Source organism: Megascapheus bottae, chromosome 2 (assembly GCF_031878675.1).
Source record: "Megascapheus bottae isolate mThoBot1 chromosome 2, mThoBot2.hap1, whole genome shotgun sequence".
Lineage (NCBI taxonomy): Eukaryota > Metazoa > Chordata > Mammalia > Rodentia > Geomyidae > Megascapheus > Megascapheus bottae.
In genome coordinates, this window is record NC_143510.1 from 91,792,983 (window position 1) to 92,042,939 (window position 249,957).

The following is a 249,957-nucleotide window of genomic DNA, read 5'->3' on the forward strand; positions in this document are numbered from 1 at the left end:
ACATTTCATCACTCAGTCATGAATACTGCACTTATCAGATTTCAAGGTGAAGCCTGTGGCTCATACCTGTAATTTCTAGCTACTCAGGAGGCTAAGATCTGAGAATCAGGGTTCAAAGTCAACTCAGACATTGAAGTCCATGAGACTCTTCAATTAACCACCAGACCAGACGTGGCTCTATAGCTCAAAGGGGTAGAGCGCTAGCGTTGAGCTGAAGAGCTCAGGGACAGCACCCAAACCCAGAGTTCACACTCCCTGACCAATGAAAAGAAAAAACAAACAGAAGGTTTCAAGATAAATAGAAAATGTCTCAGGGAAAGCTGGATTTTCCCATGATTCTCCCTTTGAGGTATAGAGAAGTCACTAGCAGCCTATGAGGGATCAGTTGTTAATTGTGAGCGCTGTTCCTGAGCTCTTCAGCTCAAGGCCACCATCCTACCCTTGAGCCAAGCCCCACCTCCCCTTTTCTAGAAGTTAATTGGAGATAAGAGTCCCAGGTCCTTTTGTGCCTGGGCTGGCTTTGAACCTTGATCCTCAGCTCTCAGCCTCCTGAGTAGCTAGGATTACAGGCCTGATCTACCTCGCCCCACTTTCAATTATTTCTTGAGACAGGGTTTTTCTTTTTCTTTTTGCCAGTCCTGGGGCTTGAGTTTTCTCAAGGCTAGACTCTACAACTTAACCCATAACACCACTTCTGACCTTTTCTGTGTATTTGGTATCAAGGAATTGAACTCAACGCTTCATACATGCTAGGCCATACTCCTGCCTCAAGACAGGGTTTTTCTATGTAGCCCAGCTGGCCTAGAACATATGATCCTCTTGCCTCAGTATCCCTAGTTCCATTTTAGGATCAATGACTTGTAATAGCTAAGGCATATAGGTTAACAATATACCAGACACTGTACTTAATAACTATTACTCATATTATTAATCACCATTTTTTTTTCAGCATTGAGGACTGAACTCAGTACATTGTAGCAAGTGCTCTATAGTAGTTGAGGTCCATTCCTTGCCTTTTTACTTTGGCTTTGACATAGAATCACCTCAATTTTGTCTAGGTTTGCCTTAAATGTATGACTTTCTTGTCTCTTCTGTCTCTGTCTCTTGAGTAAATGGGATTACAGGCTTATATTTAATCATTTTTTTCTCCCTGTAGATCAAGCCCAAGGGCCTATGTATGCCAAGCACAAGCTAGATGAGCTACAAAGCACAACGGCTGTATTAGCCAAATCTACTCATAACCCCTACTTAATAGATGATGACACTGGCCAAGTCATAGGGCTAACAAATGATAAAGTCAGAATTTAAACCTTGTGCCTAGTCCTTATTCTTACCGACCAGTTTCTTCTGTCTTCTAGGTCCCCCAGCCTTGAACTTAGATCCTTCTACTTCAGCTTTATGAGTTCTGGGATTACAACATGAAAAAAAATCATATCCAATAGCATGTCAGTTATTTATGCTTATAATCCTAGCTACACAGGAGGCTTAGCTCTGAGTATCTCAGTTCAAAGCCAGTTTGGAAAGGATAGTCTTTGAGACTTGTCTCCAATGAACTCTCCAAAAGTCCAGAAATGGAGCTGTGGTTCAAGTAGTGGAATGCAAACTTGGAGCAAAAAGAACCTCAGGGACAATGCCCAGACCCTGAGTTCAAGTCCCAAGTAGACCTGAAGCCCAAAGAGCCTCAAATCCTAGGAAGAAGCGCCATTACAGCAGAGTCTTCCTTCCTGAGCAGGTGTGTCCTCCTCCGGGTTTCTCTGCTCACAGGATATTTTCCTGTTACCTTCTAGCCACTGGTTAAACTAATCTCATGAGTTCAGTCCTTCCGTTTGATTCATTTGAGGCTTATAAAGGATATTTTGTTTGGTTTGGAGCTCTGAGTTTGTAGATTAATACTAAGTGCAAATACTCTGTGTGTGTGTGTGTGTGTGTGTGTGTGTGTGTGTGATGTGTACATGCCTGCACGTGCATGAGCACACACACACACACATCTGTGACCAGTACTGGGGTTTGAACTCACAATCTGGGTGCTATTCCTCAGCTTTTTTTTGCTCAAAGTTAGCACTCTCCACATGCAGCTTTTTTATTTCCATATATTTTTTATTGTAATTATTAGACAAGTTACATGATATTCACCAGATCGAAGGTGCATTACTTTACAAACTTTGATACCCTCTCTCAAAAACGTACAGCTTTTTGTTGATTACCTGGAGATAAGAGTCTTTGGGGACTTTTCTGACTGGGCTAACTTTAATTGACCATCCTCCTATCTCAGCCTTTTGAGTAGCTAGGATTACAGGCATAAGCCACTGGGGCCCTGTGGCAAGGCAATTTTTTTCCACATGGGCAGGTAGGTGTAAATACTGCTAAAGACACAAGCTGAATCTTTTGCAAAACTAAGTTGTTTAGTAAAGTCAGACTTTAAAAAACTGTGTAAGCAACCTCCCATAAGGAGACTATGTTTCTAGGTATTGTCTACATTTCTTTCTTTTTTCTTTTTCTTTTTTTTTTTTTTGCCAGTCCTGGGCCATGAACTCAGGGCCTGAGCACTGTCCTTGGACTTTCTCAAGGCTAGAGTTCTACCACTTGAGCCTTAGCACCACTTCTAGCTTTTTTCTATGTATGTGGTACCAAGGAATTGAACCCGGGTCTTTGTGCATGCTAGGCAAGCACTCTACCACCAGGCTAAACTCCAGGCCTCACATTTCTTTCTTTTGATTTCTTTTTTTCTCTTTTCTTTTTTTTGCTTTGGTTGATCTCAGGGTCTGGGCACTGTCCTTGGACACACTTTCTGCCCAAAGATAGTGCTCTGCCACTTGAGCCACAGAGCCACTCCCAGCTTTTTCTGTATATGTGATACCCAGGAATCAAACCCAGAGCTTTGTGCATGCTAGGCAAGCACTCTACCACTAGGCTATGCTCCCAGCCCTCTTTTGATTTATCATAAATGTGGGTCTGTTTTTTTTTTTTTTTTGGTGGGTCATGAGGCTTGAACTCTGGGCCTAGGCACTGTCCCTGAGCTCTTCAGCTCAAGGCTATGGCCCTACCCATGGAGCCACAGCCCCACTTCCCGTTTTCTAGAGGTTAAGTGGAAGTAAAAGTGTCAGGTTCTTTTTTCTTTTTTTGCTAGTCCTGGGCTTGAGCTCATGGCCTGAGCACTGTTCTTGGACTTTCTCAAGGCTAGAGCTCTACCACTTGAGCCTCAGCACCACTTCCAGCTTTTTTCTATGTATGTGGTACTGAGGAATTGAAACCGGGTCTTCGTGCATGCTAGGCAAGCACTCTACCACTAGGACAAACTCCCAGCCCTCTAAGCTTGGCTCAAGGGTAGGGTGGTAGCCTTGAGCTGAAGAGCTCAGGGACAAAGTCCCAGCCTAGTTCAAGCCCCATGACCCACCAAACAAAACAAAACAACCCAACTTACTCATCCCTGAAAGCCCATCTTGTTTTTAGCCCCTACACAAGCATTCATTTTGTAACAGCCTTAAGATAATGAGGCACTGTCCTGAGCTTGGCGCAGTGACAAATGCCTGAGTGACAAACGCCTATAATCCCAGCCCTAAGGAGGTCTAGGCAGAAAGAACTCAAGTTGGAGGCCAGCCCAGGCAATCTCCTGAGATTCCCCCCAACTCAAAATTTTTTACAAGTTTGAGAAGGTGATGTACAAAATGGTAATGGCACTACAGGCCCATTCTTCAATGGGGCTGAGGAGTAGCTATCCCTGCTCATCTGCCTGCTTTTACACTACACTTGGCTGTTGGGGGGACTGGGTTTCAATAGGACAGAACTCATTCAGACCCGCAGTTGCAATCTTAGGTTCTTAAGTTATTCTCTACATTGTAGGAATAGGCAAGTTTGTTCTCTGCTTTGCATAGTGGAACTGCTGTTCCACTCACCTGACTTCCTCTTCAGGTACTTCCCAGCCTGGTTACCTAGCTTCAGCACTTTTCTCTTTATGGTTGTTTTGTATGTAAGGCACTAACTGACCTGGCTTTTAAGTTGGTTCTAACCTGGGGCCCAGTGGACCAGGCTCATAATGAAATGTCTTCAGATCTTGGGTAGATTCCAAAAATATTTTAAGGCTCCTTTGGTGAGAATGTTACCTGGCTGGGATAAGGTAATACCGTACACATGGTGGGTTAAAAAAAAAAGTCTGTCTGTGTCGTCTTTCTACTGCTGTGGTTATTTTTTTGGGTTTGGGGGCTTGAGCTCAGTCTGGGCGCTGTCCCCAGCTCTCCAGCTCAAGGCTGCCGCCCTACCCTGGCCAAGCCCCACTTCCCGTTTTCTAGGGGTTCACTGGGGATAAGAGTCTCGGGTCCTTCTGTGCCCGGGCTGGCTTTGAACCTCGAGCCTCAGATCTCCCTCCTGAGCAGCCGGGATCACAGGCGTGAGGCACCGCGCCGGCCACACTTTTTCTTGTTAGAGTCGTATGTATTTTCGTTGTATATATATGTATATGTATTTTTTTTCTCGAAGACCTAGTGGCAATCAGAGTGAATTTGGGATATGAACTGTCCCTACTGGGAGAGCAATGGAGGGGGAGATGGTTTCATTCCTGAAAAGCAGAGCGCAAAGTCCCCTCAGCCTGGTGGACCGGCTGCTCCCCTCCCGGATCGCAGGGCCCCCGCCGGCGCCCCCCGGCGCCCCCGGCGCCCCGCCTGCGCCCGTCCGCCCGAGCAGCTCCGGGGCTCCGGCCGCGCTTCCAGCCGGCCCTCGGCGCTGGGACCCGGCCCAAACACCTTCCTCCCGCAACTATCCACCGACTGAAAATACGTCCCGAGCCCGCCCCTCAGCCCCCCTTCTCACAAATCCTCCCCTTTAAAGGGAGCCACCGGGTGTCGCCGGGGGAGTTTGCGGAAGCGCCAACCGCGCTGGGGCCTAGGGCGGATCCCGTGATTGGAGGCGGCCCCGCCCCCAGCGCCGCTTCCCCCATTGTGTGCGCGGCGCGGCCGAGGCCCCGCCCCCGCCACGCCCTCCCGAGGCTGGCCCCGCCCCCTCCGCACCCCCCTTGGCTCATTTCCGGCCGCCGCCGCTACCGCTAGCCTGTAAGGAGGATTCGGCAGAGGGAAGAAACAACAGCCGCCATCTTGTTTGTGTGCTAGGGCTGGGGGGGAGCGAGGGCGATAGGGAGCGGGCCAGAGTAGGCAAGCGGGACGCCGGGCGGAGTGCGAACTGCGGGAGCAGGGAGCGCGGGAGGAAGTCGGGCCGGAGAGCAGCGGCCGGGGCCGACACAGTGCCAGGGGTCCCGGGGCGCACGGGCCCGGCGACCCCCAGCCCCCTCCCGCTCGCACACACCCCCACCGCGGCCCTGAGCCCGGCCGGCGTCGACGCCTAGGGGGGACCATTACATAAGCCCGCGCCCCGCGGCGCCGTCGCCCGCCGCCTAGGGCGGCCCCGAGCCGAGCCCCGGGGGGGCGGGCGCTCCGGGCGCCGGGCCGTCGAGGTGGGGGTCCGCCGCGGCGGCCGCAGTGGTTTCTCCCCGGGAGTAGAGGGCGGCGGCGGCGGCGGCGAGCGCGGCGCGCGGAGAGGCCCGCCTGCACGGCCGCCCGAGCGGGGCCTCGGTGGGCTCGTCGTCGTCGTCGGCGGCGGCGCGGCGTCGGCGCGGGCGGGCGGCCCGGCCCCCCTCGGCCCTCGGAGCCGGTGAGCTCCGGCGCCCGGTGTCCCAGCCGCGCCTCCGCCGGCTGCCGCGCAATGTGAGGCGGCGGCGGCGCCAGCCTGGCTCTCGGCTCGGGTGAGCTCGGTGCGGCCATTAGGGGCCGGAGCGGCGGCGGCGGCGGCGCGGAGCGCGGTGGCAGGAGGAGTGCGGGGAGGGTGGGGGCGCAGGCCCGGGAGGGGGCACCGGGAGGAGGTGAGTGTTTCTCGTCGCCTCCTCCTCTCCCCCCGTTTCGCCCCCGCCTCCTTGTGGCGATGAGAAGGAGGAGGACAGCGCCGAGGAGGAAGAGGCTGATGGCGGCGGCGGAGCTCCGGCAGACCTTGGCTGGGCAGGGGCCGGCCGCGGCGGGTTGGGGACTGCGCCTGTAGAGCCGCGAGTTCCTGGGGATTCTCCGCAGCGGACGCGCTCGCGAGCGGTGCTGCCGAGCTCTCCTCCGGGCCTCACCAGGCCCGTCCCCTCGCACTTGTCCCTACCTTTTCTACCGAGATCGCATCTCCCTCTCGGCCACCGCCACCCGGCGAAGAGAAAAAGGAACTTCCCCCACCCCCGTCGGTGTCGACCGAGACCCCCCTCCCCCAAAGCCCACTCCCCCCTCCGGAGTGGGGTGAGGATCCCGGGCCGAAGAAGTGATTTCCTGAGGATTCGCGTTTTCCCTGCCTCAATCTGCGAAAGAATTAAAAATGGCCGAGAATGTGGTGGAACCGGGGCCGCCTTCAGCCAAGCGGCCTAAACTCTCATCTCCGGCCCTCTCGGCGTCCGCCAGCGACGGCACAGGTTAGTCTTGGGCGCCCGGGCCTTCCACATTCCCCTTCATCGTTCCTGCTTCGTGCACCTTTATTCTCGTGTCTTCTCCTGCCTCCCCCCCCCCACCCCGCGTTTCTCCTTCGTTCCTAGCCCCGTAATTAATTTGAAAGGTGTTTGAATGGGTTGGTCGAAAAGGTCCAGTGGCCCTACACCATTTTCCTTGCATCCTGATACATTTCGTTGCAACACTATGTCATGTCATATCGATGTGTGTTCTGGAATCGGAGCTCGTGAGGGCTGCATGGAAATGCCCTTTATTGTTGGCTCCATGCAGTTTAATTTAGGGGAAATGCCAGTGCATTTGTGTGTAAGGGATTTTAATGCAATTTTAGCTTTAGCTGTTCTGCTGCTGGTGATAAAGGAGGGGTTTCAAATCCTTTTGCCTCCTTCAAATTTGAGATTTCCTCCAGTTTCCCACTTTTCCTTTTCAAGGTTTTTTGTCCCGTAGTACAAGATTTTCTGTTGAGGTATGAAGTGTCAAAATGTTTGTGTGTATGTGTAGTGCCTGATAACAAGTTTGATGTGAAATTGAACAAAATTATTTTACCTTCTGTTCTAACTGCCCCCCCCCTTGTTTGCTTTAAGGATCAATATGGAGCGCAGTTCACTTTACATCTCCGTTTTTTGTTTTTTGGGTTTTTTTGTATTACACCAAAATGTCTGAAACTGTTCAGATGGAGTACGCAGAGTCATTTTTTTTTTAAAGTGGAAAAGACATACTGTTTTCTGGAATTAGAGACCTAGAAATCCAAGATGAGAAGTTCAAAGAGTTTCAGTCATGAACTTCAAATATGAACTGATGATACAAAAGTTTAAAATGTGCTAAGTTAGGTTTTCGTGTTTGCATATGGTTTTTGTTTGCTCTTAAAGCATTATTTCAAGAGTGAGGTTTGAGTTTCAGAGTCCTATGATTCTTTAAAAAAGTCTATGGGTTCTGGCCATCCAGTTGTAGACAGTCTTTTTGTTAGGAAAAAAGCAGGGATAATTCATATTCCCTTCTTTTCCTTCTTACTATTAGTGTCAGGTTATAAATTTGATGGCTACAAACCTCCTTTTTTGCTGTCTAGTTGTTTGAGATGCCAGGATAATGAAGAGGAAGAATGGCTGGCCATCTGACAGTCTACAAGATGTTCCTCCTTACTACAGACATCTCTTTAACTCCCTGAGAACAGGCTCAACGTCATCCTTCCATCTGCCAGTGAGAATGCAGTGTAGTTGAATGTACCCTTTAAGTTTGTAAAGAACTTCGAGAGCATGTTTCCAAGTGAGCTTCATTTTAAAGGATTAAAATAGGATGCTTAGAATTGTTTACCTGGTAAAACAAGTATACCCTAAGTCAGATGTTTAACTTAAACTACCCACATTGAGAAGTAGGGATCCTGCAGTGCTTCCTTACCTAAGGATCTAGCACTGGCTGTGTATGAACTTTGATCTGTGACAATGCCTTGAAGCTTCTGTAGTCTTCAGGGGTTTTCTTTTTCAGTTGTCTTTATTCAGAATTCATATATCTGTATATATTTTATTGATTTGTACTTTGCTATATTTGTTATTCATACTTTTAAGTCTTTATTTGCAGTACTGTGGTTTTGAACTCAGAACCTCTTGACTAGGGCCTGGCTAACCAAACCTCCAGCCCTTGATGATCTGTGGATACCTATTTTTGAACATTTTTGTGTTATTTCTGTGTAATGTGATAATGGATTTTACATTTGAACTAGCTAGTAAACTTTGAACATTGTAGGAAAAACATATTTTTTTATGAATTTTTTAATTGTAATGTATAAAGGGGTTACAGTTATATGCACCAGATAGTAGGTACATTACTTCTCACACATTGATAACCCTTCTCATGTTTTTGTCCCCAGGGTAAACTATTTTAAAACATTTATTTTATTTTATTTTTTTTGCCAGTCCTGGGCTTAGGTTCAGAGTCTAAGCACTGTTCTTGGGTTTTCTCAAGGCTAGAGCTCTACCACTTGAGCCATAGCACCGCTTCTGGATTTTTTTCAATGTATGTGGTACCAAGGAATTGAACCTGGGTCTTAATGCATGCTAGGCAAGCATTCTACCACTAGGCCAAATTCTCGGCCCTTAGGGTAAACTTTATGTATCTTATTTATTAATTCTGATTGATTGGAGCAGGTTTGAGTTGAAGTTCTTTTTAAATACTTGTCCATTTGCACTGCTGCATTCTACATACCAACCTCATCTAACATATTTTTGTAGTCTTCTTCACATGACAAAAGCAAAAGCTGTTTTCTCCTAGAAATACCTTTGACTAATTATTAGAACCCTAAATGTAAAAATAATCTTCAGCATTGAGATTAATTCACTAGTACTACGAGTTTGTCTTAAGTATTATTTTTTCTGTAAAATTTGTGGATAGGGTTATTTTCCCCCTTTATCATGTTTCTGCTTTAGGTATTCTTTGGTGTACTTGTGTGTGTGTGTGTGTGTGTGTGTGTGTGTGTGTGTGTGTGTGTGTGTGTGTGTGTTTGGAATCAGGTTTTCTAGGGGGGGAAGTTAAGTATATAAAGAAAGTAACTGCCTCATCAAACTTACTTCACACTGTGCACCATTACATACTTATGTTCTTGAACCTATTTTTTTGTTTCTTCTTTCTGTACCAGTCATGGGGCTCAAACTTAGGACCTGAGCATTATCTTTTAGCTTTTTGGCTTTTTGGTGGCTGATTGGAGATAAGAATCTCACAGATTTTCCTGCACAGACTGGCCTCTGTGATCATCAGATCTCATCCATCTCCTAGTAGCTATGATTATAAGTATTAGCTATTGGCTTGAATCTTTTTCTTAAAGTCTTGAATGAAATTAATGTGGATGATATGTTGCTTTCCATTGCTCAGTGAACATATGTAAGCATTGTTGTTGTATGCACTTAAAGAAGGGGCTCGTTATAGACCCAGTTTTAGGATCTAGCGTAATTAAGTAGGTGGTTCTGTGCCCCTACTGGAGGTGTCAAGCAAGATTGGCTTGGGTTTGTTTTCCCAAGCCAAACCCTTCCATAGTTCAAAGCAACAGAAAGGATAATGTATAAAATATACCAGTTATTTTGCCCACTAGATTAATGTATACTAAACAAGAGAAGTGGTAAGAACTTTTTATTGGGACTTAGAGTTTGAATTTAGGGTCTAGATACTGTTCCTGAACTTTTCTTTTTAAAGCTAGCATTCTACAACTTCGAGCTACAGTTGTACTTCCAGTATTTGGTAGTTAATTGGAGGCAAGAGTCTCCCTGACTTTCCTGCCCCTATGGCTTGTAACCTAAATCTGAGCCTCATGAGTAGCTAGGATTATAGGTGTGAGCTACCAGCTCCTCATTGGTAAGAAGTCAGGTTTTCTTTGTCAAAATATCGTGTACTGTTGACTAGCCACGTTAACAGGTGCCATTCATTTTTTGGTTCTTATATCTGTGTTATTAGTGTTTTTTGTTTTTTGGCCAGTCCTGGGACTTGGACTCAGGGCCTGGGTACTGTCCTTGGATACTTCTTGCTCAAGAATAGTACCCTGCCACTTGAGCCACAGCACCATTTCCAGCTTTTTCTGAGTATATGGTATCGAGGAATCGAACCCAGGGCTTCCTGCATGCTAGGCCAGCCCTCTACCATTAGGCTGTGCTCCCGGGCACACACCCCCCTCCCCTTTTCTTTTTTTTTTAAACGTATATATTAATTCCATTAAGTGTTCTGCTTCTGGATACCATCCGTGGACTACAGGTGCAATATAGTGCAAAACGTTGTACCTTCAAGTATCTTAACTTTTTCTGACAGTTCCTTATTCTTAAGACCTTGTGTTCATTGGTATGACTTCAATTCAAAAAGGTGGTTTGGCTGACAGTGATATAAAGTGACCTTTTGTTAAGTTATGTGTCTTGTCTGTGTTAACAGTATGGATGCTTTTTTAGGCATCGGTAAATCCAGTGAATGAATGGGAAGGAGACTTTTCATATCTACCTTGGAAAAAGAATGGAAACAATTGAAAATACACAGTGGTGTTTTTAGACATGAAGTGGTTAAATAGTAATGGGAAAAAGTGTAGGAAGAATGTTGCAAACACAAGTGGGAGTGTAAAATACTTTCTGGTATATTTACGAAAAACAATTTAGGGTTTATTTTGCCAATGCAAACACTCACAATTAATGGAAAACAGGATATGCTTTTATTTTATCTTTTTTTTTGCCAGTCCTAGGGCTTGAACTCAGGGCCTGAGCACTGTCCTTCAGCTCTCTCAAGACTAGAGCTCTACTACTTGAGCCACAACAATACTGCCAGCTTTTTCTGTGTATGTGGTACTGAGGAATTGAATCTGGATCTTAAAGCATGCTAGACAGGCACTCTCCCCTACCAGTAGGCTACACTCCTGCTCATGGTTGAGTTGTTTCTTTACTGAGATTTGATTCATGTTGTCCATGCCAATCTCATACACTTAAGATTCCCTTGACCCACTACAGTTTAGCCTTCCCAATAGCTAGGGCACTGCCATACTACCTATCCTGAAGTTAATGAGCAAGGAAAACAAATTAAGCTAAAATTTTCTTTTTTTTCTTTTTTTAAACTTGGCGAGTCCTAGGGCTTGAACTCAGCTCCTGGCTTGAACCTGGGCACCATCCCTGAGCTTCTTTTGCTCAAGGCTTGCACTCTACCACTTGAGCCATACATAGCACCATTTTTGGCTTTTTCTGTTTTATGTGGTATTGAGTTGAACACAGGCAAGCACTCTACCACTAAGCCACATTCCTACTCCCTAGCTTAAAAACAAAAACAAGCAGCCAGGTAAGGTGGCTCACACCTATAATCCTGGCTACTCTAGAGGCTGAGATCTGAGAAGGTTTAAAGCCAGCCCAACCCAGCTCAGACACTAACTTATTTTTTGTTGGGGGCAGGGTGGGTCATGAGGCCTGAAATCTGGGTGTGCTGTCCCTGAGCTCTTCAACTCAATGTTACCGCCCTATCCCCTTGAGCTACCCCTTGAGCAGCAGCCCAACTTACCTTTTTCTAGTGATTAATAGGAGATAAGATTCTCAGGTTCTTTAGTGCCTGGGCTGGCATTGAACTGCAATCCTCAGATCTCAGTCTCTTTAGTAGCTAGGATCACAGGTGTGAGCCACCGCACCCATCTCAAAAAAAAAAAACTAAACTAAAAACATTTTAAACATTGAATTTTGAGGGCGCATGCATGCTAGTACTGTGATTGGAGCTCAGATATAATAGCGTTTTAGCTCTAGATGAAACTCTTAACCACTTGAGCCATACTTCCTGTCTTTTGATGGTAAAAGAGCCCTTTCTTTGTTGGGCAGGCTCCAAACCATGATTCTCAGATCTCAGCCACCATTGTAATAGGGAGGGTTATAGGTGTGGCCACTGATAGGTAACTGGTTTAGATGATTTTTTTTCTTCCCACATGATTGGTGATAGTTGCTGTTTTGGTTTTGTGCTGGTCTTTGGGCTAAAACTCAGAGACTGGGTGCTGGTCCCTGACCTTTTTTGTTTCAGATTATAGTGCTTTTCCACTTGAGACAGAACTCTACCTTAGATTTCTTTAGGTGTAGTTTATTGGAAATAAAGTCTTAGACTTTCCTACCCCAGTCTGGCTTTGAACCATAATGTTCATCCTAGCCTCCCCCAATAGCTAGGATTATAGGCATGAACCACTGGAGTCCAGCTTCTTTCAGAAATTTTAATAAATAATGTTAGCTGGGCACTGATGATTTATGCCTGTAATCCTAGCTACTCAGGAGAGATCTGAGGATCAAGGTTCAAAGCCAGCCTGGGCACTAAAGAGTATGAGACTCCTACCTCCAATTAACCACTAGAAAACTGGAAGTGAAACTTTGGCTAAAGGGGTAGGGCTGTAGCCTTGAGCTGAAGAGCTCGGGCACAGGGCCCAGGCCCAGAGTTCAAGCCCCAAGACCGACCCCAAAAAATATTTTATTGCTCAATCATCACAAAAAGGTTAAGAAAATGAGTATCACTTGATACCAAGCTTCTTCTGTGTAATTTGGATATAATTTGTAGATGTAAACCCTTTTAATAAATGCTCAAAAGGCTGGGAATGAATGTTGAATGTGGCTTAGTGGTAGAGTGCTTACCTAGCGTGCATGAAGCCCTCGGTTTGATTCCTCAGTACCACAGGCACAGAAAGAGCCTGAAGAGGCACTGTTGCTCAAGTAATCTTTGAACCAAAGAAGCTTAGGAACAGTGCCTCCTCCCTGAGTCCAAACTCCAGGACTGACCAACAACAACAAAAAAAGAAATGAAAAGAAAATTAGGAGACTGGGCTAGGAGTTTGGTCTACTAGTAGAGTGCTTACCTAGCATGCATGAAGACCCAGGCTCAATTCCTCTGTACCATATGTGTAGAAAAAGCCAGAAACGATGCTCAAGTAGTAGAGCTCTTACCTTGAGAAAGTCCAAGGACAGCTCTTAGTCCCTGAGTTCAAGCCCCAGGACTGTCCAAAAAAAAAAAAAAAAAAATAGTCGGGGTCGGGAGTTTGGCCTAGTGGTTAAAGTGCTTGCCTAGCATGCATGAAGACCCGGGTTCGATTCCTTGGTACCACATACATAGAAAAAAGCCGGAAGTGGTGCTGAGGCTCAAGTGGTACAGCTCTAGTCTTGAGAAAGCCCTGAGCTCAAGCCCAGGACTGGCAAAAAAAAAAAAAAAAAAATAGTAATTTTGTTAAGAGGCATAGCTGGTAAGATAAAAATATTGGAAAAAGTAGTGAATAACAGAGTGGATTTTAGAAGTCTGATATTACCTGTGTTTTTGTGCAGGCATGGATATTGGGCTAATTACCTAACTCATGTCTCATCTTCCTTATCTGCAGTATTCACCCTATAGAATTGAGAAATAAATGAGAATTCTGTTTATAAAATACTGCTGGTGCCTCATGCCTGTAATTCTCCTACTCAGGAGGCTGAGATTGAGTGTCATGGTTCAAAGTCAGCCCAGGAAGAAAAATCCAGGAGAGTCTTACCTCAAAATAACCACTAGAAAACCAAAAGTGGTGCTATCGTTCAATTGGTAGAGCACTACTTGATTGAGCAAAACAGCTCAGGGACAATGTTTAGGCCTTAAGTTCAAGATGTATGATAGACCATAAAGAAATAGTTCAAATCTGATGTTCTTTTTCTTAAGCCATACATACCTCTACTTTTAGCTAATTAATGGGAGATAAAGTTTCACTCGCTTGCCTTCTTAGGCTGGCTTTGAACTACAATCTTCACATCTCAGTTTCCTTAGTAGCTAGGGATTATAGGCATGAGCCACTGGTTCAGTTTTAATATCTGCCTAAAGATTAAAGTGTTTTTGTTTTGTTTTAGTACAAGGATATGGAAACATGGTCAACTGCTGCTAGTTCACACTTGCAGTTATACTCAGGAGTCTGAATTGTAGTTCCAGGCTAGGTCAGCAGAAAAGTTAGGACCGCCCCTCCCCCTATCTCAACCAATAGCTGGGCATAATGGTCCACACTTGTCATTGAAGCTCTAGGCCAACACAGGCAAAAACTCTGAGATAACTCTCACTCTCTACCCTGATCTCAACAGAAGCTACTGGATGTGATGGTACATAGGTAATTGGGGAATGTAAAGAAAATCACAGTCTAAATCTGTTGAAAAAGGTAGAATGTCCTAAGATACACCTCAGAGCCATAGAGTATTTGCCTAGCAAAGGTGAGGCCCTGAGTTCTATATCCCAGTAAAGTAAGAGGGTTTTTTGGGGGGAGGAGGGGATCATGGGGTTTGAACTCTGGGCCTGGCCCAGTCCCTGAGCTTTTCAGCTCTAGGCTACCTACCCTACCAATGGGGCCAGGGTGTTGTTCCTGAACTCTTCAGCACAAGGCTCTACCACCCTACTCTTTGAGCCAAGCCCTGCTTCCAATTTTCTAGAGGTTAATTAAGTAGCTAGGATTATAGGCTTGAGCCACCCTGCCCAGCACCTAATTATTTTTTCTTTTCTTTTCTTTTTTTGCCAGTCCTGGGCTTAATTAAGCTCAGGGCCAGAGGACTGTCCTTGGATTTTTCTCAAGGCTAGAACTCTACCACTTGAGCCTCAGCACTACTTCTGGCTTTTTCTAAGTATGTGGTACCAAGGAATAGAACCTGGGTCTTCGTGCATGCTAGGCAAGCACTCTACCACTAGGCTAACTTTCAGGCCCCTAATTATTTTTTCTTTAAACATAAATTACAATCTGTTAGATTGGTTTTATGACCCACTTTTTTTTTGGGGGGGGGGGTTTGAATCCTAGAGCTTGAACTCGGGGCCTGGGACTGTTTTTAGGTATTCTTGCTCAAGGCTAGTGTTCTGCCACTTGAACTACAGCACCAGTTCTGTCTTTTTTTTTTAGTATGTGGTACCTAGGAATTGAACTCAGGGCTCTGTGCCTGTTAGGCAAGCACTCTACCACTAGGTCACACACTAAGCCCAGTGCCCACTGTAAATTATAATGTGAAGACTACTGTTTAGAAGAGTTGATGAGGGCAGGGATTGTGGCTTCTAGACATTTATCCCCTTCCTGGTGGAGGGCATATGCTGGTAATTCATACAGACATACTGCCTTATTTCCTCCTAGAGTTTATAGATTAGGAGAGAAGGAAGAAAATAAAACGTGTGTGACTGGTATTGTATGGTACAGTATTCAATGGGAGGAATAGGGAGACTTACCCAGAGACTCTGGTAGCTATCATTGAGACATTGATGTTGAATTTTGTATAGAGGATTAATAATAGAATAAGCCTCAGAAGAAATGGGACAGTATGTATGAGGCTAGAGAGCAGAGGCCTGTTGAGGGAGCCTGTAAATCCCACCAGACTCAGGGAAAAGAAATAAGACCTAGTGATGATCAAGGGGTCAGTTATGCCGGAGGAGTTGTAAGCCATTTAAGGAGTAGTGCTATTTATACATCCCATTTTGTCTCTTTTAAATGCATGGAGTAGAACACCTTGGGTAATTAAAGTGAGTATAGGTTTTCCATGAAGCAGGAGAAAGTAGGGGCATGGCTAGGGATGTGACTCAGTGGTAGAGTGCTTCCCTAGCATGCATGAAGCTCTGGGTTCAATTCTTCAGTACATCAACAGAAAAAGCCACAAGTGTCAAGTGATAGAGTGCTAGCCTTGAGCAAAAGAAGCTCAAGGACAGTGCCCAGGCCCTGAGTTCAAGCTCAAGGACCGTTTCCCCCCCCCAAAAAAAATTTAAAAAGCTGATAGGGAAGAGTAGAGATTTAGTTATTAAACATGGGGTGCTTTTTTGTGTGTGTGCGCGCGCGCGCGCAGAAAATAGGAAGTAGAAAGATTCTTGGGGAAGATCAGTGGTCAACAAACAGTACTTGGGTTTGATTGACCATCTTAGCCAAATGGAGGAGTTTGGCATTGCTTTCCAGTTTCAAGTTGGGGTAGTTACGTGATCATTTACTATGTTAACATGTAGGTATGTATGTATTGGGGTGGTGGTAATAAGTTAAAATTTAAATTACGTTGAAGTCATTCTTTTTTTATTTTTATTATTGAAGTAATGTATAGAGGAGTTATAGTTACATTCACCAGATAGTAGGTGCGTTACTTCTCACATTCATATTCCTTATGTTTTTGACCCCGTTTTCCACCCCCATCCCCGCCCAGTCATCTTGTCTTCCCCCGTCCCCTTCCCTATTTCAAATAAACTTTTTTTTTTTTTTTTTGTGCCAGTCCTTTGGGCTTGAACTCAGGGCCTGAGCTCTGTCCTTGAGCTTTCTCAGGGCTAGAGCTCTACCACTTGAGCCGCAGCACCACTTCTGGCTTTTCTTTTTTCTTTTTCTTTTTGCCGGTTCTGGGGGCTTGAATAGAGGGCTTAGGCACCGTCCTTTGCTTTCTGAAGGCTGGCATGCTCTACCCCTTCAGCCATAGCATCACTTTTCCCTTTTTCTGTTGTATGTGGTACTGAGGACTCAAACCCAGGTCTTTGTGCATGCTAGGCAATTACTCTTAGTACTAGGTCAGATCTGCCATCTTTCATGTCTGTTTTTATGTGACATATCTCAGTCTTTTAGGTAGCAGATGTTTAGTACCTACCAAATGTTAAGCATTTGGAATATGAAGACTACGACGTTTTTTCATAGCCTGTGGGGATTTAGTGGGTATTGGTATATTTAAAAGTTTGCCTATAAGTTATATATGCATGTGTGCGTGTGTGCTCCCATGCACATCCACACATATATCCATTTGTCCATACAGTGGTCCATACATCCTTCCGACCGACCTCATGTATCTGTCCTGGGGATTGAACTCGGGGCCTGGAGTTTTTTTCTGCTCAGATAAGATATACTACCACTTGAGCCACAGCCCCACTTCTGTTGTTTTGGTGGTTAGAGTTAAGAGTCTTATAAACTTTCCTTTTAGGGCTGTCCTGGAACTGCAGTCCTCACTTCTCAGTCTCCTGAGTAGCTAGGATTATCAGCATGAACCACCAATGTCTGGTGCAGTTAAATTATTAAGTGTTCAAGGAAGCAATAGGGATCATTTCAGGCAGGGTGGATTTTGGGTGTTATTGGAAAGAAAACTTTATTATGAAGAAAAATGTACATTTGAAAAGGATAGTGCAGAAAGTAAGAAAGTACTTAATTTTCCCTAGAATTAGGAAGAATCAAAACAGTATTTCAAGTGGAACAAATACAAATGGTTGTTATTGCTAGAAAATGCATAGGGGATGATAGGGAGAAAGGATTGTGTTCATGACAGACAGATGGAAAGAAGATATTGGAGTCCTAGTGTGGAAAGACAAACATACCAAATAATTTGGCATTTAATTTGCCATCAGGATGAAAATTGTAGGAATAGAGTGAGATAGTTGGTAAAATACTCATGGTATTGCCCAGAATCAGCAGGGTGAGAGGACCTAATGGCAAGGAGACCAGGTATTTACCTCCCCTCTTTTTTTGGGGGGGGGGTCATGAGGCTCAAACTTGGGGGCCTAGGGACTGTCTCTGAGCACTTTTGCTCAAGGCTAGTGCTCAGCTTCAGGCTTTAGAGTGGTTAATTGGAGAGTCTCATGATGACTTCACTACTGGGCTGGCCTCGAACCACAGTCCTCAGATTTCAGCCTTCTGAGTACCTAGGATTCCAAGCTTGAACTACCAGTGTCTGGCTTTACCCTCCTTTTCCCCAGTCCCACCCCTCTCCCTTTTTTTGGGTACCTGTTCTGGGGCTTGAACTGAAGTCTTTGGTGTTGTCTCTGAGCTTTTTTGTTCAAGATTAGTATTGTACCACTTGCCACAGCTCCTTTCTCAGCTTTTTGGGTACTTAATTGGAGACAAGTGGCACAGTTTTATTTCCCAGGCTGGTTTAAACCTGGGATCCTCAGATCTGAGCCTCCTGAGTAGCTTGAGCCACCAGGACCCAGCTCTTTTGAACTGTGCTTATCTTTTGCCTTGGATGTTTTTGGAGTTGTGATGACCAGATTGAATTGTTTTAAAGATCTATGTTTTTCTAGGCACAGATGCATTACTGTAATCTTAGCTGTCTCAGCAGGCTAAAATTGGCTTACTCAAAATGAAGAATTGTTCAAGGCTTAATGATAAGAACATTTTCCTAGTAGCCCAAGTGCTCCTCCCCCAGGACCACTTGTTTAAAAATGGAAACTTGAGCCTATAATCCTGGCAAGGCTGGAGGCTGAGATCTGAGGATCTTTGTTCATAGCCAGCCCAGGCACAAAAGTCCCTGAGACTCTTATCTCCCATTAACCATCAGTGGTAGAGCTCTAGCCTTGAGCTGAACAGCTTAAGCCCCACAACCAAAAAAAGAAAAAGAAATGAGAGCTCTGCCACTTAAGCCACAGCACCACTTTCAGCATTTTTTTTATATATGTGATACCAAGGAATCAAATCCTAGTCTTTGTGTGTGCTAGGCAAGTACTCTTAGCACTAGGCCAAACTCCTGGCCCCCAATTTCGGCTTCATTGATGGTAATAGAATATAAGAATCTCGTAGACTTGGACCAGGAGCATGGCCTCCTGGTAGACTGCTTGCCTAAAGCATGCTTGAAGCCCTGGATTCAATTTCTTAGAGTCACATACATAGAAAAAGCTGGAAGTGGTGCTGTGACTCAAGTGATAGAGCACCAGCCTTGAGGGAAGTCCAAGGACTGGCCAAAAAAAGCAGGGGCCAGGAGTTTGGCCTAGTGGTAGAGTGTCTGCCTAGTATGCACAAAGACCTGGGTTCGATTCCTTGGTACTACATATTCACAGAAAAAGCCAGAAATGCCAGGCGTGGTGGTTCACGCCTATAATCCTAGCTACTCCGGAGGCTGAGATCTGAGGACCAAGGTTCAAAGCCAGCCCAGGCCCAAAAGGACCAGAGACTCTTATCTCCCACAAAAACAAAAATAGAAAAAGCCAAAAATGGTGCTGTGGCTCAAGTGGTAGAGCTCTAGCCTTGAGAAAGCCCAAGGACTGTACATAGGCTCTGAGTTCAAGGCCCAGGACTGGCCAGAAAAACTTCCACAAAACAAAGATAAGAAAAGGAAAAAGGGACTAGGAGTTTGGCCTAGTGGTTAAAGTGCTTGCCTAGCATGCATGAATACCCAGGTTTGATTCCTCGGTACCACATACATAGAAAAAAGCCGGAAGTGGTGCTGAGGTTCAAGTGGTAGAGCTCTAGCCTTGAGAAAGTCCAAGGACAGTGCTCAGGCCCTGAGCTCAAGCCCAGGACTGGCAAAAAAAAAAAAAAGAAAAGAAAAGGAAAAAAAAAATCATGGAATTTTCTGCTTAGGCTAGCTTTGAACCTCCATCCTCAGCTTTCTAAGTAGCTATGATTTTAGGCATGAGTCTGGTTTTACAGATCATGTTAAAATTAACTTAGTTAAGACCCTTCATAAAGAGTGATAGATAGCTTGTCTTCTTAGAGCTCACACTGAATTTACAGGTTTCGTTATATGAAGAAAGTCTTCTGTATTGCATATCTTCATGGATTTTAGTTTGTGTTTTAACTTCTGAGAAGTTCTGAAATATTGGTCCAGTTTAATTTGTTATCTGTGTGTGTGTGTGTGTGTGTGTGTGTGTGTGTGTGTCACATTGAATTCCTTTGATTTTATTGTAGGCATAGTTCTTAAGTATTTTTAGGTGTCTGTATAACCAAAAATTCCCTCCTCTTCAATACATTTGCAATTTTGTAATATATAGAGCAGCAAGTATAGCAATATAATTCCTGGGGGCATGTTTGGAAATGTTAATTGTAAGAACCAAAATGTAAAAGTTGCTTTTTTAAAAAAAATTTAATAAATTTCTGGTTCTTGTGTCATACTTTAACCTTTATCTTTTGTGTTTGTGTTTAGATTTTGGCTCTCTGTTTGACCTGGAGCACGACTTACCAGATGAACTAATCAACTCTACAGAATTGGGACTAACCAATGGTAGTGATATTAGTCAGCTTCAGACAAGTCTTGGCATAGTACAAGATGCAGCTTCTAAGCATAAACAGTTGTCGGAATTACTACGATCTGGTAGTTCCCCTAACCTCAGCATGGGTGTTGGTGGTCCAGGCCAGGTCATGGCAAGTCAGGCCCAACAGAACAGTCCTGGATTAGGTTTGATAAATAGCATGGTCAAAAGCCCAATGGCACAGCCCGGCTTGACGTCTCCCAACATGGGGATGGGCACTAGTGGACCAAATCAGGGTCCTAGTCAGTCCACAGCAGGTATGATGAACAGTCCAGTAAATCAGCCTGCCATAGGAATGAACACAGGGATGAATGCTGGCATGAATCCTGGAATGTTGGCTGCAGGCAATGGACAGGGGATAATGCCTAATCAAGTCATGAATGGATCAATTGGAGCAGGCCGGGGAAGACCGAATATGCAGTACCCAAACCCAGGCATGGGAAACACTGGCAGCTTATTGACTGAGCCACTGCAGCAGGGCTCTCCCCAGATGGGAGGACAAGCAGGATTGAGAGGACCCCAGCCTCTTAAGGTGAGTGTACATTCAGTACCCATCTAAGTCACTGCTGATATTCAGTGTTATATTGTATAGCATTTCCTCTATAGTATAAAGATTTGCTTGCCTTCTACAAGTTTTGAGAATCTTACATATTTTTATTTTTTAACTGACTAGTGTCTTCATAGCTTTGTTTATCCAAAGGAAAAAGCTTTGAGAGCAATTCCTTTCTTCCATTCCTCAAGATACGTATTATTTTCTTGGTCTTTGGGCTTGAACTCTGGGCCTGGATGCTGGGCCTGAGCTCTTCAGCTCAAGGCTTACCACCCGACCCCTTGAGCCACAGTGCCATTTCCGATTTTCTGGTGGTGAAGTGTTGGTAAGACTCTCACAATCTTTAGTGCTCGGACTGACTTTAAACCATGATCCTCAGATCTTAGCCTCCAGAGTAGCTAAGATTACAAGTTTGAGCTGCCACATTCAATATAAGTGTTAATTTCAAGTTTTTAAGCTTTTTCTTTTCTTTTTGGTTGTCATGGGACTTAAACAGAGGGCGCTGTCAGGCCCTGATTGAATTCAAGCCCAACTTGCAAATACGTAAGAATATTTTGGATTTATGTGCGCAGGCTGGATTTGAACCATGATCCTTAGGGGCCGGGAGTTTGGCCTAGTGATAGAGTGCTTGCCTAGCATGCATGAAGACCCGGGTTCGATTCCTTGGTACCACATACATAGAAAAAAGCCGGAAGTGGTGCTGAGGCTCAAGTGGTAGAGCTCTAGCCTTGAGAAAGTCCAAGGACAGTGCTCAGGCCCTGAGCTCAGCCCAGGACTGGCAAAAAAAAAAAAAAAAAAAAAAAAAAAACCCAAAACCATAATCTTTAGATTTCAGGCACTTGACTAACTAATATTACTGGTGTGAGCCATAAGTGCCTGGCAATATGACTTACATATATAGATTTGCAGAGTATAGATCAGGTAGCAGTTTCATTCCGTACTCCTCTTAGATCATATAAGACCAGTTAAATCATCTGATACATCTTAGCACAGACATGTTTGCTTTTTTAAATGGCCTACAAGCAATGTTACTGAATAGCCCTGGGCAGAAAAAAAAGTTTCCCATTGGATATCACACATTTAAAGAAGTGAGTCTTACGTGTTTTATTGCTTATAGATTCCTGAGTCCATAGCTATGATGTGGATAGTTTTAAGATGGGATTACAAAGCCAAAAGAACTGTGGTGGTTTCATTTTGTTATTGTCCACCTGGAAAATGGAGAATGAGGCTCATAGCTTTTTATTTTGTTATTTTTATGTTTTACTTTTTTTTTTTTTTTTTGCCAGTCCTGGCCTTGAGCTCAGGACCTGAGTACTGTCCTTGGACTTTCTCAAGGCTAGAGCTCTAACACTTGAGCCTCAGCACCACTTCTGGCCTTTTTTCTATGTATGTAGTGCCGTGGAATCGAACCCTGGTCTTCATGCATGCTAGGCAAGCACTCTACCACTAGGCCAAACTCCCGACCATTATTTTTGTTTTTTTATATTTTATTGTAGAGGTGATGTACAGAGGGGCTAGTTATGTGATTCAGGTATTATGTTTGTTAGGAACAGTGTCACCCCTTCCCTTATTTTCTCCAAGGCTGTTTTGATATACTGTTACACACACACTTGTGTAACATTATGTAATTTGTGACTGAGTAGAAAAATGAACTGTCTAATAGAATAGATACATGCATTACAGAGTAACATGTAAAAAAAATATTAGTATAAACAGATATGGTGGTACATTCCAGCATTTAGAAATTTGAAGCAAAAAGATCTTGAAGGCCAGCCTGTAGAAGAGAGAGGATATGCTTCAAATATAAGAGGGTATATGTATCAGTACTGTGCAGGTGTATTGTCGTAACAGTGAAAGGAAATGAAAATTGTAGCTTTATCTATTTTTGTGGGTCACAGGGCTTGAACTGGGCCTAGTCACTGAGCCCTTCATACGGCCCTGCCCTTGAGCCAAGCCCCACTTCCCATTTTCTTGCGGTTAATTTGGAGGTAAGAGTTTCAGGTCCTTTTGTGCCCAGTTCTGGCTTTGAACCTTGATTCTCAGATCTCAGCCTCCTGAGTAGCTAAGATGACAGGCGTGAGCCACCACACCCAGCCTGTAACTATATATTCTTCTAACTTAGTATTTCTGCAGCAAGTTAACTCAAGGCAAAAGAAAGTTGAGACCAAATATTAGAGGTTCAATAATCCTCTACCTTTCAGAGTTAAACAAAATGGGCACAGGAGAGTACTAAGATAACCAGGAAAAAGGAGGTTGTCTGGCACGTGGAGACCTTGATCTATACCACAGGTGTTTTGTTTTTCCTTATTAATAGGGAAAGCTAAAAAGAGGCATGTCATACGTCGTCTATATAAGTAGTGATACAATTGAATTAAGATTGTGACTCATTCATAATTGTGCTACTTAGGAGGCTGAGACTCTGTTCTGTGCCTGTGTTCAAGGATAGTGCTCCATTTTCAGACTTTTTGGGTTTACTATATATAAGTCTAACTGACTTCCCTGTCTAGAATGGCTCCAAACCAGGATCTTCATATCTCAGCCTCCTGAGATATGACATTGACAATTGACTGGGATATGTATGAGAACTTTACTATTGTTTAGCAGTGGAATGGAATTGGAAGACTTTGTTTTTGGTGGTGGTGGTATAGGAATTTGAACTGGGAGCCTTAACTTTCCTAGGCAAGTGTTTTCCCTCCAGGCTTTTTTTTTTTTGAGTTGGTTATTAGGCTTGAAGTAAGGGCCTAGACACTGCCCCTATGCTTTTCTGCTCAAGGCTAGCATTCTACAACTTTGAGCCACAGCTCCACTTCCCATTTTCTGGTAGTTGATTGGAGATAAGAATCTCATAGACTTTCCTTCCATGGGTGGGCTAGCTTTCAACCAAGATCCTCATATCTGTGTCCTGAGTATCTAGAGTGATAGGCCTGAGCCACCAATCCTCCAGTTATCTCCAACCTTCAGGACCTTTCTGTGGCCATTCCTGTAGCTTAAACCCAGGGTCTTGGTGCCATCCTTGAGTTGTTTTGCTCAAGGCTGGTGCTGTACCACTTGAGCTGTAGGTCACGTGTGATTCCCTTTTAATTACTTAGTAGCTATTGCATCTTGCATACTTAATATCTTGCTTGCTGTGTTCCTAGTTGGAGATGATTTACTTTTTTCTATTTTCTCTTCCTTCCCCTCCCCCCTCTCTCTTTTCCTCCCTTCTCCTGTACTCAGGGCCTGGGTGCTCTCCATTTAGCTTTTTGGTAAACCATAGTGTTCAACTATTTGAGCTGCATTTATACTTCCACCTCTTTGGTGGTTTATTGGAGCAGAATAAGAGTCTCATGAACTTTCTTGCCTGGGCTTGGCTTTGAAATGCAGTCCTCAGAACTCAGCCTCCTGAGTAGCTAGGATTACAGATATGAGCTACCAGCTCCTAGCCAGACATGGACAATTCTAAACTTAACATTTAGGGATAGAGCTGATCTTGGGTAATTAATATTTAGTTTGTTGAATGAAAATGCATTTATTTGCACTTGAACCTCATTATCAGGAAGTCATTTGATTTGTGAAGTATTAGTACTCTTCATATAGCCATTATATAGTTCTCGAAGATGAACTTAAGTGCAAAAACACAGCTGGAGGTGTAGCTCAAATTGTAGAATACCAGCTCACAAAATTGTGTGTGTGTGTGTGTGTGTGTGTGTGTGTGTTTGTGTTTGTTTGTTTTTTGCCAGTCCTGGGCTTGAGCTCAGGGCCTGAGCACTGTCCTTGGATTTTTCTCAAGGCTAGAGCTCTACCACTTGAGCCTCAGCACCACTTCTGGCTTTTTTCTATGTATGTGGTACCGAGGAATCGAACCCGGGTCTTCATGCATGCTAGGCAAGCACTTTAACCTCTAGGCCAAACTCCCCGCCTGTTTGTTTGTTTTTTATTTGTTTTTTTTTAAGGGGCTGGACAGTCCTGTTTCAGCTCAGGGCCAGGGCACTGTCCCTGAATTTCTTTTGCTCAAGGCTAGCACTCTACCACTTGAGGTACAGCACTTCTGGCCTTTTCTGTTTGTGTGATACTAAGAAATTGTACCCAGGGGTTCATGCACTCTATCTGCTGCATTCCCAGCTCCCCTTGTATGATTTCTAATAGAGATGATTTACAAATCTTGTTTAATACAGTTATAGGAAGGCAGAATTTTCTTTCCTTAATGTGTTTTCTTAATTACAAATATTTATAAAACATTTCATGTGGGCTGGGAGTGTTAGCCTAGGTAGATTGCTTGCCTAGCATGCACAATACCCTGGGCTTGATTCCTATGCGGAAAAAGCTGGAAGTGGTGCTGGAGCTCAAGTGTAGAGTGCTAGCCTTGAGCAAAATTTTAAAAAACAAAAGAACAAATTCAGCACAGGACAGTGCCCAGGCCCTGAGTTTAACCTTCAGGACTGGCAAAACAAAACCACCTTACCAGTGCCTGAAAAGTAGCTCTGTAATTTGAATCTACATTTATGAGTGTAATATTAGTATGGATTTCTATTAGAATCATTGGATTTCCTTTATAATTGTTTTTGTAAAGAAGTAGGATAGAGGAATAGTGATGGTCTAATAATAGGGGGGAACAAAATTTAATTTCTTCTGTTTCTTACTCCTAGATGGGAATGATGAGCAATCCCAATCCTTACAGTTCGCCATATTCTCAAAATTCTGGACAGCAGCTTGGAGCCAGTGGCCTGGGTCTCCAGATTCAGACAAAGACTGTACTACCAAATAGCTTATCTCCATTTGCAATGGACAAAAAAGCAGTTCCTGGTGGAGGGATGCCCAACATGGTGTGTACTCAACTTACAGTTGGCATTTTACGAAAGAATTGTGTTAAAACTTTGATGCTGTCTTCCATATGTGCTGTAACTTGTTTGAAGATGTGTAGTGAGTGAGCCCTGTGAGAGAGCGGAGAGGCTTTTGCTTTCTTTGCATTTTACTTGGTATTTTATGGCAGTAAGATGACAGCTCCAGATAGGAACAGTGATGTTCAGGGCCTGCCTTTCACCTCCTTTGGCTAGTGAGTGTTTCTGACAGAAAAATGTGAAATTTTTGCTCTTGGGGGAAAAGACTTTGGCACAGAACCTTACTTTTAGTGGCCAACCACATGTATTAATTTTGTTAGCTATTTCAACACCCGTGTAACCTAAGAAACTACTTTGGTTTTTGTTTACCATGCTTCATCTACATAGTGTTTTAAATCTTGGTGTATATTAGGGAAAATCATCAGGGATTTAAAAAAAAAATTATTGCTTTACAAAGGTGATGTACATAGCAGAAACTGGTTTTAAATTTGACATTTTTCTACAGTAAAAGTATTTCTAGTTGCAAATTTGTCCTGTAGTCTGAATTCATCTTTGAAAAGTTGTAACATAGTCCTAAGAAGAAATAGGAGTAATTTGAATTAAGCTGCACTCTCATTGTTATTTATTCAGTAAGGCTTAAAACAATTGCATTATCTGAATATGTACTGGAACCATATGTTTAGGTTTTGTGTGGGTGTATGAACATATTAGTACATGCTAATCCCCATGCTTGAATTTAGAGTCTGTGTTCTGTTCCTGACCTTTTTTGCTTAAGGCTAGTGCTCTATGCTTTTAGCCACAGCTCCACTTCCAGTTTTTTTTGTAGTTTGGTAATAATGAGTCTTAACAGTTGGGCACTCGTGGTTCACTCCTGAAATCCTAGCTACTCAGGAAGCTGAGATCTGAGGATCTGAGTTTGAAAGCGAGCCTGAGCAGGAAACTCCATGAAAAAAGCCAGACTGTGCAGCAGTTAGTTGCTCAAGTGATAGAGCATTGGCCTCAAGCACATAGAATCTCTGGATTGTGCCCATGCCCTAAGTTCAAGGCCCCTAGGACCTGCCAAAAAATAAAAAATAAATTAGTCTTTCCTGCCCAGGCTGACTTTGAACTGTGGTCCTCACCACAGCTTCCTGAGTAGTTAGGAGTGAGGTGTAAGCCACCTTGTCTAACTTGGTTTTGTTGTGTCACCTATATATATTTTGGGTGCTCTCCTGTAAGTATTAGACATATAAAGATAAGTAACATATCCCTATCCTCAGAAACGGGCATTTTTATCAGTAAACAAATTTCTTCCAAACACTATTACAAGATTTACTTATAAATAGATTTCTGTTTACTAGAAGTTAACATTGGCACAATTAAGATATATGTTTATTATATCCCTTAGGGCCCGCAGCCCGCCCCGCAGGGCCAGCAGCCAGGCCTGGTAACTCCAGTCACTCAGGGGATGGGTTCTGGAGCACACACAGCTGATCCAGAGAAGCGCAAGCTCATCCAGCAGCAGCTTGTACTCCTTTTACATGCCCACAAGTGCCAGCGCCGGGAGCAGGCTAATGGGGAAGTAAGGCAGTGCAACCTTCCCCACTGCCGCACGATGAAGAATGTTCTGAACCACATGACACACTGCCAGTCAGGCAAGTCTTGCCAAGGTGAGTAGCCCTAGAGCCCTACTTTGGTATCATGATTATGATGGTATTTGGGTATTATGTTTATATCTATTGAAATTTATCAAAATACATATTTAATTTATGCTTTACTTTTAATTTTTTTGTTTTTGCAATACTAGAAATTATATCTGAGTCTTGAGCATCTAAGGCAAGTCGTCAGCCATTGAGTTGCCCCCTTAATCCTTTTTTGTGTATGTCGTTTATTCAATAAAGTTAAAAATTCCATTGTCTAGATGTACTACAATTGATCTGCCTGGGATCTTTGATCCCTTTAGATTTTAGGCAGTTAAATAATCTACTAAATGGGCATTGGTGGCTTTTGCCTAGAATGCTAGATACTCAGGACACAGAAATCTGAGGATCACCTTTGGAAATGAACTAGTATAATACACACACAAAAATCTGCTATAAACAGGGAAACATACAGATATATATTTACATATATTCTATATATGTGAATTTGTGTGTGTGTGTGTGTGTTTTCTACTAATCTTGGTCTTGAACTAAGGGCCTGGATTCTGTTCCTGAGCTTACATTCTTAGTGGCTAGGATAGGTTTACACACATGAACTATGATCATCCAACTAGAAAATATATTTTGAGGGCCAGGAGTTTGGCCTAGTGGTAGAGTGCTTGCCTGGCATCTATGAAGCCCTGCCTTTGATTGCTCGGTACCTTCTATGTAGAAAAAGCTGGATGTGGTGCTGTGGCTCAAGTAGTAGACCCTGTAACCTTGAGAAAGCCCAAGGGCAGTGCTCAGGCGCTGAGCTCAAGCCTGGGACTAGCAAAAGAAAATATATTTTGAGACCTTCCTCTCCTCCCCAAGAGCTAAGGTCAGAACTCTGGATCTTATATTTTAGGCAAATGTTCTTCTACTAAGCAATCCCTTTTTTTTTTTTTTTTTTGGTTTGTTTATTTGCTTGGTTTTTTTGTTTCGTGGATTTAGGGGCTTGAACTCATGGCTTGGGCATGGTCCTTGAGGTTTTTTTGTGGAAGGTTAGCATTCTACCATTAGCATTCTACTTCTGGCCTCTTATTGGTTGATAGGAGTTAGGAAACTCATAGACTTAGTTGAGCAGGATGGCTTCTAATAGTGATCTCCATGGAATTATTACAGATGTGAAGGCACTGGACCTGGCTGAACATTTTTTCATACATTTATTAGCCATTTCTACTCCTGAGAACTCTGTTTAATTCATTTGCAGAATAAGTTTATTAATTGGTGAGGTATTATTATTGGGGTTTTGCTATTATGTCTCTCAAGTGCCCAATTTAATACTTTTTTACTTAATCAGTTTTATCCAGTTTAATAGATCATTTATAGAGTAAAATTTTTTATTTCGAGTTAGTTTTTTTTTTTTTTAAATCTTCAGTCATGGGGCTTGAACTCTGTGCCTGGGCACTGTCCCTGAGCTCTTCAGCTCAAGACTACCACCCTACCCCTTGATCCACAGCGCCACTTCTGGTTTTCTAGTGGTAAATTGGAGATAAGAGTCTCACAGACTTTAGTGCCCAGGCTGGCTTTGAACTGCCACCCTCAGATATCAACCTCCTGAGTAGCTAGGATTACAGGCGTGAGCCACTGAGCCTGGCTTAAAGGAGACTTTTTGGTTTTGTTTTTTGGTGGTTATGGGCCTTAAACTTGGCCTGGGAGGTGTCCCTGAGCTTTTCAGCTCAAGGCTAGGACTTTTCCTCATTACTAGCATTGTACCCCAAGAGCCACACAGCACTACCTTTGGCTTTTTCTCTGTGATTCAATTCAAAGGTACCACATGCATAGAAAAAAATCCAGAAGTGGTGCTGTGGCTCAAGTGGTAGAGCTCTGGCTTTGAGAAAGCCCAAGGACAGTGCTCATGCCCTGAGCTGAAGCCCAGGACTGGCAAAGGAAAGAGAGAGAGAGAGAGAGAGGAGAGAGGAGAGAGAGAAAGCAATTAAAAAAAATATATATGTAGCTATGCCTAGTAGCTCATGAACTATAATCCCAGCTACTTAAGCAGTTGAGATTTTAGACCTAACGTTCAAAACCTGTTCGGGAAGGAAACCCCTTGAGACTCCAAATAGATAGATCTGTATCCTTGAGCTGCAGAGCTCAGGGACAATGCCCAGGCCCAGAGTTCAAGTTGGAAAAAAAGTGCTAGCCTTCAGCACACAAAAGAAGCTTGGGGATGGTGCTCAGGATCTTAAAGTCCTGGGAGAGGAACAACAGAAAAATGAGGGGTTGGTAAGGTGATTCTGTGGTAAAATACTTGCTTAGCATGCAACTTCTGAATTTGGTTCCTCAGTGCCACATAACAGAAAAAGCTGGTTTACTGGTACAGTGCTTGCCTAGCATACATTAAGACCTAGATCTGATTCCTCTGTACCACATACAAAGAGAAAATCAGATATGTGCTGTGGCATGTGGTAAAGCTCTATTCGTGAGAAAGCCCAAGGACAGTGCTCAGGCCCTGAATTCAAGCCCCAGGAGTGGCAAAAAAGCAGCTGAAAGTGGTGCTGTGGCTTAAGTAGTAGAATGCTAGTTTGACCAAAAGAAGCTCAGTGACAATGGCCAGTCCTTGAGTCCAAGCACCTCACCTGGCAAAAACAACAAAACCCAAAAAAAATCCCCTTTGTAGCCAGGTACTATTTGTTGTTAATCAGGAGGTTGAGATCTGTACTGGCACTGCAAAAATTACCTCATAGTTTTCCCCCTAGTTTATTTTTTTCTTACAATTCAATATTTTATTATAGTATTAGATAATAAAAGTGTATGAAGGCTCAACTGAATTGTTAATCTGTTGTAACAAAAGATAACGTAATTAGTTTTAGAAATCCTAACATTTTCCCTCAGTTTCTTCCTCTTTCATTTCCTTCCGGAACTTTTCAATTTAACTTCCTTCTTTCCAAATATCCCTAGTTTTCTTAAATTGTGAATATGATCTATATAGTAGTATTGTTATGAAGAAATGGTTCTGTATTTATACTTCTTTTAAATGAATAATAACTTGGCTATTCATGCAAAAATTTTTTTTTCCAAATATTTTTTCTCTTTTAGTGGCTCACTGTGCATCTTCTCGACAAATCATTTCACACTGGAAGAATTGTACAAGACACGACTGTCCTGTGTGTCTTCCACTAAAAAATGCTGGGGATAAGAGAAATCAACAGTGTAAGTTCTTTAGTGCCTGGGCTGGCTTTGAACTGTAATCCTCAGATCTCAGCCTCCTGTGTAGATAAAATTGCAGACATGAGCCATCACTGCTCCCACCTTAATCCCGCTGTGAAGCTTGAGGCCTTGGCTCAGTCCCTGAGTATCTTTGTGCTCAAGGCTATGCTCTACCACTTGAGCCATCACTTCTAGCCTTTCCTGTGTATATGGTATCAAGGAATCAAAAACAGGTCTTGGTGTGAGCTAGGTCTTGGTGCTTTTAAATAATGAATAGATTTTTCTTTATGTTGGTTTTAAAGCATTTATATAGGGATTGGGAGTGTTGCCTAATGGTAGAGTGCTTGCCTAACATGTACAAAGCCCTAGGTTCGATTCCTCCCTCCTTCGACAGAAAAAGTGGTGTTGTAGCTCAGGTGACAGAGTGCTAGCCTTGAGCAAAAAATGTGCTAGGACAGTGTCGGCCAGGCCCTGAGTTCAAGCCCTAGGACTGGCAGAAAAATAATTAAAGCATTTGTACAATTGGCAGAGACTGATAGACTTAATGGGACAGTTCTTAGGCAGCAAAAATTGTTCCTGTCAACGATTCCTTTGGTTTCAGTTCTTTTTATTGTGCCCGTAGTCCTGTGAACAGCTTCAGGCGGTAAGTGCAGATAAGAGTCTCATGGACTTTCCTGCCCCAGCTGGCTTTCAACTACCCCCGTCCCCCAGATGTTCACTCTGGTTTTCAAACTTGAATTGAGGGTTTGGGCCCTGTCCCTGAGCTCTTCTGCTCAAGGCTGGCACTCTACCACTTTAAGACAGCTCCACTTCTATGTTTATGGTGGTTAATTGGAGATGTTTCTCCTAGACTTTTCTTGCCCAGGCTGGCTTTGAACTGTGATCCTTAGATCTTTGTTCTAAGTAGCTAGGACTGCAAGTGTGAGCCACCAGCTTGCAGCTCCTTCCAACTTTTTCTGAGCAGTTTATTGGAGCTATGAGTCTTAGAGACTTTCCTACCCAAGTTGGCTTCCAACCAGGATCCCCAGATCTCAGCCTCCTGAGTAGCAATGATTTCAAGTGTGATCCACTGAAGTGGATCAAACTGAAGTTTGATGACTTCAGTTTTTTTCTTTTTCTTTTCTTGCCAGTCATGGGACTTGAATTCAGGGTCTGGGCTCTTTCTACCTGAGCTTCTTTGTGCTCAAAGCTAGAGCTGTACTACTTGAGCCACAGTGCCACTTCTGTCCCTTTCTGTTTATGTGGTACTGAGGAATCTACTAATATGCCATATTCTCAGCCCTTAGCTTTTTCCTTTTTTTCTTTAATTTTCCTTTTCTTTGTGTGTATGTGGGAAGAGGGGTGTCGTGGGGCTTGAGCTCACATCCTAGATACCATTCTGGAGCTTTTTTGCTTAATTCTAGTTCTCTACCACTTTAAGCCACCCTTCTAGTTTTCTGGAGGTTACAGATAAGTAATGGACTTTCTTACCTGGGCTGGCTTCAGACCTTGATCTCCAGATCTCAGCTTCAAGGGTAGATAGGATTACAGATATCAGCCACTGGTGCCTGCTAAGTCTGTGAGACTCTTATCTCCAGTTTATGAGCAGAAAGCCTGGAGTGGACCTCTGGCTCAAATACCAGAGTCCCTGCCTTGAGTGAAAATGGATAGAGCGGGTATATGCCTTTGTTGAAGCCCCATTCCCAGTATAGTTGCATACATGTACACGTGTGAGCATACAAAAAATTGTGAGTTTTCACATACAATAAAACTCATCATTTTAACATTGCAAGCAATTATTCTTTTTCAAATGTACAAGTTTTCCAGCTGTCACATAGCTCAAATTGTAGAGTATTTCCAAGTAAAATATAATACCATTCTTTTGTCTCCTCTAGCGATTTTGACTGGAGCACCTGTTGGGCTTGGAAATCCTAGTTCTCTCGGAGTGGGTCAACAGTCAACACCTAGCTTAAGCACTGTGAGTCAGATTGATCCCAGCTCTATTGAGCGAGCATATGCAGCTCTTGGCTTACCCTATCAAGTAAACCAGATGCCACCACAACCCCAGGTACAAACGAAGAACCAGCAGAATCCCCAGTCTGGACAGTCTCCCCAAGGCATGAGGCCCATGAGCAACATGAGTAAGTGATGTGTTCCTAATCACAAAGGTGACATTGGTTGAACGATTAAATGCTGGCTATAAATTCAGGATTAACTCCTTGATGGAGTTTATACTTTTTCCTGCTTGGGCTTTCTCAAGGCTAGCCCTTTACTGCTCGAGCCTCAGCACCACTTCTAGCTTTTTCTGGATATGTGGTACTGAGACATCGAATCCCAGGGCTCTCTGCATGCTAGACAAGGACTCTACCATTTGGCCATTCTCTTAGCCCAACGACTATTATTTTAAGTTTTAAACAGTAGCCCTTTATCTGCAAAAGGTCTTTTTGTAATGTGTATGCACACAGGACCTGCTTCTGCTATATTTCCTTTTTCTTAATGTGCTCGTCCTTCAGCTGGATTCAGGCCCTGGGCATTGTCTTTGAGATTTTGTGCTAAATAATGCTCTACCACTTGAGCCACAGCGCCACTTTCTGTCTTTCTTTCTTTTTTTTTTTTTTTTTTTTTGGTGAGTCATGGAGCTTGTACTCTGCCTGGGTACTGTTCCTGAGCTCTTCAGCTAGCTCAAGGCTACCGCCCTACCCTTGAGCCAAGCCCCACTTACTGTTTTCTAGAGGTTAATTGGAGATAAGAGTGTCAGGTCCTTTTGTGCCCGGCTGGCTTTGAATCTTGATCCTCAGATCTCAGCCTCCTGAGTAGCTAGGATTACAGGGGTGAGCCACCATGCCCAGCCCACAGCGCCACTTGTGTCCTTTTCTGTTTATGTGGTTTTGAGGAATTGAACCCAGGGCTTCATGCATGCTACCAGAAAGCACATTTCCAGCCCTGGAATTTTTTTTTTTTTTAAAGGATGATAATAAATTGTGTCCTAGTTGCATTTTTACTGGCTTAAAAGGATACTTTATATAGTGTATGTATTGCTACTTATTTTTTCCCTCAATTTGTCTTTAAAGTCCATTGTTTTGTGGCTTTTATTTATTTCTGTGTTTTTCTTTCCTTTGTCTTAGGTGCTAGTCCTATGGGAGTAAATGGAGGTGTAGGGGTTCAAACCCCAAATCTTCTGTCTGACTCCATGTTGCATTCAGCCATAAATTCTCAAAAGTAAGTTTTAATGTGATTCATATCCTGAGTCAGATTTCAAATATGTAAGAATATTTTTTTTTGCTTCTCCTTCACACACACACACACACACACACACACACACACACACACACACACACACACACACACACACACACACACACACACACACACACCCCCACATAGGTGATACCAGGAATTGAACCCGCCTGGGTGTTTGTGTATGCTAGGCAAGCACTCTACTGCTAGGCCATGCTCCTGGCCCTCTTTGTCTGCTTTGAAAATACCTTTTGTGAATGAGGAGAGTCATAATATCATCCTTCTATAACTTTATTTGAAATTATATCACTTATGTCTGTTGTATTGTTTTAGGTCCATAACAGTAAATTTTCTCTCTTTCCCGCTGTTAAGAACCCTATTAAAAAGTGTTCCTTGAAGCCAGGTGCAGTGGCTCACACCTGTAATTCTAGCTACTCAGGATGCTGAGATAGTATCGTTGTTCTAAGCCATCTGGGCATTAAACAATCCTTGAGATTCTCATCTCCACTTAATCAGCAGAAAACTGAAAGTGGTGCTGGGCTCAAGGGTAGGGCAGTAGGCTTGAGCTGAAGAGCTTAGGGATAGCGCCCAGGCCCAGAGTTCAAGCTCTATGACCCTCCAAAAAAGAAAGTGTTCCTTGAAAATTGGGATTTGTCTAATCCACTGAGGTTTTTCATTCAAGAGACTATGCTTTCCTCTGAACACATACACACAATCTAGTTAGTAAATAAACACTGTTATGCTAATTTATGGGTGTCTTCTTCTACGCTTATTCACTAAAACTTATATCACTACTTTTTAAAGCCCAATGATGAATGAAAGTGCTAGTGTGACCTCCCTGGGTCCTATGCCAACAGCAGCTCAACCATCCAGTACTGGCATTCGGAAACAGTGGCATGAAGATATTACTCAGGATCTTCGAAACCATCTGGTTCATAAACTGTAAGATAATGAGCTTTTCTCATTTATAAGACTTACTATATCATTATTCTTCCACTCTGCTATGCATTCACCCAAAGGAATATCATTGACTTTGTATAGCCTGTTAATATTGGTATTTCTGTTCTAGTTTTCTTTAGTTTTTTTTTTTATGAACATTGATTTTTGCATCATATTTCAAATGTCATGTTTAACAAATAAGTATTCAAGAAGGGAATCTCTATGCAATCACTGGCACTTTAGTTTTAGAATGTAATTAAAATTGAGGGTTTGTGTCATAGATACATATTAATCTTTGTAATAAAACATTGTGTTTATAGAGTCATAAGTTTTTATGTCTATGTAATTATGTTTATATCTCCAATACCATGTCCATAACATTGGGTCCCCAAATATTGAATCATTGCTCTTGTGCTGTTTGGATCTAATAGCCACGTATTAAGGATACCATGCACCTTTCATTCTTTGGTCTTGACTTGTCTCACTCAACGTGATTTGCTCTAACTTCATCCACTTCCAAGTGAATGCCATTATTTTATCTTGTCGGCTATGTAGAATTCCATTTTACATATATATATATATATATATGTATGTATGTATGTATGTATATGTATATATGTATTGTGTGTGTTTTTAATTGCCTGTTCACACTTTCACACATTTGTAGGAGTCTGCTTTTAACACTGAATTATTCTGATTAATACTCTTATTGTCAATGACACAGACATAATTCATTTTGTAAAAAAAAAAAACTTTAATAGCTGGGCACCATTGATATATGACAGCAATTATAGCTATTTAGGGGGCTGAGACTTACCTGACTGAGATTTGAAACCAGCCTGGGGCAGATAATGCAGAAAAATCTAAGAGCAAAGTGATGGGCTGGAGGTACAACTCAATTGAATGCCAAACTACCAAGGACCAGACCTTGAGTTCAAACACTAGTTTCAAAGAAAAACTAACCTTTAGCTCTTAAAATAAGATAGCAGAAATATCTTTTTTTGTTTTTGTTTTTGTTTTCCAGTCATGGGGCTTGAACTCAGTACAGCACTGTCCTTGAGTTTTCTCAAGGCTAGCATCTACCACTTGAGCCATAGTACCACTTCCTGGCCTTTTCTATGTGTGTGGTACAAGGAATTGAACTCAGGGTTTGGCTTCTCTTTTTGTCATTTTGGTGTGAAGCTTTTACATATTGTTTTGACAGTTGAATCTGGTTGAAAGATCTTTCTAGTCTTCAGTTAGTGAGTCTTTTATACTCTTGGTTATGCAGTTTTTAAATGCCATATCTCACAAACCCCAATTAATCTAAATGTAAAAGTTTTTGCTGGGCTCGGTAGATCATGCCTGTAATTCTAGCTACTCTGGAGGTTGAGATCTGAGGATCAAGGTTCAAAGCCACCCTTGGCAGTAAAGTCCCTGAGACTTATTTCCAGTTAACCACCTGAAGAGCCCAGGTTCAGAGTTCAAGACCCATGACCCACCAAAAAAAAAAAAAAAAAAGAACCTGAGACTTGTTTCCAATTAATCACTAGAAAATAAGAAATGGGGCTGAGGCTCTGGAGTAGATGGGTATCCTTTAGCTGAATATTCAGGGACAAAGCCTATGCCTAGGGATAGGACTGTTGCCTTGAGCTGAAGACAAAGCCCAGTCCTAGAGTTCAAGTCCCATGGCCATCCCCGCCCCCCCCCTCATTTGTTTTTTCTTGTCCTATAGAGTGGCAGGCCAAGGGCAGCCATGTGAAATTGTAAAATATATTGTGCCACAATATATCAAACACAGAACTTAGGCCTTGATGCTTAAGGGCTTACCCTTCAAAGTACATGGAACATTTAATTTTGGAGAAAGTCCACCCATTGTTCCCCAGTTCCATTTAGTAATTCTAAAATGGTGATTCTAGCCAGGCATGGTAGCTCACTTCTATTTTCCTCGTTACTCAAGAGGGTTGAGATCTGAGGATCATGATTCAAAGCCAGCCTGGGCGCTAAAATGTCCTTCAGACTCTTATATTTAAGCACCAGAAAACCTGAAGTGGCTCTGAGTCTCAAGGAGTAGGATTGTAGTCTTGAGTTGAAGAGCTCAGGAACCAACACCCAGGCCCAGACTTCAAGTCCCAAACTAACCCTTCACTCCACCCCCCAGAATAATAATAAAATGGTAGTCCTACAGATGGGCTTTGACCAGGAAAGGCTATGGTATTGGTTATGGTATTGGGGACTGAACTCTGGCAATGTACATCGTTAGTGACACTCATCTCTTAGTTTACCTTCTCTTCCTTTTTTAAATCTCAAATGTTCAATATTGAAATGAGAGGAAATCAGGAAAACATCTGAAGTACTGCACGTTTCTATTTGAATGAAAATATGACAAGTTATGACAGTAGTGGAATTTTCTACTCCTAGTGTTCAAGCCATATTTCCCACTCCGGATCCTGCTGCTTTAAAAGACAGACGAATGGAAAATCTGGTTGCATATGCTCGGAAAGTAGAAGGGGACATGTATGAATCTGCAAATAATAGAGTAAGACTGTGGCTTTTCTTTCTGTTTATAGAACTGTGTGTCCTGGTTAGTTTATCCTCCATCTATAATATCACATGCAAGCCTATACTTAATACTCAGTTTTGCTGTTAGTGCAACTTAATTACTGATGAGTACAGCAGATAAAGCAATTTAAGTGGACATTATCAAGAATATTTTTTTCTCTTAATACAATGCCTCACTCATGACACTTTATCTGAGTTGTCCTGCAATCAACTTAATGTGTCTTGAGATATTAGTGATACTTTGCTATTTTTTGTAGAATATGGTGAATTAGCTACTTGAAATTTACTTTTGAAATCTATTTTTTAAGCAGCAGTTGAGTTTCATTGTCTTTATTCTGCTCAAGTGTGTGTTCTGCGAACGTACTTGTAGAAGTTGTGCTTTATTGTATAAGTTCTATGAGACTTCTAGTCACTTACAAAAACATGAGCACATAACTTGAGCTTTAAACAAAAGGATAAAGTAAATTTTTAGTGAAGCCAATATATGTACTTCATTCATATTATTCAATCGTCTTTGGTTTTTAAAGCATCTTTTACTTCGCAAATCCAAAAACAGGCAGAATACTACCACCTGCTAGCTGAGAAGATCTATAAAATACAGAAAGAACTAGAAGAAAAACGAAGGACTAGACTACAGAAACAAAATATGCTACCAAATGCAAGCATGGTACCAGTTTCCATGAATCCAGGCCCTAATATGGGGCAGCCACAACCAGGAATGACTTCAAGTAAGTGCTTTTCCTCCTAGTAAAACCAGTAATAGAAAAATATATTAAAAGATTTCTGCATATGATATTTAGTGTGACTTGGTAATCTGACACCTTTAGCGCCCATCATATCCTTCACAGTTAGTGACACCAGGAGATGACAGCTCATAGTTAACATTGGCTTGCATATAACTGGCAGACAATTCATGTTTGTGGTAAAACTAGGTTTAAGTGATTCCTGAATTTCTAATTTTTATTCTTGTTGTCTGTGAGCTTAAATTCAGGACTTAAGTGCTGTCTCTGAGCTCTTCCCTTAAGAGTAGCACTCAGAAGCCAGGTGTAGTGGCCCACACCTGTAATCATAGGTACTCAGGATGCTGACATCTGAGGAACAAGGTTCAAAGGTAGCCCGGGTACAAAAGTCCATGAGACTCTTATCTCCCAATTAACCATTAGAAAACTGGAAGAGGCACAATGGCTCTACTACTCAAGGGGTAGAGCAGTAACCTTGAGCTGATAAGCTTAGTAAAGTACCCTGTCCTAGAGTTCAGGCCCCACTACTGACCAAAAACATGAGTAGCACTTGACCACAGTAAAGCCACAGCTTTACTTTCAGTTTCCTGGTAGTTACCTGGAAATAAGAGACTTGTAGGCACCCACCTTCCCTTCCCTTTCCCTGTGTCTCCCCCCCCTCCCTGACCTGGGGCCTGAAAAAGTAAAAGAGCTAGGAGTCTGTTTCAAGTAATAGAGTGTTACTCCAGTACAGTTGATCATCAAAACGTAGAATTTAAACACAAAATTTGACACATTTGAGACTTTTTTTTTTTTTTTTTTTTTTGGTGTCCATGCTGGGCCTGGAACTCATGGCCTGATCACTGTCATTGGGCTTTCTGAAGGCTAGAGCTCTACTACTTGAGCCACAGACCCAGTTCTGACTTTTTCTGTGTATGTGGTACTGAGGAATTAAACCCTAGTCTTCATGATGCATGCTAGGCAAGCACTTTACCACTAGGCCAAACTCCTGGCCATAATTTTTTTTTTAAACCAGTCCTGGGGCTTGAACTCAGGGCCTGAGCACTACCCTTGGGTTTTCTCAAGGCCAGAACTCTACCACTTGAACCACAGCACCACTTTTTCTATATATGGTACCGAGGAATCAACCTGGGTCATCTTGCTTTCCCAGCAAGCACTTTACCACTAGCCAAACTTCTGCCCATAATTTTTATTTATTTATTTTTTTATCCTTTGGGCTTGAACTTGGCCTGGATGAACTCCCTGAACTATTTAGCTCAAGGGTACCATTCTACCACATGAGCCACAGAGCCCTTTTTTTGGTAGATAATCGGAAGTAAAAGTCTCATGGACTTTGTGACTTGGCTGGCTTTGAACTGCAGTCTTTAGATCTCAGCCTCCCAAATAGGATTATAGGGCCTGGGCACTGTCACACCTCCTCAGCTCAAGGCTACAACCCTACCCCTGAGCCATAGCCTCACTTTTTTCTCGGATTAATCGGAAATAAAAGAGTCTCATGGTCATTAGTGCTGGGACTAGCTTTGAACCTCCTCAGCCTCCTGAGTAGCTAGGATTACAGCCATGAGCCACTGCATCTGGCTTTTTTTTTTTTTTTTTGGTCATAAGGTTGATCTCTAGGCCTGGGTGGGCACTGTCTCTTGAGTTCTGAGCCATAGTGCCACTCCGGTAGCTTTTTTTTTTTTTTTGGTAATTTATTTTTTTTATATTTTAAGACAGGGTGTGTGATTTATTTAGCCCCGTTACAAGCCATAATGCCTCACAAATATTTAAATATAAACACCCTCATGTACCTGTGAAAGTGACCATGTCAATTGTTTCATCCTGAGTCTTGAACTGAACTCAGGACCTGGGTGCTGGCCTTGAGCTATTGTGCTCTACCACTTCACATCACAATGCCACTTCCAGTTTTCTGGTGAAATTGAAGATAACAGTCTAGTGGTCTTTCCCTGCCCTTCTGGGTTGTCAGTGGTCACATTGCTGCCTCGTGGGTAGCTAGGATTTTATGTTTGAGCCACCAGCCCCTAGCTTTAAAACTACATTTTTAAATTTAATTTTTGTAGTACTAGAGTTGTACTCAGTGCTTTGTAAGCACTCTTTTTTTTTTAAAGTAAAATTTCAGATAATGTCTTTACTGCTTTGCTGGTAGTACGGCTTCAACTCAGGGCCGTGGAATTTTCCCTTAGGTTTTTGCTTGATGTTGTCACATTTTTACTTTTGGCTTTTTTCTGGTTAACTGGTGTCACAGGGTCTTGCCAAGGGTGCCTATGTAGTATTAGAATAATGGTGATTTCTGATATGAATTAACACTTGATTGATAAATTAGCTCATTAAGACTTCTATGCTTTGCCTAATTCATTCCTTGGCTACTAATAGCTTCCAAACCATGAGATAATGGAGTCATACACAGTTGTGCAAGAGAATACAGGCTGTTTAAATGGTGAAGAAAGGAGGAATTTGGCCGTGGTAGAGTGCTTACCTAGCATGCATGAAGGCCCAGGTTCAGTTCCTTGGTACCTCATACATAGAAAAAGCTGGAAATGGCACTGTGGTTCAAGTGGCAGAGTGCTAGCCTTGAGCAGAAAGAGTCCAAGGATAGTACCCTGGCTCTGAGCTCAAGCCCAGGACTGTCAACAAAAAAAGGTGAAGAAAAGATTGGGGAGTGGGGCACAGGACTGTGACTCACACCTGTAATCCTAGCTACTCAGGAAGTTGAGATCTAAGGATCAATGTTCAAAGCCAACCCACTCACAAAAGGACCTGAGTCTCATTTCCAATTAACCTCTAGAAAATGGGAAGTGGTGTTTAGCTCTAGGGTAGAACAGTAGCCTTGAGCTGAAGAGCTCAGGGACAGTGCCCAGGCCCAGGAGTAGGGTGGTGGTAGCCTTGAACTGAAGAGCTCAAGGACAGCACCCAGAGGTTCAAGCTTCATGACCTACCAAAAAAGGGGGGCGGGATAGCTAGCAGAGATAGCAGTGACACTATATCATCAGTGGGTTATTAGTGGAATTCACAAAATGACCTTCATTTCATGAGGTACTAAATTACAAAATATTCATTGACTCTGGCCTTTAGCAACTGTACTGCTGTGTGCCATGCCTACTGGTTTATAGTGCCTAGATGTGAAAAGCATTAGGAAGAGCAGTTTTTCTGGCAAAAACAGTAGCGTACATAAAGGCTTTAAGTAGCAAGGGAAGATATGTGCATACCAGGCTCACAGCTCTAATTCTAGAATGGGAAGATCAGGGTTCAAGGCCAAGTCTTAATTGGCACACATCTGGTGCTCAAAGGGGAGACCTGTTAAATCCAGCTAAAAAGGGAGGAGGGGTAAGCTGAAGGTAACTTTATGGCAGAACATCTCACTAATTAGTGTGAGATCACCAAGTTCAAATCCCATACATACCCCTGCAAGTAGTTACTTTAAACTCCAGGAACAAATTAAAAACAAAAATAAACAAACAAAAAACAGTATTGGTGGCTGACATCTGTAAATCCTAGCTACTCAGGAGGCTGAGATCAAGTTTCAAAGCCAGTCTGGGTACAAAAGTCCATGAAACTCTAATCTCCAATTATCCACCAGAAAACTAGAAGTGGCATTGGATCTCAAAGTGGTAGAGCAATAGCCTTGAGCTGAAGAGCTAAGAGTGTGATCTGAGGTTTGTAGTTCAAGACCAGCCTATATAAGAAAGTTTGTGGCTCTCCAGTTAACCACCAAAATACCAGGTGTGGAGGGGTGGCTCATGCCTGTAATCTACTCAGAAGGCTGAAATCTGAGGATTACAATTCAAAGCCAGCCCTGGCACTAAAGATATTGAGACTCTTATCTCCAGTTGATCACTAGAAAATGGGAAGTGACTATGCTTCTAGGTGTAAGGCATCAGGTAAAGCTGAAGAGCTCAAGGATACCCAGTCCCAGAGTCCAAGCCCCACAACCTATGAAAAAAAGAAACAAACAAAAGGGTTACAAGAGATTGACTAGATAGTACATGATCTGTAGTTAGTACAGTAACAAAGGACATAGAAGCAGAGTTCTACTTCAGCTATTTGATTTGGATAAAATTTATTAAGTCGGGAAACTATGGACCAGACTAAAAATGATGTGTAGGAATAAGCTTATTTCTGCCTAAATATGCTTACTTTGACACGAAAGTTGTAGAAAAATGTCTATTTTTAAGGAGCTACTTAATCACATGAACATGCCTGTCTATTACTTGAAACCTTCAGTTAAGCGCAAACGCTAGGTCTACTCTTCAGTTTTAAGGCTAATCAGGACAGTGGGTTCCTCATCTGGGTTCATCCCCTATGTATGGTGTTACCTCTGGTGCCACTTTTCTACCTGCAGGCCTATAGGCTGCCTTCTGTTCTCAGGAGTGTTTCAGAGAACAGGAGTTTTATGTTATTTTGGGAGTCTTGGCACAAAGTTGTGTGGCCCACCTTCCCAAGGTACTGTCACTTGGGAAACTAGCATAGCTCAAGTGGCAAGGGGTATGGAGTCACCACTAGGTCCCACCCACAACTGACCATTTTATTTCCTAGTTCTGAAAGACACCCAAGAAGCATATGACAGCAAGTAATAGTACCTCATCCCTCAATACAGTTGGTGTCCTTCTGAAGCCAGTGCTCTGAGCTTACCATAGCAACAAGGCAAGGCCAAGATGGGGCCACACCTTTGCCAGTTTGGCTCCTGCCTCAGCAGTTAGAAAGCTCTGGGTTCTTGAAGCTGTTAATGTTTATATTTTGTGGCTTTTTGTTTTAGTAATGGGCAGTTGATGAAAGATCTTTGATGAACTCTTTCTGTATTCCAGATGGTCCTCTACCTGACCCAAATATGATTCGTGGTTCTGTGCCAAACCAGATGATGCCTCGGATAACACCACAACCTGGTAAATGATGAAAGCAACCCATAGGCACTTTGAAGAATCCCTAGTGTATTTTAGAATTATACTTGCCTCTCAGTATTCTGTTTTAGGCCAGTAGCAGATATTATCTGCTTTGGAAATTAGAGTACCTCTTTGACTTGAAACTCATTGAGAATTGGTGGGTTAAAAACACATTGACTGGTCAAGGGAGTAGTTGACAGTTAAAAGATCAGGCATCCAGTGAAAAAACAGTTGGCGGGGATGTAGAGTTTAATTCAGAAACCTTGCATTGGTTCTCTAATTCCATGGATATGTGCAAATGGAATATTTTCTATCTGCTTACAGGTTTGAATCAGTTCAGCCAGATGAATATGCCCCAGCCCCCTATTGGACCCCGACAAACCTCTCCTCTTCAGCACCATGGACAGATGGCTCAGCCTGGAGCTCTCAACCCGGTTAGTTTGGTTTATTTGGGTATTCTCTTTTTTGGTTTTTTTTTTTTTTTGATACGTGTGTCTCATGGGGCTTGAACTCTGGGCCTTGGTGCTGCCTCTGAGCTCTTTAACTCAAGGCTACCACCCTACCCCTGGGCCTGGGCTTGTCCCTGAGATTTTCTGTTCAAGGTTACCACACTATCCCTTGAACACTTCCCCTTTCTAGAGATTAATTGGAGAGTCTCAGGTTCTTTAGTGCTCGTGCTGGCTTTGATCCTCAGATCTCAGCCTCTGGAGTAATTAGGTATGAGCCACAGCTGTGAGCCACAGTGCTCAGCTTGTTTTGTTTTCTTGCCCGGGGCGGGGAGAGGGGGTGGAAACTGAACCTAGGGCCTGCGCACTGTCTTTGGACACCTTTTGCTTAAGGCCAGTGCTTTATCACTTAAGCCACAGCATCACTTATAGAGTTTCCTATGTATGTGGTCCTGAGGAATTGAAATCAATGCTTAGTGTATGTTACGTTAGCACTCTACCACTATGCTACTCTCCTGGCCCCACATGTTTTTGCTCAAACCAAGTGCTCTGCCTCTTGGGTCACTACTTCACATCTCTTTGTAGTTTATTGTAATTACTGCTTTCACTCCAATCCTCATAGCTCCATCTTTGCTTGGGAAGACCTTGTTCTTGTATTACACTTGTGTTGTATTTGCCCTTTAATGTAGATATAGTTAAGTAGTATAAAGTTTCATAGATGGGAAGAGATACAGTATTTAAAAGAAGTGGAGTATCAATGTCTAAATTGTAATATATGCACAGTGAACTGCCTCTGTAATCCTGGCTACATGGGAAGCTGAGATCAAAAAGTTATGTCGCACAAAGTGTCAGATGGAAAGATGCTGATAAAATGTATACCCAGACAAAAACCAAGACCCTATGTCAATATAACCAGTTCAAAAAAATGTGTGACGCAATAGGAGAATACTTGTCTAGCAAGTATGAGGCCCGAGTTCAAATCTCAGTACTATCCCTCCAAATGAGAATTATATAACATGAACAGAAAACCTTAAAATTAATTTTTATGTTCATCTCTTACCTAGTAATGGGTTTTTAGAAATTTTTCTAGCGGTCTGGGTTCAGAGTCTGAGGTCTGTCATCCTAGCTACTCAGGAGGCAGAGATGGATAAAAATTTTGCAAGACTGTATTAACTACCAATTAGGAAGAGTTACAGACTTTAATACTCAGCTGGCTGTGGACCTCTATCCTCAGATGTCAGCCTCCTGAGTAGCTAGGATTACAGGTTTGGTGCCTGGCAAATTTGTGATTTTTTTTTATTGCTTTTTATTTTTTATTTTTGTCCAGTCCTGGGCTTCAGCTCAGGGCCTGAGCACTGTCCTTGAACTTTCTCAAGGCTAGAGCACTACCACTTGAGCCTCAGCACCAATTCCGGCTTTTTTCTATGTATGTGGTACCGAGGAATCGAACCCGAGTCTTCATGCATGCTAGGCAGGCACTGTACCAGTAGGCCAAACTCCCAGCCCTTTTATTGCTTTTTTTAAAACCAAAATGCCACAAGTGGAGCTGTGTGGCTGAAGTGGGTAGAATCCTAGCCTTCAACAAAAAAGCTTTAGAAACAGGACCAGTCCTTGAGTTTAAACCACATAACTGGAATTGAAAAAGAATCTATAATACTATTATAAATGCAGCAGTATTTGCAGATCATGATTGCTGTGATATTCAGCCACAACTCATAGAATTTAACTTGTTTTATATAGTAAGCATACTTAGGATTGTGTTTGTAGCACAAACAAAAAAAGAGTAAAGAGCTGATGCTTATACACATTGCTTTTTCTTGTTCGAATTCCAGCCAGATGTACAAGAGAAAATACATTTGTACTTTTTTTTTTTTTTGGGGGGGGGGCAGGGGATTCAGGGACTGTCCTGTGACTTGACTTAATGTCCTGGTCACTGTCCTTCAGCTTTCTCAAGGCTAGCACTATCGGCTAGCCATTCCCAGCTAGCCACTCCCAGCTTTTGTGTCTGCATGTGGTACCAGAGAATCAAACCTGGGACTTCATGACTCCTACTTGGCAAGCACTTGACCATGAGGCCACACTCCAGGCCCCATTTGCACAGTTGTTTTTTTGGGGGAGGGGGGCAGTCTGTGATGGGGCTTGAACTCTTGACCTCGGTGCTGGCCCTGTGCAATTCAGCTCAAGTCTATCTCCCTACCTGTCCTTGAGCCACATTGTCACTTCTGGTTTTCTAGTGGTTAGTTGGAGATAAGAGTCTCATTGAACTTTAGTGCCCCAGCTGGCTTTGATCCCTGATCCTCAGATCTCAGCCTCCTGAATAGCTAAGATTATAAGCATGAACTACCGTACCTGACTTATTTTCTCTGTTTTTTGTTTTGTTTTGTTTTGTTTTGTTTTTTGAGGGATGAGGGGCGTGAGGGGATCATGGGGCTTTAACTCTGAGCCTACACATTGTCCTTGACCTTTTCAGCTCAATGCTACCACCCTACCCCTTGAGCCACAGCCCCATTTCCAGTAGTTAATTGGAGATAAGTCTCACATTCTTTAGTGCCCAGGCTGGCTTTGAACTGTGATCCTCAGATCTCAGCTTCTTGAGTAGCTAGGATTATAGGGGTGAGCCACTGAGTCCGGCTTATTTGTACATTCTTGAAAGAAGGCTTTGATAAGCTGGGGTACTACTCTCTGTTGTCTTCGCATAAAAGTAAAGCTTCTATGTTGTTTCTCCTGTTCTCTTATATATTTACTTGTCTCCCTCTGTGTTCCATAAACCCTGCAGAAGACCCAGTAGAATAACTAATAAAACAGTTTGATGCTCTGTTTCTCTTACAGCCTCTAGGCTATGGACCTCGAATACAGCAGCCTTCCAACCAGAGCCAGTTCCTCTCCCAAACTCAGTTCCCACCACAGGGCATGAATGTAACAAATATACCTTTGGCTCCTTCCAACGGTCAAGCACCAGTTTCTCAAGTATGTCTCATAAATTGACTTTCTGCTGATTTTCTTTTTTTAGTCTGGAATACTTCTCAGTCTTAAGTATTTACAGGGAAAGGTAGCAACCAACAGTGGGTAAAAAGTTTATTTTATTTTGACAAAGGATCTCCCTATACCCTAGGTTGGTCTTAAAGTTGGGGGCGGGAAGCTGATTTTGTGTGGATTTTGCTTTGTTGTAAATAACAGTCTTAGAATATAGTGTTCTGAAGAAAAAAAAAAAAGGAGCAGTTATTCTGTGATATAGCACTAGTGTTGTTACAAACTAGGAAAAATAATTGAAAATGGTGGTGTCCTGGTGTCCATGCTTTTTTTTTTTTTTTTTTTTTCATTCCTGGGACTTGAACTCAGGACCTAAGTGCTATCCGTGTGCTTTTTTTCCCCCCAGTACTGGGCTTGAGCTCAGGGCCTAAGCACTGTTCTTGGACTCTCTCAAGGCTAGAGCTCTACCACTTGAGCCTCAGCACCACTTCTGGCTTTTTTCTATGTATGTGGTACCGAGGAATCGAACCTGGGTCTTCGTGCATGCTAGGCAAGCACTCTACCACTAGGCCAAACTCCTGTCCTGCTTGCTTTTTTTTTTTTTTTTGCCAGTGGTGGGGACTGAACTGAGTAAGGGCCTGAGTACTGTCCTTGGGCTTTCTCAAGGCTAGAACTATAATTGGAGCCACAGCACTATTTCCAGCTTTTTTTCCCTATATATGTGGTACCATGGAATTGAACCCCAGGTCTTTGTGCATATAATCAAACACTCTACCACTAGACCAAATTCTTGGCCCCTGACACTCTTTTCTTCAGTTTGTTGTAAATGGTCATAACATGCCTCTAGAAAATAACTTGTGCTTTTCATTTTCACAGGCACAAATGTCCAGTTCTTCCTGCCCAGTGAACTCTCCTATAATGCCTCCAGGCTCTCAAGGAAGCCACATTCACTGTCCCCCTCTTCCTCAACAAGCTCTGCATCAGAATTCGCCTTCTCCTGTACCTAGTCGTACCCCTACTCCTCATCACACTCCTCCAAGCATAGGGGCTCAGCAGCCACCAGCAACAGCAATTCCAGCACCTGTTCCTACACCTCCTACTTTGCCACCTGGACCACAGTCCCAAGCCCTACTTCCCCCCTCCAGGCAGACACCTACACCTCCAACACAGCTTCCTCCTCAAGTGCAGCCTTCACTTCCTGCTGCTCCTTCAGCTGACCAGCCCCAGCAACAGCCTCGGTCACAGCAGACTGTCACAGCCTCGGTTCCTACCCCGACAGCACCTCTGCTGCCTCCACAGCCTGCAACTCCGGTGAGCAGAGAGATTGGGTAAAAAAATGAGCTTTAGGAAGAATGACTTTGGTCTAGTAGACCTTTGTTACTTGTGCACCGTCTTTTTTCAAAGCTTTGTTTCTTGTCTCCATGAAGAGAGTGAATCTCAATGCTTTTCCTGATTTTCCAGGTTTCATGTTGAATTTCCCCATCGGGGAAAGAGGTGTATATCAGTGCTGGGCTTGAGTTTAGGGCCTGGGGACTGTCTCTGAACTCCTTATGCCCTCTACCACTTAAACCACAGTTCTATTTCTGGGTTTTTCAGTGTTCATTTAGAAGTAAAAGTCCAATGGGCTTTCTTGCCAGAGCTGACTTAATTTTTTTTGGTGAGTCATGGAGGCTAGAACTCTGGGCCTGAGCACTGTCCTCGAGGTCTTCAGCTCAAGGCTACCACCCTATACCTATTGCCACAGTGCCACTTCCCCTTTTCTAGTGATTAATTAGACATAAGAATCTCACAGGTCTTTTGTGCCTGGGCTGACATTGAACTATGATCCTTAGATCTTAGCCTCCTGAGTAGCTTGGATTACAGGCATTGAGTCATTATGCCCAGCAGTATGGCTTTTAAACTTCCTCTGCTGTGGGATGGAGGCATGCCCCAGGTGGGTAGAAAGACACTCACTTCAATCTGCAGTACCATCCATAAGAAAAAAAATCATCTTGCATGCTGAAAACCATGGGTTTGATTGCTTGGTACCACATTAACTGGCAGAGTGCTAGCGCCCAGGCCCTGAGTTCAAGCCCCAGGACTGGCAAAAAAAAAAAGAAGAAAACAATCAGCCAGACATAGGTGGCTCACGTCTGTAATCATAGCTACTCAGGAGGCTGCAATGTGAGAATCCCAGTATAAAGCCAGCCTGGGCAGGAAAGTCTTTGAGACTTTTATCTCCAGTGAACCACAAGAAAATGGAAATTAGTGCTGTAGCTCAAGTAGTAGAGCACTAGCTTGTGCTGAAGAACTGAGGAACAGTGCCCAGGCCCAGAGTTTAAGCCCCAGAATCAAACTAAAAGAGAAGAGAAAAGTCATCTTAAACTTCTTTAATGAGAAGTGTAAACCAAAAGATAATAGTTTCCTTGTCTTAATAATTGCTCTCATGAAGCAGTCCTCTTGGGAACTCTATAGTCACACATTTGGGCAGAGAATGATACTTACCCAGAGAAACTTGCTTGCTACTTTATGTATAACCAGCCAGAATACTCAAATCCTGATTCTCAATGTTCTTAACACAACAGCATTGTCATAGTAAGCACCATAGGACTATCCAAACAAAAGCGGATAATCCTGGGTAGTTGGTATGGTTGTAGAATTTGACAAGCTTTTCATGTGCTTCGTGCTTTGCATCTTTTCTGCCCAGCTTTCCCAGCCTGCTGTAAACATTGAAGGACAGGTTTCAAACCCTCCATCAACTAGTTCCACTGAAGTGAATTCTCAGAATATTCCTGAGAAGCAGCCTTCACAGGAAGTAAAAACAGAGGTCAGAATGGAAGTAGATCAACCACAGTCAGCAGATGTTCCACCTGAAGATATCCCAGAGGTGAGAGAAAACAGTTAATTGCTGTGATTTCGTTTTGGTACTTAATGTAACGTATATCTGTAGTGAATACAGTGAAAGTGCTTTGTAATACTGAAAATTTCTTCATTGTTTTAGGCTAAAGCCGATGACTGTAAAGTGGAACCTTCAGAACCAGAAGAGAGAGGTACAGAGTTGAAAAGTGAAATAAAAGAGGAGGAAGACCAGCCAAGTACTTCAGCTACTCAGTCCTCTCCAGCTCCAGGACAGTCAAAGAAAAAGAGTAAGTCTTTTGGTTTCTCTATCAGAGAAGTTTTAAGATCAAAGACTTATGGAATAGGGTAATTAACCTATTGAGCCTCAGAAAATGTGATTTCATGTTAAGAGCCTTAGGACTGGTCTCTTAATGATATTATTATTATTATTATTATTATTATTATTATTATTATTGGAAAAGAGCAACCACTGGTATACATCCCTCTCCCCTACCTTGTTTTTTAAAGCTCAAGTAGAAACATACCTGTATAAATTGGGTGCCACTAGCTCAAGCATGTTTATATCTTAGCTCCTCCGGAGGTTGAGATATGAGAACCACAGTTCACAACCAGTCCAACAAGAAAAGTATATCAAACTCTAACCTCCAATAAACTAATAAAAGCATGAAGTCAAGTTATACCTCAAGTGTTTTAGTGCTAACCTTGAGCACATAAGGTCAGAGCAATGAAGGCCTGCATTCAATCTCTAGGACTGACACATACACACGAAACAAACCAAAAAAGGAAAACAAAACAAAACAAAAAAAAGCACAGTACTTACCTTGTTTAGAAGAGATTAATAAAATATTCTTTCCATATATATATCCATACATACACATGTATATGCATATATATGCGTGTGTGTGTTGTGAGGCTTGAACTTCTTTGCTCAGGCCACAGCATTATTTCTGGGTTTGTTGTTGTTTTGTGGGGTTTTTTGTTTTTGTTTTTTAGGTCATGGGCCTTGAACTTTGGGCCTGGACGTTGTCCCCAAGCTCTTCATTTCAAGGCTAGTGTTCTGTCTCTTGAGCCACAATGCTTGCCTAGCATGCACATACATAGGAAAAAAGCCAGAAGTGATGTGTCTCAAGTGGTAGCTTGCTAGCCTTGAGAATGCCTAAGGCCAATTTCCACACCCTGAATGCTATGTATATTGGTTACCATTGCCTCTTTCCATTGTTTATTCTTTTTCCATTTATCTCAGCTCCATCCCATGCCCTAAAGTTAAATAAGTTCCATTTTTACATCTGTCCAGTCTGCTTCCCTTCTTTCAATTTGTTTTTATTTTTTCCACTCAAAGGAGCTACAGGTCTTTGTCTCTCACCAGTAATCCTAGCTACTCAAGAGGCCAAGATCTGAAGATTATAATTCAAAGCAAGCCCTTTCAAGAAAGTACATGAGAAAGTGCATCCAGTTAACAATCAGAAAACCAGACATGATGCTATGGGTCAAAGTGGTAGTGTGTTGTGGTAGAGCTAGAACTGAAGTGCTCAGGTACAGTACCCAGGCCCAGAGTTCAAGCCCTACCAACAACAACAAAAAAGCTCAGGGATAGCACCCAGCCTCACAAATGACCCCCCCCAAAAAAACCTCCTTTATTGGGGAATTAATTATATGGTTTTGTTTTCTTTTTCCTTCAGTATTGGGGTTTGAAGTCAGAACACTGTACTTATGAAGCTGGTGTTCATACATTAGAGCCATGCTTCCTGCTGTGTTTTTAATTTAGTGTTCTTGATGTAGACTTGTACTTTGTGCCTCCCAGGCATTTACCTGGCCACAGTTTGCCTATTTTAGGCTTCCCAGATTCATTTGACACCAATCACCACCAGGCCCTGCACTTGATTTAAAAGTAATCTCAAAAAGTTTGCTTGAGTTGGTCTTGAACCATGATCATCAATCTCAATCTTTGTGCTATATAGAGAGAGCAAACTATATATCTGCCATTCTAATAAGTTTGTTTGCCTGTAATCCTATTTAGGAGGCTGATATCCAAGGGTTGCTATTTAGAGCCAAGGCCACGCAGTAGAGTCCATGAGACTCACCTTCAAAGGAAAACCATTTAATTGGAAGTGGTGCTTGGGCTCAAAGTGACAGAGTACCAAGCCTTGAGCAAAAGAGCTCAGAGACAAGGCCCTGACTTCAAGCCCCATGACCACAATCACCAACAAAAACCCAAAAACAATACACAGTTTAATGAGGAACTCTAATCCTATCCATTCTTTCAGTGATAAGATAGCATTGTGTTTATCATTTTTTAAATACTGTAATTGTGAAGTTTTTGGTTGTGTTTCACAGCATCCTCTATCTTTTGAAAAGTCACTTTGTGCATGTAGCATTTGTGTGGGCAGGTGTGTAAGCCTGTGTCTGTACCTCTGTACATATATTCACACGCACCAGTACTAAGGCGTGCACTCATCCTGGATACTGTCCCTTTCTCACTCAAGGTTGGCCCTTTTCCAGTTGAGCTACAGCTCCTATTTTGATTTTGTTGGTTAATTGGAAATAAAAAAAAAAAAATCTGAGCCTGGCTCACTTTGAACCAAAGCCTTCAGATCTCAGCCTCCAGAGTAACTATAATTATAGGCATGAGCTCTTGGCATACAGCCGAGTAATGTCTCTGAAAATTAATTGCACCAGTAAAAACGATGACTGCGTATGTAGTTTTGGAAGTACTCTTGAGAAGCAAAGCAGAAATGTTCACTTGTCTGAGGATTATACAGTCACTTTGGGTTTTCTCATTTTTCAGAGGAATTGATTCATATGCATTTTAGTACCTTACCATAAGCATTTTCAAAGTTGTTTTACTTCTGAAAACTGACTTTACGTAAATTTTTCTTACAAGTTTTCAAGCCAGAGGAATTACGACAGGCTCTAATGCCGACCTTAGAGGCACTTTACCGTCAGGACCCAGAATCCCTTCCCTTTCGTCAGCCCGTGGACCCTCAGCTTCTAGGAATTCCTGTAAGTACTTGATGCTTCTGTTGATATCCATCTTTATTTCAGCTATACATGTTACTAAAGTATACAATTCAATGGGTTTTTGTATATTCACATAGTTGTAAGATCATCACCCCAGTTCTGAGTTTTATTAGCCCCTATAAGAAATGCCACATCTATTAAAACCACTGTCTTATTTCCTTCTCAAACCTCCTCTTCCTCCAACCAAAGTCACTAGTCTGCCTTTGGATTTATGTGTTCTAGACATTACATAAAATAGGAATGTAAAATATGTTATAACATTTTATTTGACAGCATGAAGGATCTGACCCTATGAATTCTAGGGACTCTATCCCTAAGATTAAACTTTCTTGTAGTTCATTCATAATGTATTTTTTTGGGGTAGTAGGAGGGTTAGACAGACAAGGTGTTACTATGTAACATCTTGTTTCAGCTTCTGGAGTAGTAGGATTAAAAACATACACTGTTATCCCTAAATAGTATAGTGCTTCATTCCTTTGTTTGGTCTAATTTACATTTAGTACAAAAGCCACATTTTAATTAGTTACTTTATAATAGTGTTGTGTCCACATTTTGGCTATGGAGAATAACGTTAAGATTTGGACTCTGGGGCTTAAGCTTATTTACTAACAGGCTTGTTTGTTCAGCTGGCAGTTTGCCTTTTGAGCCACATCACCATGCCTGCTGTTTACTGGTTATTTTGGAGATTGAATCCCACTTCTGCCTGGTCTGGCTTTGAACTTCAGTCCTTCAGATCTCATCTTCCTGGGTAGATAAGGATTACAGGCTTAAGTTCAGTTTGGGGTTTTTTGTTGTTGTTTTGGTTTGGTTTGTTTTTTTGCTAGTCCTTGGCTTGAACTCAGGGCCTGAGCACTGTCCACGGACTTTCTCAAGGCCAGAGCTCTACCACTTGAGCCTCAGCACCACTTCCAGCTTTTTTCCACATATGTGGTACTGAGGAATCGAACCTGGGCCTTCGTGCATGCTAGGCAAGCACTCTGCCACTAAGACAAACTCTTGGCCCAAGTCCAGTTTTGTTTTGTTTTGTTTTGTTTTTAATGTGGATGTAGATTGATATTTCTTATGCTGTATACTCAGTGGTAGAAGATAAGAGTCTGACAGATTTTCTTTCCTAAGCTGGCTTTGAGCAATGATTTTTAAATCACTGTTCTTACAGGCGGTGTGCAACTGGCTCATATTTGGCTTAATTTTATATATCTTTTTAGTTATTTAGTGGGTGGTGGGGCTTGAACTCTGGGCCTGGGCATTGTTCCTGAGCTCTTTAGCTCAAGGCTATCGTCCTACCCCTTGGGCCACAGGGCCACGTCTGGTTCTCTAATGGCTAATTGGAGATAAGAACAATAGGTCAACAGAGGGGCCAGGAGCCTTGCCTACTGGTAGAGTGCTTAGATTGTTCAGCATCTATAATAGCTTTATTCTCTGTCACCTGAGCCACTTTGTATATTTGTAATCTTGTTTAAAAATCCACGGGCAAGAGGCTTGATTACTTCAGTGAGACCTGGAGGATCACCTTTGGAAGCCTTGCCTAAATGGCCTACAAATAAGAACTACGGTGTTGCATCTAAAATCAAAGAAAAGCACAGTGGAAAAGTCTGTGAGACTCCATCTCTGGTAGATAAAATGGAGACATGCCCAACTGGTGGTAAGCCCCAATACTAGAAACATCCGCCCAAGCATAGGCTTGGAATAGCACAGTGAACACATGGTGAACAAGTATCCATTGATTCTTGGGACATACAGAGCCATCAGAGACATGCTATGTTAAATATTAATGGTGTTAAAAGGAAGATACTCTCTACTCCAAAAAACATTGTACAAGAATGAATAATACTGTTTGGTGTTGCTTATCCTTCCAGGATTACTTTGATATTGTGAAGAGCCCCATGGATCTTTCTACAATCAAGAGGAAATTAGATACTGGCCAGTACCAAGAGCCCTGGCAATATGTAGATGACATTTGGCTCATGTTCAACAATGCTTGGTTATATAACCGGAAAACTTCCAGAGTATACAAATACTGCTCTAAGCTATCTGAGGTCTTTGATCAAGAAATTGACCCTGTCATGCAAAGCCTTGGATATTGTTGTGGCAAAAAGGTAAAAGTAGAGTAGCCTTTCACGTCTTTTATAACTTGTATGATACCCATAACAATACTATGATCTGCTTCTATATTTGACAGCTTCCCCATCCTTTGCCAACTCCTTTTCTATCATAGTCTTCCCCCACCTCTCACCCTTAACCATTTTTCCCCTCTGTTGTCTTAAAGTACTAGTAATAAATCCAAGAGCTTCAGATGTACAGTTTATTCTTACTTGAACACACCACAGTAAAAAAATTTGGTTGTGGTGCTTGAACTCCCTGAGTTCTTTTGCTCAAGGCTAGTGCTCTACCACTTTGAGCCACTGCACCACTTCTAGTTTTCTAGTGGTTTATTGGAAATAATCAAGTCTCTCAGATTTTCCTGCCTTGCTTTGGCTTCTAACTGCAATTTCTGCCTCCTGGTTAGGTAGGCATAAGCCACTGGTGCCCAACCCAAAAAACTATTTATGCCAGCACTGGGGCACAAGTAAACTCAAGATCTCAAAGCTCTCACCTTTTTTACTCAGGGCTAGAGCTTTACTACTTGAGCCATACCTCCACTCTTTTTTTTTTTGGCGGGGGGGGGGGGGGGAGGACTGTAAAGTCTTGTAATTCAAACCATCACATTATTAAAGGAAAATAATGATGTTACTCTATTTCATTTTATCATAAATGTAATTTGGAGCTTGGCACGGTGGCTCTCACCTATAATCTTTGCATCCTTGCTACTCAGGAGATCTGAAATCTGAGGATTGTGGTTCAAAGTCAGCCCAGACACTAAAGTCCATGAGACTCTTACCTCCAAATAAGCACCAGAAAACCAGAAGTGGTACTTGGGGCTCAAGGGGTAGGGTGGTAGACAAGTTGAAGTGCTCGGGGACTGTGCCCAGACCCAGCATTCAAGCCACACGACCGACCTCCCCCTTTCCCACCCAAACAAAAAAAGGTAATGTGGATTTAGCTCTCAATATGTGAGTGTTTTTGTAAATTGTTTTATAGAGAATTAGTTTAAGGTAACTTTTTGAGTAGTTCAATGGAGATAAGAGTCTCATGGACTTTTCTGCCTGGGCTGATTCAGAACCCGTTATCCTCAGATCTCAGCCTCCTTCCTCCATGAGTTAGAATTATAACTGTGAGCCATCATTTTAACAAATGTTTTTTTTTTGTTTTTTATTTGTTTGTTTATTTGTTTTTGCAGTTGGAGTTCTCTCCACAGACACTATGTTGCTATGGCAAACAGTTATGCACAATCCCTCGTGATGCCACTTACTACAGCTACCAGAACAGGTAAGTGTGATGTTGGCTATGTGTCTTGTGTCTAGGGAATGCATGTGGATGGACAAGCACAGATGTTGTGGTTCATGTTGCTTGAAAAAACATCTGTACAGCACAAGTTCTGTCCTTGGGTTTTTGCCTTTCAAGAATATATTAAATTAAAAAAAAATGTATTAAATTTTCTAGCAAAAAAAAAATAGCCTATGTTAGTGAACCTTTATTTTAAAGTACTAGAATTCAAACCTAGGACACTCATAGCATGCTAGGAAGCACTCTATAACTCTTGAGTTATACTGCTGGATCCTTACAAAATAAGGATCCAAGGACTTTTTTTAAAGGCTTGACCTCAGGACCTGAGTGCTGTCCCTGAACTTCTTTTGCTCAAAGCTAGCATTCTGCCATTTAGGCTACCATTATTCACTTTTTTTTCGGTAGTTATTTGGCAATATGAGACTTCCCTGCCCTTACTGGCCTTGAATCACAATCCTTCTGAATAGTTATGTGAGCCACTGGCACTCAGCAAGACTTCAGTTGTGTGGCTTGACCTTGGCCTGGTCACTGTCCCCAAGCTCTACAGCTCAAGGCCAGCACTCTGCCACTTGAGCCAAAGTTCCTCGCCTGGTTTTCTGTTGGTTAATTTGAGATAAGATTCTCTTGGATTTATTTTTATTTTTATTTTTTGCCAGTCCTGGGCTTGGGCTCAGGGCCTGAGCACTGTCCTTGGACTTTCTCAAGGCTAGAGCTCTACCGCTTGAGCCTCAGCACCACTTCTGATTTTTTTTCTATGTATGTGGTACTGAGGAATCAAACCCGGATCTTCGTGCATGCTAGGCAAGCACTCTACCACTAGGCCAAACTCCCGGCCTCTCTTGGATTTTAATGCCTTGGCTGGCTTTGAACAATGATCCTCATCCTTCTAAGTAGCCAGGATTAGAGGCAGGAGCCACAGGGGCCCAGCTGAAGCTGTTTTTCGTTTTTTGTTTTGTTTTTTTTTTTTAACTATTACTGAGCACAAGATTCTGATATCAGCCTCAAGTACTTCCCTACCTACCCCTAGATTTTTTTATATGATTCATCCCTAAATTCATGGGATTAAGGAGATGAAAACATTCCTTAGGTTTGTCTTTCATAAGCAAATTAAAGGGAAAAATTCTAACATTCCTGTAGTGACACAGAAAATGACAGAGTTCTCAGGAATGAGGTACAGTCTGCTTTATTTTCTCAGTGGGTTGCAAGAACATACCAGTTACTTAGCCAGGAATCTTTCTTGCTTTCAGTAATCAGCTTATCATATACCATGAATAGGGTGTGTCTTGGGGCCTCTTATTCCCCTTTACTTGTTAAATAAAACCAAGCTCATGGTAATGTTCTATTTGTAAACTTGTGTGGTACAGATGCATTTCTAGCTTGAAAAAGTTCATCTAAACTTTTCTTTTTGTTCTGTTCACCAAAAACAGTACACTCCTAATGGCTTATAGCCACGAGAATCAAGTTTTTGCTTTCCAAAACCACATATGTATATTGCAAGTGATACAACTATAGAACTTTGTTCTGATTAAAATTCCTGATTACATCCCTACTATTTACATTTTTTTTCCCCTAGGTATTAGGGCTTGAATGCTGGGTATCTTCTCACACTCACTCACTTGCCTATTTAGATGGTGCTCTGTCACTTGAAATTTGCCTCCAGACTTGTTATTTGGTGGTTATTTTGGAGATGGTGTCTCAATGGGCTTTCACTCTGGCCTGGCTTTTAACTTAATTCCTTTGGATTGCGTATTGCTCATTAGCTAATACTAAAGGCATGAGCCCCTGGGTAGTGTTCTACCACTTGAGCCACAGAATCACTTTGGTCACTTTTGAGTAGTTTATTGGAGATGAATCTCACAGGGACTTTTTTCCCATGGGCTAGCCTCAAATCATGATCCAGAGATCTTAGCTTCCAGAGTAGCTTGTATTATTGGAAAGAGCACCAGCACCCAGCTTGTTGTACTTTTATAAAGTAAAAGCATACTTTTAATGGAATTGACCACTCTGGTGTAATTTTTCTTTGGAACTGCTATTCCATATCTGTAATCAACACTTAACTTCATAAGGAAAAAACAATTTTTTTTTTGAGCCAGGCACTGGTGGCTCACTCCTGCAATCCTAGCTATTCAGGAGGCTGAGTTCAAAACTAGCCCTGGCATGAAAGACTGTGAGACTATTACCACTAGTTAACCACCAGAAAACTTAAAATGTGCTGTGGTTCAATTGGTAGAGCCTTGAGCTGAAGAGCTCAAGGATACGCCCAGGCCCAGAGTTCAAGCCGCTAACACACACACGCACACACGCACGTACGTACGTACGTATATACACATGCATGTGTATCAAATTTTGTGTTTCAATTCTAAGTTTTGATTGATTAATCAGGAGTACTGTAGTGGTGCTGTACCATTTGAACTACACTTCTTTTACTTTGTTTTTCAAATCGGGTCTTCTCTTTTTACCCCCCCTGACTTCCGTCTACCAACTTCATATTATTGCCTTGAACATAACTGGGATGCCAAGCGCACTACCATGCTTGGCTTTTTAGTTGAGATGGGGCAAACAGCCATCTTCCTAATTTCTAACTTCATTTGTTTTTTAGTGTGTATAGTAGATGTTTTTCCATTTTGACTTTTCTCTGCAAGTTGAATTAGTATGATTAAAATACCCATATTTTGGTTATGGTCAGAATAGGCCTTCCTCTGTTGGCATATTAATCATTTTGCCTTCTGGATTATTTGTATCAAATAGTATTAATTAAATAAAAGGGTGTGGGTTTGTGTAAGTGAAATTTGTGTTTTTATTTGCTGTAATCATTTGCTACTTGTTATTCCATTGAGATATTTAATGCTAATCTGTGCTTTGCCTTGGCTTTCTGCTTTGTGTTGTCCTGTCTTGCTTTTGTTTTTTGTTGTCCTGCAATCCCTCATTTCTTCGTTTGTTGTGTTTTTTTTTTTCCTCCCTCATGCTTGTCGTTGTCTGCACTTGGCTTTGATTGCAAAACAAAACAAAACAAAAAAACCCAAACTGTGGGGCCCATAAATCTGCATCATTGAATGTCCTTGTCGCCGTTGATGACCTGCTCTCTGCTCCCGTTCCCCTCCTTGGCCTGCTGTGATTGGTGGCTTCGTTGCTTGGCTTGGGCTGTGTTGTGTGAACGGAACAGTTCACCCCAGTATGGCCTTCTTGCCGACAGGTATCATTTCTGTGAGAAGTGTTTCAATGAAATCCAAGGGGAGAGCGTTTCTTTGGGGGATGACCCTTCCCAGCCTCAGACGTAAGTAACTATGTGATTTTGAGAAATACTACTTTACTTGTTTGGTTTCAGTTGTGTTGTAACTTTGGTCTTAATCTCTGCTGTTAGTATTAGCCACAGTGGCTACTTATCAATTAATGTAGAAATAAATAAAATTGGAAGTTGCTTCTCATCTCTCATATTTTATGTGCATAATGGCTACTGGCTACCATAATGGTTAATTCAAACCAGCTCATCCTCCCATTCGAGACACTGCAACAGATTGAATAATGGCCATGTATATATTTCTTGATAATATATACATGTAATGTGAACAGAATTTAACAATAAGGGGTTTGTAACTCTTACTGTTTCATAAATGCCAAGGACATGTGCAAATATACATTCACAGCTACACTATTTGTGTGTATATCTGTGTGTATGTGCACGTGTGCACAAGATTTCCTGACTCTTTTATGTGTTTTTTTTCCCTTAATTTATTTTGTACAAGGTTAGTGCTCTACCACTTGAGCCACACTTCTGCTTTTAGCTTTAGAGATAGAAGTCTATGGACTGTTATGCTCTGCCTGTCTTTGGATTGCAGTCCTCAGATCTTACTCAAGTAGCTAGGTTTAACAGTAGTAATTTTAAACTCTTAGCTACTCAGAAGGTTGAGATCTGAGGATCACTGTAGGAAGCCAAGCCCAGGCACTAGAGAATGTGAGACTCTTTACCTCCGATTAATCACTAGAAAACTAGAAGTGGGGCTGTGGCTCCAGGGGTACTGTGGTAGCCTTGAGCTGAAGAGCTCAGAGACAGCACCCAGGTTCAAGCCCTGTGACCCACCCAAAAAAAAAAAAAGAGGAAAGAAAAAAAAAAAAAAAACTGTTTAGTAGTACTTATAAAAATGCTTCTGGCTGGGAGTTTGGCCTAGTGGTAGAGTGCTTGCCAGGTATGCACAAAGACCCAGGTTCAATTCCTCAATACCACATGCATAGAAAAAGCTGGAAGTGGTACTATGGCTCAAGGGGTAGAGCTCTGGCCTTGAGGAATGCCCTGGGACTGGCCCTCCACAAACCCCCCCCTCCCCCCCCCCCCAGTTTCCCTTAGAAATGGAGAATTGTGGTCTGGGAACGGTGCTTAGTGAAAGAGTATTTGCCTGTCATGCTTGAAGCTGGTTTGATTCTTCATTACCATGTGAACAGAGAAAGCTGAAAGTGGTGCTGTGGCTTAGAATGAGACTTTCCAGGCATCCATGCCTATATCCCAACTCAGGAGGCTAGATGTGAGAATCTTGAGTTCAAAGCCAGCCTGGGCAAGAAACTCTGAGACTCCCAAAAAGACCAGAACTGAAGCTGTGGCTGAAGTGGTAAAGTGTTAACTTTAAGCACAAAAGCTTAGGAAAAGAGCCCAAGCCCTGAATTCAGGCCACAATGTCTGTACCAAAAAATGAACCAACCAAAGATAAAAGCCAGGACTGTTAAGCCAACCCGATTAATTTATTCAGTTTGGATCTGAGCTTCCTAAGTAGCTAGGATTCCAGGTGTGAGTCGGGTGTACCCAGCTTTTTTTTTTTTTTTTTGCCAGGCGTGGGGAGTGAACTCAGGGCTTGAGCACTGTCTTGGTGCTTTTCCTCAAGGCTAATGCTCTACCACTTGAGCCACAGCACCACGTCTGGCTTCTATGTGGTACTGAGAAATCAAACCTCTGAGTCTTTTAGGCCAAACTCCCAGCCCCGTAACTATATTCTATTCTTGGGGGAAAATTTTTTTGTTTTTATTTTTTGTTGTGTATGTGGCTGGTCTTACAACCTAGGCACTATCCATGAGGTTATCACTCAAGGCTTACTGCTCTACTATTTGAGGCCACAGTTCCATTTCCAGCTTTTTGGTGATTAATTGGGGATAAGAGTCTAACAGACTTAATTGCCCAGCATGGCTTTGAACTGCAATCCTCACAGCTCAAGAAAGAATACTCTTTTATTTTTTTAATCAATAAAGGTCATGTACAGAGGGGTTGCAATGATATGTCTGGTAAAGAGTACATTTCTTTTGTGGGCCAGTTGTGTGGCCTAGTGGTAGAGTGCTTGCCTAGCATTTATGAAGCCCTGCGTTTGACTGCTTGGTACCATATACACAAAAAATGCTTAGAAGTGTTGCTGTGGCTCAAGTGGTAGAGTGCTAAGCTTACAAAAGCTGAAGGACAGGGCCCAGGCCCTGAGTTCAAGCCCCAGGACTAGGGAAAAAAATAAATAATGCTTAGTCACTTACTTCACTATATATATATATATAGTGTTGCAACTCAATCTAGGAATATTAAACCATAAAATGCAGTGTACAATAATAAACTACATCTAAAGAGGAAACAAAATAATATTTCTAGTTTGTCTTCAGGCTTCAGTTTCCTAGAAGGTCAGATCTGCTCACAGTAAAATCCTATATAGAATATTCTCTACCCCCCTGGATCATGGGACTTGAACTCTGGGGCTGGGCACTGTCCCTGAGATCTTCAGCTCAAGGCTACCACCCTACCCCTTGAGCCACAGCACCACTTGTGGTTCTCTGGTGGTAAATTGGAGATAAGTCTCATGGTCTTTAGTGCCTGGGCTGGCTTTGAACCATGATTGTCAGATCTCTGCCTCCTGAGTAGCTAGGATTATAGGCATGAGCCACTGCACCTGGCTAGAATATTATTTACATTATTTTCTTAGGGCATCTCAATGTCCATTTGTATTATAGATTTTTTTTTTTCCCCAGTTAGAGGGATGGTATGGTGCCTATCTTTCTCTAGTGCTTTTCTCACTGTGTTCATTTTCTCTCCTCAGTACAATAAATAAAGAACAATTTTCCAAGAGAAAAAATGACACACTGGACCCTGAACTGTAAGTTTATTCTCAGGAATTGTCAAGTCCTTACACTTGACCTTCCTTTTCATTCTTCTCTTGGTTTGCATGGCCTGTCAGATGACTATCAGCATATATGCTAATGCTACATACATATAATGTATGTTTAAATACTTAGGAAATACTCAGGGGCTAAAACTATTATTAAAATTAATGGTCATTTTATTACGTTAATAGTGTTAGTGTTTTGGCTCCTGTGAAATAACAAGCTCCCTCTCCCTTAATGCTACCAGGTCGGTTTGGTTCTCTGTATTTCCAATGCCTACTCAATGTATATATAATCCCTTCATAAAAATACACAATAAGGCCTCTCTTAGAATCTCGAGCACTGAACTGAAAGCCTTCTCGCAGTTCCTTAATTTGTTGGTTGCATTTGGAGATTAAAATTCATATTTAATGACAGAAGTTGAAGTTCTCCTGTATCGTTAAAAACCATGTATTTCCTTGCCTTTTTCTCTTTTGGACACACTGACGACTGAACATGAGGTGTTGTTCTTACTTAAGGAAGCATTCTTCCCCTTGAGCCATACCTCTTAACTCACTTTTCTGTAGGGTCTTACTTTATGCCCTGGCATGCCTCTAATCCTGTTACATTTGTTCCCTCTTGGCCTTAAATTGTGATTTCACTCCATCTTAGCCACCCAAATAGTTGGGACTACAAGCTTGAGCCATCGTTTTTTTTTTTCTTTTTTTTTGGGTGGTAAGGCTTTAAAACAGAACCTGTGATCTGTCGCTGAGTTTCTTTCAAGATTAGTACTGCACCACTTTGAGCCACTCTTCACCTATTGAGGACCATCTATGCTATGGTGAATATTGAGCAGTGAATTAATAGGCTTTACTGCATTCTGATTTGTATTCTAATAAATAAATGTCCAAGACTGATATTATTGTTTTGTAGGGGTACTTCTGCATTTTTATTTTTTAGTTCTCCACAATCTTTCAGGAGTAGTGGTCCAAGTTCATATTCCTGCCAGCACTGATGGTTTTTCTCTCCACATCCCATTCCTGAAACTCTTGATGTTTGTATTCCTGACACTGGCTATACTGACTGGGATGTGACAGAATCTCAGTGTTACTTTGCTTTGTATTTCTTTTATTGCTAGAGATGTGAGATGTTCAGCATTTCTTAGCATGATCTGTTGTCCATTGATTTTTATTTTATTCTTACGGGTTTTTTTTTGGTTTAATGGAGTTTGAATCCTGCCTCACATTTAGAAGGCTGATTGCCCACCACACCTTCATGTCTGTTTTGCTACTTTTGGAGAGAAAGTTCTCTAAACATTTCTGTTTTTGGAAATGAACTGTTCAGGGCAGCCTTTAAACAGCTGGGATTATAGTCATGAGCCATCACTACCCAACTACAAGTTGTTTTAGTGTTTATCTTGTTGTACAGAGGGTTTTAAATTGAGAAATTGGTTATGAGTGCAGTACATTTTGGTCAGTGTCACCCCTTCCATCATTCTCCCCCGTTTAGCTTTTCAAATCTTTAGGCAGGACCTTGGCTGTTTGCTTTAGATTATTTTTTCAGATAAGTTATTTCTTGGGCTGGAAATGGGGCTTCGTGGTAGAGTGTTTGCATAGCATATATGGAGCCTTAGGTTCAGTTCCTTAGTACCACATAATCAGAAAAGGGCCAAAGTGGTCCTGAGGCTCAAGTAGAAAAGTGATAGTTTTGAGCAAACGTGGCTCAGGGACAGTGCCCAGCCCCTGAGTTCAAGCCCCAGAACTGGCAAGAAAAAAAAAATATTTCTTTGTCGTTGGAGCCCTGGTGGACTTCCCATGCAGGCAGGATGACAGCTTGAGATAGGGATCTGACCTCATCCAGCCCCCCTGCTCCCCCTGACTGGCCTTGAATATTGATTCTCCCCCAGCCTTTACCTCCTGAGTGCCACGGATCACACACGTGAGCCATATCACCTAGCTAATCTTCCAAATAATACTGATTCTAATGTTGACAGTCATCTTGAGATTGGCTTTGTATTTTCAGGTTTGTTGAATGTACCGAGTGTGGAAGGAAAATGCACCAAATCTGTGTCCTTCATCATGAGATCATCTGGCCAGCGGGGTAAGTCTTCCATCATGTTAAAATGTTTTTTTGGTAATCATAACTATTAGATCTTAAAATTTTTTTTCCATTGTTGGTTTTTTTTTTTTGTTTGTTTCTTTTTTGTTTTGTCATGGGGCTTGAACTCTGGTGGACTTGGGGGCTGTCCCTGAGCTCTTTAGCGAAGGCTAGCACTCTACCACTTTGAGCTACAACTTTACTTCTCAGTTTCTGGTGGTTAATCTGAAATAAGAATCTCATAGATGTTATTTTGGGGGCTGGCATTGAGTCATGATCCTCAGGTCTCATCCTCCTGAGTAGCTGGGATTATAGGTATGAGCCACAGACCCCAGCTTTGTCTAATGTTTTGTTATTTCCATTTGTGGTTTTTTTGTTTGTTTTCCCACTTGGCTGACTTGGGGCTTGTGCTCTACCAGTTGAGCCAAAGCCCACTCCAGCTTTTTCTGAGTAGTTTATTGAAAATAAGAGTCTTACTGACTTTCTTACATAACAAGGCTGGCTTTGAACTTCAGTTTTGGATCTCAGCCTCCTCTCCTGAGTAGACAGTATTACAGATATAATCGTATTGGGGTTTGGCTCTTAAAGTTTTTAAAATTTTTCTTTAGACTGGGCAGCAGTTAATAAAAACGAGCTTTGTGTACATTCTTCTAATGCATGTGCATTTAGTTCTGGCTATTTAACGTTATTCCTATTATATATCAAAAGGAAATGCTCCACATTGTGAAGCCAGCCATCAGTGGCTCATGCCTGTAATCCTAGCTACAGTGGAGGCTGAGATCTGAGGAACAGTGTTTAAAGTTATAAACTAGCCTAGTCAGGAAGGAAAGTCCATGAGACTGTTCGGTTCATTACCTAAAAGATGGATGGGAAACTGATTCGCTAGTAGGACACTGGCCTTAGCCAAAAAAAAAAAAATGAGTTCTGGGACTGCAATATACCTGGGGTAGTGGAGGGTCATGATAGTAATGATAAACAAAATGATGCCTTTGTGAGGACTAATTTAAACATTTTTATAAAAGAAGTTCTACCATAACCAGTGCTGTAACCAGTTTTGTTACATGTTAACATCTCCTTGACTACATTGTTTATTAATCAAAATCTTGATTGCATTTTAGATTGGTCTGTGATGGATGTTTAAAGAAAAGTGCACGTACTAGGAAAGAAAATAAGTTCTCTGCTAAAAGTAAGTTTAATTCTTATAGGTATGAATCTTGACAAAATATTTGCATTCTAATTAAAAGACAGCATTTAGTCACTATTACCCATATTAAAAAGTATAACCAGAATCTGTGTACAGTGGCTCATGCCTATAATCCTAGCTACTTAGTTAGCTGATATCTAAGGCTCACAGTTCAAAGCCAGTCTGGGCACTAAAAAAGTGGAGGAAGGGCCGGGAGTTTGGCCTAGTGGTTAAAGTGCTTGCCTAGCATGCATGAAGACCCGGGTTCGATTCCTCGGTACCACATACATAGAAAAAAGCCGGAAGTGGTGCTGAGGCTCAAGTGGTAGAGCTCTAGCCTTGAGAAAGTCCAAGGACAGTGCTCAGGCCCTGAGCTCAAGCCCAGGACTGGCAAAAAAAAAAAAAAAAAGTGGAGGAAACTCTTTATTTCCAGTTAATCATCAGAAAACTGGAATTGGGGTTGTGGCTCCAGGGATAGAGTGGTAGCCTTGAGCTAAAGAGCTCAGGAACAGCGCCTAGACCAGAGCCTGGTGCCAATAGCTTACACCATTCAAAGCTAGCCTGGGCACGAAAGTCCTTGAGCTGAAGATCTCAGGGACAGCACCCAGGCCTAGAGTTCAAGCACCAAGACCTACCGCGAAAAAATAAAGCCTTCTATTTACCTGTAGTGGTATATGCATATTGGTAGAGCTCTAACCTTGAGCAAAAGCAGCCCAGGCTCTGAGTTCAAACCATAGGACTGGCACAAAAAAGAAAAAGTCATTAGTGTAATCTTGATTAGACCTTAAAAAGGCAAGTTAATCTGGTGAATATAACTAACTCCTCTATACACTACAATAAAAATTAAAACTAAAACAGACTCAATCAGGAAGCATAGTCTGCAATGCATTAATTCTCCAGGTTCAAATAATTCATTATGGGTGGGGGGAGCGGCAAGTTAATAGCTAGGCAATGACGTTGGCATTAGTGGCTTAGGCCTGTAATCCTTACTAGTAATGAGGCTGAGATCTAAGACTGGCCATTTGAATCCAGCCTGAGCCGAGCTCAGTGGCTCACACCTGTAATCCTAGCTACTCAGGAAACTGAGATATGAGGTTCAAGTTTCAAAGCCGGCCCTGGCACAAAAGGCCCGTAGATGGTTTTGCAGTATTGTTACCAACCTAGAGGCTATTTGACTCCTGTTTTTCAAAATAATGTTATTTTTAAATAATTCAGCTGAGGTAACACGTATATGGATATTCGGTGTTCTGAACTTTTAATTAAGTCTTCTGAAATTGAAACTTTTTTTTTGGCCAGTCCTGGCCTTGGACTCAGGGCCCATAGCATTGTCCTTGGACTTTCTCAAGTCTAGAGCTCTACCACTTGAGCTTCAGCACCACTTCTGGCTTTTTTCTATGTATGTGGTACCAAGGAATTGAACTTGGGTCTTCGTGCATGCTAGGCAAGCACTCTACCACTAGGTTAAACTCTTGGGCCTGAAATTGAAACTTTTTTTGGTGCCCGTACTGGGGCTAGAACTCAGGGACTGTGGACTGTCCCCCCTGAGCTTTTTGCTCAAGGCTAGCTCTTTACCACTTGGGCCACAGCATCATTTCTGGCTTTTTCCAGTTATGTGGTGCTAAGGTATATAACCCAGGGTTTTGTGCATGCTGAGCAAGCACTCTAATGCGAAGCCATATTCCCAGCCCCAGAAATTGTTTTTGTTTTTTTGTGTGTGGGGGGCGGGTCATCGTACCCACCTTTTCCAGTTTTCTAGTGATCAACTGGAGATAAGATGCTAGGCAAACACTCTACCACTAGGCCAAATTCCCAGTTTGAGTCTCATGTTCGTTATAGTGCCAAGGCTGGCTTTGAACCTTGATCCTCAGATCTCAGCCTTCTGAATAGCTAGGATTACAGGTGTGAGCCACCACACCCAGCTTCAAGCATTTTATAAATGCAAATGAAGGGTTGGGGATGTGGCTCAAGTTTCTTATGCAGAAAAGGATAGAAAGCCATACTCCCATTATACACACGGTCACAATTCTTTTTTTGGGGGGGGTAGGGCAGGGGGAAGCCTAAGACTTGAACTCAAGAAAAATCAGGCACTATTCCTCAGTTTCTTTTGCTCAACACTGGCACTCTACCACTAAACTACATTCCTACGCCCACAAAATGTTTTTTAAAAATACACACCAACTACTCTAATTTACCCTGTTTGTATGAGATCAGCCCTCAGGACGGTAAAAATTTGCATGTTGGTAACTTCAGCTTTTATGTTCCTAGGGTTGCCATCTACCAGGCTTGGCACCTTTCTAGAGAATCGTGTGAATGATTTTCTGAGGCGGCAGAATCATCCTGAATCAGGAGAGGTCACTGTCAGGGTTGTTCATGCTTCTGACAAAACTGTGGAAGTCAAGCCAGGCATGAAAGCAAGGTATCTTAGCCATTCCCCTTTTTTCTTGTTGGTACATAATTGTTCATGTCCTGATCCTAATGGTTATTCCAACAAAATGACACGTTCTTGTGGTCTCCCCAATCCAAATGGTATAGGTTTGTAGATAGTGGAGAGATGGCCGAATCCTTCCCATACCGAACCAAAGCCCTCTTTGCTTTCGAGGAGATTGATGGTGTTGACTTGTGCTTCTTTGGCATGCATGTTCAAGAGTACGGCTCTGACTGTCCTCCGCCCAACCAAAGGTAAGACTGTCCAGCTTCTAATACAGCAGGGGACCGGGAATTAAATCGTAACAGATAAGAAGGTATAGAGTCTTGGGAAAGTGGTGACTGGTACAGAGTACAGCCAGTATGGCAAGTGTTAACAAAACAATGAAAGCATCTGGAGGGTAGAGTTGTGTTCGTAGCCACATAATCAGTTCGATAACTTCTTTTCTCTTTGTTTGATATAGGAGAGTATATATATCTTACCTCGATAGTGTTCATTTCTTCCGTCCTAAATGCTTGAGGACTGCAGTGTATCATGAAATTCTTATTGGATATTTAGAATATGTCAAGAAATTAGGGTAAGTATGTTTCTCGTGTTGGTTATAGTTGTACAAAGAGATTACAATTCCATAGGGTCAGGTTATGAGCACAGACTTTTTCATCCGCATTATCCTCTTCCATTATTTTCCCCAGTATTCTCCCTACCATTTCCGCCCCTCCAGTTTAAGTTTTTTACACTTAGGAAGATACTGTTGATGGTAGGAGTTCTAGCAATTATCCAAAGGTTTGGTGACACAAAGATTGCTTGTCAAATGTAGACCAAAAACAAAGGTGAGCTGGACTCTGTGGCTCACGCCTATAAGCCTACCTACTTAGGAGGCTGAGATCTGAGGATCATGGCCCAGACCCCGCCCAGGCAATTAATCACTAGAAAATGGGAAATGGTGCTGTGAATCAGGGAGAGGGCAGTAGCCTTGAGCTGTACAGTTCAGGGACAATACCCAGGCCCAGGTCCAGAGTTTAAGCCTCATGACCCATCAGTAGTAGAGTGCTTGTCAAGCATGCACAAAGCGCCCTGGGTTTGATTCCCCAGAACCACATACACAGAAAATGCTGGAAGTGATACGGTGACTCAGGTGGCAGAGCATTAGCCTTAAGCAAAATGTGTCCAAGGACAGTTCCCAGGCCTGGAGTTCAAGCCACAGGATTAGCTAAATATACAAAGGTTGATGCTTTTAATCCTAGGTATTGAAGCTGAGGAGATTACCAGATTGAAGCCAGCCCAGGCAGGAAAGCCAGAAGTAGAACTGTGGCTCAGGTGGTAGAGCGTAAGCCTTGAGCAAAAGAAGCTCAGAGACAGTGCATATGTCCTGATTTCAAGCCCAGTGGAACAGCATGCCCTCTCCCCCCAAAAAAAAAAAAGTGCAAATTTTTTATGCAAAGCTGTCATCAACTCTGTGAATGAAATCCACAATATTCCTCGTGGATTTCAAAAAGTAGGCAGTATAAGATAAATTTAATGTTTTATTTCAAAAGGTAGTTCTGCTCTTTTTTTTTTTTTTTTTTTTTTTTGCCAGTCCTGGGCTTGGGCTCAGGGCCTGAGCACTGTCCCTGGATTTTCTCAAGGCCTAGGGTTCTACCACTTGAGCCACAGAACCACTTCTGGCTTTTTGCTACGTATGTGGTACCGAGGAATCGAACCCGGGTCTTCGTGCATGCTAGGCAAGCACTCTACCACTAGGCCAAACTCCCGGCCCCTAACATTTTTTTTTCTTTAATTACTACTACACAAGGCCTGGGAATTGTCCCTGAAATTTTTGAGAAGTTCAAGGATTAAGCCCAGTTCACTTCTAGCTTCTTGATAATAGTCTCATAGACTTTTCTGCCTCAGCTGGCTCCAAACTTCAGTCCTCAGATCTCGTAAGTTAGGATTACAGACATGAACCACTGGTGCTCGGCTCTGTTCTAAGAACAGAATTGTAGACTTCATAGTTTTATTGAACTGGGCCCTGCATTCACTGTACCACTCAAGCCATGCCCATACCTGTATATTATCATGAGAGACACGGTGGGTTTTTGTAATGGTTTCACTTTGTGCTTTAATTTAAGAGTGTTCTACGTGAGTGAATTAGTGTACCTGTAGAGTAAAAGTCGGGACCACTATGGGCAACATAGCGAGACCATTGAAAGATAGACAGGTAACATTCTGTCTACAACACTCTGTTTACTCGATGCGCCTTTTCCTTATATTGTTAAGATACACAACAGGTCACATTTGGGCCTGTCCACCGAGTGAGGGTGATGACTACATCTTCCACTGTCACCCCCCCCGACCAGAAGATACCCAAGCCCAAGCGCCTGCAGGAGTGGTACAAAAAGATGCTTGACAAAGCTGTATCAGAGCGTATTGTCCACGACTACAAGGTCAGTTAGAACGTAGACATGTAGTATTTTTGCCACCCTGTTTCCTGTCATTTCACTTTTACTAGGTCTTTTGTTTGCTCTACCTCTTTCGTGTAATTTTATATAATAGTAACTTATACGTAAAGAATTGGAAAATAAAAAGTTGGTCGGGATAGGTTGTGTAAGTCAAGAAATGTACTGTGACCAATCTAAAATTCATGCTTGAAAGAAGCTCAAAGACTGCATCTATGCCCTTGCACTGGCAGAAAAATAATAAAATCTATGCTTAGTAGCTATGTTACTATCTTATGATATAATTCAGGAAAAACTGCTTGGGACGATTTCCCCAGCAGCTCAAAAGATCCACTGTTCAAAGCCAGCCTGGGCACTGAAGAATGAGTGATTCTTATCTCCGATTAACCACTAGAAAACCAGAAGTGATGCTGTGGCTCAAGGGTAGGGTGGTAGCCTTGAGCTGAAGAGGGACAGCACCCAGGCCCAGAGTTCAAGATCCCCATGACCGACTCCCTCTCACCCCCCCCCCCCCCGCCAAAATCCTCTTTTCAGTTCACATTATTTACAGTTAAAACTTAGTGGTTCCCAGGATGTCCTTTCTTATTTCTAGTCACCCTGACAAAGAATGGGGAATACGGAAGCATGAATGCTTATTCTTCTACCTTTCCATTGACCCTGGAAGAATAATTTAGAGGGTAGATAATAGTCCTCTCATCAGGAGTAGGGAAAAGAAACAAAAGTACCTTCCTGGCATCTGGTATAGATACAAAATCTCTGCCTGCTTTAAGTACAAAGGGGTTTCAATTTAACATTTCAGGAAGTATAATGTATCTTTATCAAAAGTTATACCCTTCCTCTCTCCAAGCCCCAACCATCCTCTTTATTTTTTTTTTTCTTCTTGAACTCTTTCACAGGATATTTTAAAACAAGCTACTGAAGATAGATTAACAAGTGCCAAGGAATTGCCATACTTCGAGGGTGATTTCTGGCCCAATGTCCTGGAAGAGAGTATCAAGGAACTGGAACAGGAAGAAGAAGAAAGAAAGAGGGAAGAGAACACCAGCAATGAAAGCACTGACGTAAGGCAGTGATTCCTACGTTATCAGAAATGAGCTTAAATTTTCCATTGATGTGAGCAGGAAATGTTGGCTTAAGACTTGATTGAAGGGGGGTGGGGGGGAGGGAAATGGGTACCAAGACATGTGAAAGGGTATCAATGTATGTGAATTAATGCACCTTCTATCTGGCAAATATCATGTAACCCTTTTACTAATTACAATAAAAAAAAAAGACTTGATTTAAGCCAGGCCTGCCTAGCTAGTTGGCTGAGATTTAGAGGATTCTAGTTTTGAAGACATACAAGACTCCCGTCTTACATGCTCCTGTCATGCTATCTACATGGGAGGCAGTTCCAGGCCATCCTGATTAGAAAAGCCCTAGGACTCCAGTAAAAGACAGTATCTTACAAACAGTATAGCAGGCACTAGTGGTTCATTCTTGTAATCCTAGTTACTGGGGGGGAGGGGGAGGAATCTGAGTATTGCTGGTTTAAAGTGGTAGAGTGAGAACCTGAGCACAAAAGTACAAGAATAGTAGACAGATACATTCCCTCCTTAATAAAAACTCATTTTCTTGTCTCCTTTATATTGGCCTACAGGTGACAAAGGGAGACAGCAAAAATGCTAAAAAGAAGAATAACAAGAAAACAAGCAAAAATAAAAGCAGCCTGAGTAGAGGCAACAAGAAGAAACCTGGCATGCCCAATGTGTCGAATGACCTGTCTCAGAAACTGTATGCCACCATGGAGAAACATAAAGAGGTAAGAGGCAAGCTGCCAAGATAGAAGTACCGGCAGAGGGGAAAGGAGTGGGCAGGAGCTAGGCCTAGTGGTAGAGTTCTTGCCTAGCATGCACTGAAACTCCAGGTTCAATTCATCAGTACCATATATATAAAGCCAGAGGTGGTTGTTTGGCTCAAGTGGTCGAGTTCTAGCCTTGAGAAACTTCAAGGCCAGTGGTTCAGGCCCTGAGGTCAAGCTCCAGGACTGGCGCACACACAAAGCTGGGTTCTGCCCAACTCCATTACCCTCCTTTGGTAGACCGTGAGCCATTTGGTGGGGAAAAGCAATGAATAAGAAAAGATGATGCTTTGGGTGGATTGTGTTTATGTGCTGAAAAATAGATATTGTTGAATTGTTTCTTATTTAAAAATATAAGAAAGGATACATGGTGGCTAATATCTGTAAATCCTATTCAGATGGTTGAGATCCCAGGACCACAGTTCACAGCTAGCCTGGGCAGCAGGAAAGTTTATGAGACTCTTTAATTCCAGAAAGCGAGAGTGACCTGTGGCTCTGGCGGTAGAGTACCAGCACAGAAACTCCAAGGCTCCAAGTCCAAGCCAAGGATGAGAAGAGTTTGTTAGCCTTGTTTATAATCCTTAAGGGGGACGTTTTGCTAACCTCCTTAGAACTCTATTGACAATTTCGATCTGTAATTGCCATTTGGGGAAAAAAATATATAAAAATGATGACTTAGGGCCGGGAGTTTGGCCTAGTGGTGGAGTGCTTGCCTACCGTTCATGAAGGCCCTGGTTCGAATCCTCAGTACCACATACATAGAAAAATAAACAAGAGTGGTACTGTGGCTCAAGCAGTAGAGCTCTAGCCTTGAGAAAGTCCAAGGACAATTTTCAGGCCTTGAGCCCAATCCCAGGACTGGCCAAAAAAAAAAAAAAAAAAAAAAGATGACTTAAACTTAGTTTTTCAGAAAGTAAACTACAAAGTAGAAAAAAAGTGAAGGAAGGAGCTTTCCCAGTCCCAGTGCCAGTGTCTCCGGCCTGTGATCCTCACTACTCTGGAGACTAAAATCTAAGGATTGTGTTTGGAAGCCAGCCTGAGCACAGAAGTCCACGAAGCTTCTGCTCAAAGTGGTAGAGCACTATTTATGAACAAGAGAGCTCAAAGACTTTACCCAGGCCATGAGTTCAAGCCTCACAATCTACCCTTCCCCCCCAAAAAAATATTCACATATAAACAAAAATAAATTTTTAAGGCAAAAAGGAGGGTAAGGAACAAATTTCAAAAGCTTTTACATATATGGATGTTACATGCAGACTTAAAACTGAATTTAGTTGTTACTTTGTTCTCTTTGTTGTAAGTACTTAACCATTTCACTCTATGATAAGATAATAACTACCAGATTTGACAAGTAACATGTAGGTCTTTTTGTTTGTTGGTACTAGTAATGGGGCTTGAAGCCTGTTTGTGAGCTTTTTTTGCGCAAGACTAGCACTCAACCAAACTTGAACCATGGCTCCGCCTTTCACTTTTTTTTTTTTTTTTTTTTGCCATTCCTGGCTCAGGGCCTGAGTACTACCACTGGAGGCACAGCACCACTTTCAACTTTTTTCTATATATGTGGTACCAAGGAATTGAACCTGGGTCTTAGTGCATGCTAGGCAAGCACTCTCCCCTACCACTAGGCCAAACTCTTGGCCCCAAATTTCAACATTTTATTACCTAATTATTTAGCTCTTTAGAATAATATTTAGTGTCACTGTTGGACTTAAACTGTGGACATATTCCTGGGCTCTATTGAGTTTTAGGGACTAAATATGGAGGCTGTGAAAATGGCTTAGTGTTAGAATGGTTGCCTAGTGTAGATGAAATCTGGGTTCTATTAGCCAGTACTGTGTAAGCAGAGTAAGCCAAAAGTGATGCCGTGGCTAAAGTGGTAGGGTACTAACCTTAAGCAAAAAGCCAGGGAAGCTTAGGGACAGACCCTGAGCTCAAGCTCCAAGACTCCCCCTCCCCCCTAAAAAAAATCTATCTCTCTGCTGTAACAGGGTAACAAAAGTAACAAAATATGCCTGTCATTCATATCTTTTTGCAAGTGCTTATAGTACTTCTACTAGTTTCTGTACTTGAATAAAGAAGTTTTCCTGTTTCAGAAAGAAGTACTAGGGAAATTGTTCCTTTGCTTTTTTTCTTTATTTTAAAACCATTGGATTACCATTTACTATACAGTCCAAGAAGGAAAACTTTGTAGAACTGTCCTACAGTTTTATACTGAAAATACATTAACCCCATGGCACCATTTAATGCTCCAAACAAGGTCCATGTGTGAGTCATGTTGCCTTCCATTTCAAACAGATTTTCAAATCTCCTGGCACCTGTAATCCTAGCAACTCAAGAGGCTGAGAATTGCTGTTCAAAGCCAGCCCCGTCCTCAAAGTCCAGGAGACTCCAGTTTCCCACCAGAAATCCAGAAGTTTAAAGTGATGAAGCGCTAGCCTAGAGCTTGATGAGCTCGGGAAGAGCGCCCAGAACCGACCCAAAAAATGTACCTCAGATTGGCCCAATCAGTGCCTTATGCCTAGACCAGACCTTAAAGTAGACTGCCTCAAGGAAGAATATGCTAGACCTGAACTCATTTTTTGTAGTCAGTACTAGATTTGAACTCTGTGCCTCATTCTTACTAGGCAAGAGGTCTACCACTTATACTCAGCTTTCCACCCCCCACCCCCATTTTGTGGTTATTTTTTTGACTGAACATTGTGGTTGCCATTGACCAGCTTTACAGGCCTCCTGCACATTGTACCTGGCTGACACAATTTTTTCTTTCTGTGCCAGTACTGAGACTCGACCTCAGGGCCTGAGCACTGTTGGTGAGCTTTTTTTGCTCAAGACTAGCACTCTACCACTTGAGCCACAGTACCACCTCTGGCATTTTCTGTTTATGTGGTACTGGGGAATGGAATCCAGGGCTTCGTGCATCCTAGGCAAGCACCCTACCACCAAGCCACATTCCCAGTCCTAACGCAGTCCTTACTTGGAAGGAAATACTGGATAAAAGGGTAAAAAGATGTGATTATACTTACATAAATGAAAGCAAGGTTAGGTGAAGCAGAGGAGAAAAGGGAAATGTGGTTGCATACAAACTACTTTCTGCAGCACGGCACATTCAAGCATCAGAATGAGCTTGCTTGTTTGACAGGTCTTCTTTGTGATCCGCCTTATTGCTGGTCCTGCGGCCAACTCACTGCCTCCCATTGTTGATCCTGACCCTCTCATCCCCTGTGATCTGATGGATGGTCGAGATGCATTCCTCACCCTCGCAAGGGACAAGCATCTGGAGTTCTCTTCGTTGAGAAGAGCCCAGTGGTCTACCATGTGCATGCTGGTGGAGCTGCACACACAGAGCCAGGACCGCTTTGTCTACACCTGCAATGAGTGCAAGCACCACGTGGAGACACGGTGGCACTGCACTGTCTGTGAGGTAGGCACAGGGTCTGGGGAAGTGGCGGGATGGTGCACTGAGGGGTGATGAAGATGCTTGCTGATGAAGCTAGTTTTGTTCCATTTAAACCTTGGCTAACCTGCACCTCCCTCATTTTGTTCCCTCAGGATTATGATTTGTGTATTACCTGCTATAACACTAAAAATCATGACCACAAAATGGAGAAACTAGGCCTTGGCTTAGATGACGAGAGTAACAACCAGCAGGCCGCAGCCACTCAGAGCCCAGGGGACTCCCGCCGCCTGAGCATTCAGCGCTGCATCCAGTCCCTGGTTCATGCCTGTCAGTGCCGCAATGCTAACTGCTCCCTGCCGTCCTGCCAGAAGATGAAGCGAGTTGTACAGCATACCAAAGGCTGCAAACGGAAGACCAATGGTGGGTGCCCCATCTGTAAGCAGCTCATTGCCCTCTGTTGCTACCATGCCAAGCACTGCCAGGAGAACAAGTGTCCCGTTCCATTCTGCCTCAACATCAAGCAGAAACTTCGGCAGCAGCAGCTACAGCATAGGCTCCAGCAGGCTCAGATGCTCCGCCGGAGGATGGCCAGCATGCAGAGGACGGGTGTGGCGGGGCAGCAGCAGGGCCTGCCTTCCCCAACACCTGCCACTCCAACCACACCCACTGGCCAGCAGCCTGCCACCCCACAAACACCCCAGCCCCAGCCGCCTGCTCAGCCACAGCCCACCCCTCCCAGCAGCATGCCACCCTACCTGCCCAGGACTCAAGCTGCTGGCCCTGTGTCCCAGGGCAAGGCAGCAGGCCAGGTGACCCCTCCCACTCCTCCTCAGACCGCTCAGCCACCCCTTCCAGGACCCCCACCTGCAGCAGTAGAAATGGCAATGCAGATTCAGAGGGCAGCCGAGACGCAGCGTCAGATGGCCCACGTGCAGATTTTTCAACGGCCAATCCAGCATCAGATGCCCCAGATGACACCCATGGCCTCCATGGGCATGAACCCACCTCCCATGGCCAGAGGTCCCGGGGGGCATCTGGACCCCGCGATGGCACCCACAGCAATGCAGCAGCAGCCACCTTGGGTTCAAGGAGGATTGCCTCAACCCCAGCAACTTCAGTCTGGGATGCCAAGGCCTGCCATGATGTCAGTGGCTCAGCATGGTCAGCCCTTAAACATGGCTCCACAGCCAGGACTGGGCCAAGTGGGCGTGAGCCCACTGAAACCCGGCACTGTGTCTCAACAAGCCTTACAGAACCTCTTGCGGACTCTCAGGTCTCCCAGCTCTCCCCTCCAGCAGCAACAGGTGCTTAGTATCCTGCACGCCAACCCCCAGCTGTTGGCTGCATTCATCAAACAGCGGGCTGCCAAGTACGCCAACTCGAACCCACAGCCTCTTCCTGGGCAGCCTGGCATGCCGCAGGGACAGCCAGGTATGCAGCCACCTACAATGCCAGGTCAGCAGGGCGTCCACTCCAACCCAGCCTTGCAAAGTATGAATCCCATGCAGGCAGGTGTCCAGAGGGCTGGCTTGCCCCCACAGCAGCCCCAGCCACAGCTGCAGGCACCCATGGGAGGCCTGAGTCCCCAAGCACAGCAAATGAACATGAACCACAACACCATGCCCCCGCAGTTCCGAGACATCTTGAGGCGACAGCAAATGATGCAGCAACAGGGAGCAGGGCCAGGCATCGGCCCGGGCATGGCCAACCACAACCAGTTCCAGCAACCTCAAGGGGTAGGCTATCCCCCCCAGCAGCAGCAGCAGCAGCAGCGGATGCAGCATCACATGCAACAGATGCAACAGGGGAATATGGGACAGATGGGACAGCTCCCGCAGGGCTTGGGAGCAGAGGCCGGTGCCAGTCTTCAGGCCTATCAGCAGCGACTCCTTCAACAACAGATGGGATCCCCTGCTCAGCCCAACCCAATGAGCCCCCAACCGCATATGCTTCCTAATCAGGCCCAGTCCCCACATCTTCAAGGCCAACAGATTCCTAATTCTCTCTCCAATCAAGTTCGATCTCCCCAGCCTGTCCCTTCTCCACGGCCACAATCCCAGCCCCCTCACTCCAGCCCATCTCCAAGGATGCAGCCTCAGCCTTCTCCACACCATGTTTCCCCACAGACCAGCTCCCCACATCCAGGACTGGTCGCTGCCCAGGCCGCCAACCCCATGGAACAAGGGCATTTTGCCAGTCCGGACCAGAATTCAATGCTTTCTCAGCTTGCTAACAATCCAGGCATGGCAAACCTCCATGGTGCAAGCGCCACGGACCTGGGACTCAGCACCGATAACTCAGACTTGAATTCGAACCTCTCACAGAGTACACTAGACATACACTAGAGACACCTTGTAGTATTTTGGGAGCAAAAAAATTATTTTCTCTTAACAAGACTTTTTGTACTGAAAACAATTTTTTTGAATCTTTCTTAGCCTAAAAGACAATTTTCCTTGGAACACATAAGAACTGTGCAGTAGTGTTTGTGGTTTGAAGCAAACATGCAAGATGAACCTGAGGGATACTAGAATACAAAGAATATATTTTTGTTATGGCTGGTTACCCCCAGTCTTCTTTTCCCTGTGTGTGTGGTTCCAGTGTGCACTGGGAGGCGGCTGAGGCCTGAAGCCACCGTATGCTCCTGCCTTGCACCTCCAATAGGTTTTATTATTTTTTTTAAATTAATGAAAATATGTAATATTAATAGTTATTATTTACTGGTGCAGATGGTTGACATTTTCCCCTATTTTCCTCACTTTATGGAAGAGTTTAAAAAAAAAAAAAACATTTCTAAAACCAGAGGACAAAAAGGGTTAATGTTACTTTAAAATTACATTCTATATATATATATATATAAATAAATATATATAAATATATATTAAAATACCAATTTTTTTCTCTGGGTGCAAAGACGTTCATTCTTTTTAAAATGTTTAAAAAAAAAAAACTCCCTTTCCTCCCCTCAAGTCAACTTTTGTGCTCCAGAAATTTTTCTATTCCGTCAGTCTGAGCGTAAAACTTCAAGTATTAAAATAATTTGTACATGTAGAAAGAAAAATGACTTTTTCAGAATATACAGGGGCAGCTGCCAAATTGATGTATTATATATATTGTGGTTTTTGTTTCTTGAAAGAATTTTTTTCGTTATTTTTACATCTAACAGGAAAAATAATTAAAAAAGAGGGTAAGAAACGATTCCAGTGGGATGATTTTAACATGGAAAATATCCCCGGGGGTTTCTTCTTTGCTTGCTTTCTTCCTCTTTACCCTCCCCTCCCACATACACAAACATACATCTGCACACATACATACACACACACAGAAAACACTTTCTGTAAAACTTGAAAATAGAAAGCAAAAACCCTCAACTGTTGTAAATCATGGAATTAAAGTTGATTACTTATAAATATGAACTTTGGATCACTGTATAGACTGTTAAATTTGATTTCTTATTACCTATTGTTAAATAAACTGTGTGAGACAGACATCCTGACTTTGTGTTACTTCTTTGGAGAGCATCTTTTTTTTTTTTTCTTTTTTTTTTTGCCAGTCGGTATGGGGCTTGAACTCAGGCCTGGGCACTGTCCTAGGACACTTTTGCTCAAGGCTAGTAGTCTGCTACTTGAGCCACAGCACCACTTCCTGCTTTTTTCTAAGTATATGATACCAGGAAATTGAACCTAGGGCTAGGCAAACACTGGCTAGTGTTACTGGCCAGTTGCCTAGTATGTGCAAGACCCTGAGTTCAATTCCCAATGCATGTAAACAAAAACACCTGTTTACTGCTCAGAAGAAAATGGAAGCTGCTTACTGCTTTTTTTTTTTTTAACTTCATATATAAGGAGTTTCTAAATGTTGAGTTTGTTCAAAGTTCAAGAGGAAAACAGTATTACAACCGGAAGTGGCTCTGTCTTGGAGAGGACTAGCCTTGAGCTCGAGGAGAGTGCCCTGGCCTAGAGTTCAAGTACCACAATGGACAGAGAAGGGTGGTGGGGAGTATGCCTTGATAAAGAACTTTGTATAATCTAATGGGCAGCTAAGTTCTAGTCATCTTACAGTGGTGACAATGGATGATCTGAAAGGACAGGGGAATCGGGTTGAGAGGTGAAAGCGAACACTACACTCAGATTAGTTGCAGTGTAAGTTTAGTAATAAGCAAGTTTGGCTTTCAACTGAACATTACGTTGGCTAGGAAGAAGCTAAAGTTTGAACTACTAACCAAGCTGTTTGGGGCTCAAATGGCAAGGCTTGTTCTTATAAGACTTTACATAAATGGTACATGATGGGGGATAGGTGTTTTGTTTTGCTGATTTCTAGGGCTTGAACTCTGCGGCGCTTGGAGACTCATGCCTCTCATGCCTTTGGTCTCAAGGCATAAAAGCAATTTTTGAGGTGAAATAAATGTATACAATCCCAGCCCCAGAAAACACATTGTTTCCACTGGCCTCCCTACAGCTTTCCAACAAAGAGAACTACCTCCTGCCACAAACTTAATACAAACCAGCCAGCTTCAACCCTCAACCCCAGCTAATAAAAAGAAATGCTGGGCTGGGAATGTGTCTTAGTGGTAGAGTGCTTGCCTAGCATGCATGAAGCCCTGGGTTCATCTCTCAGTACCATATAAACAAAAAGCTAGAAGTGCCACTGTGGCTCCAGTAGTAGAGTGCTAGCCTTGAGCAAAAGAAGCTCAGGTATGGTGCCCCATACTATCAAAAAAAAAAACACAAAAAAAAAAACTGCCAGGCCCTGGTGGCTCACACCTGTAATTCTAGATACTTAGGAGGCTGAGATCTTAGCATGGTGGTTCAAAGCCAGCTAGGGCAGGAACGTTCATGCAATTCTTACCTCCACCACCAAAAAAAAAAAGTGGGATTGGAGCTATGACTCCCTTGAACACCACCCTCCCCCCCCCCAAAAAAAAAATCCCAGGGACAGCACCTAGAGTTCAAGCCTGGAACCAGCAAAAAAAAAAAAAAAAAAAAAAAAAAAAATAGTAAGCTTGTATAAGAGAAATGTGCTAAGTAAGTGACAACGAACGAAAGAGACTATGAAGAAACTTAGCACAGGAGCATTGGGAAAGTTTCTGGAGATGACTAGGTGCAAGAAAGACTTTAGGGAACAGATGGATGGGAGAAGGTAAGTTCAAACTGCAGTGCAATATAAAGAACCCTCATTATAACAGTCCTGGGTTTGAACAGTGTCTAGGAGGAGAATCCATAACTCAGTGCAATCATCCCAAGCAGCTAACTTGACCCTAGCCCTCTCTAGGAAGATGGAGAGCATAGAGAAGACTGATCTCTAACCACAAAACAGTGCTGTGAGGAACAAGATTTGGGGGCTCAGCACCAATGACTCATACCTGTAATCAAACTACTCCAGAGGATGGGGTGTGAAGCTCCTAGTTCAAAGCCTACCTGATCAAGAAAGTTGATGAGACTTCTGGCTCCGATTTACCACCAGAAAATTGGAAGTGGAGCTACGGCTCAAAGTGGTAGAGTGTGTTAGCCTTGAACAAAAGAGTTCGGTGACAGTTCCTTAGCCCTGAGTTCAAGCCCTACCCCTCCCCCCCCAAAAAAAAAACAAAACAGGCTGGAGGTATGTCTCACTGGGAGGGCATCTGTCTAATAAGCACAAGACCCTGAACTTGAACCTCAACACTGAAGGAAAAAAAAAAAAGACTTCTTTGATCACTTTGATCATTGATCATTTTTCTCTGTTTACTCTTGTTACTTTGCAACAAACACTCCTAGTCTTTGTGCATATCCCCTTCATCCTATCCTTATTACTTTGGGGCTTGAAGGAGGTTTTCGGTTTTTGTTTGTTTCAGTGCTTGGGATATATGTAAGTCCAGATTCTTGGCTTTTCAAGATCCAATCTGGCAAATAAAAGGCAAAAAGAAAGCTCAGGCACTCACCGCCAAGTTAATCCTTGAGTTCCAGTGACTCCTTCCAGGGAGCTGCTTCTTTCCCTCTGGTCAATCATGTTGCTTTAATATATAGTCTCCATAGGTGCAGTGTCGAAGGCTTGGAGTTGTACTTAGCAAGGTAAACAGGAAAAGTATGTTAGCTCCAGCTTCTCAAAAACAGAAATCTAGTGATTTCTTAAAACAATATTTAAAATATTGTTTTAGATTCTAAATATTTAGAATGATGTGCTGGTTATTCTTAACCTATAGATAACTGCTTTCAGTCTATTGAAAGTATATTCCTAAGCCAGGCGTGGTGGCTCACGCCTATTATCCTGGCTACTCGGGAGGCTGAGATCTGAGGATCGTGGTTCAAAGCCAGCCCAGGCACTAAAAAGTCTGTGAAACTCTTATGTCCAACTAGCCACCAGAAACCTGGAAGTAGCACTGTGGCTCAAGGGGTAGGGTGGTAGGTAGCCTTGAGCTGAAGAGCTCAGGGACAATGCCCAGGCAGAACTCAAGTCCCACAATAAAAAAGAAAGAAAAAAAGAAGGTATACTCCTAAATCGAGTACTGGTGGCCTGTAATCTTAACTCTTCTGTTCATTAGGCTGAGATCTGAGGATCACAGTTTGAAGCCATTGTGGGTAGGGAAGTCCATGAGACTTTTATCTCCAATTAACCACCAAAAACCCGGAAGTGGAGCTGTGGCTCCACTTAGTAACAAGGCCCTGAGTTCAAGTGCTGGCACTAGCTGGCATACACACAAAGAACATATTCCTTTCCCAAGTAACATCCTTAAAAAAAGGAAATACTTAGGGCCAGGAGTTTGGACTAGTGGTAGAGTGCTTGCCCAGCATGCATGAAGACCCGAGATTGATTCCTTGGTACCACAAACATAGAAAAGCCAGAAGTGGGGCTGTGACTCAAGTGACAGAGCACTAGCCTTGAGGAAAAAGTCCAGGGACAGTGCTCAAAAGCCCTGAATTTAAGCCCCAGGACTGGCCAAAAAAAAAAAAAAAAGGAATACTTTGGAATGTAACAAAATATATAACAAACATATTTACTAAAAACTATATAAAATATTTGTGAGAGAAAAGAGAAAGGCCTATGGGAATGTAGAAATAAAAGGCAGGCTCCAGTGGTCCAACCTGCAATACTACTTACTCAGGAGGCTGAGATCTATGAGGATCACAGCTCAAAGCCAGCTTTGGCAGGAAAGTCCATGAGACTTTTTTGTTATTGTTGAGGTGCTTGAACTCAGACCTGGGCACTGTCCCTGAGCTATCACTTTACCACTTGAGCCACATTGGCACTTCTGGCTTTTTCTGTTTATAGGGAACTGAGGAGTCAAACCCAGGGCTTCACGTATACTCTACCACTAAGCCACATTCCCATCCTCCCATGAGACTCTTATCTCCCAATTAATCACAGAACAGGCCAGAAGTGGCTACATGGTAATACACTAGCCTTGAGCAATGAAGCTCAGGGACAGAGCCCAGGCCCTAAGTTCAAGCCCCAAGACCAACAAAAAAAGCAAGCAAGCAAGCGAGCAAGCAAGAAAGAAAAGTTATTCTGCAAAGAGCTCCAGAGAACCCCAATGTTCTGAAAATTAACTACTTTCCTTTCAAGCCCTGGATAGTGGAAGTGTAAGATACCCTCTAGAAGGGACAGTGGGGGTTCTGAATAGTATGGCCCTAATACATTCTGTAGATTGTCAATTCTAGGAAAACCCTATGAAAGAGTCACAGAAAGGTGAGCATGGAATTGGAGGTGCAGCTCAAGTGGTAGAGTGCCAACCTTGAGCAGAAACAGAACATGAGCAACTACACGACTTGTAAGCAGGGAAGGGAAGGAAAACTGAGAGAGAGAGAGGGAAGTGGTAACAGTGTCTAAAAAGAACTCTTTGCCTTGTTTATGTAACTGTAACCCCTCTGTATATCACCTTTATAATAAAAATTAAATAAAGGCTGGCACCAGTGGCTCACACCTTCTACTCAGAAAGCTCATGCAGAAAAGTCCCCCTGATGGGCCGGGAGTTTGGCCTAGTGGTTAAAGTGCTTGCCTAGCATGCATGAAGACCCGGGTTCGATTCCTCGGTACCACATACATAGAAAAAAGCCAGAAGTGGTGCTGAGGCTCAAGTGGTAGAGCTCTAGCCTTGAGAAAGTCCAAGGACAGTGTTCAGGCCCTGAGCTCAAAAAGAAAAGTCCCCCTGAGACCCTTCCCTCCATACATTACTTTAAAAAGCTAGATGGAGTGCTGAGGCTCAAGTGGTAGAACTCGAGCCTCGAGCACACACAGAGGATCAGGGACAGCACTCAGGCCCTGAGTTCAAGCCCCAGGACTGGCAAAAAATGAAGATAAATGAACAAGAGCCAGGAGCATGGCCTAGTGCTAGAGTACTTGCCTAGCATGCATGAAGATATGGGTTCAATTCCTCAGTCCCACATACAAAGAAAAAGCCAAGGGGCTGGGAGTTTGGCCTAGTGGTAGAGTGCTTGCCTAGCATGCACAAAGACCGGGGTTCGATTCCTCAGTACCACACATACCTAGAAAAAAGCTGGAAGTGGTGTTGTGGCACAGGTGGTAGGGCTCTAGCCTTGATAAAGTTCAAGGACAGTGCTCAGGTCCAGAGTTCAAGCTCCACAACTGGTCAAAAGAAAAAAAAAAGCCAAAAGTGGTGCTATGGCTCAAATGGTAGAGCACTAGCCTTGAGAAAACCAAGGACAGTGCTGAGGCCCTGAGTTCAAGCGCCAGGAGGACTGCACAAAAACAAAACAAAACAAAAACAGGTTTGATTTCTCAGGAATACACACATAGAAAAAGCTGGAAGTGGTCTACAGACCTACACCCTGCACGTCCCTGATCTTGACTGCTCTCAGAAGGTAAGCAGGATCGGGCCTGGTTAGTGCTTGGGAGAAAAATTCGGAAGTGGTGCTGTGGCTAAAGTGGTAGAGCACTAGCTTTGAGAAAGTCCAAGGACTGTGTTCAGGCCCTGAGCATAAAGGCCTAGATTTGATTCCTCGGTACCAGATGCTCAGGAAAAAGCCAGAAGTGGTGCTGTAGCTCAAGTGGTAGAGCTCTAGCCTTGAGAAAGCCCAAGGACAGTGGTCAGGTTCTGAGTTCATGCACCAGGACTGGCAAAAAAAAGAAAATCAGAAAGGAAAAAGGATGAGATCTGACGATTATGGTTTAAAACCAACCCAGGCAGGAAAGTCCAGGAAAGTCTTTTTTATTTTGCCAGTCCAGGGGCTTGAACTCAGGGCCTGAGCATTATCCTTGGGCTTTTCTCAAGGCTAGTGTTCTATCACTTGAGCCACAGCACCACTTCCAGCTTTTCTAAGAATGTGGTACTGAGGAATCAAACCTGGGTATCGTGCATGCTAGGCAAGCACTCTACCACTAGGCAAAACCCCTGGCCCCTGTGAGACTCTTTATCTTCAATTATTCACTCAAAAAAATGGAATGGAGCTGGGCTTGGAGGCTCACGCTTGTAATCTTAGCTACACAGGAGACTGAGATCTGAGCATCAGGGTTCAAAGCCAGGCTGGGCACTAAAGTCCATGAGACTCTTATCTCCAATTAATCACTAAAAAATGGGAAGTGCTGCTGTGGCTCAAGGGGTAGAGCAGTAGCCTTGAGCTGAAAAGTTCAGGAACAACACCCAGGCCCAGAGTTCAAGTCCCATGACCCACAAAAAAAAAAAAAAAGAAAAATCCAGGGGCTGGTGGCTCATGCCTCTAATCCTAGCTACTCAAGGGACTAAGGTCTGATGATTGGGTTTGAAGCCAGCAGAAAAAGTCAATGAAATTCTTTTTTTTTTTTTTTTTGCCAGTCCTGGGCTTGAGCTCAGGGCCTGAGCACTGTCCTTGGACTTTTCTCAAGGCTAGAGCTCTACCACTTGAGCCTCAGCACCACTTCCAGCTTTTTTTTCTATATGTGGTAACGAGGAATCGAACCCGGGTCTTCATGCATGCTAGGCAAGCACTTTAACCACTAGGCCAAACTCCTAGCCCGTCAGTGAAATTCTTATTTCCAATTAACCACCAGAAAACAAGTGGTAGCCAGGCACCAGTAGTTCACACCTGTAATTCTAGCCATTCAGGCTGAGATCTGAGGATAGCGGTTGGAAGCCAGCCTGAAGCAGAAAGTCAGTGAGGGGACCAGGAGTTTGTCCTAGTGGTAGAGTGCTTGCCTAACATACACAAAGACCTGGGTTCAATTCCTCAGTATCACATACAAAGAAAAAGCCAGAAGTGGTGATATGGTTCAAGTGGTAGAGCTCTAGCTTTGAAAAGCCCAAGGACAGTGCTCAGACTCTGAGCCTGAGTTCAATCATAGGTACTGGCAAAAAAAAAAAGGAAAAAAAAAAAGTCAGTGAGACTCCTAACTCCAATAAACTACTCAGAAAAAGCTGTAATTTGCACCGAGGCTCAAGGGATAAAGCACTAGAGTCTTGAGTGTAAAGACAATGCCCAGGCTCTGAGTTCAAGCCTTATGACTGGCCCCTCCCCCCTCAAGAACCAGTTCAAGGCTTCAGACTCAGGTTCCATTCTCTACAAACTCTATGTTTACCTGGCCGTTTAGCCTATGTTCTAGCTCCTCCTCTGCTTTCCTCGCTTTCCAAGGAGGCACAGGCCCTCCAAACTGCTATGGTCTTAGGGGCTTGGAATGTGACTCAGTTGTGAAGTGCTTGCTGGGCATGCATGAAGCCCTGGGTTGGACTCCTCAGTACCAGATGCACACAAAAGGCCACAAATAGCACTGTGGCTCAGAGTGGTAATGTGCTGGCCTTGAGCAGAAGATGCTTAAGTACAGTGCCCAGGCCCTGAATCCTACTGAGAGGAGTGTCCCCCATCTCAGCTAGATATTTCCTAGCTAGAATCCACATTTTCCCTCCCCACGCTACTCCAGCAAGTGGCGAAGAGGTCAATGCCAGGCCTTGGGCTTCCATGTCATTGTCATGTTTCCTAAATAGTCAGCTCAAAGACAGTCTCTACAGAAAGTTAGAGCAGGTTCCACATCTACATTGACAGTTACCCAACTTTTCTTTTGGTTGTGGTGCTACAGATTGAACTCAGGGCTCATGTTCACTGTTATTATGATATGCATAGTGTGTGTGCGTGTGTGTGTGTGTGTGTGTGTGTGTGTGCTCAAAATGTGTGTGCTGGTTCGGGGCTTGAACTCAGGACCTCACTTGGCTCTTTTGCTCAAGGCTGGTGATCTACCACTTGAGTCACAGCTTCACTTCCAACTTTTTGCTGACTAATTGGAGATAAAAGTCTCACAAACCTGGCCAGGAGTGTGGCCTAGTGGAGTCTTTGCCTAGATCCCTAAAGCCCTGGGCCAGGGGTTTAGCTTAGTGGTAGAGTGCTCACCCAGGATGCAAGAAGACCCAGATTCAATTCCTCGGTACCACATACATAGACAAAACTAGAAGTGGTGCTGTAGCTCAAGTAGTAGAGTGCTAGCCTTGAGGGAAAAGCCCAAGGACAGTGTTCAGGCCCTAAGTTCAAGCCCCAGGACTGGCCAAAAAAAAAATTCCCCCATAACAGAAAAACACAGGAAGGGGTAACAATGTTCAAAAAGTAATGTACCCCTATGGCATGGTGGCTCACATCTATAAGCACTCAGGGGCTGAGATCTGAGGACTGTGGTCAAAGCCAGGTTGGACACTAAAGTCTGTGAGACTCTTAAATCCAACTAACCACTAGAAAACTGGAAGTGGTGCTGTGGCACAAGAGGTAGGGCAGTGGGGAGTGTGGGGGGGAGGGTAATGGGTACCAAGACATGTGAAAGGGTATCAATGTATGTGAATTAATGCACCTTCTATCTGGCAAATATCATGTAACCCTTTTACTAATTACAATAAAAAAAAAAAACATTTGCAAATCAAAAAAAAAAAAAAAAAGAGGTAGGGCAGTAGCCTTGAGCTGAAGAGCTCAGGGACAATACCCAGGCCCAGGCCCGGATCTAAACTCCATGACTGACAAAAATAAATAAATAAACAAAACCACCACCACCAATAACAACAAAACGAATTCATATCACATACACAGAAAAGCCGGAAGCGGTGCTGTAACTCAAGTGGTAGAGAGCTAGCCATGAGAAAGCCCAAGGACATTGCGTAGGCCCTTAGTTCAAGCCCCAGCACAGGCCAAAAAGAGTTACAAACCGGGCGTGGTGGCTCACGCCTGTAATCCTAGCTACTCGGGAGGCTGAGACCTGAGGATCAAGGTTCAAAGCCAGCCCAGGCACAAAAGAATCTGAGACTCTTATTTCTAATTCCAAGAAAACAGGAAGTGAGGCTTGGCTCAAGGGTAGAGGGGTAGCCTTGAGCTGAACAGCTCAGGTACAGCCCCCAGGCGGAGCTCAAGCTGCATGACTCACAAAAAAAAATTAAAAAAAGAGTCATAAACCTTTCTGTCTGGACTGATTCAACCTCAGTTCAACCTCATGAGTAGTTAGGATTAGCAACTATGATTTGGATTTTAACTGTCACCAAAATGATCATATGTTAAGGCCTAGTCACTAGCTGGAAGCAGTACTGTGAGATGGTGGGACCTTTAAGAGTTAGTGCCTTGTGGAAGGAAGATAGAGGCGCCCCATGGGGGCAAGGTATGCAGGGGTATGCAGGTTCCTTCACTGCTTTGCCACCATGTACTGCCCTGGTGCTAAAAGAAAACACTATGCATAGAAAGCATGTCCTCCCACTTGCCAGCCCCCCCCCCCCAAAGTGATATAATTCACATGCCAGAAGGGCTGGAAAACCATGCCTTCTACTCTACCAGCAAGACAGTACAGCTATCACACACACGCACACACACACACACACACACTCTCACTCTCTGCCTCTCTCTCTCTCTCCCCTCCTCCCCCCAGTCTCTATAGTAGAGACCAGCCAAGGAATGTTCTGGCCCTTGATGTTTGGTGACACTCATTCTTCAACTAACTCATATTGCTGGGATGCCTGGCTTTCCCCACAATGGTTTAAAGGATAAGTTAGAGACCTGGAGACACAGGGAGCCTGCCCTAGGGAGAGTGTATAACTTCTAAATTCATCCACAGGCATAGTTCCCACCAGTCCCTGGTCCCTCATTGGCTGTGTAGGTCCCCTACGAACTGACAGTAAATGCTCAACAGCGCTGAGCTGGATTGTTGGCCTACAGAAACCAGACCAGATCTGCATTAAGGTGTAAGTAGCCCTTGTAGGAGCCTACTTAGAAGTCATCTGGACTTGCCTTGTTTTGCCCTTCCCTTTCCTCTCCTCTCCTTTCTCTTTGCCTTCTCCCTTTTTTTTTTTTTTTTTTTTTTTTTGGCCAGACCTGGGCTTGAACTAGGACTTGAGCAATCCTTGGAATCGAAACTGGGTCTTTGTGCATGCTAGGCAAGCACACTACCACTAAGCCAAATTCTTGGCCGTTCCTTGGACACTTTTTCTTCAAGGCTAGCGCTCTGCCACCTGAGCAACAGAGCCACTTCCAGCTATTTCTGTGTATGTGATCCTGAGGAATCAAACCCAGGGCTTCCTGCATGCTAGGTGAGCACTCTACCACTAGGCTACCCTCCCACTCCCACGTTCCTTTTTTCTTTTTTCTTTTTTTTTTTTTTTTTGCCAGTCCTGGGTTTGAGCTCAGGGCCTGAGCACTGTCCTTGGACTTTCTCAAGGCTTGAGCTCTACCACTTGAGCCTCAGCACCACTTCCGGCTTTTTTCTTTTTTTTGGAAAGAATGAGAGCATTTAATGAACATCCAGTGTGGCTTCTTCAAGCCACCAAAACACAGGCACCTCCAACACCCTTAATCTTCTATGCCAAACTCCCAGCCCATCCTTTTTTCTTTTCCCTAAGTTCTTTCTTCATTCCCTCAGTTAAAAAATACTTGAAATTGGGGCTGGGAATGTGGCTTAGTGGTAGAGTGATTGCCTAGCATGCATCAAGCCCTGAATTCAATTCCTTATTACCACATAAACAGAAAAAGTCAGAAGTGGCACTGTGGCTCAAGTGGTAGGATGACAGCATTGGGCAAAAGCAGCTCAGGAATAGTGCCTAGGCCCTGAATTCAAGCCCAAGAAAGTGCATTAAGAACATTTTAGGACTAACAGAAGAAAATAATCTCTACTCATTTTTTGTGTGTCTGAGTGTGTACAGGACCTCAAACTTGAACTCAGGGCATTGGTGGCTAGTTCCCTGAGCTATTTTATTTGCTTAAGCTTTGGTGGTTAATTAATGATAAGAGTCTCACATACTTGCTGGGCACTGGTGGCTCACGCTGTCATCCTAGCTACTCAGGAGGGTGAGATCTGAGGATCGAGGTTCCAAGCTACCTGGTCAAGAAAGTCAGTGGGACTCTCCTCTCCAGTGAACCCCCAGAAGGCCAGAAGAAGTGGTAGAGAGCTAGTCTCCATCACAACATCTCATGCCAGGGCTCAAGCCCTGAGTTTAAGACCCAGAAGAGGTGCAGGCAAGCACGGACACACACACACACACACACACACATGTACACTCATGTGTGCGTGCATGCGCATGTGTACACACACACACACACACACACACACACAATTTTTTTATGGAGTTTCCTGTCTGGACTTTTTTTTTCCCCAATCCTGGAGCTTGAACTCAGGGCTTAAGCATTATCCTTGGTCTTTTTCCTCAAGGCTAGTGCTCTGCCACTTGAACCACAGCACCACTCCTGGCTTTTTTAGATATGTGGTACCAAGGAATCGAACCCAGGTCTTCGTGCATGCTAGGCAAAGCACTCTACGACCAGGTCCAACCAGCCCCTAGACTGGTTTTGAACTCTAATCCTCAGATTCTCAGCCTGTTGTGTAACTAGGATTACAGGTGTGAGCCACCTGAGCTCAGCTCTGCTCATTCTTCCTCAAGTGGTACCTTGTCAGGAATTTTTGTATTCCAGTGTTAATAATAAAACCTAGGGCTTCAAGCATACTAGGCAATCTATCTCATTTTTTTTGGTTATCCCAGGCATGAACTCAGGACCTGAGTAAGCACTGCCCTTGGGCTTTCTCAAGGCTAGAGCTCTACCACTTGAGTCACAATACTACTTCTGGCTTTTTCTATGTATTTGATACCGAAGAATTGAATCAGTCTTCGTGCATGCTAGGCAAGCACTCTACCACTAGGCCAAATTCCTGGTCCCCATTTTGGTTTTTATAGGTCTATGCGTGTACGTGTACGTGTGCGTGTGCGTGTGTGCGTGTGTGTGTGTGCTCTCAAATGTATGGGTTTGAACTAAGGTCCTGGATACCATCCTTGAACTTTGTTGCTCTAGACTAGCACTCTACCATGTGAGCCACAGCTCTGCTTCTGGCTTTTTGACAGTTAATTGGAGATTAGTCTCACTCATTTAACTGCCCGTGCTGGTTTCAGATCCAATATTCAGATCTCAATCTGAGTAGCTAGGATTACAAGCATGAGCCACCAGTGCCCTGCTGAGATCTGATTGCAGTTCAAAATGGGCATGTGATAGGTCCTTGTGAATTAGCATCCAGAAAGGACATCACCAAATTAACTGCCATTATTCTATAAATAAACTATGTTTTTTTACTGACACTTTAAAATCCCTACTTACTTTTCATGTTCCTTCCAATAATTTACTAGGAAGCAGACCTGTCAATAGAAAGGACAAAAATTATTTACCATCAATACTCTCACATGTCCATTAGAAAATCTAAAAGATTCAGTTGGAGCTTTCAGAATTCAGTCAACCTCATCTAACTACCTCTCAGTTGTAACTCCACCAAATAAGTTACTCACAGTTGGTCCAGCCCCAAACAGTGAAGAAACAGAAAAACCCCACAAAAACACCAACAAACAAGAAACCCCTGCTGTGGTGTCATGGTGACGGTGTGCCTGGGATATGATTGGGTGGTTGCCAGGGGGCAGTAGACTCCTGAAGTTACTGTCTTCAACCAGGAGCCTTGGGCGCATCTGCCACCACAGGGTGTTTGAAGCTGGGCGCTTTCTGCTCCTTCCAGACTTGTTTAACAGGAAGGCCCCGACCCTACTCCCTGGTCTCTGGTAAGCCTCTCTAGGATCAACCTTCCCAGCTCCCTCGAGGCGGCGATGGTGGGGAGACGCCACGGGAAGTGGTGAGGCAGGGCTTCCGCAGCCTTCCTGGCGGTCGCGGGTCCAGCCATGTCGTGGAGGAGAGGCCCGTGTGCCTCCCACATCAAACCGTCTTGCCCAGGTCCCAACAGCCCACGGGGGCCAAGGGCTATTCGGTTATCTCCACCTGTCAGACTCGGCCCCGCGTCCAGGCCGGCTTCCAGCACCCTCCCCTGCGGCCAGCGCGGGGGAGGAGCGGGGGGAGAAGCCCCCGGTTCGCGGCCCGGCGCGGGGTGGGCGCCGGCGCCCTCGGGGACCTGCCGGCCAGGGGCTGGGGAACGGCAGTTACCCTGCCAGCCCGGCCACCCCGCCCCGCTGCCCCTCGTCTCCACCCGCACTGCGGTGCAGCCCGGGCCGAGGTAACTTCCAGGGTTCGCCGGGGCGGGCGCGGGGCTCATTGTCCCCACGGCGCGGCCCCGCCCCCCGGCGTGACGGAACAAAGGCGGGGGCCGCCCCCGCCCGGGCCCCCCGCCCCGCCTCCGCTGTCCTTCGGGGCTTCCGCCGGCTCCCGTCCCCCGCGGCGTCCGCGGAGTCCGCCCGAGCAGGCTGAGCCCCGCCGTCGGCTGCCCGGGCGATCCCGCGCCGCCCTCCGGTCCGCTCCCGCCGCGTTCGCCCGCCTCAGGGCCACCTCGGCTCGGCGAGCGCGCGGCGGCGCGCGGCGGGGGGCGGGGCCGGCGGGGCGGGGCCCGGGGCGGGGCCGGCGGCGGTTGGCGCTCTGGGGAGCGCGCCCGCACGGGCTCGCGTCCGCCCCGCCCGCGGCCCGGGAGTTAGGCGGGGTGCGGGGGCCCCGGAGGCCCACGGAGCGCCTCGGGCGGCGGCTCCCGGACTCCCGGGGGTGCTGAGCGCCACTTCCCGTGGCCCGCCATCCTGCGCCACTGGGGTGGGCTTGGGGCCGGGACGCGCCGTGGACAGGGTAGATCTGCTTTTTCTTTTAGACTGCGTGTGCGTGTGCGAGCGTGTGTGCGAGCGTGTGTGTGAGCGTGTGTGTGAGCGTGTGTGTGAGCGTGTGTGTGAGCGTGTGTGTGAGCGTGTGTGCAGGGTTTTTTCTTTCTTGATTCCCCCCCACACACACACAGCCCGCGTGCACGCCTGGGCTGGAATCCGGGCCTTGCACTGTCCAGCCAGGCGCTCCACCCCGGAGCCCATCCTCGGCCTGTCTCCTTGCCTTTGGATCCGATGGGGATGGCAGCCCCACTCAGGTTGGCACGCGGCGAATTAACTGAGTAACTCTGGCCTTTCCTAACTCTAACCTAAACTTGGATCCCTCTAAAACTCACTGGAGAAGGCCAGATGGAAATGTGTATTAGGAAACACAGCCTGACAAGCTAATGCATGATCTTAACTATTCATATTTATTTTATTATTTTTTTTTGCCAGTCCTGGGGCTTGAACTCAGGGCCTGGGCACTGTCCTTGGGCTTTCTCAAGGCTAGTCCTCTACTACTTAAGCCACAGCACCACTTTCAGCTTTTTCTATACGTGTGGTATGTAGGAATGGAATCCAGGGCTTTGTGGATACTAGGCTAGCACTTTACCACTACGCCAAACTCCCGACCCCAACAGTTCATATTTCTGAAAAGGCTGGTAAGAACTGATCATGTACTCAGGGGCAGAACACCTGTCTGGCATACTCTAGAGCTTGGAAGAGAGGGGAAAGGGTGAGAGGAGGAAGGGAAAGAAGAACATGAAGAGGAGAGAGGAAGAGCAAAGCACCCAGGGTCTGCGGCTTAAACCTGTAATCCTAGCTAATCAGGAGGCTGACAGGTGAAGATCTGAGGATTGCAGTCCAAAGCCAGAATAGGGAAGGGAAGGCCTTGAGTGTCTTATCTCCAATTAACCAGCAAAAAAACGAAGTGGAGGTGAGGCTCACCTGGTAGAGCCCTAGCTTCCATGGCAAAAGTTCTGGGACAAGTGGCCAGGCCCCATGGTCAAACCCAGTATGGGCGGGCACACATAGGCAGGCAGGCACAGACACACCTGAAAAAGCCAGGAGGAGAGCTGTAGCTCAAGTGAAAGAGCACCAGCGTTGAACAAAAACAGCTACAGAAGGAAGAGGAATGGCTTGCAAAGAAGAGAGTATTGGCCAGAGAAGTAGAAGGAAAACCAAGAGTGGCTCAAGAAAGGAGAGTAGTTCAAGAGTAGAGTCATCAGTATCAGTTATGGCAACAATACCTCAGAGAAGAGGCAAGGCCTGCCCTTAGAGCTGTATGTAAAATTGACCAATGTTTTTGGAAGGAGGGAAGTGAAGGAGAAGGCTGGAGAGGCAGACAGGGTGGCAGTGAGTATAGACAAGTCATTGAGGTTGGAAGGGGGATGTGGTGTTACACAATGGTAGAGTTAGAGGTGAGTGCAAAAGAATGTATGTGAGATGCAGTTTCATGTTTAGATTACTTTTGAGAATGATGCAGTAGAAAGCAGCAGTTCAGCTAGGTGCCAGAGGGTCACACCTGTAATCCTACTTAGGAGACTGAGATCTGAGAATCTTGGTTCAAACCCAGCCAGGAAGGAAAGTTCCTGAGACTCTTCTGTTCAATTAAACACCAAAAGACTGGAAGTGGAGGTGTGGCTCAGGACTAGAACATTTAACTCAGTGATGACACCAGCTCCTGAGTTCAGGTCCCAGGATTGGCACCAACTCCACCCCCCCACCCAAAAAAAAAAAAGAGGATCCATGACTCAGGGAGGAAAGGAGCAGAAGAGAGGAGACAGAGGTCGGTGTAGAGAAACAACTCAAACCACTAAAAATAGCAATTTATAGCCTGAGATCAGGAGCTACAGAGCAGAAGGAACTACCACCTGGTTCTAGTAGCCACTGTTGCTTAGCAACCCATATTTAATAAGCTGCCTCAACTGAATTCCTGAGAACCATTTCAACTGGACCTAACAACTCTTATTCTGATATCTGGTACTTTCCAACTATGAAACTGGAAAGTTCAGATTTCTACTCTGGTGTTTTTACATATATGCTGAGATATGAAAATCACAAGGCAGATTTCTGAATTCCCCTTTAATCTTTTTTTTTTTGGTGGTCCTGGGGCTTGAACTAGGCCTGGGCACTGTCCCTGACCTTTTCAGCTCAAGGTGACCATCCTACCTCTGGGCCTGGGTGTTGTCCCTGAGCTCTTCAGCTCGAGGCTACCGTCCTACCCTTGAGCCAAGCCCCACTTTCCTTTTCTAGAGGTTAATTGGAAATGTCAGAGTCTTGGGTCCTTTTGTGCCTGGGCTGGCTTTGAACCTTAATCCTCAGATTTCAGCCTCTTGAGTAGCTAGGATTACAGGCATGAGCTACTGCGCCTGGATTGAATTCACATTAAATCTTCATGAAGTAATGTGAAATTTGAGCTTCACTTGCTTTGATTTTTGCACTAACAGGTATTCCACATGAATCATAATTCTGGTTCTGGGGATTGAACTCAGGTCCTGGGCATTGTCCCTAAGCTTTTTTTTTTTTTTTTTTTTTTTTTTGCGCAAGGCTTAACCACCTGATCCACAGATTCTAACCACTACTAGGTTTTTGGTGGTTAATTGGGGATAAGAATCTTACAGACTTGCTGGGTGCCATGGCTCATGCCTATAATCCTAGCTACTCAGGAGGCTGAGATCTGTCTGAGGTTCAAAGCCAGCTCTAGCACTAAAGAACTAAGACTCTTATCTCCAATTAATGAATAGAAAACTGGAAGTGGGGCTGTGGCTCAGGGGTAGGATAGTAGCCTTGAGCTGAAAAGCTCAGGGACAGTGCCCAGGCCCAGAGTTCAAACCCATGACCCACAAAAAAAAAAAAAAAAGAAAAACAAAAAAGAAAGGAAAGCAAGCAAGCTTACAGACTTTCCTGCAAGGGCTGGTTTCAAACCGCCATTGCCAAGGACAGCACCCAAGTCCATGACCTGACTTCAAGCTCAAAGACCAAAAAAAAAAAAAAAATGAGGATACAGAAGTTTTTAGCCCAGTGGTAGAGTGCTCACATAGCATGCATGAAGCCCTGGGTTTGATTCCTCTCAGTACCACATACTCAGAAAAAGCCAGAAGTGGTGCTGTGGCTCAAGTGGCAGAGTGCTAGCCTTGAGCAAAACTTGTCCAAGGATAGTGCTCAGGCCCTGAGTTCAAGTTCCAGGACTGCCAAAAATAAAAGCAAAAACAAATTATGAGTCTGAGCCTGTAGCTTAATGGTACAGTGCTTGTCTAACATGAGTGAAGTTCTGGATTCCAACCCTAGAAATACCAAAAGGAATGGATACATGTCATGGATACAGGGTCTTTTAAAGTAGGATGGTGGTCTGGTTCAAGCCATAGGATATCTGCCTAGCAAGTATGAAGTTTTTAATTTAAACCCCAGTACAGAAAAAAAATTTATAGAACAGGAGTATTTGAAGAGAGAGATCAAGGAAGACTTTCACATCTATACAGTGGGGAAGAAGTTTAGGAATATCTTACATTTACCGCCATGTGTTATTAGATTTTTCAATTCATTGGGATACTTAGCACATAGAAAGCATTCAGACTAAATCTGAAATTCTAAAATTCATGTATGATCTTGGAAAGTGCCTAACATATCACATAGGATACACATATGCACATATACATATATGACTATATAATACGTATGTATATTATATATTTGAGGCTTATGTGTGCTGGCATATATATGGATATATGTATATATTTGCAATTTTGGGTGTTTTTTCCCAATACTGAAGAATTTATTCATGAAACCGAAAAGAGGGAAGTGTGGAGGATTTGAATGACTGAGAGATTTATAGCTTTGACTGTAATATATTGGAAATAAACCCCTCTACTAGATATCCCCACCCAAAGGCACCTTAAAATTTCTGAAATTTCTAACCCATCATGAAGTTATTTGTGGCACTTGGAAGTACTCAGAAGTCCTCAAGGAAGAATAGACATAGCTGGGGTAAGTGACAGATGTTGGCAATATCATAAGGCTTGGAATGTAGCTTCGTGGTAAAGTGTTTGCCTAGCATGCAGTTCCTGGGTACCACCTAAGCAAAATGAATAAAATTTAAAAATTGAAGCTGAAGGGTATCAATGTTCAACAAGTAGTGATGTACCCACTACCTACCTGACGATTGTAACTGTGACCCCTCTATATATCATCCCTGCGATAATATAACATTTAGAACCAGGAGCCCCAGAGCCGCGAAGTCCAAGTTGTTAGGACAACGCCCCTCCCAAGTGCGCCGGCCTGGAACTACAAGTCCCATAACCGCTCGCGGCATCCCAACCCTGGTGTGGAGGCGGGGCGGGGCGGGCGTGGAGCCGGCTTTTCCTCTTTCCTGCCTGGTGATTGGCCCATTGCTCACACTGGTGGCCAATAGGTGCGCTCGGGGAGATCGGCGAGGCCAATATGGCTACCTGTACCTGGTGACGACTGAAGAAGCTGAATTTGAGTCTCATGGAGAAGCCTCGGAGCCTTGAGGTCAGAGGAAAAGGGTTTACAGCACTGGGAAAGGGAACCCCAGAATCTCATAGGGGCGGCGACCCTCTCGTGGGTCTGTGAGCGACGCCTGAGGGTGGACGCTGGGAGGATTGGCACGCCGAGGAAGAGCCGGGGGAGGAGCGGCCTCCCGGGCCTGGGGCGGGGAGCTGGCTCTCCCCGCGAAGCCCCGGGCGCCCTTGGTCGTCCAGTCTCTGGGTCGCGGTCCTCAAGGTGTGAAGCGCAGGGAATGGAAGTTTCTCGGCGTGCGCCGTCCCCTCCCGTGCCCTCCGCGCAGCCCTGCCTCGCTGGGCGTGGGACCCCGCCGGAAGTGCCCGCCACGCGGAAGTGGAGGAGGCGCGCCCAGTCACAGCCCTCCCGCACCTGACACCCTCTTTTCTCGTTCTACCCCCTCCGAAATCATTTGGCTTTTGGACGCCTCAAAGCTGTTTTTTCTTTTTCTTTTTTAGCATAGGTGTATGTGTAGTTGCAAATCTAAATTAGACTATAAAAGCTCGAAAACTACAGTGGTGATAATAAAGTGGAAAATAAGGGAGTAGCTTACACTTTCAGAGCTATTGTTTGCAGACCACGTATTTTTTTCTATATTTATGGAACAGTCCTTAGAAACTGAAGGAAGCAATGGTACTATTTTGCACCGAAATCATAGTTGATAAGTGGACACAAATCAGGAAAATTCTATTTTATAAGCCATGCTTTTTAAGACAACGTTAATTACCAACATTTATTATCCACATGTTCAAGTTACTGTTCCAAACACTTGTATCATCGTTTCTTCCTCAAATCCTATTAAGTATTGTTTTATGGAAACTGAGGCACTGGTTTACTGCAGGTCACACAGCTAATAAACCCTACAGATAGTGTTACTTTTCGACTACAAGGTAGCTTTTTTTGTTTTTGTTGTTTTGTGGTTGGTCGTGGGGCTTGCACTCAGGGCCAGGGTGTTGACCGTGAGCATTTTCGGCTTAATGCTAGTACTCTACCACTGAGCCACAGCAACACTTCCGATTTTCTAGTGGTTAATTGGAATTAAGACTCTCGTGGTCTTGCCTGCCCCAGGTGGCTTTGACCCACCATCCTCAGATCTTAACCTCCTTGACTAGCTAGCTACACCGGTAATCATACAGATGTGAGCTACCGGTGCCCAGCCACAATGTAGATTTATTTGTAGTATTACATTTACAGCTCACATCATGTGAGCTAACTGTTATGGATGAGAAAATTGAGGACCACTGACGTTTAATGACTTGAGTAAGAACCCATAATTAATTAGAATCAAACTGAATTTAAAGCCTGAAGCACATTCAGCCATACCATATTTGTTTGTCATGTGACTCCACATCCTCATTGGAACAGTCTGGGTATTTTTTTTTTTTGTCAGTTGTGAAGCTTGAACTCAGGACCTGGGCTCTGTCCTTGAGCCTCTCTGTGCTCAAGGAGGCTAGCACTCTACTACTTGAGCCACAGCACTGCTTCCAGTTTTTTTTGTTTATGTGTTATTTAGGAATCTAACCCTGGGCCACAGCACCACTTCTGGTTTTTTTCTATGTGTGTGATACCAAGGTTTCAAACCCTGGTCTTTGTGCATGCTAGGCAATCACTCTATCACTAGACCATGCTCCCATCCTCTTAAATTATTATTATTATTATTGTCATTATTATTATTTTTCCGGACTGGGGCTTGAACTCATGGCCTGAGCACTGTCCTTGGACTTCATCAAGGCTAGAGCTCTACCACTTGAGCCACAGAACTGTTTCTGGCTTTTTCTATGTATGTGGTACGTAGGAATCAAACCTGGGTCTTGGTGCATGCTAACAAGCACTCTACCACTAGGCCAAACTCCTGGCCTCCCCTTAAATTATTGTTTTATTTATTTATTTATTTATTTATTTATTTGCCAATCCTGGGTTTGAGCTCACGGCCTGAGCACTGTCCTTGGATTTTCTCAAGGCTAGAGCTCTACACTTGAGCCTAAGCACCACTTCTGGCTTTTTTCTATTTATGTGGAACGGAGGAATTGAACTCAGGTCTTCGTGCATGCTAGGCAAGCACTCAACCACTAGGCCAAACTCACAGCCCCCCTTAAATTATTTTTGAGTTGACATTTTGCTATGCATATGTTGATCAGAGAATGAGTTTTTCACACATCTTCTATCTAGAAAGTCTCTAGGATCATTTTCACATTATTATATAAACTTTTGGTCCGTGACTGAGGTTTTTTTGGACTTTACAGTGGTGTGACAGCAATATGCATTTAGTAGAAACTGTAATTTGTATTTTGTATTTTGTTTTGCTTCAAAGCTAACACTATTGAACCCCTTTTGTAGTGCTAGGCCATGGTAGCATACAGCACTCTCCAGTCAAGCTGTGCTCTTCTGTGTGCACTGTTGCTAAGCTAAAATGCTTGCTAGGTTAAGTGCCAACATATAATACCTTTAGCGTGGATTGATTTTTTTTTTTTTTTTTTGCCAGTCCTGGGCTTGGGCTCAGGGCCTGAGCACTGTCCTTGGACTTTCTCAAGGCTAGAGCTCTACCACTTGAGCCTCAGCACCACTTCCGGCTTTTTTCTACGTATGTGGTACCGAGGAATTGAACCCAGGTCTTCATGCATGCTAGGCAAGCACTTTAACCACTAGGCCAAACTCTCGGCCTAGCGTGGATTGATTTATCAGACATAACTCTTTTGAAAGTCATGGGTTTTTAAATTAATTCATAATAAAATGTCACTTCTAAATCTACAGAGGAGCTTTGCCATGTATTTTCTGTCTGATGTTATTTTAAGTTAAATTGGAGAAAGGTATGAACAGAAGAAATTATTCTAGTGTTTGCAAAAAGCGTTATGTAGAGCTGGGCATCAGTGACTTGCACCTGTAATTCTAGCTACTCAGGAGGCTCAGATCTGAGGATCTGGGTTTGAAGCTAACCAGGGCAAGAAAGTCTGTAAGACTTGTTTCTCCAATTATGTACCAAAAAAAAGCTGAAAGTAGAGCTGTGGCTCAAGTGGTAGAGCATTCTTCTTGAACAGAAATAGCTCAGGGATAGAGCTCAGGCCCTGAGTTCAACCCCAATACCCACCCCTCACCCTTCCCCCAAAGAAAGCTATTTGTTTTGTTTTTTGTTTGTTTGTTTGTTTTTTCTTTGTCAGTTCTGGGGCTTGAACTCAGGGCCTGAGCACTGTCCTTGGTCTTTCTCAAGGCTAGAGCTCTATCATTTGAGCCACAGCTCCACTTCCAGACTTTTCTATGTATGTGGTACTAAGGAATCAAACCGGGGTCTTCCTGCATGCTAGGCTAGCACTGTACCACTAGGCTAAACTCCTGGCTCCAAAGAGGGCTATTTTGAAGGTGCTACAAAAGTTTTGAAATGATGAAAGAAGCAGGAAGGGAATTGATAATAGACCTCCAAATTCTTTCTTTGCTTTTCTTTTTGCCAGTTCTGGGGACTGAACTCAGGGCCTACACACTGTTCCCGAGCTTCTTCTGCTCAGTGTCGGCACTCTACCACTGGAGCAACAGTGCTACCTTAGCTTTTTCTCTGTATGTAGTACTGAGGAGTCAATGCAAAGGCTTTATGCATGCTAGGCTAGCACTCTAGACTACGGCCCTGAAAATGCTTTCTTCACACACAAAGGGCAATTCTGATTCCTTGTCCCTGGTCTGTCATCCACTAGGAGCCGCCATCTTTGGCACCAATGGAGGAAGAAGAGGAAGATGATGACTTGGAGCTGTTTGGAGGCTATGATAGTTTCCGGGGTTATAATAGCAGTGTGGGCAGTGAAAGCAGCTCCTACCTGGAGGAGTCAAGTGAAGCAGAAAATGAAGATCGAGAAGCGGGAGAGTTGCCCACCTCCCCATTACATCTGCTTAGCCCGACCAATACTCGCTCCTTGGATGGCAGTGGTTCTGAGCCAGGTACCTTCCTAGTGTCCTTTGAATTTGGAGTTGAGATGATAGAGGAAGAGGGGGTTGAACGCAGGCCGGGTAGACAGTTTTCCAGGTTTAAAAAGTGAACCTTATGTCTAAGGACTTGGCCACAGGATTCTTCTGCAGCAATTTTGTTTCATACTGTGGTTTCATTCATTCCTTTATAAACCTAATATTTCTTCAGATAATTTTAGATACATGGTTCTCTGCTTGAGTAAGCTATGGATTTTTTGTTGTTGTTGTTGTTTTTGCCAGTCCTAGGCCTTGAACTCAGGGCCTGAGCACTGTCCTTGGGATTTCTCAAGGCCAGAGCTCTACAATAAGCCACAGTACCATTTCTAGCTTTTTTTCTTTCCCCAATCCTGGGGTTTTGAACTCAGGGCCTAAGCACTGTCCTTGGGCTTTTTCCTCAAGGTAGCACCCTGCCACTTGAGCCACAGCACCGTTTCTGGCTTTTTCTATATATGTGGTACTGAGGAATCGAACTCAGGTCTTAGTGCCTGCTAGGCAAGCACTCTGCCAATAGGCCAAACTCCTGGCCCCATTTTCAGTTTTTGGTTTTTTTTATGTATGTGGTACCGAGTGATTGAACCCAGGTCTTCATGCATGCTAGGCGTGTACTCTACCACTAGGCCAAACTCCCGGCCTAAGCAAGCTATGGAGTTTTAAGTCTAGATGTGAAAAAGATAGGGAACTAAGTATTACGGATATTTCTCTAGAAAGGACAAGAAATAGCTTGTGGGTTGGAGGGTCTCTAGCATACGGAAAGAGGCAGACTAAAGGTAATTTTCTTGGGCAGCTAAATATTCTTTTCTTTCCCACTCATCTGGGCTTCTTCCTTTCTTTCCTGTTCATCTTCTCCCTTTTGTTCAATGCTCTTCAGATCTTAGAACTTTAGATCTATAAGAAACCTAAGAGGGGCCGGGGGTTTTGCATAGTAGTAGTGCTTGCCTAGCATGCACAAAGACCTGCCGGGTTTCATTCCTTGGTACCATATACATAGGGAAAAGAAAAGAAAGAAATCTAAGAGGCCAGCTCATCCAGAGATTCTCTATCCTTACTAAGCAGAATCTTCTGGGGGAACTTTGAACAATTCACAGATACTAGTGACCTACCACAGATTTTTTTTTTGCCAGTCCTGGTGCTTGAACTTAGGGCCTAGGAGCTGTCCTTGGGCTTTCTTAAGGCTAGAGCTCTACCACTTGAGCCACAGCACCACTTCTGACTTGAGGTCAGGCCCTGAGACTGGCAAAAAAAAAAAAGAATTTGAGCCGGGCATGATGGCTCAAGCCTGTAATCCTAGTTACTCAGGAGGCTGAGATCTGAGGATCAAAGTTCAAAGCCAGCCCAGGCACAAAAGAATCTGAGACTCTTATCTCCAATTATCCTTTAGAAAATGGGAAATGGGGCTTGGCTCAAGGGTAGGGCGGTGTCCTTGAGCTGAAGAGCTCAGGGACAATGCCCAGACCGAGTTCAAGACCCATGACCCACAAAAAATAAAATCTTTTGACTAACTCTAATGTCTATAGAATATGCCCTGAGTTCTGAAGGGCCCGTGGTTTTGCTTGATTTGAGGTGACCAAATGGGGAGTCATGTACTAAGTTCTCTTTCCCAGCTGTGTGTGAGATGTGTGGCATCGTGGGCACCAGGGAAGCCTTCTTCTCCAAGACCAAGAGGTTCTGCAGTGTCTCCTGTTCCAGGAGCTACTCTTCCAACTCCAAGAAAGCCAGTATCTTGGCTAGATTACAGGTAAGAGGAAACATCATCCTGGGAGGTCCCGGCTGTTTATTTGGGAGCTGACCAACTGAGGCCCACTAATGTAAACTTCTCCATATTTAATTGCTCTCAAACTTACAGAGAAATCCAATCCTGGAATTAGGCGCATCCTCCAAATTCTTTTATTTCCCCCCCCTCTATATATATTACATATATATATATATATATATATAATTTTTTTAAGGGGGGAGGTTAATCGTGGGGCTTGAACTCAGGGCCTAGGCTTTGACCCTGAGCTCTTTTTGCTCATGGTTAGTGCTCTAGCACTTTGAGCCACAGCTCTCCTTCCTGTTTTCTGCTGGTTAATTGGCAATCTATTCGCATTGACTTTCCTGCCCAGCTTGCTTTGAGCCATTCGTGATCCTCGGATCTCAGCTTCTTACGCAGTGCAGAGGTGTGAGCCACTAGTGCCCAGTTTGTTGAAACCATTTATGCAACTACTTAAAAAAGCGTTAGATGCCCGGAATCCTAGCTACTCAGAAGGCTGACATCTAAGGATCATGGTCTCAAGCCAGCCTTGATAGTAGACCATGAGACTGTAAGTGGTACAATGCTAGCCTTAAGCAAAAAAACTTAAGGAAAGGGCCTAAGCCCCATAACCAGCAAACAAACAAAAGCCCCAGCACTCATGCACATACAAACACACACAAAAAAAACTGGGCTTAATGTACACTTAAGTAACTGGACCATGGCCAGGGTATCAGCTTTAGTCCAACCACAGGCTGTACTCATCTTTTCCTTCTAGGGAAAGCCACCCACCAAGAAAGCCAAAGTCCTGCACAAGGCTGCCTGGTCTGCCAAAATTGGAGCCTTCCTCCACTCTCAAGGGACAGGACAGCTAGCAGATGGGACACCAACAGGACAAGATGGTAAGGATAGATGATAGAAAGTGCTGGGAATGACAGTTTGAAGCCAGCCCAGGCAGAAAAGTCCTCATGAGAGTTGTTTGTTTGTTTTTGCCATTCCTGAGGCTTGAACTCAGAGCTTTGGGCTTTCTCAAAGCTAGTGCTCTACCACCTGAGCCTGAGCCACAGCACTATTTCTGGCTTTTTCTGTGTATGTCGTACCAAGGAATCAAACCCAGGGTTTTGTGCATTCTAGGCAAGCACTGTACCCCTAGACCACACTCTCCTGAAGTAGTGCAGTGCCTCAGGTGGTAGAGTGCTAGCCTTGAGCACAAAGAGGCTCAGGGACAGAACCCAAGCCCTGAGTTCAAGTCCTAGGGCTGATAAAAAAAAGTGCTGATGTGGATTTTCCTTCCTGACCTTACAGAAAAAATCTCAAAATCCCTTAAACTACCAGGCCCCCTACTCTGGATGATTCACAAAGGAAGAATTTCCTGTTTTATTTCTCTGTTGCTATTCTTGTGGTTTCTCTTTCCCTGGCCGGAGGAGACCCAGAAGCTATGGAAGGATGGGTGACAAAGGAAGGAAAGGAAGTTTCATCTCTCTCTCTTTCTCTCTCCCCCTCGCACATCCCCTCTCTCCCTCTCTCCCTATCTCTCTCTCCCTCCCTGTCCTTCCCTGTCCCTCCTTCCCCTTCCCTCCCCTTCTAGCCCCCTCCCTTTGTCCTTGCACCGCCTCTCCCCCCCTCCCCACCCCCCATGGCCCCATGGGTTGTAGGGCTTGAACTCTGGGCCAGGGCACTGTCCCTGAGCTCTTCAGCTCAAGGCTATAGCCTTGCACCTTGAATCTCAGCCCCACTTCCCATTTTCCCATTTTTCTAGTGGTTAATTAGAGATTTCACAGTCTTTAGTGCCTGGACTGGCTTTGAACGTGGTTCACAGATTTCAGACTCCTGAGTAGTTAGGATTACAGGCGAGAGCCATAGTGAGCTACAAGCTGCTGCTACTGCGGCTTCGGGGTTTTTTTTGTTGTTTTTTTCCCTGAGCTCTTCAGCTCAAGGCTACCGCCCTACCCTTGAACCAAGCCCCACTTCCCGTTTTCTAGAGGTTAATTGGAGATAAGAGTCTTAAGTCTTTTTGTGCCTGGGTTGGCTCTGAACCTTGATCCTCAGATCTCTTGGCTTTCCTTTTTTCTTCTTCTTCTTCTTTTTTTTTTTGCCATCCTGGGCTTGATTTCTAGGCCTGAGCACTGTCCTTGGGCTTTTATCAAGGCCAGTGCTCTACCACTTGAGCCACAGCACCACTTCTAGCTTTTTCTATGTATGTGGTACCATGGAATTGAACCTGGGTCTTTATGCATGCTAGGCAAGCACTCTACCTCTAGGCCAAACATTTTTTGTACTGAGAATTGAACCCAGGACATTGTACTTGCAAGGCAAGCTATTTAGCTACAGCCTGAATCACAGCCTGAGCACTGTCCTTGACTTTCTCCAGGCTAGAGCACCACTTCCAGCTTTTTCTATGTGTGTGGTACTGAGGAATCAAATCCGGGTCTTTGCGCATGCTAGGCAAACACTCTACTACTAGGCCAAATTCCCGACCCCGTAGCAGTGTTTTGAATAAAGTAAATATAGGCCCTAAGCAACAACTGTTCTGTTGGTTTGAGTTCCTGATGAAATTGCTCTGCAAAGCAGTGGAGGCCTAAGTGTGTGTGTCCAGTGAGAGGTGGGGAGGTCTGAGAAATTTTAAGTCCTGAGCCCTTTGAATTTTCATTTCTTTGGTTGCTGGGGAAGGGAGGAGAAAAGTTTCCCTGTGAGTGCTGAGTGTGGTGGCCTTGATTTAGTCCTTGCTGTCCTGTTGGCTACCTACCAGACAGGTATGGCGGTGTGTAAGGCTCTGGAAAGGGAGGTACTTCCGCCACCCCCACAGGGTTCTGCAGCTTCCAGTCTTCTTTCTGCTTTGTAGCTCTGGTGTTGGGGTTTGACTGGGGGAAGTTCCTGAAGGACCACAGTTACAAGGCTGCACCAGTCAGCTGCTTTAAACACGTGAGTATCTTTTTTTTTTTGGCTAGTCCTAGGGCTTGAACTCAGGACTGGGCACTGTCCTTGGGCTTTCTGTAGGTTAGAGCTCTACTACTTAAGTCAAAGCACCACTTCTGGTTTTTTCTATGTATGTGGTACTGAGAAATCAAACCTGGTCTTTGTGCATGGTAGGCAAGCACTCTACCACTGAGACCAAAATTCTGGCCTCATTTTTGTTTTGTTTTGTTTTTTAGAGATAAGAGTCTCACCAACATTTCTGATTAGACTCTTTGGACTGTGGTCTTCAGATGTCAGCCTTCTGAGTAGCTGTGATTACAGGCATGAGCCACCAGTACCTGGCTTGCTTCTTTTTTCTTCTTGGGTGCTAGCCATTGAATCTTTGCAAATGTGGTGTTTGTGTACTGGCTTGGGCCCCTGCGCAGGGCACAGTGTAGAGAACTGGAATCACTTCTGCAGGAGGCTCTCTACTAGCTTTCCCAGCAGTACCGGGCCAGGCCCTGCTGGGATGGGCATTATGCCTAGAGTCCTGTTTTTCAATCAAATTTCCTGAAGCCTGAGAAGTTCCAGAGGCCTGTAGATTATGAGGGAGTAGGAATGAGGGAATGCTTGTGTATATACCAGTACCAAGACTTGAACTCAGAGCCTCAATGAACTTACTCTAGTTTTCTTTGAGTTACTAAAGGCACTTGCCTTTGGGGTTAGGAGCCTCTTTTTTTTTGGAGGGGGGGATTCCTGGGCACTGTCCTTGATATTTCTCAAAGCCAGCACTTTACCACTTGAGCCACAATATCCTTTGGGCTTTTTCTCTGTATGGGGTACCGAAGAATTAAACCCAGGGCTTCATGCATGCTAGGCAAGCACTCTATCACTAGGCCATAGTCCCAGCCCAGGAGCCTCTGTTCTAAATCTGAATTTTCTATAAATCTCAGCATTTTGATTGTCGAGAAGTTAGATTGTAATCTCATGACACACAGGATTCCCAAGCTCTGTTAGACTGTCCTGTGTTCTTGGGCCTCATGACACTTTCCAAGGACTGGGTAAATCAATTTTGAGGCTACCTTAATTAGACCAGGACTAAAAATAAAAGCAGAAAAAATTTTCCCAAAGGAGCATCAAAGTCCCCTTGACCAAAAAATGAGGAGAAGACTATGAGAAGGTAGCTGGGAGCGGCCAGTGCCACCCCAGGGGAGACAAGGGGGTGCCAGCAGTAGCATGTGGCTGCCAGCTTTGTAAATTAAGGCGGTAGTGCTAGCCAAGATGGGTGCTGAGAGTAATGTCGAGCACGGCATGAGCACTAGAAAATGGTGCTGTTGCACAAATGAGAGGTTAAGAATTTACCAAATTGTACTCAAGACGATGAAGGTAGAAGTTGACTCTGGATTTCCGCCCATCATCCTGCCTGCCTCCATCTTGCATTGCAGGCTCAGCTTTTCACAGTGGACACACGGGATTCATGTCTAGTGCCAAGTGTGTCCTTCTGTGAAAAGTGCAGGTAGGGAGCTGTGGCGATGGCTCCCTCTGCCCTTCCGTGCTCTTGTTGCCTCGCAGGTTCCGCTCTATGAGCAGTGGGAGGATGTGGTGAAGGGGATGAAGGTGGAGGTGCTCAACAGTGATGCTGTGCTCCCCAGTCGGGTGTACTGGATCGCCTCTGTCATCCAGACAGCAGGTGGGTGCCCCCCAAAAAACCAGGGCCACTTCTAGACAGTAGGTAGTGTCATAGTAAGTAATGGGATTCTTAAAGGAGAGCCCTACCCCTGGGACTTGGTGTCCCTCTTCTTGGCATCGTCTTACAGTAGAGGGGCCCACAGAGGCAGGCAAGTTGGAAATCTGTTTTGGGTGGCTGGGGGGTTGGATGGCTGGATTTTATGCTGGTACTAAGATTCGAATCAAGGCCTTGAGCTCTCACTTAGTTTGTCTGTTCATGGTGCATTCTCTATCATTGAGCCATCCCTTCAGTTCTTTTTTATTGGTCAGTCATGGGGTTGAACTCAAGACCTAGGCATTCTTGCATTCTGAACTTCTTCCCTGAAGGTTAGTGCTATACTACTTTGAGCAGCAGTGCCACTTCCAATATTCTAGTGGTTAATTGGAGATAAGAGTTGGAAAGGCTGGAAGTTTGGCCTAGTGGTAGAGTGGTGGCTTAGGATGCACTAAAACCTGGGTTTAATTTTTCAGTGCCACATACATAGAAAAGGCCAGAAGTGGTGCTGTGGCTCAAGTAGTAGAGCGCTAGCCTTTAGAAAGCCCAAGGACAGTGCTCAGGTCATGCGTTCAAGCCCCAGGACTAGCGAAAAAATGTCTAACAGACTTTCCTGTCCAGGCTGGCGAGCTTCAAAATTTGATCTTCAGATTTTAGTATTTCCTGATTCTGTAGGATGACAGATGTGAGCCACTGGCTCTGAGTTCTATTTTATTTTTCCCCCTCAGGCTTGAACTCAGAGCTTGGGCACCTAAATTTTTTTTGCTCAGGGCTAGTGTTCTACCACTTGAATCATTTCCTTACATTTTACCTTCCTGGTTGGGCTGGCATTGAACCATGATCCTCAGATCTCAACTTCTTGCACCTAGGTTAGTCTCCCTACCCCCCCCCTTTTTTTTTCTTTTTTTTTGGCCAGTCCTGGGTCTTGATCTCTAGGCCTGAGCACTGTCACTGAGCTTCTTTTGCTTAAGGCGTGTATACTACCACTTCCAGCTTTTTCTGTTTATGTGATCCTGAGGACTCAAACCCAGGGCTTCATGAATGCTAGGCAAGCCCTCTACCACTAAAACACATTTCCAGCCCATCAGTTCCCTACTTTTGATGGTCTCTTAGGCCAGGTGCTCTGGGAGCTGAGATCTGAGCATCATATTTCAAAACCAGTCTGGGCACCAAAGTCTGTGAGACTCTTATCTCCAATTAAACACCAATAGCTGCAAATGGAGTTTTGGCTCAAGTAGTACAGTGCTAGCCTTGAGTGTAAAATTTCAGGGACAGTGCCCAGGCCCTCAGTTCAAGCCCCAGGACAGGAACCAAAAGGAAAAGTCTCTTGGATTTGTCTGCCTGGGCTGGCTTCCTGTCCTAATCCTCAGGTCTGTCTCTTGAGCAGCTAGAATTATAAGCACAGGATACTGACATCTGGCTGGAAACTCCAGTTTTTTTTTGTTGTTTTTTTTTGTTTTTTTTTTGTTTTTTTAGGTTTATTATAGGTGTGCTCCATAGACTAGAAAATGAATCTTATGGGCCTGGAATGTAGCCTAGTGATAGAGTGCTCGCCTAGCATGAAGTCCTGTGTTTGATTCCTTGGTACTATATACACAGAAAAAGCCAGAAGTGGCACTGTGGCTCAAGTGGCAGGGTGCTAGCCTTGAGCAAAAAAGTGTCTCAGGCCCTGAGTTCAAGCTTCAGGACTGGCAAAAAAAAAAAAAAGAAGACGAAAATGAATCTCACTACTGTGCCATAATACTTTCCAGATAATAGCTGTTTGGTTGAGTATAAGTGAGATCACATTTGCTTGGCAGGAATTTTCAGAATAGGAAGGAGAGCAGGGCTATCAAAGCGGGAAGGCCTGGACTATAGCCCTTCCCGTTCCACCTGCCTTCAAGGCACCCTTGTCCTTCCTGTCAGGGTATCGCGTGCTGCTCCGCTATGAAGGCTTTGAAAACGACGCCAGCCATGACTTTTGGTGCAACCTGGGCACTGTGGATGTGCACCCCATTGGCTGGTGCGCCATCAACAGCAAGATCCTGGTGCCTCCGCGCAGTGAGTTGGGAAGTCTCCTTGCCCTGGGTCCTATAGGTCCCTTGGTGTAGGGATGGAGCCTTTTGTCTTCAACCAGATAGATTAGAACCTGCTTGCCCCCTTCTCCTTCCCCTCCTAATTCTAGAGGCCCTGGGAATACTCATGTTATGGAACCGGTTTGATAAGATGAAGCCACTGCTAACCTTAAATGGCAGAAGCAGCCGCGTGGTGGCTCACGCCTGTAATCCTAGCTACTCAGGGGGCTGAGATCTGAGGATCAAGGTTCAAAGCCAGCCATGGCACTAAAGGACCTGAGACTCTTATCTCCAATTAACCTCTAGAAAACAGGAAGTGGGGCTTGGCTCAAGGGTAGGGTGGTAGCCTTGAGCTGAAAAGCTCAGGGACAGTGCCCAGACCAAGTTCAATTCCTATGACCCACAAAAAAAAAAAAAAAAAAAAAAAAATGGCAGAAGTAAATGCCTCCAGCCCCTCTTTGGATCTCTGTGACAGTCTGTGTAACCAAGATTCTGTGTATGTCTCCCTAGCCATTCATGCCAAGTTCACTGACTGGAAAGGCTACCTCATGAAACGCTTGGTGGGCTCCAGGACACTTCCTGTGGACTTCCATATCAAGGTTTGATAGGAGCCCTTGGGGGCCCCTAGCTGATCCTCTCTCCTCCCCCACCCCCTGCCTTTTTTTTTTTTTTTTCCAGTTGCAGGGCTTGAACTCAGGGCCTAGATGTTCTTTCCCAAAGTTAGCACTCTATCACATTGAGCCATAGCACCATTTCTGGTTATCTGGTGGTTAATTGCAGGTAAGAGTCTCAATAGACTTTCCTGCCTGGGCTAGCTTTGAACTGTGATCCCCAGATCTCAGCCTCCTGAAGAGCTAGGTTTATAGGCATCCACCACCTCTACCTGGCTCTTTCCAGTATTTTTTCTAAGCCCTCTTGATTTGAGGATCTTTAGTAATTCCATGTTTGTGCGTGGTAGAGCCCCACGCTGACTCAGGGTAGGGCCACCAACCTCTCTGCTCAGATGTGGAGCTGTATGTAATGTTTTTCCACGTTATTTCCTTGGTTTTTTGTGTATGTAGCACTGGGTTTATACTTAGGCCCTCACTGCCAACTAGGTCTGAAGTTCTACCACTTGGAACCACACTTCCAGCCCTGGTTTTTGCTGGTTATTTTGGAGCTGGATTCTAAGAAGCTGGAAATGGAGCCATGGCTCTAATGGTAGCTTTCCAGCCATGAGTGAAAAACCTAAGGGACAGTGCCCTGGCCCTGAATTCAAGATTAGTATTGGTATGTGTGTGTGCACACATGTGTGCGTGCACACACATACAAAATAGAAAATAGAAGACTGGATGCTGGTAGCTCACTCCTGGAATTCTAGGAGCTTAGTAGGCTATGATCTGAGGATTATAGTTTGAAGCCAGCCTGGGCAGACAGAACTGTAAGAGTCATCTCTAATTAACCAGCAAAAAAACCAGAATAGGAAGTGTGCCTCAGGTGGTAGAGCAATAGTCTTGAACAAAAAAGCCAAGTGAACTGGGCATTGGTCACACATGTAACCCTTGCTACTCAAGAGGTGGTAATCTGAAGATCTCTGTTCAAAGCTAGCCTGAGCAGGAAAGCTTATGAGGCTTTTGTCTCTGATCATCTAACCCCACCAAAAAGAAAAACCCAGTCGTGGAGCTGTGGCTTAAGTGACAGAACACTATCCTTGAGCAAAATCTCTGACAGTACTCATGTCCTGAGTTCAAGCCCCATCCTGGCACAAATAAATAAATAAGAGCATGAAGCCCTGATTTTAAGTCCCAGTACCAGTACATGCACCTTAAATAGAACAAAAAAAATACCAAATTTATTATGAAGTGAGTTCTAGCTCCTTAATCAATGTCACCCTTCCCCCTTCCTTCATTCTCCCCCTCCCATCCCCTACCCTCAGGTTATGTAAGCTTTTTTTTTTTTTTTTTTTTTGCCAGTCCTGGGCTTGAGCTCAGGGCCTGAGCACTGTCCTTGGGATTTCTCAAGGCTAGAGCTCTACCAGTTGAGCCTCAGCGCGCCACTTCCAGCTTTTTTCTATGTATGTGGTACCGAGGAATCGAACCCAGGTCTTGGTGTGTGCTAGACAGGCACTCTACCACTAAGCCAACTCCCGGCCCCTGTGAGCTTATTTTTACATAATTTATATTGGATATATTTACTGAATTTGCTTACTCTTTGCCCACTACAAAATTAAAAAGTTATTATTATTTTTTTTTTTTTGGTTTTGTTTTGCCAGTCCCAGGATTGAGCTCAGGGCCTGAACACTCTCCTTGAGTTTTCTCAAGGTTAGCGCTCTACCACTAGAGCCACAGCAGCAATTCCTGCTTTTTCTAAGTATGTGTTACAGAGGAATCAAACCCAGGTCTTTGCACATGCTAGGCAAGCGCTTTACCACTAGCCAAACTCCCAGTCCTGTTGTTTGCTTTCTTCTGTGCCAGTCCTGGGGCTTAAACTCAGGGACTGTGCACTGTCCCTGAGCTTTTATTCTTTTTCTTTTTCTTTTTTTGTGGGATATGCGACTTAAAACTCTGGGCCTGGGCGCTGTCCCTGAGCTCTTCAGCTCAAGGCTACCGCCCTACCCCTGAGCTGCTCCCATGTTCTTTAGTGTTCTTTACTGCTCGGAATGGCTTTGAACTGCAGTCCTCGGATCTCAGCCTCCTGAGTAGTTAGGATTACAGTGGTGAGCCATGCCCGACCTTGAGATTTTTTTCTTAAGTCTAGCACCCTACCTACCACTTCAGCCACAGCTCCACTTTCCAGCTTTAATTGAGGGTGAGAATCTCACAAGACTTTCTTGCCCAGGTTAGCTTCAGACTCAGATCCTCAGGTCTCAGGCTTCTGAGTAACTAGGATTACAGATATGAGCAGTGATGCCCAGCTAACAATTTTATTGATTTAAAAAAACTAAGGTAAGTGGAATAACAGATGAGGCCCCACTGTGCGGCCTCCCTGTCGCCAGGCCGTTGGGTTCTCACTTGCAATCCTAGCTACTCAGGAGGCTGGGATCTGAGGTTATGGTTCAAAGACAGCCCAAGTAGAAAAGTCTATGAGCCTCTTACCTCTGGTTAACAACCAGAAAGCCGAAAGTGGTACTGTGACTCAAAGTGGTAGAGCACTAGCCTTGAGCTAAAGAGCTCAGGAACAGTGCCCAGGCCCCCAGTTCAAGCCCAACTGACCAAAATAAATATAAAGGTCTGGGGGTTTGGGGGTTTTTTTTGAGGGGGGGGAGGAGAGGGGCAGTCCTGGGGCTTCACCTCAAGGCTTAGGGACTGTCTCTGAGCTGGTTTTGCTCAAGTCTAGCACACTACCATTTGAGCTACAGCGCCAATTTGGTTTTCTAGCCTTTTCTGTTTATGTGGTACTGAGGAATCAAACCCAGTGCTTCATACATGTTAGGCAAGCACTCTACCACTAAGCCACATTCCCAGCCCCCTTTTTTTCTTCAAGTAAAAGCATGGTGCTCACTCCTTGACTAGGTTGGCATGTGGTCTGACTGCCACATGCCTCATGCCACACTGCTTAGAAGATGCAAAGCAAAATGCACCCTTGAATGGTGTAGGAGAGAAAAATGAGAAGTCACTCGATGTGTGTGAGTTTCAGGCAGGCGTACTGGGAGACACTGATTGAGGGGAGCTCACTGCCTTGACAGGAGTCTGGACGCTCTGCTGCCTTCCACATGGAGAGTGCGCATGTGGTGAACAAGGCTGTTCCCATGGGAAGCACTCTTATTGCCATGCGGGCGCCTTCCCACCGTAGGGCTGTGGACGACAGAGAGCAGTAGGTGTCTAGGAGGAGCTGGATCCAATCCAGGTGTGGCCCTGGGGTGCTGTTGGTACGCTAGGTGCTCAGGAAAGTTCTAAATGAACAGATGACCCCTGAGTCAAGGTCAGGTGTGTGCATGTGTGTTTTTTCATTCACTGAAGGAAAAGCATCAGCTGAGTGTCCATTTTGCCATTTTCTGTGCTCTGAGCTGAGAATGTACTCAGACTCGGTCCATTCTAGCTCCAGTCTTATATATTATCCTAAACACTAGTAAGGCCCCAGAGATGGTGGCGAGGAAAGGTGACCTGCTGCCTCTTGACTTAGGGTTTGGGGGGATTCCACATCATACTGTGGCCTCCAGTGACTTGAGAGACAGAACACTTGGGCACAGTGCCCGATGTCTGTAATCCTAGCTGCTCAAAGCCAACCCAGGCAAGAAAGTGTGTAAGATATATGTATATATATATTTTTTGGCCAGTTCTGGGGCTTGAACTCAGGGCCTAGGCACTGTCCTTGGGCACTTTTTGCTCAAGACTAGGAGCTCTGCCACTTTAGTCACAGAGCCACGTCTGGCTTTTTCTGTGTATGTAGTTCTGGTTACTCAGGGCTTTATGCTGCTAGGCGAGCACTGTACCACTAGGCCACACTCCTGGCCCCTGTACGATTCTTATTTCCAGTTAGCCATGAAAAACGTGAGCTGTGGCTCAAGTGGTAGAGTGCTAGCGTTGAATACAAAAGCTCAAGGACAGCACGAGGCCCTGAGTTCCAGCCCCAGGACCGACACACATACCCAGTAAGAATGCAGAAATGCAGTGGTGTCCGCCACAGGCCTGTGCCCACTGTCGTTGCAGATGGTGGAGAGCATGAAGTACCCCTTCCGGCAGGGCATGCGCCTCGAGGTTGTGGACAAGGTCCAGGTATCCCGGACCCGCATGGCTGTGGTGGACACCGTCATTGGGGGCCGCCTGCGGCTCCTCTATGAAGACGGTGACAGTGACGACGACTTCTGGTGCCACATGTGGAGCCCCCTGATTCACCCCGTGGGCTGGTCAAGGCGTGTCGGTCATGGCATAAAGATGTCAGGTTAGCAGAGTCCTGGGCCAGCAGGCTGTTTCCCTAGGGCTTGGCAGGAGCATCTCCCCTGTACCCCATCTCCACCCCCTGGGGGACAGTGCCTGGTGTCTACATAGGCCGAGTGACTTGAGTTCATTCAGCTCTGCTTTGAAGAGGTTCCGTCAAGATCTGAACCTGCTGGGTGTGTTTGCTCATGCCTGTCATCCTACCTACTCAGGAGGCTGAGATCTGAGGATCTCGGTTCAAAGCCAGCCTGGACCCTAAAGTCCATGAGACTCTTATCTCCAACGAACCACCAGAAAACAGCAAGTGGCGCTGTGGCTCCAGGGGTAGGGCTGTAGCCTTGAGCTGAAGAGCTCAAGGACAGCATCCAGGCCCAAAGTTCAAGTCCCATAAAACATATTTAAAAAAAAAAATCAAAACCAACATTTTGAACCTTTTTGCCAGTGGCTTCAATGCCAAATGGAAGAGTCTGAGTCCCATGTGCTCTCCAAGCTCCAACAGAATGGTAGCCCATACCTGTAATCCCAGCTGCTTAGGAAAGTGAGATCTGAGGGTCCCTGTTTAAAGCCAGCCCCAGCAGGAAAGTCTGTGAGATTCATTTTCTTCATTCATTCATTTATTTATTCGTTCATTCATTCATTTATTTATTTTGGTGATGGGGCTTGAACTCTGTCCCTGAGCTCCTCAGCTCAAGGGCTACGGCCCTTTCCTTGAGCCACAGCCCCACTTCCCATTTTCTAGAGATTAATTGGAGATAAAAGTCTCATGACTTTGTTGTGCCCAGGCTGGCTTTGAACCATGATCCTCAGATTTCAGCCTCCAGAATAGGTAGGATTACAGGCGTGAGCCACAGTGCCTGGCATCCATGAGATTCTTATTTCTAGTTAACCAGTAAAAGGCAGAAGAGGAGTAGCTCAAGCGGTAGAGTACCAGCCTTGAACAAAAAAGCCAAAGAAGAGTGCTCTGGACCTGACTTTAAGTTCCAGGATTGGCACCCACACAAAAGAAAACAAAACAAAAGCTCTGGGCTCGACTACTCTGCCCTCTCAGTCGGGAGGGGTCCCTGGGGCACAGCCGAGAGCCAAAGCAGGGAAGACCCTTGGTTCTGAGGGCACTGCCCCTTAGCAGCCTTCAATCCTTTCCTCTTTGTCCCTCCCTCGGCCATCTCAAGAGAGGCGAAGCGACATGGCTCATCACCCCACCTTCCGGAAAATCTACTGTGATGCTGTCCCTTATCTCTTCAAGAAGGTAAGGTGCAGCCGTGACGTGCTTTTCCCCTGGGTCTCTCAGGCAGGGCTCAAGGAGCTTGGCTTCTCCTCAGAACGGTCCCTTCCTGTTTCCCGTGTCACCTGCTTCCTCCACCTCTCCTTAGGCCTTCCTCAACCTCCCCCTTCCTTCAAGGTGCGTGCGGTGTACACAGAAGGCGGCTGGTTCAAGGAGGGGATGAAGCTGGAGGCAATCGATCCTCTGAATTTAGGCAACATCTGTGTGGCAACCATCTGCAAGGTGAACGCTGGCGCCACCCACTCCACGTGGCTTGTGGCACACAATTCCACTGTCCACTTCTGAGGTCCAACATTGGCTGTTGCTTTGGTACCCAGATTGGTAGGAGTGGAGGGGCCTGGGGTGTTCTTTGCTTAGGACCTGCTTTTGTGTCAGGGTCTCCCAGGTGACAGGTGCAGACCCTGCCATACCAACCTTACCACTTCCTGCCACTTGCTGTCTCCTTTGCCTTTGGCTGTTGACCTGTTCCACAACCCCATCCCACTCCTGGCCTGAGAAGCAAGATACTTGGGATTGTCCAACCAGCTTGTCCCATGCTGCCCCCTGTCCCTTGGTCTCCCCACTAAGGACACAGAGGCAGCAGGACACGCAGCCTGCTATCCAGTGCATTGTTGTCTGACACTGGGTGATCTGCACTGGCAGAGCTCACCGTCCAGTGGGATCTGCCTGCCTCATGTCCCTGGCCCAGCTTCCTCGGGCCGAGGTTATGGTACAACATTGTCCACCTCTAGCTGGAATCGAAGCTCTGGGTTCGATTCCTCTAGGCCACGTATACAGAAAAAGCTCAAAGTGGTGCTGTGGCTCGAGCGGTAGAGCTCTAGACTTGATTAAGCTCAAGGACAGTGCCCAGGCCTTGAGTTCAGGGCCCAGGACTGGCAAAAAAACACACCAAAAAAAGAAAGTTCGCCTCATGCCCTTGGCTAGGTTCTCCTGGATGGCTACCTCATGATCTGCGTGGACGGGGGCCCCTCCACAGATGGCGCCGACTGGTTCTGTTACCACGCCTCCTCCCACGCCATCTTCCCCGCCACCTTCTGTCAAAAGAATGACATTGAGCTCACTACCCCTAAAGGTGAGGCCTGGGCGTGTGGGGTTTCGCGTGACGGCAGTGGCCTCTGCCCTGCCTGGGCTGCCCCAGCCCTGTGGCGGATGCACAGAGCTCAGAGCTCCCCCATCCCGGGCCACGGAGTCGGGAAGAGCCTGGGCAATGGCGTGCCGTCCTAGCGCCCATCCCCCATCCCAGACGGGTCCCCACCACGCTGCCTTGGCTCCTTTTGCTGCCTTGGCTCCTTTTCCCTGACGTGTTGAACCGCACTTCCTTCTTTGTTGTCCGCTCCTCCAGGCTATGATCCACAAACTTTCAACTGGGAGACATATTTGGAGAAAACCAAGTCGAAAGCGGCCCCCTCACGACTCTTCAACATGGTGAGGGTCCTGTGATGCGGGCACGGTGCCTTGGTGCCGCTCCCTTCTCCACAGAGAAGCCTGAGGAAGGGGCTTGGGGGCCAGTATCTGGGGAACCCTTTTCCAGTCCTTTCCCCCTACTCTGCCAGCAGCCTCCGTAGCCCAGGAGAGCCTGTTGGAGTGCAGCGCCGCCGTGTCGACAGCTGCCTTGTGCTCTGCTCACAGGACTGTCCCAACCATGGCTTTAAGGTGGGCATGAAGCTGGAGGCCGTAGATCTGATGGAGCCCCGGCTTATCTGCGTGGCCACCGTGAAACGGGTTGTGCACCGGCTTCTCAGCATCCACTTTGATGGCTGGGACAGCGAGTATGACCAGTGGGTGGACTGCGAATCCCCCGATATCTACCCTGTTGGTTGGTGTGAGCTCACTGGCTACCAGCTCCAGCCACCCATGGCCACAGGTCAGGCCCTCTTGTCTCCTCTCCACGGGGCTCTTTCTTTACTTTGTTTCTTCTGCCTTGTTCTTTCCTGCCTACTGCTTCCCCTCCCTGTGCCCAGCTCAGTCCTCTGGCCTGATTGACAAGTCTCCGGGCCCTTCTGAGCAGAGTGCCACCTGCTCCTGACACACGGCCCCTCTCCTCCGGCCCGCAAAGCACCTTCCTTCATGTGGCCCACCTGGCACATGCCCGGGCCCTTGTACACCCAGGTAAACTGCGGGCCGTCATGCAGCCTCCCCCCCATGTTCTTCCTTCCCACTCTAGCTTTTCCTGTGAGTGAGGGCAGGGGCCTCGGTTATGCCTGTGTCCTAGAACTCTCATCCCTTTCATCCTTGCCTTTCTGCTGTAGAACCATCCACACCGCTGAAAGCCAAAGAGGTTACAAAGAAGAAGAAGAAGCAGCTTGGGAAGAAAAGTAAGCAAAGCCCTTTCTCCTCCTGTCTCCTTGTCCTTTGGCTCCTTGCGTCTTTCATCCTGTGACTTTGAGGTCCCAGAATGTAGATAGGGCATTCAAGCTCTGCCAGTGTTCAGAATGCCAAGAAAAAGGGACAGGTGTTGTGTTTGAGAGGGAAAGGAAACAGCCACAACAGCTGGCTTCTAAGGTTTTGGCGTAGAGACCTCTTCCTTTTGGTAGGTTGCAACATACCCAGCTGCCAAGACTCCGCCTGGTTTGGGGGTCCGTCCTTGGCAGATCCTGAGGCCAGTACAGGATTAGGGGTCAGTAGGGGAGAGGGACAGGTGAGGTGACAAAGCTGTGCTCAGGTGAAGGCCCACGGTGACCAGGTGGCCACTGTGGCATGGCAGCGTGTGGGAAGAGGACATCCTGAAATGCAGCAAGGCTGAAGGAGGGACTGGGTCTCTGGGGAGAGCAGGGTTGAGATCATGAGGGGGGACAGTATGCCTTGTGGGAGCCTGGACACCATTCACAGTGGTGGGGCCCAGAGGGTGACAGGTTACAGGGGAGGAAATCGGAGCAGAAGGGAAATCAGCCACAGTGACTCCGGCAACTTTCCATGGGAGGACACCCCTGCCTGAGGCAGACAGCAGGTAGAGCAGAGACTCAGTCCAGACTCTCACTGCCCCGCTGCTGCGCCACCTGACCACTGGGTGGCATCAGCCCTTGATGGATCAGATCCAACTCTATTGCTGGTTTGATTCGGCTTTTATTCAAAGGGAAAAGAATTCTACAGACCAAGCCTCGGCCCCTCAAACAGGGCACCAAGAAGCCCCTGCTGGATGACGAGCTGCAGACCGAAGGCACAATCTCGTCACATGCCATTCCTGATGACAGTAAGTGCCGCCATGCTGGGCTGAGACGGGGCCGATGTGCTCACACTCAGAGGCTCTCTCCTTCCCCTCCTGTCACGAGAGAGGAGGGTTAAATTAGCAGGGAATTCTCTGGCCACCAAGAGGTCTGGAGAGTCTCACAAAACACTTCCCTGGGGCTGAGAGCATTGCCTAGAGGTATAGTGCTTGTCTGGCATGTCTGAAGCCCTGGGTTCGATTCCTTAGTATCACATAAATAGGAAAAGCCAGAGGTAGCACTGTTGCTCAAGTGGTAGAGTGCTAGCCTTGAGCAAAAGACACTCAGGGACAGGGCCCAGGCGCCGAATTCATGCCCCAGGACTGGCAAACAACAAAACAGACAAACAAAGCCACTTCCTGTCGAGACATGAAGGAAGCTGAGTTCTCCTCCAGCAGGGTCCAGCACCTGCACAGCCTGCCTCGCTGAGGCACAGGAGGGCGGACAGAGGTGGCTCTCCCGCCTCCCGAGGGCCCCCACCTGGCCCAGTCCCCCACACTCATCCCTGCTCTCCTGCCCCTCCCCGCAGTCATCACGGTGTGTGTGAAGGAAGAACATATAGATGCCGCCTCCCCTGACAAGGCTTCGGACCCCGAGCTTCCTGTCCCCATCAAGAGCATCAAGCAGGAGAAGGACAGCTGAGCCTCCTGCCTCCAACCTGGCCCCGCTACTGCCACCCGTCACACTTGCATCCGGACACGGAGCGTGTGTGGTACGGGGGGCTGCGCACTGGAGGCCCTGCCTCTGCGACTGTGCCGGCTGAGCCCCAAACTGCTCGAGTGATCCTCCGCAGCCTCAGGTCCCCAAGCCGGCACAGTGGCCGCCACCCTCCCTGCACACCTGCCACACCCTCCACACGGGCCCGAAGACAAGATGGTGTGTGAGCCGCTTGTGTGCGTGGCCAAGCAGAGCCTCATGCAGGTGGCCCGTGCGTGGCTCAGGACGCGGGCATCCAGTCACCATGGCCGGAGCATTTTGGGGCAGGCTCCTGGGGGTGGAGTTGCTCAGAGCAAGGCCCCTTGGCCAACCCCAGGTGGGAGCCTAGGGGCAGCCTCTCCCCGCCTGGTCTCGTCAGCGCCCTGGCCACCCTGCAGCAGGCAGGGAAGCAGTGGCTAGGCCTCCACCTCTGTTGGGGTGGGCACTGACTCCCATTCCCTAAAGGGGCAGTCTGCAGCCGTGGGGCTCCCTCCCCTGGCAGGCTTGGTGGTGTGCACTAGGCCAGGCGCTTGCTTCCCCTGTCAGCAGGCCCAGAAGGTGGTTAGCCAGGTGCCATCGGCGTTCCCAGCCGAATGTAACCTCTGGGGCCTCGCTTGAGTTAGACCTTGTGTTTAGCCCAGGTTAGTTAGGGCCTCGATCCAGGGTATGGCAGTGTGGTGGCAATAAAGAAGGAGCTTTTCCACAGAACTTCTCGCGTGAGGAGAGTGGGGAGCATGGCAGGTTCATTCCCCAGCTCATGGGTCTCCTTAGCTCCTCACTTTCCTCCCTGCCTGCCCTCGAGAAGGTCCATGTCAGCTACTTTTCTGTCTCTCCTGTCACTTCCTGGAAATCAGGGTAGAGCCAGCTGCAGCCTGAGCTCTTCCCCTCCACCTCCCTGTGTTCCCTCAAGCCCTAGCGCAGGCCGCTTGTGCCTCAGCTGCCAGCTGCTGCACCCCAGCACCCTTCTCAGGGTGCAGGCCAGCCCTGAGATGAGACACGGGTATCTGGGGGGACAGTGTCAAAGAGAACTTGCTTTCGTCTCCTCTGTGGAAGGTACTAGGCAGCCCACACGATAGACCCAGGCCTCAAAAGGGACGTTGACCCAGCCAGAGTAGCTCAAAGTGTAATAGGTTTAGAGAAGGAAAACCCCAGGAGCGAGCTGAGCCCAGGTCCAGTGGGCTGGGCACCCCTCTCCCTTCCTGGGGCACACCAGGCTGAGACTGGAGGCCACAGATTTGTGGCCGGAGAGGACCTGGCGATGTGCTCTGCTGCCCACCTAACGGGATGGTTCTAATGGACTAGTTCCTGGAAAAACTGGTATGTATGCCGTTTGGCTTTTTGTTTCTTCCTGAGGGTAGAAGCCATGTACAAAATCCCATCCTCGGAAGGCAGAAGTGGAAGACATTTTGGCCTGTGCTGGCTCCCCAGTCTCCTCGTGTGAGACAGTCACTTCTAGTTAATGTCTGATTTGTCAGAGTTGCGTGCCTTGTAGAATGCATTCTGACATGTGAGTTACTACCCAGAAGGGAGAGCAATAAAAATTGTCACTTGTCACACCACTTGAAAGCCCTGTCTCCATGCCCACCACATGTTCTACTGTCCTTTGGCTTCTGTCCCCTCTTCAGTGCTACTAGTTCCCGAGTGGAGCCCAGGTCTGTGTCTGTACCTCAGGGTATTTGCCTTGCCTTAGTTTCATGGACCAAAAGAAGTCAGAAAGCTCTGCTCCCTGGAGACTTTGGGACCTGGCCCACTCCCTCCAAGGCCCAACCTTGTCTGCACTTCAATGTCTTCTCTTGATTGCAGTTCTCCTGGCACTGGACCTGAAGGCTGGTGTCCGCGGGGCCTTCCTGGCTGTCCACCCTGGGCAGACTTCAAAGACAGCCACCGCAGCTTTCACCCTCTGGCCACGGGCACTGGGTGGAGTGGCACAACTAGCCCCGACCCTCAGGTTCAGCCCAGCGAGCCACCTGAGGAGGAAGTCAGGTTACAGGAGTGGGCAGGTGAGAACGTGAGGCAGGAGTTTATGGGTAATGGGCAAAGATGTTGACATGGTGGCTTAACAGTGATGGCCCCTCAAGTGACGTCACACGTCGGCACCCTTGTCCATAAGGAGGAGATGAGCAGAGTGCCGTGCTTCACCCTGCTCACCCCAGTCACCTGTGCTCACTGCATTCTTCACGCAGCCACAGGAAGTGCGGCTGTGGCTCACGTGGTAGAGCGCTAGCCTAGGGAAAGCCCAGGGACAGTGCTCAGGTCTGGCCAAAAAAAAGAGGGGGGGGCTGGGAGTTTGGCCCAGTGGTAGAGTGCTTGCCTAGCACAAAGACCTAGGTTCGATTCCTCGGTACCACATACATAGAAAAAAGCCAGAAGTGGTGCTGAAGCTCAGGTGCTAGAGCTTTAGCCTTGAGAAAGTCCAAGGACAGTGCTCAGGCCCTGAGCTCAAGCCCAGGACTGGCAAAAAAAAAAAAGAATGAAACCCAAGGCTCCGAGAAGTAGGAGTGGCTTAATGCCTGTGAGCCTGGCTCCTTAGGAGGCTAAGATCTGAGGATCACACTTTGAAGCCAGCCTGGGCAGGAAAGTCTGTGAGACTCATCTCCAATTAACCACCAAAAAATGCTAGAAGTGGGGCCGGAAGTCTGGCCTACTGTATGTACCACATACATAGAAAAGCCAGAAATGGTGCTGGGGTTCAAGTGGTAGAGCACTAGCCTTTAGAAAGCCCAAGGACTGTTTAGGCTCTGAGTTCAAGCCCCAGGACTGGCAAAAAAAAAAAAAGCCAGAAGTAGAGCTATATATAACTCAAGTGGCAGAATACCAGCCTTGAGGGGGAAAAAAAAGGCTCAGGGATAGCACCCAGGCTCTGAGTCAAAGCTCCAAGACCTGCACCAGAAAAAAGAAAGGAGGAAGCTCATGTCTGTAGTCCTAGCTACTCAGGGGGCTGAGATCTGTGGATCATGGTTCAAAGCCAGCCCAGGCACTAAAGATCAAGGGACGCTTATCTCCAATTAACCACCAGGAAACCAGAAGTATTTGCTGTGGCTCAAGGGGTAGGGCAGTAGCCTTGAGCTGAAGAGCCCAGGGACAACATCCACGGCCAGAGTTGAAGCCCCACGACTGACAAAAAAAAGAAAAGAGAAAAGAAAAGGAGACTCAGAGAAATCCATCCCAGGAAGGATAACTGACCTGGTCAGTGAGACACCCACGTGTACCCCCACCCCAGCAGCTGGCAGATTTCTGGAGGTGGCCCAGGGGTGACTACCTGTGCAGGGGGAGCAGCTGGCAGTCACAGTGGAGGGGATTTCCGCTGAGGTCGATGAGCTCCAGCTGGCTGAGGCTGGATAGGGCCGGCAGGACTCGGAGTTGGTTCTTCTGCAGGTACAGGCTCTGGAGCCCTGGACCGAGGCCAGAGAAGGCCCTAGGAGATATCTGCACGGAGGAGGTTCAGGGCGTGGTGTGAGCTCAGGACAGGCTGGCTGTCTGTCCCAGGTCTGAGAGGGAGCTCCATCTCCATCTTCCCAGGAGAAGAGGAGAAGGTGCAGAGACAACATGGCCAGGCAGGAAGGGTGGTGCTGGGGTCCAAACCCAGGCTGCCCTCATTTCCAAGTCGTTCCAGTGCCAGTTCCTAGTTTGGTGTTTTTGTTTGCTTTCTTGCTCTGTCTGAACCCCACCTCTACATATTCTCTTAGGGGGCTCTCAGCAGTCACACAACCTAAAATCTGGCACCGATGGGTGGTGAATGTAAGCCTCCACCCAGCACCCACCTGCTCCAGGCCACTGCTGTTCAGAAAGAGGTGCTGCAGGGACCTGCCCACAGGTTCGAAGGCGCCATCTTGCAGGGCCCTGAGTGGGTTCCCTGACAGTTGCAGCTCCAGGAGGGCAGGCAGCCCCTCCAAAGCCCGTGTGGGCACCTCTCGCAGCTGGTTCCTATCCAGGTACAGCTTCTCCAGCTCCCGAGCCGGCCCCAGTGCCCCAGGAGCCACCTGGCTGATGCGATTTCCACTCAGGTAGAGCCAGCGTAAGGCCCGAGCCGCGGCCAGGTCTCCGGGGACCAGGCGGTCCACCGCGTTGTCCTGCAGGTGCAGAGAGAAGAGGCTGGGCAGGGCGCTCAGGGCGGCCCCTGGCACCTGCTGGAACCGATTTCGCTCCAGGTGCAGGTAGCCGAGGCGGGGGGCCCCTTCGAGGGCGGCGGCGCTGAGCCCGGAGAGCTGGTTGTCAGAGAGGTAGAGGTAGACCAGGCGATCGAGGCCCGCCAGGGCGCCGGCCTGCAGCTCGGCCACGCCGCAGTGCTGCAGGTGCAGCGACAGCAGGTGCGGCAGGCCGGGGAAGGCGGCGCGCGGCACCGAGGGGAAGTGGTTCCGCTGCAGGTCCAGGAGCTGAGTGCCGTCGGGGAAGCCCCGGGGCACCGTGCGCAGGCCGCGGCCAGCGCAGCCGGCGTGGCGGGACTCGGAGGCGCAGGCGCAGGCCCCGGGGCACGGCGTGGCCGCGGCCTCCTCCTGCGTCGGGGGGCCTGGAGGGGCGCGGGGTCCCCCCGCCGCCGGCTTCGCGTCCTCCCCGTCCTCCCCGTCCTCCCATGCCGCCTCTCCTGGGCAGCGCAGGTCCGAGGGCCGCAGGGCGTCCAGGGCCTCGGCCCGCAGCCTCCGCGGACCCCGGCACGCGCCATCTGCGCGCACGCGCGCCCGCGCCAGCCACTCGAGCAGCGGCCGCGCCTGGCAGCCGCACCACAGCGGGTTGCCTTGCAGCCGCAGGCGGCGCAGCTGGCCCGGGCCCTGCAGCGGGGGCAGCGTGTCCAGCTGGTTTCCTCGGAGGTCCAGGGTGTGCAGGCGCGGGCAGTGGGCGAAGGCCCGCGGCCCCAGCGCCTGCAGGGCCCCGTGATCCAGCCTCAGCTCTCGCAGGCCCGGCAGGGCCAGCCCATCCTCCTCGCCCGCGTAGGTGAGCGGGTTGTGGCCCAGCTCCAGGCGGGCCAGGCCGCGGGCCTGGGAGAGCGCGGCCCCGGGCAGGGCCTGCAGCTCGTTGTGGTGCAGGCCGAGGCGGCGCAGCGCGGGCAGGCCGGCCAGGGCCTCGGGCGCCAGCACGCTCAGCGCGTTGTGCGACAGCCGCAGCCAGCGCAGGCGCAGCAGCCCCTGGAAGGCCATGGCGGGCAGGTAGACCAGGGCGTTGTGGGCCAGGTTGAGCGTGGCCAGCGCGCCCAGGGCCCCGAACGTCCCCGGCCGCAGCTCCTCCAGTAAGTTTCCCTCCAGCTCCAGCCGCCTCAGCGAGCCCAGCCCGTCCAGTGCTTCCTGGGGCAGCGAGCTCAGGCGGTTGGCGGCCAGGTTGAGGAGGAGCAGGCGGCCCAGGCCTCGGAAGGCGCCTTCGGCCACCAGCTCCACCCCGCAGTGCCGCAGGTCCAGGTGCGTGAGGTGAGGCAGGGCCTGGAAGGCGGCTGGAGGAAGCGCCCTCAGCATGTTGCCCTGGAGGTCCAGCCTCTGGGTCAGCTGGGAGGGAGAAATGGAAGATTGGCACCGCTCCGTCCCGCTCCTCCCCAGCGTCCTGGGGCTCCCCAGCGCCAAGCACCCCAGCACCCACCGTGCTGTGTCCCCCCTCCACCCTCTCCCCCCTCCACCAGCTCCTAACTCCATAGGCCGAGGCTGCATCCTACCCTGTGCAACCCCAGTTCTGTGCCACAGGGCCTGTAAAAAACTCATTTGTCGATGGGCCTGTAAAAAACTCATTTGTCGATGGGCAACTGTTCGTTTGATCACCCAGGGGTGATAGGCTGTCCGCCATTCCTGGTTATGCTTTCTATTTCACAGATGTGACAACTGAACTCTGAGAATTTGGAGCGCTCTCTCACTCTCTGTCCTGTGGACTTCCCTGCCTGGGCTGGCTTTGAACCTCCATCCTTAGAGGTTAGCTTCCTGAGTAGCAGAATTGCAGGCAAGAGCCACCAGCCCTGGCCAGCCCAGGCTCTTGCGACCCGCTCTGGCCCATGCTCACCTCAGGGATGGTGCTGGGCACCTCCGTGAGGTTCTGATGCCGGCAGGCCACGTGCCTCCTGGAGTTGTCACAGATGCAGGTCTGCGGGCAGCCGTGAGCAGCTGCGTGCCAAGCTGGACCTAACAGCAGCACCAGCAGCAGCAAGGGACGTTGGGTGGAGCTCTGAGGCCTGGGAGAGAAAAGAAGGTGGGGTTCGCAGGAGCAGGGCCCTTCATTAAGCCCCAGATACAGTGCCGCTGTAGGCTCCTTGGCCTAAGATCCCCTCCGAGCCTTCTACCTTTGAGTCCCGGGAAAGTGTCATGGCGGGCCCTCCTCCCTTACCCTTTCACAGGAGCTTCTGTTTTCAACCCTGATTTGTATGGGAGGAAACAGCTCAGAAAATGGGTCCTGAAGAGAGTCCTCTTGACTCTAGCACTGAGGACTGACTGGCTGTCAGGATGACTTTGGGGTTCCGAGCGCGTTGCTTCTCTGGTCCAGTGCAGGCAGCCTGTCCTTAGGGACAGTGCAGCTTTCCCTTAGCATAAAGGCCCCACCTGAAGGTGGGATGGTAACAGGAGGAAATGACCCAGGCTTTGCTCAGATGGCAAGCCACGCTGGCAGACTAGTTGTTGTGCCATGTGAGACCCTGAGTGAGCCTCCTGGCTGCTCAGAGCCACACTAACAGCAGGCAAGCAGCTCAGACCTCCTCATTACTCTGTCTTCCCTTCAACTCAATGCCATCTGCTGACATGGGTGGGACAGGAGACTAAGGGTTTGGCTTTTAGAATGTGCTCTAAGCAAGATGTCTGTCCATCTGCCCACCCACCTACCCATCTATGCATCATCCATCCATATATATTACCTCCCCCTCTCTCCCCATCAGACCCCTTCATGTCACAACTAGAGCTCATGCCTTAGGAACACTGCATCCACCACAGCTCTCCTGGCCTCCTATGTGTTCCCCTCACCACACAGCAACCACAGGCAATTTTTAGAACACAGAACCCTGACATGTTGGGTTGAAAGCCTTCCCATATCTCCTTCAGTCCTGACTACTGGAAATCTTCATTCCTGATTCTGCTAAGTCCTTCCTGCACATACTTGCTGCACAGGCCAAGTTCTCTCCTTGCTACCTGGGTCACCTAACTTGCCCAGGTTGCCTTCCTGTCAGCTTATATCACACAAGGCCTGGCTGCTGTTTGCCTTCCACCCCTCCCCCCTTTACTGCTTCCTAGATCACCACTACTTGCTTCTTTGGGTCCTGGGGACTCCGTGTCCCCCCCCGCTGCCCCTGCCATGGGCTGAATGGCCCTCTCTAGTGTGTTCATGTTAGAGCAGAGGGTCCCCCAGACAGATCCCTGAAGTGACAAGAGTCCCTGATCCAAAGACTGGCTCTGTGTCTGCTGCAAGGCCTCAGTCCACGGAGCTCATTCCCATGCGCGGGCTTCCTTCCCTGGGACCCACCTCTGGGAGCGAGGAGGAAACATTCAGAGTCCCTCCACCAGACCAAGGCAGAGAAGGCTTCTCTGTTGTTGTGGCCATTGGCAGATCCACAGGTCCTTTGCACCCTTGGGGCCCAAAGACTTACCCCTCCATGCCGCTGGGAGCTGCCGGCAGTCAGGAGGCGCAGCACGAGAGAAAAGCCAGCAATGGTCCCTGCCTGGACTCCGGCGAGAGCCCCCCTCCTTGGCCCACAGGCCTGGCAGCAGGGACAAGGCTGAATGGAAAGCATTGTGAGCAGCCTGCAGTACTGGGGCTTCCCCAGGCTGTGGGCAGGGAGTGGGGGCAGTGGCTGGCATTACAGGGCCTCCGGTCCACTACAGACCAAGCAGCACAGGCCTGGCCACAAGCCTTAGGCTGGCCAGCAGGGCAGGTCCCTAAAGAGCCATCCTGTGGCTCAGCAGACCAGGAGGTCCTGTAGGTCCCGTGGTACCCTGGGCAGGCTCAGTACCCTCACCAAGCCTGTTCCTAACTTCTGAAAACAAATCCAGGGTGAGCGCGGCGTGGAGGGGATACCTACACTGCCAGCGTTTGGGAGGCTGAGACAGGGAAGACTTCCACTCCGGGCCAGGCTGGGCCACACAGTTACATCCTGTTCTTACACGAATTCTAATGCAACTTGAAATAAATGCAACTTGTTCATAAAGCTGCCTTAAGGGTTACGGTAGGAACCCGAGAGTGGTTACCCCTTCCCTTCCTGTTGGGACACTTTGGGGAACTGCACCTGAGCTTTTTTGCGCTATGCTAGTGCTCTACCAGTTCCAGCCACAGCACCACTTTTGGTTTTCTGGTGGTTGAGTCTCAGACTTTCTTGTGAACTGCAATTTCTCCATCTCAGCCTCCTGAATAGGATTACAGGTGTGAGCCACCAGTGCCCAGCTATTTGGACTTTTTGCCAATCCTTGGGCTTGAACTCAGGATCTGGGAACTCTCCCTGAGCTTTTCTGTGCTCAAGGCTAGTGCTCTAGCTCTTACATTAAGCCCGGGGCTTCATGCATGCTAGATCACATTCCCAGCGTATTCACATTTCAGTGCTTGACTTGGCTGATGTCTCCCATGGGATTGCTCCCCTCCCCTCCCACCACTTCCAGGGTTTGAGTTCAGGCCCTTACTGCTCACTTAGCTGGCACCCTACCATTTGAGTCATACCTTGAATCTCGAGACCTTTTCTGCCTAGGCTAGTTTATCACAATGACTCTCCACATCTCTGCCCAAGTAAGTAGAATTACAGGTATGAGCTAAAGAAGTCAGATTACTGACTTATTGAGGTAGTCTTTATGTAGCTCAGGCTGGTCTCAAATTGACAATATTCCAATACTTTAGCCTCCTAAGTAATAGAAAATGTTTTAGATTTTTTTGGGGTGTGGTAATTAAGGTTTGAACTCAAACTTGCTAGGTAAGAACTCTACTACCCCCTTAGCCTTTTGATTTATTATGTATAGGTTCTTTGATTTTTTTTTTTTTTTATTGGCCAGCCCTGGGCTTGAATTTAGGGCCTGTGCTCTGTCCGAGCTTCTCTTTTGCTCAAGGCTAGTACTTTCACCATTTGAGCCACAGTGTCACTTCCAGCTTCTTCTGTGTATGTGGTACTGAAGAATGGAACCCACAGCTTCATACAGTGGTAGAGGCAAGCACTCTACCACTCGGTCACATTCCCAGCCCAGATTCTTGGATTTTTGTGATGTGACCCTAGAAGATGCGAGGTTTTACTTGTGAACAAAGACTGGACAGCATTCAGAGAGCTACTAGAGGAGCCACAGCCCAGAGTTAGACAACGGGTGAGGTAAAGCTGGTACCATCTCAGCACCTCCGCCAACCAGTCAGGTGCTCCGACCTTCCCTCTCTTGGCACACTCCAGCTCTCTTCATAGGGCTGCTGGCCCTCTGGCAGGTGGAGCCCGTATGTTCTGAGACCCAGTAATGTGGCACTGGAGGTGAAAGAAGACTCTTGGTCACCATAGCTACCACACGACTTTATTGGGAAGCTCCCAGGCACAGCCCAGACACAGCCCAGAGGAAAGCAGGAGGTGATGTGGCCGCAGGAGAGCCACAGCGCCTCGCCCGGCCCCGAGCCCCATCCCTCCCCTACACGAAGTCTGTGAAGAGCAGAGACCTGGCTCTGTCACGAGGACCTGCCATCCGTCCCCAGGCCGAGGGACAGATCCGAGCCAGCCCAGGTGCCCCTAAAGCTCAGGCCCGCTGGAAAGCAGGGCCTCTACAGCCCCGTTCCAACCCCCGCTTCTCTTCTGGTCCATGAGGTGGTCAGGGATTTGACCTCCGCTGACAGCCCTCCAGTCCCACCTCAGTCTCTTCTCAGTCCCAGGGGCCAGCACAGCAGGCATGGTTGGAGAGGAAGGCAGTGGCTTCAGGCCCAGGAGAGATGCGAACAGCCCAACCATGACACAAAGGCAGGGCAAGGACACAGCGGCGGTTTCCCAGGCTTTACTGCAGCCCAGGAGTGGGGCAGGAAGGCGGGCCGGGAGCAGCCATTAGGGCCTCGGACCTGAGGCACTAATCGGATGGCGGTGAGTTTAATGGCAAAGCAGCTTGCTGGGGACCAGCACCCTGCCAGGGACCAGAGCCAGTCTAGCAGGGAGAACTGAAACCCCAAATCCTGACAGGAAGCCCACACCTGCTCTCACACACCGCCAACACACAGGACACACCAGAACCCTCTCCCTGCCTCTGGTGGAGCCTGTCCGGGGCATGGCTGCAGCTCAGTTCCTCAAGTGTCTCCTGTCACAGGTGCAGGCTGAGGGATGAGAAGAGGCTCGAGTGGAGTCTAGACCTTGTACAATGTCTGTAGCAGATTGTGGCGGGCAAAGGAGCAGGTTTCCAGGGCACCATTTGGCCTGTGGGGAAGACAGGGAAGTGAGAGGGGGACTTCCCAGGCCCTGGAGGCCCATCTTCTATGTCTGACCCACTATTCTGATCTGAGGGATTCTGCAAGGGAAACAACCGTCTGTTGGCCTTTTTTGGACTTAGACTGACAGGCAGGGACTCTTGGAGTTAGCACCTCCTCAGCAGGCCAATGAAGCCCCAGTCAATCAGGAGTCGAAGATGGGCAATGAGAACAAGGTCAAACTGCGCAGGGTGGCTCACACCACCTGTAATCTTAGCTATTCAAGAGACTGACATCTGAGGATCACGGTTCACAGCCAGCAGAAAAGACAATGAGACTCATCTCCAAGTAGTCATCAAAAGCCAGAAGTGGAGCTCCAGTGCAAGCGGTAGCGTGCTAGGCCTGAGTGAAAAAGCCTAAGGACAGTAATCAGACGCTGAGTGCAAGCCCCAGTACTGGCGTGCATACCTGCGTGTGTACACAGAACGAGGCCATACTTACTTGGTCACAAATGCCAGCAGCAGGGGTGCGAGGGCCTTGGGGAAATAGTCCTGCTGCACCATGTGGTCCAGCACCATCAGGGGCCCGTAGAGATTGGGGATGGCCTTGACCTTGTCCTCGCTCTGCAACAGCACAGACAAGGTGGGCAAGCTCCAATGTCACCTGCACAGCCCTGGACCCCCACCGCTCCGCACAGGGTCTTCTCGTCCCAGACTCACCTTCAGCAGACCCATGTGGACCAGCAGCCTGGTGAGGAAGGCGTTGGAGTTGAAGGACGAGCAGTTGAACGCCGCCTTCATGAGTGCATCTGCGAGGGCAGAAGCAAGGGCAGCAGGGGACACCCACGACCCCACAGGCTTAGCCCTGTCATCCTGCCATCCTGCCCAGCAAGAGGTGAGTCAAGGAGGGACGACCGAGATGCCCGGATACTAGATGAAGAGGCCGCCAGCCGGAAGGATCAGTCAATCTCATCTCTGTCCTCACCCAGCATCACAGGCTGAGATGGGCGTGGTGACCGAGCCCATTGTATACAGCTCACCTCACACAATGGGGACACATACTGTGTGTCAGAGATCCCCAGTGTGTGTGTGTGACAAAAAGAGAGGCGAAGAGACCAGCTAGGATTCTGTGTAAAAGAATCCAGGCTACAGCCTGGTGCTGGGGGCTCATGTCTATAATCCTGGCTAGTCAGGAGGCTGAGATGTGAGGATCACGGTTCAAAGCCAGCCCAGGCAGGAAAGTCTGTGAGACTCTTACCTCCCAATTAACCATCTGAAAACTAGAGGTAGCACTGTGGCTCTAAGTGATAGGGTGCTAGCCTTGAGAGAAAAAGCTCAGGGACAGTGCCCAGGCCCCGAGTTCAAGCCCCAGGACCAACAAACAACAATAGGGAAAAAAGGAGGGGAGGAATTCAGGCCCCTTATTTCCACAAATGCCCCAGAGGCTCCCAAGGATGCTCTAGAGCCTCGCCTGGCCATCACAGCCTCCCTCGGCCATCACAGCCTCCCTCATCCCCTTCTCTCCTCACGAGTGGTGTCCTTCCCGGCAGGCCCTTCTCCACTCTGCCTGGGCAAAGGAGATTCAGACAAGGCAGAGGCTGAACGAGAGGAGACAGATGGGAAGGGAGAGGGTGGTGACGGGGAAGAGGGCCTCAGGAGCAATGTGGTGACCTCCAAGGACTCGGCCCTGACCCCACATACGATGTGTCACTTGCACACAGGACACTACGGCTTTCCTAGACTGGCTCCTCCTGACACAAGCTCTGACTACACACAGCCATGGAGCTTCAGAAGCGGCCTCACTTTCCTCAGCTAGAAATGGACAGTATGGTAAACTCTAGGTCTGATGGCTCCGTCAGCTGCAGCCGCTGTGGGCTCAGATTGGCCCCACAACACCCCTAAGCATGGGGAAAGCGCCGCCCAGCGCCCACCATGCCACTCACATTACCTACTGCGTCGTGCACAGCGGCCCTCACGGAGGCTTCATCCTTGAACACGGACGCCACCTTCAGGAAGGCACACACCACCTTCTCAGGGTCCGATGTGTCAATCTAACAACAGAGGTAGCACAGAGGTAGCAGATGGTGACAAGAACCAGAGCCCCAGGGCTCAAATACGTTGGGGGAGACTGCTGAGAAGAGGCCCTGGCAAAGCATGGGACCTGGGTGGGTCGGACAGCTCTCAGCTCACTGCGGGGCGTCCCTGCACCTGCCTGGAGTCTGGGGCACAGCAGGTGGAATGAATGGACAAATAAGCATGAAATACCAAGACAGCTGGAGCCTGGCAGCAGTGGTCTTTTTCTTATTTTGGTGCCAGTACTCAAGTATGAGGTGCTGGCCATAGCTTTTTTTTTTCCCCCCCTAGTCCTGGGCTTGAGCTCAGGGCCTGAGCACTGTCCTTGGCCTTTCTCAAGGCTACAGCTCTACCACTTGAGCCTCAGCACCACTTCCTGCTTTTTCTATGTATTGAACCTGGGTCTTCGTGCATGCTAGGCAAACACTCTACCAACTAGGCCACACTCACGGCCCTGGCCATAGCTTTTTCCATCAAGGCTGATACTCTACCACTAGAGCCGTGGATCCATTCGCAGCTTTTTGGTGATTAAGTGGAGATAAACATCTCACTGACTTTGCTGCCCAGGCAAGCTTTGACCCCAGCTTCCCCAGGAGCTAGGGTTACAGACACAGTCAGATGGCAGTATGGCTTCCTTCTTGCAAGCATGTGTGCACACTGGAGTCTTGAGAATATCCCTAACTCCAGCCACCACTGGGGTATGGTAGAGACCCTAAATATAGGCCACACAAGTCTCCAGGGGGTGTACCCTCCACAACCACTGAAGATAACAGACGTCATGAGCATTCTCATTTATAGGCTTGTATTAAACAAACCAAAACAGTCAGCAGGGATGACTCACGCCTATTAACATCAGCTATTCCCAGCCATTCAGGAGGCTGAGATCAAGAGGATCATGGTTTGAGGCCAAAGGTTCATAAGGCCCATCTCAACTAATAAAAAGTTAGATACAGCGGCAGCCATCTATCATCTCAGCTGTGTGGGAATATGGAATAAGAGGATCATGGTCTAGGCATATGTGCAAACCCCTACTTAAAAATCATTAAAGTCAGCTAGGCGTGGTGGCTCCCGCTTGTCATCCTAGCTACTCAGGAAGCTGAGATCTGAGGATCATGGTTCAAAGCCAGCCCAGGCACTAAAGTCCATGAGATTTTATCTCCAATTAACCACTAGAAAACCAGAAGTGGCGCTGTGGCTCAAGGGGTGGTAGCCTTGAGCTGAAGAGCTCAAGGTCAGTGCTCAGGCCCAGAGTTGAAGTCCCATGACTAACCAAAAAAAAAAAAAAGTCAGGAGTTTGACATAGTTGCAGAGTGCTTGCCTAGCATACATGAAGACCCAGGCTTGATTCCATGGTACCACATGCTTGGAAAAAGCTGAAAGTGGTGGTAGAGCTGTAGCTTTGAGAAAGGCCAAGGACAATGCTCAGGCTCTGAGTTGAAGCCCCAGGATTGGCAAAAAAAAAAAAAAAAAAAGCAAAGTGAAAACGTCTGGCTGGAGGCCTGGTTCAGGCAGTAGTATACCTGCTTAGCAAACTCAAGGCTCCTGAGTTCAAATCCCAGTATTGCCAAGGCTTCTCGCCTCCTCCTCCACCCCATTCACCCAAAAACAAAAACAAAAAAGCAAAAACGGGCTAGGAGTTCAGCTCCACCGGTGCCTAGCAGTTCTGAGGCTGAGTGCAAACCAACCCCAGCCCTTTCTCCTCCTCAGAGAGTCTCAAGCAGCTCGGCCTCTGACACATGGTGTCTGTGTAGCCCTCAACGCATCTCTTTGAGGCAACTCGGGCTGTGAGAGGCACAGGGCTGGAGGGGATGGAGGTGGCCTTACCTGCTGGGCTATGAGCATAGAGCCCTTGGGCCCAAGACGCAGCAGTTTCTCTGGGGAGGGGAAGGCCAGAAAGGTGGGCACGTCTGTGGGGGGCGGCGAGGACAGCACTGGAGCCGGCTCCTGAACAACAAGCACAGCCGTAAGGGTCCTCACCCCTCCTTCCCCAGTTCCTGGCCCATCTACCCCTTGCTCAAGACAGTTAGGTGTAGAATTATCACTCATTACTACTACTATTATGAATATTCTTATCATAATCATTCCTAGTTCTGGGGCTTGAAATCAGGACCTAGGTTCTGTCCCTGGACTTCTTTTGCTCAAGGCTAGCACTCTTCCACTTGAGCCACAGAGCCCCTTCTCTCCTTTTCTGTTTATGTGGCACTGAGGAACTGAACTCAGGGCTTCATGCATGCTAGGCAAGTACTAAGCCACTCTCTCAAGTGCAGTCCTCCAGCGGGTGGGGGTACACATGCTGATGCCAACTCCTGGTCCTGGAGCCTTGGGGCTGCAGGGTAAGCCACTTCCCTGGACTTCAAGGGGCTCCACTGTGCCACACAATGCATGCCCCAGTGATGAGAATCCATTAGGAACTGCAGTCCAGCTTTGACCAGGTCAGCCAGCAGGCACCCAGAAAACACCCACATCTGAGAAGCACTTTGCTTTTACTGCTTGCAGAACCAGAAAAGCCCAACTCAACAGGAGTGGGTACTCTTGGCACCTAACCACAGTTCTGAGAGCTTTATTTGGGATCACACATGATGAGTGAATTTGTCACTGGCTGCTGGGGCACTGTCCCAGTTCACTGAAGAGGCTCTTGGACCAGGAGTTTGGCCTAGTGGTAAGAGTGCTTCCCTAGCATGCAAGAAGACCCAGGTTCGATTCCTTGGTACCACATACATAGAAAAAAGCTGGAAGTGGTGGTGAGGCTCAAGTGATAGAGCTCTAGCCTTGAGAAAGTCGAAGGACAGTGCTCAAGCCCTGAGTTCAAGCCCAGGACTGGCAAAAAAAAAAAAAAAAAGGCTCACAAGCTTTCCTGGCTTCAAACTGAGATCCTCAGATCTCAGCCTCCCGAGTAGCCACCAGCACCATGCTTAACTGTTTTACCATTATATATGGAAAGTAGCATTACATGCTGTAATTGCTTCATAAAGCAATAAATAAGCTAGGCACTAGCGGTTCATGCCTGTAATCCTGGCTACCCAGGAGGCTTCGTTCAGAGACAGGAAGATTGTGGCTCAAAGCCAGACAAGCAAGAAAGTCTGGAAGAATCTTACTTACCACCAGGAAACCCAGGAGTGGCGCGGTGGCTCCAAGTGGCAGAGCACTAGTCTTGAGCAGAAGAGCTCAGGGACCCCACCTACGCCCCGAGCTCAAAATGCAAAACAAAACACAAACAGCACTCACCCCACTGTTGGGGTCCAGAATCTTCCTTGGGGTGGTTGACTCCTCTCCTTGACCTTGCTGCTGTGGCTCTTCCTCCTCCTCATCCTCCTCTTCCTCCTCCTCTTCTTCCTCCTCCTCCTCCTCCTCTTCTCCCTCGTCCTCGTCATCTTCATCATCGTCGCCCTCGTCATCACTGCAGAGAGGAGCTGGCTCAGTGACACCCTCCCTGCCAAGCAGCCTAGGCTAGCCAAGCGGGGCGTGGGGAGGGCGGGAGCACAGCTCCGAGGGTGCGCATGGCTCACTAGGGAGCACATCACTCATTTTCTCATCGTCCAGGGAAGCCATGCTGTGGACACAGAAGGATCCGATCTTGTTCCTGTCCCAAACAAGCCCCAGACTCCCGTGGAAACAGAGGAAAGGAATGTGGCAGGACATGGCGGGCAGAGATGGCCAGGGCAGAGCCACGCAAACCTCACTGTCACAGGAATCTACGTGTGGTAGGAGCAGGCGGAAGACTCCAGTCTGGGTGAGAGCCATTCTGGGTCCCCTGCACTGTGGTCTTCTGGAGGCTGGACCCGCAGTGGAGTCCCGGCCCCACAGACGTATAACTGACACGGACATGGACGGCACCCACCAGAGAGGAGGGGCAGGGGACAGGGCTGTGACCCGGCAGGCTGCTCCTGTTGCCCATCTCCCCCACAACCCCCGTTCCCTTGTCATCTACCTCTTCCTTTCCACTCGGTCTCTAGGACACAATTCCAAACCTGTCCCTTGCAGGTCGGGCCCATCTCCCACGTCCTCCAGACCCACTGCTTCTCCGGCCTTAGGTTCAGCCCTGCTACCAAGCTTCCCGACTCGCAGCATGCCCACACTCAGCTCCAGTGTTGGTTTATGCTTGTTCTTCTGTGCTAGTGCTAGGGTTTGAACTTGAGGCTTGGGCACTGTCTCTTAGCTTTTTCCCTTAAGGCTGGTACTCTATTACTTAAAAAGCACAGATCTATGTCTAGGGATTTTTTTTTTAGTGATTAATTGCTGATGAGTCTCATGGATATTCCTGGATTTGAACCAGGATCCTCAGATTTCAGCTAGGATGAAAGAAGTGAGCTACCCAGCTTCTGCCTCGTTTCTATCAGTCACAACTCTTGCTGTCTCAGCCTTTTTGCCCTAGCACCTGGCACAGGATCTGGCATGTGGCAGGTGCTCAACCCACAGACTTCGGGACACAAGGCCTGGCGGGGCCGTTCCTTGCCTGAGGGAAGCCAGCACTTTGGTCATGTTGAAGCCATCCAGGACCTCCTGAAGCTGCTCGCAGCCCTCTTCTCCCAGGGCGTTGCCTGCTCGGGGTAGGAGGAGAGGAGGTCAGAGTGGGGTTGAGTGGGTTGGGCAGGCTGTGCTGAGGCGCACCCCTCCCCCACACCTACCGTTGAGATCCAGCTTCTCCAGCTCTGTCTTGTCTGCCACAGCCTCAGCCACAGCCAGGGCTGCATCTCTCTTGATTTCACAGAAAGACAGGTTCAGCTCCTACGAGTAAAAGGACGGGCTGGGAGTTTGGCCTAGAGGTACAGTGCTTGTCTACCTAGCATGCACAAAGACCCGGGTTCAATTCCTCAACACCACATAACACAGAAAAAGCCAGAAGTGGTGCTGTGGCTCAAGTGGTAGAGCTCTGGGCGTGAGAAAGCCCAAGGACAGTGCTCAGGTGTTGAGCTCAGTCTCCAGCATTGGCAAAACAAAAAGAGTAAAAGGATGGGGTGGAGGCAGGGAGCACCTGGCTGTTCTACAGGAGGGCAGGGTGGGCACAGAGTGGGCGACCACCACCACCATGCTGGGCACAGTGGCTCACGCCTGTCATCCTAACTGCTCAGGGGCTGAGATCTGAGGATCACAGTTCAAAGTCAGCCTGGGCAGACAAGTCTGAGATTGTCATCTCCAATCAACCACCAAAACGTCTGCAGAAGTACCAGCCATGAGCCAAAAAGCGAAAAAGTCAAGAGAGAATGTGAGGCCTTGGGTTCAAGCCCCTGTACCTACAGAAGATAACGCTAGGACTCTCTCCCGTGGTAAAATGAAGAAACTGACTCAAAGGGTGAAGAGACCCAAATATCACAAAAGTAGAGGTGCAGGGAAATAGCCAGGCTCCCCAGCCTCCGGACCTCAGCCGCCACGTCCTCCCCCCAGAGTGGGAGCCCTGGGCACAGGAGAGCAGCTCAAGCTCACCTTGAGCTTCGGCAGGCCCCCGCGGACCGCGTCGGCAATGGCGACGGCGCCCTTGGAGCGCACCAGGCAGTCCCCGAAGTTGATCACCTCCACCTGCCTCAAGGTCTTCAGGGTCTGTGTGGGAGCAAGGGTCACAGGCTGGGGTGCAGGCCCCAGCCCAGCAGCCCGGGTGACGTCATCAGCGACACCCCACAAACTGCCGTGTCCCATGTCACACCCACACCCGGTGGGTGAGCTCTTGTCACCCCATCATGAGCCCCGACCAAAATCCTTGAACCCCACGGGAGGGCCACAAATCAAACAGTCGCTCCTGTGGCCGCAGCCTCAGCCCCACAGGAGGAGTCTCAGGAGTGAGGAGGCCCCAGCGCCTCGTCTCCCTCTCCTGCGCTGCCCATCCCTGCTCCATCCAACTCTTGGAGGTCGAATCCTATCCAAGCAGGGCAGGTGGGGCAGGGCGCCCCTGGCTGTGGCCTTCCACCAATGTTCTATCTTCCCGAGACTCGAGACACTTCTTCACGGCCCAGATGACGCCGTTTACCCCACACAACTTAGCCACAATCCAAACCCCACGCAGGCGCCGGTGGCTCACGCCTCCTGGCTGCTTTGGAGGCTAAGATCTGAAGATCGCTATTTGAGCGCGCGCCCGCGCGCGCGCACACACACACACACACACACACACACAGCAAAAGCTTCTCCAGGAAGCGTGGCCCACATCTAACTGCTCTGTGGCTTTTCCACGCTTGTGCTGGCCTAGCCCTCAGCTAGCCTTCCGTGGGGCTTCTCCACCGGAGGCGGCAGGGGCAGCAGAGCTGCTGGCCCTGTGCGGACTCACCTCAGCCATGGCCACAGCGCCTTTCCCAGTGAAGGTGTTGTCATTCAGGTTGATGACCCGCAGCAGGGGGTTGATGGTGAAGGCCTGGGCCAGCGCGGTGACGCCAGGGTGGTTGATTCCGTTCTGTGGCATGTGGACCTCTTCCAGTGTCCCGATAATCTGCAAGGACATAAGGAAGGGGCCAGGAGGCCGGTGTTGAGTGACATCCAGCGGGCAGGAAAGCCACAGGCAGAGGGCCGAGGCAGTTCTGGCCACGACAGAACAAGGTACCAGGAGTCCAGAGGTCGAGAGGTTCGCCTTGGTCTCCAAGCTGCAGGCAGGCACTGGGATTCACACCCAGGACCGTGGTCTACACCACATGGTCTGCCTCTGTACTTTAGCAGGCAGGGTAGAAACCAACTTACCCCAAATGCTTCTGCCAATGCAGTGGCACCATCATTCTCTAAACGGTTCCTGCCAGCCACAAAGACCTTCAGGGCCAGCGGCTTGCCCTGGGCGCTGGACTTCCGGTGGCACTCAGTCAGAGCTGCTGCCAGGATCTGTGGGAAAGGAAGGAGAATGCAGGGCGTGGCTAGAACCCTCCATGCGGCTGCCACAGAACAGCCTCCCCACTGGTGGCTAAAGAGACTCGGGCCCGAAAGCACAAGTTGCAGCTCACGGGTGCCCTGCCAGCACTCAACATCCTGCTGAGCATGTGGGCTTTGGCTCAGGAGATGGAGGCTAACTGAAGCAAGAACCGTGGAGTGGATGCAGGAGAGACTCCCAGCCACCTTATTGACATAGGCTTCTGCTGGGCAGGCCAGAAGTTCTATTTTCCAGGTTTTCTAAAGAAACTCCATCTCACTGGGGGCTAGTGGCAGACGCCTGTAATCCTAGCTACTCAAGAGACTGAGATCTGAGCACTGCGGTTCAAAGCCAGCCTGGGAAGAAAAGTCATAAGACTCTTATCTCTAAGTAACCACCAAAAAAACTCATAAGAGGAGCTGTACAGCTGGTACAGCACTAGCCTTGAGAACAAAAGCTCAAGTGCAGCTCCCAGACTCTTGAGTTCAAGGTGTAGAACCAGCTTAAGAAAGAAAAAAGAATGAAAGATATTGTTACTGTATCTGACTTTCATGCCTGGTATATCGTATATATATTTATTTGAAATAGGAAAGGGAAGGGGGGAAACAAGATGATGGGGAGCGATTGGGGGAGGGAAATGGGGACAAAAACATAAGAAGGGGTATCAATGTGTGAGAAGTAATGTACCTACTATCTGGCGAATGAAAGAAAGAAACCCACTCCTAGGTCTCTTTATTTTTTTGGTCGGTCGTAGGACTCTGAGTCACAGCACCACAGCACCACTTCTGGTTTTCTGGTGGTTAATTGGAAATAAGAATCTTGTGGACTTTTTTTGGTGCCCAGGCTAGCATTGAACCGCGATCCTCAGCCTCCTGAGAAGCTAGGATCACAGGTGTGAGCCATCTCGTCCAGCTAGAAAACCATTTTTTTGAGACAAGGTCTCTAATTCTCAATCCTTCTGCCCTGCTCCTTTTGCTTTCCTTTTCTTTTCTTCTTTCCATGTGGGTGTCATACTGGGGTTTGAGCTTAGGGTCTAAGTGTTGTTCCATAGTCTTCTGCTAAAGAATGGTGCTTTGCCACGAGTCACAGCTCCACTTGTTTTCTTTATAATTTGTTGGCGATAAGATGGCCTAGTAGAAGAGTGCTTGCTTAGCAATGCACAAAGACCTGGGTTCGATTCCTCAGTACCACATATATAGAAAAAAAAGCCAGAAATGGTGCTGTGGTTCAAGTAGTAGAACACTAGCCTTGAGGAAAGCTCAAGGACATTATTCAGACCCTGGGTTCAATCCCTGGGACTTGGGACCAAGGACTTTTCTGACCTACAACCCTTAGATCACATCTCGGTGTGCAGCTAAGATTACAGATGTGAACCACCGGCGTCCAGCACATCAGCATCCTTCCATTGTAATGAATATAAACGACTTCACAAAGCTGTCCCCAGGGCCTGTGTCCTCAGCTCTTCTGCAAAGGCTAGCACTGACACTTAGGTTCTCCATTCTGTCTGCAGGAGCCTAGATAGACAGATGGGAACGAGGAGGACCAGCGCCCTCAGTGCCCGTCTGGTAAGGGACAGGGCTAGCACCGGGGGCAAGGCCCTGCTGGGGAACAAAGTCGAGCCATTGACCACCCTCCCTGAGCAGCAGGCTTCCCCGAGATCCGGTCTCAGCCTGGATCTGGCCCGCTGTTCCAAGTGACAGTAGGTACAGAGATGTAGCCACTCCACATGTTTCAATGTAAGCAGGTTATGCATCAGCAATGCCTAAGTTGCCTAGCCAACAAAAAACTTGGGATGGTTGCCTGGCAACGCCACCCTCTCGGATTCCTTTTTCCTTTTCCCTTCTGACTACAGGCTGTTGCCCGTGAGGCCTCTCTCCTTTGAAGAGAAAGGAAGACAAGGGGGGGGCACCAGTTGGATGGGCGTAGATGCAGGAGGGATTATGCAGGGGTTCCAACTCACCTTGCCACCACCGATGCCCATGCCACAGTTGTTAAGCTTGAGTTCGTGCAGGGTGAAGCAGGCAGGGCTCTTGAGCAGAGCTTCAAACCCACGTACACCATCAGGCCCAAAAGCATTGTCACTTAGGTCTAGCTCCACCAGCTGCGCCCCTGCGGTGATGAGACCTTCCCCTAGTGAGATCTGGACAGAGGGAGGCTCAGGTCAGTCTGGCAGACACATGCCAAATGCTATATGCTAGGCCCAGCCTGGCCACCAGAGGGCGCCCAGGCCAGTGTAGAAGTGGCACAAAGCCTTTTACAGCAGGTTTTTTTCCACCACACCCTCCCCCCTCCAACCTGGACACTGTCCCTGAGCTTCTTTTGCTCAAGGCTACCACTCTACCACTTGAGCAACAGTGTCACTTCTTGGCTTTTTCTGTGTATGTGGTGCTGAGGAATCAAACCCAGAGCTTCATGCATGCTAGGCAAGCATTTTACCACTAAGTCACATTCCCAGCCCCTATAACCATTTTTTAAATTAATTGTATACATTATTTTATAACGTATAGAGGGGTTATAGTTATAAATGTCAGGGAGTGGGTGCATTAGTTCTCAAACACTGATCCTGACAGCAATTTTATTATGTTTCTACATTGGAAACTTAGAAGACCACTGACAAGCGGGGCCCGTGTGCATTTGCTCGTCTGGAATGCTTCCTATAGGAGGTGGCATCTGAGCTAGCATGAAAAAAATTCCAGGTAGCAGTAAAAACTAGAGCAGAAAGATACAAGCCACGATGCAGCAAAGGACAGGACAGAAGACAACCAAGGGGTCAAAATCAGACAAGAGCTTTGAAGACTGGAATAAAATATGGACCCTTAAGTTGAGGAAAGACACTTGGAGGTCACTATCAAAGAAATGAGGTCCTAGGGACAAGGAGCCAGGCAGGAGGAGACTGGTGGCCACTCAGAAGTATGATGTGGGCAAGAGATGAGGCCAGAAGTAGGTGAGGAGCACAGCCTATGCACGAAGGCAGGGTAACCTGCTGAAAGTGGGGCTACCCTAGAAGTAAAGGAATGAGGGAAGCCCCACAAATGCCTCTAGGATTTGGGCCCCATCTGGGCAGATGGAGGAGGTAGGAAGCAGGTTTGGCAGACCTCTGTGGAGCTGAGTGTATCGCAACCTCCCAGTGTCCCTAAGCAGAAACGAGCCAGAGGTGAGGGGCTTCCAGCAGAGACAGGGAGGGGCACACACGTGTAGGGGGAGATGGCTTAGCATGGGAGGAATGTGAAAGAGGATAATCTGCCTCATCCAGGCAGTGGACACAGTAGTTGAGGCTGTTGCTGTTTTTCCACTGCTCTGGGAAACAAGGCAAGATGTTATTTAGCTGCCCCGTCCTTAGAAGGCCTCCCCCTTCTCCCAGTCCCCAGGCTCCTCCGCTCCCCGAGTCAGGTCCAGCAGATGCCAGAGGGTAGGAAGCCATGTCTGGCTCACTTCTCCCTGCCTGGCCCCACGTTCTCTTCCCTTCCTAAAAACTCACTGTGATCAGTAGGATGTAAAGCTAAGAACACTGGCAAACGAATGCTACCATTCAACAACTGGCACGTGCCAACAAAGCCACAGGAAAGGTCTTCTCCTGGCCTCCATCTTCTCCTGTGAAATCAACCACCCAGATTTCCTGAGTGGATAATTTGAACCCTACATTTTCTGGGGCTTTTTCTCCCTTCAAGGCTGGGCACAAACACTGCCAACTCTCAGGGGACGAAGCCCCACCAGGAGACCCTTGTCCAGCGCCAGGAAGGCCTAGCCCCTGGGTGGCCCACCTAGGAGGAGGTGAGCATGCGTCTCTGAAACCCATGCGATTGGAAGAATGAAAACCTGAGGAGGCCCCGGTGTGACCAGAACAGTGAGCACTGAACACCTGCACCCAGCGGGCCCAGGCCAGGAAGGCAGCCGCAGAGCTTCCCATGGAAGCCAAACAGGCCCTGTCCTACTGTCCTTTCTTGGTCCCGGGTCCTCCCCACAGGCCTGAGTCCTCCCCAAGGTCCTGGGTCCTCCCCACTGTCTGAGGTCCTCCCCATGGGCCTGAGTCCTCCCCACGGTCCCGGGTCTTCCCCACGGTCTCTGTTCCTCCCCAAAGTCCCAGGTCCTCCCCACGGTCCCGGGTCCTCCCCACGGTCCTGGGTCCTCCCCACGATCCCAGGTCCTCCCTGACTCTGGTGCTAAGCCCTGTTCAGCTTCCCACTTGGCATGTACGTCAGTCGCATCTTAGTCTCTGAAGAAGGGAGGTGGGGCAGGGTGGGCTGGCCTGGGGAGAGCTGCCTATTTCTCACCAGGGCTGGTGGGATCTCAGACCGCAGCCTTCCAGTGAACATGTCGCTCCAGTGGCATCGCTGTGGGGAAGGAGAAGGTTAGCTGAGACGCATCAACTTCATTTCTTGTCTTTTGAAGCAAAGATTTGGGCTCAGGGTTGGGGCTTATAGGTGGCAAATGTTACAACTCACCATATGAGAGGACAAGCTTGATACTGCCCACCTGTAATGGCACCTGCTTATGTGAGCTCAGGTGCCCTCAGTACAGCCCTCTGCTGCTGAATCATTTCCTCTGAGCCTCAGTTCCTTTGATACCCCCAATGCCTTAAGCTGGGGTGATTGGTGCAGGGATTAAATGAAGAGCGGAGAGCACAGGCCCAGCCCCATATAGATTTCCAGTCTGAGGAACAGACTTTTTGAACATAAATAAGCTAGAAGGAAGGGAAGGCTGACATGTTGCATATGCTGCTACTTTTTTTTTTTTTTGGTTGGTCCTGGGGCTTGAACTTGAACCCTGAGCATTGTCCCTGAACTCTTTTTGCTCAAAGTTAGCTGCTCTATTGCTTTGAACCACAATCCTGAGATCTCAGCCTCCTGAGGAGCTAGGAGCCGGGCTGCTGCTCCCACAGGGCATGGCAACATATTCAATGGAACCCACATGGAGAATGCTGGGATAGAAGAGTTTGAAAACCATTTGTATGTGCCAAGAAAGGCGCAGCACACAGAATTCATTTTTAGGAAAGAATAAGGAAGGAGAAAAGGAGGGACCGATGGAAAGAGAGATGAAAGGAGAGATGGAGGGAGGGAAGGAGGGATGGAATGCCGTGGGGCTGAGGAGCAGTCACCAGGAAGCGGAAGATACCTGTCCACAATCAGCCCGGGCCAGCTGACCCCACACATCGTACCTTCAACTCTGACTTCTTCTCTAAGGCCTTGGCAATGACCTTGGCCGCTTCTACGCCCACGGTGTTGCCCTCCAAGCGCAGAGCCTCCAGGCCGTCAAACTCTTCAATTTCTTTAATCACATCTTTAGCTGCCCAGAGCCAAAGAACGAACAGAGCATTGGATTTTTGGAGTCACAAGGGAGGGGAGAGTGGGATAATACGTCACACATGCTTGAAGCCTTAGGCACACCTACACCAGCTGGGCCCTAATGTGAGCGTGGAAAAGAGGCCCCGCCTAGTGGGGCCATGCAGCCAATTCCCACATCACAAGGAACACAACAAGGTGTATAAAAGGCTAGAGACCCCAGAGAAAGAGTAATGGGCTGCTTGAAGCAAAGGTGATTTCACCAAATGGATTGTACACGTACACACACGTACACACACACACACACACACACACACACACACAGCTGTCTGAGCAGGAGGATGGTTTCATCTTTTTTCCCATCATCCTTTTTGTCTTCCATCCTTCCCTCTCCCTGCAACATCTCCTCCTCCTTTTCCTGACTTCCTCCAGGTCCAATCTCTTTTGTGCAGGCTTCCTGACCTCTATCTCTGTCAAGGGCAGCCTGCTACAATATTAATATTATCCATAATATTGAATGATTATTTGATATAGATCATGTCAAGACGAGCCCATAGCTGAAATCTAAGCACTTTATGCACATTCTCCATCTAAAAACAGAGCAACCATTGCGTCAAGTTTTCAGTGGAGTGAACCCAGACATGAGGCGACCAGGGAAGGCCCAGTGAAGTCAGGCAGCTGCCATTCATTAACCTGTTTCAGGACAAGCCAGGCTGGACAGGTTTAAGCCTCCTAATTCTACAGGAAGAAAGTGAGAGTTCATGGAATGATTGATTAGGCGTTGTGGGGAAATAAATGGCAAAGCAAGGCTTCAACTTGACTTTCCTAAATGTGCTGATCTCACCAAACTCTTCTCATCCCCGTGTTCCATTCCACCGCAGCCCCTCTTCTGCATCTGGTTCCCTAGGGTTCCAGGGCTGGGTGATCTCACTGCCCTCGCGAAGCCACACTCCAAAAAGATATTCCTGCCTAATGGCCAAAGATGGGCCAAGTAGACAAGAGTAGAATGCTTCCACAGTCCAAAAAGAAGCAAAAAGACACACTCGGGGCACCAGGAAAGCCTACGCTGCGTGAATGATATGAAGTGTGCAAGTTTTCGACACAGGGTCTGGAGAAGTCACAAGTACACAGGCCGCACTTCGTGGTCTTCAAGTCAGGCCAAACTAAACAATTGCCCAGGCCCTGAGTTCAAGTCCCACAACTGACAAAAAATAAAAACACCACTCCTCCCTGAGTGCTGGTGGCTCACACCTAAATTCTAGTTACTCAGAAGGCTGAGATCTGAGGATCACAGTTGAGTGTTGAGTCAACAAGGACAGGAAAATCTAGGAGACTCATCTCCAATTAAGCACCAAAGCTGGAAATGGAACTATGGTTCAAGTGGTAGAGTGCTAGCCTTGAGCAAAAAAAGCTAAAGGACAGCATTTATGCTCCGAGTTCAAGCCCTAGCACAACTACACCTTCATTATCACACACACACACACACACACACCCTCTCTCCTAACTAACATGCTGGGGATGGGCCTAGATCTTTCCTTGAGACCCACTCATTACCATGAGGCAGTCTGCCACTTTTTTTTAATAGCCTGTACCACTGCATAGAAAAGTTTAAGATGCTTGTAAAGCAAAATGGCCTAGTTTGGATCCTTAAATAACTTACTGAAGAAAGAACCTTTGTTCTAGCCACCATCTTTATGGTCTGGTAAACATACAGACCTAAGCCCACCCAGCCAGAGCCCCTCTTCTGGGCCTACACTTGGGTCTCCAGGCTTTTCTTGAATGCAAGAGCCTCTTCCCTAAGCTCCCTGTGGGATTTGAATCTCCCTTTGCCTCTAACACAAGGCTCAACCCCAGAATTTAACTCTCAGGGGGCTCTTCTTGCTCTCAGTGTCTTTCTCTTTTAAGAACAATTCAAACACAAAACCACAATTCCAGAGGTGGAGCTGTGTCTCAAGAGGTAGAGTACCACCGGACTTGAACAACAAAGAAAGCTGAGAAACAGCATCTAGGCCCTGAGTTCAAGCCCCAGGACCAGTGTACACACACACCACAAAAAAAGAAAAGCAAAAACAAAACCTTGGAAGTGGAGCTATGGATCGAATGGTAGAGCGCCAGGCTTGAGTGGAAAAGTCAAGAGAGAGAGGGCATAAGGCTCTAAGTTCAGCTTCCAGAACCAGACTAACAAACAAATACAAATAAAATACACATAAATGTCACTCAACAGCAAATATGTTTTCTGAAGTCAATGTCTCCTTAGAAGCATGGGTCCAGGGCTTTGGTTAGGATTCAGCTAAGTGCTGGCTCTTTACTGTGTGACCTTGGAGGAGTTACATAATTTTCTTAAATCCCTTTATAAAACAGCAGCATTTCTGCCTACCTCCCACAGAGGATGGGAGGGTGGAAGATAAAGTACAGGGAGGAATCTGCAAATTTCAAGGGGCGGAAAGTACCAGGCTCCCAGCAGTCCTTGGCCCAAGGGAGGAGAGGAAAGTGTCCCTGCATGTGACAACCAGGCAGACAACTTCAGACCAGTTTCCCCGGTTGGGCCCAAACCCCAGGAGGCCTCTTAAGTATTGACATAGGCACCTTAGAATGGGCCAGCAACTTCACAGAACAATTAAGAAATAGAATGAAGCCTTGAAGAGACTGAAAGAGACTGACAGAAAGTAGTCTCCCTTATAAAACCAGCCAGGAACTCACCATCTTCTGCAGTGTTCAGCTTCAGGCTCTTGCCCTTAAAACTCAGCTGTCCCCCAGCCACCTGGGTTTTGGCCAGGGTCTCTGCCAGTTTGGCAATGTCTTCAGAGGCCATGCTCGCCACGATGGTTGGCTTCCCCGGAGATCTGCAAACTGAAGAGGCCAAAACTGAATTTAAAAAGCTGGGTGCTGGTGGCTTCTGCCTGTATTCCTAGCTACTCAGGATGCTGAGATCTGAGGATCACAGTTCAAAGCCAGCCAGGGCATGAAAGTTCAAGAGACTTTTTTTTTTTTTTTTTTTTGCCAGTCCTGGGCTTGAGCTCAGGGCCTGAGCACTGTCCTTGGACTTTCTCGAGGCTAGAGCTCTACCACTTGAGCCTCAGCACCACTTCCAGCTTTTTTCTATGGATGTGGTACGGAGGAATGGAACCCAGGCCTGTGTGCATGCTAGGCAAGCACTCTACCACTAGGCGAAACTCCTGGTCCCCATTGTGCCCTTTTATTCATTTCCTCCAGTGGTTTAGCTTCTGGATTTTCTAAGGCAAGGGAGAGTAAGGCCAAACACCCAGGATGGCTTTTTTCTCTCCTGATACCTTACCCAACCCTGAGGAGATCCTTCCTTCCTTCTTCTCCCTTTTCCCCTTCCCTCCCTCTTCCCTCTCTCCCTTCCTTCATCTGGGGAGCAAGCATAGGGTCTTATTCATAGTCGGAAACTTATTTTTAAAAAAGGGGGGGGGCCGGGAGTTTGGCCTAATGGTTAAAGTGCTTGCCTAGCATGCATGAAGACCTGGGTTCGATTCCTCGGTACCACATATGTAGAAAAAAGCCAGAAGTGGTGCTGAGGCTCAAGAGTTCTAGCCTTTGAGAAAAATCCAAGGACAGGCCTCAGGGCCCTGAGTTAAGCCCAGGACTGGCAAAAAAAAAAAAGTCTCTGGGCCGGGAGTTTGGCCTAGTGGTTAAAGTGCTTGCCTAGCATGCATGAAGACCTGGGTTCGATTCCTCGGTACCACATACATAGAAAAAAGACGGAAGTGGTGCTGAGGCTCAAGTGGTAGAGCTCTAGTCTTGAGAAAGTCCAAGGACAGTGCTCAGGTCCTGAGCTCAAGCCCAGGACTGGCAAAAAAAAAATTAAAAAAAAAATATATATATATATATTGGCGCTGGTCCTGGGCCTTAAACTCAGGGCACAGATGCTGTCCCTGAGTTTTTCTACTCAAGGTTGATTGAAGAACTCATGACCTTTCCTGTCTGGACTGGCTTTGAACTGTGATCTCCAAATCTCAGTCTCTTGGATAGCTAGGATTACAGGTGTGAGCCACTGGTACCTGGCAGACTCCTCCTTTTATTTTTATTTGTTTGGTCTGTTGGTCGTAGGGCTTGAAGTCTGGGCTAGTACTCTGTGGCTAGTGAGCCATAGGGCCACTTCTGGTTTTCTGGTGGTTAATTGGCCGGGTTCAATTCATTGGTACCGCATACGTAGAAAAAAGCCGCAAGTGGTGCTGAGGCTCAAGTGGTAGAGCTCTAGCCTTGAGAAAATCCAAGGACAGTGCTCAGGCCCTGAGCTCAATCCCAGGACTGGCAAAAAATAAAAAATAAAAATAAGGCACAATGGCTCACACACCTGCAATCCTAGCAATTCAGGAGGCTGAGATCTAAAGATCAGGGTTCAAAGCCAGCTCAGGCATGAAAGCACATGGGACTCTTATCTCCAATTAACCAGTAAAAAGCTGGCAGTGAACCTGTGGTTCAAGTTGTAGAGGCTAGCCATGAGTGGAAAAACACTAAAGGATGGTGCCCAGGCCTAACACACACACACACACACACACACATACACACACACACACACACTCTCTCTCTCTCTCTCCTTCTTTCTTTCTCTCTCTCTGGGAAGCAACAGCCCTGGAGATCTGAAGAAAGTACCAAGAAAGTATGTTTCCACCTCTGATGAGTAATGTCTTATAGCCACAGCACCTTAGCCGGGAAACTTAGCCTTCCCCACCCCTGCAGTCAATGGCAGTCAAGTCCCAAACCAATGGCTTATGATTATTTTGCCTGCCTCAAATACACACCTGCCTGGTCATCTTGGCAGCTCTCTGTCTGAGGACCCTGCTCCTCAAACAGGACAAAGATGGCTAAGGGAGCCAGGTCATCCATCCCAGGGAATGCCCTGCTGCCCACGTTGGCATGACTCTGAGGGGAGGGCACCAGGGCTCAGCCCACTGTGCCACTGCTTTCAGCCCTGGGCCAGGAGCCTGTGCAGCACATGGTGGCCTGTCTGTTCCTAGGAGACCAGAGGTGTGTACATCACAAGGGCCACCGTCACAATAGGCCGGTGTAGAAGATGCCCCCTCAGCCTCTCCCACAATGCTCTTCCACAAGCAATTCCTTCTGTAGCAGACACAGCTGGGTGTCCTCTACTGCCACTGTGTACTGGACGGAGTGGCAGAACCCAATGCAAGGCCCAGGCTTGTTTCTGTGCCTCTCTGACCTACTGTCTTATGAAGAACAGTTGTGGACTCATAAAGACTCATGTTGGCTGGCTTATTCCAAGGAATGTTTGTACTGCGGATGGAGTCTCGAAAAGGCAAGCATTTTACCACTGAATTCTATCTTCCAGCCCCTATAACAAATACAAAACTTATAGAGGAGGGAGATAACCCTGTGGGAGAGAAGGCATGAGAGAAGGGCCTCATGGCTTCCATGTCCTCTGGACTTCACTACCCTCCATGTCCAGCGGGCTGGAATTTCTCTAAATTCTCTCCTTTTGATTTTTCATTACATAAGCATGATTGGCTAAATCACTGTCTAAAGTGGTTTACAACTTTCCCGTTACAGTCTTTCTCCCTTACCCAGAGGCTGGGGTATGGGCAAAAAGTCCCAACCCCCTAAGGCAGCTTGATTTTTTTTTTTTTTCTAGTGACCAGCCCCAAACTGCTGCAACCTAGGCGGCTGTGGTCAGCTCACAGGCATACCAAATGACTCGTTATCACTATCAGGTTTACATTTCAGGAAGCACGAAGATCATTCAATTCACATTGTACAATATCACAGCTAGTAAGCTCTAGCTTTAGAGCTCAGCAGACTGGTAGAATGGACAACTTGGTCTAGAGTTCAGTGGACTTGTTTAGCGTGTATGAGGCCCTGGGTGTGATTTCTTAGCCCTGCCAAAAAAACACAAAAGTCAATAAAGTTAAACAACTTCACTTTCCTAAAGAATTTAAGTACTGGGGGGTGGGGGGTGGGTGGGGGGAGGGTAATGGGTAGCAAGACATGTGAAAGGGTATCCATGTATGTGAATTAATGCACCTTCTATCTGGCAAATATCATGTAACCCTTTTATTAATTACAATAAAAAATATTAAAAAAAAGAACAACAAAATAAAGAGTTTAAGTACTATCCAGAAGAAAAGGCACCCTCTACTCAACCTCACCATCCTTAGACACAATCCTGTAGCCCCTCATCCTTCCACCCAGTCTCTTTTCTCCTTATCTTCTGTCTCATCCTCCAGCTCCACTTCCAGCTTTTTTCGTGGTTCGTTGGAGGTAAAGAGTCTCCTGGACTTTCCTGGCTAGACTGGCTTGGAATCTCAATCCTCAGACTCAGCCTCTTGAGTAGCTAGGACTACAGGCATGAGCCACCAGTGCTGTACTTTACAATGGTCATTTGTCTTGTCTTTTTTTTTTGGGTCTGAAACTGGAACTCAAGCTTGGTACCTGATGCTTTTACTTATGGTTAGCATAAAACTATCTAAGCCATCCCTATACTAGTTATTTTGGGGATAGAGTGCCTAGATATTTAGGAAGCTACTTTAGGGTTCCTACAGTCTCTGGGATGCAGGACAATGTAACACCCAGCTGCTACACTATCTTTAACAGCAAGCACAGAATATTTTTCAAATTAAGATATCTAGTAATCATTCAACAAAACAATATTCACTGTCCTGGACATTGCTCCAAGGATCAGAAGCACGGTAGTAAATGAAATAAAACCCTTCCCTCTTGAAGATTATGTGTGATTCCCTTTTTTTGGGGGGTGGGGAAGAGGAATTGGATCATGTTATATATCCCAGGCTGTTCTGAAAGTCATAATCCTTATGCTTTAGTGTCCCAAATGCTAGGATTACAGGTATGAAAACCATACCTAGTTTGCAGCTTACAGCCTAAACAAAATACCTAGCATTTTAGTAATCAAACAGGAAGCTGAGGCTATAACTCCGTAGTAAAGAATATGTCTAGTACATGCAAAGCCCTGGATTCAATCCTTAGCAGTGAAAAAACAAAAGTATAAAAATAAACAGGAAGGGGGCTGGGAGTTTGGCCTAGTGGTTAAAGTGCTTGCCTAGCATGCATGAAGACCCGAGTTCGATTCCTCGGTACCACATACATAGAAAAAAGCCAGAAGTGGTGCTGAGGCTCAAGTGGTAGAGCTCTAGCCTTGAGAAAGTCCAAGGACAGTGCTCAGGCCCTGAGCTTAAGCCCAGGACTGGCAATAAATAAATAAAATAAATAAAACATAAAAAAAAAGAAAAAAAAAGAAAAAAATAAACAGGAAGGGCAGGGAGCGAAGCCTAGGGGTAGAGTGCTTGCCTAGCATGCTCGAAGCCCTGGGTTAGATTCCCCAGAACCACAGACACAGACAAAGTCAGAAGTGACGCTGTGGCTCAAGTGGCAGAGTGCTAGCCTTGAGCAAAAAGTGCCCAAGGACAGTGCCCAGATCCTGAGTTCAAACCCCAGGACTGGCCAAAATAATAAAATAAAATAAACAGGAAGAGCCAGGTGCTGGTAGCTCACATGTGTAATCTTAGCTATTGGGGAAGCTGAGATCTGAGGATCAAGGTTCAAAGCTAGCCTGGGCATGAAAAGTCTGAGACTATTATCTCCAATTAACCACTAGAAAACCATAAGTGGTACTGTTTCTCAAGTGGTAGAGAGCTAGCATTGAGCCGAAGAGCTCAGGAACAACACCCAGGCCCCAGGTTTGAGCCCTAAGACCAGCCAAAAATAAATAATAAACAGGAAGACAGGTAAGGGAGAGGGAGAGAGAAAGGGAGTGGGAGGGAGGGGGAGGGAAGAGTAGGGGGAGGGAGGGAGAGTTTTGTACTGGAGTCTATGTTTTGTTCTTTTTTGGGGGGGGATTAGAGTAATTATAGACGACTTTTTTTTTTTGCCAGTCCTGGGCTTGAGTTCAGGGCCTAGGCACTGTCCTTGCACTTTCTCAAGGCTGGGGCTCTAACCACTTCTTGAGCCACAGCACCACTTCCCGCTTTTTTTGTGTATGTGGTATCAAGGAATAGAACCCCGGTTTTCATGCATGGCAGGCAAGCACTCTACCACTAACTAGGCCAAACTCTTAGCCCCTAGAGGAGACATTATTAAGAAAGACACAAAGACCTGAAGGATATCTTGGAATAAGTTATACAGACATGTGGAAGCAAACCATTCCTGCAAAGAGGACAGAATAAGCCAAGGTTTCTGGGGACCTGAGAAGAGTGGGAATGGAGCACACAGAGGCAGGGAGAAAGGAGGTAGATGAGAAAAGGGAAGAGGCCAGGAGAATAGCCTACTGGTAGAGTGTTCACCTAGCATGTACAAAGCCCTAGGTTCGATTCTCCAGTAGCACAGCTGGAGTGGTGCTGTACTTCAAGTGGCAGAGCACTTGCCTTGAGCAAAAGTGTCCAAAGACAGTGCCCAGGCCCTGAGTTCAAGCCCCAGGACTGGCAAAAAAGAAAAAGAAGTGGACCTCCAAGTCACAAAGGCCATGTTAGTTTTTCCTCTGAGGACTACTGGAAGGTTTCTGGCAGATCATAAGTGCTCTAATCTATCACCTATAAGATTTGACCTAGAAAAGGCTCCCCAGAATGACCAATAGAATCTCAATAAAAATTAACTGGAAATTAAGCCACCTCTAACTATTCCAAGTTAGAACAACTTGAAGAGAATCAAGTGTTGTGGGGACAGCCATTCCCAGGTCTAGGGGAGAAACGCCACACACACGCACACACACGCTCACACACGCACACACACACACGCACACGCACACACACACACACGCTCCATCCACGTCAAAGCACAAAGGCGGACTGATTTGCCCAAAGCCAGCAAAGAACCAGCGAGAGTGCAAAGACCGACGGGGCACACGCGGACGCCGACGTCCGCTGCCTCGAGGGCGGCCTCGTGGGCGAGGCCCGCGGAGCGCGTCCCCGGGTCCGCCCGAGCGTCGGCGGCGACTCGCGCGGGCCCGGGCTGGCGCGGGCCCCGCGGGCCGGCGGGCGCGGGCGGGCTGCCCGGGCCTCGAACCGCCCCCACGTGAGCCTGACGCGCTCACGCGAGCCGTCCCGCGGGCGGCCTCGCGTCCGACGCCCGCGCCATGCCTCGGTTTCCTCATTGATTTGCCTCTGCGGAAGGAGCAGCGGAGGAGGCCGTCGGGCGGGCAGGGGCGTCCGGGTGGCAAGGCCGTGGTGGCTCCGAGCCCCACCCCGGGCAGGCGCCCCGGAGAGGAAAGGAACCCCGGTCCTACCGTGAGCAGGCGGCGCCGCCGCGTGGGGCGAGCCGATCGCGCGCGTCCGCCGGGCGCGGCGGGGGCGACGTGGAGGCCGGGTCGGCTCTGTTCCCGTCCGATTGCCGCCCCAGGGCCCGGGCGCCCCAGTGCCCAGTCCGCCTGTCCGTCAGCACTCCCGGGGCTCCTCGTCACTGGCGTCCCCGACACCACCTGCTCTCCGGCGGGCGGTGGATGATGGCGGAGGAGGAGGATTTTGAAAGCCGGCAGTTTCTTTCCTTCGATTTGATTTGTTCAAGATCGAGCCGGCTTCTCCCCCAACCTGCGCGCGTGGCGCCCTGGGTAGGAAAGTCCCGTTCTTCAGCATGACCGTGCCACCTCCTAGGGCGGGAACTACCCGTCCCACAATGCAGAGCGCCAGGAGCGCCCCGCCCCCTCCCCGCGGCCCCCTCCCCTCGGCTTCTGGCTCTTTCTCGCTGGGCCCGCCCGGCGGCCTTTGGTCGAAGCCTCCCGAGACTACGCCTCCCGGCAGGCATTGCGGCCAAGCGTCCCGCCCGGCCAGGACGGTTTTCCCGCGACTTCGTGGGCAGAGGCTGAAGCCGCCAAAAGTGTGAGGCCACCCGTTTGCTGTGCTACACACACGCACACACACACACATACACACACATATACCACACACACACACATATACCACACACACACATACATATACCACATACACACATATATACACACACACACATATACCACACACCACACATATACCACACACCACACATACCACATACACACATACACACATATATACACACACCACATACACATATACCACACACCACACATATACACACACCACATATACCACATACACACATACACACATATACCACACATACACACATATACCACATACACACATATACACACACCACATATACCACATACACACATACACACATATATACACACACCACACACACATATACCACACACCACACATATACACACACCACATATACCACATACACACATACACACATATACCACACATACACACATATACCACACATACACACATATACCACACACACATATACCACACACCACACATATACACACACCACACACCACATATACACATATACCACACACACACATACCACATACACACATATACCACACACACACATATACCACACACCACACATACATATACCACATACACACATATATACACACACCACACACACATATACCACACACCACACATATACCACACACCACACATATACACACACCACATATACCACATACACACATATACCACACGCATACACCACACACACACATATACCACACACACATATACCACACACCACACATATACACACACACCACACACCACATACACACATATACCACACACACACATACCACATACACACATATACCACACACACACACATATACCACACACACATCACACACCACATATACCACATACACATATATACCACACACATATACCACACACACATAGCACACACCACATATAGCACACACACAACCACATACACATACACACCACACACACATATACCACATACACACATGTACTACACACACATATACCACACACCACACATATACACACACACCACATATAACACACACATATAACACACACATCACACACCACATATACCACATACACACATATACCACACACACATACACCATACACACATAGCACACACCACATATACCACATACACACATATACCACACACACATACACCATACACACATAGCACACACCACATATACCACATACACACATATACCACACACATACACCATACACACATAGCACACACTACATATAGCACACACCACATATACCACACACACACCACATACACACACACATATACACCACACACACATATACCGCACACCACACACACTACACACACCACATACACACACCACACACATACACACCACATACACACACACACCACACACACATACACCACACACACACACCACACACACCACACATACAACTACACATGACATACACCACACTACGCACACCACACATCACACACCACATACACACACCACACACATATACACACATATACCACATACACATACACCACACACCACACATCACACACATATACCCCACACACATACATACCACACATCACACATACATATACCACACATACACCACATATCACACACATACACACCACACACACACCACACATATACACCACACACACCACACACATATACACCACACACATACACACCACACATATGCATACCACACATACACACCACACACACATACACCACACACATATACCACACACCACACATACATACCACACACACCACACACACATACAACCACACACACACCACACACACCACATACCCACACCACACATACACACCACACACACATATACCATACACACATGTACACATCACACACACACACCACACACACACACCACACATCACACACACACCACACATCACATACACACACCACACACATCACACACACACACCACACACACTACACACACACCACACACACACACACATCACATACACCACATTCACACCGCACACACACACACACACACACACACACACGGCTCCTGCTGCTTTATCTTTGTAAATGAAAAAGACATTGGAAAGAAGGATTACTTTGAGACTATAGAAGGTAAAATCGCAACCAGAGAAACCTTGCAAACACCACTTTAATGCAGGTGGTCCAGTGAAACCTTTGTGAGGACAAATCGACGTCCACCACGGCCTCCAGAAGGTGCAGGAGGACGCAGCAGCTTCGTCCCAACAGCAATTCAGTTATGAGGAAACTTCAGAGAAACCCAAGCGGAGACACAGGCTCCAGAAGGTCACAGAATTTCCACCGCCTTGGAATGAGAGCTCTGCACTCTAGGAGAACGCTGAGACAGCAGACTTCATATGCTACACTGCTGTGTCATGCTTGTTATTCCTATGGATTAGAATACTGGTCATATGTGCTATTGCAAGAGAATATTGGTCTCCAGTCCCTTTTCCTGGCATACAACTACTAAAACTCTGGGGGAATCCCCCGCTGGTATCAACTGCATAACTGATTACTTATGTCTCTGCCCAGGCTAGCTTCAAACTGTGATCCTCACATCTCAGCTTCTGGAGTAGCTACGATTATATGCAGAGAATTACCAACAACCCTGGCTAGTACAAAGAACTTTTTACCATTATATAAGTAGCATGTGTTAATTGCAAATGCTTTGACGGATAGAGGACAAGGGAACAAACAAGGAGATAGGGCCCTAAACCTAGACCAAGAGGTGATCCCTATCTATATAAGCAGACAGCTTTTACCTCTTGGAACTCGGTCCACATTTGCTATTTCTTTGCCTGAAATTCAGTTACCAGGTCATGTGCCAGATCCTTCAAAACACAGCTAATTGAATCTTTACCACTATGAAAGGAAGTAGGCATCATTTAATCTCTTTCACAGGCCAGAGAAGAGAAAACAGGAGCTCTTTGTTCCAACTTCTGTGTTCTCTCTCCGTTTCTGCTTACAAGGCCGGTGTCATCCAGATGGCCTGCGGTCTTCATTCTACAGAGTTAGTCTTCTTGCATGATACCTACTTGTTGAAGGTAGCAGAAAAGTTGCAGCTCCCTCAGCCTGGGAAGGTCTCTAGGGCAGTTCCTGGACCTGGCTTGCCATAGGTCCTTCATGTTTTATGTTTACTCTTTATCATCATCATCATCACCATCACCATCAAAGTATTTGTACAGAGAGATTTCAATTCAACATGTCAGTTAATCAGTACCATGCAACTGGATCAACGTACTCCTTCCACCATTCTACCCCTAATCAATACTAAACTTCCACCCATGCTCTCAAGTTACCTGGTTCCTTTTTACACATGTACATTTAATATTCTATTTTTTTGGTAGATCACAAGGCTTGAACTCAGGGCCTAGATGCTATCTCTGAGCTTTTTCTACTCAAGGCTAGTGCTCTACCACTTTGAGCCATAGCCCTACTTCTAGTTTTGGAGTGGGGAATCAGAGAAAAGAATCTCAAGGGAACTTTTCTGCTGGCTTTGAATTGCTATCCTCAGATCTCAGGCTCCAGAGTATCTAGGACTACAAGCATGCATCACTAGGGCCTGGCTCTGATATTCTTTCTTTCTTTCTTTATTTTTTTTTTTGCCAGTCCTTGCTTGAACTCAGGGCCTGAGCACTGTCCTTGGGCTTTTTCCTCAAGGCTAGGGCCTTGTCACTTGCTGGCTCTGATAGTCTTATCTACAATAAGCCACTAAAAAAAAAAAAATTGGAACTAAGCCGGGTGTGGTGGCTCACATCTCACATCTGTAATGCTAGCTACTCAGGAGGCTAAGATCTGAGGACCTGGGATCAAAGCCAGCCTGGCACTAAAGTCTGTGGGACTCTTATCTCCAATTAATCCCCCAAAGTGGCTCTGTGGCTCAAGAGGTAGGGCAGTAGTCTTGAGCTGAAGAGCTCAGGGACAGTGCCCAGGCCTAGTGTTCAAGCTCAACAACTGACAAAAAATTGGAACTGGAGCTGTGGCAGAGGGGTAAAGTATCATCCTTGAACAGTTAAAGTGAAGGGATTGCCCCCAAACCCTGAGTTCAAGCCCCAGTACTGTCATAAAAAAATGAAAATAAAAAAAAAGTAAAGAAACTTAGGTAGTGTCAAGGAGAAGGGCAGCAGATGAAGACTGGAAGGATTGGTAAATAGTTATAATATTCAAACTGGGCACTGTCAGCTCACACCTGTTATTCTAGCTACTCACGAGGCTGAGATCTAAGGATTGCAGTCCAAAGCCATCCCAGGCAGAAAAGTCTGCTTGCGATTTCTTATCTCCACGGTTCAAAAGCTGGAAGTGGGGCTGTGGAAGCACCCACACCCCGAGTTCAAGCCCTACCACTGACAACAACAAAAATGTCAGACACTTTTTCTGTGGGCTGACTTTTAAACCATTTTCCTTAGATCACAGCTTCCTGAGCTAGGATTGCAGGTTTGAGCTCAGCCTGTCACCCTCACTTTCGCTAATCTGAATTCCAGGAAGGGTCATCAGATATTTGCTGAAAGTGAATCATCACTAAGAGGCAGGAGAGGTTTCCATTCCTGGGCGGCTTCATGGCACAGCTCATCGGATCATCCTGAGATTCCCTGGGCCCTCTGAGACCTCCCAAAGAAAAGAGGAAGGTGGGAGGTGAACATCTTAGATAATTTCCCCCTCCTCCTCTAGCTGCTGGATCGTTGGGTTTTCAGGACACAAGAGACGGTTGTCATCTCCTCCACCCACTCTTTCTCTTTCTCCTGCTCTTTCTCCAACTTGCTTTCCAGTAATCACCAGAGGTTCAGTCTGCTGCGCTGGAGAAGAGGAGTCAACTTTGGACAAATGGACAGAACCAGCCGAGGGCTCCTCTTTATTTCAACAGATAAAGAACAGAGCCCCTGAGACACCATGGCATGTGTCTCCATGTTCAGGTCCTGTCCTGTCTCCTGGCTGTTCTCTGGTCACCATGGCATCCTGATTCAGCTTTCTAGCCAAGCTGAATTGGCTTGTTGGTATTGGATCTGTTCTTTCTGCCACCTCTGGCCTGTTTCCTGACTATATTGTTTTCTAGCTGCTGGACTTTGCCGAACTCCCCCCCCTCCCCACATACACACAAAAGAATAGAGCTCCTGAGAGTTCAATGCCTGCCCAAATGACTGTGACTTGCTGATTTGGAGGAGAGACAGAAATCTATTTCAGTGTACATGCACACAAAGCAAGTCACTTAGTAAGTGTAAGTATGTGAGTACAGGATGAGCATTAGGGGAAATACCGGGACGAGGACCTGTTTCCAGATTTTTCTCCCTTGTACAAGTTTTGTGGGTTTTTTTTTTGCCAGTCCTGGGCTTGAGCTCAGGACCTGAGCACTGTCTTTGAGTTTTCTCAAGACTAGAATCCTACCACTTGAGCCATAGTACCACTTTGGACTTTTTCTATGTATGTGGGACTGAGGAATCAAATCTGGGTCTTCATGCATGCTAGGCAAGCATTCTACCATTAGGCCAAACTCCTGGCCCCACAATTTTTTATAAAGAATGTTTCTGAGTGAGAAAAGCAGGCTGTCTTTGATTAGTCTGGTTTACTTAATTGAGTGCTTTAAATTCCATTCTGGTGCCTGAAAGCAAACTTAATTGCCAATTGTAAATGGAATAAATAATATTTATGCTGGTTTCCTGAAAAAAAAATTACTGAGGCTGCAGACTTGCCATTTAGTGGAATCAAAACCAAAAGGCTAAAGTATGCCAAACACATGAGGAATGTGGAGAGAAATTCCCAAGATTTAACCAGGCCCTGGCCTGCAGCTTCACAAAAGAGAGTGTGAGCTCACTAGACTGGCTATGAAGCCTCTGCCAGGATCATTGCCTTTCCCCTCTGAGAGGGGAGGTGGCTCTGTCACCCTGTGAAAGCTACTCAAACCACACCTCTCTTTACGCCCAGGCCTATGAATAGAAAGCTCTTTTTTTTTTTTTTTTTTTTTTTTTTTTTTTTTTTTGCCAGTCCTGGGGCTTGAAACTAGGGCCTGGGCACTGTCCTTGAGCTTTCTCAAGACTAGAGCTCTACCACTTGAGCCACAGCACTACTTCCAGCTTTTTTCTATGTATGTGGTACTGAGGAATCAAACCCAGGGCTTCGTGCATGCTAGGCAAGCACTCTACCTCTAGGCTATACTCCTGGCCCTCTATTTTATTTTTAACCATGGTAGTAGAGTGTGGAAACTGACATTTATTCGAGTGTGTGTGTGTGTGTGTATGTGTGTGTCTGTGTTTAGGCTTGAACTCAGGGCCCAGATGCTGCCCTTAATTTTTTTTTTGCTTGAGGCTTGAGGTCTACCACTTGATTCACGGAGTTAGTTCTGGCTTTTGTGGTGGGGAGGGCAGGAAGAGACACAGAAGGGAGGATTGGGCATCTGGGCATCTGGGCACTGACCTTGGGCTTTTCTGCTCAAAGCCAGCCCTTAGCCACTTTGAGCCACAACACCACTTCTAGTTCTCTGGCGGTTAACTGGAGATAAGAGCCTAATAGAATTTCCTGCTTGAGCTAGCTTAGAACTGTAATCCTCAGATTCCTTCCTTCCTTCCTTCTTTCTTTCCTTCCTTCCTTTCTTCTTTCTTTCCTAGTAGTAAGGCTTGAACTCTGGGCCTGGGCACTGTCCCTGAGCTCTTCAGCTCAAGGCTAGTGCTCTACCACTTGAGCCACAGCACCACTCCTGGTTTTCTGGAAGTTAATTGAAGAGTTTCATAGGCTTTCCTTCCTGGGCTGGCTTTGAACTATGATCCTTAGATCTCAGCTTTCTGAGTAGCTAAGATTACATCAGTGCCTGGCCAGATCTTAGCTTTCTGAATAGCTAGCTAGGATTATAGGCATGAGTCACCAGAGCCCACTACTTCTGGCTTTTTGCTAGTTACTTGGAGATAAGTGTGTCATGGACTTTTCTGCCTGGGCTGGCTTTGAACCAATTTTCAGATTTCAGCAAGGATTACAAGTGTGAGCCAGAGTCTAACTTTATGTTTGCTTAATCTCAGATTAGCGAGACAACCACAGAGAGATGAGTTTAAGAACCAAAAATGCAGGTGAATTTTGTTTTCCTTCCAAGTCACCCTTAAAGCAGAGAGGTAATGTGTCAAAAGCCATGGAGAATACACAGATACTGGAGTCAAAACTGACTCCTTAGACAAGTCACTTACTTTCTGAACTTTTTTTGCCTGTGTGCTAAATGGGTGTGCTAAACGCAATGCTCCAGGATTAGTGTGAGAATTAAATAAGTAACTATAACTCCAGGTTCTGTCCCTTCTGTCATCTACCACCGTGTATTTAAATGTCTAAAATGGATCTCACTGTTAAATTCCTAGACTGTGTCTGGCACAAATGTTTGTGGAAGAGATAATATTTGAAGTGATGCAGTCTGCCAGATTCACAGAAGATCTGCAATAAATTAAGTATAGATGCACACACGTGCACAGAATAAAGAGAAAGAGGGAAATTCAGACAGCTCTCACCCGAACTTGATTCCTCCATGAGTCAACTAGGCAGGAAGTGGTTATGTGGTGTGGACATTATTTTAAACCAGAAGTTCTGGATTCAAATCCAGCATGATCATGAAGGGCTTTGAGGCATATCTTAGATCTTACAATTGAGGTTAACTATATGACTAATCTCTCCTTATCTCCTGGGTCCTCCAAGCAGACTCAAATCCTTTCTGGAAAAATGCCTGACAAATAAAAAGGCTTTTCTTAATGGAATTCTACTTAAAGTCCCTTCAAATTTGTAACTAGAGCTCCACTTTAGAATGTTGTGTATCTCTGCAAGGTCCCATTTTAGCAAGAATCATTAAGTTGGCTTAGCTAAAATCTTCCATCTTCCATCTTTTATCAACATCAATATCTAAAGCCCAGTGCTGGTGGTTCATACCTAAAATACTAGATAGGAGGATTAGATCTCAGGAAGTTGAGATCTGAAGATTCAGGTTCAAAGCCAACTGGGGCAGAAAAGTCTTGAGACTGTTATCTCCAATTACTACCAAAAAGCCAGAAGTGGAATTGGGGTTTACATCATAGAGCACCAGTCTTGAACAAGAATGCTGAAGGAGGGGCCGGGAGTTTGGCCTAGTGGTAGAGTGCTTGCCTAGCGTGCATAAAGGCCTGGGTTCGATTCCTCGGTACCATATACATACAAAAAAGGCAGAAGTGGAGCTAAAGCTCAAGCGGTAGAGCTCTAGCCTTAAGAAAGTCCAAGGACAGTGCTCAGGCCCTGAGCCCAAGCCCAGAACTGGAAAAAAAAAAAAAAAGAATGCTGAAGGATAGCTCCAAGGCCTTGAGTTCAAATCAATATTGAATCAGATTCCTCATGCCCTTCAGGTAAAGTTCCATTACCTTTGGCTGTTTTCAGTGAGTATCTTATTAGGTCAGTTCGGCCCAAATTACTGCTATTTTTTTTGCCTGTTAGTAATTTTTTTTTCTTTTTGCCAGCCCTGGGGCTTGAACTCAGGGCCTGAGCATTGCCCTTGGGCTTTCTCAAGGCTAGAGCTCTACCACTTGAGCCACAGCACCACTTCAGGCTTTTTCTATGTGTGTGGTACCAAGGAATTGAACCCAGGGCCTTGTGCATGCTAGGCAAGCACTCTACCACTAGGCCAAACTCTGGCCCCCTTTGCCTTCTAGTAATTTTCTACCCATTAACCTTTTTGTCCTTTGGTATAAACCCCTAGTTGTGTAGTGTATGTGGAATTGTGGATGGAGTCCAGGAAATGGTTTCTATACTCACTAAATGTCCCCTCCCCCTTTAATAAAATCTGCTCCCTCTCCCACCCCTTCCTCCTTGCTGTCCCTAAATTTTGTGTTCCAGGGTAGTGCTTTACTCCTTGGGCCACGCTCCCACTTCTTCTTTGGATTTTCACTGCTTAAGTTGTTGCAAAGATTTATGTAGGCGCTCACCCCTGGAGGCTGGCATTCTATCATTTGAACCACAGTTCCACTTCTAGCTTTTTCCTGGTTACCTGGGGATAAGAGTCTCCTAGACTTTCTCACCGGGGCTTGAACAAGAGTCATTGAGAGATTCTTTCCTTTTTCCTCTTAAGCTCTCATGCCCAGAAATCTCTAGCCAACCAAGAGATCCTGTTTTTCTCTCCAAGCCTCAGGCCCGTGCAAAGGGCAGAGTGCAGTCAGGGTCTTAAGGAAATCATCCAAGACGGCATCTGGACGTCTTAATATCTTTTTTTGGGGGGGGAGGAGGAGGGCTTTTGCCCAGGTGGGGAAAAGAGGGAGGCGCGCAGACAAGCACGGGCCTGGCGATGCCAATAAGCAAAGCCTGCACACTTCCAGCGACAAGAAAGGTGCATGCGGAGCTGGCGCGCTCCCCTAGGAAGTGTGTGTGTGGGGGGGCTGCCCCCTCCCCCCGTCCCCCGCCCCGCCCCCTCCCCCGCCCCGCCCCGCCCCAGGTGCGCCGCCCACCGCCGGCGGGCGCGGCCCGGGCCGAGGAGCCGCGCGCTCTAGGACCCGCCGAGGCCCGGCTGCGGGGACGGAGCTGCTGCGGTGCTGCCGCGCGCGGCCGGCCGCGAGGCTGGCATGAAAGGAAGGCGCTCCGGAGCCCGGAGCCGCATGGAGCGCGCGGCCGGGGCGGCGGCGCCCGGGGCGGGATGCGGCCGCCCGTAATTAAATAGCATTTACTCTTATTATTACTAATAATAATAACGTAATCATACCTCTAGTCATAGCATACCACTTATCGGGCTCGGCGCAGGCCCGTGGGGAGCGCAGCCCGGCCGAGGTGAGTGCAGCCCGAACCCCGCGGGGGGGTCCCCGCGTCCCGGGGCGGCGCGGCCGGGCCGGGGGGCGGCGGGAGGCGGCGCGGGCACCCGGGTCCAGGCCGGTCCACCGGGACGGCGGCGGGGGCTTCCCAAAAGATCAAGATCGCCCCCTTCCTCGCCAGCTCTTCTGGGGGGAGCTCGCTCTCTTCACCCCTCCCCCCCCCCGTTCTCTGCCCCAAAGTTTGAAAGTTGTGCGGCCGGGCACCTGCGCCGGGCGGCGGTGGCCTCCCCCGCGGGGTCCCGGGGTGTCTTCCGGGGGGCGCCCCCTCGGGGCCGCCCCTTCGCCGCGGGTCCCGGCCTGGCAGCGCCCCCACACACCTCTTTTGTGTTCGCCCTGGTTCTGCAGCGCCTGGAGTTGGAGGGGCTGCGGCGAGGGCCGGGACGGCGGCCGCCCGAGGATGGGCACCCCCGGTCGGCTGCGGCGGCCACGCGAGCCCGGGGATGCAGGGCCTATGGCCCGGCCCTGGGGGAGGGGGCGGCGGGAAAGGGGGGCGCGGTCCGGGCCCTCCGGACTGGAGGGCATTTCCGGCCGCGGCGTCGGTCTGGGGACTCGGAGGCCTGGCCGGGGAGGCGGGGGGGGGGGGGGGAGAGGGGGCGGGGGCAGAGCCGAGGCTCTGGTGTCCCGGGGGGGGGGTCGTCGTGGAGAGGCTGGGGGCTCCTGCAGACGTGGAGCGGACCCCAGAGGAGCCCGCACTCCTCCCTCTGATCATGGTGCTCCTGAGGCGCCTGGTGTGGGGGTCCAGACAAAAGCAGTTCTGCGGGGATGGGTGGAGGTGCAGAACCAGAACCCAGAGCACGGAGATGGCTGTGGGACCAACATGGTGTCTTCATGGGGTAGACGGGGAAATGGGGCCACAAATGGGAGTCTGGGGGATGTTCTTGCTCTCTGCCAGCCGGGAACTGAGCTCCCAAGGGACAAGACTTGAAGCCCCAACTTCTGGCCATTTTTCCTCTCCGCTTGCAGTTCATCCAATGTGATGAAAATAGCAGAATGCAGATCCTTGAATTTTCACACAAATGCGATAATTATAGTACATTTAGCAACTGTGTTGGACACGAAACGCTAGCGGAATTTTTCCTTCTACTACCAAGACTCTCGCCCTGTGCACCCACCACCATTTCCTTCCTCCCTGGTGGTCTTCTGCACTCCACCTCCTTCCTGATAGAAGTTGGTTGCAAGCTAGAAATGGTGTGAAGGCCTAAACCTGGTTGAGGCAGTTGTGAGAATGGAAGAGACCCTGAACTGGGAATTAGAAGCTTCTCCCAGCATGGCTCAGGCCTAATCCTAGCTACCCAGGAGGCTGAGATCTGAGGATTGGGGTTTAAGTCCACCCTGGGCTCCAAAGACTTGAGAAGATTCTTAGTTCCAATTAACTACCCTCCTTCTCCAACAGAGCAGGAAGTGGAAGGGCTTCTAAAGTGATAGAGTGCAAGCCTTGAACAAAAAGAACGAAGGGAAAGTGCAAGGCCCTGAGTTCACACCCCAGTATTAGCATGTGTGTGAGTACACACACACACACACACAGATGCACACAGTGGGGATGGGGGAGGAGGGGAACCTGTTTCCAGGAGGGAGAGAGGATATCTGAGAGAGGCCTTGGAGTCTCTGAGCCCTGGTGGGGTTTGTGGACTGTGCTGTGAATTCTCAAGTGCTGAGATTGGACGGTTCATGGTTTGGTTTGTGAAGTAATTTGGAGGCTGAAGTTCTGTAGAGTGAGTTGATTCTCTTGAGTTTTAGGTAGTAGAAAAGGTGAAGCATCACTGGAGTTGAGATTGAGAAGCTGAAAATAATAGTCCTTTAAATAGCTTGTGTGTATGTGCGCACGCGCGTGCGTGCATGTGCGTGCGTGTGTGTGTGTGTGTGTGTGTGTGTGTGTGATGCATGTCTGTAATCTCAGCACTGGTGAGGTGGGAGGATTTTGAGTGCTTGAGTCTAGTTTGGATTACCATAATGAGACCTCTCTCTCTCTCTCTCTCTCTCTCTCTCTCTCTCTCTCTCTCTCTCACACACACACACACACACACACACACACACACACACTCCTCACTTTTAGTTTATAGCTAAAGCGCTTCTACATAGGCTGGTTCATCTGTCCTTAGCATTTATATCATGTACATTTGTTCAATTCTTGTTTTTCAGATGAGGAACTTGAGGCTTAGAGAATTGGAGATTCACACAGTGGAGCTAGAATTCCCACTTTGTTTTCTGACTCTAAGTCTTTGCCCTTTCCCAGGATCTAGGGCTACATAGCAAGTTACTTTTCAAGCAAGTTACTTTTTTTTTTTACCAGTCCTGGGCTTGAGCTCAGGGCCTGAGCACTGTCCTTGGACTTTCTCAAGGCTAGAACTCTACCACTTGAGCCTCAGCACCACTTCCGGCTTTTTTCTATGTATGTGGCACCAAGGAATCAAACCCGGGTCTTTGGCATGCTAGGCAAGCTAAGATAAAAGAGAGCTGAGAAAGGCTGGGACTGTAGCCTAATCCTAGAGTGCTCGCCTAGCATGCACGAAGCCCTGGGTTCGATTCCTTGGTACCAGATACTCAGAAAAAGCCAAAAGTGGCACTGTAGTTCAAGCAAAATGTGTCCAAGGACAGTGCCCAGGCATTGAGTTCAAGCCCAGGACTGGACAAAGGTGGGGGTGGGGGAGGGAGAGAGAGCTGAGAATAACATGGAAAAGCTTAGAACATGAATGAGAATCTTGGGCAAGGTAGAAAGAAGGGATAGCAGTCTCAAGTTAGCCACCCATGTGCTTTTATATGATCTCTTAACTTTTTGTTGTTGTTGTTATTGGTTGTGGGACTTGAACTCTGGATCTGGGCATTGTCCCTGAACTCTACAGCTCAAGGCTACTGACCGACTCCTTGAGCCACAGCGCCACTTCTGGTTTTGTGGTGGTTAATTGGAGATAAGAGTCTCATGATCTTTAGTGCCAGGCTAGCTTTGAACCGTGATCCTCAGATCTCTGCCTTCTGAGTAGCTAGGATTACAGGTGTGAGCCACTATGTTTGGGTTTGATCTCAAATTCTTAATGTAGTTTGTTAGGGGTAAGCTTTTTTTTTTCCCCATTTCACAGAAGAAATTAAATTCGTAGGATTCCTGTGGCCATCTCAAGGTCACTGCACTGGGTTTGAATCAGGGCTTTCATAACGCTTTGAATATGTTCCATCTCCGCTTTGCTCTGTAGCCACTTTATCTCAGACACAGAGACAAGAACATGTAACAAATGGTCTGAATGGCCGAGCCGAGCAGGGTTAAGGAAGGCTCCCCAAGGCCACGAAGTTCTTTCTGTTAAACTACTTTGTGTCCCTGAGCCCTGGAGGGCTGGCCCAGTGGAGAAGGCAGACCTGACTGGAGATCTAAGTTCAGCTAATGTGGGTGATTAACACTAAGTCTCAGGCTGGGAGTTTAGCCTAGTGGTAGAGTGCTTGCCTAGCATGCCCGAAGACCTGGGTTCGATTCCTCTGCACTACATAGATAGAAAAGCCGGAAGTGGTGCTGTGGCTCAAATGGTAGAGCACTAGCCTTAAGGAAAGCCCAAGGACAGTGCTCAGGCCCTGAGTTCAGTCCCTAGGACAGGCAAAAAAACAAAACAAAAGTCAAAAGACAAAACAAAAACGACTGAGCATCCCAAGGAGAGGAACTGGCTCCGATTCACCTTCTGGCTCTAGCCAGGAGGACACAGTCAGCCACTGGGTTGTCAAGTTGAATTACACCTCATTGTGGAAGAGGAAGGCTTATTTTGCCTGGGGTGGAAGTTCTTCCTAGAAGAAATGCCACTTGAATGTGTCAAGATAGAATGAAGTTGGTGGCTCGTACCTGTCACCCCTGTCACCTGGCTACTCAGGAGTCTGAGATTTGAGGATTATAATTTGAAGCCAGTCCAGGCAGGAAGGTCCATGAGATTTTTTTTTTTTTTTTTTTTGCCAGTCCTGGCTTGAACTTGGCCTGAGCACTGTCTTTGGACTTTATCAAGACTAGAGCTCTACCACTTGAGTCACAACACTATTTCCAGCTTTTTTTCTTTCTTTTTTTTTTTTTTTTTTTTGTCCCCCTTCTCTTTCTGGCGCCGCTCACTCCGGCCCCGCTCGCTCCGGCCCCTTCTCGCTCTGGCCCCGCTCGTTCCCGCACGCTCCGGCCCTGCTCGCTCGGCTGGGCTCCGCTCGCTTGCTTTCGCTCTCTGTCACTTGTTGCAGTCTCGTCTCTGCCACTTCCGGCTTGGTTGTGTATGTGGGATACCGAGGAATCGAACCCGGGTCTTTGTGCATGCTAGGCAAGCACTTTAACCGCTAGGCCAAACTCCCGGGCCCTCCAGCTTTTTTTCTATGTATGTGGTACCGAGGAATTGAACCTGGGTCTTCATGCATGCTAGGCAAGCACTCTACCACTAGGCCTAACTTGCAGCCCATCCATGAGATTCTTATTGCTAATGAAGCACCAAAAAGCTGGAAGTAGAAGTGTAACTCAAGTGGTGGAATTCCAGCCTTGAGTAAAATGAGCTAAGGGAGAGTGCCCAGACCCCGAGTCCCCCCCCACCTCTTTTTCTTATGCGCTCATGGGTGCACACACATGTGCACAGAGAAGGAAGGAAGAGAGGGAGAAAGAATGAATGAGAAAGGGCAGAGAAAGTATTCCCAGCAGAGACAAATGGGAGATGGTAGGGCTGTATGAAGAAGGAACAGTTACAATTTTATAGGGGCAGCTTTGGATTAGGATTCAAGCCATTGTTCCTGTGTGGGCCCTGAGCCTCAGTTCTGTATTTTGGAAATGTGCTCTGAGATTTGATCATGTTTAAAGGTAACCCTTTCCTGGGGTCAGTACAACAAACAAACTCAGAAGATCAAAGGAGAGAGCTTTTAACTTTTTACTAATGTAGTCACTACCACCTAGGAATCCCATACTGGCTAGGTCCAGTATCCTTGGTTAGTTTATTTAATCCTAACCGCCACCCTGCATATAGGCCCTAGTTACCCGCATTGTACTGCTAAAGGGACTGTGGCACAGAGAGCTTAAGTGACAGAGCATAAGTAGCAGAGCAGCTAAGCAAGCCCAGGCTGTCTGCCTCCCCTGTGGGACAGAGAAGGGGGAGGGGAGGTTGGTGGGTAGTGCCCTGCAGATCTGCAGCAGCAGAAGTAGGGTGTCCTCTGGGGATAGGGGGCGCAGCTGGAGGCTCAGCAGCCCAGGAAGTGACTACTTTGTCAGCTCCCCAAGCCTGCTCAGAAGCCAACTGCTTTCCAGAATTTAATGGTCCACAGCAAAGAGGCTCATTTTCCCTTCTCCGCCAGTACCAGCCCTGGAAGTCCTTCCCTCCTTGTTCATTTCCCAGGGTGAGTCTGTTTCTTTGCAAAGCTTGGCCATGGCTTCTGCAGGTGCTGTGTTAGTGCCCTCCTCACAGGCTGCAGCCCTCAGGGAGGAAATGCAGCATTTGTGCCTTGAGAAGCCATCTTCTCCACAGCCATCTAGTGACTTTGGTTCATTGGCAGTTCCAGAGGGGAGGCACGACATATTTGCTGTCACTGCATGTCATCTATTTGCTGTCACTGCGTGGCAGCTCAGGTCCTGGCATTGCTCTCCTGTGCCTTCCATTTTTGATCTTGCCTCACAACTTTTTGAGACAGCAGCCGTGCTGACCAGTCCCATCTTGCGGATGAGGAGACTGAGGCTGAGCGAGTTCAAGAATTCACAAAATCGGCCGGGAGTTTGGCCTAGTGGTTAAAGTGCTTGCCTATCATGCATGAAGACCTGGGTTCGATTCCTCGGTACCACATACATAGAAAAAAGCTGGAAGTGGTGCTGAGTCCAAGGACAGTGCTCAGGCCCTGAGCTCAAGCCCAGGACTGGCAAAAAAAAAAAAAAAAAAAGAATTCACAAAATCCCAGCGCTGTGGGCAGGAAGTCAGGTAGAGCCAGGCCTGTGGGACTCTGGAGTCTGAGGTTGTAACTGACATGCAGGTGAAAGCATGAAGTTACTTCCATCTCCACACTTTTCCTGTCTCCTTCCCAACTGGGATTTGAATTCTGGATGGGATGCTTCATTCATTGTCCAGCATTCTACCAACTGAGCCATGTCTCCAAATCCTTCTCTTACCTTTCTTCTCCTACTGGTAACTGGGACTTGAACGCAGAGCCTCATATCCTCTTTTGGCCCTTTTTTTTTTTCCCCTTCCTGGAGCTTGAACTCAGGGCCTGAGCACTATTCATGAGCTTCTTTTGCTCAAGGCTAGCACTCTACCACTTAAGCCACAGCACCGCTTCCTGCTTTTTCTGTTATGTGATACTGAGGAATCAGGGCTTCTTGCATGCTAGTAGGCTCTACCACTAAACTTGGACTTTTCTTCCTTGGCTGGCTTTGAACCATGATCCTCAGATTTCAGCCTCCTGAGTAGCCAGGATTACACAGGTATGAGCCGTACACACTGATTATTTCTTTTCTCTTTTGTGGTGCTTGGTTGGACCCTAGAGCCTCACATGTGCTAGCCAAGAGCCATACAACTGAACTGCACCCCAAAACCAGTATGCTTCTTATCTATCTGGAGATTAATTATCGCTCACATTGGTATTAAGCTCATTCCCACTGTCTCATTAATTGCCATGGCAATGCTTCCAAGTAAGAGGCATCCTTGGTTGCAAAAGGAAACCAAGGCTGTCAAATAGTATCTGGCCATTTTATCCTGACCACACCTTGACTCTGAGGGGAGCAGCGCATCCAATTCTCTGAAGGCAATAGCCGTGTCTTCTGACACTTCTGATGCACTGGGGTCAGCCAGCAACCATTCACAGGGCACAGTGGCCTGTGAGCTGTGAGGCCAACTGGGGCAGCTGAGCTTGGTGACCCTTCTGGACCTGGATGCATCAGCTTGCCATTCTTAGCGTCTTCTCCTTTTCTGTGATCCAGCCTCATCTACCCCAGTTCTGCTGTGAGGCGCCCATGAAGGAATGCTCCCCCAGTGTGAGGAGATGATTGTGGGGGTCGGGAGCATTTAATAACCTTCAGAATGTTCCTGAATCTTCTCTGCTGTCTAGACTGATCCAGGCCTGGGTCACTGTGTGGACCACCACTTCTAGCTAATGTTCTGGCATCTGTTCTTGTCATCCATCTTTTGCAAAGAATCTTCAGGACATTGAGATGGCATCCTGTCACTCGTGCTGCAAACCTGCCACTGCTTCCTGGATCCTTGGGCATGACTTGTGGCTCTCTGGTCTGCCTCAGTCTACCTTTTGCGCTTGTCTCTTCCTTGCCAAACCATGGTTCCGTGCCATAGTCACTGGCCTGTGTTTTCCTTGAACACGCTCAGCTTGTTCCTACCTTAGGAACATTGTCTTTGTGCCACCTTCTCGCTTTCTCTTCCCTCCCACATCACAGGAGATATATATAAATATATATATATATATTTTTTTTTGCCAATCCTGGGGCTTGAACTCAGGGCTTAGGCACTACCCTTGAGCTTTCTCAAGGCTAGCGCTCTACCACTTGAGCCATGCTCCACTTTCAGCTTTTTCTGTGAACGTGGTGGTGAGGAATGGAACCCAGAGCTTCCTGCGTGCTAGGCAAGCACTTTACCCTGAAGCCATACTCCCTGCCCCTGTGTGCGGTTTTTTTTTTTTTTGCCAGTCCTGGGCTTGAGCTCAGGACCTGAGCACTGTCCTTGGACTTTCTCAAGGCTAGAACTCTACCACTTGAGCCTCAGCATCACTTCTGGCTTTTTTCTATGTATGTGGTACCGAGGAATCGAACCCAGGTCTTCATGCATGCTAGGCAAGCACTTTAACCAGTAGGCCAAACTCCTGGCCCCTGTGTGTGGTTTTTGAGATATCGTCTTGCTAACTTTCAAACTCCATCTACCTTTGCCTAACTCAGCACCACCACGCCCAACTTGGATGGACTTCTTTTTCATCTCACTAAACAAGATTTACCAGTGTATCTACTGTGGACTAATTTTGCAGTTGCCACAAACAAGAACAGTTTGTTATCTGCAGTAACAGATGTGATAGGAAAGAATTCCACTGGAAATGGTCACACATAGCTTGAGGACATTGCCACATTCATGATTGGATGGACCTCTATTAGATGGGAGTTACTGGAGTGTTTTCCATTTACGTGGACAGCCCTTGATTTCTCTCTGTCCAGAATCCCTGCCTGCTTTCCGGACAGTGGCTTATACCTATAATCCTAGCTGCTTTGGTGGCTGAGAACTGAGGATGGCTATTCAAAACTAGCCCGGGCAAGAGTCCCTGAAATTCTTATCTCCGGTCAATCACTAAAAGTTGGAAGTGGGGGGCTAGGAGTTTGGCCTAGTTGTAGAGTGCTTGCCTAGCATGCACGAAGACCCGGGTTCGATTCCTCAGTACCACATACATAGAAAAAAGCCGGAAGTGGTGCTGAGGCTCAAGTGGTAGAGCTCTAGCCTTGAGAAAGTCCAAGGACAGTGCTCAGGCCCTGAGCCCAAGCCCAGGACTGGCAAAATAAATAAATAAATAAATAAATAAATAAATAAATAAAATAAATAAAAGTTGGAAGTGGGGCTGTGACTTAAGTGATAGAGGGCTAGCCTTAAGTGAAAAAGCTACCAGATAGTGCCCAGGTTTTGAGTTCAAGTCCTAATATCAGCGCGGGCACACACAGAATCCCTGCCAGTCTGGACATTTTACAGATGATCTGCAGAAATAAAAAATGCCCTCTCCCTGACTTCTGTGGAGCAGTGCTGTGGTCCTGGGGCAAACTGATGTCCGTGTAAGGACCGGGAGAAAAGGACAAATGCAGACCCAAGGATGCTGATTAGCTGGCTGAGGACAATGAAATGAAAGCTCTTCTGCTGTCTCTGAGGAAGCCTGGCCCGGTGAGCGTGGAGCAGTGCCAGGCATTCTGGGAGACAAGGGACCTCGGGAAACATCACATGGTGTGCAGAGCGCCTGCATTCCGGAGGCCCGGCTGCTCTGGAATTCAACCAGGGATAGTGCTAGCAAATGCATAGGGCTGGGAGATTGGAGGAAGAAAATGGGTGCTGTTGATTGGGAGGTGACAGAATGTGTGTGGACTCCAGGGGACAAATCCCTGTCCTTGTTCCTCATCTGCAATATGGTAATATCATTGGGGTTTTTTGGTTGATGTTGTTTTATGCTGATTCTGGAGCTTAGGAACCTTAGTTTTCCCCCTCAAGGTTAGTACTCTACCATCTCTATGTGCTGCTGCTTTCTCCTCTTCCTCCTCCTTCTCTTCCTCCTCCTCCTCCTCTTCTTCCTCCTCCTCCTCTTCTTCCTCCTCCTCCTCCTCCTCTTCCTCCTCCTCCTCCTCCTCCTCTTCCTCCTCCTCCTTGTCTTCTTCTTCTTTTTTGTCAGTTGTAGGGCTTGAACTCTGGGCCTGGGCTATGTCCATGAGCTCTTCAGCTAAAGGCTACCACCCTATCCCTTAAGCCACAGCATCACTTCCAGTTTTCTAGCCATTAACTGGAGATAAGAGTCTCATGGTCTTTAATGCCCAGGATGGTTTTTGTTTTGTTTATTTGTTTTTTGCCAGTCCTGGGCTTGAGCTCAGGGCCTGAGCACTGTCCTTGGATTTTCTCAAGGCTAGACCTCTACCACTTGAGCCTCAGCACCACTTCCAGCTTTTTTCTATGTATGTGGTACTGAGGAATCGAACCTGGGTCTTTTGAACCCTGATCCTCAGATCTCAGCCTCCTGAGTAGCTAGGATACAGGTGTGAGCCACCACACCCCGCCCTTCTTCCTTCCTTCCTTTTTTTTTTTTTTTGGTGGTTAATTGGAAATAAGAGTTTCTTGGGTGGGACCAGGAGTTTGGCAGTGGTAGAGTGCTTGCCTAGCATGCATGAAGACCTGGGTTCGATTAAGCCAGAAGTGGCGCTGAGGCTCAAGTGTTAGAGCGCTAGCTTTTAGTGCTCAGGCCCTGAGTTCAAGCCCCAGGACTGGCAAACAAACAAACAAAAAAAAAAACCCAGAGTTTCTTAGGTTTGTCTTTTCAGGCTGGCTTGAACTTTGATCCTCAGATTTCAGTCTCCTAAGTAGCTAGGATTCAGGCATTGTTTTTTTTTGTTGTTTGGTGGGCTCAAACTCAGGGCCTGATTGCTGTCCTGAAGCTCTTTTGCTTAAAGCTAGCACTCTACTACTCCGAGCCACAGTTTCTGGTTTTCTGGTAGTTAGTTGGAGATAAGAATGTCCTGGACTTTCCTGCCCTGGCTGGCTTTGAACTGCAGTCCTTAGATCCTCAGCCTCCCTGAGCAGCTAGGATTATAGCCTTGACCCACTGACACTTGGCTACAGAATGAGTTCTTTTTTTTTTCCCCAGTCCTTGTGCTTAAACTCAGGGCTTGGGCCCTGTCCTTGAGATTCTTTTGCTCAAGGCTAGCACTCCAATACTTGAGCCACGGTGCCACTTCTGGCTTTTTCTGTGTATCTGGTACTGAGGAATCAGACCCAGGTCTTCACGCATGCTAGGCAAGCACTCTACCACCAGGCCGTATTCCCAGACGCCACCCCCCCCCCCCGCCACCCCCGAAATGAGTTCTTGGTTAGAGTATTCAAATGTGAACTTAGATGCAGCTCTTTCCACCATAGGAGATTGTGGTTTGGTTTATGGGTAAAGACATGAGCATATAATTGCAATGTGCCAAAACAAGCATAATCGCCACGGGAGCATGGAGTTCTGGCTTGAGGGTTCTGGAAGGAAGGCTTCTGGGCTGAGGGGACACCTTGGAGAGCTTCAGAGAAGCACTGCATGAGGAGGTGTTCCATGCAGCAGGGGGCTGGGTGGCCCATCATGCTGGAACATGACTTTCCCAGGCCAGATCACCAGGGAGGCTGGGCATCCAGGCATGTCCTTCTGCGCTGGGGGTGCTGGCTGAGGAATGTGGACTTTGTCCTCCTGGTCATGGTGTCATGGAAAATGGAAAATTCTCTTTGTTTTGTAAATGCTTTTTTGTTTTGTTTTGTTTTCCTTTTCTTTTTCTGTCAGTTGTGGGGCATGGACTCTGGGCCTGGGCGCTGTCCCTGAGCTCTTCAGCTCAAGGCTATGGCCCTACCCCTTGAGCCACAGCCCCACTTCCGGTTTTTTAGTGGTTAATTGGAGAGAAGAGTCTCAAGGACTTTTGTGCCTGGGCTGGCTTTGAACCACGATCATCAGAGATCAGCCTCCTGAGTAGCTAGGATTACAGGCATGAGCCACCTCACCTGTTTTTTTTTGTTTGTTTGTTTTTGTTTTTTGTTTGTTTTTTATTGTCAGGATAATGTATAGAGGGGTTTCAGTTACATTTGTCAGGTAGTAGGTGCATTATTTCTCGAACATTGAAACCCCTTCTCATGTTTTTGTCCCTGTTTCCCTCCTCTTACCCCCTCCTAATCATCTTTTTTTCCCCTCTTTCCTTCCCTTTTTCAAATAAACAAATAAACATATATACAATATAGCAGATAACAAATTTAGATATAATAACAACATGAGCTTAACCATAAGGGCAAAAAACAAGAAGAGAAATAACATAGTACATTAACAACAATCATACAAGAAAAACCTCTTGTTTCCATATTCTAGAGTTTATTTCATTTATTTTCATCCTATATGACCTTATATACATAGGTTTTGAGCTATTATAATCTTCTGCTAGGAGGGTCCTGGATGTGTACTAATTATTACAAATGAGGGAAACCATTGAACCTGTGTTCCTTTGGGTCTGGCTTACTTCACTTAATATGATTTTTTCCAAGTCTTTCCATTTCCTTACGAATCATTCCTTATGAGATCATTCTTTCTGATGGCAGCATGGAATTCCATTGTGTATAAGTGCCACATCTTCATGATCCATTCATCTACAGAGGGGCATCTGGGTTGGTTCTATATCTTAGCTATAGTAAACAATGCTGCAATGAATATCGTTGTGTTAGTGGCTTTAGTATGTCTTTGTTTCTGGTCATTGGGTAAATGCCAAGAAGTGGGATTGCTGGATCATAGGGGAGCTCTATGTTTAGTCTTTTACTGCTTTCCAGAGTGGCTGAACAAGTTTATACTCCCACCAATGGTGGAGTATCGATCCCTGGGGCTTGAACTCAGGGTCTGGTGCCGTCCCTGGGCTTTTTTGCATAAGGCTCGTTGCTCTACCACTTGAGTCACAGCTCCACTTCTGGCTTTTTTTTTTTTTTTTTGCCAGTCCTGGGCTTAAGCTCAGGGCCCGAGTACTGTCCTTGGATTTTTCTCAAGGCTAGAGCTCTACCACTTGAGCCTCAGCACCACTTCACCACTTCTGGCTTTTTCTAACTATATGGTACCAAGGAATTGAACCCGGGTCTTCGTGCATGCTAGGCAAGCACTCTACCACTAGGCCAAACTCCCGGCCCCACTTCTGGCTTTTTAGGAAGATAATTTTTTTACTTGAGATGAGAGTCTCGTGAACTCTCTTGCGTGGGCTGGCCTGGACTCATGAGCCTCCCATCTCAGCCTCCTGAGTAGCTAGGATTGCAGGCATGAGCCCTGACACCTGTCTGCTTTGCCTTCTCTTTTGGGCAGCCTGTATGCACCTACGCAGATCCAGGACACCGGCTCTGAACTCATGCATTCTGACTAATGATTGCTCCATCTCTGCTCTTCAGTGTCTCATTTTGTTTTCAGATTATGAGACTAATACTTTAGGCATCTTCTTTTGTTTTCTGATTATAAGAATAATACTCTGTAGAAAATCCAAACCTTGCTGAGGAAAAGAAGGGAAAAGTTGTTTTGTTTCTGTTGCGTATTGGCAGATCCCAGTCCCCAGAGAAAAATCAGATAAATAGGAGGCCAAGTGGTGTGTGTGTGTGTGTGTGTGTGTGTGTGTGTGTGTGTGTACACGTGTACCCATGTGCTCAGTAGCGAAGCTTGAACTCAGGGCCTCACACCCTCCCTTGGCTTTTTATTTATTTATTTGCTTTTTGATGCCAGTCATGGGGCTTGAATTCAGGGCCTGGGTTCTGTCTCTGAGCTTTTGTGCAGTCACTTGGAGATTAGAGACTTGAGGACTTCCTACCTGGGCTAGCTTTGAACTGTGATCTTGGCCTCCTGAGGAGCTAGGATTACAGTCTTGAGCCACCGGTGCCTGGCTGACATTTTTCTTTCAAAGGAAATGGATTTGTTCCTTGTTTGGCCCTGTGCCCTCTGCTTCAACACCAGATGCCCTCTTTCCAAGTCTTCCCAGGCCGTACCCTTAAGGAGCTCAGCCAAGGACACCTGACCTTTAACCACATGCCCAATCTGCTACAACTGCAGTAACACAGTGCCCTGGATTGGTCGCTTAATCCACAGTCATTTGTTTTCTCACACTTTTGGAGATTGGAGGCCCTAGGTCAAGGTTCTGGCAGACTCTGTCTGGGAGGCGTGTCTCCCTGGCGTACCTATAGATCCCACAGTAAAAGCCCTGTGTCCTCACAAGGCTTTTTGTTGGTGTCTGCATAAGAGGAGAGATCGGGGAAGAACAGATTTGCTGGCAGCTCTGAGGACAGTTATCCTTAGAATCTTCATTCTTTCCAAGTGTCAGCACAGGCATTGGAGGAGGACAGCAAGCGTTGAGTAAATAACATTCTGGGCCCCCTAAAATTCCCATCCTTATCACATGCAAAATACGTTCATTTCGAGCTGGGCACTTGTGGCAAGTGCCTGTAAGTCTAGCTTTCAGGAGGCTGAGATCTGAATGTGGAAAAAGTTTGAATCTGGTCCTGGCAAGGATGTCTATGAGACTCTTACTTCCGTGGTAGAGCACTAGCCTTAAATGAAAAAAACTTCAGGATAGCAACTCACGCCATGAGTTCAAGTCCTAGTACTGACACCATAAAAATAAAAACAAACTAACCAAAAACAAAGAACAGCCCCTGCCAGCTTCTACCAGCCCGGTGGCTATGTGAGAGGATCTATTTGCTGGCTTTGGCCTCTGGTCTTTACACTTAGCAGAATGAGTAACCAGTGGTTATATAATTGACCCTGGGGTGACAAGTAAAAAGAAGCTTTTTTTTGTCTGTCATGGAGCTTGAACTCTGGCCCTGGACGCTGGCCCTGAGCTCTTCACCTCTATAGCCATGGGGCCACTTCTGGTTTTCTAGTGGGTAATTGGAGATAAGACTCTCATGGTCTTTAGAACCCGGCTGGCTTTAAACCTCGATCCTCAGATCTCAGCCTCCTGAATAGCTGGGATTATAGGTGTGAGCCACTGCACCTGGCAAGAAGCATAATTTTTTTTTTTTAACAGTAAACCACATTTCATTTACTTTTGGGCTTTCGTACTTGGTTAAAAATAATCATTAGAAAATTCCAGAATTCAGAGACTAGGAGAGGACATTTTCCCCATTTTTCTTTTTCATTAAGAAGCACATAAAAAACAATGTTGCTATTCTTTGAAAATGTAGATAAGAAAATTAGCTAAAAGGTTAAAAGTTTGATATTTTTAATACCATGATAACTGAATTGGATCAGTTGATTAGTTGATTAATGATAAGATAAGTAGTTGTTTGGTTTTTTTTTTTTTTTGCCAGTCCTGGGCTTGAGCTCAGGGCCTGAGCACTGTCCTTGGACTTTCTCAAGGCTAGAGCTCTACCACTTGAGCCTCAGCACCACTTCCGGCTTTTTTCTATGTATGTGGTACCGAGGAATCAAACCCGGGTCTTCATGCATGCTAGGCAAGCACTTTAACCACTAGGCCAAACTCCCAGGCCAAAGATAATGTTTTATTACATAGATTAATATGTATCTATGACATACAAACCCTCAGCCTAATTTTAATTATGTTCTAAAATCTAAGTGCCAGTACATAGAGATTTCCTTCTTGAATACTGGTTTGCTAAACATGTCATTTGAAATATGATATAAAAATCAATGTTAATAAATTCTTTAATAAAAAAGATAATATTTACCTGACGAATGTAACTATAACCCCTTTATACATTACCCCGATAATAAAAAAAGAAAAAAGAAAAAAAGATTATTGAAAAAATATATATTTAATTCAATTTAATTAATTATTATTATTTTGTCTTTCCTGGGGCTTGATGTCAGGGCCTGGGTGCTATTCCTGAGTTTCTTTTGCTCAAGTCTAGCACTCTACCACTTAAACCACAGTGCCACTACTAAGAAGCATAATTTTACAGTGGGAACCCCGCCTTGTGCTCCCAGAGACATCTGCCCCTGGGCAGGGTAGGTGGCCACAGAAAAGTTGCTGAGAGTCCATGCTACACTTTGAGGAGGGAGAGCATCCTGTGTGTTGACCTGAGGTCAGTTCCGGAATGAAACTCACTCCCTAGCTGCTTACCTTGCGATCTCTGAGCCACAGTTTCATCTCTTAATTATGGACCCCATCATTTTCTTTTCTTTTTCTTTTTTTTTCTTGTGGGTCATGGGGCTTGAACTTGGCCTGGGTGCTTTCCCTGAGCTCTTCAGCTCAAGGCTACCACCATACCACCTGAGTCAAGCCCCACTTCCATTTTCTAGAGGTTAAGTGGAGATAAGAGTCTCAGGTCCTTTTGTGCTCAGGCTGGCTTTGAACCTTGATCCTCAGATTTCAGCCTCCCAAGTAGCTAGAATTACAGGTGTGAGCCACCTAGCCTGGCTCGGGCCCAATCATAAGGACCCTGAGAGGCAACTATTGATATTGGATGGTCTCCCTTCCCTGACACCAACAAACCAACACCTAATCACCTTTCAAAGTCCAGGTCCTTGCACTTTATGCCTCACTTAGTCCATGTTCACTGTAGAAGTTTGGTTTGAGATGCAGCCTTTGAGATATCTAAGTGTCTCATGACTAGGCCACACAGCCTGGCAGGGGGACAGTGGCCTCAGCTTTCCCATCCGCATGCATTCCGCAAATAACCAGTGTACAGCTGAACGTCCAGCACAGACTTCTCATCTACTGGTAGCTACTGTTGGTTTGGTGCTTGCTGGGCTGCAAGTCTCGAAATGAATGTCTCGGGTGCTAATTCTGTCAGTGGGTGCTGCTGGTCTCCTTGCCCCATCCCAAGGTACGAAACAGAAAATAGTAGCTCAGAGAGACAAAGTAACCTACTCAGGATCCCACAGTGGTCTGTGGATGACGTCAGAGGGGGATAAACTGTGGGGCTGTGTCTGGAACATTCTGAGTGTGGCGCTGGCAGGAACCACCCATAGTGTCTTGCAAGAGGGAGAAGCAGTGATGGTGCACACATTGTCCCACATTGGTTGATTTATGAATCTGCATGGGGCACTACTGTGCCCCTGTCACCTCAGCCTTCATGGCAGCCAAGTGTCAGGAAATGCCATTAGCCTCATTTCCCCTGGGATGCTAAGGCTCAACATGACATATAAAGTATGAACCCAAGGGGCCGGGAGTTTGGCTTAGTGGTAGAGTGCTTGCCTAGCATGCACGAAGACCCAGATTCAATTCTTTGGTACCACATACATAGAAAAAAAAAGCCAGAAGTGCCAGGTGCGATGTTTCACACCTGTAATCCTAGCTACTCAGGAAGCTGAGATCTGAGGATCAAAGTTCAAAGCCAGCTCAGACACAAGAACACCTGAGACTCTTATCTCCATTTAACCTCTGGAAAATGGGAAGTGGGACTTGGTTCAAGGTTAGGGTGGTAGCCTTGGGCTAAAGAGCTCAGGGACAACGCCCAGGCCAGTTCAAGCCCCATGACCCTCCTTCACACACACAAAAAAAAGCCAGAAGTGGTGCTGTGGTTCAAGTGGTAGAGTTCTAGCCTTGAGAAAGCCCAAAGACAGTGCTCAGGCCCTAAGTTCAAGCCCCAGGACTACGGGGGGGGAAGAAAGTATGAATCCGAGATCACACCTAGGTCTTGTCTGAACCCAGAATCTTCTCCTGTGGCCCCCTGAGAACAAGCAGACACGTAGTGGGCATGTGTCAGCCCCTCGCACATGTCAGCGTGGTCTCCCTGTGGATAGAAATCTCTCTGGGATGGCAATGTGTTACATTGTCTGTGGGCTTTCCCAGACCTGCCCAGCCTGGGCCCTGGTGAGAAAGGACGGCTCTGGTGTGCGGTAGAGGAGGAAGGAAGCCATGGGCTCTGGGTCCCAGGGCCTTTCCTGGGCTGAGCTCTGCATCCTGGCAATTCTGCACAGTCCTTGCCAGGGGCCAGCAGTTTCATGGAGGGGCTGTGGGTAGGTGTGAGAAGTGGGTCTTGAGTTCAAACACAACCTCATATCTGGGGCTTCCTGAGCTCCAGCAGCCCTCTGCCTCCATGGGAATGAAAAGACTTCCACCTCATGGCACTGTTGAGTCAACAGGAGACTGGGACGTAGCAACATGTCCAGAGCAAGGGCCTCTGTGCAATCGCTCACCATCACATTGTATTTTGTGTGTCCTTTCTCCCAGGTAGCAGCACAGACTAATGAATTAGATGTGGAATGGGGCATGGTTCTGGGAAGTATTGGGGGGAGAGAAGGCAGCCTTCACCCACCACACAGACCAGAGTGCTCAGATTGTCATTACCCCCAAATCCCAAAATCCTTCCCCCCGAGGGGAGTGGAACGAGTGCATGGCGAGAACCCCATGTACGGCCGGCCTCGTGGTGAGCTGATGCCACAGCCCCCAGGCTCTGCTGTCTGCCTAATGGACTGTGCTCTCTTCCCAGAGACTGATGGAGAGGCAGAAACGGAAGGCGGACATCGAGAAGGGGCTGCAGTTCATTCAGTAAGTGGGTCGGGCGGGACCTCTGACAGCCAGGCTCTCCGGTTTCCTCCTTTCCTGCTGACCAAACCACTGCTGCTCTGGTCGCCGTGTGCCATGGTTGTGCAGAGTAGGCTGAGATAGGAAGTGTCTGGCATGTGCCATGACCTCCACAAGCAGATGCTTTCTGAGGCTGGTTGCTCTGCATTCCACTCTTATCTGGCACATCTGTACAACGTACCCTGTAAATTCTCCCCCCCACCTCTCTCTCTCCAGTCCTGGGCTTGAACTCACAGCTTAGGCCCTTGAGCTTTCTCAGGGCTGGGGCTTTTTTTTTTTTCCCCCGTGGAATGGAACCTGGGGCTTTGTGCACACTAGGCAAGCACTCTACCTCTAGGCCACACACCCAGCCCTGTAAATTCTCTTGCTTAACTATCTCTCTGTGGTGGGCATCCACAGTTACATCTTAACTATCCGCTTTTGATGTGTACGCGTTGGTAATGGGGCTTGAACTCAGAGCCTGCACCCTTGCTCCACTTCTGGCTTTTTAGTGGTGAGTTGGAGATAAGAGTCTCTCAGACCTTCTTGCCGGGCTGGCTTTGAACTGTGATCCTCTGATCTCAACCTCTTGAGTAGTGAGCCACTGGACCCATTACCCTGACTTCTTTCTCAGTGTCCACCATGAGCCAGTTTGACTCAGGACTTCAAAGAGTGCATAGAACAGATGTGGTTGGCTTTGTGAGGCGCCTGGCATCCTGAGCTATCACTTTCTTCTGCATACAGCTTTGTGATTTGACCACAGGAGAGGATGGGAAGAAAGGATTGATGGCTGTCTGTGTGCCTGGCAGGAGAAGGGCAGAGGCTCCAGATTGAGGGGTGAGGGGTGGGTGGGGGGCTGTGTATCCACAGTAACATTTGGTTTGGGGAGAGTGGTCGCTTCTATGGATGTGGTACTGAGGACTCAAATCCGGGTCTTCGTGCATGCTAGCCAAGCACTCTACCACTAGGCCAAACTCCCAGCAAGAGTGGTCACTTCTAAAGCCCATGTAAGTGTCAATTTCTCAAGAGAACTCCAGTCTCCCTGCTCCTATCCCCCCATTCCATCTGCGGGCGCTCTGTGCCATCCCCTCATCTTGGCCTTGAGCTGCAGCCGAGGCCATCGTCAGTCCACCCTGGCCTGTGTCTGATTTTCTTCTTCTTGCTTCTGTCTTTTCCTGCCCAGCCATGGCTTCCTGGCCCATGTCACTTACAGAGATTTGGAAGTTTCCCCGCGTAGGCTGGAATCATAGGTAGAGGGCAGCCTCTAGAGTCAAGGATGGCACTGATGCCAGTCTGCTCTGGGTCAGCATTAGCTCCTGAGAAAGCCTAACTATTGGGGATCTGGGGAACAACGCAAGTCGTTCTGTAAGAACCAGATGACATGCGTGCTGTCCCCTCACCTGGTGCACAACCTCAGGCCTGCAGTTCAGCCCTGGGGTTCCACAAGGCTGGATCTCCTGGACTCACCCAGACCTGTGTCTGTCTTTTCCTGCTAGGTCAACACTACCCCTAAAACAAGAAGAGTATGAGGTGAGTGTCACTGCCCGGGTGAACTAAGGTGTGGTCGGGCATGTCGGGGGCTAGGGGTGGATGGGCAAGATCTGCTGAGCCGCCTTCCTCCACCCAGGCCTTCCTGCTTAAGCTGGTGCAGAACCTGTTCGCTGAGGGCAATGACCTGTTCCGGGAGAAGGACTACAAGCAGGCCCTGGTGCAGTACATGGAGGGGCTGAATGTGGCTGACTACGCTGCCTCTGACCAGGTGTCCCTGCCGCAGGAGCTGCTGTGCAAGTTGCATGTCAACAGGGCGGCCTGCTACTTCACCATGGTGCGCCAGCCCCTGCCCTGTTCCCTGTCCCCTCCGGCCCTCCCACCAGGTCTGCCCCCTCAGAGCTGCATGCAGGATGACCCGGAGACTGTGAGAAGCACAGATGAGCTGTGTGTGAACCTCTGTAGTCCCGCCTCCTTGGGAGGCTAAGACACAGGACTGCTTGATTCTGGGAGTTTGAAGTCTTCTTGGGCAATCTAATAAGATTCTGTGTAGATTCACAATTTAAAATGCTTAAAAAAAAATGGTGCTGTGCTAATGCCATTGCCAGTGACCCATCTTCAGAGGCTGAAGTCTGAGGGTCACAGTTTGAAGCCAGCCACGGCAGGAAATTCTTGAGGTTCTTAGTTATTTCCAATGAACCACCAACGAGCCAGAAGTGGTGCTGTGGTTCAAGTGGTGGAACACCCATCTTGAGTGAAAGAAACCTTAAGTGACAGAGCACACAGGCTCTAGGTCCCAGTGACAGTGCTACACAAATGCGTAATGGTACTGGGGTTCTCACCCTGCCCCAGATGTGGTCAGTGACAATCTTGGACTTCCTGTTTCTCTCAGCCACCACCGCTCGCCTCCTTGTCCTCCCTCCTCCCCCTCCCCCTGTTCCTGCTCCTGCTCCTCCTCCTACGGCTGAGCTGGAGCTTTCTGCTCAAGTCCTGTAGGAGATTGCTGTGAGCACTGAGAGTCCGGGAAGACCTCTGCAGTCCAGGCTGGCTTGTGGATAAATGAGTGTGCAGGCCCAGGGCACGAGTCCCCCTCGCTCTCTGATGTGTGCTGTGTGCACACAGCTGCCTTCCCGAGTTGTGTTTTTCCAACCTCAGTCTTGATGTTCTGAGTCAGGGGAAATGGGCGGATAGATGTATGAGGACCCAACTCACGCCATGGCACTCGCAGCCCTCTGCCCAGGGTCTGGCCAAGGCCGTCCTGCAGCCTGCTGGCTGGACACGCAGACATCCAACACGATCTGACTCTTCTTTCTCTCCCCACACTCTCCGCCAGTCCTTGCGCTGGAAGGGCGGATGGCTGTGCTTCCCTACGTTTGGGGAGGGAGGGAAGGTTACAGGTGTCAGGCTGTGCACTCCTCTCCCACAGGGCATGTATGAGAAATCGCTGGAAGATAGCGAGAAGGCACTGGGTCTGGACAGCGAGAACATACGGGCACTTTTCCGCAAGGCCCGTGCCCTCAACGAGCTGGGGTGCCATAAGGAAGCCTACGAGTGCAGCAGCCGGTGCTCCCTCGCACTGCCTCACGTGAGTCCCCGCTGCAAGTCTGGGCCACCTCATGCCCCCGTCCCCCAGAGTGCCCGCTGAGCTGGGCTTTCCTCACAGGCTGCTTGCAGCCCTGTGATGCTATGGCTCTTATTGTCTCCATTTGAAAGGCAGAGACATGGAGAGAATGGCGTAGCAACCAGGGGGTGGCAGAGCTGAGTTGAACCCTGGCAGTCATTCTCCAGGCTGTGGTCTTGCTCTCCACAGGGCAGGGTTGCTGTGAGGATTGAAGGGTTGCCCTAACCAGGTCCTGCATCATGTATCCAGGAGGACAACTTAACCCACTGGGTGCTCATGTCTTGCTTCTCCAGGATGAAAGCGTCACTCAGCTGGGTCAGGAGCTGGCTCAGAAGCTCGGGTTGCGAGTGCGGAAGGCGTATAAGAGACCCCGGGTAGGTAGGCTCAGGGCCCTGGGGCTAGGGACCAGGGGAGGGGGGTAGGCAGAGACAAGGGATGGAGGGAGGGATTGGACGGGTGATCTGGGCTGGGTGAGGACAGGGGGACCTCAGGTGCTCTTCCCTCCCTATTGGCTGAAAGCCCTGGAATGAGCAGCAGGACTTTGTGGAAGAGAAACAGCAGCAAATGCCTCCGGCCCGCCTTAGTCACCAGCTGTGAAAACACAGCGCTCTCCCTGCCCTCGCTGACACGACCTGCCTGGAGTTGGCCTGGGCTCACATGGGCTTCCTGCCGCTTTGCGTGCTCAAATCATCAGCACATGTGCCCATTTGAAATGCGGGGCTTGTGTGATCTCTTCACATCCACACACATGTCCATCTGGCCCCCTCCCTCCGTGCCTGGGAGCTGCAGGCAGGGAAGTTCTAGAGTCTGCCAGGACCTTGAGCAAGTCTGTCCCTGTGTGCGTGTGCGTCTGGAAGGTGGAGATCGCTGCCCACACAGAGGGCACTTGGCAGGAATATAACAAGAGAATGCTGCAGACGAAAAGCACCATGTGTACTTTGAAGGTCATCTGAGGCCAAGGGTAGAAGATGAAAAGACCCATGTGACCCTGGGAGACAGAACGGGTGGAAATGGCAGCCTCAGGGCAGGGAGCCTCCGATGTCATGGCAGACCCCAGCAGTTGGGGCCTCTGCTCCTAGCTGGCAGGATACTGTGCATCCTCTTAAAATCTTAATCTCTTCTACTTCTCTCCTATCCCTGGCAGGAACTGGAAACCTTTTCTCTGCTCAGTAATGGTACTGCAGCTGGTGTGGCAGATCAGGTAGGCTGGGACCTCTAGTTTTTCCCTGCCCCACACCACCTATCTTGTTGGGGTTTGCCCTCTGGGTATAATGGCCTCAAGCATCAAAGTAACCTGCTGGTGTGAAGCCTGTATACCACAAATGGCACCATACCTGGCACTAGGCCTTTGCCACATCTTCCATGCATCCCTCACCACAGCCACAGAAATCTGGGCAGGTCTGTGAGACGCCTCAGCACAGTGGTCTCTACTGTGGAGAGGCCAGGCTAGCTTGGCCTTGGTGCAGCACACACATGGAGTAGCCTGGGAATGTTTTAAGTGCTGAGGGGTAGAAGGCAGAGTCCCTAGCATACAATAGGCCTATGTAGATCTGAGTGAGCATGCCCATAGGAGTTCTCGGAACATGAGCTAGGCAGGCGTCTTACCTGGGCGTAGAGTCTGTGCGTGGAGAATGTGGGTAACAGAGCACAGGAGGGCTGGGAGTCGTCAGGACCGACAGCCCTGGAAGCCTGGTGGAGGCTTCCCAGAGGCAGGAGAGCACGTTTCAGACAGGAGATGAAAGAATGGCATTCTCATGCCAGGCACTGGTGGTTCACACTTGTAATCCTAGCTACTCAGGAAGCTGTGATCTGAGGATCACGGTTCAAAATCAGCCTGGGCAGGAAAGTCCATGAGACTCTTATCTCCAGTGAACCACCAGTAAACCAGAAGTGGCACTGAGGCTCAAAGTGGTAGAGCGGTAGCCTTGAGCTGAAGAGCTCAGGGACAGCGCCCAGGCCTTGAGTTCAAGCCTCACCCACTGACAAAAACAAAAGAATGGTATTTTCAGCCAGCAGAAGAGCCTGAGCAGAGACCTAGAGTCAGGAGAGGGAGGAACACAGCCCAGACCACAAGCCCCTTTCCTCTCCAGAGGGTCCAAAAGCCTGGGTTCTGCAGCTGGCCATGTGGGGTTCAGGTTCTGAGTTGGCCTCTGAGTTGCCCCTGTTCATGTGGCAGCTGTGGGATTACAGTGAGTCATTAGTAAAAGGTTGCCGGAGAGATGGGCTCCAGAAACCTTGTGACTGTTACCAGCAAAGGGGCAGGAAATGAAGGGCCGGGATGGTCTGGGTGGGACAAGATGGCAGCCAAAGAGCTGGGATATGATATTGTTCTTCAGGGCCTGCAGAGCAGAGTCACAGCTGTCCATAGAGGTGTTCACGTCCCCCAGTACATTATGTGCCTGTGAGCAAAGCAGCTCCCTGATCGTGTGTGTCAGCCTGGTTTATCAGGCTTAGCAGATGAGCAGTTGTACCCTGGGGGACTGAAACGTGTCTTTGTGCTGTGTGGTCTCTGGACAGGCCCAGGAGGTGGGGTCAGGACCAGCCTCTGTTTTCCCTGACCTATGAACGGAGGATGTGGCTCATCTCTGTGGGACAGCGTGGAGGCTGGGGCAGGGCGGAATCCCACAGTGGATAGGATGGGCTGGCGGGGGCCTTCTGTACAGCATGAACCTTGTTGCTATTGTTATTAATGCCAGGCGGGGGATGGCTAAGAGTGAGCATCTGGGCCTTCTTTCCCTGTGCTCCTTGGGCACACAGAGGAGGCATGGGTCACCTAGGCCCTCGCCAGGGAGGCAGGACTTCTGCTGAACTGTGATGGACTCCAAGAAGAATGGGAGAAAGTCCACGGGAGAGGACTAACATGTGTCCTGCATGGCCCCAAGCCGGGGAAGAGACAGGCACAGTGGTGGGTCATAAAGGCTGGTGAGCAAAGCTCCTGAGCCACTTTTCAGATTGCAATTGAAAATGTGTTCAGCTTGGCACTGGTGGCTCATGCCCATAATCCTAGCTACTCAGGATCTGAGGATTGTAGGTCAAAGCCAGCCTGGATAGGAAAGTCTTGAGACTATCTCTTATTAACCAGCAGAAAACTGCAAGTGGAGCTGTGGCTCAAAGTGCTAGAATGCTAGCTTTGAGCAAAAGAGCTCAGGGGCAGCACCCAGGCCCAGAGGTCAAGCCCACAAGCAACAGGAAAAGAAAAAAGGAATTGTGGGGCTGGGACTGTGGCCTAGTGATGGAGTGCTTGCTTAGCATGTATGAAGCCCTGGGTTCGATTCCTTGGTACCACATACACACACACAAAAAAGCTGGAAGTGGTGCTGTGGCTCAAGTGGTCAAGTGCTAGCCTTGAGAAAGCTTAAGGACAGTGCCCAAGCCTTGAGTTCAAGTCCTAGGACTGGCAAAAAAGGAAAAGAAAAGAAAGAAAGCAAGCAAACGTGTTCCTCATCTATGTAATAGACCTTTAGGAAAGTGTTCTGTGTGCCAGGCTCCAGTCTAATGTTTCACCGTCACAAGTCGTCTCACGCCAGGTGAGCTGGCCGTGTGTCCCACTTACTAATTAAGGGAATAGATTCAGAGGGGTCAGAGACAGGCCAGGCTGCAGAGCAAGCTCAGATCCTACCCAGTGGGCATGGGGCCCAGCCTTGGATGACCGTCCTTTCTTGCTTCCTAGATCTGGAGCTGTATTCGGGGAAAGGCATACTTTTCTTTTTTTTTTTTTTTTTTTTTGCCAGTCCTGGGGACTGAACTTATGGCCTAAGGCACTATCCTTGGGCTTTCTCAAAACTAGCATTCTACCACTGAGCCACAGCACTACTTCTGGCTTTTTTAAAAATATATGTGGTACCGAGGAATTGAACCTGCGTGTTTGTGCATGCTAGTCAAGCGCTCTACCACTAGGCCAAACTCCCAGTGAAGGACATAGTTTGTCCTTGAACTGAAAACTGTACATGCTGTGTTGTAGAAAGAAGGCTTGGCAAAACCCTCACCACCTCCCTAGGGTGAGAACCCTATTTTCCAGGTGGGGAAACTGAGGCCCTTCCTCTTTCTATCCTTCCTCCTGGGCCACTGTTTCCCTGAGGGGCCCTCGTGTGGCCATGTGATCTTCACACCTCTCCTGTGTGTGCCTGAGCCCTGGCTGCACAGGGTAGGTGTTGGGTATCCGCCCTGGGTGCTGGGGTGCTCCTCAGCCGCTGGTCATAGGCGTGGACATCAGCGTGCCAGCCCCCGGAGGCACACCGTGTCATGGTCCTCGCCTGGCTGACACCAACACGTCCTTCCTCTCCTCTCCACAGGGAATGTCCGACGGATTCGGATCCATTGATGACATCGAAACAGGTAGTGCCCCGAATCACGACCTGGGGGGGGATGGGATCGCTGGGAAGGCACCGCCCCTCCCTGGACACAGGAAGCCTGGAAATGGTAGAGAGGACAGACTCCCTTTCTCGACTAGAGCATTTCCTCAGGCTGGCTCCTGTTTCTCACTCCAGCCCGCTGCCTTTTTCTTTTTTTTTTTTTTGCCAGTCCTGGGCTTGGGCTCAGGGCCTGGGCACTGTCCTTGGACTTTCTCAAGGTTAGAGCTCTACCACTTGAGCCTCAGCACCACTTTCGGCTTTTTTCTATCTATGTGGTACCGAGGAATTGAACCCGGGTCTTCGTGCATGCTAGGCAAACACTCTACCACTAGGCCAAACTCCCGGCCCCCCTCTGCCTTTTTCTAAGTCCTCCTTTTCCCTCTCATTAGCTTTCATTTCAGAGGAAGGTGAATGGTAGGTTGCAGCCTGAGCCAGGGCTAATGGAGTGATAGGATCAAAGGGCTCTCTGCCTTGGACTGCTGTCCTTGACTACCACCAGGCCTCTGCCTGTGGTGCTGGTGGGAAAGTCAGGCCCTGGTGCAGCTGGGGTGGAAGGGAAGGTACTAACTGGATACCCTGGGTCCTGAGTCTTGCTCTCCATGCCAAGCACATGGCACCAGAGTAGTTACTAAGTAACCCTCTCCCTTCCACAGACTGCTATGTGGACCTGCACAGTTCCCCAGTCCTGCTCCCTTCTGCTCCCACCATGCCTCTGTTTCCTCACGTGCTGGACCTCCTGGCCCCTCTGGACAGCAGCAGCAGGGCCATCGCCAGCACCGAGGGCCTGGATGACTTCTCGGATGGGGATGTCTTTGGTCCAGAGCTGGACACTCTCCTGGACTCGCTGGTAAGCCATGGAACCACTCTCCTCTCCCCTTAGCCCGGCTCCTGCCTAGCGTCTAGTCTCCATGTCGTAGTTGGGGTAACAGAGGCCTTGGAAGAAAGCCTTGGGCGGGACAGGATAACTGAGCTGCAGCTGGGCGGCGCCTGTGCTCACACCTGTAATCAAGCTACTTGGGAGGCCGAGAGCTGAGGATCTCAGTTCACAGCCACCCAGGGGCAGGGAAGTCCAAGAGACTGATTTCCAATTAATCACACACAATCAAAGGCCAGAGGTGGAAATGGGGCTCCAGTGGTGGAGCACTAACGTTGAGTGAAAAAGGCTCAAGGAGGCCTGGGGGTGTGCTGATTGGTAGAGTGCTTGCCTAGCATGCATGAAGCCCTGGCTTGATTCCTCAGGACCGCATGCATAGAAAAAGCCAGAAGGGGTGCTGTGGCTCAGGTGGCAGAGTGCTAGCCTTAAGCCAAAGAAGCTCAGAGACAGTGCCCAGGCCCTGAGTTCAAGCCCCAGAACTGACCAAAACCAAAAAAAAGATCACAACCCCAAAGCTGCAGAACATCCATGCAGAAGAACGAGTCCTGGCTCCACCTCCCGGCACGTGGAGCCCACAAGCCTTGAGTGGCCCTCCACTCCCCAGAACACTTCCTGCTGATCCCAGCTCTGTCCCCACCCTGCAGTCTCTTGTCCAGGGAGGCCTGCCTGGCAGTGCTGTGCCCAGTGAGCTGCCCCAGCTGATACCTGTGTTTCCTGGCGGGACCCCGCTGCTGCCCCCCGTGGTGGGCGGCTCCATCCCTGTCTCCAGCCCGCTGCCCCCAGCCTCATTCGGCCTCGTCATCGATCCCTCCAAGAAGCTGGCTGCCTCTGTACTGGACACTCTCGACGCCCCAGGCCCCGCGCTGGACCCCCTGGACCTGCTTCCTTACTCAGATACCCGGCTGGAGGCCCTGGATACCTTCGGGTCCACCCGAGGCTCGCTGGACAAACCTGACTCCTTCATAGGTGAGGCCCCTCTGGGTGCAAAATTACGTGTCTCTTGACTTCAGCACAGCCGCCTCTCCCTTGGCAGTCCAGAGCAGTGCTGAGATGAGCCTGTGTAAGTGGGAATGTGGCAGGTGTGCGCGTGTGCATGCGCAGATGCACTGGCAGCAGGGCCTGAACTCAGGGCCTAGGCACCATTCCTTAGCTTTTTCACTCAAGGCTGGCGCTCTACCACTTGAACCGCACCGCCGCTTCTGGCTGTGTTGTGGGTGCTTAATTTGTGTGCTAAGTCTCACATCTTACTTTCCTGCCCAGGCTAGTTTCGAACGTTGGTCCTTAGATTTCAGCTTCCTGAGTTGTTGGGATTACAGGCATGAACCATAGCACTTGGCAGGCGAGGCATCTTGTTCTAGATCAGACAGCAGAGCTGAAATAGTTCAGGACTGCAGTGATTCACTCTGGCAATCTCTGACCAGCCCTGCAGAGCCCTAGAGCCTTAGGTTTGGGGTCCTGTGGAGATGACCTTGAGATTGGGGTCAGGAGAACAAGGCTCCCCTCTCCTTCAGCTCTACTCAGGGGCAGGTTCCAGGAACCTAGAGGAAAAAACCTGACCCCTCCAATCCCTGATGGAGGTGGCTTTTGGAGGTCAGGTGTAGCCTGGACCACTCAGAACTGGGGAAAGGACTTGTGAGGTGATGGGAGCACTGAAGAGGGGCATGCTGGAGGAAAGTAACGGCCCTGTCAGAGAAGTTTACTGGCATGGTGGAGGGAACCAGGGGCATAGGCCCTGCATGGTACTGGGAGATCAGGGTTGGGCCCTCAAAAGGCTCTGGCAAGAGGATCAGCACGCAGCCTGAAAAAAGAGACAAGGACAGAGCTGATCAGAAAAGGGGCCGTGGCTTGGGGGCTTCTTCGAGTTAGAAATACACAGGAGAAGTGCTGGGAAGGTCCCTCATGTCCTCCATGCCAGGGCAGGTGACCGTGGTGTCTTTTCCTTACCCAGAGGAGACCAACTCACAGGACCACCGCCCCCCAAGCAGTGCTCAGAAACCTGCCCTCTCGGTGAGTGATGGACAGAGCTTCCAGGGCCTGCAACTCCTTTCTTCTGGAGGAGTGGGGGACGTGGCTTTGAATCTTTGGGGGCCTGAAAGGTATGGCTTTGGACCTCTGATTGGGTCTCAGGGCCCCAGATGAGCCTCCATGAAAGACACCCCTGAGAGGCCTGACGTAGCCTCCTCACCTCTCCTCACCTGCCATGCACTCAGGGCACACGGAGGTCTCCCACCCTCTGTGCTAGAGGATGACGAGGCATAGCGGGCCTGCCTTAGTCACAGCCCTCGTCTACAGCTTTACCTGTCCTGGGCTGACCAGGAGCGGACACACTGCCCTCAGCCCTGACACCAGCTGTGTGGCCCTGGGAAGTCACCAATCTGGCTGGGACATGGGAGTGGGGCACTACTATTTCTCTGCTCATGGCTCCAGCTGTCACCCAGAGTCCAAGACAGCCACACCTTCCCGTTCCAGCCGGAGCCCTCCATGCCCAACACCGCCTTGCTCATCAAGAACCCTTTAGCTGCCACCCACGAGTTCAAGCAGGCCTGCCAGCTGTGCTACCCAAAGACAGGTAACCCAGACCTGCTGGGAGTGTCAGGAGAGTGAAAGCCCACAATGACAGGACCCTCATGTGTCTATGGGGGGTCCGGGGAGGAAAAGGCAGGGGATGAGCCTTGATTAGGGACCCTCACCTTCTTTCTAGGGAACCATTGTGGTGGGCAGGCTCCCCGCAGGTCTGGGTGGGTCACGGTTGTTGTGGGAAGGAAGCAGGGAAGAACGGGCTCCTTGGAGACGCCCACCCAACTCCAGGAAGAACATGGTAAAGGAAGAGCATGGAGGGAAGCCCAGATGAGGGCCTCCACTCCACCCGACCTGCCTGTGCCACATCCCTGCCCATCTTCCCTGCAGGTCCCAGGGCAGGTGACTACACCTATCGAGAGGGCCTGGAGCACAAGTGTAAGAGAGATATCCTACTCGGCCGGCTCCGCAGCTCGGAGGACCAAACCTGGAAGCGGATCCGGCCCCGGCCCACCAAAACCAGCTTTGTGGGCTCCTACTACCTGTGCAAAGGTGGGTGGGCTGCGGTGGGGGCTGGCACCAGCCAGAGCCCAATTCCTCTTCTGCCCAGCTGCTGCTTGGCTGGTGCAGGCAGCAGAACAGAAGTGGTTCTCACAGCCACCGGTGAGGGAGGGGAGAAAGCTGAGGTTTTAGGGTTCACAGAGCCATCAAAGATGAGTGACATAACAGAGTGAGCACCTCCTATCCTGACTAGCTTTATTTTTTTTTTCCTTTGGTAGAGGTCCTAGGGCTTGAACTCATGGCTTGGGTGATATCCCTGAGCTTTCTTGTGCAAGGCTAGCACTCTACCACTTGGATCACTTTTGTTTTTTATTTTTTGTTTTGGTAGTTAATTTGGAGTCACATGGACTTTGCTGCCCAGGCTGGCATCAAATTGTGATCCTCAGATCTCAGCCTCTTGATTAGCTAGGATTTCAAGAATAAGCCCCTGGCATCTACCCCACGCTTGCGAGCCGCCTGTACAGTTCCCAAAGAGCTGCTTTCTTTCGTCCTTTTTCTCTTTTGGTGGTACTGAGATTTGAACTCAGGGCTTTATTTTTTTCTGGATAAAAATGCTGTATTGGGGCCTGGAGTTTGGCCTAATGGTTAAAGTGCTTGCCTAGCATGCACGAAGACCCGGGTTCGATTCCACAGTACCACATACATAGAAAAAAGCTGTAAGTGGTGCTGAGGCTCAAGTGGTAGAGCTCTAGCCTTGAGAAAAGTCCAAGGACAGTGCTCAGGCCCTGAGCTCAAGCCCAGGACTGGCAAAAAAAAAAAAAAATGCTGTGTTGTAGGGCCAGGAGTTTGGCCTAGTGGTAGAGTGCTTGCCTAGCATACACAAAGACCCAGGTTCAATCCCTCAGTACCACATACATAGGAAAAAGCCAGAAGTGGTCCTGTGGCTCAAGTGGTAGAGCTCTGTCTAGCCTTGAAAAAGTCCAAGGACAGTGCTCAGGCCCTGACTTCAAGGCTCAAGACTTGCAAGAAACCAAAATGCTCTGTTGATTGAGCCATACTTTCAGCCCTTTGGCTCTGCTTCCTTGGGGAATAGGACCTCTGCTTCTGCCTGAGCTGGTCTAGACGGCAGCCATCTTTACCCGTGCTTCCATCAGCAGCTAGGAGGACAAGGGTGCCTTACGGCATGCAGCACTTTCAGCAACTTCTTACCTGAGTAGTCTTAAATTACTCTCCTCCCGTTCCTCCTGAGCAGCCAGGATTACAGATACCAGCCCCTGAGGGCGGGACAGAGAACTGATTTCTTACCACTGCAGTGTCTCACTGTTGGGAGAGGTGAAAAGAAAGCCACAAAATCATTTAAGATCTGGGCTCCAGTGGCTCATGCCTGGAATCCTAGCTACTCAGAAGGCTGAGAGCTGAAGGTCGTGGTTCAGAGCCAGCTTGGGAAGAAGATTCAGTGATATTCTTAGCACTGCTTAACTACCAAAAAATTCACAAGTGGAGCTGTGGCTCAAGGTAGAGTGCTAGCCTTAAGCAAAAAAGAAGAAACTGATAGGGCCAGGAGTTTGGCCTAGTGGTAGAGTGCTTGCCTAGCATGCACAAAGGCCTGGGTTCGATTCCTCGGTACCACATACGCAGAAAAAGCCGGAAGTGGTGCTGAGGCTCAAGTGGTAGAGCTCTAGCCTTGAGAAAGTACAAGGACTGTGCTCAGACTCTGAGCTCAAGTCCAGGACTGGCAAAAAAAAAAAAAAAGAAGAAGGAACTCATAGACAGTGCCCAGCTCTTTTTTAATAGTGATGTTTGTTCTCACTTCTTTTCTTTTTTCTTTTCTTTTTTTGCGGTCATGGGGCTTGAACTCTGTCCCTAAGCTCTTCAGCTCCAGGTTACCACCCTACCCCTGGGCCTGGGCGTGGTCCCTGAGCTCTTCAGCTCAAGGCTACCTCCTTGAGCCACAGCCCCACTTTCCATGACTTCCTAGGCCTCCACGCCTCCCTCAGCCACTGCTGCGGAAGGAGCTCCACATCACCTGCCTCTTCACCTCTGCAACAACTGTTCGCACACTCACTGATCCTTCTCCAGCTCCGTGGGGCACCCTGCACCCTTTGATCCTCCACATGCATCCTAGAAGCCCTAATGTATGCTGCTCCTCCCTTTATTTGCCTCCACTTGCATTGAGGGAGGCAGCTTGCTCCTGCAGGTCGCGACCCATGTTCCTTCTCCTAGAGCCTAGCAGGTGTAAGGGCAAGACAGACTCAGAAAGAGGGAAGAGAAGACAGCAGGCCTCTCTAGGAAATGAGAGGCTCCAGGGCCTGCTTTCCCCTCTCCAGACTCCCTACCTCCAGAGTGGTTGATTGTGCCAGACACAAGTAGCACATACCTGTAATCCTAGCTACTCAAGAGAGGGAGATCTGAGGATTACAGTTTGAAGGCAACCCAGGCAGCAAAGTCCACAGACACGTATCCCCACGTTACCACCAAGACATGGCAAGTATAGCCGTGAATTAAGTGGGGAAAAAAAAAAGCCTAGAGGAAAAAAAAAAAAAAGCTAAGATACAGTATTTAGGCCGAGCATTCAAGCCTGGGTATCAGCACACAAAAAAATTAAGTGTGAAAGCTGAGTGGTAGTGGCTCACACCTGTAATCCTAGCTACTCAGCAGGTTAAGATCTGAGCATCATGATCCATGTTCCATGAACCATGTTCAAAGCCAGCCTGGCAGGAAAATCCAGAAGGCTCTTATCTCCAATTAACCACCCGAACTGTAGCTTTGACTCAAGTGGTGGAGTGATGGTCTTGTGCTAAATTCAGTCACACACACCCTTAATCTTCACCGCTGTGTTTCTCCAAGGTTGAAAGAGTAACGAGGAATCCTAACCCCAGTCTGTTCGGCTCTTGACAGCCATGCTCTTAACCACACAATGTTAATTTCCTAGTGAATAATCATCTTTGAATTTCTTGTTTTCTGTCTACTTCTGCAAAGCCGTTTCTATACTTTTTCTCTTGCTTGACTTGCAAAAAGCAGTCTCAGGGGGCCTTGAGGGTGCCAAGCACAGAGACCTGAGCATGGCATCCAGGAAGGCATCCTTGTGGGCAGGTCGCTGTCATTCATGTCCTGTGCCTGGCGGAGCCCAGCCCTTTGGGGGTTGTGGGGATGCTATGGGCTGCTGTCCCCGCCTGGCAGAACGTGTGTGCTGTTGCCTCTTTGCAGACATGATTAACAAGCAGGACTGTAAGTACGGAGATAACTGCACCTTCGCCTACCATCAGGAGGAGATCGACGTGTGGACGGAGGAGAGGAAAGGCACTCTCAACCGTGACCTGCTCTTCGACCCACTGGGGGGCGTCAAGCGGGGCAGCCTCACCATCGCCAAGCTCCTCAAGGAGCACCAGGGCATCTTTACCTTCCTCTGTGAGGTACCTGCCTGCCCCCTCCCTGTCACCAGTCCGGGCGGACGTAGGATTGGGTACAGCCAGCATGACGGTAGCCCTGAAACTGAGGCCTCACCCTGAGTCCGCAGATGCTTGGTCTGTCAGAAAACAAGGCCCCTCATGAGGTTGTCTGCCAGGGTCTAGATCCTAGCCAGATCCTAGCCAGCCTTGGTATTTTGCAGTGGTGGAAACGGAGGCCAGGAAGAAATAGCAACCCTCTCACCTGCCCTTCCCAGAAAGCTGGTCGTAGACCAGGCTTCGGGCCTTCATCCCCATCCTCAGGTGGCATCAGCATCCGGATGCTGACTCCATGTGCATCTGGGGATGTGAATGCCAGCCACCACGGGCGGTGCTCTCCGGGAGGCCCCTGGTACCAGGTGGCTGGGAAGCCTACTCAGCATCGTCCTTGCAGCTCTTGATTTGGCTGTGGAGTGCCTGGCACTGCTGGCCTGAGCAAGGTGTCCGGACCTTGTGTTCCATCTCCCTCCACACGCCTTTTGCCCTCCATGTGCCAGCTTCGATGTCCCTGCACTTCCCGCCTGTGTCCTGTGGTGTGCTCCCCTGGAAATGCTCTCCCATGTTTCTACATCCCTTCTCGTCCCAGCTCGCAGGACAGCAGCGCCTCTGAGCTACCCCAGACCTTGCTGTGCTTGGGAACAGACTTGTCCTGCTACCTGACAGGACCATGCCATGTCCATCTCCAGGAAACAAGAGCCTGGGTCTGGGCTGCTGCTGGGTGTGGTGCAGCTCAGCTGAGCCCTGATCTATCTCAGCAGCGCCTTTCCCTAACCCTTAGAGCGGGCACTCAAGGGCTTCTCCCCTGAGGGAGCGGTTGCCCTGGAAACCACAGCTCACCAGCGGCAGAGCATCATTTACAAAGTTTTTTTTTTCCTTCCTTCCTTCCTTCCTCCCTTTCTTTTTTCCTTTCTTTCTTCCTCTTTTCCTTCCTTCCTTCTTCCTTCCTTTCTTTTTTCCTTCCTTCCTATACCTGGGCATAAACTTAGGACCTGAGTGCTGCCCCTTAGTTTTTTTTTTAATGTTAGGTTGGTATTTTACCATTCAAGCTACAGCTCCACCCGCTGCCTTTTTTTTTTTGCTGGTTAATTAGGAATAGGAGTCTCTCAGACTTCCGTGCCACCCTGGCTTGGAACTTCAATCCTCACATCTCAGCCTGCTGAGTGGCCTGGCCTACAGATGTGAGCCACCAGCTTGAGTTTCTCTTTCTCTGTACAGACACTCTCTGTGAGACACAGCCGGTGTGGCTCTACCCAGTTTGTGGTTGAGGAAGTTGAGGTTTTAGAGGTCCAGAGTGACCCCTGCCCCAGGCCTTTGGAGTAGTGGGGGTGGGAAGGGTTGGCTAAGACTTAGCTCATCCATGAGTTGGAGTCAGAAATGTGGAATGGGGAGGAGGAGGAAGAGGAACAGACCCTGGGATTTGTTTCCTCAGTCCCTCACCCCAAGCTGACCGGACACAGCTGTCTTTCCCTGGGTAGTCATTTGGGGTTCTAGCCTACCCCCCTCCCCAGATGGTATGGCAGGCTGCCAGCCCGTTCCCTTCCTGGGCAGATCTGCTTTGACAGTAAGCCTCGAATCATCAGCAAGGGCACCAAGGATTCGCCATCCGTCTGCTCCAACCTGGCTGCCAAGCACAGCTTCTACAACAACAAGTGAGTGGCACCCCGGCCAGGCTGAGGACAGGATCAGGTGTAGACGTTCCCTGGGAGGCAGCCCAGAAGGCTTGGGAAAGGCTGAGGCCCAGGAGTGGGCCTGGGGTATCTGGTGTGTGTGTCGGGGGTGTCTCCCCTGGACAGGACGGGAACCAGCTCATCGAGTAGCTGCTGTAGTCCATGCATTGCTCTGGGGATTTATCAGTGTCCATGGGTGTGGGGGAGGAGTCCCCGTTCCTCTCACACAGGAGAGAAGCAGCATGGTCAGCAGGTACATGAGGACCCTGCACCCCCGTATGGGGCTCCTGCCCTCTGCTCTCCAGTTCTGGCAGTGTCCCAGGAAAGGGTTGGTGCTGGGCCTGGTTCAGAATCCCTGCCTTTGCTCCCTGTTTCTCAACTTGCCTCTGCCCCAGAATAGGTATTAGAGCCAAGCCCCGGAGTCAGGCAGGCCTGGGTTCAAATCCCAGCCTAGCCATGGTCAGTCCTGTGTTGAACCAATAGCTCTTGTGACTTCACGTTTCCTCGCCTGGAGAGAAGTCCGTTAACTTGCCTGGCCCTGGGCACAGCAGCTTGTGAGGAAGAGGGGTGTGGGTCTGGGCGGGACTGGGGTCTGCAGTACACCCCCCTCCGCCCCCCCCTGCCAGGTGCCTGGTGCACATCGTCCGCTCCACCTCCCTCAAGTACTCCAAGATCCGCCAGTTCCAGGAGCACTTCCAGTTTGACGTGTGCCGCCACGAGGTGCGCTACGGCTGCCTGCGGGAGGACAGCTGCCACTTTGCCCACAGCTTCATTGAGCTCAAGGTCTGGCTGCTGCAGCAGTACTCAGGTAAGGGGCTGGGTTGGAGGGGAGACTCACAAGTGGGGGGGAGTGGGCTAGGTCCGGGGGACGGTGGAAGGGACCTAAGGGGAAGTCTGAGGAGAGCAGCCCTTGGAGGGTTCTTGCATGAGCAGTCACCTCCCAGATAGCCCAGAGGTGACCATGATGCCTGCACGGGGCTGCGAGGCCCAGGAGATCCTGAGTCTCTTCCTATCTGGGCACTGCAACAGGAAGGCAGGCGTGGAGGGAGACAGCGCCCAAACCGGGCTCTGCTTGCTGCCTGGGAGATGGTCAGAAGCCACTTGTCGGCTGGGCAGCTGAGATAGATGCCTGTAATCCTAGCTCCTCAAGCCCAACCGGAAAACTTGGTGAAACTCTATCTCAAACAAAACAGGGGCCGGGTGTGGTGGCTCACACTTGTAATCCTAGCTCGTTAGGAAGCTGGGATCTGAGAATCAAGGTTCAAAGCCAGCCTGGGCACAAAAGGACCTAGGACTGTTCTCTCCAATTAAGCTCTAGAAAACAGGAAGTGGGGCTTGGCTCAGGGATAGGGTGGTAACTTTGAGCTGAAGAGCTCAGGGACAGCATCCAGTGACCCACCAAAAAAAAAAAAAAAAAAAGGCAAAACAGGGAAACGGGCTGGGTGCAGTGGCTCACACCTGTAATCCTAGCTACTCAGTAGGCTGAGATCTGAGGATCGAGGTTCAAGGCCAGACAGGGCACTAAAGACTATGAGACTCTTTTTTTTTTTTTTTTTTTTTTTTTTGGCCCCTTTCTCTTTCTGGCCCCGCTCGCTCCGGCCCCGCTCGCTCCGGCCCTGCTAGGCCCCCTTTCTAGCTCAGGCCCCGCTCGCTCCGGCCCTGCTAGGCCCCCTTTCTAGCTCAGGCCCCGCTCGCTGTGGTTCGAGTGGTAGAGTACCAGCCTTGAGCAGCAAAACTCAAGGACAGCACCCAAGTCCTGAGGTCAAGCCCCAGGACTGGCAGTGTGGCTCAAGTGGTAGAGTACCAGCCTAGCGAGTGCAAGAGCCCGAGTTCAACCCCCAGTACACGAGTATTGGAGAAAACAAAGACCAAAAAAAAAAAAAAGATAATGTCAAGGTTAACTTGAAAGTCAATGTGCCTGGAAGAACGGGTTCCGTGTTCTGAGAAGGAGCAGGTTGGAGGAGGTCACACCACAGCTCCTCTGTACCTTGAGTTTCACGGTAGTCAGGCCTGGCCTTCCTCTTGGACCTGGGCTGGCCCTGGCATTGGACAGACGTCCTGCCTCGTTCCTCAGCAGCCCATTCAGGGTCCCAGTGTCTGCCCTCACTCTTTCCAGGCATGACTCACGAAGACATCGTTCAGGAATCCAAGAAGTACTGGCAGCAGATGGAAGCCCATGCAGGGAAGGCCAGCGGCAGCTTGGTAAGGCCCTGGGGCTGAGCCCTACTGGCTGTCTGTTTGCATAGAGACCTGCAAGGTTAAAGACTGATAGGAAAAGTTCAGGTACAACTTTATTGGCTGTGCTTGCGTGTGCATGTCTGCCTTTTTTTTAACTTTTTGGTGCTGGTACCAGAGTTTGAATTCAGGGTCTCACACTCTTGCTTGTTCCGTGCCTCTAGCATCATATTTACCTGGTTAATTGGAAATGGATTCTCGTAGACTTTGCTGGCTTTGATTTGTGATCCTCCAGATCCCAGCCTCCCGAGAGCGGCGGGAAGTGTAGGCATGAGTCACTGATGTCTGACTCTGTATCTCTTTTTGCTGTGTGTAGCTTTATCCTATGTGTACATATATGCACACATACATACATATTTGTGTTCATAAATATGCACACCTTTTTTTTTTTTGCCAGTCCTGGGCTTGAACTCAGGGCCTGAGCACTGTCCTTGGACTTTCTCAAGGCTAGAGCTCTACCACTTGAGCCTCAGCACCACTTCCAGCTTTTTTCTATGTATGTGGTACCGAGGAGTCAAACCTGGGTCTTTGTGCATGTTAGGCAAGCACTCTACCACTAGGCCAAACTCCCGGCCGCACACCTTTCTTTTTTTAACCACTGAGAATAAGTTGCAGATATGCTATTCTCTTACCCCTGAACACTTTTGTGTATCTTAAAAATGAGAACATTGCCAGGTCCCTGTGGCTCACACCTACAATCCTAGCTACTCAGGAGGCTGAGATCTAAGGATTACTATTTGAACTAGGCAGAAAAGATCTTGAGACCATTATCACCAATTAATCACTAAAAAGCTGTGATTCAAGTGGTAGAGCGCTGGACTTGTGAAGAAAAAAAAAAAGTTCAGAGACAGGCCAACGCCCTGAGTTCAAGATCCCCAGTGCCAATACCAAAGAGAGAGGGAAAGAGCGAGAGGAGGGGAGAGAGAGAGCTAACACTCTCATATAAATATAGTACAGGGGCTGGGAGTTTGGCCTAGTGGTAGAGTGCTTGCCTAGCATGCACAAAGCCCTGGGTTCAATTCCTGGAAAGACTGGAAGTTGCTCTGTGGTTCAAGAAAAGTGCTAGCCTTGGGCACAAAGAGGCTCAGGGACAGTCCCCAGGCCCTAAGTTCATGTCCTATAACATACTAAAAAAAGAAAGAAGAGGCTCACAGACTTTCTTGCCCAGGCTAGTTTTGAACCATGATCCTTAGATCTCAGACACCTAAGTAGCTAGGATTACAGGCCTGAGCCACCATCACTGGACCTGGGGCAACAATCCAAGACTACCTTGGTGAATTCAATCTGTCTCCCATGGTCTGCCTAGTCCTGACTGCATGGGCGTGGCATTTACAGATGGGAAACTGGGGAAACTGACATCTTGTCCAGGGTCTGCCCTGCCCCCTCCCCTCCTGGCCATTCCTTCCATCCAGCTCCTTGGCTGCTCATTCAGGAAGCCCCGCTTGCCATTCCCATCCCGCGTGTGCAAGGCACTCCAGGGGCCCATGCTCCACTGTTCCTTGCAACGCCTGCACCTCCTGCATCGTATGGCTCAGGACACGGGGCCCAGTCTCAATTATGGAAAGGCAGTGAGGAAGGAATGACCGCTGGCCAACCAGAGCCCCTTTCCAGGCTTGGCTCCCCCCTAAGAAGCTGTGAGGCCTGCATTTGGGAGGCCATTGCTTGTCAAGAGAACCAAGGCATGTAGACCAGCCCGCTGCCCTGCTCTGGGCTGCCCTCGTTCTCCAGAGGCCATGGCTTGTGTGACAAAACCCAAGGCCTCAGGTCTTATACCTACAACCTCTGGCCCATCCCTTGCCTTCCAACAGGGTGGCCCAAGGACGCACGGGCACAGCACCTTTGACCTGCAGATGAAGTTTGTGTGTGGCCAGTGCTGGAGGAATGGGCAGGTCGTGGAGCCTGACAAAGACCTCAAATACTGCAGTGCTAAGGCCCGGCATTGGTAAGTGGGCAGCGGGCAGGGTTATGATGGGGGGAGAGGTCACATGACCCCGAGGCTCCACCCCAACTGGCTCCCTCCTGCGTCCTTCAGCTGGACCAAGGAACGGCGTGTCCTCCTGGTGATGTCCAAGGCCAAGAGGAAATGGGTGTCAGTGAGGCCACTGCCGTCCATTCGCAACTTCCCACAGCAATACGACGTAAGCTCTGGGGGTGGACACGGGACTGGGCCTGGAGGCAGGCCTTCCTCTCCTGTGCCAACGACCCAGCCCAGTGGGACTCAGCAGACTGTCACTTGCACCCACAGCTCTGTATCCATGCCCAGAATGGCCGCAAGTGCCAGTATGTGGGGAACTGCTCCTTCGCACACAGCCCTGAGGAGAGGGACATGTGGACGTTCATGAAGGAGAACAAGAGTGAGTAGCAAGGGGCGAGGTGGCTAAGATCTGAGGATCACAGACCAAAGCCATCTGGGGTAACAAAGTTCTGTGAGACTCTTATCTCCAGTGAACCCCCAGAAAACTGGAAGCAGCGCCATAGCTTAAAGTGGTGGAGCACTAGCCTTGAGCACAGATTGCTCAGGGATAATGCCCAGGTCTTGAGTTCAAACCCTATGACCCATCAAACAACAACAACAAGAGTGATGCAAAGATTTGCGCTCTGTTTCCTCACTGCTAAACGGCCTTTGGCACCTGCTATGCCTCAGCAGACAGGCCCTGAGGCCAGGCAGCCCTGTTGGAGTCCAGCAGGGATAGCGGGAATGTCTGGGGAAGCCCCCACCCCTCTTACCAGCCACTCTGTCCCCTGCCCAGTCCTGGACATGCAGCAGACCTATGACATGTGGCTGAAAAAACACAATCCAGGGAAGCCCGGGGAAGGGACCCCCGTGAGCTCCCGGGAAGGGGAGAAGCAGATCCAGATGCCCACAGACTACGCTGACATCATGGTACGTTGTACCCCATGCCCACGCCAGGAGGCCGCCTGGAGGGGCCGTGCGGGACAGGGGTGGGGTGGTGGGCACCCACACAGCTGTGCTTGCAGATGGGCTACCACTGCTGGCTCTGTGGCAAGAACAGCAACAGCAAGAAACAGTGGCAGCAGCATATCCAGTCGGAGAAGCACAAGGAGAAGGTCTTCACCTCCGACAGCGATGCCAGTGGCTGGGCCTATCGCTTCCCCATGGGCGAATTCCGGCTCTGTGACAGGTGCGGGGTGAGGGCGGGCCATGGTGGCTCGTGGCGGGGGAGTGGGTGGCCCTGAGGACCCTGAACACAGTGGCCGCTCTGCTTCCCTCTTGGCTAGTGGGTGTGTGAGGCCAGGTATGTCAGATGTGAGAGCAGCCCTAGGATGAGGGATGGGATTTAAGGGGTAGACTCAGGCCTGCCTACACACACACACAGACACACACACACACGTGTACACACACTTGGCAGCCCTGAGTCTGATCCCTGAGCTGTCTGGTGAGAGGCCCGTTTTAGGGGAAGGCCACTGGTTGGGGCCAGGAAGGCACAGAGCTTGAATAATGAGCCCCCTGCTCCCCACAGGCTCCAGAAGGGCAAAGCGTGCCCTGACGGGGACAAGTGCCGCTGCGCCCATGGACAGGAGGAGCTCAATGAGTGGCTGGACCGTCGCGAGGTGCTGAAGCAGAAGCTGGCCAAGGCCCGCAAGGACATGCTTCTGTGCCCACGGGACGACGACTTCGGCAAATACAACTTCCTGCTGCAAGAGGATGGGAGCGCTGCTGGTACCACCCCCGAAGCCCCTGCTGCTGCCCCTGCCACCGCCACCACTGGGGAGTAGGGCCAGGTTCAGCCGTGGGCAAGATCCTGAGGTCGGGGGTGGGGGTGGGGACAGAAGGCCTGGTGGAAGGGCCGGGGTAGGCCGCCCTCACCAGCCGCCTGGGGCCCTGTCCATCTTCTCCACCCCCGTCGCCCCAGTGTGTACCCCCCGGGTGCACCTGCTGCAGCCCCAAGTGGTCCCAGAGCCCTCTCCACCCCAGGGGAGGGAAGGGCCTGGCTGGCCCCTCTGGCTTCAGCCTACAGCTTTAAGTTTGTTCTGCTCCTAATGGGGGCCCAAAGCTCAGGGCTGGGGAGCCTGGGGTCCCCATTTGAATCTGCAGCAGGAGGGTCCTTCTCTTCCCCCCCCCCACTTTTTTGCCCCTTCCCTGGGGAAATCCAGATACAACAGAGGGCCGAGCCCCCAATTAGCTTTAAAATGCAGCCCCACGATGGAGCTTGAGCCCTGGAACCTCAGCTTCCAGCCTGGTTGGGAGAGCAGGGAAGGACTGGACTAGATCTTCCCTGGAACGACTCCGGGGTACGGGGGCTCTGGGATACCACCACTTCAGCCCTCTTTCTTGCGGGCCACTAGTATCGATTGTAAATCCTCAGCCTTCCGAGTGAACTCAGCTCAAACTCCATTTGGCAGAAAAGCAACCTGAGGCCTGGCCTAGCGGGCGGGGCAGTCTACCCTGGGCCCCTGGCCTCCAGCACGAGGCAGAACTGGGATTCTAAAGCACAGTCAAAGACTCATAAAGTAGTTTTAGGCTGGAGTCTGCTTGGCTAGGGCCCCCAGGAGAGCAGGTCATGTCAGCGCCAGTGGAAGGACAGTTCCCTCTGAAGGAGAGTTGTCAGAGTGCATAGGAAAGGCCCAGGCCCGGGTCTGCCTGTCTGCACAGGGAGAGGGGAGGGGCCAGGGCACCAGAGAAGAGGGAGACTTGACTGTGGCTTCATAAGCCACTCTAGGATGGGACACAGCCCGTCTTTCTTGGGCATCTAGTATGATCTTCTCCACCTTCCCCCAGACCCAGACCTACGGATATGCCCATTTGCCCTAGGCTCCTTTCTGAGCCCCAGCCCTGCAAGCTGCCTGGGACCTCAGCTGACCCCCAGCCCCTGTCCCCACCCACCCAGACTTCCCCTCCTGTCAGACACTTCTGTGTGCAAGCCTCTGTCCCACCCCTTCTACGGGCAGATCCAGCCTCCCCTGATTCCCCAGACATTCCAGAATACCCCATGCCGTTGGCACAAGGAGTGGGGCGTCCCCGGAAGGAATCAGGAACTAAGGCTGGCAGGGAGTGAGATGGAGATGGTGGAATACCCTATATTGCTCCTCCAACAAGGAAAGCAGTGACGTGATGACGGGCGCCCGGGTGGCATGGAGAACGAGGATCCTCATGCGACCACCGAGCAGACTCTTGATAACTGTGGCATGCACCCTTTCCTCTCCCCTGCCCCTTGCTCCTGCCCCCCGCAGGCCAGCACCCCAGGGGAGGGTGCTGCTGGCATGGCTGGAGGCCGGGAGATGCCAGAGCTAGGGTGGGGGCCGTGCCGTGACTGTGGATGACGCGTATTCTCCTGACCTGTGGTGTTGCAGTCTCGTCACCAGCCTTGTTCTTAGTGTGTATATATGTCGCCCCTGTGATGCATATATACACAGGTATTAAATATATCGCTCTATATAATATTATATATGTGTGTGGTATCTGAGGAATCAAAAGAGGGCTAGAGATAAAGAATTTGGCCAGGAAAATGCAGCCATCCTTGTGTTCTTAGGAGGGTTTATTGGGCTCATCTGGCTATTTGTGAGGAGATGGGGGGCGGGGGAAACAAGAGCTGTGATTTGGGAAGGAAGAGCGACAGTGGCTTCACACTATCCCTATCTACAAAAGAGAGAGACCCAGAGCGCTGAGCATAGGGAGAGAACATGATTATCTTTGTGTCCCTGCCAAGGAGAAGGATGAGAATCCTCAGTTGTCATCTTTAGCTTGTTAAGCTGCCAAGAGGCCTTGGTATTGGGACTCCTTGAGTTAGCCAGAGCTGGATCCCCACTGGGGAGGGGAGGAAGGGGAAGCAAGAAAATGCCTTTAATGATGATGGTAATTATTTCAGATGTGACCCTTCTAGGCTCCTGGCTTAGATCTGGGACCTGTCGCCTACCCTTAGCAGGCAGGGACAGATGGCATGGTGGATAAGGGCTGGGTGTCATGAGGGGGATGCTGCATTTCTCATCTGGGCAGTAATCAACTTAATGGTCCTTTTAAAATGTCTGTGTATTAAAAATTTATGAATACCACACTTTAATATTAAATATCATAAGGTCTAGTATCTTGATAATAATGTAGATGTTTTAATAACAATTTTTGTCCTTCTTAAAATAAAATGAAAGAAACTTGGTTCTTTTAGCCTTTGTTCTAGAAAATAAATGTGTGCACTTTGACCCCTGTCCCTGAGGTGTCGCTCCTGTTCCTCCTTGTTCTTCTGCCCAGGGGCCGGGGCTGCTCTACATTGAGAGCCGCTAGCACCAGCTCAGCCTCAGACGGACATGGCAAGTGGGGAGGGCCAGGGCCAGGGCTGTATAACCCCTCAGGCAGCACCTCAGGCAGGGAGGAGCTGGGTTCTGTACAAATGGCCCCAGTAGCCCCCGCCCCACTTGTGGAAAGCCCTCCCCTTGGAGCTGCCTGCGAGCTCCCCGCTCCCCTGCCTGCTTTTACCAGTGCGTGCTGCACTTGGTGTACTCATTCTGACTGTGGTCCTTCCACAGTGCCACGAGGCCATACTATATGGAGTGGACAGGGGGGAGCCACGCCCTGCTGGTCACACCTGCAATCCTAGCTCAGGAGGCATGCAGTTAAAGGCAAGTCCTGTCAAAAACAATAATAAAGCCAGGAGGGGCTGGGAGTTTGGCCTAGTGGTTAAAGTGCTTGCCTAGCATGCATGAAGACCCGGGTTCGATTCCTTGGTACCACATACATAGAAAAAAGTCAGAAGTGGTGCTGAGGCTCAAGTGGCAGAGCTCTAGCCTTGAGAAAGTCCAAGGACAGTGCTCAGGCCCTGAGTTCAAGCCCAGGACTGGCAAAAAAAAAAAAATAATAATAATAATAATAAAGCCAGGAGTTTGGCGTACTGGTAGGGTGCTTACTTAGCATGCATAAAACACTGGGTTTGATTCCTCAGTACCACATAAACAGAAAAAGCCAGAAGTAGCACTGTGGGTTCAAGTGGTAAAATGCCAACCTTGAATAAAAGAAGCTCAGGGACGGTGTCCAGACCCAGAGCTCAAGTCCCAGGATTGACAAAAAAAAAAAAAAAAAAAAAAGGTGGGGGAAATCTAGTGTATTGGATTGAGAATGTGTTGTGTTCTGGATTCAGGGCAAGTGCTCACTAGATAGCTTTAGAGTCTGAATTATTGGAAGACTGGGAGTTTCTTGAGCGGGGGTATGCAGAATAGACTCAGGGGATCTGTGAATGAAGGGGTGCAGAGCGGAAGCAGCTTTCCCAGGAAGCCTGTTGGCACTGCACACTGCAGAAAGTACGTTCATTCTGCATTCTGCCCTCAAGCACTGCATGACTGAAGCACTACACGATTGCCATTCACACATGAAATTCCGGGGGGCACAGCCAAGGTTTCAAGGACAGACAGAAAAAAAGATCAAGAGCAGAGGTCTTAGGCAGGGGTGGTGGCTCACGCCTGTAATCCATGCTACTCAGGAGGCTGAGATCTAAGGATGGTTGTTCAAAGCCACACCAGACATTAAAGTCCTTGAGACTCTTATCTCCCGTTAACCACTAGAAAATCAGAAGTGGTGCTGTTGCTCCAGGGGTAGGGCAGTAGTCTTGAGCTGAAGAGCTCAGGGACAGTGCCCAGGCCCAGAATTCAAGCCCTCCGACCAACAGGAGAAAAAAAAAAAGATCGAAGGAAGGTCCTTATGGTTCGGACATCCTGGTATTCTTAGCACTCCTAGCTACCCAGTGAAAAACTAAAGTGAGATGGCAAGATAAGTTCACAAAAGAAAAGCACAATCCTGTCCTCAGGCTGGGGGAATAAGTTTGTATTGGGCCTTTCTGAAACAGGAAATGAAAGAGATTAAGCAAGCAGGACTTCATGAACCTCACAGACTGAATTCTCCAGTTCTTGTAAGTTCCTTTACATTTTATTTTCCTTTTTGTTTTGCTCGGGTTGGAAAGCCTTACCTGAAACCCCACCCCATCCAGATCTCAGAACACAAGACTGTTTACTGAGGAAAACCAGCTCGCTTCATATCCGCAGCCTGCCAGGGAGACAGACCTAAATAGTCTCCCATCGCTATCAGAGTGCACTTACTGCTCTGCATCTTTATTTTCCACTGGTGCAGTTCCCTGTTCCAGTGTCAGCTGGATGTTTGCAGGCAGTGGCTGATATCCGGGCCATCTGGGGGCTCCCGGGGATTGAACACAGGTCTGTTGCGGGGCTTCGGCCCTGTAAGGACTGTGGTGAACACCATCAACGAAGGACCTCAGCTCTTCCCCTCTAGGGATTCTGCTTCCAAGGTGAGGCCAGGGAAGACGTAGCTCACAGCCACTCAGGGAAGGCAGGAACTGCATTTGGACCTGCCCAACTTGACAGTCAGCAGGTAAGTTTGCATCCTTTCTAGCCGCCTTTGAGCCTTCACATCTTATATGTCCCGCTGGCCAAGGCACAGTGAAAGTTCAGAGAGCCTCTCGTCTGGGATCACAGCTTTCTTCCGAAGATGGACAGCTGTCAGCACAGAAGACATCTCGTTCCAAGCGACTGGAAGGTAGATACAATCAGTGAAAATTCTGGGTAAGAACAGGCGGCATTCAGTGGCCTTGATAAGGGTTCCTGTGAACACAGACCCCTCTGCAGACATCTTTAGACCTCTGAGCCCAGAACCCCCAGAGGTCCCTGGGGACCCGCCCTACAGCCCCCTCCAAGGGCTCTAGGTGCCTTTCCTTCTTCTCCTCCCACCTTCCCAGACTGCCCCGCTCAGTATTCTGTGGTGATGCTGCTAATCTGGGCATCTGAGGACACAGTGGCAGTTGTCTGTGTGGACTTGAAGCAGCCTGAAAATTCTCTAAGGAGTTTCCTGGTTGGGTATCTTATTTAGCTTTGAACTCACAGCATCTAGTCTGGAGTCATTTATGTGGTGTATTATTCCATTTTCTGTTCTGCAATGAAGCATCTGAAGACCAGATAACTTACAAAGAATGGAAGTTTCTGCCAGGTGTCGGTGGCTTACATTTGTAATCCTAGATACTCATCAGGCTAAGGTCTGAGGATTTGGGTTGGAAGCCAAGCTGGTCAGGAATGTCTGTGTGATTCCAATCTCCAATTAACCACCAAAGAAGCCAGAAGTGGATTTGTGACTGAAGTGGTAGAGTTCCAGCCTTGAATTCTGGAGGCTGGAAGTAGAAGAACATGGCACCAGCATCTGCCTGGCATCTGGTCTCTGTGCTGCAAGGGATGCCGCAGAGGGCATACATGATGAGAGAAAAAGCTGCTAGCTCAAGTCCCCCTTCCTCTTCTCACAGTCACGAATGCCACCCGAGGGGCCCCAGCCTCTCCTACCATTAGCCTTTGGGTGTGGATAAACCTGAAGTCAAGGCAGGGCACACGGAAGTTATAGCGTGTAGTCAGCGCTCATTCATGGTCTTACTGGCTTAGGAAAGGAGTCTGCAGATTGCTAGGGAATGAAACTCCATGGATACCATATCAGAGCAGCTGGGTATAGGGCAGACATAGAAGTATTTCTTTTAGCCTCTAAAATTACGTTCACTTCCTACTTCACCTCTGTGCTAAGCTAATATTTCGCTAAAGAATTTTCTTGGTCTGATACCAAACATTGCAAACATAAATTAATAAGCCAGGAGCTGAGGGCTTGTGCCTGTAATTCTAGCTAATTGGAGGCTGAAGGCTCCCAGTGAGATAGAATATGGTTGGTCATGGGGCTTGAATTCAGATCCTGGACTTTGTCCCTAAGCTCTTTTGTTCAAAGCTAGTTCTCTACCATTTTGAACCACAGTTCTACTGGTTTTGTGGCCGTTAACTAGAAATAAGAGTCTCACGGACTTTCTTGCTTAGGCTGGCTTTGAACCGTGATCTTCAAATCTCAGCCTCCTGTGTAGCTAGGATTACAGGATAAGACGCCAGCACCTGACTAGGATTCAAGTTTAAGCCAGCCTGGGCAGAAAGGTTTACAAGACTCTTAACTACAATTTACCACCAAAAAGCCAGAAGTGGAGGTGTGGTTCAAGTGGTAGGGTGCTATCTTGAAGCAAAAAGCCCCAGCAGAACCTGAGGCCCTGAGTTGAAACCATAATACTGGCATCAATTAGTAATCATTACCATCATCATCATAAGACAGGCTGGACCTTGAGCTCAATGCGAGTATTTGCCTATCATGCATTGGCCCTAGATTTAATCCCCAGCAATATAGTAATAATAATAGTAATACTATTTAATAGAACTGTATTAACTTATAAAATGAACATAATTTGGGGAGGATTATATGGTAAAAAGGAGAACAGTTAGAGATTGTTGACAGGGAGACGCTAGAAGGATTCCTGGAGTTTTTTATGTCCCAGTCCTGAGCTCAGGGACAGGGCACTATCCCTTAGGTTTTTTCACTAAAGGCTGGCTATTTCGTGGGGTGTGTGTGTGTGTGTGTGTGTGTGTGTGTGTGTGTGTCCTGGGGCTTGAACTCAGGGCCTGGGTACTGTCCTTGAGCTTTCTTCAAGGCTAGAGCTCTGCCACTTGAGCCACAGCACCACTCCGGCCTTTTCTGTGTATGTGGTACTGAGGATTAGGACCCAGGCACTAGGACCCTGGCCCCATGACACTCTACTTCTTTGAACCACAACTCTGCTCCTGGCTTTTTGGTAGTTAATTAGAAATAACAGTTTCACAGACTTTCCTATCCAGGCTGGCTCTGAACCTCAGCTCTCAGCCTCCTAAGTAGCTAGTATAGGTGTGAGATACTAGTTCCCAGCCTCTGGAGTACTTTTTTTTTTATCTTGTGCAAAATGATTTTGGAAATCAGTGAAGTTGTTACAACGTTTAACCACAGACAGAGTACATGCCTAGCATGCACCAAGACCCGGTTCAATTCCTTGGTACCACATACATAGAAAAGGCTGGAAGTTGTGCTGTGGCTCAGGTGGTAGAGCTCTAGCTTTGAGAAAACCCACGCATAGTGCTCAGGCCCTGAATTCAAGACCCAGAACTGGCAAGAAGAAAAAAAAAAACAACTTTAACCATAGAGCAGAAAACCATGCATTTTCTGCTTGCAATCCAGAGTCTTTAAAGCCAGAGCAGTAGAGCTGAAAGGAACTTGAAAGGTCCTAACATTTATTTTGGGGACTGAGACCCACAATCACTGCCTGAGTTGTTCAAAATTCCCCAGGATTGTGTGGCAGTCGTAGGAAGCTGCCATCTTTTGGCCAAATGTGGCTTCACTCCCCTACCAGTCTTAGGACGATGCCACGCCGACCCTTGCTTTGCCCATACATTCCAGTTCCCTGGGGTTCAGAGAGCCAGCTGGTATCCTGGAGGAAAGGCAGAGACAAAAACATCTCATGCCTGTACATTGCCCTTTGCGAACAGGTTCAGGCTATGCAGATGGTATAAACCCCAATTATGCATGCCACATGTACATTCGTGTGCTCCAGGACACGTGTGCATGCATATATATGTCATCCAAGCATGCCACACAACCTGAGACTCACACTTGTGCATGTGAATGCACGGTGCCTTGGTGTGTCTGTACACGCCACACTAAGTATCTTTTGCATAGAGCTGCCTGGATGCTGGTCTTGCCCTGCAGACTTCTTTCTCCCTGGGTCCTTAGGTGCCAGCCCAGGATGGTTTCCATGGCACGCCCTGCTCCCCACCGTGCCTGCGCCTCCCAGGCTCCTCCACCCGCTGACGCCCTGTGTGTGCCCTCTGTGTGCTGGTGCATGCATGCTGGCTGTGGGCGTGGAGCTCTGCTCACTGTTCTCATCTGGAAGCGCCAGTTATGGCTGCCTGCCTGGGGGAGAATTTGCCTTTCTGAAGTTAGATAACAGGCCCGGTGCTCTGTCAGAGGATTGGAGCGGTGGCTCCACGTGCTACGGCTGGCACAGGGCCAGGTCCGCCCTGCCAAGCAGCGGGAAGGGAAGGCCTGGCTGCAGCCGGAGCTGGCAGGTGGCCGAGCCGGGGGTGGACAGGCGGGCCAGACCTGCGGCCGCCCATTGGCTGCCTCAGGCTCCCGCCCCGCCTGCCTCTCGCTAGCCTGCGGCTCCCCAGCCAGCCCCAGCCCTCGCCTCTCCAGCTGCTTCTAAACTCCCAGAGCAAGCACCTCCTGCCGGGCCATGTCTAACTGCGACCGGATGGGAGTGGCCCCCGCCATGGACATGCCCGAGGTCCTCAAGTCGCTGCTGGAGCACACTCTGCCTTGGCCAGAAAAGAGGGCAGGTAGGAGCACAGGTGGTCTGCACCTGGCAAGCTGCCCAAGGGGTGGGGGCAGGCTCAGGGACAGTGCAGGCCAGGCTGCGGAAGGTCCCAGCAGGGGTCTGCCCCTGGGTCCAGCCTACAGAGAGGAAGGGGTACAGTGCAGAGATGAGAACCCAGGCCAGTGTGTGGGTATCACCAGCTCTGGGGCTACTCCCGAGCCTGGCTGTGGAGAGCGTGGCAGTGTGCAGCCATCGACAGGTGCCGTGCCAGCGTGGGACAAGGACAGGACTAGAGTGCTTGTTGAAAGAATCCAGAGGTATGCAGCAGGCATGCCATGAGCCCTCCCTCTGCACACTGAGGTGGGCAGCGGAGGGGCAGTGGTAGGTTTGGGAGCAGAGCTTGAGTGTGGAGAAGAGGTTTTTCCATGCTTGCAGCTCGCTGGCTTGCTGGCTGCCAGAGGGCTGAACTCAAGTCCTGGCTGGGCTGGAAGTTGTTATGTAACAGGACCACAAGGCTGGAAGCTGGCGTTCCTAGGATACCACAGCAAAGCAATGGAGGAGGGAGGGGAGCAAGCGGCAGCCATCCTGCCTGAGAAACCTGGGTGTCCAAACACTGAGTTTGAGGAATGCTCACGCCAAGTCCTCATGGCTCAACTGCCTTACTGCTTTTATCACACTTGTTTTTCTCTTTTGGTGGTGCTTGAGATTGAGTCCAGGCCTCCCCCATGCTGAGCACAAGCCCTGCTTCAGACAGAGCTAACCCTGGCCTCCTTCTGCCAGAGGGCCCAGCTGCTCTCCATGGCCTGAGTGTGATTTGGGGACTCGGGGGTCCAGGGAGGGGCTTCTTTCCCAGGTCTTTCTCAGGCCTCTGCCTCCTTTTGCTGTGCTGGTTCCTCATGGATCTCATCATTCTCACAGGACCCACGGCCCACTCCCAAACTTTGGAGCCAGAGGACAAGCCCTGGCTTCCTCTTGTCAGGTCAAGGAAGGGGTGACAGCAAGCTCTGCTCCTGGAGAGACTCCCCACACCTCACAGTAGGGTGCAGAGGGCTCACATGGATTTCAGAGCCCCTTAGGCCACACTTGTGTTTTGTTTCCTCCCTTTCAGTTCAGGGCCTCAAGCTTGCTAGGCAGGTACTTTACCATTTGAGCTAGGTCCACCACCTTTTTGTTTTAGTTATTCTTCAGGAGAGCTTTCAGGTTTTTCCCAGGACTGGCTTGTAATGGCGATTCTCTTCCTAATGCCTGCTATGTAGCTGGGATTAGGTGGGAGCCACTATGCCTGGCTTGTTGGTTAAGATGGGCTCTCCCTAACTTTTGCCTGGACTGACCTCAAATTACCATCTCCTGAGAAGCTAGGATTACAGACAGGGCTACCACACCTGGTTTACAGTTAGGGTTTCTAACACTGAGGCATCTCAGCTGCCTGCCTAGGCTGGCTACAGAGGAATTTCCATCCTCTAGAACACAGGATAGATACCTCAGCAGCCTGAGCAGCAGCCAGCATGTAAGATCCCAGCTGCTTACCAGGACAAGCCAGCCGCCTTGGGATTGGCTGCAGTATGAGCTCTGCTGGAGTCCATGTCCATGAACAGGCCATCTCTGACTTGTTTCACTGGGTGTCCAATGCAGGTGGACCCAGCTGGCATGTTTTCCAAAAGGTACAGTGTTCTCTTCCTGATCTAGGCACCAGGACGGCTGGCACAGCTCCCTCCTGGCCCTTCCCATGTGTCCCAGAATGCCCCATGTGCTTCAGGCAGGGCAAGCTCCCAGCTGGGCAGGAAAGGGTTTTAGAGGGCGACTCAGGACACAGCTCCTCAGAGGAGGCAAGCAAGGGCTTTGAGGTATGGCAACAGCTGCTGATCACTGGCTCCCGATGGGTCTGCTGAGCTCTGAACAGTGGACGAGGCCCTGCTTGGCACTACACAAGGACAGGGCTCAGCACTTAGAGAACTTGCCCAGGAGCCTGTAGGCTGGGGCATAGGAGAGAGTCTAAGGTCATCTCTTGTCACTGCATATAGCCACTCACTGCAGCCAGTAGGAGGGAGAAAAGTGAGGAGAAGCACATGGAAGAGCCCACAACACCACAGTACCACGTTCACTTTTCTACCTTCAAGCTGCAGTCACTACTCTGAAAAATGCCTGCCTGGGAAGACAGCAGAAGTATACTTACCATGCTGAGCCAGTTTTCTGAGCTGTCCTGTAGCAAGAACTTGATGTGTTTTGATTTTGTGCTTGAACTCAGGGCCTGACTATTGTTCCTTAGCTTTTTCACACAAGGCTGGCACTCTATCGCTTGAGCCACAGCTCTACTTCTGCTTTTTTTTTTTTTTTTGGTGGTTAATTGGAGATAAGAGTCTCAAAGACTTTTTTTTTTTTTGCCAAGGCTGGTCTCAAACCTTTGATCCTCAGATCTCAGTCTCCTGAGGAGCTAGGATTACAAGCCTGAGCCCCTGGCTCCAAGCATTTTAAATGCTCTTATCCAGATTCTCTCCCCACTAAGCTGGCTTTGGCCTTGGTGGCTTTGGCCTGGGCATCCAATCAACTGCCCTGCACCTGGGGTAAGGCAGTGGGGCCCTGCAAATGCCTTTCCCCTCTTTCTCCAGCACAGTTAGGTCACGTACAGGGTGTTGCTGGGCTCTGGTGGGTGGGAAGTTCAGTGTGAGAAATTCCAGGTGTGCTCATGAGATGGCTCTCCCTGCAGCCACACATTCCACATTCTAGTCCCCATGTGGGGACCTGCTCCCTTTCCTTCTAGCTGCTCCTGGGCCTGCGGCAGCCTGCCCAAACCTCTGTCTCCTTCCTGTCCTTGGAAAAGCAGACCTCCTCTAGCAGTGCAGATCAGATCCAAGATCACACTTCGCTTCCTGGTGGCCCTCCCTCTGGGCCACAGAGCAACCAATTTCCCACATCCAACTAATGAGTGGGTCTGGGCCCCAAGCCCTAATGAACTGTTTTCCTTCTCTTCTCTGGGCCCTGATCTCAAAAGACCACTCTTATCTCTGCTCCTGCATTTCCTCATGTTAGTGACAAGTGCAGGGTCTCTTCCCATGCTCACTCCACCCCCTATTCTTTTCTTCTCAGGCTTCTGGAAAGACCCTGCATATCTGAACCATACTCCCATCCATGGGCTCAAAGTCACAAAATCCGCAACCGCCCCCCCATAAGTTTCTCCACTCACTCAAGTCTCCTGGGGAAGCTATGGAGTATAAACCATACTTTGAAATAGAGCAAGACAGAACACCCGCCCTCAGGCACTACAGCAGCCTTGGAATGAGAAACAGAACAGAAATCCTGATTCTGCAGCTCACTGGCCACGAATCCTCCTTTCCATTTCCCCTCTCTATTCCAAGCTTGAAAAAAGGGAAAAGAAATACCTGTGCCAAAGGCTTGTTTCCAAGACTGAGTTGTCCCATGTGAAAGTTGCACACTGTTAGGTGCCATGTGTTTCTCTACTAAAGGAAAAAAGCAGGCTGGCTTGGTGTTTTCTTCTTACCACCTCCAATCTGAGCCCCATTCCCTTCCTTCCATCCTCTTTTAAAAAAGTCGATGTTTAGCTGGGAGTGTGGCCTGATGGTAGATGCTTGCCTAGCATGTACAAAGACCCAGGTGTGATTCCTCAGTACCACATACATAGAAAAAGCTAGAAGTGGTGCTGTGGCTCAAGTGGTAGAGCGCTAGCCTTGAGAAAGCCCAAGGACAGTGCTCAGGCCCTGAGTTTAAGCCCCAGGATTGGCAAGAAAAGAAAGAAAGAAAGGAAAAAAAAGAGAGAGAGAGAGAAAGAGAGAGAGAGAGAGAGAGAGAGAGAGAGAGAGAGAGAGAGAGAGAGGGACTGGATGTTGGCTGGGTGTGGTGGCTCACATCTGTAATCCCAGCTACTTGGGAGGTAGAGAATGGGAGGACAGCAGTTTGAGGCCAGCATGAGCAAAAAGGTGGCAAGCCTTCATCTCAGTGAGGGATGTGGTAGGGTGTACTTTCATCTATGTGGAATGCCAAAGGTAGTAAGATCGAGATCCATGGCTGAGCGAGGTGAGACCCTAACTAAAAAATAACTAAAACCAAAAAGGAGTTGTGGTTTAAGTGGTGGAATTCCTGCCTAGTAAGTGTAAGACCTTAAGTTCTAACCGCAGTACTGCCAACACAAAAACAAAAAGTAGATGTACAGTGGGTGCTGGTGGCTCATGCCTGTTATCCTATTCAGGAGGCTGAGATTGGAGGATCACAGTTCAGAGCCAGCCTGGGCAGGAAAGTCTGAAAGACTCTAACCTTCAATTAACAACCAGGGAACCAGAAGTAGAGCTTTGGCTCAAAGTGGAAGAGTGCTAGCCTTGAGCAGAAAAGCTCAGGGACAGTGCCCAGCTCTGAGTTCAAGGCCCACAACTGACCAAAAAAAAAGGAATGTTTTCAGCTTGTATGCACACAAGGCTGTCACCTTGGAAACATGTTAACTCTCTTGGGGTACGGTATTGCCTAGTAGAGGACAGCAGGCCAGTTCTCAGGGGATGTGCTGGGGTGCAGGGTGGGGGCGTTGGTGCAGTCCTCTCAGCGGATGGAGACATACGCACTGAGGCTGGACTCTGTGAGGCCTGGGCTGCCCCGAGCTTGACCTCCACAGGGGAACAGGTGAGGACCCCACGGCTGGGAACCTGTGTAAACCCATGTCTGCCTTCAGAGAGGAGGAAAGGGGATCAGGCCACGTGTGTGCAGGTGTGCTGTTCCTTACTCCTTACTCCAGCCTTCTAAGGGAGGTGTTTGCTCCTTTCTTCCAGTGAGAAAACGAACTCAGAGCTTGGTTTCCCTCAAGGCCACTGGGCAGGGCAGCCTCCTCTTCCTCTGGCCCATCTTAGGGACCTAGTGCTCCCTTCCTGCACCTCCCCTCCCCTGCCAAGCAGCAATGTGGGAACCTGTACTCTCCACTGCCAGACACTGATGGCACTGTCAAGGAGTGGCCCTTCAGATGGTGTATCCGGCCAGACCCAAAGCTAGGCTGCTAAAGGACTGGCCTGTGTCTCAGCCCTCGGCTGGAGAGGCAGATGCTCCGCGATGGAAAGGCCACGTGGGTCCTTGGATGCTGTGCCTTCTGGTCATACGGTCATTTGTTATTTGTTAACTGAGCAGCTGCTACACTTGTGGCTGAGGCATGAATAAGACAAACACTGCCCTTGACAGTCAGCAGTCAGGGAAGCAGGGCCAAGGGTGACATTTAAGCTAAAGCCTAGAGGGTAAGGAAGAGGCAGCTACACAAGGAACTTTCTGGCTGGGAAGACAGTGTCTGCAAAGGCCTTTTTGTGATGCAGGAAAGAATACTATAACAGAGGAATAAAAGGTCACTGTAGTACTTTAGTGGGGCATGGTTCAGGTGGTATCTATCCAGCAAACATAATGCCCAGAGTTCAAATCCTAGTGTCACCAATAAAATTAAATAAACGTGAAATTAAATAAAATAATCTGGGTGCTGGTAGTTCACACCTGTAAACTTAGCTCCTCGGGAGGCTGAGATCTGACAATTGTGGTTTGAAGCCAACCTAGGGCAGAAACATTTGTGACTCTTCTCTCCAATTAATCAACAAAAAGCCAAAAGTACTGGATGCCAGTGGCTCATGCCCATAATCCCAGCTAGTCAGGAGGCTGCGATTTGAGGCTCATAGTTCAAAGCCAGCCTGGGCTGGCACTGTGGTTCAAGTGGCAGAGCGCTAGCTTTGAGCTGGAGAACTCAGGGACAGTGCTCAGGCCCAAAGTTCAAGCCCCATGAACATCCAAAAAAAAAAAAAAAGCCAAAAGTGACTCAACTGGTAAAGCATTAACCTTGAGTGAAAAAGCCAAGTAGATTGAGATCTGAGGATCACAGCTCAAAATCAGCCTGGGCAAGTCCATGAGACTCCTATTTCCAATTAACTACCAGAAAGCTGGAAGTGGAGCAATGGCTCAAGTAGTAGAGGCCTAGCCTTGAGCATAAAAGCTCAGGAACAGCACCTAGGCCCTGAGTGCAAGCCCCAGGAGCAGCAACGGGATGGGGTGGAGGGTTGTGTATTAAAAAAAAAAAAAGCCGGGCCGGGAGTTTGGCCTAGTGGTTAAAGTGCTTGCCTAGCATGCATGAAGACCCGGGTTCGATTCCTCGGTACCACATATATAGAAAAAAGCCGGAAGTGGTGCTGAGGCTCAAGTGGTAGAGCTCTAGCCTTGAGAAAGTCCAAGGACAGTGCTCAGGCCCTGAGCTCAAGCCCAGGACTGACAAAAAAAAAAAAGCCAAGTGAAGCCCTAAATTCAAAGCCCTAATACCAGCAGCACAAGCACATACACACACAGAGTAAATAAACAAGTAAAAGGTCATGAAAAGTGAGTAGGAGAGAGAAGATAGGTTAAGTGCTCAAAGGATGACTGCCCACAGGGCTTGGAGGTGGTAAAGAATGAGGCTGACACCCCATCCCTGTTGACTAACCTTGGGGAAGTGACCCTGGGGCAGAATGAGGTGTTCCCAGAACAAATGAGACAGAATCATAGCAGGAGTTCACTTTAAGTGAGCACCAGGCACTGTCCTCAGCACTGTGCCAAAACTGACTTGACTTCCGATAACTCAGGCACAGAGAAATAAGGAAGCGTGGAAGCAGGAATCCAGTGCCAGCATTTAGGCTCTGCAGCCCGAATCCAAATCCTACTGGTGCATCACACCAGCGCTGGTGGGAGGTGGCTGTACAGATCCTGCAGAGGCTGGAGAGGTGGAGCCATCTGGAAATGGCACTCCTGGGCCATTTGTAATCCAAACCCTGAGAGTGCCTAAGATTCAAGCCAAACAGGAAACTGGTACTCAAGAGAGTGCTGAAGAGATGGGCAGGAATTTAAAAAGGGCCTCCACCCACCACTTCTCCCTTGGAACACACTGACACCAAGGTACAAACCACAGAGCCCAGACTTGGCAGCCACAGGTATGCAGGCTAGAAAGGAGAACTGCTGGCATGGCCTGTGCTGGGGAACTTGCCATAGCACGGGTCATGCTTGTTATTCCAGATTCCACTCTGAGTCAAACACAATGACTGTTATTTAGCGTTAATAATGCTCCAAATGTATGGGATTGGCTCTGAGAGGTTTTCTTGACCCTTCTAGCAGCACCAACCAAAAAGAGTAAGCCAACAAGTATTTACCGAGTTACTACTCTGAACAAGGCAATGCTTGCTTGTCCTCAGTCCTCAGGAGTTCACAGATAGCTGGGCTTCGTCAGAACTCAATGGTAGCCTTAATGTTATCTTGCCCTTATACATCCCAGGCTCAGGTCCCATGATCAGCCCCGTTAGAGGTTGACTATATAGCCAAAGATATCATTATGGTTTATCTAATCAGTGACTCCTATGCTAGTGGATTTTTAGTTAGCCTATGGATTTTTAGTTACCAGGTCTATGGAATTTAAAGTCAATCCACTTGTGCAAAATGGACATTTCTCATCCCATCCTGGCTTTAAGATTCTATAACTCATCCTTGGGTCCACAACCTTATCCTCACAACCAAAATAATCCAAATCCTGATCCGCCACCATAATCTGACTGCAGCAGCAGGATGCCCACCTGCTCCATTCTGTGCTGCTCTCGGCTGCCACCTGGTATGGTAGAGACTTTCACCTGTTTCCAAGAGGAAAATAACTGAGGCTTAGATGCCATTTGCTGAGGCTGCAGAGCTGGTGAGCAGTGAAAGGAGACTCTCCCAGACTTGCATCCCAAGTCACTACTGCTTCCTTGAGTAAGCCACTGTATGGACCCCTATCCCTACAGAATACCATGGCACTATTTCCTACCTTTAAGGTCTTCACCAAGCAATACATTCTTCTTAAGGTGTTTTTTGTTTTGTTTTGTTTTTGTCAATCATGGGGCTTGAACTGAGGGTTCTAGTACTGTCTCTGAGCTCTTCAGCCCAAGGCTATCACTCTACCACTTGAGCCACAGTGCCTCTTGGTGTTTCTTTCTTTGTGGGACTCATATACTATAAAAATTAGCTACTTAGCCAGCACTGGGGATTTACATCTGCAATCTTAGTTACTGAAGAGCCTTAGATCTGAGGATTGCAGTTTGAATCCAGCTGGGGCAGGAAAGTCTGAGAGACTCTTATTTCCAATTAACCACCACTAAGCCAGGAATAGAGCTATGCTTCAAGGGGTAGTGTGCTAGCCCTGAACAAAAAAGCTCAAGAGAAGAGCCTGGAAATTCTTCTGGGGTCAGCTGGAAGAGGAAGAGAATCATGGCCCCACTATATGTCTGGGCATACTTCTCTCTATAGCTGTGAGGCACAAGAGGGAACATGTCTGTAATGTCATCACCTTTGGCTGATGCAGGGGAAAATCCCCTCTTGGAGGAGTGTCAGTACATGTTCAGTTTCAAGCCCCAAACTGCTAACGTCACACCTCCCCCGTGTCATTTGCTCCTTCACTGCTCTGCTCTAGGCTGATGGGTGGAATAGTGATTTTTGAGTAACTATAGCTAAAACAGAGAGAATCTACATCTTTACTTCCACTCCCGACAATCCACCTTTGTCATAAACAAGGACCTTGATGTTCTCATAGTATCTCTGATCTTCCTCCTCCACTACCTTCCACATTGTTTTTCCTCTCAGTAGTAGCCTATTAGCCATGAAAATGCTCATTTAACCCAAGCCCAGAAAGCCCCATGGCCACATTAGCTGTTAAAAAAAAAAAAGCTTCATTTTCATTTGTTGCAAAAGTGCATTTCTTTGAAATACCCTTTGCAATTTGTTTCTAGAAAGACTTAAATGAGTTTTTCCTAAAGGTACCTTCTTTTAGCCACGCATAGAATCCTCACTAACAAGTATGCAAACTGTGTTGTTCGTTTTTTTTGTTTTTTGCCAGTCCTGGGCTTGAGCTCAGGGCCTGAACACTGTCCTTGGACTTTCTCAAGGCTAGAGCTCTACCACTTGAGCCTCAGCACCACTTCTGGCTTTTTTCTATGTATGTGGTACTGAGGAATCAAACTCGGGTCTTTGTGCATGCTAGGCCAACACTTTACCACCAGGCCAAGCTTCCAACCCTGGTTTTTTGTTTTTGTTTTTTTTTTGGTGTGTGTGCACACATTTGCTCTTGCAGAGGTGGATTTGTACCACCAGTTTAGTAGAAGTGGGAAATGTGCCATTCATAGCAGGCGTGCAATTGTGCATTTACAGGCATTGGTTCATCAAACACCACCTGACAGATCCTGACCTCTCTCCATTTGAACTATAAGGAAGACGAGCTTGTACTTACCACACTCAGAGAAAGACCCAAGTTTAATTGTTGTGGCAGGGAGAGCTTCAATTTTGGAGTCACACTCCAATTATATTGTCCCTTTCACCACTGCAGAGTCCTTCAGATTTCTTGTTTTCTAGGCTAAGTAGCTTCTCAACTTCTTTGTCCTTCAGTCCTAGCAAAATTCTAATCTCAATTTTCGGGATTAAAACCAAGAGAGTTGAATAACGTTAGGGTTTGCGGCAGAGTATGTTTTCTACTATAAGAGGTACAAACTTGTGTTTCAGCCCAGGCCTCGAGCTCAGCATTTGATGCTTTTATTCATTGGCTGGCACTCCACCAGCTGAACCACGCCTCCAACCCCGCCCCCAGGTACAAACTTGTGAGCTCTCGGCGCAACTTGTTTTAACACTTAGGGAGCACACAGGTAGTACTTGAGTCTTAAGAGAATGGGGTGGTTCTCACACAACGTGTGAGATTGGACCTGGCACTGAGGGCTCCGTGCCTGTAATTCCGGTTGAACCCGGAGACATACACTCTTATCTCCAATTACCCAATGAAAAGCAGGAAATGGAGCCGTACGGTGCCAGCCTTGAGCAGAAAGAAAAAGGTCAGGGACAGGGCCCAGGCCTTGGGTTCAGACCCAGGGCAGCCACCCACTCCGGGTGACATGGGGACCGTGTGCGGGGGTCCCGAGGTGCGGGGCCGACTGGTTCCTTAGCCCCACCTCTAGATTTGATGGTTGAAAAGCGCCGACCCGGGCGCGGGGCCTGGACTTTCCCAAGGTCACTGGTGGGGGCTGGGAGACCCAAGTGCGGACCCGGGCCCGAACCGCCCCCTCCGCGCTGTTTACCCTGCAGCCGCGCCTGCTCCTGAGCCCCGGATCAGCGGGCAACCTGACACCGGCTCCAGCCACGACCCGGCCGGCAGCCCCGGCCCACCCCTGAGGCGCGCGGGAGCAGGGCGGGCCGGGCCGGGCGTCCCCAGCCCACGACCTCGGGCAGAGTCCGCGGAACCAAAAGGCCGCCCCGCCCCGCTCCGCCCCGCCCCTGGCGGGCGCACGTGCGAAGCCTCGTGCCGGACGCTGGCCCCGCCCCCGCACCCCATTGGCTGTCCCGCGCCCTCCCCCGCCCCACGCAGCTAGACTCGGCTGCGGCTCCACGTGACCCGTGCGGCCCGGCCGCCGCGCGCCGGTCCCACCTCCCTCCGGTGGCGCGTCCCGGAGGGCTGAGCATGAGACCAGATGGGAAGGAGGCCGCGGTGGACTGGGAGGAGGGCGGGAGGTTAGGGCGAGAGCGAAAGAGACGTGAGCGGCTGCGGAGGCAGCGGCGGCGGCCGCTGAGAACAGCCGCGGGCACAGATCTCTAGTCCGCGCCAATCACGAGCCCGGGGCGGGCGGGGCAGCGCGCCTCACCTGGCTCCGCACGTGTCTCGCTCTCCCGGGCCGCCCGGCCAATCCCGCCTCGCGAAACTGTGCCCGCCTCCCCCAGGGTAGACCAATCAGGAGCCACGCTCCGGGGCCGCCAGCCGGGCCTCATGAATAATGAACGCGCCGGGAGCCAGACAGCGGGCGGGGCGGGAAGGAAGGGAGGCGGGGGTGCGGCGGCGCGCCTGCGCAGTGCCGCTAGTCTCGGCAGCTGCGGCAGGTCGCTCGGCTCCGGCCCATCTCCGGGGGGCGGGCGGGGGAGGCCAGGCGGGCGAGCAGGGAACGGGGGCACGATGTCCGACGCGGGCGGCGGGAAGAAGCCGCCTGTGGAACCTCAGGCAGGACCGGGCCCGGGACGCTCAGCTGGGGATCGGGGCCTGCCAGGGTCCTTCCCTCTGGTCCTGAAGAAGCTGATGGAGAACCCCCCGCGCGAGGCGCGCCTGGGTGAGGCGGGGTGGGGGTGGGGCGGCCGGCCGCGCGCCGGGGGCGGGGCCTCCGCAGGGGCGGGGCCGGGCCGGGGCGGGGCCGGGCAGAGGTCTGGGTGGAGTGGCCTGCCGGGAGGGATGGGGCCCGGGGTGACGGGGGCTGGGGACGGGGTGGGGGGGGCAGGCGGGAGAGGCCGATCGGGTCGGGGGCTCTCGGGAGGAGGGTGAGGGGCGCTGCGGGGCGCCTCCCCCGGGGCGGCTCGCGTCCGGACCCCGGGGCTGCCGGGCTCCGCCGGGCCCCACCCTGTCTGCGGATTCCGAGTCTGGACTGGGCCTTTTAAGGAGCACCTGGCCTTCCTCCCCCTCGGCTTCAAAGTCTGCCGAAGTTGGAGAAGCCCTCCTCTCCTCGGGGAGTTCGATTCTTTCTCTCTGGAGGCTGGGGATCCGGCTATTTACTAGCTGGAGCTTGCTTTTTTTTTGAAATGTGTCTCTGGGCTGGTGTTTGAGGTGCATCTGGTGGGGCCTGGGATGGGGAGTGCCTTTGAGGGACGAGGTTTGGGCCGGGTCAGGGTAGGAGGAAGGCGAGAAGGAGACCTCTGAAGCCCTTTGCCTGGTCGATTGGGGCCACAATGACAGGACTGAACTGTCAAGGCCAAAGGGTCCCTGGGGCCTGTGTCGAAAGCGGCTTTGGCTTTGGTGTTTGGCAGAAGAGATGAGGAGTGCCACCTATTGTGGAGTTTTATGTACACTGAGGTGTACTTCTGATCTGAGACCTGGGAATTTGCAGGAGTTGTCCTATAACCCAAGGACTTGGGAAGGGATAGGCCTGTGAATTGTCTCTTTGGGAATTAATTTCTCTTAAGAAAATGCCTTCTGTCTTCTTTTCCTGGTGCGTTCTGAGACTCCCATTGGTTGTCTCTGTCGGATTAGAAATAGCTTCAACAATAAGGTGAGACCAAGCTCTCCTCCTGCTTCAGGATCTCATGTGCACAGACCTTTGTTTGTTTAAAGCGAGCTTTGTCCCACATCCTGAGATGAAGACAAGCTGCAGGTGTTCACATCTGGCAGGTTCTTGTTTAAGATTACCAGCAACCAATATCCGTAAGTCTTTCTGTCTTAAATTTACTGAGTGTCGGAGGCCTAGAGTTTGGCCTTGTGGTAGAGTGCTTGCTCAGCATGCACGAAGACCTGGTTTGATTCCTTGGTACCACGTTCATAGAAAAGTCTAAACTGGTACTGTGGCTCAAGTGGTAGAGCACTAGCCTTGAGAAAAGCCCTTGGATAGTTCTCAGGCCCTGAGTTCAAGGCCCAGGACTGGCAAAACAAACAAACAAAGAAACAAAAGCCGAGTGTCACAAAGCATTTTGACATAATCTTATTTAAGTTCTACAACAGCCCTTTAGGGTATTATCCCCACTCCCCAGCTGAGGAAAATTAAGGTTCAGAGAACTTTTTTACAAGGTCACATAAGTCAGCCTTAAGGCCCTCAATTGCGTCCTTTTTATAGTAGCACACTGGCACCACTAGTCCTTGTGCTCTGAGTCCTTCATCTCTTAAAATTAAAACCGCACCTTACAAAAACATGGATTTTAAAAACATCCTTAAGGGTTGGGAAGGTGGCTTAGTAGTAGAGTGCTTGCCTGGCATGCATGAACCCCTGGATTTGATTCCTCAGTACCACATAAACAGAAAAGGCCAGAAGTGGTGCTATAGCTCAGATGGTAGCCTTAAGCAAAAGAAGCTTAGGGACAGTGCCTGTGCCCTGAGTTCAAGCCCCAGGACTGGGGAAGAAGCGGAGGAGGAAGGAAGGAAGGAAGGAAGGAAGGAAGGAAGGAAGGAAGGAAGGAAGGAAGGAAGGAAACAAGCAAGGAAGGAAGGAAAGGAAACAGCCTTAATGGTTTAATCTAGTTTAAACCTGGAACTTAGTGTTGCTTGTCCTTGGGTATGGATAGATTTTCCCCCTCTTCCTCACTTCTGTCTCCTTTGATCCCAGGTGACCCCATCCAGTTCTGGACAGAATGTGGAGTCTGGATGTGAAGGGAGTAGAACAAGAAGGCCATCTGGCCTACAAAGCCCACACACATGGCTTTTTACTCCCCTTTGTTTTGTTTTGTTTTGGTTTGGTCATGGGACTTGAACTCGGCCTGGGCGTAGTCCCTGAGCTCTGAGCTCTTCAGCTCAAGGTTACTGCCCTACCCTTGAAACCACAGCGCCACTTCCCTCCCCAGTGTGTTTTGTTTTTTGGGTTTTCACCCCACTTTCCTGGTGGTTAATTGGAGGTAAGAGTCACATGAACTTTAGTGCCTGGGCTGGCTTTGAACCAACATCTTCAAATCTCAGCCTACTGAGTAGCTAGGATTACAGGTGTGAGCCACTGGCTCCCCAATGGTTTTTAAACCAAAGCCTGGTTCAAAGTTAGTTGTATTTATTCTAGTTAACCATGACCAAGTTTTGTTGTCAAACCTCCACTTTTTTAAAACAAAAATTTTTGGTACTGTTATTGGAGCTTGAACTTAGTACCTGGGCACTGCCCCTTTAGCTAAATTTTTTTTCTTTTTCTTTTTCTTTTTTTTTTTTGTCAGTCCTGGGCTTGGGCTCAGGGCCTGAGCACTGACCTTGGGTTTTCTCAAGGTTAGAGCCCTACCACTTGAGCCACAGCACCACTTCTGGCTTTTTTTTCCCTATATATGTGGTACCGACGAATTGAACCCAGATCTTAGTGCATGCTAGGCAAGCACTCTACCACTCTGCCAAACTCCTGGGTCCCCCTTTAGCTGATTTTTTTTTTTTTTTGCCAGTCCTGGGCTTGAGCTCAGGGCCTGAGCACTGACTGTCCTTGGACTTTCTCAAGGCTAGAGCTCTACCACTTGAGCCTCAGCACCACTTCCGGCTTTTTTCTATGTATGTGGTACCGAGGAATCGAACCCAGGTCTTCATGCATGCTAGGCAAGCACTTTAACCACTAGGCCAAACTCCCGGCCCTAGCTGATTTTTGTTCAAGGATGGCAGTCAACCACTTGAGCCACAGCTCCATTTCTGGCTTTTTGGTGGCTAATTGGAGATAAAAAGTCACAAACTTTCCTGCCCAGGCTAGTTTTGAAATTCAATCCTCAGATATCAGCTTCCTGAATAAGATTATAGATGCCAACCATTGGCACCCAGCTAAAAACTCCATTTTTTTTTTTTTTTGTCCTGGGGCTTGAATTCAGGGCCTGAGTGATGTTCCTGAGCTTCTTTTGCTCAAGGCTAGAGCTCTACCACTTTGAGCCATAGCAGCACTTCTGGTTTCTGGTGGTTAATTGAAGATAAGTATCTTACAGACTTTCCTGCCCCAGTTGGCTTTGAACTGTGATCCGCAGATCTCAGTAATCCTCCATGAACCACCACCCAGCGAACTAATCTCTACCTTCTTAATTCACTGGTGTGTCTACTTTCTTTGGACTAACAGGCTACTTTTAGGATGGTTCCATGAATCTATACATGGCTTATTTCAACATAGTCCACAGGCTTATTTCCAACATAATCATTGGTTTCTCCTTTTTTAGTAAAGAATTTATTAACATTGATTTTTACATCATATTTCAAATGACGTGTTTAACAAGTATTCAAAAAGGGAATCTCTGTATACAATCACTGGCACTTAGATTTTAGAATATAATTAAAATTAGGCTGATGGTTTGTATGTCATAGATACATATTAATGTATGTAATGAAACATTATGTCTATAGAGCCATAACTTTTTTTTTTTTTTGGTTCAGTTATAAGGCTTGAATTTAGGACCTGGGCATTGTCCTTGAGCTCTTTTTGCTTAAAGCTGGCACTTGAGCCACAACACCACTTCCACTTTTCTGGTGGCTAATTGAGACAATAGTGTCATGGACTATCCTGCCTAGGTTGGCTTTGAACCACGATCCTCAGATCTCAGCCTCCTGAGTAGCTAGGATTACAGGTATGGGTTACCACTTCACATCCCGTTCCTCCTGTTTTTAATTCAGAGTTCCAGGTTACCTTCCTCAATTCTGAAAACCCAGTATTAGCTTGCCATGATTTTCCCTACCACTCCCCGGGTTGGCCTCCCTGTCATTCTGACACCCTTCTCATAGTGTCACTTCTCTCAGTTGTCTTTCTTTTTTTTTCTTAATGGCTCTCTTTTGGATATCCATGTGTACATGTGTGCGTGTGTACTGTACTAAAGCTTAAACTCAAGGCTTGAGATTTGTCTGACTGGGCCAGCATGGAACAGGGGTCATCAGCTCTCAGCTTCCTGAGCACCTAGAATTATAGGCACCAACTGAGACAATTAGGTGGGAACTAATCCTTCTAATTGATAACTAATCAAAACTTCTTGGAATAGGAACATTTTTCAGTTCTACCCTCTGCTTCTCAAAAAACCTGCATTGTTTTTTTTTTTTTTTTCTGCTTCTTCAGGTAAAGGGGCTCTGACAAGGGACCTGGGACCAGGTCTTCTCAATCCACTAGAGTGAAACTATTTGCAAATCCAGTGTGCTCCATTCATACATATTTATTATCTTCCTACCTCTTCATTGGGCCCTGCGATTTAGAAATGAATCAGACACAGAACTTGACCTTCCTTGGAGCCTTTCTCTGGCAGATGCAAACCCACGGTCTTTTCTACATTAATCCTGGGACCATATGAGGGTGATATTTGTGGTTAGCATTCCAGAAATACCAGGTATGGAAAGGGCCTACCAGCCAGCTTGTTTAAGCAGCAGCTTATAACCAGAGCACAGAGCACATGAGATGGGCACAGAATCAGGCCTACTTGAAAGCTGGGTCTGCCCTGAGGCTCACTGCCCACCTCCCGGGACAGAGTTCTGCTCTTGCGTGGTGTCTCACCTGAGATTTTGTTTGCAGATAAGGAAAAGGGGAAGGAAAAGCTGGAAGAGGATGAGGCGGCCGCAGCCAGCACCATGGCTGTCTCGGCCTCCCTCATGCCACCCATCTGGGACAAGACTATCCCCTACGATGGCGAGTCTTTCCACCTGGAGTACATGGACCTCGATGAGTTCCTGCTGGAGAATGGCATCCCTGCCAGCCCCACCCACCTGGCCCAGAACCTGCTGCTGCCTGTGGCTGAGCTAGAGGGGAAGGAGTCTGCCAGCTCTTCCACGGCCTCACCGCCATCCTCCTCCACTGCCATCTTTCAGTCCTCTGAGACCGTATCCAGCACAGGTTGGTGTCAGGCATTTGGGAAGGCCCACCTGTCCCATCCACACAGTCTGTTCCCCATTGAGGATTGCTGAGTCCATTCTTCCAGTGAGCCCCTTTTCTTAGGGGCTAAGCTTTAGTGGGCTGCAGGCAAAGGATCCTTCAGCACTGCCCCCCAAGGCCAGAAGTTAGCATAGTAGTCACATGATCCTTGCTATTGCTTGGTGATCTGCACATGGCCCCCGGTCTGCAGGAGAGAAATCCCTGTCTATAGTTGTTCAAAACCCAGCTTTTACCCCATTACCTGCACATTGTGAAGACTATGGGAAAGCTCAGGCAGTACCAGCTAATGCCATTAGTACCCTTATTTCAAGTGCTTATGTTTACTTAGCACATGTTTTGTGCCAGGCTTTAGCACCAATTCATCAAAATAACCTTGCAAGATTAGTGCTATTATACTTGTTGTGAAATAAGGAAAATGAATTACTGGACTTGGAGGCATGACTCAGTTGGTCGAGTATCAGCCAGTGAGAGAAATTGTCAGGTACTGATTGCAAGTCCCAGTCTTAGATCTAAAAAAATGGAAAGGAAAAAGAAGTATAGTATAGAGAACTTAAGTAATTTGTCTAGGACATATAGTTCTAGGTTCTAGAGATAGCACTTGAACCTAGGTTGCTGCTACACACTGACATAGAGAAGGTAGTCCCACTGCCCAGAAGACATCTTCAGGATTTGACATTGTCCTCTCTTTCTTTACCTTTTTTGCCTCTGATTTTTATTTGTTATTTGTTTTTGTGCCCCGTAGATGTGAACCTGCCAGGGAAAACATGGCTTCCTTCTTAGCAGTCTCTGCAAAGCTTTGTGTAGGTCAGAGTCCTAAAAGCCAGTGCCTCCTGGTTTATTTCCCAACTCACACCTAAGAAATTCTCATATACTTTTGTGTGTGTCAGTATTGGGACTTAAACTCAGGATCAGGGCACTGTCTCTTAGCTTTTTGCACAAGGGTATCATCTTACTCCTTGGGCCATAGCTCCACTGCCAACTTTTTGGATAAGAGTCTCATGGACTTTCCTGAACAGACTTAGCCTACTGAGTAGTTAAGATTACAGGCCAGGGGCTGGGAGTTTGGCCTAGTGGTAGAGCGCTTGCCTAGTATGCATGAAGACCCAGATTTAGTTCCTCGGTACCACATACATAGAAAAAAAGCCAAAAGTGGTGCTGAGGCTCAAGCGGTAGAGCTCTAGCCTTGAGAGAGTCCAAGGACAGTGCTCAGGCCCTGAGCTCAAGCCCAGGACTGGCAAAAAAAAAAAAAAAAATTACAGGCTAGTAGTATGGCCTAATGGTAGAGTGCTTGCCTAGCAAGCACAAAGCCCTGGATTCTATTCCTCAGTACCACATACACAGAGAAAGCCAGAAGTAGTGTTTGGCTAAAGGGGTAGAGCAAAAGTGCTCAAGGATAGTACCTAATCCCTGAGTTCAAGCCCCAGAACTGGCAAAAAAAAAAAAATTACAAGCATGAGCTACTGGTACTCAACTTTTTTTTTTTTTAACTTTAATATGGGAAAAGTTTTAAGCAAAAACAAAAGTGTAGTTTAGTGGTAGAGCATATGGAGGCTCTTTGGGTTCAATACTGGTACCAAAAATATAAATCACCCTGTAACCATCATCCAGTTTATGCAGTTACTCATTTTTTTTTTTTTTGTCAGTCCTGGGCTTGAGCTCAGGGCATGGACCCTGCCCTTGGACTTTCTCAAGGCCAGAACTCTATCACTTGAGCCTCAGTACCACTTCCAGCTTTTTTCTATGTATGTGGTACCGAGGAATTGAACCTGGGTCTTTGTGCATGCTAGGCAAGCACTCTACCACTGGGCCAAACTCCCGGCCCCAAGTTACTCATTTTTTAAAATTTTACTTGCCACTTCCAGTTCTTGGGCTTGAACTCAGAGCCTGAGTGCCGTCCCTTAAATTTTCACTACAAGGCTGGTGTTCTACCACTTGAGCCACAGTTTCATTTCCACCCTTTGCTCATTAGTTGGAAACAAGAATCTCACAGAATTTCCTATCCTGGCTGGCTTTGAACTGCAATCCTCAGATCTCAGCCTCCTAAAAAGCTAGGATTATAGGCATAAGTTACCAACTTCTGACTCAGCTTCTACAGTTAATTCATAACTGAGTTTTTGGTTTGTTTTTTTGTTTGTATGTTTTTCTTTTACCAGTCATAGGACTTGAACTCTGGGCCTGGGTACTATTACTAAGCTCTTAACTCAGGGTTCGTGTTCTACCACTTTGAGCCACCACCACTTCCAGTTTTCTGGTGGTTAATTGGAGAGAATAGTCTCATGGACTTTCATGTCTGGGCATACTTTAAACCGCAATCCTCAGATCTCAGCCTCCTGAGTAGCTAGGGTTACAGACTTAAGCCACCAGTGCCCAGCTATAACTGAATATTTTTTATCAATCCTAGATAATATATTATCTATAAATATTTAAACATATATCTAAACTATGATGGTCTTTAAAAAAATAATCATAGGGGCCGGGAGTTTGGCCTAGTGGTTAAAGTGCTTGCCTAGCATACATGAAGACCCGGGTTCGGTTCCTCGGTACCACATACATAGAAAAAAGCCAGAAGTGGTGCTGAGGCTCAAGTGGTAGAGCTCTAGCCTTGAGAAAGTCCAAGGACAGTGCTCAGGCCCTGAGCTCAAGCCCAGGACTGGCAAAAAAAAAAAAAACACAGATTTTAAAAAATTAAAAAAAAAAAATCATAATGGGGCCGGGAGTTTGGCCTAGTGGTTGAGTGCTTGCCTAGCATGCACGAAGACCCGGGTTCAATTCCTCGGTACCACATACATAGAAAAAAGCCAGAAGTGGTGCTGTGGCTCAAGTGGTAGAGCTCTAGCCTTGAGAAAGTCCAAGGACAGTGCTCAGGCTCTGAGCTCAAGCCTAGGACTGGCAAAAAAAAAAAAATCATAAGCTGGTGCAGTGGTATGTACCTGTAATCCTAGGTTATTCAGATTGCTGAGGAAGGAAGATCAGAGATTCAATGCCAGCCTGTGTAACATAGCAAAACTCTCATCTCAAGATAATTAAATAACAAACTATTTACATTTGAAACTGGCAGTCCATCAACTTTCAACTATCTAAAGTTGTCTTATATAGGTCACTGTTTTGCTGGACACCAGTGGCTTACACCTGTAATGCTAGCCACACAGGAGGTAAAGATCTGAGGATTATGGCTTGTGCAGCCAGAGCAGCAAAATCCATGAGACTTTTATCTCTGATCAGCAAAAAACACCAAACACACAAAAGTAGAGCTGTGACTCAAGTGGTAAAGCACCAGCCTTGAGCAAAAAGCTAAGGCACAATACTCAGACCCTGAGTTCAAGCCCTAGGACCAGCACACAAATTAATTAAATAAACAAATAAATGTTATTGTCTTATAGTTTGTTTGAGCCAAGATCCATACAAAACCCACAAATTATGTGCATTTGGTTTAAATTACTTGTAGTCCTTAGTTTTCTCTTTCCTTTTTAAATGATCATGAACAATTTGTGTCCTATAGAGTTTGAAAAGTAGATTTTGCCATTTAACAGCGTTCGTCTTTCATTATTTTCCTGTAGATTAGTTAGATATAGAAGCTTTAGTAAGTTCCCAGAGTTCTTTCTTTTCTTTGCAGTACTGGGATTAAACTCAAGACTTTGTGCATACTAACCAACATTCTACCACTTAAACAACACGCCCATCTTTTTTTTTTTTTTTTGCCAGTCCTGGGCTTGGGCTCATGGTCTGAGCATGGTCCTTGAGCTTTCTCAAAGGCTAGAGCTCTACCACTTGAACCACAGCACCACTTCCGGCTTTTTCTATGAATGTGGTACCGAGGCATTGAACCTAGGTCTTCATGCATGCTGGGCAAACACTCTACTGCTAGGCCAAACTCCCAGCCCCCATCATTTTTATTTATTTATTTTTTATTGTCATTTTTATTTCCCTTGAGTAGCCGGGATTGCAACTGTATACCACCACACCCAGCCAGAATGCTCATTTCTTTTAGTGGAATTGTCCTAGAAGTCTGGTTCCATAGACAGGAGGTAGACAGAGCTAGAAATGAGCCCAGCTGTATATGAAGCCACACAGGTGACACCTGATTTTGGTTGGGTTTTATGTGTTTTGTTTTGTGATGATACACTGAGGGCATCCTTGCAGTCCCAGAGTTTGTTTGCTAAAGGCTAGCACTCTATTACTTTGAGCCACAACTCAACTTGTGATTTTATGGCTGTTAATTGGAGATAAGAGTCCCATGGACTTTCCTACCTGGAATGGCTTTGAACTGCAATCCTCAGAATCTCAGCCTCCTGATTAGGTAGGATTATAGACCTGAGCCACCAGCACCTGGCTCAGAATATCTTAATACTGATAAAATAGTTACACACAAAATTTAGAGGATGCCAGGCGGTGTCTCACACCTATAATCCTAGCTACGCAGGACGCTGAGATTCTGAGGATCATGGTTCAAAGCCAGCCCAGGCAGGAAAGTCCATGAGACTCCTGTCTCCATTTAACCACCAGAAAACCAAAGTGGCTATGGCTCAAAGTGGTAGAGCACTAGCCTTGAGCTGAAGAGCTCAGGGACAGCATCCAGGCCTAGAGTTCAAGTCCCATGGCTGACAAAAAAAAGGAAAGAAAGAAAGAAAAGTTAGAGGAGTTGAAGATGTGGCTTGGGTTGTAGAGTACCAAGCTAATGAGCCAAAGTGTCAGATACCAAGTTTGAGTCTTGCTCCTTCCCGCCTCCCAAAAAAGATATAAAATACTTAGTTTACAGAAAAAAATCACAATAACCACTGTAAGATGTTAAAGAATTGTACACATAGTAGAAATGAAAGCAGAAGTCCTCTTTTAATTGTTCAGTTTGTTCTGTAGATAAAATGTAAGTAGTATTTTACTTTTTTTTTCTTTTTTGTGCCAGTACTAGAGCTTGAACACAGGGCCTCATGCTCTCCCTTAGATTTTTCACTCAAAGCTGAAGCTTTTGCCAGTCAAGCCACTTCTTCCCCAACTCTTTGCTGGTTAATTGGCAATGAGAACCTTTAGGGCTTTTCTACCCAGGCTGGTTTCAAATCAAAATCCTTAAATATCTGCCTCCTGAGTACCAAGGCTTACAGGTGTGAGCTGCCAGTGCTTGGCTATATGTATTTATCCTGTGTGTCTGGCTTCTTTTACTCAACTTTTGTTTGTGAAAATCATCCATTTTTATGCTCGCAGCATGGATTCATTTATTTTCATTGCTGAATCGTATTCCATTGTGTCAGCATGCCTCCAAGTATTAATTCTGCATCAGAAGGGCCTCGGGCATTTGCAGCTTGGGTTATGACTACTGCTGCTGTGAATATTTAAGTGTGTGTCTGAGTGAACATTTACACACATTTTTCTTGGTATTCAAGTAGGAATAGACTGCTAGAGTAGTGGACAAGCATATGTTCCCTTTTGCAGGTACTTCCAAAGAGTGTATAAATTGCTGTATCCACCCGCAAGATATGGATGTTCTACATTGTTTGATTTCAGTTTATTTTTTGCTGCTACCAGTGTTTAAACTTCTTACATTTGTTCTGCACCCCTATCACTAGAGCTACACTCAGCCTACCCTTGGAAATAGTTTTGTGGACTTTTCTGCCTGGGCTGCCCTCAAACTATGGTCCTCTGGGTCTAAGCCTGGCTACTCAGGAATAGCTGTGCTGCAGGCTTGACTCACCAGTGCCCAGCTTCATTCATTTTTTTTGTGTTCTGGAACTGGGGTTTGAACTCAGGGCCTGGGTTTTTTCCCTTAGTTTTTTCATTCAAGGATGAATCTCTACCACTTTAGCTTCACTTTTAGTGATTAGAGATAAGAGTCTTACAGACTTTCTTGCCCAGGCTGTCTTTAAACTGCGATTCTCAGATCTCAGCTTCCTGAGTAGCTAGGATTTCAGGTATGAGCCATTAGTGCCCAGCTCCAACTTAGTTTTTAATGTTTTGTGGTGGTGAATCTCAGAGGAGACTGTTTCAGGCAAATACAAATAGATTAGGACCTTTCTCCTTCCAGCAGTAATTTTAAAGTCTTATGGTAAGTAGGAAGAATTTGTTCACAGAGCTATCCACAGGAAGGAAAATTCCTTAAAGTCCCTGGCCCTAAGCCATGCTTTTATACAGTCTTTGGGTATTATCTCGTTTCTTTTCTTTGGGCTCTCTCTTGTCTCTGACACTTAAACATACATCCGTGTTTGGTTGCTGTGGAGGTACATCCAGACATGGTGTCCCATGGGGCATCAGTTCCATGTGGTGGGTCCCTTGGCTATTTGTCTGACAGGTATGAGGTTTGGTGGCCCCTGTGTCCCCAAATTAACACACAAGTCCCTGTGTATTTGTACTTCTGCCACTCAGACTTCTGACTTCACTTCCTTTGTTAGGGTTGCTGAGAGTTTATGTGGATGATCCAGTTGAAACCAAAGTCAGGACTGGGATTGTGGCGTAGTGGTAGGGTGCTTACCTAACCCAACATGCATGAAGCCCTGCGTTCAATTCCGCAGAACCACATAAACAAAAAAACTCACAAGTGGTGCTGTGACTCAAGTGGTAGAGTGCTAGCCTTGTGCAAATGAAACTCACGGGCAATACCCAGGCCCTCAGTTCAAGCCCCAGGACTAGCAAAAAAATAAAATAAAACTACGTCAGATCATGTCATGCCTCAGTGTAGAGCTCTGCAGTGGTTTCTACCCCATAAGAGAAAAAGTGAAATCAGCATCATCCATCCTTGAATCAGATAACTTTTTCCTGTGTTTAGAGAAAGATCTTTGTTTATCCTTTGCATTGTAGGGTTTGTAGTGTCCTGGGTTCTAGGCACTAGATGGCAGTAGCTCCTCGGCCTGTCCTGCACTTTCCCCACATCCCCTCAAGACAAAATGGCCCCCTGCTGAGAGCCTTAGTTTTGTTGAGATCAAGGACCCATCATTTTCTGTTCTCCACACATACAGTTAATCTCCCACTGTTCACTAACTGTAGCCACTCTGTACCCTACTGCTTTTGGAACATGCCAGCCTCTCTCTGGGCTTTGGCCTTGGTGGTCACACTTCCTGAAATGTCTTTCACCTGAGGAGTCTACGAAGAATCTAACATTTTAACTTTTTCTTGCCTTTTTTTTTGGTGCTGGGGATTGAACCCAGGACGTTGCACTTGCTAGGAAAGCACTTTGCCACTGAGCTATAGTCCAGCCCTAGGATCTAACATTTTAATAAGAATTTTTTTTAATAATTGCAACATGTGCTGGTGCCTGATACCTGTAATCCTAACTTCTCAGGAGGCTGAGATCTGAGGATCATGGTTCTAAGCCAACACAAGTAGGAAAGTCTATGAAACTCTTCAATTAACCACCAAAAAGCCAAAAGTAGAGCTATGGCTCAAGTAGTGCAAGCTAAGGGACAGAGCCCAGGCCTTGAGTTCAGCCCCCCTACTGGCACCAAAAAATAAAACTTTATGTAATTCTGTCCACTAGAGAAACATTCCATAAAGGCAGGAATTTTTAGTTGTCTTTTAAACAACTTATTGCTAGGACAGCAACTGGCATATAATCAGTGTTGAGTGCATGTCTGTTGGATTAATGTTGGACAAGACCAAAGGTTTCATTTTTTTAAATATAGCTTGTGTTTAACAATATACAACCTTTGAACTCTAAAGGTGTCTTTAGTCCAGTGTTCACTGTAAAACAGCAGGGAAAAACACAGAATGAGTCAACCAGGCCAGGAGTTAGATTTTAGTCCAGTCATTTATCTGTGTGACCCTGGGAAAGCATTGCATTCTTCTGAGCCCTAGTGTCCTTGTCTGTAAATAAATACTCCTCAGAGTTGTCAGGAAATTTAGCTAAGTTTCACTAAGTGAGGAGTATGTCTTAGGTACCCAAAAGTAGAACTGAAAGCCAGGCTCCAAAGGGTTTTCACCTAAAATCCTACTTGTAAGGGAGGCTGAAAACAGGAAGATTGTGGTTCAAAGCCATCCCAGGAAGAAAAGTTCACAGAACCCCTTCTCAACCCAGAGCTAGTCTCAGTAGTATGCACTTGTCATTCCAGTCTCCATTGATGGCTGAGATTAAGAAGGTGATGATGCCAGGCCAGCCCAGGCAGGCAAGATTGTTTGTTTTTCTTGTGCCTATCCTAGGGCACAAGAAGGTAAGTAGATAGATTGGTGCTCAGGCACAAACCATAGCAAGAAGTGAACCCAGTCCTAAAAACAAAAAAACAGGTGGGAGCCAGGTGCCAGTGGCTTAGGCCTGTAATCCTAGCTTCTCAGGAGGCTGAGATCTGAGGATGAAGTCTGAAGCTAGCCTGAGCAGATAAATCCAAGAGAATCTTATCTTCACTTTGTCTACCAAAAGCCAAGAACTGAAGGAGTGGCTTCAGTGGTGGAGTGCCAGTGAAGAGCTGAAAAAGCTAAGCAAGAGAAAGAAGCCCTAAATTTAAGCCCCACCTCTGGTACAAAAGAGAAAGAAAAACAAGCTGGGCTCGGTGACTCATGCTTGTAATTCTAGCTACTCAGGAGGCTGAGATCTAAGGATCAAGGTTCAAAGCCAGCGCTGGCAGTAGACTGTAAGACTCTTATCTCCAATTAACCACTAGAAAACAGGAAATGCCCTGTAGCTCAAGGGATAGGGCTGTAGCCTTGAGCTGAAGAACTCAGGGACAGCATCCAAACCCAGAGTTCAAGCCCCACGATGATAAAAAGAAAGAAAGGAAAACAGGAAGCTGGGTGCCAGCAGCTCAGCCTATAATCCTAACTACTCAGAAGCTGAGAGAGCCTCTGAATCTCTCTAATTAACCACCAGAAAACCAGAAGTAGCACTGTTTAAAGTATTAGCCTTGAGCAGAAGAGCTTAGGAACAGCACCCAGGACCTGAGTTCAAGCCCCACAACTGACAAAACACATACACACACAGAGCTGGATGCATATCAGAGGTATCACATCAACCTAGCAATCACAAGGTTCTGAGTTAAAATCCCCCGGTACTGAGAGAGGGACGGAAGGGAAAGAAGGAAGGAAGGATTGAAACGTGACATTTCTAAGTTCTGTCCTTAGCCCATTGTAGGCCAGAGATTCAGCTGTTTCTCATTCATTGTGAACTTGAGACACAGGAAGAAGTGTATGATTTAATATTTCATTCACATTTCTGGGGAAGAAGAAAAGCTATTGGGAGATTCTTTTTGATGGCCTTTATTTCCAAGCATCCTTGGGCTCAGCAGTATAGCTTCACGGTGGAGCGCGTGTTCAAGTGCATGCAGCACCAGTACGTGAGGGCAGAGATTCTTCCCTGGGCTGTGACCTTGAGCCACAGTGTGACTGCCTGCCTGCCTGAAGGACTGCACTGTTGTGACAGATTGAGTTTTAAAAAGCAGGCGTGTGGGATGATGGGTGGCAGGCATCTCCTCTAACCTGAGAGCTACTGTCCAGAGACTTGTCTCGTCTTTCAGAATCTTCCCTGGAAAAGGAGAGGGAGACTCCCAGTCCCATCGACCCCAACTGTGTGGAGGTCGACGTGAACTTCAATCCCGACCCAGCCGACCTGGTGCTCTCCAGTGTCCCGGGCGGGGAGCTCTTCAACCCTCGGAAGCACAAGTTTGCAGAGGAGGACCTGAAGCCGCAGCCCATGATCAAAAAGGCCAAGAAGGTCTTTGTCCCCGACGAGCAGAAGGTAACCTGGAGTCCTGATCGGTAAAGAGTTGTGGGCGGGGGACTCAGGGATAGAGGGCTTGCTCACTACAGGCAAGGACCTGAATTACACTCGCACACACATGGAATCTAGGGACTATACATAAGATTTTATCTTCCGGAGCTGGGAGTTTGGCCTAGTGGTTGAGTGCTTGCTAGCATGCACAAAGACCCGGGTTCGATTCCTCGGTACCATATAAGTAGAAAAAAAAAAGCCAGAAGTGGTGGTGAGGCTCAAGTGGTAGAGCTCCAGCCTTGAGAAAGTCCAAGGACAGTGCTCAGGCCCTGAAATCAAGCCCAGCACTGGCAAAAAAAAAAAAAAAAAAAAAAAAAAAGTTGAAAAAAAAAAAAGATTTTATCTTCCTTTTTGTGGACCCCAGCCAGAAAGACATGAGTTCAATGTGTGGAGCCATATCCTGCCACAATTTAGTAAAAATGAAGGCAGTCAGGTATCATTTGAGCCTGTCACCTCTGAGTTTCTCTCTCCTTCCTATGGCCTCTGACTATGTCGATATCCTCCCTCAAGTCACTAGGCGAGAGTTCACTCTGCTGAAGGAGCTGAGGTTGAGCTATTATTCCCTGTCTTGAAGGACAAAGGACAGCTTCTATCTGGCCATCTCCAGGGATGCACAAGCAGCTCTCAGCTGGATGACACTGTAGGAACTGGAGGGAAGAGAGAACTTGTGGTTTTCCACAAGAAGGCTGTGTGCTGGTGGCTCACACCTGTTTTCTAGCTATTCAGGAGGCTGTGCAGCAAAGTCCACTTATCTCCAGTGGACCAACAAAATGCTGGAAGTGGAGTTGTGGCTCAAATGGTGGAGTGCCAGCCTTGAGTAAGCAAGAGTGTAAGACCTAGTCCTGAAAAAAATAGAGGGACTTTTTATCAGAGCTATGGGTACAGACCCCACTTTGCTACCCATGGTTTTTCTGTGCCTCAGGTTCTTCATGTTGGGAGATTTGTGAGACTAACAGTAACTGGCAAGTGTTTCTGAGACCCTTACTCCAGGCCAGGCACCAGTATGAGCCTTGTGTGACACTCATTGGTGTTACTACTTCCTGCTGCAGAGATGAGGAGTGGAAACTCAGAGAGTTAATGGCCGGGGCAGGGCAGGGGGGAGGAATTCTCATATTCCAGCCAGCAGTCTTACAGGACTAGAGTTAAAGTTCTGGTCCCAGATTTCAGGCCTTCAACCACAAGTAGCATGTCTAGAAGAAGCCAGAGCCTGGGTGGTACTTTCGGTGGGAACTGCACACAGAAGGCTGCCTTCCATCCCAGGGGAAGTACTTCCTTCCTGCCACCTGCCACAGGCTTGGGCAGTGTCCCTCCACACTCCTTGGCTCATGCAGCTCTGTCCCCAAAGGCCTGGCTTTAGTTCTGGCCTCACCAGTGCATTAAGAGAGGCGTCTGGCTGGCTGAAAGGTTGGGGGAATAAGACCCATGAGGGCCCTTTCCCATAGGATGAGAAGTACTGGACGAGGCGCAAGAAGAACAACGTGGCAGCGAAGCGGTCTCGGGATGCCCGGCGCCTGAAAGAGAACCAGATTACCATCCGGGCGGCCTTCCTGGAGAAGGAGAACACAGCCCTGCGGACGGAAGTAGCCGAGCTGCGCAAGGAGGTGGGCAAGTGCAAGACCATCGTGTCCAAGTATGAGACCAAGTACGGGCCCTTGTAACCCGCACCCCCACCCTGGCAGGGCACTGCCTGCACCTCAGACCTCTGCCTGGGGCTCCCTGGACCCCACGCACGCGTGGAGACTTAGGACTCGTCGTGGGCACATGGTAGTGTCCTGCTCTGGGGGTGTTCACGTCTCAGCTTCATTATGACACGGCCAGTGCACACACAGGGCGACTTCCCTGGGGAGGCAGCCTCCTGTCGGAAGGGGAACGTGAGGAGAATCTTTGTAGATGGGTGAATGGCCGGCCTTCCTGTCCCTGGATGTCCCAGCTGAATTGGAGGGGGCCTCTGGAGTTTGATCCTCTGCTTTCATAGGTTGCTCAGGCTCCCCTGGGCCCTGCTGAGTGCCGTGTCTGCAGAAAGAGTCATGGTCACCTCACCCTGTGTGGTCTCAGGTAGCAGGTGCATTTCCACTGGGTGTGTCTGTTGTGCACCTCACTTTCCCCAGAAAGTCTCGGCAAGAAGCATTCATTCCCATCTTCCCAATATGCAAGTGACCAGCCTCAGGACTGGGGTCTCTGCTCACCCTGGGGTAAGGTTGGGGTGTAAGGCCTGCAGCAGAAGTTTGCCCCCCCACTTAGTCCCCACACCCCATTTCTCACAACTCTGAAGCCAGGCTCAAGGCCCTAGGCACCAACTCTGTCTTCCCTGCCATAGAGGAGAGGCTCCAGCATGGGAGATCTTGGGGCCTGATGACCAGTGCAGAGCAGGGAGGGGAGTCTTCCTGTCTCCTCCTGTCCAGCCCTGAGAACCTTGTATTTATCCCAGTTGACAGGCCTCGGCTTGCAGGCTCACTCCACCCAGTAACCACCCTCAGATCTTGGATTTTAACAGGAAGCTTTAACCTCCTGAGCTCCAGATACCTCCCCTCACAGTATTTGGGCAACTGGCCTCCACAGCCCCCTACCCTGTGGGCACCAGAGCCGGGGGCTATTTCTGGAGAAGCTCCATTGTTTTCTTGCTCTGCCCACCAGCGTGGCCCAGGCTAAAGCCTGCTGTCCCTGGAGGCAGAAAAGGGCTTCTCGGTCCTCCCTCTGGACCCCTCCAGTGTGGGCTCCCAGGTGTGTTACCAAGGCAAGGCACCTCCAGAGTTGCTGAGGGCATTGCAACTCATAGGACATTTATGCAATCCAAGAGTCCCACTGTCTAGGTGGCGGTGGCGGCGGCAGCGGCCACACAGGCCTTGCCACACAGTAGAGCTGTTTCCACAGCTGTGACTGTGGCTTTTTCTTACGTTCCTCTGGAAAGAAGAATAACTGAGGCAAGTTGTGGAGGCCTCTGCTCACTTGAGTCTGCTGGGCCCCCTGGCGGCCACTGTGGAGAAGACAGAAGTGATGGAGCCACTTTGTCATGCTTAACACTGGCTTTATTTACAGCGGTGGCTCACTGGTGACTTTTTATAAAGGGATGGCAAGACTAGGAAAAGCCATCGCTAGCCACAGACTGCACCCAGGGGATGCCACCGCCTTCTAGGACCTGCACACCTGCCTCTCCCAGGGACTTGACTTGGGCCCCTGAGGCCAAGGGAGGTGTCTTCTCCCTCGCCTTTGACTTTGTGGTTCTGTGGAAACCATGTGCACACTCTCATTCTGTTGTACCTACCCAGGGCAGTTGCATCCAGCATGTCAGTGTCTGCCCGCCACGCGGCACTCAGCTCTGGAGTAGCTGTTCACCCAGAGGCTGTTCTCGTTTTCTTATGGTGGACAAGCCTCGAGCTGAAAAGCTCTTTATTTTCTTTGGCTAGAAAATGTAAGGTTTGTGGTTTTCTTTTTCACTTGTACTTTTTTAAGGGGCAGACAACGTCATCTCTGGATGACCTCTGTGTTCTGACCCCAGAGGATGGGGAGGGAGGCTGATGTCGCACCCCTTGTTCCTCCTCTGCCTGTGCAATGCCCTCCCTTCTCCCAGGCAGGGGTGTCTGGCTCCTTCCCAAAGTGCTTAATTGGAAAGAGTGTGGCTGCTGGGCTGTTGGATAAAGCCCTTGGAGTCTGGAGGTTGGCGTTTTGGGGAGAGGTGCTCGGCTGAGCTTGGTTCCTACCTGGCTTTAAGAACTGAGGCCTTGCGAAGAGGACTGGTGCCTATCCATGTGTCTGTCCGTGGGGGCCCCCTGGGCCCTCACCCTCCAGGTCTCTTGCAACCGGAACTTGAGAAACTGATTTTGTTCTGTCTCATCACAGCCACGGAATAGACAAATCATGAATAAGCTAGAATACTGCAAAAAATGTGTCTACATGAGAGATGTCTAGATAGACAAATACACATCTAGAGATCCAGCAGCCTCGCGGAGGTCCCAGATGTGCGGACCCTTGGCAAAGGATGAGCTTTGCCCGACTGGTTCCTGCAAAGGGGAAGGCATTGGGCGGTGAACCCTGCCTAGAGCCAGGCCCAACCCCTTCAGCACAGGCAGGGCAGTCCTTTGTGCCAGGCAGCTCTGCACTTGGCACTGGGAAGGGCCCAGGAGCTCCTGGCTTTCATGGCAAAGCTCCTTTAACATCTGTTAATTAAGTGCAATAATTTTTTCTAGAAAATGGCAAAGATGACTTCCAGGTAGATTGTCTTTTGCTGTTGTTGGGGATGCCAGAACACTACTTGGGTTTATTTTTCTAAGTGCATGTAGTGAGGCGGAGTGTGGGCTCTGCCCTCCCCAGAAGCCAGCGTTCTGGCAGCTCCTGTCTCCCTTACTTTTGCCGGGGGAAGGAGGCCAGGAAAAATCCCTTCTTCCTGCATGGAGCCGGCAGGGGCAGACCACAGCCCATGGCCTTACGTGAGCGTGTGCGTGCGAGTGGATCACTGCTGGTAGCTGGAGTGACGTGGGAAGGGAAGCCAAGAATGTATGTATCCTTTTCAAAAGAAAATTAAATATTTTGAGAAAAAAATGTGTGATGGAGCTTTGTTACCGCCCCCTCCCCTTGTTGCCTGCGTCGTCACAAAACTGTCTCAAGAATCCCATCGTCGCCCCGCTGCTTGTCAGCAGCCACACGACCTAGGTCAGTGGTGCCTCGGTGTCTTTCGCTGTCCGAGAACGGAATTCTTGCTGTTTATATTGAGGAAGGACACATACTAGACCGGAAGTGGTAGATGGTGGACTCCTTCTGTGTTCTCAGACTCGATGGTAGCCATGGGTGTGGGGACGGCAAGCTGGGCACCAGTGGCTCACACCTATAATCCTAGCTGCTCAGGAAGCTGAGATCTGAGGTTCATGGTTCAAAGCCAGCTTGAGCAGAAAAGTCTGGGAGACTCATCTCCAATACCACCAGAAAAACTGGAAGTATCACTGTGTCTCAAAGTGATAGAGTGCTAGCCTTAAGAAAAAGAGGTCACAGAGTGTCCAGGCCATACAAATGATTTTTTTTAAGAAGTGAGGCCGGCAACTGATTTTCTATGTAAATACCAAGAGCAGTTGACCTGGGACTTACCCTCACCTGAGTGCAGTCCCATCCCCACCCTTACCTGAGTCCTTTTTTCCTCTTCTGAAACCTGTCTCCACTGTGTCATCCACAGTTTCTGGCATTTGCTGGTTTTCTAGTCTATACTCTGTAGTCTCAGTCCATGTTTGATTCCATTCCATGGAAATAAAAAGTACGTTGTACATACTGCTAAAGGACTGTTTTGCAAGTTAAGGCTTTCCCTTTTACTATAAGACCATAAATACTTACTTTCTCTCCCTTTTTTTTGCCAGCTCTGGGGCTTGAACTCAGGGCCTGAACACTATGTTTAGGTTTTCTCAAGACTAGAGCTCTACCACTTGAACCACAGCACCACTTCTGGCTTTTTCTGTGTATGTGGTACTGAGGAACCGAACCCAGGGCTTCATGCATGCTAGGCAAGCACTCTACTACTAGGCCACGCTCCCAGCCCAATAAAGACTTCATCCTTTAAAAAAAAAAAAAAAAAAAGAGGCTGGGCATGGTAGCTCACGCCTGTAATCCTAACTACTCAGAAGGCTGAGATATGAGGATCAAGGTTCAAAGCCAGCTCAGGCACAAAAGGACCTGAGACTCTTTATCTCGAATTAACCTCTAGAAAAGCCGGGAAGTGGGGCTTGGCTCAAGGGTCTGAGCTGAAGAGCTCAGAGACAGCGCCTAGGCAGAGTTCAAGACCCATGACCCACAAAAAATAAAAATAAATTTAAGGGCTGGGAGTTTGGTCTAGTGGTGAGTACTTGGCTAGCATGCACGAAGACCCAGATTCAATTCCTTGGTACCACATACATAGAAAAGCTGGAAGTGGCACTGTGGCTCAAGTGGTAGAATGTTAGCCCTGAGGAAGGCCCAAGGACAGTGCTCAGGCCCTGAGTTCAAGCCCTAGGACTGGCCAAAAAAAAAAAAGTTTTTTAAAGGAGAAAAGCATTTGAAGTTTGGCAACATGGCTGTCCAGGTAGGTTTTTTATTTGTTCTCGTTCTAGGGCTTCAACTCAAGGCTCAGTTACTGTCCCTGAGCTTTTTTTGGCTAAAACCAGCCTGGACACGAAACCCCATTAGCTATTTATCTCCAAATAACCACCAAAAAAATTAGAATTGGAGCTGTGGCAAGTGGTAGAGGAATAGCCTTGAGCAAAGAAGCTCAGGGACAGCATCTAGGCCCTGGGTTAGAACCCCAGGACTCTCCTACCCCGCTAGATACACAGAGGTCACTAAGGAATCCAGAAGTTCTGACCGATCCTCAGGGAAGTTGCAAACAGGACTTCAAACAGCTAAGTGGGACAAAGTCTTTGGCTCTTCCACCGTTGATCTGAAGTCTCCCTCCCACTGAGTCCATCCCTTGAGGCCATTGGAACCTAGCCACCCCATTACTCGGTCAAGGGGCAAGTGTGTGACGAAGCGGGCAGGCCTGAGATGTTACCCTGTATCACCCCAGTGGAGACCTGCTTTAGCCCCTTGAGTTTTCAGCTCTGCATCTAAATCCACCCCAAGCAGAGATGTATGCAGTGTAGGAAGGGCAGGGCTGTGGGCCTGGGGAGAGCAGGAAAGAACACTGGCTTCAAGTGCAATTGTGTGTCTGGTCAAGTGCCCTTCCCCTCTGGTCTTTCATGTTCCCATCTACAGCGTGGGACATCAGTCTTGGAAGGCAGATGTGAGGCTTTCCTGGGTGGACACCAAGAAGGTACTTACCACTGAGGTGATCACCCCCAAACCTAGCAGCTGTGCCCCATCTTGGAGGAATGCAGCCAAGATCAGACCAAGTGGGTCTGATTCTTTGACCATCGCTGCTCTTCCTTCGCATTCACTACACCTGCCAGTCCTTGAGGGCCCTCCCAACCCCTCAGCCCCTCTCCCTTCTCAACGCACAGCAGCTGCTCACTGAATAGCCAAGACAGAAAATGACAGCAATTAGGCCCTAGTATCGCCCATGCTACCACTAGATGGTGCTGCAGGCACAGCCTGGGCAATGGCCTGGAGCCCTGGCTCCTGACTTGTCCTGCAATGTTTCACTGGGCTTTCTATGCTGCTGGTGAGTTGGGGCACCAGGTGGTCTGGTCCCTGCCCTGTCTGCTCTCAGCAGATGCTAGCAGACATGGACTGTGGGTCTCCATGGAGCCTGTGGTAGCTACTTCTCACTGCCTGAACGTCTTGCTCTTTATGGGAAAAGATTGTGGCAGGTCAACAACATGGTGAGCTGGAGGGACAGAGGCTGGCCAGAGCAAAGGGCTGGGGTGTGTCTGCCTGTGTATGTGCACACCCAGTGCCACGGGGACCCATTTCCATTTCCTGCGCTTCCTGACTTGCATGAGATTTGCATGGAGTTGCCCTCAGACTTCTGCAGGGCAGAGGAAATGCACTCCTGCCGCCTTGTCCAAAAGGATGAGGACTACTTTCTTTTTGGTTAGTCGTGGGGCTTGAACTCAGGGCCTGGACATTCCCTGAGTTCCTTCACTCGAGGCTCTACCACTTTGAGCTACAGCACTACCAATTTTCTGGGGGTTAACTGGAGATAAGAGTCTCAAGACTTCCCTACCTGGCCTGGCTTTGGACCCCCAGTTCTTTGTTCTCAGCCTCTTGAGTAGCTAGCATCATAGGCATGACTGGCTTAAATCTTTTTTTTTTTTTTAATGAACCCAAGAGCCAGGTAACAGGGCTCACACCTGTAATCCTATTTAATCAGGAGGCTGGTATCTGAGGATTGCAGTTCAAAGCCAGCCCAGGCAGGAAAGTCCAACTAAGCACCTAAAAAGCAGCAAGTGGAGCTGTGGCTCAAGTGATAGAGTGCTAGCCTTGAGCAACAAAACTCAGGGACAGGTCCCTGGCCAAGTTCAAGGTAGAGAACAAAGATGTGCACACATGCGTACTGGAGCAGACACACACACACGAATCCAAGGGAGCTGGGCATGGTGGCACCCAGTTACAGCCATGAGAACCTATCTAAAAAAACCCAAGGGCTCAGTAGCAGGACTCTTGCTTGGCATGTTCAAAGCACTGGGTTGATCCTCAGAGCAAATCAGGCTTTGTCAGCTGCTTTAAGGCTTAACCAGGAAGCTTATCTGATGACAATACACACACACACACACACACACACACACACACACACACACACACACACACACACAGTGCACCCCTTGTCAAGCCCTTAGTACTTTTTTTTTGGTCGGTCATGGGGCTTGAACCCGGGAGCTGGGCGCTGTCCCTGAGCTCTTCTGAAGGCTACTGCCCTACCTCTGGGCCTGGGCGCTGTCCCTGAACTTTTCAGCTAAAGGCTACAGTCCTACCTCTGGAGCTGCAGCCCCACTTCCTGTTCTTGGTGGTTAAGTGGAGATAAGAGTGTTTAGTGTCCTGCCGGGGATGGCTTTGCACAGGATCCTCGGATCTCAGCCTCCTGAGTAGCTAGGATTATAGGCGTGAACCACAACGCAAGCTCTCTGTACCTTCTAGGCCTCAGCAACGAAAGAACGAGGAGGGGAGGCGGTCTCCTGCTCAGAGGCCATCTGTTAACTTGGCCATGCCTGCATTCAGTGGCAGACACTTAGTCCCTGCCCTGCCTCTCCCAGGGCCTTTCAGAGGCAATGGAGTGTGTGGCACAGCCCTAGGACTTTGCCTGGGGCTCTGCTGTGATGTGTGAAAGAAAGGCAGGGAGCACAGGTGCGGTTGGATGAGCTGGGGCTTGAGTTTAAAAATAAATCTTGACAGCTACAGTCTCAGCTCACAGGGCCCAGTGACATGACTGGGGCACAGGCTGTCCCTGGCAGAGCCTCGGAGTGGCAGAGGGGACGCAGGGGTGATTGGGAAGGATGGGTCCTGAGCTGCCCTTTTTGAGTCCGGGAGCTGTCTGGGGATTGGAGAGCCTGCCTGGATTGTCCTGGAGCTAAGGGACTCACCAGCTCCCTCAGCACAAGGGGTCATTCCATTTTGTGTCAGAGGAATTGAGGTCCCTCGGGGAGACTGTGACATGCCTGTGGCTCTACTTTGAGAGCTTTGGCAAGTGCTAGAACACGAGCCAGCAGTGCTCGGCTCAGGGTAATTCTGGGAGTCTACAGTGCAGGGTTGCAGGGTCGGTAGGAGGACTATTTGAAAGAGAAGGAAAGGCCTCCTAGAATGGAAGACAGGGGAGTCACTGAGTGAGCAAAAGGTGTGTGTGTGTGTGGTGGTACATGGGAGATAGAAGAAAGGAACAGGAGGGACGTGAAGCTGTGGCACAGGTGCTAGAATGCCAGCCTTGAGTGAAAAAGCTAAGCAAGCTGGGCGCTATAATCCTAGCATCCATGAGACTCTATTTTGCCAGTCTGGGGGCTTGATCTCAGGGCCTGGGCACTGTCCTTGGGCTTTCTCAAGGCTGGTGTTCTACCATTTGAGCTTTAGCACCACTTCCAGCTTTTCTAAGTATGTGGTACCGAGGAATTGAACCGGGGCCTTCATGCATGTTAGGCAAGCACTCTACCACCAGGCCAAACTCCTGGCTCCTGTGAGACTCTTATCTTCAATTAATCACTCAAAAAAACTGGCGTGGTGCTATAGCTCAAAGTGGGACATTGCTAGCCTTGCTAGCCTTGAGCAAAAAGAGTTCAAGAGACAACACCCAGGCCCAGAGTTCAAGACCCGGAACCAGCAAAAAGAAAAAAAAAAAAAAGCTAGGCAAGAGACCAAGGCCTTGACTTCAAGCCCCAGTTCCTGCGTGGACACACACACACACACACACACACACACACACACAGTGTGGGGGGCGGGGGTAGATAGAATCTTACACCTTGGTTCCTCTGGCTTCCCTCCCATCCCTGCCCCTCCTATTCCTTGCTCCCTGTGGATTCAGGACAAAGTCTGGCCTCTTGGTCTGGCCGACTCTGAGCAATGAACCTGCAAGCTTTCTGCCTCAGCCTCACCCACTGCTCCTTGGTCCCTAAAGCATTTGCTATTTCAGGCCTCTGAGCTGCTGAACAAGCTGTTCCTTGTATCTGCTAAGGAAACTCATATTCAGTCTTCCGATTTCAGCTCTGAGCCATCCCTGTTCCGTCAGTGACATGATGATTGCTGACTGCTGCCTCTTCCCGTGTTGACAATTTTCATAGGGTGGGAACTGTATTTTGTCAGCTCTCAAGTGCCCAGTGTATACTTAGAAACTGCATAAAGGAATTAAATTGGGCCTTGATTCTTGTCCCTTCCTTACTGTAATCTTTGTCCCAGTCTCATCACTCTCTGAGCTTGGTAAAATCCTATTTTGCAGGGTTACAGGAGATGGAGTGATGTCTTCTGTTCCTTTAAAAAAAAAATTGGTCCTGATACTGGTAGTTGAACTCAGGACCTGGGTAATGTTTCCTAGTTTTAGGTAAGTTTGGTTTTTTTGCTTCCATTCAAGGCTGGTGCTCTACCACTTGCACCACAAGTCCACTTCAGGCTTTTTGGTAGTTCATTGGAGATACGCACCTCAAGGACTGTCCAGGCTGACTCCAAACCTCCATCCTTAGATTCCAGCCTTCTGAGTAGCGAGGACGAGGACGGACTGCAGGCTTGAGCCACGAGAGGCCTGCTGAAAGGCTTCGCCTTGAGGGTGGGGTGGGGGTGCCGGGAAGGCAGTGTGGAAGGCCATCTGGCCAAGGCCCCAGGAATCCTCCAAGTCGGCCTTGCCCCTCCCCCCCTCTGCCCCGGGTTTCAGGGCAAGAAATCACAGCCGGCTGGCACCCTGGTCACTTGTTCCTAACCCTCTGAATCCCTAGGGAGCGTGGGCCACAGCGGCAGGCCGGGCTTCCAGAACGACCCTGAGCCGCCACTGCTCAGCAATCTCGGGGGTCACGACAGGGAGCTGGACAGGACCGAGAGGCAGAGGGGCCGAGGGGCGGAGGGAGGACGACGGCTGCCCTGTGCTGCCCGCGTGACCAGGCCACCTTGGCGACCCTAGCCCGGCTCCGCGCGCGTTCTCGCCCCATCCCCCCCCGTCTCCCCGCCCCCCGACCCCCCCGTCTCCCCGCGCGTCCTTGCCCCATCCACCCCCCCCTGCCACCCGCCCCCCCCCGGCTCCCCGCGCATCCTCGCCCCATCCCCCCCGTCTCCCCGCCCCCCGCCCCCCGGCTCCGCGCGCGTCCTCGCCCCATCCCCCCATCTCCCCGTCACCCCCCCCCCGGCTCCTCGCACGTCCTCGCCCCCCCCCCCGGCTCCCCGCGCGTCCTCGCCCCATCCCCCCCCGTCTCCCCGCCCCCCGTCCCCCCTGGCTCCCCGCGCGTCCTCGCTCCTTCCCCCCCTGCGCCCCCCGCCCCCTAGCCGAGCTCGGGCCCTCGGCGCCTCCCCAGCAGACGGGGCGCGGGGGAAGTGAGCGCCGGGAGCGGGGCGGACACCGCCGCGGGACGGCGCGGCCGGGCTCGGGCCCCAGCCGGGACTCGTGCCGGGGCGCCCGGCAGGGCCAGGGGCCGCGTGGCCGCCGGCTGCAGAGGAGGAGGCGCCGGGCCAGGGGCGCCGGGAGGGGAGGGCGGGGATCTGCAGACGCAGAGGCCCGACCGGCCGGGCCTCCCGGAGACCCAGCCCCGCGCCCGTTACGTAACCGCCCCCCTCCCCCGGCGGGCGGGCGCTGGGGCGCGGGGGGCGCGGGGGGCGGGCGCGAGGTCTCTCGGCAGCCGCGCCTCCCCCGGGGGCTGTCGGACCGCGAAGCTCCGGGGCGGCTGCCCGGGCGCCCCAGCCCCGCGGCCCCCGCGGCCCCTCCTTCCTCCTCCTCACCCCCAGCTCCAGCCCCAGGCCCAGGCTGCCCCGTCCCCATTCACCAGAGATCCGCACAGGTCCTAGGTCCTGGGCTCCATTCCAAGCAAGCAGGGAGAGGACAAGACATGAAAGACGGGGTGTGGGGGGCCCTGGGGGGACCTGGCTTCCAACCCCTGCACCCGACGGAGGACGAGCGTCCACGCTGGAAGCTGCTCAGGCCCGCGTGTGTGATATCAGACTCTCGGATGCACCAGCTGGGGGCCGGGCTGGCACCTGTTACCCTGGAGGAGCCTGGCTGGAAGCCAGCCTAGGCCGCGAAGTCAGCCCACCCACAAGAGCCGCAAGTGGGCCGCGACTCCGGCGGTAGAGCACCAGCCTTGCGGGAGGAAGCCCAGGACAGAGCCCGGCCGGAGGTTGCGCCCCAGGACCGGCACCGCACACAGTGCCAGAATGTGCCTGGATCTGAGTGTGAATGCTGCTACTAAAGGTGTCCTGCTTGAGACCGGTGTGTGCACTCAGCCGCTGTGTTCTCAGGAGCCACAAGGCCTCTTGTGGCCCAGCCTCAGTCTTTGGATTTATTCAAATGGCCTTCTGGCTCCAGGAAAGACTGGGGACCCTCAGGAGGTAGGGGGACTTCCCCAGCCTGCTGTGACAACTGCGTGACACTTGAACCTTGTCACTTTTTTTTTTTTTTTTTGCCAGTCCTGGGCTTGGGCTCAGGGCCTGAGCACTGTCCCACCTGAGCCACAGCACCACTTGTGGCTTTTTGCTATGTATGTGGTACCGAGGAATCGAACCCAGGTCTTCGTGCATGCTAGGCAAGCACTCTACCACTAGGCCAAACTCCCGGCCTGTCACTTTGTTTTTATGACATATCTGTTACCTCATCTGAAAAATGACAACCATGAGACTGTTGTTGGCATTTGGGACAATGCAGATAAAGCTCTTGGCACAAAGGAGCCTTTAAAATAAAAGTTATTGTTGCTCATTTAATGTGGCTACAGTAGCAAACATTAAGTGCTTTCTCCAAGAGGGACAAGATCTTAAATGCTATCCATCCATTCACATCCAAAGCAAGGTAGCTCAAGAGCTGGGTTTCAGAGGGTGTGACCTGTTCAAGGTCACACAACTAGAAATGGGGCTGCTGACCAGCATTTTTGAGGTTCTGCCTGTTATAGAACTTACTCAAAGCTGGGCACAGTGGCTCACACCTGTAATCCTAGCTACTCAGTTGGCTGAGATCTGAGGAT

The 249,957-nt window shown here is 48.2% G+C and overlaps 6 protein-coding genes and 1 long non-coding RNA gene across 10 annotated transcripts; 4 read left to right on the plus strand and 3 right to left on the minus strand.

The window, feature by feature from the left end:
- The first annotated feature begins 5,745 nt into the window (after positions 1-5,745).
- Positions 5,746-77,984, plus strand: Ep300 (EP300 lysine acetyltransferase). The gene is given in 32 exon segments (XM_090328794.1): positions 5,746-6,424; positions 19,769-20,406; positions 25,050-25,226; positions 26,629-26,890; positions 29,942-30,055; positions 31,927-32,172; positions 33,157-33,250; positions 34,073-34,210; positions 36,608-36,725; positions 37,305-37,476; positions 42,291-42,368; positions 42,690-42,799; positions 45,641-45,778; positions 46,658-47,092; positions 48,468-48,647; positions 48,762-48,906; positions 51,501-51,619; positions 53,494-53,733; positions 54,915-55,003; positions 58,215-58,295; positions 61,078-61,134; positions 63,143-63,220; positions 64,336-64,403; positions 66,666-66,816; positions 66,933-67,079; positions 67,289-67,402; positions 69,082-69,148; positions 69,150-69,248; positions 70,157-70,321; positions 70,900-71,061; positions 74,240-74,521; positions 74,650-77,984. Coding segments are annotated over 32 exon segments (7,251 nt in total). The 5' UTR covers positions 5,746-6,330; the 3' UTR covers positions 76,843-77,984.
- Positions 67,009-90,396, minus strand: LOC150067602 (uncharacterized). The gene is made up of 3 exons (XR_016534633.1): positions 89,995-90,396; positions 80,412-80,532; positions 67,009-67,096 (listed from the first exon to the last, which is right to left on the minus strand). It is a non-coding gene; the product is annotated as an uncharacterized LOC150067602 (long non-coding RNA).
- A 4,979-nt stretch (positions 90,397-95,375) lies between these two features.
- On the plus strand, positions 95,376-119,917 carry L3mbtl2 (L3MBTL histone methyl-lysine binding protein 2). The gene is made up of 18 exons (XM_090328796.1): positions 95,376-95,438; positions 95,863-95,963; positions 99,653-99,893; positions 101,522-101,655; positions 102,428-102,551; positions 104,492-104,571; positions 106,117-106,234; positions 108,173-108,307; positions 108,832-108,920; positions 112,950-113,181; positions 114,347-114,423; positions 114,577-114,681; positions 115,384-115,531; positions 115,802-115,884; positions 116,089-116,323; positions 116,709-116,774; positions 117,533-117,649; positions 118,192-119,917. The coding sequence occupies exons 2-18, from the start codon at positions 95,940-95,942 to the stop codon at positions 118,302-118,304; spliced, it is 2,121 nt and encodes a 706-aa protein (XP_090184922.1). The 5' UTR covers positions 95,376-95,438; positions 95,863-95,939; the 3' UTR covers positions 118,305-119,917.
- Positions 117,637-127,741, minus strand: Chadl (chondroadherin like). The gene is made up of 6 exons (XM_090328795.1): positions 125,899-127,741; positions 124,332-124,500; positions 122,120-123,829; positions 121,618-121,784; positions 120,127-120,325; positions 117,637-117,718 (listed from the first exon to the last, which is right to left on the minus strand). The coding sequence occupies exons 1-5, from the start codon at positions 125,904-125,906 to the stop codon at positions 120,139-120,141; spliced, it is 2,241 nt and encodes a 746-aa protein (XP_090184921.1). The 5' UTR covers positions 125,907-127,741; the 3' UTR covers positions 117,637-117,718; positions 120,127-120,138.
- Positions 127,742-127,761: 20 nt separating this feature from the next.
- Rangap1 (Ran GTPase activating protein 1) lies at positions 127,762-152,303 on the minus strand. 2 transcript variants are annotated; one of them, XM_090328798.1, is made up of 16 exons: positions 152,034-152,303; positions 145,520-145,669; positions 142,696-142,823; positions 141,812-141,871; positions 139,501-139,680; positions 137,381-137,515; positions 136,977-137,135; positions 136,145-136,258; positions 135,349-135,448; positions 135,177-135,261; positions 133,949-134,120; positions 132,548-132,667; positions 130,599-130,701; positions 129,371-129,459; positions 129,153-129,274; positions 127,762-128,661 (listed from the first exon to the last, which is right to left on the minus strand). In XM_090328798.1, the coding sequence occupies exons 2-16, from the start codon at positions 145,629-145,631 to the stop codon at positions 128,592-128,594; spliced, it is 1,749 nt and encodes a 582-aa protein (XP_090184924.1). In that variant the 5' UTR covers positions 145,632-145,669; positions 152,034-152,303; the 3' UTR covers positions 127,762-128,591. The 2 variants fall into 2 exon arrangements, with proteins under 2 accessions (XP_090184924.1, XP_090184923.1); XM_090328797.1 differs by lacking the exon at positions 152,034-152,303 and adding an exon at positions 147,586-147,782.
- A 9,811-nt stretch (positions 152,304-162,114) lies between these two features.
- On the plus strand, positions 162,115-202,974 carry Zc3h7b (zinc finger CCCH-type containing 7B). Its single transcript, XM_090328800.1, has 23 exons — positions 162,115-162,411; positions 180,032-180,090; positions 181,602-181,635; positions 181,733-181,930; positions 183,020-183,178; positions 183,508-183,588; positions 184,359-184,415; positions 187,507-187,576; positions 188,211-188,413; positions 189,085-189,406; positions 190,389-190,447; positions 190,910-191,009; positions 191,348-191,509; positions 194,666-194,871; positions 196,453-196,553; positions 197,198-197,379; positions 198,688-198,773; positions 200,615-200,748; positions 200,839-200,944; positions 201,052-201,160; positions 201,557-201,690; positions 201,786-201,949; positions 202,289-202,974. The coding sequence occupies exons 2-23, from the start codon at positions 180,038-180,040 to the stop codon at positions 202,542-202,544; spliced, it is 2,976 nt and encodes a 991-aa protein (XP_090184926.1). The 5' UTR covers positions 162,115-162,411; positions 180,032-180,037; the 3' UTR covers positions 202,545-202,974.
- A 7,774-nt stretch (positions 202,975-210,748) lies between these two features.
- On the plus strand, positions 210,749-241,614 carry Tef (TEF transcription factor, PAR bZIP family member). 3 transcript variants are annotated; one of them, XM_090328803.1, is made up of 4 exons: positions 210,749-210,974; positions 226,900-227,217; positions 236,682-236,902; positions 238,378-241,613. In XM_090328803.1, the coding sequence occupies exons 1-4, from the start codon at positions 210,872-210,874 to the stop codon at positions 238,591-238,593; spliced, it is 858 nt and encodes a 285-aa protein (XP_090184929.1). In that variant the 5' UTR covers positions 210,749-210,871; the 3' UTR covers positions 238,594-241,613. The 3 variants fall into 3 exon arrangements, with proteins under 3 accessions (XP_090184929.1, XP_090184927.1, XP_090184928.1); XM_090328801.1 differs by lacking the exon at positions 210,749-210,974 and adding an exon at positions 221,838-222,042 and having other exon boundaries at positions 238,378-241,614; XM_090328802.1 differs by lacking the exon at positions 210,749-210,974 and adding an exon at positions 222,777-223,124.
- Positions 241,615-249,957: the final 8,343 nt, after the last annotated feature.

Coding starts and splice junctions, on each gene's coding strand:
- Tef (XM_090328801.1), top strand. CDS start 221,892: ATGTCCGACGCGGGCGGCGGGAAGAAGCCGCCTGTGGAACCTCAGGCA. Junction 222,043..226,899: donor CCCGCGCGAGGCGCGCCTGG/GTGAGGCGGGGT, acceptor TTTTGTTTGCAG/ATAAGGAAAAGGGGAAGGAA. Junction 236,903..238,377: donor TTGTCCCCGACGAGCAGAAG/GTAACCTGGAGT, acceptor CCTTTCCCATAG/GATGAGAAGTACTGGACGAG.
- L3mbtl2 (XM_090328796.1), top strand. CDS start 95,940: ATGGAGAAGCCTCGGAGCCTTGAG. Junction 95,964..99,652: donor AGAAGCCTCGGAGCCTTGAG/GTCAGAGGAAAA, acceptor GTCATCCACTAG/GAGCCGCCATCTTTGGCACC. Junction 115,532..115,801: donor TGAGCTCACTACCCCTAAAG/GTGAGGCCTGGG, acceptor CCGCTCCTCCAG/GCTATGATCCACAAACTTTC.
- Zc3h7b (XM_090328800.1), top strand. CDS start 180,038: ATGGAGAGGCAGAAACGGAAGGCGGACATCGAGAAGGGGCTGCAGTTC. Junction 190,448..190,909: donor CTCAGAAACCTGCCCTCTCG/GTGAGTGATGGA, acceptor TTCCCGTTCCAG/CCGGAGCCCTCCATGCCCAA. Junction 191,510..194,665: donor CTCCTACTACCTGTGCAAAG/GTGGGTGGGCTG, acceptor GCCTCTTTGCAG/ACATGATTAACAAGCAGGAC.
- Rangap1 (XM_090328797.1), bottom strand. CDS start 147,670: ATGGATGACCTGGCTCCCTTAGCCATCTTTGTCCTGTTTGAGGAGCAG. Junction 142,824..145,519: donor GCTGAACACTGCAGAAGATG/GTGAGTTCCTGG, acceptor GGCTCTGGGCAG/CTAAAGATGTGATTAAAGAA. Junction 139,681..141,811: donor CTGAGATCCCACCAGCCCTG/GTGAGAAATAGG, acceptor CCCTCTGTCCAG/ATCTCACTAGGGGAAGGTCT.
- Chadl (XM_090328795.1), bottom strand. Junction 123,830..124,331: donor TGCCCAGCACCATCCCTGAG/GTGAGCATGGGC, acceptor TCTCCCTCCCAG/CTGACCCAGAGGCTGGACCT. Junction 120,326..121,617: donor CAGCTGCTCCCCCTGCACAG/GTAGTCACCCCT, acceptor CTTCCTCCTCAG/GTGGCTCGCTGGGCTGAACC.